Source organism: Ambystoma mexicanum, chromosome 1p (genome assembly GCF_040938575.1).
Source record: "Ambystoma mexicanum isolate Mex_15411 chromosome 1p, UKY_AmexF1_1, whole genome shotgun sequence".
Classification (NCBI taxonomy): Eukaryota; Metazoa; Chordata; class Amphibia; order Caudata; family Ambystomatidae; genus Ambystoma; species Ambystoma mexicanum.
In genome coordinates this window covers 1,266,639,454-1,266,927,811 of record NC_090921.1, presented here as the reverse complement: position 1 = coordinate 1,266,927,811, position 288,358 = coordinate 1,266,639,454, and the positions used below count along the sequence as shown (strand labels likewise).

At 47.8% G+C, this 288,358-nt stretch overlaps 1 protein-coding gene across 1 annotated transcript; it reads right to left on the bottom strand.

The window, feature by feature from the left end:
* Positions 1-48,478: 48,478 nt before the first annotated feature.
* On the bottom strand, positions 48,479-282,171 carry CLEC11A (C-type lectin domain containing 11A). The gene is made up of 4 exons (XM_069605124.1): positions 281,464-282,171; positions 152,735-153,080; positions 146,542-146,733; positions 48,479-52,786 (listed from the first exon to the last, which is right to left on the bottom strand). Exons 1-4 carry the CDS (start codon positions 281,617-281,619, stop codon positions 52,392-52,394), a joined length of 1,089 nt encoding a protein of 362 aa, XP_069461225.1. The 5' UTR covers positions 281,620-282,171; the 3' UTR covers positions 48,479-52,391.
* Between the last annotated feature and the right edge of the window lie 6,187 nt (positions 282,172-288,358).

Sequence of the window (288,358 nt, the reverse complement as noted above, 5' to 3'; positions counted from 1 at the left end):
CACCGCTCCGGAACTGCCGCATCTGTAAAACTCAAAGAAGACATCAGGTTAGCAGTGCGGTGGGGAAGGCCTCATTTAGACTTATAATCCTGCGCAAGGCAGTTCTCACCTGAAGGCAGCAATCCTCACGGACTCGCAATTCTTCATCACGCAACCTTTGTCCAGGAGATTCCGCCCCTGCAGAATATAAAAGCAGCATGTTAGTTGTGCAGAAAACTATACCGAGTGGAAAGACTTTTGCATAGCACTGGCGCAAATCTTAACTTGGGAAGCCAGCTATCAAGGACCTCACTCCATCGTAAGCATGAAGAAGAAACCTGTAAAGAAAGGTACAGAGTGAACTTTTACAACTTGAACTCTTTAGCTATCCATATCTTTGGAATAAGACTTACCATTGAGTCACAGTTGTCTGGAACTTAATAGGATCAGTGAAGTAACTAGATCCTTGAACTGCTACGCACCCCTGCAAACAGTGGCAGGACAGAGAGCCCGCTATACATAACTCAAAGGTGAGATATAGCAGTGGTGGTGCAAGAGGACGCCACGGGAGGCGGGAGTTGCCCTCATCCAAATGGTTGGGTAACCTGTGATTTAACTTTCAAGGCAAGCCTGCTTTCGTAACGAAGCCAGAGGTGAGCACAAGACACCACTCATCACTGGATCGTGCAGCTCCGTTCGGCGCCCCTGTGGAGATCAGCTGAGCGTAACACAGGTGTTCCGATAGGCAGGTGTCCCGATAGGAAGAATCTCGGTATTACTGGCATTAAGATAGAGATCATTGGAGGTGCACCAAGGCTGAATAGCAGACAGGCAGTTAGGGATGATGGAGGAGGAAGGGGAACAGGAAGAGGGGAGCTTGAAGAAGAGTTGTGTGTCATCTGCGTAACAATGGAATTGAGGATAGAAGGCAGAGATCATGTAAGAGGTGCAAGGTAGGGTACAACATCCTTTCATCAACACCCGTTTTTACGATGGGTGTTTTTATGAAGAGTTTTTGCCGAAAAAACCCTTTGAGGTTTTTTTTGGGGTGTGGGAAAGGGCACATAAAGGGCTGGGGAGAGTCAGGAATAACAAAGAATAGGTAGAGGATGGGAGTTTAGGGGGGAACCCTCCAAAAATAATAAAAAGAAAATTTCGATGAGTTTTTTCAGCAAAAACTTTGTAAAAACACCTGTCGTAAAACTGGTGTCGATGAAATGACATGGAACCCAAGTTCGATGTTGCAAAGCCAAGATGAGAGGATAGAGCCCTGGGGAACACCACATGTAGAAAGAGTGGTGGTGGAGGAGAAGGAGCCCAGAAGCGCCTGGCAAGGACGGTCAGTGAGGAAGGATGTCAACCTATCTAGTGCCCTATCTGAGATTCTAAGAGTATCTTGGAGCCGCTTTATAAGTATAGAATGGTTAACCATGTCAAAGCCGGAAGTGAGGTTAAGGAGAATGAGAACAGCAGGAGAGTTAGTCAAGATTTGCGAGCAATTTTTCACGGATGCCTCTGGATGCTCGGAATGCAGATTGATGGTCATGTAAACACCCAACGATCTCAGTGTGTTGGGTCAGTTGGGGGAAGACCAACATCTGCAGGAGTTTCCCAAGGAAGGGTGTTGTAGAGATAGGGCGGTAGCTGGCTAGCCATGAGGGTCGGCTGAAGGCTTTTTTATTAGGGGGTGCACAAAAGAGTGCTTGAAGGAGGAAGGGAAAGAGCCAGATGTTAAGGAGTGGTTGCAGAAGTCAGCAAGAGGCGGAGCGAGGGAGGAGATGTTGTCCTTAATGGTTCGGGAAGAACAGGTTGAAACCTGCTTGGATGAGACCTTTATACAGCACACTACTCTAGGGATTTCTTCTGTTCTGATGGGTGAGAAGGAGGAGAGAGTGGGTGGGGGTGGAAGAGAGGCCAAGGGAGGGAGGGGTTCAGGGAGGAGTGGAGGAAGGGGAAGAAGAGATAGAGGTCAGAATGTCCTGAGTTCAAGAGGTCAAGTGAGTGGCCAGTGCAGTACAGAGGGCCCGAGAAGGAAGAGGTGAGGCGGAGACTGCAGATGGATAGGCTAGTTCCTTACAGATTTTAAAGAGTTCAGCCGTGTTGTTAGAGGCTCCAGAGATACAGGCCTGAATGTGGGCCCTCTTTTTGGAATGGATATAGAGAGACGGTATTGCCTTTGGAGTAGGCGACAAGCCTGTTTGTCAGAGGATTAGCCTGAGGTCTGCCACTTCAGCAACTCTGCACTTGCGTTTCAGACGGGCTAGATTGCAGTCGTACCAGCTGTTACGCTTGGAAGCAGGTTTCAGGTGGATCTGCCTGACTGGGGCAAGAATGTCAAGAGTGTCAGTGATAGCACGATGAAGACTGGCAAGGACAGAGTCAGCGGGAGAGTCAAGAGGACGGATGATGGTGGAGGCAAACACAGCAGCTGACACTTGTTTCATCAGTTGGATGACCGCAGAGGTGACTGGCAGTGCTGGTGGAGGCTCATTCAGGGGGCTGAGGGGTCCCAGATGAGAAGAGAGGAGAGAGTGGTCAGACCAGGAGAGAGGGGTAGTGAGAGGGCTGGAGAGCGGGAATGAAGGCATCAAGAATGCGTCTGCCAGAGTGTGTAGTGCTGGACAATAGTGAGGGAGAGAGAGGTTCAGAGATCATGGAAGAGTGTAGTGGCAGGAACAGTGGATGTTGAAGCCACCAAGGAGGAGGAGTTTATGGGTGGAAGTCAGAAGAGAGGAGGTCAAGTCAGCCCATTCTGATAGGAAGACAGACACAGGGCCAGTGGCCTTGTAGATAGTGGCAAGGGTGAGAGTTGGAAAGACACACGCTAGCAGACAAAACTTTCAAAGGAGTAGTATTTAAAAACAAAAAATGATTAGCATATCTATAGTTTACATTTAAACTTTTTGATACTATTTACTAAAAAGAAAACAAATGTCCATTGAATTACTGCCAGGATAAAAAAAAGTATATAAAATCAAAAGGTTAGAAAGAGAGGAAAGAAAGACTGGTGGAGAGAAAAAAAAACAAGAAAAAAGGGAAAGAGGGCGGGTGTGTGGGGGAAAAAACCCCTTCACAACGGTCCAATAAAAACTCTAAATTTCCATCAATTTTTTCATCTCATTTCAGTGGGTCACTTCCTTTCGTCTTCTTCCACCGTCAGTCTCTCAAAGATTTTTTTGACGAAGGCCAACAAAGTTACAATCTCTGTATTTCTCCTCCCTTGACACAAGTTAGCCCAGTGTGAATTGGGGGGTATTGTTGTTGAATTCTGAAACAAAGGTCCCAGGTATATCGTTCTTAAGTCTTTCAGTGACTCACATTCTGTAGTTAGATGTTCAAGAGTTTTGGGCATGCCCTTACAGAGCCGACCCTTGTAATTTCACGTTGCGGCTGTTTTATGTCTCTAAAGAACTTCTTTTGTTGGGTACAGGTTAAAATGAAACCTCATGAAGTCTTGTCTCAGGGTGGGAGAGGGAAACTTTGTCAAGTATTTTGGAACTTGGCCTCGTTTCCTAGTGTCTTTCATTATCCCTCCACCACTTTTCATGCTCTGAATCCTTTCACCTGTGTCTATCCAGTCCTGATCATAAAGTTTCTTCTTGATGTGATCGGGATTTTCCAATTGGAGCTCTTCGCTCACTGCTAAACTTTTTAATATCTCCACACATGCAGATCTCCATTCAGTTAGGGACTTCTCACTGTTTGAGAAAATAGCCTTCTGTAAGACTTCGTACCCTTCTTCGCCTGGCGGTGTAAACATTTCCTCAACAATGACAGTGATCTCCAGACCATGAAGGAGTACAGTGACACCATTCCCACTTATCTCCTGATCACTTCGACCGGGAGAGAGCCTGGCATGTTCAGAACACATCACCAAAATGCTCCCTCAACCTTACTTCACAGAAATCCTGCAAGTTGTAGTTGAGTTTCAGAGCCATACGTCAGAATGGGAGTCACCTTCAGTTTATACAAGTTCATGATGGGTAACAGAGTAAATTTGCCGTACTTGCTATTAATTATTCTAGCCTGAGTTGCTAGATTCGTAACTTTTGACTTCACGGCCACAAGACCCCTCTCACGGTAGTCCTTCTGCCTGGTTCTGGCTTGGTTGGATGATTCCGATGGAACCGTTTTACCAAACGTGGTGCATGGACGTACTCACAAGGTTCCCACGTTCTGTCCTGCGGGCCATATCCTTTCCATTCCACTAGATAGTATAGCTTTGCCCTGGTGTATTTTGAATCCAGGATGTCTTTAACCTCAAATTCCGGTTCTCCGTTGATCACTACTGGTTTTGGTGGTGTTGTAACACGAGTCCCAGGTTGGACAAGTTTCAGAAGAGATACGTGGAACACAGGATGAATCTGCATATTGGATGGTAAGGATAGCTTAACAGCCACTGGATTTATTACAGATTTGATGGTAAAAGGACCTAGGTATCGTGGGCGAAAGGTCCAGGTTCCTTTTATGCGCACATGTTTTGATGCTAACCAGACTTCGTGTCCAACTTGGTAATTCGGTGCCTTTCCACGATGCTGGTCAGCGAATTTCTTTTGTCGGTTCTTGGCTTGGAGTAAATGTTCGGCTGTCTTTTTGAAGGTTTGAGAAATGATCGTGTGTAAGGTTTTAATTGCTGGCATTTCCAGGGTAGTTGGAACATCTAGTTCGGAAGTGCGTGAATGTCTGCCATATTTGGTATAGAACAGAGTCTGCCTAGTACTGGTGTGTAAATAATTATTATAGGCATATTCTGCTATCCATAACAAGTCCTTCCAACTTCCTTCCACTTGGTGTAGCATACAGCGTAGGTATTGTTCGAGTGTTTGATTCGTTCTTTCTGTTTGACCATCCGTTTGGGGATGGTGACTAATGGATAACCGTATATCGATTTGGGCCATAGAACAGTATTTCCTTCAAAAGTTGGACACAAACTGAGTACCTCGGTCTGAGATCAGCACAGAAGGAAACCCATGTAGCCACACGATATGTTCAAGAAATACCTTTGCCAGGCTAGATGCATTCGGGAGATCTTTAAAAGGAACAAAATGTGCAATTTTCGAAAATAAGTCCACGACCACTAGAAGGGTGTTGAATCCTTGACTCGGAAATAAGTCGGTGATGAAATCGAGAGACAATATATGCCAGGGTGCCGGTGGAATTTCCAATGTTCGAAGGTGAAGGAGTCCAGCTGGTTTTTGCTTTAGTGATTTATTTTATTCACACACTCCGCAGGATAGGATAAATTGAATAACGTCCTTGAGCCAATTGGGCCATCAGTAGATTTGTTTTACCTTGGCTAGAATTTTAGCAATTCCAGGATATTCCAGGATGACCCTCAATTAAGGAGTCATGATAGCCAGAGATGATTTGTTCTTGTGATTCTTTGCTTGGTAGGTATAAACGGTTCCTGAAATACGGTAGTTGGTCTTTAATTGTATGGTATTCTCCTTGTGTACTCCACTCTTGTAATAGCTTAGGACTCATCAAGTATTGAATCTTCTCCTGCAGTTCACTCTGAGTCATTGTTGCTGTAAGGCCCAGGAGTTTGTCACTTGGAATGATGGCCACTGGATCTGGGGTCATGTATACCTTCTCATCAGTACCCATACGGGAAAGGGCATCGGCCTTTCCGTTTCTGACTCCAAGTCAAAACATTATCACATAATCGTATTCTGTGACAAAGAGGGCCCAGCGTAGTTGATTTGAAGACTGAGCCTTTGCTGTTTTCAGGTATTGTAGTTTTCGATGGTTTTGTTGAGTTTGGGTGGTGAAAACGTAGGTGACCAGAAGGCTACAGAGTGCAATTGACCAGTTTAGGGATCCCTTTGCGGGAGAACAGCTCCCATTGCCATGCTTGAGGCACCTGTTTCCACCACGTAAGCAAAATCCAGACGAGGATGTCGTAAAATCGGGGCGGAAGTGAACCTCACCTTGAGTTTTTGGAAGGCCTTCTCTGCTTCTTCTGTCCATTGGAATTTCTTATTGTTTTTCGTTAATAATGATGTGACCGGATGCACTATCTGAGAAAACCCCAGGATGAATCAGCGGTAAAAGTTTGCAAAACCCAGCATGCTCTGATTCCTTTGAACGAATTTGGCGACGGCTAATTAAGAATGGCATCTACTTTGCGTACGTCCATTCGGATTCCTTTTGGGGTGAGGACGAAACCGAGGAACTCCACTTCGGTGACATGAAATTAGCATTTTTCGAGTTTGGCATTATTTTTATTTTTTTTAACAGTTTTTATTGATTTTAGTACAACAACCAACACAAACCAAACATACAGTGTTCATCTCAATATTAATACACATCATTCTATCTTATCCACTGTATTTCCCCTTTTCCCTCCCTCCCCTCAAGCCTATTCCTCTTCTTATGTCGCTTCTTCATCCTGTGTTAGGATTTCTGTATCGGTTGCTCCCGGTGGTTCCTGGTCACTAGCCCCGTCATTTGCGGGCCCAAATAATTCTGCAATTAGTTGTTTCCAAGCCACAAAAGTTCCTGCCTCCTCCTCCACCCCAACACTACTCGCCTCTTGCCATACTGTCGTTTCCGCCTCTGCCCATTTTTGTAAATCCTTCCACCACGTTTCTATTCTTGGTCTGTGACGTGCCTTCCACCATTGCAATCATCCTCTTTGCTAATACATACACCAGGTCTTTCAGTTTGCTCACATGCTTTAGCTTGTGTGGTCTAGGAAACCCTCCCAGTAAACAAGCCCACGCTGTATCTATCTCTACTTTGATCGCTTTATCCTCCATCCTGTGTGCTACTTCACCCCAAAAGCATTCTATTTCTGGGCATGACCAAAACATGTGTACTATTTCAGCATTCTCCTCATTACATTTGCGGCATGCTTGTCGTCCTGCATTTTTAAATTTAGCTCTCCTTTGTGGCGTGATATACGCCCTATGGGTGATATATAACTGTATTTGCTGTAGCCTAGCATTCCTGGACACTTTTTTGTGATACAGTTGAACACGCTCCCACATCTCATCACTCATTGGGGTCCCTGCTTCTTCTTCCCAATCTTGTCTAAGTTGTACCACTTCCTTCCCCACCTTGGTCATCATAAGCTCATATAGCCTTGATATTTCGTGGCCCCCTTCTGCTCTGTCGTATATTGTGTCTATGGCGGTATCAGGTTCACTCGACAATTTTTCTTCTGACCACCTCTCTTTGATCCACTGCACCACCCTATGGTATGTAATATACTGTCCTGCATGCAACCCTGTTTCTTCCACCAGCCCCTCAAACTTCCTTATATTCCCTTCCTGCCATATATCTCCCAATGTCGCTACCCCCACATGCTCCCAATGCCTCCTGATCATTAATCTTAATTGTTTTTCTTTTCCCGCTAAGGCTACCAGTGGTACCTTCGGGGAGCATGGGTAAGGATCCTCCATCATTTTACAAGCTCTTCGCCATATCTCCCACCCAAGTACCATCATCCTCGGGCACCCCTTCATGTCTACTTTAGGTAACCACATCATCTCATTAAGGAAGAATGCGGCACAATCTTGTTGGAACAACCTAGTCTCCGAGGTCGGCTCCTCAGAAAGCCATTTAGCTACGTACTGGAGTTGGCCAGCTATATAATAGATCTCATAATTTGGAAGTTTTATGCCTCCCTTCTAGTGTGAGTTTTGCAATTTCCAGAGGGCCATCCTGTTCCTTGTCCCCTGCCAAAGGAATTCCCTACATATGCTGTTCAACCTAGCAAAGAATCGCTTAGATATCAAGTATGGGATATTCACAAAATAATGTAACAGTCTTGGTAGGAGTACTATTTTAAGCATTGCCCCTCTACCCATCATCGTCAAGGGGAGTTTCACCCAAAATCTTATACTATTTTCTATGTTCCGTACAGCCTTCTCAGTATTGTGCTGGTATTCTGCTTCCACCGTATGATATATATCTATCCCCAGGTATCGAAACGTGTTGACCTCCCATGGTATCTGGAGGATTGGTAATTGCTCCAGTGGGATTCCTTTATTCCTCCCCAATGGAAACACACAGAACTTTTTGGGGTTCACTTCTATTCCTGAGAGCCCTGCAAATCGATCCAGCTCCTCCAGGACATACTGTAGGTTTTCTTCTGGGTAGTGCAGGTACAACATGTCATCCGCATATAAAGAAATTAAATGTGATTCCCCTTTAATAATAATACCTATTGTGTCATATTGCTGCCTCAAATATATTGCCTGGGGCTCCAAGGCCAGTATATATAGCATAGGGGACCACAGGCAATCCTGTCTGGTGCCTCTACCAAGCTGCCACCTCTCTGATATAACGGACCCTGTTTTCACTCTGGCTTGCGGTTCGCTATATAGCAATTTGGCCCATCTCAGATATCCCGGCCATATTCCATAGTTTGATAATGCAGCCAGCAACCATGGCCATTTGACCGAGTCAAAGGCCTTGATTGTATCTAGTGACACAATTACCATTTCGTTTGTCTCATCATTAGCATACTCAAGGACTCGATGGAGTCGCCTAAGATTATTGGATATGTTCCTATTAGGGACATAACCTGTTTGATCAGGGTGTATCAATTTAGTAATGACTCTTTTCATTCTATTCGCCAAGACCGCCGTCAATATTTTGCTATCCTGGTTCAGCATCGACAGGGGTCTATAGGATCTGCACTCACCACCAGGCTTATTGGGTTTGGGGAGCGGCATGATTATCGATTCACTCAGGGATTCTGATAGCTTCCCGACTTCATATGCCTAGTTGAGCATTTCCAGGAGTGGTGGGAGTACCTCATTCTTATACATCTTATAAAATTCGCTGGGGAGCCCATCCTCCCCCGGGGTCTTACAAGTGGGTAGCTGCCTCACCACCTCTTCCAATTACTCCAGGGTAATTGGTGCGTCTAACTCCTCTCATTCTTCTGCATCAATCTGCGGCAATCCCTTATCCTCTAAAGTTTCGCTTATTGCATTATTGTCACATTCCACCACGTCCCCATATAGGGCATAGTAATATTTTGCAAATTCTAGATTCACATCCTCCCGAGTGTCTGCTATACTTCAATTTTCTTTCACTATCGATCTTATTACTGGTCTGGGAGTCTCGCTTTTGTATAACCATGCCAGAACTCTCCCTCGTTTATCTTCCCCTGCATGGTGTCTCTCTATGTATTTTTTATAGTTTAGATTTCACAGCCTTTCCCAATATCCCACATATTTCTGTTGTAACCTAAGTTTTGCTTCATTGTCTTCTTTGGTGCCACCTCCCTTTTTCACTGCTTTTTACAGCTCCCTTTCCGCTTCTTGTAGGTCCGCTACGATCCCTCCTTGTAGCCCTTTGGATTTGGCTATTGCTATCCCCCTCATAACTACTTTAAAGGCTTCCCAGAGAACAACCGCCGACTCCACACTGCCTGTGTTGTTCTCAAAATAGCTTATTATTTCCTCTCTCATGTCTCCTCTGAAAGTGTCGTCTTTGAGCTCTTCCGCTCTGAGACGCCATGTCGGTATTTTCGCTCTTGGGGATCGGTACTGCCACGTCAGCATAAGCAGTGAATGGTCCAACAGGACCCTCGCCTTGTATTCTATCTGTGTTATTTCTGTCATTAGCGCCTGCGTGACAAACACATAGTCTTCTGGTGTGTAAATTCTGGGTGGCTGAATAATGCGAATATTGATGATCTAGTGGATAGTGTAATCTCCAGCCCGAAATCTGTTATCAAGGTTTGCAGTACCCTGGCTGCTGGGGTCGGTCTGTCCACTTTAGAGTCTGATCTGTCTATTTTCTGGTCCATTACGCAGTTAAAATCTCCCCCCAAATCACTGCCACCCCTAGGCCTGCGCTGAGTTTACAATATAGGGTTCTGAAGTATGCTGCCATATCCTGATTCGGGGCATAGGTGTTTATCACACATATCTCCTTGTTTTCCACCAATCCCTTTAATATTACCATCCTCCCATCTGCTTCCACTGTGGTTTGCAATATCTGAAACGGTACATGCGGCGCCACCCAGGTGATCACCCCCCTAGCATATGCTGAATATGTTACCCCCACTACAGTCCCTCTCCACTTCTTCCGTACCACCTCCAGTTTTTCTTGCATCGGGTGAGTCTCCTGCAACAGGGCTATGTCTATTTTCTGCCGTCGCAAATACATTATAAACTTATTTCTTTTTAAATAACTATTGAGCCCTCTCACGTTCCAGGTGACTACTTTGAGGTCTCCCATTGCACTTCTAGATCTCTCCCCTCCCTCCCCGAGTTCCCACCAGTGCTATCCAGTTTTGAATCCTTCCTTTTTCCCCCTGTAGGCTTAATCCCCAATACAAACATCTCCCAACTTCTTCCCTGTTCCATTTCTTCATCATGTGATCTTCCCTTGTTTTAAATAGGCTTGTTCCCCAATACAAACGTCTCACAACTGCTAAATCCACCCCAACTCCCCCTCCTCTCCCACCCTCCTCCCTTCCCTGCCCCATCACACTCCCCAACTCTTCCCCAACTTCTCTTTGCCCCCCCCATGCCCCAACACACCCCACTTCCCCAACTGTTGGCCAGCTCCATCCCTGGATCTCAGGCACCCCCGCATCTAGCCCTTTCTGGCAGTTGCCTTACTTGCGGCTCATCAGGGAGACGTCACCCTAATGGTGATCCTCCTAATCTAACTCTCAGGGGTAGGCCGTCTAAGTCTCCTGCTCCTTATTTAAACATCAGGTTACTCGCACTTTCCGTTATTCTTCGTATATTACAAACACTATATTCCAGTCCAGCATGTTCAAATGTCTCATATTACAGCAATCCCCCACCCCACATCATACATTCAGCAGACATGACTACTAGGTCACTTATCGTATTCATCTCAGCCCTGCTCCTCGTCCTGCTCCGGACAGCCATGTGCGTCGAACCACGTCGCTGCGTCCTCCGGGGTATCAAAAAAAGGCGCTTTGTCTTTGTGGAGAACTTTGAGTTTTGCTGAGTACAGCAACATGTATTTAAATCCGGCTGTGCGCAGTCTCCTCTTAATCGCTACATAGCTATAGCATTGTCTCTGAACTAGCATAGTGTAATCGGGATATGCAGTAATGGTGGCAGATGCTCTTTCTATCGTCCCTCCTTTCCTGAATAACTCCAAGATCTTTTCCCTGTCTTTATAATTTTGGATCTTCGCTATGATTGGTCTCGGAGGGGCTCCGGGTCGCGGTTTGTTTGCACCTATCTCTTGCATGATCATATTTTCCACATAGTTCATGGGGTCGTGGCCTTCCTCCCCTTCCGGCAGGCCGACCACCCGTATATTATTGCGTCTCGCCCTCCCTTCTGCTTCCTCTGCCCGATTCTCTAGATTGGCTACCTGCTGCTTCAGTATGTGGATAGTCTTGGTGTGCTCCGTGCTAGTATCTGTGTTGACTTTCACGGCACTCTCAGGCCACTCGTCCTCTCCGCCAGCGCTCTTACATCTTGCCTCAATAGGTTGACCTCCACTCAACTGCATCTATTTTCGATTACAATGCAGTCCTCAATTCCGTCATCGTTATCTCCCACGCAGCTTTCAGTTCAGATATGGCTGTTAAGATCGACTGGTTTTCGCCTGCCGTTGTCGCTCCTGCGGATGCCGTCGCCCCACTCTGGGTTGGGGTGGTAGGCGACTGCTGCTGTTTAGCGAAAATATCCATTGTAGGCTGTTTGCCTATGGCCTTGCCCCCTCTCAATGACATGTCTACCTTATTACTTGCACTCAGGGTTGGTGCACCACCAGTATTCCGGTCTGCGTTCTTCCACAGTCTTCCGCTTGGCTGCGGGTTTCGCACAACGTGTCACCAGACTTGGTGATTCCACTTTGGCACCGTCGCCTTTGGGCCTCACCTCCTTGTATCTCGTGCGCGTCTCCCTCGCCCAGTTGGCACGCTCCCTGGCACTCTAAGTGTGTCCGGACCCCACAAGGGGCTGATGCATTGGTTTGGGGGTGGTCGTGCTCAGCACCCTTTCAGCTGACCTGCAGGCGTTAGCGGGGCCTTTCGCTTCCCATTAGGGATATCCCCCCCCACTTCCATTCACCTCTTCCGTTTCCCCCCAGCTTCGTTCTGTGCCTATTATTGCCAGTCTTCTCGAGGCGCTATACCATTGTGGAGCACTGCGCCATGGCGTGCATGTGTGTTCATGCCTGCTGTATGGTGCCTCTGGATGTGTCGCCGGTTCTCTGGGCAAATGCAGTTTCTATGTGCCCTTGCCGGGTACCCCGCACCCTCTTCCTGTGTCCTGCAGTCCTTGGACTGGGTATGCTGCTATTTCCTCACAATGCCCGTTTATTGTGTTCTTATATAATGTTGTCCAGTGCACGTATGTTCGTGCCTGCCGTTTGATGCCTCTGGATGTGTTGCCGGTTCCCTGGGCATATGCAGTTTCAGTGTGCCCCTGCCAGGTACGCCGCACCCTTTTTTCCTGTGTCCTGCAGTCCTTGGACAGAGTATGTTGCTATTTCCTCACAATGCCCATTTACTGTGTGCTTATATATCGATGTCCCGTGCACCCTCCGCTTGTGACACGTGTAGCGGTTGGATTCAGCCCGTTTCCTGGGCACCTGGCAACCTTGCTTGGGACCTCGGGCTGCACAGCACGCAAGGTTCCGTCTCCCGTATTTCTCTGCCCACAGAGTCTCTCCCAGCTTCACCTATGTCCCAGGTGCTGCGGCAGAGGCAAAGCCACATTGCCGTTCTCTTCGCTTCACTGCTGGATATGCCGTCTGTCATCCGACTTGTGTGCACACGCCCGTGCCCCCGCTGCAGCTATCCCTGCAGCAGTCTCCGTTCACACATCCAGGTTCCTTTGTTCAGGCTCCGCCGCCATCTTGGTCCCCAGCCAGCGTCCTCTGTTTGCGGCTACAAAGTAGCGAGGTTTGTGTCTGTTTCACACGATCCTGCTGCGGCTGCGCTTTCTCTTACCATACGCTTTCGTGTCTTTTGGTGTACACGGCCATGCAGTTCTCTTGCTTGTAGCGTCGTGTCATAGCACTCCTGGATGCTGTATTCAGCCCTGTTTTGGGGGCTTACCATCCGTGCCTTGGGGGATCCCAAGCTTCACTGCGCGGTTATACTCGCATCAGATTGTGTTCCGCACTCCGCTTGCTGCCGTCTGCAGGATCTTTCTAACTGTTGCCGTGACCCAGATGCTACCTCACGGGCAGCGACACGGTCGCTCACTTCATTTTACTGGGTACCAGCTGTGGCTGGCCCTTGGAAATACGCTCCTGTACCCCCAGTAGCGGTCTCCACTTTAAGCTTGGTCGGCTGTCACAGAAGTTCCTTTGTTCGGATCCTCGGTGCAGATCTCGCCGCCATCTTTTCGTCCACCTCTCCTCAGCCGGCGGAGACAAAGTGTTATAACTCAGATAATATCCACTGGATCCACACACGGGAACGTGCGTTGGGTTCAGCTTGTTCTCCTGTTTCTTAGTGCTGCTTTTCATGTTCATGCTATAGTAGATGATTTGTAGGCGTGCGCCCATCTGGATCAGTTGTCAGATCCAGGATCTCCCGAAGAGAGCAGCCAATTCCCTGGCTGCCAAGCCACGCCCACTGTCATATAGTTGATGTTGGCAGAGTTTTGCAAGAACAGAGCGAACATGCTTGACATGGTCCAGTTTTGGAGCTGAATATACTAGGATATCATCAATGTAGACTAGGGCACAAACGTCGATTAATTCTCTTAAAACGTCATTCATGAAGTACTGGAATGCAGCGGGAGCATTGCAAAGCCCAAAGGTCATTGCCTGGTATTCGTATAGGCCATATTTGGTACAAAAGGCGGTTTTCCATTCATCCCCTTTTTTTACTCGAACGAGATGGTACGCTCCTCTAAGGTCCAGCTTAGTATACATTTGGGCATCTTTGACTTGATCTAACAATTCCGGAATAAGTGGGTGTGGGAAGCGATTCTTTAGAGTGATTTGGTTTAATGCGCGCTAGTCGATGCAAGTCCTCAAATCTCCTTCATTCTTCGGCACGAAGAATGGAGGAGAGGCTGCTGGTGACTTAGATAGGGGGATAAAACCATTTTCCAGGTCTTGATCTAAATAAGACTTCAAATGCTGGTTTTCTGTTTCGGCGAGTGCATAGATACGACCACAAGGGATTTGTGCACCGGGTACCAGGTCGATCTGACAGTCATATGGCCTGTGCGGCGGTAAGGTATTAGCTTGTTCTTTCTGAAATACATCTTGAAAGTCCTGGTATTCACTTGGTAGCGCACCGGTTACACCCAGAATTATTGCTGCTGTTCCATGAGCAGATGTACTTGTATCTGTTTGCTGCTTTTCTCTGTGGTAACAAGTGAGAGCACAACTTTTGGAAAAGGTCAACTTCTTTGCACGCCAATCTATTTGAGGATTGTGAGCTACCAACCACGGCATCACTAAAATTAGCCTAAAACGAGATGCCTTGATGAGGTCAAAAGCAATAGATTCCCGGTGTCCATCCTGGCACAGAAGGGTTAAGACTGCAGTACATTGGGATACTGGACCGGAAGCTATTTCCGTACCATCAACAGTGGTGACCGTTTCAGTGGTCGAATTTGGGCATAAGGGAAGCTCCATCTTTGCTGCGAGATCTTGATCCATATAGTTTCCAACTGCTCCGCTGTCTATGTATACTTCTACGGCATGCATCCGAGATGGTTGCTGGTGGTTGATCAAGATCACTGGCAACGCAAAATGGGAGGTCTGTAGTTCACTTTCTTCGCTCGACAAATGGACCCCTAAACTTGCCAGGCTTGGTAGTTTTCCGACTCCTTGTTAGTATCTTGTTTCTCTGTGGCCCCACGTTTCTCCTTGATGGTTTCACTGGACATTCTTTAAGGAAATTGCCTGATTTTTTACAGCATATACATAGCTGCTGTTGCCTTCTCTTGTCTCTTTCAGCCTTAGTTAAAGGGGCCCCTACCCCTCCAATCTTCATTGCTTCCACCGTACATTCTGTTGAACGTGGGACATTGTCCTTTGATCGAACATACATAACGCGGGTGTCCAGTCTAATCCGATCTGCTCTTTGGTCTTGCAACCTATGATCCAGCTGAACAACAAGATTAATAAACTCTGCACAGTCTTTTGGTGGATCAACCACTTGAGCAAGAACGTCTTTTAGCTCCCCCCGTAGGCCCCGATGGAATAACATGGTTCTTTTCTCTTCAGGCCACCCTGCATCAACCACAAGTCTGTTGAAGGTTGCTATATATGTTAATAAGTCTTGGTTTCCTTGACGAAGGGACAAAAGTTCATTGTCTAATGCCTGTCCATGGGTACGACGAGCAAAGAGCTTCTCCATCTCTTGCTGGAAACCCCTAAAGTCATGTAGCAGAGGATCATCCTGACTGACAAATGGTACAGACCAGTCCGCAGCACTGCCACTCAAATAAGATAGAACAAAGGCTACCCGTGACTGGTCGTAAGGGAAGGCCCCAGGCCTACAAAGGAAATGAAGGCGAAATTGGTTCATAAACGTTGCATACTTCTTGGGATCTCCCATGAATCTTTCAGGTGGGGCCAAAGGAACTGCCCCAGGAAGGGTTATCTGTACAGGATTGGCTGATGATGTTGGCACTGATGAAAAGCTACCAGGCAGCGGTGCCTGTCCCGCCTGTGATTGGAGAAGTTGCCTGCTCAATTTGTCGGTGCGTTCTTTAGCAACTATCAGTTCCCTCCTCAGGGCGTTGGTCTCCTGCCTGGCTGAATGTACTTCAGCACGTAACTGCCCCAGCATCTGAGCTAACTGGTCGGTTTCTGATGTTTCCATGATGTCAAGGTGGATTGTGGTATAAAGGCTTCGCGTTCTGCAACGCTCACCTGATATCCGCGGGAACGCCACTCAACCCTGGTTGGACCACTCGCACTCTCGAACCCCTCCCTTGGAATTGTTCGGCCGAGGATTGGGCCTGCAATAAAGGAATATCGGATTAAAACCCTATTGTCTCTTGTTGCTTGGCTCCCACCTCCCTTGAGGACCAAACCTTCCCCTTAAGCCTTCCCCTCACCTTGCGGTTTGTATGATGCGCTCTCCGTCCTGCTTCTCGGTGCAGGGGCAGGTAGCTGGTGTGGGCGCATCGCGACCTAGTTGCTTCACTGGTGCGGGCCCGGTGCGAGTCCAGACCTGCTGTGACTCCAGTTCGTTAAGGTAAGTGCGCTGTTTTTACAGTCTTGATAATCTGTCCTCTCTCTTTCTCTTGTCCCTTGATAATGTCTCTGTTTCTTCCCCTAGGTGCAGGAAGAGGTTATTGTCGTGCTGATTGGGGTTGAACACAAGGCGGTGAGTGAATGCGCGATGCGCAGCGCCTTCTTGACTTTTCATGTACTAACCTGTGTTTCCTCTCTTTTGTAGGTTGTTGTGAGGTTCCGGAACAGGTGCTGACCAAGAGCGATTTGAATTCAGGTAAGCGTCTGATGGTTCTTGCTGCTTTCTGAATTGAAATATGGAAACGCTTACTAATGTTGTTTTTCGTCCCTTCTTTCCAGGTTGCGGCGTTCTGCAGATGGATATGGCGCCGAGATGCTGTGTTCACTGGACCGGGTGAGCGATGGATTGCGAACAGGATACTACTCACACATAAGTGTTGTACTAAAGATGTTCTTGTTGTTCTTTCAGGGTCTCGTGGCTCCAGGAAGGCAGGTAAGGAACTCAGGAGACCGAGCTGAACATGGTGAGCATCACGCTGCTAACCGCAGAGTAACGCAAAACGTGTTCCTCTGTTTGGGAGTGGCTTATATAGCCTCAGGAATCCCAAGGCCTTACCACACCCAAAACACTAGACCGCATAGCTCAGTTCTTCGAACTGAGCTATGTGGGAGTCTCCATGTTGGGCCAAGGCCATTACAAAGTCCTGGCCCCCATGTTACCTTCACATTGAGTATGAGCCTGGCGCCAGAGGCACCAGGACTGACTCCAGGAGAGTCTTTGGCGAGATGGCAAGGCCTTTGGGGCCATAATAGGAGACCCTAACCTAGGTCCAATGGGTAGGCTGACTTGCCTATGAGGGTTGGGGGTAAGGATTGTGACACCAGTGTACCCGCTAACCAGCTCCAATCTTCTCTTAGGCTGCCCGGGCGTATCGCTCCGGGCTGTTTGAATGGCGGTAAATCATTTCCCGGGTCATCTGTTCCTACCCAGCGTGAGGCTTGTCTATCTCCTACTGCCTGCTTCTCGCTTAATAATTCCTCTGGACGGACCTCCCTACCTCTCAGGCTTGTAGACTTCACATATGCCGGTTTGGCAGAGCAAGGACGATCCTCTTCAAACACAATTGTTGATGTGGGAGACAGTATTTCTCTTTCTTTTAGCCAGAAGCCCATAATAAGGAGTCTGTGACCTTCTTTAATGAAAGTGTCTTTAGTTCTGTGGTCCGATATATAAATCAGAGCTCTATCTAGGCGCTTGTCCTCTGGAAATTCAATTAGCAGGATGTTTCTCGATTGTATTTTCTTAAATTCCTCAATTGACCCGATGAGTCTCATAATGTTGGTTCTGTTGAGGATCAAGTTGTCTTTGATGATTAAGACCCTTTCTAGCAGAAAACAAGAGGGAGACCTGTTGTCACAATTCTCAACCAACCTCAAACACGAGGGAGACCTGTTGTCACAATTCTCAACCACCCTCATTATTCTAATACTGTCTTTCATTTGTGTTACCTGCCTTCCGTTTGATCTTTGTACCTCCTTATTCATTTCCAGGTTGCCATGTCTATTCTGATTCCAGATTTTGTACTCTTCTATTACCAGTTGCTCTGAGTCAAGGTCGTGCTTTTTGATTTCGTTGTGGTTCTCATTTGTCTGACCACTAGTGCTTGAAATCTTGTCTCTAGTTGAGTTTGTTGATTCAACAGTTCTACAGTCTTTAGAGAATCTGACCTTTAAAGTCTTTTTCAGGGTAGACCCCTGTTTGTTACGTTGCTCAGTTCCTCTTCTGATTCCTCAGCCTGATCTCCATCCTCCTCATCGGAGAGTTTAGAGTCAGGTTCTCCACTCTGTGACTGATTTTCAGACCCAATTGAGCATATTGAATCTGAATATTCAGAATAGGTAGACAAATTTAGTAAGGCTACATCGATGTCATCATGCTGCCCTTGAGTTTCAGGTAATTGTGTCAAAGTTTTTTGAGCATCCACGTCTTGGATCTCTTTCACACTTTTATTGACAGTAGTCTTCTTTGATCCTCTGACAAACATCTCTGGAGTTTTTGGTCTCTGAATATTTCAAATAGTAATGCTTAAATTTGATCTTGTCCCCTTCTTGATAGGCACTACCGTTCCCCCAATGTTCCTCACTTCAACTTGTGGCTTAGCTGGCTGTGTCTTGGCCGGTGTCTTTTTCGCCAGTGCTTTTTTTGCTTGCTCAAATTTTTTACGGAAGGCTAGTCTCTTCGACTGTGGGGAATCCACCTTTTTTACTATGCCTTTATTTTTTATTTTATTTTTTTTTCTTAGTTTATTAATAAACTTTTTGAAATACATAATTCTCTAATCAATTCCCTAATTCAAAAAGAAGAATAACACGAGGATAGCCGTTCTAATGACCGGCCCGCAATCTTAAATATCAAGCATGTCAATAAAGTTTATCACTGAGCAAGTTAGAATGACGGAACTCCCACTCAGGATTCTGAACCACCAGTCCTCCATATTTCCATTTATCGGTGCATATTTGCTCAGATGTTTCGATCTTTTCGAGTTCAGTTTTGGACAGCCGATTACCAAGTGTTTTATGGTTTCGATTTCCTTTAAACAGAATCTGCACCAGTTATCACAAATCAATGGATCTTTTCGTCTTAGTAAGACTTTTTTGTTCGTAACGCATTCATTCTTAGACGAAGAAAACGGTTGCGGTGATGTCTTGAGGGAAACTGAACAAGATATCTTGGCATTGTGTTTAATTTGTTAGAAGTTGGCCCTAATTTAGGCGCCGACACCATGATTTCCAGACGCTCCATGTTTCATACCCAGGCCCATTCTTTTAATTTTTTCTTTGCAAGTTGGGGCCATTTTATCAATGTTTCTTTACTTATACTGGCTGCTCGCATGATGTCATGAATTTTTGAGGACCAGGAGGTTAGAATCTGCTCAGATGGTCGCACATCATCCATCGCCAAGATCTCATAGGCAGGTTCTTTCTTCATGATTATCATCTTTCTCAGTAATGCTAGTGATTTCCAAATTACTGTTGTATGTAGGTCATCCAGCGCAAGTTCATGCCTTATTACTGAGATTGGGAAGCAATTTGGTAGCTTCAGCACACGTCGCCAGAAATGGCCTTCCAATTTAGCCCACAGTTTGTGATCGAGATTCCAACCTGCTTCTGTTCCATAGGTAACACATGGGATTACTTTTTGCAAATAGGATTGCCGAATCGGGGTTAGGGAAAATTTGCCAAACAAGTTGTGGATTCGGGTTCCTTGGATAGCCAAAATATTCATGCGGCTGCCTACATCACTTGACCAACTCGTCTCGCAAATAGAAGCGGATATCATTATGCCTAGATATCTAAATTCCTGTACTTCCTCCAGTTTCGAGTTTCCAATTTGCCACTTAAAGCAGTTTTTCTTTATTCCTTTGTGCGTTCCAATTTTCATAATTTTTGTTTTCGTCACATTTATACTCAAATGATTTGCATTCATATATTGATGTAATTTATGTAATAGACGTTGTAAACCAATCTGCGTGGTATCTGCTAAGATTATATCGTCCGCATAAACCAAGCAGTTTAGGTGCGATCCGTTTATTTTCGGCGGAAAGCAACGCACATCCTTCAGTGCTGATGGAATATCCGTGATGAATAACTTAAACAGGCATGCTGCAATGGGACAGCCCTGTTTTACGCCTCTTTGGGTCCTCATTTTCTCAGACAGAGTTCCGGCTTCGTTCAATCTTATCTGAATGGACGTGTCTGTGTGCAATGCAATGATCGGATACAGAATCTCATCTGGGCACTTACAATTGTTTAATTTTGTCCATAGGGTTTCCCGATCGATGCAGTCGAATGCTTGATGGAGATCAATGAATGCTATAAACAGCTGTGTTTTTTTTTCTATAGCATTCAGCTTGAGTAAGTTTAACAGGGTCAAGTTGTTTTCTGTTCCAATGCCTTTTGTGAAACCAGTTTGTCTGGGATCTATGATTCCTCTTTTGTCGGCCCACTTAGTTAATTTTTTTTGCAAGAAGTTCGCAAACACTTTGCCGATGGTGTCTAGTAGGGCGATCGGCCGATAGTTTGCCGGATCAGCTCGATCGCCCTTGGTGAATATGGGGACTATAATTGCCGAAGTCCATGAGGCCGGAATTTCTCTATGCTTTTTAATGTTGGCAAATAAAATCTCAATCAATTTCGCCCATTCCAGTTTGTTTTTTTTAAGCATTACATTAGAAATGCCATCAGGGCCAGCGGCTCGAGAGTTATTCAGTTTTTCGATGGCAGATAAAATATCGTCCCTGGCTTCAGTGCAGTCCCAGTTTACAGACCTTAGATCTCGCTGTTTAATGTCTGTTTCCACATCCCCTGCAAAGACATTAGTGAAGTGTTTATTCCACTCTGCCTCAGTGACCGCGTTTGCCATTTTGATCGCATTGTTGGCCGTGCATTTGTTTAGAATTTGCCAAATATCTCTGCAATTGTGTTATTTCATCATAGTCAACATGACTTCGCCTCTTTCTTGGTCACGTTGGAACGTAAATGCTTTAGACCAGTTACGATATGTTTGAGTCCTCTTTTTTATCAAGGTGGCACTGTTACTACCGCCTTGTGCTTTCAGCATACATATGTCACGTTTTAAACGCTTTTTTTCTTCATATACTCTTGTGCTCCATTCATGGGTATGTTTTTTCGCAGAGTTTTTTTTCCACAAGTTCGATAAGCTTTTCAAAGGTAACAGTGACACATAGTCCACGTTGCGAAGGGACATTGGGTCTACTGCATCTAGTTTCGCCGTGATACAGGATATCTGAGCAGTAGATAATCGTAACCTGTTTTTTCCATTATTTAGTTCCAGGACTTGAGTCATTGCTGACTTTTTAATTCCTGATGTAATCCTCAGATGTAATACCAACGGATCATGGTCACTGTTTTTAGTGGGGATTACATTCAGTTCATGAATTAGGTTCCATGCGTGTTTTGAGACCCATATGTAGTCTAGTACCTTTGTAGTACCCATATTGTGCCACGTATTTTTTGGTGGCCTGTCTCCATCCATTTGACCATTCACCATGTCACAATCGTAGGCCTCCATGATATTATCCCAGATGGTCCTTCTCTCCTGATTTAAGAGACTGTTGGAACAACTTTTGGATAACGGCACGCCCTTTTCATTGAACCAGGTCAGGTTCATATCACCACATATTATAAGTATGATGTTGTTCTTCTTATACATGTACTTTTCTAGCAGGTTTATTACCGTGACTGTGAGTCTCTTAGTGGTGATCATCGCTGGATTCCAATATATATTCAGTACTAGAAGTTGTTGGGGCCGTTTCTCATCATGATCTTTTTGTTGCAGCAGCGTAGATTGCACAAACAAATTTGGGTTTTCGCTATTGAGCACCTTCCAGTCACATCCAATTTTCATCATGGTTATCAAGCCGGCGAAAGGGCGTCCGTGTGGATTTTTCCCTGCAGGATTCAGCATTGTAACATAGCCTTCTTTCACTGGCGGGCATCTTAGCCATGTTTCTTGTAAGCAGATTATGAGATTATCATTCAACTCAATCGGAAAGCTTTCATAGAGATGTCGGAAGCCTCTCGTGTTCCAAGAGACAAAGGAAATCAAGTTCTGTTCGTTATCAGGGACTAGCTACTTTGAACCTTCATCATATTTGTTGATTTTTCCAGAGCGATGCAAAGGCAATTCAATTCTCATATGTTTTCTTAATTCACTCCTTCGTTGTTCTTGAGGAGACACCTTATATCCAGACCTGTTTGACGGATTCTTGCTATCCAATGGTCTTTGACTAGCCGAGTCGGACAGAACTTCCCTTATCTCGAAGCCAAACTGCAGTATTTCGTCCTTTGCTGCCAGGATTACATTGCGTACTGCTTTGGAAGGTATATGAAGATAAACTTTGTCTGCGTATTTCTCGGACATGTATTCAATGATGGCTATATCATTGGACGTCACAATTCTCAATGCCGGCACTGAGTGTAAAAGGCGCATTACGTTCCTTCTGTTCAAATTCACATCGGGATAATCTTTATGGATGTTCGTAATTGCGATTCGTGGATTTCTATCAGTCGGTGACTCATGGTCCCTTGATTTGCTCTTCTCCACCTCGTTTAGTCTTTGTCGGGCTGTACATTTGGGATTCAGGTTTCTGATATTAGTAGTGCTACCATGTTTGCCACGAGTGGATGGGTCCTCATTTGGCAGTTTGGATTTTGTCCGTGCGTCATATATGTCTCCTCTGGACAATTTTTTGTTTCCACAGACCCACTAGGCCCGGTAAGCAGAGTCCATAGAGCAAGATTTGGTTTTTAGAATCCAAGGGTTTCTTGCCTTTTTTTCCTTCGACGTAGAGGATTCATTTCGGTCAAGATTAGGGGACTCAATTGATTCTATACTACTCCTCGAGCTATTCATGATATTTGGGTTAACTGTCACGCAATCATCCTCTATTGAATATGTTGATAGATTACAAAGATCAATGGATGAGGTTCTATTTAGGCTTTCTGCTACTTCCGATTCTAATCTCTGACGTTTTTTTGGGTTTCCCTTTTCATCTGCAACTTCTACGACATCTTTACTTGATCTTTCGCTCCCTTTAGAAAATATTGGTGCGTTATTTTTTTGGATTCTTGTGAAAAGAGTCGGTTTGGCAGGAGACGTCAGGTTACGTATAAATTTTCTTGTTTTGTTGGTTTGTTGACGAGGATCACAATGATTTTTCTTTTCTTTTCGTTTCTTCGGAGTGTTATTAGGGACCTGCATCTTTTTAGGTTTCTCGATATTTTCTTTCCCTGTAGTTGGGTTTTTTCCCAGGCCATTGAAGGTTTTTGCGGCTCCATTGAAAATCCAAAAAGAAGCACTTGGTCGTGATTGGTTAGCACATTTCTTGGTGTCTTGGGACTTAGATTCGGACTCCAACACTCCTGACTTGAGTTTGAACAACATAGAAGCTGGCTCAGCAGTCCCTGTTATTTCTGCCTCGTCATTGGACACGACTGACTCTTTCGACCTCAATTCTATTCTGTCAGAATCGGCTGTTCCAGTGGTGTCTTTTTCTTTTGGAAGCGGTATTAAGGGGACAATTACCTGCATTGTTTTAGTGCATTCATTGGTCAATAAATACGCACATAATTTTTTTTTTTTTTCTGATAGCACCGAAGTAATAATTTCAAGATCATCTGTCTCTGGTGGGCGCATCATTCTCATTAACGCAGTTGATTGCTTTCGGCAGGCAGCAATAGATGATAACAAGTCTTTCTTTTCCTGATTTTCCTTTGCCATACCTTTGTTTACTTGTTTTTGCATCTGTAACAACGCCGTTTTTTCAGTTTCAAGATTATTTTGCAGCTGTACGATGAGATGTTCTTGTTTAGCTAATTTATTCACAATGTGGGAAAGCATCCCTCCATTTGATTGAAGCGCCTTGTCTAAGTTTTCATATAATTTGGTGAAAGGTAGTAAGGCAACCGACGAGGCGGCTAGCACATTGTTATGTATTTGAAGGGCAGCTGCAGCCAATAGGTTTGATTTAAGGGCTGCTGCTACATCGCCATCTGGGTTTCCATCAACTGGAATTAGCAAATCCTTTTTCTTCTTTGTCACCGATTCTCCAGGTCCCACCTTTTTATTAATCATGGGATTGAGATTTGTCGGGGTTCTCGGGGTCGAACAGGTAGATATACACCTCGTCTGCGAATTTTGGAAGTTGCTGTAGACACCGTCCCCCCCTAGGGTCTCAAGCCGTAAGGGTCTGTTTTTGTGATAGCTTGAGACTTCATCCACATTTCTCTGCACCTCTCCTGGCGCCTGATGAGACAATTGTGGAGGGGAAACCGTTGTGGCGTTGTAAGGGCCGACAGAGCGGGCCTTCATGTTATGATTGTCAGAAGGCTCCATGCCAGTTCTTAAGGAGCCCATAGACAACCGTTCTTTCATTATTTCGAAATCGACTTTCAGTCGTTCTGCAAGTCTTGCTTCACGCCCTGCTAGGTCTAATACCTGAGTCGAATTTGTGTTGCATGCAGGGGAATTTGTGGAGGAGTTTTGCAACTCAGCAATAGCGCATTTCTCTTTCCGGATTGCTTTCGCTTTGTTAAAATTTTTCGCAATTTCTGCACTCGATCTTGACTTAATTTTTGGGTTGTCCGAGGTATCTTTGGTCGAAAATCGACCAGATCTCTCTCTCTCAAGGTCAGTATATTCGCTTCTCATTTCCGTCTCAAGTTGTTGGATATCGCTATTATTCACGGGTTTCTTAGTTTCAAGCATTGAAGTCTCAACGGAGACCAGTGCCATTTCTCTCTCGTGTTCGATGAGTTCTAGGTCTGTCACGTCGCACTCGTACATCGGCCTTTCCCTTGTTTCTTCAATCGCATGATAAGAGACATTTATGAGGAGTGGGAAGGCGTTTCTCTTCAATTCGATATGCTCACTGATTATAGTGGTTGCGCTGGCTTCAGCGGGCACGATTTCCTCCTGGCCAGCCACAGGGTCAGGCAGGACTGCTAGGGGCAAATCTGTCGTTGACTGAGTACGAGGTGCATTCGACGAAGAAGTATCACCTGCTTCCGAGTCTAATGATAGCACTATGTGATCGCTCGCTAGTTCAGGTGTTTGTTCGTGAGCTGAAGGCAGACCCCGTAATGGCGAGGTACAAGGATTACAAAAGGCACTGTTAATACTGCCGGACAGCGGTAGTTTAGAAGGCGAGTGTGGGCTTGATGGATTTGTAGCGAGGGTGAATCTCGAACTTAAGTTAGGAGGTGTTTTTCCCTCAGTATATGGTATATGGCCCACACAGCCTCTGCTGGTCCCTTTCATGACTTTCAGAGAATCCATCTGACAACCCCTCTTTCATCATGCAGTCTCTCTGAAAGGAAGTATCGGTCAATGAATTGGATTCTAAGGAGACAACCGCTTCCATTGGCTCAAGCTCGTCCAGACATAAGGACTGGGAGCCTTCCACTCTCAATAAGTTCAACTTTCCGTTGGCTTGCAATGTTTGTCTGGACATGGCACGGGTCAGGGGCCCTAGCTCTGACATAATGTCAGCTTTCTTACCTTCTCTCCGGCAAGTCATTGATCGCTCGTTGGTCAACCTCGATTTCAGCATCAGCAGCGTTCAGCCGCGGACTGCCGCAGACTGAACTCTGCCCGAGCTCTGTGCGCGCTCCGGGCGAGTTTTTAAAGGCAGTAGGGCTTCTTTTCCTTAAAGGAATAGTAAATCAAAGCACAGGGCCTCCAGATCGAACAGTGTAGCTGCAGCTCCTCACAGCAACTAACCGCACCAGCATCTGCCGCAGACTGAACTCTGCCCGAGCTCCGCGCGCGCTCCGTGCTTCGGGCGAGTTTTTAAAGGCAGTAGGGCTTCTTTTCCTTAAAGGAATAGTAAATCAAAGCACAGGGCCTCCAGATCGAACAGTGTAGCTGCAGCTCCTCACAGCAACTAACCGCACCAGCATCTGCCGCAGACTGAACTCTGCCCGAACTCCTATGCCTTTATCGCCCTCACCTAGTTTATCAAAGATGTTGAAGATCTTCGGGGGCGAGTGGGATTCACTTGTTGTTTTTTTCAACCGGGGGTACCAGCACTGTATTTGGAGTCCCTTCAGGCGTAAGTTGACTTAGAGTTTGTCTTGTTCCTTCAGCCTCTGTGTCTGCAATGTTTATAGTTACAGGGGGCATTGGCTCTATGAATGTCCATACAGTTGTGTATGTTTTTCCTGATTTGTTAGTGTTCTCACTTTCCCCCACCCGAGGCCCTTTCTCTTTGAAGACATCCATATTCAGGGGCTCTCCTCCCAACGGTTGTTGTGAGTGTGTGAGTGAAAAGAATCTTTCTGATCTTCTTCTCTCTTTATCCTGGATTACGGGCTCTAGTTTGCTCTTCAAGATGTTAGTAGTTTGTTCCTCATTTTTGTCCATTTTTGTTTGGATAGCCGTAATAAACCCTTCTACAAAGATCATTTTGCTGTGCAACATTGCAATCACTGTAGTTTGATCTTTTATCTGGTAATTTTGGGTTTCAATCAACTTCATAAAAGGTGCCATAGTTAGAGAAAAGGCTGTTATTAGTTTGGGATCGATTATGTTGTGACTACTCGATTCATCCTTACTTTGCTCCACCTGGGAGGCTATTAAATCCATCACTAGATCCTCATCAAGGGAGTAGGGTGTTGCTTTATCCAAGTTAATCCTTTGTTGTTTGTTTGCAGCAGTTGTCTTTGTTAGTTTTGAGCATGGTGTTGCCTGCTGTCTATTGCCCGTTTTTGCGCCTGCTAAAGCACATTGTTTTACACTAAGTCCCGTAGTCGCTGGTTCCAGCCGCTTCAAAGCAACTGCCGGAGACCCCACGGAACATCCAGTGGAAAGATGTACCCTTGAATCTGGTTCATTGTCCAGAACAGCCTCCCCCTCCATTATGGTGTCTGCACCTGGGAGTGTGTCTGACAGACTACCTTGACTTCCGGCAGCCAAACGGGATGACAGTTCTGTGCCCTTTTCACCTCTTTCTGTGGGCATTAGACCATTGTCCTTAGTGTTCGAGTTGCTTTTAGTGTCTCCCAAGTCCCATCTTTGTTTATCGTCTTTCCTGTAATAGTGAAAGAGCTGATTCCCTTTCAACAGAACGGGCGTGATACCCCGGGGTCTGCAGGTACTTCCCAGAGTACCTTGAGCCAGGTGGTTATGTGGTTGATGCGTGGTATTTGTACCAAATGTGTATGAGGAGGCTAGTGTGGCACCCCTATATTCCTCCTGGTTATCTTGACGTGGTTTTGCGGTCTCTACTACTCTATCAGGTAGAGGAGGTGTAGATTTATTCTTGCTGATGTTGAGGCTTGGGGGGTATATAGGACTTGTAGCCTCCCCCAAGTTCAGTCCAATGGTTTCTGCCGTGGAGACGTGCCCATTGTCGCTCTTTTCCTCACTTGGAGGTACTGTCATGATCTCTGCTTCCAAAAGATCAGGACTTGCCCGACTCCCTTGGAAGCAGACCCATAACCCTGGTTCCGAGTGCCAGCCAGTCCCAATTGGGACCTTTTGGACCCTGTCGTGGCGCCAGTGGCACCAGGCTCATAAAGATGTCCAGTCCCAGCGCTGGAAGCGCCGGGCTCATAATGCTTGGGTGGACTTACCTGCAGCAGACCATGCTGCTTACTTACCTGCCAGTTGAACCCCTGATCCTCTTCTGTTTGGGACTACTTTTCCTGTTGGGTGGGGCAGGAGCCACTCACTAGGTTCAGAACACTGGAACTCTTCTGGAAAGCAGGAACTCTTTTCTTACCTAGGCGTGGCTGTGGAAGGAGATACCTAAGCACTACAGGAGGCTATTTAAACCACACCCGATGGATGAATCTTGCTTTGCGTTATTCTGCATTCTCTGCAGCAGAACGCTCATCGTGTCTTCTGCTTCTGATCCTGGGCCTAAGGGAACAAAGGCTTACCATCCTGGAATCCAGTCTTCAGCAGCACCTGTAAAGACAAAGAAAGAACAGGTTAGCACTACGGTCTTCAGTGGCAGCGCATCTCTTACCTGGTCCATCGGCTGTCACCAACGCCTCGCGCTGCATTCCGGCATCTGAAAGACAAAGGCTTACCTACTCTTCGCATGCTCCGGAGGTCTTCGCACTGCATTCCGGCATCTGAAAGACAAAAGCTTACCAGCTCTTTGCACGCTCCGGAGGCCTTCGGCGCTGCATCCCGCATCTGAAAGACAAAAGAAGGTGCGTTTAAAGACATTGGGCAACTTTATCCTCTGAGGTCAAGAGGCCTGCACCCTTATCCAGTGAAGAAACTGGTTACGGCACCCTGCCCCGAGGCAGATGGAGAGCTTGGCGTTCACTTACCTAAGGTGAGGGCGTTAACCTTTGGGGTTCTACAGGAGAAGAGAAAGGGAAGAGGAGAGAGGCACCCAATAAACCCAGTTCATTAATCCCATATTTTCTATCTGCAGACATCTTACTCTTCGAGTCAGACATACAGTGCACAGAGGTTCAGCCCAAAGAGCCAACCGTGTGTTACACATCACCTTTGAAGATACGGCATTCACCCAGTCAAGACCGACGCCTCTGCGGGAATCAGGTGAGCATTATAGAACGCAAAGCCTACCGCAAAACTCCCACCCAGGCGCTATGGAAACCTCGGATACCGACCACCTAGCCCAGTTACTTGGGGAACTAAGAGCAGAAGTGCATGCAGCCCGTCAGGAAACGAATGCTCTAAGAAGGGAACTGATTATTTCCAAGGAGCGAACAGACGATCTCGCTAGACAATTACTACAGTCACAAGCCGGACAAACTCCGTTACCCGCATCAGGGGCAAATCTTCCTTCAACATCCTCTACGAACCCAGTGCAGATCAACCTACCTGGGAATGTACCTCTGGCTCCGCCCGAACGATTTTCTGGTGACCCAAAGAGGTTTGCAGTATTTATTAATCAGTGCCGGTTGCACTTCTTATGCCGGCCAGCAGCCTTTCCAACTGATCAAGCTAAGGTAGCTTTCGTGCTTTCGTACATTAGTGGCAATGCGGCAGACTGGTCGATCCCTCTAGTTAATCAAGATGATCCGGTTCTCCATGATTTTCAAGCTTTTCAGCTCAGTATGGAAAAACTGTTTGCAAGACATTCACAGGGGCAGGCCTTGGACAATGAGCTCCTTTCATTGCGACAGGGTAATCAAGACCTTTTGGCTTATATTGCGTCTTTCAACAGACTGATAGTGGAAACTCGATGGCCTGAGGACAAAAGGATTACGCTGTTTTATAGAGGTGGAGAGCTCAAAGATGTGTTAGCCCAAGTAGTGAATCCCCCGCAAGACTGTTCGGACTATATTGACTTAGCCGTTCAAATTGACCACAGACTGCAGAACAGGAAGGCCGATCGTTCCAAGTTTGATGCTCGAGTATTTTCCAAACCACCAACTCCTACCAAAGGAGTAGACTCCGGGGAACCCATGCAAATAGGAGGCCTGAAAGGACCACTAACACAAAAGGAGCGGGAAAGGAGAAAACAGCTGCAATTATGCCTCTATTGCGGAAACTCGGGGCACTTTCTTCGAGACTGTCCGGTGAAACCAGCCAAGAAGGCAGTAGGCGCTGCAGTTACCAGGGTCACAAACTCTGAGCAGGGAAACGACCTCACCCGACAAGAATAGAGGTCCTCTTGCCGAGCGTTAAAACCAGTTCCGTGACCTCGCATTTTGTGATACCTATGGTCCTCATTAGCCCTGAACATCCGGATCGATTACATGCGATTGAAGCTTACGTCGACAGCGGTGCCATCGGCAATTATGTGGATCATGAAATGGTTTTGAGGATGAATCTGACTCTTTGTCCAAAGGCTGTGAAGGACGTCATTACTACGGTGGTTGGTACGGAGATAGCCTCCGGACCAGTAACGCATACCACCCAAGATGTGACGCTAGTAAGTCAAGATGGACACCATGAGAAGATCGTGTTCGATGTGATCAAGGCCCCTCAGTTCCAGATTATTCTAGGAATTCCTTGGTTAGAGAAGCACAATCCTCGGATCGATTGGCGAGCAAGAACGGTTCAGTTTCCAGAATGTGTCTCTACTTGTCACCCTCGACCTGGTGTTGCACTGGCAGCAATTTCCTCGGAGGCTCCCCAGTTACCTCCTGAATACCTGGAATTCCAAGATGTTTTCCGGAAGGATCAGGCTAACTCTCTACCTCCTCATAGGTCTTATGACTGCCAGATAGACCTGATACCTGGATCTACTCCTCCTTGTAGTAGAATTTATGCCCTCACCGAGCCTGAGAATCTTCACCTCCGACAATACCTGGATCAATACCTAGCGAATGGGTTTATTCGTCCTTCCAAGTCCCCTGCTTCCTCAGCTTTGTTCTTTGTTCCAAAAAAAGAAGGGGACCTTAGGACTTGTATAATTATCGCGCCCTGAACCAGATCACCGTTAAGAATAGATATCCGTTACCTTTGATCCCTGAACTCCTGGACCAAGTCAGAAAAGCATGCATATATACAAAGCTGGATCTTAGAGGAGCCTACCACTTGGTACGAATAAAAGAGGGTGATGAATGGAAGACAGCCTTCCGCACCAAGTATGGGCTATTTGAATATCAGGTCATGCCCTTCGGACTTTGCAATGCCCCGGCCGCCTTTCAATATTTTATGAACGATGTCCTCAGAGAGCTCATAGATATGTGTGTTGTTGTTTACATTGACGACATCCTCGTTTATTCTTCATCGGAAACTGAACATCGGAAACACGTGAAAATGGTCCTCGAGAGATTGCGTCAACACAAACTTTTCGCTAAATTGGAAAAATGCGTTTTCAACGTGACTGAAGTTGAATTCTTGGGATTCATATTATCACCTAGCGGAGTGCGTATGGATTCAAAGAAGGTCGATGCAATTCTCAAATGGCCATCGCCATCCTCCGTAAAAGGTGTTCAAAGCATGTTAGGCTTCGCTAACTTTTACCGCAGGTTTATCCCCGAATTCTCTCGAATAGTCCAGCCCATCACCGCCTTGTTAAAGAAAAACAAACGTTTTGAATGGTCTACCGAGGCGGAACAAGCTTTCCAGAATTTGAAGACTAGATTTATCTCTGCACCGATCTTAAAACATCCTCGCCCAGAACTCCCCTACATCGTTGAAACTGATGCTTCGAGCCTTGCCATGGGGGCAGTTCTATCACAAAAGGACCCAGTAACCAATCAGTTGCATCCCGTGGCATTTTGGTCCCGCAAATTCTCGCCTCCTGAAATCAATTACACTATTACTGATAAGGAACTTCTAGCTATCAAGTCCGCCTTTAAGGCTTGGTGGCATTATCTTCTGGGGGCCCGACACACCGTTACTGTGATTACAGATCACCGAAACCTGCAATATTTGAAAACCGCAAAAGCTCAATCCTCTAGGCAACTCCATTGGGCACTATTCTTTGCCGAGTTTGACTTCATAATTACCAATCGACCTGGTACAAAAAACGGTGAAGCTGATGCCCTTTCTCGGATGGGAGTGGAAGAACATTTGATCAATCCTAAACCTGTACCTATCATTCCAGAACAAAGAATTCTAGGTGTAATCGCCACACAATCCATAGAGGAAGTTAAGGATAACGCCAGGCTACTGGTAACTCCAGCAGACATACAGAATTGGCATCTGCAGGGAAAGGACTTTACGGTGAAGGACAACCTATTATATTTCCAACAACTGTTATACCTGCCCAGCACAGATTTACAGAAAAAGGTAATCTCTTGTTATCACGATTCTTTAATGGAAGGACATCCCGGTATGACCAAGACCTCGGAAAAGATCAAGCGCTACTTCTGGTGGCCGTCTTGGAAAAAAGATATCAGAGACTTTATAATGTCCTGTGGAGTATGCGCCCAAAACAAGAGTCAAAAGGAAAAACCAGCCGGCCTCTTACGCCCTATTGACATCCCGCCTCGCCCTTGGCATACGCTTTCTATGGACTTCATCACCAATCTACCTCCATGCTCCGGATACAATACGATCCTAGTAATCGTGGACCTATTCTCCAAGATGGCGCATTTCAATCCACTCAAAGGCTTACCAACAGCAGCAACTCTGGCCCGAGAATTTCTCGAAAACATCGTCCGACTTCACGGTTTTCCTTCAGTTCTAATTTCGGATCGAGGTAGTCAATTTATTTCTCATTTTTGGCGAAGTTGCTGTCAGTCGGCTCAAATTGATGTGAGACTTTCGACCAGCCACCACCCTCAAACCGACGGACAAACCGAGAGGACCAATCAAACTCTGGAACAGTATTTGCGCTGCATGCTACAACAAACTGAAAAAACTTGGAAAGATATCCTTTGGATAGCCGAATATGCCTACAATAACTCTGTCCACTCGGGAACTGGGAAGACCCCGTTTTTTCTTTTATACGGTAGTCACCCTCGAACCTCGGAGTTGGATCCACTCCAAGATCTTGGAACACCAGCAGTAGACCACCTGCATTCTACAATCACCCAAGCCTTTAAGGAAGCCGTTTCTCACCTTCAAAGGGCTAAAGAACAATACAAGAAAGGAGCAGACCAACATCGGAAGGAAGCCCCCTAATATCAAGTAGGAGATCAAGTCTGGTTATCCATCAAATATCTACCTCTAAAAGGACCACGCACATTCAACCCAAGATACCTTGGTCCCTATTCCATCACTACCATAGTAAATCCAGTAGCGGTCAAGTTGGACTTGCCCCCTCACATGAAGATACATCCGGTCTTCCACGTCTCTCTATTAAAACCCGTGCAACCTCAAACCCGACTAACTACATCTCCAAAACCTATTCTAGTTGATGGAGAACTCGAGTTTGAAGTCAAAAGCATCCTGGATTCCAAGATCTCAAAATCTAAACTATTTTACCTGAGTGACTGGAAAGGCTACGGTCCCCAAGAAAGATCCTGGGAACCTGCAGAATATGTCCACGCGCCTCGTCTAATCAAAAGATTTCATCGAACATTTCCTAACAAGCCCAAACCCCCGGAGAAGCCCGGTTTGGGAGGGGCCTTGAGGGGGGGTGCTGTCATGATCTCTGCTTCCAAAAGATCAGGACTTGCCCGACTCCCTTGGAAGCAGACCCATAACCCCGGTTCCGAGTGCCAGCCAGTCCCAATTGGGACCTTTTGGACCCTGTCCTGGCGCCAGTGGCACCAGGCTCATAAAGATGCCCAGTCCCAGCGCTGGAAGCGCCGGGCTCATAATGCTTGGGTGGACTTACCTGCAGCAGACCATGCTGCTTACTTACCTGCCAGTTGAACCCCTGATCCTCTTCTGTTTGGGACTACTTTTCCTGTTGGGTGGGGCAGGAGCCACTCCCTAGGTTCAGAACACTGGAACTCTTCTGGAAAGCAGGAACTCTTTTCTTATCTAGGCGTGGCTGCGGAAGGAGACACCTAAGCACTACAGGAGGCTATTTAAACCACACCCGATGGATGAATCTTGCTTTGCGTTATTCTGCATTCTCTGCAGCAGAACGCTCATCGTGTCTTCTGCTTCTGATCCTGGGCCTAAGGGAACAAAGGCTTACCATCCTGGAATCCAGTCTTCAGCAGCACCTGTAAAGACAAAGAAAGAACAGGTTAGCACTACTGTCTTCAGTGGCAGCGCATCTCTTACCTGGTCCATCGGCTGTCACCAACGCCTCGCGCTGCATTCCGGCATCTGAAAGACAAAGGCTTACCTACTCTTCGCATGCTCCGGAGGTCTTCGCACTGCATTCCGGCATCTGAAAGACAAAAGCTTACCAGCTCTTCGCACGTTCTGGAGGCCTTCGGCGCTGCATCCCGCATCTGAAAGACAAAAGAAGGTGCGTTTAAAGACATTGGGCAACTTTATTACTCACGTGCCATTACTCCTTCCCACGCCGAATCCAGTGGGTATTCCAGCACCCTTCAGCTTCTCTAAAGCTCCGAACTTGTACCTGCAAGATAAAAGGGACAGTTAGTGCGCATCGTGAAGCAGGCTACAAGCGCTTACTTACGTGCTTCCAGGTGCTTCTATTCCTCACGCGGGTTCGATCCTCAACTCTCATCAGCCCGCCATCCGCCATCGCCGGAACCCTGCAAAACAAGAGATATCATTACAAAAGACTTTTAAGACATTTGAAGTGCCCAGAACTTACCGTTTGTGCAGTTAACGACGGACAGCAGTCCTCTGAGGTCAAGAGGCCTGCACCCTTATCCAGTGAAGAAACTGGTTACGGCACCCTGCCCCGAGGCAGATGGAGAGCTCGGTGTTCACTTACCTAAGGTGAGGGCGTTAACCTTTGGGGTTCTACAGGAGAAGAGAAAGGGAAGAGGAGAGAGGCACCCAATAAACCCAGTTCATTAATCCCATATTTTCTATCTGCAGACATCTTACTCTTCGAGTCAGACATACAGTGCACAGAGGTCCAGCCCAAAGAGCCAACCGTGTGTTACACATCACCTTTGAAGATACGGCATTCACCCAGTCAAGACCGGCGCCTCTGCGGGAATCAGGTGAGCGTTATAGGTACACCATTACTGTCTCTGGTATGGTGTCCAGCCAAAGGATTGAAAAAAAGGATTGAATGCCCTTTTTTTCGAAAACAAAAGGACCGAAAAAAAGGGTCAAATGCCTTTTTATTTATTTATTTATATATTTTTTAAATTTAGTATGCATACAAAGTTTTTTATAAAAAGAAAACAGAGGGTTGGGGGGGAACCCCCCACCCAAACCCCCCAGCCATTAAAAAAAAAGCCTTTTGTTTTAGATCCTTTCACCTATAACCCTCTGGTATTTGTTCCACCTGTACCCTCCCTTCCTTTTGGAGGGTGTTTTCATGTATCAATGTTTTCTTGATTATTACCACTGTGGGGATCAAGTGCGCTCCAGTCTGGGGGCCACTTGAAGGCTGCAGGTGGTGGTTTTGGGGCAAGCTACCTTCATCATCCATATTAGCTGTGATGAACCCCCCCCCCACCATTCCCCAATACAGTTTGGCTATCCTCAAGAGTGGATTCAACCATAGTTGTCACAAAGTCTGAGTCATCCTCCATACGAAATCGAGACTTGGAGTCACAACGGGAAGCAGCGAGGTTTAAGATTTCGGAACAGTTACGATAAAAATCTGAATTGGCCCCCAAGAAAACTTCCTCTCTACTCTCTCCACCAACCTTTTTTCAGGTTAGAGCTATGTCTGCAGCTAAATGTGCAAGTACTCAAGAGAGGGGGCCCTTCTCTCTTTAATGGGGTCGGGATCAAAGGCACTCTGCCCAGTCTCCCTTCCACGCTTATTAAGATGTTACTACTAAAGCTTAGGTATAAAGACCAAAAGGGTCACCAACGGTTGTGGCGAAGATATAACGCTGCAGTAAACAGACGGAGTGAGGGAGTACACCACCAGCCCGCCAAAGTGCTCCACAGGCTGGCTCGCTCTCAGGCAGGCTCAGGCAGACAAGTCAAACAAGTCGCCTGAGTCGCTACCCCGCCTCACACGTCCGTTAGGAGAGTAAAGATATGTACCTGTGGGGTAGAATCAGGATTGCACCACTGCTTGCACTGCTTGCCGTGTCCCCACTGTATCAAAATGCTGCCCGCTGTAGTAAAAACACTGCCCGCTGCACGCTTCTCGCCTCAGGCCAAAGCACGAAGCTAAGGAGGAGTAGCGCTGGGTGGGTATGAGAGAGGTATGGACCCACTCCAGTAAGATCAGGGCTACTCCAGCACCAGATTGGATGGGCCGAGGCTTGGAGAGGATCGTTTTAGCTGTCCGGGAGGAGGGAGTCAAAAGCAGTGACAGAGCTGGTATTGAACCACGTCTCTTTGAGAGCGAGGACATCTAGATCAAAGTCTTCATGTAGGAGGCAGATGTCAGAAGAATGTTTGACAGCAAATCAAGCATTTAGAGTGGCTAAATGTTGCCGGTCACCACTTTTGAAGTTTTTCTGAGGAGGGTCACAGGGGGGGGGGTGGTACACACATCGGAGGTGGTGAAGGAGGTGCAGAGATAGAGAAAGGAGGGGTAGCAGGAGAAGGTAGGAAGTTGATGAGGGCCGGCAGGCGCCAGTTAAAGAGAAAAAGATTTGTTTGAGGACACTGGGCCATGACAGTACCATTGTGATAGATTTAATGATGCACCTAGAGAATGAGAAGTAAGCCAAGAGTACTTCCCATCTAGTGCCGCCATTAATGGGTGAAGAGGAAAAAGGGGAGAGGGTAGAGATCATATGGGAGGCCCACAGGTCTGGAGCGGAGACAGAGAAGAGGATATCAGTAATAGTCTGTCTGGAAGTAGCACTAACAAAGGTGTCCGAGATAGGTAGGCCAGGATTAGTGGTCGAAAGATCTTTTTTAAACTTTTATTTACAGACATTGTGAGAGAGGAGGGTAGGTGATGGAGTAACAGAACAGATGGGAGATATAGAGAGTGTCTTTGAGGTGGAGGAGAAAGAGGTAGTTGGAGAGGCTGCACAATGCACAGGCATACTCACCAGGCGGTCTAGCAGCCGAGGGAGGCAGGAGGATGCACAGCTAAATTCGAATTTTCACAAAAGTACTAGAAAAAAAGCAGCACAGAATGATGGATGCACAGTTAAGGCACACCTAGTTTAGAATTTCACAAAAAACACTAAATAAAGTAGCACAAAATGGAGGATGCACAGTTGTAAAGCACACCTAAATCAATTTACTTTGTTACCTATGCTAAACCTAAATCACAGAGTGGAGTTTGATTGCCTCAGCACGGCATATGGTCATAATGAATCATTCTTTTCTTGTTAGAATGGATGTCTAAAATCTGGCCTGGCGAACAGATGTTTAGGAGGCCACCATTGTTAGATGAACATGGGACACTGTGGGGACGATAGCGGTAGCTTGAAGAGCAGTAATGAGGGTTGAGAGTGATCAGAGGTCACCTATGGGTGCACACAGTGAAACACCAAGAATTACAATTAGACTGTAGTATACTACATATATACTATTTATTATAGGCCCAATAACAACACAAATGAATCATGAAATGCAATAGTAAAATACCACGCAAACAACACAGTAGGTAACATATATATATATATATATATATATATATATATAAAATCACTGGAGTCAGTGCGAGATTGTTAAGAACTCCACCATTACCTGCAAAGCAAAAGGGCGAATAACTTTTAGAGCACAAACAAGCTTCAGAGATGACAACCCTAACTTTATAAGTCCAGCCCTAAGATGAATGGATCCTTGCGTTCAATGTTCGATGCGTGTGTAAAAGTGCCCAGTCGTGCGTAAAGTTCACAAAGTACCTCATAGGATGTAGGAAAAGGTTAGGGGAAGGATTCTGAAGGTGTGAGATGGATTCCAAAAGTTAGGATGGGATTTGCTAAGGCAAACAAAGCTGTTCCCAACTTTCAGAGGGCTTTAGGGACCGAATACTATCCAAGACAAAAGGAAGCCCAAAATAACCTTTAATGCGTAAATGTGTTTCGATGAACAAAGGGTCACCTGTAAGTGACTTCACTACTCACTGCCCATAGCTCGGTTTTGGTCCAGACCTGGCAGGTCTAGAGGTGGTCCCCAGGGGTTCAATTTCCCGCCCTCGGCCCGCCTTCCAGATGGACAGGCACTGCAGACAAGGTCCGGTAGGAGAGAGGAGCTGCTACACTTGATTCAGATGAAGAACGAAGAAAGATCTGATGCAGCAGGGCCCAGGGCACAGGAAGGAAAGCAGGAAAACCACCTTCAACAACCGTCACTATCGCAATGGCATCCAACTCTTGGGGTACAACGCAGCCTCCTAAATTCGGTAAAAGGGTGCTATGTAGGATGAGCTGGGATTCAATAAAGTCTCGGGTCAAAACCTTAAACAGCAATGCTCCTGTGCAGTACCCAAGGTTTCAGCTGGATGGCCCAGGGACACTTTCAAGAAGACTTACTTGCAGGGCAACTTGGAGGCATCGAGAGTGATTGGTCACACCACTCCAAGGGTTTGAAGCACCTTCACAGGTCTTCTGAGATCAAGCACAAAGCAGGGCTTGACCGGGACAACAATGGGAATCGGGTGCCAGCCATCTTCAGTGCGTCTCAGAATTGTCCTTTGTTCTGCTTGGCTCTTCAGGATACTTGGTTCCTTCTGCAGATCCGTTCAAATCTGTTGTTGATCAGCTGGAATGAATGCAGGACACCTCCTCATATCCAAAGTCAGGCGAGTGCTCGCATCCGGCCCACCAATTAAAAGGTCTGCCCCATGCATGCACACCAACAGTGGTCCAATCAGGGACCATTGGGGTCTTCATGCTCTCATGCATGCCAGACACCCTGGCACGAGTAATGTGGATTGGGACCCGACAGTCCAAACCCACTTCCTTGGTGTCTACTCACGTGACCTGCAGGGACCCGCAAAAGAAGCCGCTTTTACAAAAGACCTTGTGGCACTGCCATGTTGGACACTAGCCACAGTCATGAGTCAAAAATGCGGTTTGGCTTGTTAAAGAGTTACCAATATACAAGAAAAAGATACTGCTGCCACAAGCCTGTTCCAAGGCACATGTTAGAATCACCAAAACAATTGTTAGTGGGTGTCTAGGGTCATAAAATGCAATGGCCCCATTGTGCGGTACCGTAATCTACTTTGCGCAATGATAAAAGGTTACCAACAAGTGGCAACAAAGTCACAAGACTAAGAGAAACAAAGTTTATCTGTACTGATAGCCTGAAGGATGTGTCGGTTTCGCCAAAACCATGAGCTAAAGCCCAGTCGAGTGCAGCTGAAGGATGTGCTCCACTGTAAAAAGTCAGGCTACAGTAACAAATGCAAAATGTTTGGGGGTCCACATACTATCGAAGGAAAGTGGCTTCAAGAGAAATCTTTTCTAACAGTTTTCATTTGATCACCTGGTAGTAGCATGGCCTTATCCACCAAACCCACCTACCCTTAGCATCCAACTTTGTGGTTCATGAGCAAAATAGTCTTTTTAAACAAATAGCGAACTTTAAAGTGGTCTGTACCCACTAATGGGAAGCTTACAGTCTTATCTCCCAGGACTACAGCAATATTTTATTTTGAGGATGCAGTGGGAGTGAAGGCCCATTCTTGCCTTACTGGAAATGCACCCCAAACTGGGCTAGCTCTTGGTGGGGTGAGAGTACAATCATCGATTCTAGTTGAGTGACAGTTGAAACAGATGGAATGTGTGTCTTGACTCCGGATATCACAGAGGGATATGGGACAATCACTACTTTGAAGTTTGTCTTTTGGGAAGGATGACAGAATACGTCCTAGAGAATTATCCTTCACCTAGGGAACTGTAGGATCGCTCCTCTCTTCCCTTTCCTCCAATAGGGAGCCATTTCTGTGGGTTTCCTGGAGGTGGGCAGGAGGGTCACAGGGTCCTTCCTTAGCACCAGGCAATGGTGGACTGGCCAAGAGGGAACTCTCGAGATGCCCCCTGGGGCCTCTTTACCATGGGCTTCATGTGCGGATGTCCTGTTTTTCTGCTCTTATTTCCCTCCCTCTCAGTCACACTCTGTCCTTCCCTCCATCTCTCCTCGTCCCCCAACATCCATTTGAAGCAAAGAAATTGTTATCAAGCTTCCAGCATTATTCTTAATTTAGCCCAGTCTGGCTATCTAATTCATCTTCTGCAGCTCCTCCAAAATTCTGCAGCTTGTCTAGCTACCAGGGCCTCTCGCTTTGCCACTGCCTCAGCTATTCTTCAATCCTTGCATTGGCCCTCGGTGGCCAGTCGTGTCAAATTTAAGGTACTGTGCATAGTGCACCGGGCCTTCTATAAAACTAGCCCAGAATACCTACAGGAAAAATGTATCTGCTATGTTCCCTCATGTTCTCTTTGATCTGCTAATACGTCTTGCATTGCTGTGCCGTGTGTTAATCACTCCCGTGTGGGGGCTGCTCCTTTTCTGTCTCAGCGGCCCTCCTGTGGAATTCTCTTCCGTTTCCTTTGTGCAACATAGGGCCTCATTACAAGTATGGCAGTAAGGCAACAACAGCGCCAGTATCGCTACCGGCACTGTTGCTACCGTACCGCCATATTGGAGTTCTGCTTGCGGGTGCCCTTGCAGCCACCAGGTCTGACCTGGTGGCCGTACCAGCACCCGCGAACAGAACATGATGGTAGCACCGGTATGTCATCAACGGTACCAGTGCTACCATCCTCCCCATTCCCATTGAGCCCTATGGTGCTCAAATGGGAATGGGGATGTACCGAGCCCGGCATCCGCGAAAGCGCAATTACCGGGTCCGGCTGGGCCAGAATAGCCCGGTAATTGCCCATTCGCAGGTGCCGGACCCGGACGCGAGTTTGGAGGTAGCCTTGCCGGTAAAACGGCAAGGCTACCTCCAACCTCGTAATGAGGCCCATAGTCCTTTAGGTGCGCCATCAAAACAGTCTTGTTTGCATCTTAATCTTGGATGTAGCTGTTTATCTCTTATTTCTGCTTTGTCTTGCATTCACAGCCATGATGCCCTTTTGGGTGAAGGTCTGTGCTATACAAGAATCCATAACATAACATTGGGCCTCAATAGGAGTTTGGAGGTAGCCATGCCGTTTTTAGCAGCATGGCTACCCCCAAACCGGGTACCGGGTCCGGGTTCCAGAAATAGGGAATTACCGGGCCATGCCAACTTTGGTGGGCCCGGTAATTCCCATTCTCGGGACCCGGACCCGGTACATCCCCATAGGGCTCAATGGGAATGGGGAGGATGCTAACAACGGGCCCAGGCCCGTTGTTAGCATCCTGGTCTGCTAGCGGGTCCCGCTAAGGACGCCTGGTCTGACCAGACGTCCTGAGCGGGACCCGCTGCAGACCTCGTAATAGGGCGGCCCGGAATGAACAGTGCCAGTTCCTTACCAGCACCGTTCATTCCGTGGCCGCCTTCCTCGTTATGAGGCCCATTGATGGGGAAAGAACGACAAGCCAAATAAGCATGTGAAGAAGGACCTTATTGGGGAGACGTGGTTCCAGCATCTTACATCAATGAGCTTTGCAACAGAATTGTGCACATTTTGTGTAGTATAAATCTCAGTCTCACACACATCCATAGAAACCAAATTACAAAAGATGAGATAAGTTACAATTAAGGCTACTTTGGCTACCACTCGATGATTAGAAGTAGATGAGCTGTGTAATAGCCTGCTGCTGAGGACTATGCCATTCCTTATGTGGGTTCTCCCAAAGTTATGGCAGGAGCCTTTACTGCTGGTATAACCCTCAGTGCCAAAGTGATCTCCTGGTCCTCATCACAAGGACCTGATCACCAGTTCCTTGAGGTTGGGAAGGATCCTGATGAACCTACTGCAAGGATAACTTTCCCAGACCATTTTGAAAAACCAAACAAATAAGGACCACATCTCCCAGAATCTCCGGCTCTCACAGAAGGAAAAAAATGAGTGTATCTGGGAATCTCAACTACCGATCCAAGGGAAGGAAGACCTTGGGAAACCACTAATCAGTCCACAGAAATGGCTCCCTGGAGAGGATAGCTAGAAATCCACTTCTTCCACTTACTAAAGGGAAACTACGAGGAAAGGAAAAGGAACAAGTTACTTACCTGTAACTGCATGGGTCTGGCATGGATTCACAAGCTCATGAATATTCCCCGTCGTCAGGCTGGGAATCCTCTGTAAAGAAAAAATCTGTATCAGTTTCGTTTCTGATCTGTCTTTCTTAGTAGTAACCAATCACTGGTCTCTAGGTCATACTGCCCCCAGCCAATGACTGCCCTCTCCCTAAGCCCCGCCCCTGGCAGCCATCCTCAGATTTGGTAGCACGTAAAGTGGCAGTGTGACCAAGTGAATAGCCGTAGAGGGGTAGAAGGGAGGGTTCGCATGTGAATCCATGCCAGACCCATGCTGGAGAACAACAGTTACAGGTAAGTAACTTGTTCCTTCTCCAGCATGGGGTCTGGCATGGATTCACATGCTCATGAATATAAAAATACATAGCAGTACACACATGCACAACCACGGGAGGTGGCAAGGCTGAACATTACGCATTACATAAAACTCAACATTAAGCATCTCTTACCCCCTCACCAGGTTCACCTTAAGCGAACAGGTTGCGCAGCACTGCTTGGCCGACTCTGGACTCCTCCCTGGAATCCCGGTCGACGCAGTAGAATCTCATGAAGGTGTGCGACGACCTGCACGTAGCAGCCCTGCAGATGTCCAGCAGGGGCACACCAGACAAGAACGCTGTGGTAGCATCGATCACTCTGGGCGAATGGGCTCTCGGACGGCCGGGCAAAAGTCGGTTTGCCAACCGATGACAGTGCATGATGCAGCCGCAGAGCCATCTGGAAATGGAAGCCTTCGAGAGAGCCTTCCCTTGGTTCACAGGTCCAAAGTTCACAAACAGCTGTGATGTCTTCCGAAAACTATTGGTTCAGTCCATGTAGAACTTCAGCCCTCTAGCTACATCCAGCGAGTGCAAAGTCCTCTCGGCCGGTCGACAAAGGTGACGGGAAAAAGACTGGTAACACCAAGGGCTCGTTGAGATGGAAGTCCGACGGCACCTTGGGCATGAAGGAGGGGTCCGTCCTCAGCACCACCCTCGTCTCGTGGAAAGTCAAGTATGGAGGCATGCAGGAAAGGGCCTGAATCTCTCCCACGCATCGTACAGAGGGGATGGCCACAAGGAACGCTGTCTTCCATGACAGGAACTTCAACGGAGCCGAATGCAAGGGCTGGAATGGCGGGCCCATGAGCCTGGTCAGCACCACGTTGAGCTCCCACGTCGGGGCTGGAGCCTTCACTGGCGGGAACGATCAGAACAGTCCTTTCATAAACTCCTTCACAAGGCGATGAGACCACAGGGACGACCGTCCTGCAGTTCTGGTGTATCAGGAAATCGCTGCCAGATGTATCTTGATGGAAGCATGAGCTAGTCCAACTTTGGCCAGCGATAGTAAGTACGGTAGCACTTGAGGGGCTGTAATCCGTAGAGGGTTAATCTTCTGTGCACGGCACCAGACAGAGAACCTCTTCCACTTGTGTCCGTAGCACTTGAGAGTTGAGGACGCCCTGGCCTTTGCAAGAACCTCTCTGCAGTCAGCTGGGATATCGTACCCCCCAAACTCTAGTGCTGCAGGAGCCAGGCCTGCAAGTTCAGCGACTCCAGGTCGTGATAAAGAATGGCGCCTCCTTCTCTGGAGAGAAGATCTGCGTCCGTCGACAGTTTGACTGGTGGGGACGCTGACAAGTCCAGAAGGTCCGGGAACCATATCTGTCTCGGCCACCTTGTTGCGACGAGGATCATCCTGCACCAGGACCTCTTGAGTTGGTTGATGAGCCTGAGCAGCAACCGCAACGGAGGGAATGCATACAGGAACAGGCCGGCCCAGGGGAACGAGAAAGCATCGCCCATGCTCCTCAGCTGGGGGAACCTGCTGGCGAACCTCTGGCACTTGGAGTTCGTCGCCGTCGCGAACAGGTCGATTTGGGGTTTGCCCCATCGCTGGAAGAGTTGATCCACTTGATCCTGGTGTAGTTCCCACTCGTGGCACGAGCGCAGCTTCCTGCTGAGTGAGTCGTCGATGGTGTTTTTTATCCCTGCTAGATGAAAAGGTACCAGAAACATCTCCCGGGCAACAGCCCAGTGCCACAGATTCTGGCCTTCCTTGGGTAGGGCTGGGGATCTGGTTCCTCACTGCTTCCGGATGTAGAACATCGTGGTGGTGTTGTTGGTGAAGATCCTCACCACCTTGCCCTTGAGGGACGGGAGGAATGACTTGAGGGCCCAGAACACTGCTCGGAGCTCCAGTATGTTGATGTGGAGCGGCCTCTCCTCCAGGAGCCACAGGCCTCTCGCGTGAAGATCTCCGGTGTGGGCTCCCCACCCCTCCAGGTAAGCAACCATCGGCAACGTCACCTGGCATGCTGGGGTCTGAAAGTCCGTGCCCCCTGCGAGATGCGCGCGGGTGCCCCACCATTGAATTACTTGGCGGAATACTTCGTTGGGCGAGATCTTGTCCTCGAAGATGCCCGTCGCTTGCATCCAACGGGCGTCGAGGCACTCCTGCAGAGGACGCATCCGAAGCCTGCACAGGCACACCAGATAGATGCAAGAGGACATCAACCCGAGAAGGGACTTGATAGACATCACTCTGGCCACGTCGGTGGCCAGCAGACGCTGTACCCTGCCCAGGATGGCCTGCGTTCTTTCCTCCGACGGCGAGGCCAACTGCGCTACTGCATTGAGCTTGGCTCCCAGAAACAGCGCGACCTGCGACGCAACCAGGTGGGATTTGGGGAAGTTGATGGAGAATCCCAGGTCCGTGAGCAGTCGGACGGTCTTTGCTGTGTGCTCCACGGCGAGTTCTCTTGTCCCTGCTTGAGCCAGTCGTCCAAGTAGGGGTAGACGTGGATCCCCTGCAGGCGCAGCCGCGCCGCCACTGGCGCTAGGTACTTGGTGAACACCCTGGGCGCCGACTTCAATCTGAATGGGAGGGCCTTGAACTGGTAGTGCTGCCCTTGTACTACGAACCTGAGAAACTTTCGATGTCCTTTTAGGATGGGGATGTGAAAGTACTTATCCTCCAAATCCAACAACGATAGGAAGTCGCCTTCCTCCAGCTGGTCCAGCACGCGCTGGAGGGTGACCATCCAGAACTTCTGTGCCTTGATGTATTTGTTTAGCCGACGCAAGTCCAGGATGGGACGCCAACCTCCTGTCTTCTTTCTGACGAGGAAGTATCTTGAGTATACTCCGGAGCCCCGGAGCCTCTTTGGGACGAGCTCGATGGCTCCTTTCTTGAGCATCGCCCTTACCTCTAACAGCAGTTGAGGGACGTGGTTTTCCTTCCTGGCCACGGGAGGAATTCGGGGGCACTTCTTTAGAAATTCCAGAGTGTGCCCGTGGGCCAGGGCATCCAGCACCCAACGGTCGGTGGAGATGGACTCCCACTCACTGACGAACTTCCTTAGCCGGCCTCCCACCGGGGTGCTTCGGTGGGGGCCAGACGCAACGGCCGGTTCAGTCTTGCTTGGAAGCAGCCTTGCTGCCTTGGCCTCCCTGGCGATGAAGGCGAGATCCACCTGACTTGCCTCGTCCCCTGTAGGCTTCTTGCGACGAGGAGCGGGCCGCCTGATGGTAGGTCGAGGAGCCGCCGTCGAATCCTTTGGAGGCACCTTGATTGCCTTCGGAGTTCCGAAAGGGCGGCCGCCGTTGCTGCAGAACTCCCAAGGCCCGAGCCGTCTCCATGTCGGTCTTGATGGCCTGCAGTGACTCATCCACTGTCTTTCCGAACAGATTGTTCCCGTCGAAGGGCATGTCCAAAACCTTCGCTTGCACGTCTTGGCGGAAATCCGTCACCTTGAGCCACCCCCGCCGTCGAAGGCAAACGCTGTTGCCCAACTGGCGGAAACCAGTGTCTTCAATGTCTGTGGCCACAGTTATGGCGTGGTCCGACGCCACCTCACCCTCCTGTAGGATCGCCAGGGCCTCTGCCCTCTTGTCGTCCGGGAGGAAGTCCAACAGGGGGGCGATCTTGTACCACAACTCCCTGTCGTAGCGGGCCACAATCGCTAGGGCGTTGGCCACCTTAATCGTCGTCGCCGCCGACGAGATGACTCGTCGTCCCATGGCATCTAGTTTCTTTCCCTCGCCTTCTGGTGGGGAAGTTGAAGCCGAAGCCCCCCCGCTTTCTTCTTGGCCACTGCCGAGGCGTCCGAATCCGGGGTCACAAGGCACAAAGGGGTGCCGTCGGGGACCCGGAACTTCTTCTCGTACCAGTCCCTTTTTGGCAAGCGTCGTGGACGGGTTCTTCAGGAGAGCAAGTCCCTCGTCCCAGATGTCATCCAGCAATGGCACCGCGAGGACCGTCTTCCTCTTGGCCTTGCGCCGTTGGTAGAGGAAGCCTTCCTTCTTCTTTTCTTCGGGGCAGAGCTGAAAAAGCTTGGATGCCCTGGCAATCATGGCGTGGAAGGAGCTAATTTCATCGGGAGGAGACGTCCGAGGAATCGGAGACGGGAGGCCAGTCCCGTCGTCGCCGCTGTCGTCATCCGTCCCCGTCGTGGCCGTGTCTGTTCCCGTGTCATCCCTCGGGACCGGGGAGAGCGACAAAGGCTGAGAAGGCCGTGAGGGCTGAAGGGGAGCTGGATGAATTCTCCTCCTCTTGTTTGGAGCGCTTCCCAATGGACCCAGTTCTGGGTCGTCCATCGGGGGTAGGGGCATTCTCGTCCTTATCTCCGTGCATAAGGCTTGGATTGCTGTCAAAATGGCCACTGAGATGTCTTGTGGCTCGGGTTTTGACAGGCGTGCCGGGAACGACGGTTGTTCCTCCTCCACGGGAACCTCGTCATCGCCACCCTCGCTCTCGTCGTCCCCCTCGTCGGGATCCCTCCCGTGGGACCAGGCCTCTTCCAAATTAACGGTCAGTTCCTCCTCAGAGATTGTGTACGTGTCTGTCACGGCTAACAGCCCCCCGTCTTTTTCCACCGGGGTTTTCACGGGGGGCTTCTCGACGGGCTCAAAAGAGGATTCCCTCAGTGGAGGCAGGGAAACTCTGGGCCCCGAGGTCGCCTCCACTGGGATAGCCTCCGCAGGCTTCACCAGTGCCGCAGCGACTCCCTCAATCGAGGCCTTGGCCGGGATCAAGGCCTTCACCCCCTTGGGCACGCTGGAGGCCTTCACCTTAGGGGGAGGGTCACCGCCTCTCTCCCCTACGGCCTGATCCTTCGAGATCGACCGGGGCCTCTCTACAAGCTTAGCCGGGTTCTCGGATTTTGGCTCGCGGTTGATGGCGTCGGTGAAGGTGCGCCCTACCTGGCAGCCGAGGAGCCCGACCGTTCGGCGCTCCCGATGCCCGCGGACTCGCAGTGCTTTGCCTTCTGTTGTGCCCCCGTCGCCAGGGCGCCCTCACAGGACTTAGAAGACCACTCAGACTTCTTCTTCTTCTCACCTGCTGGGCTCTTGCCTTCCAGCCAGTTGGAGAGATGGGTCCGACGATCCCTCATAGTCCGATCCGACATGTTCATGCAAAACGCACAGTCCTTCTCCACGTGCGTTTTGTCCTCGTGGAGGCAGTAAAGGCATTTCGAATGCTCGTCCTCCTTGAACAAATTTTGTAGGTTGCATCCAGGGCAGATCCTGAACAGTTTGCCGGGAGTCGAGCTTCCCTTCTCCTGGGGCATGTTCTTCTCATCCGCGAGGTAGGCCTCAGAAACATCTGGAATCCTCCAAGAAGCGTAACTCGATGAAAACATCACCCTTGAGGGGCGTAGATAAATCCGAAACGGGTCCCCATTGATCGGAAGTAGAAACGGTGGAGCTTGAGACTCGATTAAACCGAAACATGAGAAAAATCTCTTTGAAAAAGCGCAAAACGCAGTAAAAGCTCAAGAGCTATAGCACGAGGACTCCCAACACTTGAACGTGCGGTACAAATCTGAGGATGGATGCCAGGGGCGGGCTTAGGGAGAGGGCAGTCATTGGCTGGGTGCAGTATGACCTAGAGACCAGTGATTGGTTACTACTAAGAAAGCCAGATCAGAAACCAAACTGGTACTGATTTTTTCTTTACCGAGGATTCCCAGCCTGACGAAGGGGAATATTCATGAGCATGTGAATACATGCCAGACCCCATGCTGGAGAACTCATATTTCCCCCACATCTAACCCCCGGTAGAAAGTGTTTCCTTCAGCCAACTCCTCCATTGAAATGAATGGTAACAATACTTGCACCACCCAGAATATAGGAGACACGCTTTTCCAAACTCCCAGTCCAATGGAAGGACTTTGAAACACACAAACCGGCAGGTACAGCAGGTACAGCCGCTAAAGGACCAGGGAGCTAATATTAACGGGCCTGTTATTAGCTCCCTCCCCATTCCCATTGAGCCCTATGGGGGCTTGAATTGGAATGGGGATGGCTTCCCTGAATGGGGAAATACCAGGTCCTCCAAGGTTGGGTAAGTCCCCATTCAGGGAACCCGGACCCGGTATGCGGTAAGGGGGTAGCCATGGTGCTAGAAGCACCATGGCTACCTCCAAACTCGGAATGAGGCCCATAGACTGCAATTCATGACAACAATTAAAATAAAGGCAGAGGATGTAGCCAAAGACAAAGTGGTTAGAACAAATAGGAAGAAGAGAGGGGAAGAACAAAATGTATAGGCCCTAACCAAGCAGAAGCAAAGGTGGAGGCCCTAACATGGAAAAGGCAAAACAAACTGCTAAAGGGGCCTGAGCACTAACCCAGGGAGAAGACAACCCAGAAGAGTGGTGTTAGCACTGCCCCAGGACTAAGACAAGAATCTTGTAGAGACCAGTACCACCCTGACAAAAAAGTAAACCATTTAAACTTCAGTTTGTTGTATGTTTCATTTGCAACACTGAGTTACACCATAATCGTTCTTTTATAACGCGCATAATACCGGTTACCAGTTTCTAAGCGTGGCCCCGGATTCAAACCTGTGTTCCTATGTTGTCTTGCTTCCAAGACAAACGCGTTGCCCCTGAGCTATCTCCCGGATACAGAAAGGATTTAAGGATTTAAGGATTTAATGCTATTAGAACATGACACCCATTGAGGGTGCAGTGAAATGGAGAGGGAGAGGTGGAACTGTGGAAAGTTAGGGTAGAGGCTATAAACCAGCAGCTTAGAGCCCTGTGATGTGTAGTTCCAGAGGTCTATGTTCTAAACAAAAATGTTGCATTGGGGAAAACGCTCAATCACCTATATACACTTTGAGGATGCCCACAAGAGGAATACTGAGGAGGGATTCAAAAAATGTTGACTTGTAGGTGTGTTTTTCCATTATAGTGAAAAACCAAACATCTGTGTTTCGTCAGTACTTCTTTTCAGTTGGGCAGACTATGTGAGCTATTCTGGCAGTACAGTATGCATTTTACATAGCAGGACTTAAAGGTAAAAGTAGTTTATTCGGATCAATATCTATTCATACAAATTATCAACACAATTAAAAAGTAACAATTATTCATAAACATTCGGATTACATTATTCTACTAAATGCCTAGTTTGTATATGTCTATATTAGGTTTTTACTCACATCATTAAGGATTTTCCTCTGAGTACAGCTCTTACAAAATAAAAGACATCATGTAAAAAGTCTCCCTTACTGCTTGACATGAACATTGACATAGCATCCGTACATGTCCTAATATTATTTTGATGCCTGAGCCATTTTTGCCTAAAATCAATAAAGAAAATCTACAGGTCGTTAAAAGATGCATTAAGTCTTCTCCTCTGCCCAGACCGCATGGACATATCCTCCCCAAATCTAACCAGCACATTCTTGCTCTCGATGGGAGGACAATATACTCCTACAGCACTGTGGGGACTTAATTTAATCTATGAAGAGTTGAGTCCTCAGTTGCTTACAAGAGAGGGAGAAGAATTTTACCGATACTTCATCAGCTGCCCTTTGCATAAGGAGGGCTTAAAGAGGTGGATGATCTGGGACCCCAGTACTGTCCATTAAGGATTTGGCTTTGGGGTCTGTGAAAGTCACTTGAACCTCAAATGAAAGATCATGGATGATTGAGTAAAGGATGTGAGAATCCTTCGATGGTGGCTTCAATTTTGGGGTTAGAGAATAAAACCCCTACTACTCAACCTGTGCTTTGTTAGCACACACTAGGAAAAAACTATTTCGAGATTTTATTTTTGAATGGAACTGAAGTCCAGTACTGTGGCTGCAGCAACCTGGTGCTATATCTCAATAGTTGCAGTTGTTGAATGTGCTATCCCATTATGTTGCCACCTTGTTTTAATTTCCCTGTCCCTGTATTATTTTCCCCTGTAAGTGACCACAAACCTTCTATTGAGGTTTTTCACTGCTAAATGTTTGGAGGGAATTTCAAGGAGGTTCATAATGTGGGTCCCTTCCCTGCAAGTGCATGAGTTTTACGTAGTACGTTTGCCTGGAAAGGTAATGCGGTGGCAGATGTGTCAAAGAAACAAAGAAAACCCTTATGTGTGAAGAAGGTAAGGCAGAGTAGAAAGAATGAAAGCTTATCGAGGGTGACGTGCATCATTGAGTGGCTCCCTAAATTTACAGATTAGGGAGCCAGTCATTGATGAGGTTATGGGGAAACAGACCATGGATGAGGGCGATAGTAAAAGATCTGTGGTGTCTTTGGTACAGAGTAGATGGGCTGATGCAGCCCTACTGATAAGGGGTGTATCAGCCACTTTTACTCCCAAAAAATAGGCAAATAATCCCAAAAAATAAAAAAAAGGGAGTTGAAATACTCCAAGCAACAATAGTAAACAGACATCTGTCATCCCTGCTTTCACCTGCACAGCTCCATGGATACATTTGCATTAGCAGTGTGCATAGAGTCACAGGAAAACAAACTCTACTATTATCATGTCTGATCTGAAGAGTCAAAATGTATCTTTTAATGTGCATGAATAACTCGGTACAATGAAATACCTATTACAAAATGTTTCTGTTCTACAGTTTAAACATTTTTTTACTTGCTTTTGGAATGCAAGTTATATTCTGACTCCCTAAGAAATTATTTTACTCTCAAAAATTAGGGATTAAAATACTGTCACTTCAAACTCTTATCTGGAGCACTTGGCTGATGATGGAAAGTAAGGGAGGAAGTGCAGGCAAATATCAGAGCGTACTATAAAGGTTGTGTAGCAGTCATGTTAGTCGTTGCAGTTAAACAGTTTTTATTAAGTACACAACTTTACCAGGAATTACCAGTATCAATGCGCTTAGACAAACATAACCAACACACATGTAGAAGAGTACAAAACCAGGGATATAAACCATTAAATACTAAGTATAAAGAGCAGTCATAAACGCATTGCATAAAAAGCAACACCAGTCAGCAATGTCTAAAAGAAGTCCAGATCACAAAGGTAATTTTTGTAGTTAAGAGATTAGTTGAACACTAACAGAGTTTTTGTGGAAGGGAGTAATCCTCCATGAGGAGGAGAATGTTGAGATCTGCCATGATGGTCATCTACAAGAGGTGAAGATAAAGGAAGGATTTGTGAGGAGTAGATGTTGACATTGATTCCCTTGTTAGGAGAGCGTCAAAGTATTCAGGACTCCTCTCCAAACTTTGCGACCAAAAGAATTGAACAAATTGCCAGGTGAATTTGTAGCACTCAATGTATTGGTGCCAATTTTAGCGAAGAGTGGACAGAATTAATTTCAGTTTTGATGAACATGTACTCCAAATAGGTGGATGTCAAGGTAGTGTGTGAGACAGACATAGGGGCAGTAATATACCCCTTTATTACTGTATTCCACAGGCAATGGTAACCCAGCAAGATCCGTGCAGACAATGGAGTCCAGTTAACTTCCACATAAATGGAACGATTATTGCGCCAGAGTGGAGTAGAATGTAATAAAGGCTTGCTTCACCATCCCGAGACCATCAGGATGGTAGAGCGGTTCAATAGGGCATTAATGGATGTGCCAACCGATTGGGAGTGTGACATTTTGAAGAGAGTCCTCGCTTTGCAGAATTTCCCCCAATGCAACAACGGGTCTGATTCGGTTTGAAGTGCTCCTCGGGAGAATGCAAAAACACTCAGGCATGTCCTTAAAGGTTGGGACTTTCAAGGAACATTGAGTGGGATGACGTAACACCTAGGGGCAGGGCTGACAAAGGGAGGTCCCGAATGAAGAATTAATATGGCATGCTAAAAAGCAGTAAATAGATGTATGTGAGCCTGGATGATGTGAGAGTGAGAAGGCCAGGATTTGTTACTAAGGACATTTTTGGGACACCAGAAAGCAAGAGAGTACTGCTAGATGCAGTCAACGCAGAGGATGGTCAAACATGGAGCAAAAACATGATTACAGTGAATAGATACATTTCCTTTTGTGTAAGAATGGGGAAGGTGTGTTACAACAGAATATTTACAGGTTTTCAATTTGCTATGTCATATGGTGCCACATTGTTTTCATTTCCGTGTCTCTGTATCCTTTTCCTCTGAATCATCCCTCACCATGTGGAATCCTGCGGGCTGGGTATTCTAGAGGGCCGAGGATGGTGGGATGCCAGTGGCTTCAGTTGGAAGAGTAGTTGAGATGGCTAGAGGGGCATCAGTCCTGGGGTGAACTCATTCTGTATTGATCTGCTGAAATAAACCCTCACCATGTATCATTGAGTGAGTGAGTGCATCTTTAGTGTACTGTGTATGTTGTAGAATGTGATACCTTGATTTTTATTTAATCTCTATTAAACACAAACAGAGTTAGTTCTGTTTATATTGCCAGCATTTCATTTTTTCAGCTCCACTTCCCCGAGTGCACACCCATGGACATGCTACATTTACACATAGCCAGTCAAAAACAAATATCTTGCAACAAGTTGGTTTTCTAATAAAATGATTTTATCTCTGAACCCCAAACATTGCATAGTAGTGTGATTCCTTATGGACCCTGCGCAAAACGTTCTTGTAATGCATCACTATTTCTTCTATTTGGCCTGTTGGAATGTTCCACTATGGGCCCCACATGGCTGGACGTGTTGAAGTCTACATTAATGCTCGGTTACTTGAGATATTTACTCTATGTGCATTGGGGACAAGTTTCATTCCATGGTTAATAGATAGGCATACTGTTCAACATTAGCTTTTGTATAGCGCTAAAATGGGGACCTGCCCTACCTTTAGGCGCTTTTATCTGTGAAATACAGAAAATCTAACTAAGCAGAAAACCAGCTCTAACACCTAGGGTAGAAGGAAACTCTAGCACTACACTGACATTGCTATGTTGTTTTGATATCCCTGGGCAGTACATCCCATGATCCCTTCTTCATTTCCCCCTCCACCACCGGAATTAGTACTCGCAAACATAATACATTCTCCGGGTACAGTCATTGTCCCACCACTTGCCATCATCCGAGGAGATAGAGACACAGTTCTCAAGAATACCCCCGTTAGGCTGGGTCACCAGGGGATCCTTATACCAGTTAAAGTAGGATACGCGGTGTCCATTTTCATAAAGGTACATTCCTTCAGAGCGACGGTCATTTATTCCAATCCACACAGGCCAATTGAAGGGATACAAGGACTCATGGATGTACTTGGCTAGTGCTGCATACTCCTGCTGGTCTATTGGCATTGCCAGATTGCCACCTCTGCTGTGGCACAGCTCCTGGGCATTACTATAGCTTTCAAAGTGTCTAAAGAAAAGGTAGCACCTCCTGGAAACCCTCCTTCCTTTCAAGCAACCTGAAACAAAGAAAAATGTCAGGCATTAGACATGTCTTTCTGATAATAATGTGTAGGCATAATGCTAGAATGGCAAACTAAGGAAAGCAAGGAGATGCAAAACGTTTTTTTCCAAAGTATACACACACCTTACAGTGTATCCAATTTTGGAATAAAAGGGCAATTAAAACATGTCCAAAGAGTGTGAAGAAAAGCAACAAAATTGCTTGTCCTTGGCTTAAACAAACCAGTGAAACTTATGGTTGAAAGGTCTCATCTCCCAAGCCAAACTCTGCCCCAACCTCCCAGTTTTCTGGTTTCATACAATTTTGTAAGTTGCCTTTGTTAGCTACTTCCATGGAATGAGATGTAGGACTGTGTAATGAGGCTTCAGGGACAGCTATGAGTGACTGTTTTTAGAGGCCCAATGTGATATGATTCAGAATTTACATCAGTCTCCCAAAGTGCGTTTCTGGCAAAGTCCTTTCCAAATGAACTCCTCTACTCCTAACCTGCGTTTCATGATAATCCCTTTTCTTTAAAATATGAGCTCACTCAATAAAGTAACATAGCCATCCACATCACAAAAGACACATCCCAATCACGTTTTGGAAAGTAAATTCTGTGGAAAACCCAAGTGTTATCTACGCAATGGAAACCTGAGAGCCTCTTAATATTTTGCATCTGCAGGATAACATTTTTGTACACCTGAAAATGCCTCCCAGTTGCATCATGTGGAGTATGAAGATGTAAGAGCCATGCTTAGGGAGAGTATGTGCATCTAAGGTTCTCATTAACGCTTCAGTGGTATTTCCTCCAACGCTATTTAGCACTACTGCCTGCCGATGTAGATCAGAGGAGTGTTAATGTCCTCTGCCTAACTTTGGCGACCCGCAGTGGGATGATGAAAAGGACCGGGTAACACCGGTATGCCGGACATGGAGGAGGCATTAGGATGGATCCCCAGACCACCCCCCACTATACCACATACTAAGGCAGGGGGTAGTCACAGGAGCACTTATACACCCACAAACCAGAGTGACATCTATTGTAAGAGGGACTACCTTCAGGATATCCCTAGTCCTGATAAAACTAGACAGCTAGTCCAACGCCCTAGCCAGATCCACTCCGTGCAGGAATTAAAGCCTTTACATTTAAGGAAAAAGAGTTGCAACCTACTGATATTTTTCCAGCAAGTGTTTGAATACATTTCTTTCCTCTGCATAGCTGCTGAAAGAAGCACTTGGGAGAATGAGTCAGAGAAGTTCATCCCACAGTAGTCGTGCGAATACAACACTGTACTTAACAAACAAAGAGAATTATATCTAACTTATGTAGATTTCCTGCATGAGAGACAACATAAACAAACATCATTGAAGAGAGGCTAATTAATGTGTCCATCATTGCTTCGGTCTTCCCCCGTTTCGACGGTATAGACATGAATGGTGTACCTCACTCATAGCGTCTACCCCCTCATCGCCATTGTATTGCCAATGCGAGAGACGTTACTCTGGACAACCTTACCAACCCTACCCGGATGACGTCACAGAAGCAATAGATATGCAGGCGAAGGAACCCTGGATGAGCTGTAATTATGAAAGAGACAAATTACGTCATGGCGGACGCCAACACAGACACGAAGCGCATATGTATCCAAACACGAACATACACAAACACTAGGTCAAACTGCACTTAGACACGAAGAATGTGCTTGCATCCACTGGGTTAGAAGACATATACTCTCTCTTCTAGGCTGAAACGCAAGTTGCACGAGAATACATGTAACCTCTTGATTAATGCAGAACGAAACTAAAATGAGTGGCCATGCAAACCAAGATGGAGGACGCACTAACATTAGGTGAATGGGAGACATTGAGAAGCCATAAGACAGCAGAGAGACCCTGTCTTGCTGAGCCAGTGAAATAGCAAAGCCTGAACGGCGCTGATAGCAATGTGCACAGTTTGCCAAGGCTAGCAGGGAAAGGCAGGTTTGAACCAGTGGACACAAGTATCTGGAGAAGCAAAGAAACAAATGTTGCAGGAAAGTCGGGTTCCCACCAGCTCACACCTGACACAGAAAGGAAAGGAGTTCAAAGTCTCCAGATGCCAAGGCGGTAATGACACCCAGAGTAAAAAGGGTCAACAAAATCATAAATTACTGAGCAGAATAATTCGAAACACGGTCCCCACACACGTGACTTGCAGCTGGCAGAGAATGCCTATTCATTAGACCCAGACATAGTTAGACTGGGACCATCGTTCCCATCCACGAAAGATACAATAAAGTGTAAAGTTGAAAGCTAAATGTCCTGGCTTGAGGCCTGGGGAATGAGGGAATGGTAACTTTAGCGGGACACGCAGCACCTTGGGGCCGTTCTCATTACCTTCAATTGTTGCTCATTGGCTGGTAACAGTCCAAGATGCCAAGCTGAGAAAGCCATCCCCAACCAATCACTGTCCACCTTTGACGCTCACCTTTACAGTGTTGCAGCCACCACTCAAAACACACCCTGATGATCTGTTTCCCATGTATCATTTTGTTGGAGGTACCAGGAGGAGTTGGAGGACCTGATATCGCCGGACCAATTAGATCACTAACCCCATATAGAATGTATACCCTACCATACTGCTCGCCCAATCCCATCCCACCTAGGTTTGCGCAATGTATCATTTGTGACCTCTGTGGCAAGCTGGTACCAAGATGAGAGAGAATTGGAGATCACCCGATGTACATTACTGTCCCTGTTTTATTTGAATATTGTTAATAAAACAGTACTTTTGCCACATTACTGGACTTTTCTGTTTTTTGAGCATTAAATGCTCCCTGCCTGTACAAAATATACCCGAGAGGGGGAGTCCCCCCCAATCTCGACATATGGCAGAAGAGGTCGGTTCGCCAACACCCTCAATGATTATAGCACCTTTTTTCCTGCCGTGAGGCTGAAGGACTGCATTGCACCCGGTGAGGACCCATTTGCCAATCACACATGAAAACTCAGACGGTCGTCATGAGCCCCCTTGGAGAAATTTCTGCCCGCTCCACATGGGATGCTTTGCAGACCAGAAGGTGGAGTGGCAAATTGTGGGAAGAGGCAGTTCCGAATGTGTTGCCTGACCTACGGAACAGAGTAAGAGAATAGAAGTCTGGCAAACCTAGGAGGTAGGTAGATATTGCACATATTGTGGGGAGAAATGAGATAAAGAGAAATGCGACAGTTTCCCTGTGATTAGAGCTTTTTCGGCAGTTATGGATGGTGGCACCGTATGACGTATTAAAGAAAAAAGAAAAAAATAATACAAAAAACAAAGAGAGGTTTCCCTGTGACTGAGTGAGGCATAGAAGAAGGGCCATGCTCCTGATGGCCTAACGAGGCCGGTATAGGAAGTGATGATTCCCTTGTCATGAGTAGGCAAGATGATGACTGTTGGGTTAAAACTGATTGATTACTGTGTTGTTTTACGAGTGCAGTCATATGTTGTATGTATATAGGGGTTATTGTTGGAGGTAATTGTAAATAGCATTTGGAAGGTTGATAAGAGGAGGTTGTTGGCCCAGGAAAAGGGGCACTCAGATTGCAGCAAACAGGTGGAAATGATCTTGGTTTTTGTGGCAAGAGGCAGTAGCCAAAGAGTGGGGAGCCAACTTGAGGTTATAAACTCGAGGTTGTTGAGGCTGTGAATTTGATGGTGTGAGGAAAGGGTGTTTTGACATCTGCACAGGCTCCAGGAGCACATACAGGTTTAGATGGCCGTAAAAGGGCAGAGTTTGAAGTATGGGTGGCGACTGTGGTGCATGCTCCAAATTGGTGTTGGGGAGCCAGACAGCATTGTACGAAGACCTGAGAAGTGTTGAAATGTGGAGAAAATATATTGATGGTTGATACAGGATGTGAAAATAATGTGAGGATATTTGAGCTACAAAACAAAAGTCCATTTTGAGGGCAGGTAAGTATCGGCAGTCAGAAGAGTGGCGTGCCATCATGGGGGACACTCCCCTAATGCATATGTTCAAGTCCCTTCCACAGTATAAGGTTAACAATTTTAAGTATAGTGTGGATTGGACTTGTGGAACAGTGGGCAAGATGATAAAACATTGGCCCGAGGAGGGTAGTTTTTCTAAACCTGTGCTGCAACGCATGACCACATATTAACGAGCCACACATAAGGGCAAGAAGCTACAGAGCAGTTCTAGATCTATGGAAGATGTTCGGGGGCGAGGTGGAGGACCCACCCAGGAGAGAGTGGATACTTAATCATCATAATGCGGGGGGCGAAGTGCACATGGCTCCTCCTCCCCAGAGCACCGACCCACCAAGATGCGACAGGGAATTTACCCACTGAAAGATTGAAGGCAGCCGCGGGGTACACTAACGCAGTGCATGCACCTCCCGGCTATAGCAGTGAAGATACAATAAACAGAGCCAAGTTAAATCATTTAAAGTTACCACCCATGTGCAATCAGTATATGGAGCACTGCAAATTACAGGCCAAGCTAGTAGAGAGTGACAAGGAAGGGGCGACAGCGGACAATGGCGAATGGGTGTGAGGACAGATATTGCTTAAACTAGACGGACAGCATAAGACCGACCCTTAAGACAAGGAGAGGGAAGCTAAAGATAAACGAGATAAAGAGGAAGAAGAAGCGTGACAGAAAAGGAGGCAAGAGGAAAGAGAATGGGAATAAGCGATAGAGGAAGTGGAGGAAAAGGAGAGGAAAAAAGAAGGTGACAGGAAAGGAGGGAGAAGCAAAGAGAAACAATGAGAAAGAAGAAAGGGAGCAGCAGAAGGAATCAGCAGAGGACAGCAAGAGAAGCAAAGGAGGAAAGGGAGAGACAGGCGCAAATGAATGAAGAAAGGAAGAGATGGGAGGTTGAAAGGCTTGTTCAAGAGAATCTGTGCAAGAGCAAGGAAGAAAATAAACGGCAGGAGCGGGAAAGAGAGAGAAGCTGGGAAAGACGACAAGGAAAGGAAAGAAATAATAAGAAATAATACGCTTCCTGATGAGAATGAGGGAGAAGGGATACGAAGGAGGATTGGGACATTATATTGAAGCAGAAAGGGATGGTGGGGCTACCTTTGAGACAGCGAGAAGCAGGAGCCTGGGTCGTTAGACAGGGCTGTGAAGGGGCAAAGGAGGAGAAGTATATTCAAATTACTGAATTTTGAAAGTTACGAGGGGGTTGATGACAGTTGTGAGACAATGAGGTCAGATGAGGAAAAAGAGGCAAGTAAAGATGTGGAAGAGGGAAGAAACATACTGGGCAGCCTTAGAATGGGAGGCAGAATGGTCTGACGGGGAAGAGGCAGAAGGAGAAAGAAGGCCAGTGCTTAAGACACACACTAAGTGCCCAAAGGGCCGCTCACGTAGCTTAGATGAAGTTACCCCATATGCTCAGACACTGAGAGTGTTACCAGGGTGGAAGAAGGTGAGCCTGACTGGAGCATTTACAGTGACAAAAGGTCCGGACGCATCCAAGAGTTACGCAGAAATAACCCAGTACCCGCTGCTAGAAAAAGGAAGGGGGGGCCACAATATACCATGACCCTAAATGGACAAGGAGAATCTGAGATGTAAATTGCCATCGTTAACTGCAGGGGCAGGGAAATGGATTCATATATAGAGAAACTGATGGAAGGGATGACTTTAGCAGTGGGTGACGTTAAAAGCTTGCCTTCTGCTATCCTTGGGGAGAGACCGGACAACATTTGGAAATGAGTGGGATAAACTTGGGTGACCGCACAGAACACATCACATGACGGAGCACCGTTTAATAACTGCAGGGCAGCCGTATGGCAAACACTCAGAGAACAGTACCATGACACGTCAGGCATAAGCGCAATTATGACATGCAAAATGTGTGAGGACGAAGACCCCATTGCATATATTTAAGAGATCCAAGAGCGTTGGTGTCTCGAGACTTGTGAACTGTGGGACAAGACAGTGGGTATATTTTATCACATATTATGTCAGGAATTACCCGATTATGTACAAAAACAGTTGAAGAAATTAGTGGGGATGGAAGCAGGACAGTGGCCAGAAATTCAGTTGACTATAGTACACTATTGTCAGTTAATGCAAGAGAATGCTGGAAAGGAAACAGGATGAAGAAAAATTAGTTCAGAAAAATGTGTCAAAATATTCGATAGAAGAGGCGGTGCTGACGAGCGGGGAGGCAGTGACTATGCAGGATTCACTGCACAGCATGGCTTCCTGGATACAAGGTAAAACATTGAGGATAACTGCAGATATTTTATTCACACCAGAAATCCCCATGTATGAGGAAGAGGGCCACTTGTTTGCATTAGAACTAGAAACGGTCATAATAAGGGATGAGAGAGTAGTTCTCCATGGGACAGGTGAGGAGGGAAAAGCATGGCGAACAGTAATGTGCTTGTACGAAGGACACTGACTGACTGACTGGACTGATGAAGAGTTGTTTAGAGACTAATTCAGATAGTGAAGTATTGCTATCTGTAATCATTACTTATTGGATGAGAATTGACCACAGAAGATGGCACTCGTGAAAAAGATTCCAGCAAGTGCAAGCTGCCTTGTGGACCACCAGTCCTTATAACATTGGGCTACTAAAGGCAGTAGGGGCAGTCAATATCAAATTAAAACCAGGAGCAATTTTACCCAGGGTAAAACAATATCCCATGCACAGAGAAGCAAACACATCCCTTTTTTTAACAATCTCAGCGCTAGTAAAATGGGGAATTCTAGTGCCATCAGAGTCACCATGTAACACGGCTATGCACCCAGTGAAGAAAGTGACGGGGGGCTATGGAGATTTATTAAGGATCTGCTCCCCCTAAACAACATTGCTGAGGCAGAATATTCATTAGTTCCCAACCCAGCAACCATATAATGCAACATCCCAACGAAACCCACACATTTCACTGTAATAGACCTAAATAATGCATTTTTTTCAATGCCCCTTCATGAAGAATCACAAGTTTTGACCTCGTTTTGATATAGAAACCAGAAGTAGAAACACACAAGATTACCTTAGGGGTACTGTGATCCCTCTTCGATATTTAATAGAGTACTTCAGATGGATTTGGGGAACATACACATAAAAGCGCAGTATTCAGTATGTGGACGACATTTTGGTATGCAGTGAGACAGAAGAACAGTGCAGACGAGGCTCAATTCTACTGATGACAATCTTGGCAGACAAGGGATACAAGGTGGACAAAGCAAAATTACACTACTGTCAGAAAGAAGTTCCATACATTGGGAAATTGATTTCACAGGAGGGCAGAAAAGTGACCCCAGAAAGAGCAGAAGCAATTACCAAAATACCACAGCTGAAAACAGTAAGGGAGATGCAACAGTTCTTGGGCTTGTGTAATTGTTGCAGGTAATGGGAATTTGGCTACAGCACATATGTTAGGCCCCTCTTAGCAGGACTTAAAGATGCTCAGAGAGACAACAGCGAGATAACCTGGACAAATGAAGGGACAGAAGCCTTTGACAAACTGAAAAGAGCAATATGCACAGCAATCTGCACAGCACCAGTCTTAGGGATCCCTAACTACAATGAAGAGTTTTACTTATTCTCACACTCCAATCGGGTGGTGCTGACAGCAGTACTCACAAAGAAGACTACCCTGGGACACAAACCTTTAGCCTACTAAATTGGGCTTTTAAAACCAGTAATGAAGGGTCACTACCCTTGTGTCAAGCATTGGCCTGCAGCAGCTTTCAAAGTGGAGAATTCAGCAAATACCACCATGGACTGCAGTACCACACTGTATGTGGAGCATGCCCTTTTTGCTATTCTTCAGAAACCCAGGAGCACATTGAAAACGCAAAGAGCGTCTGGGTACGAAGTAATAATATCAAACATGGCAGTGAAAATAGTGAGGTGCGGAGTAGTGAATCCACCAACATTCATAGCAGAACCAGTTGAGGAAGGAAACTATGTACACGACTGCGCCAAATAAACTGAATACTATGATGACATATCCAACATGAGAGAAAATGAAATGCCCTTGGAAGGGTGGGGGGATTTGGGGGAGTGCTCTTTTTTGACAGGTAATCGACAGTTGACCAGACTTCAGGGGAAAGACATACTGGGACAGCAGTAGTGAATGCGAGACGAAGTAAGATTTTTGAGGTAGTGGCAAGCGCGAGATTGCCCTAATATTTTTCACTGCAAACAGCAGAGTTAGAAGCGCTTATTGTAGCTTTCGAATCACGTGAGGATGAGGCAATCACAGTGTATTCCAACTCTGACTACGTGACGTCAACAGTACATGCAGGACTGTCACAATGGAAAAGGCGGGGCTTCCTACATGTTGACGGCACACTGGTGCAGCACGCACCTCTTTTGGACAGTCTCATGAACAGACTACAGCTCCCAGCGGCCATCGCTATTGTGAAGTGCACGGCCCATACGAGGGGGGTGGACCTAATCTCCTACGGCAATGAAGCCGCAGACACAGAGGCCAAAACAGCAGCATATTTCCCTGAAGTTACACAGTTACACCCCACCCAATAAACACATGCGAGCACGCAACATGATATTGAAGGAAGGGTTGAATTAACTGCCCATCACCCAAATAGAATTACAGGGAAGAGCCCTACCAGACGAGCAGGAGCTGCAGAGGAGTAGAGGGTGTTCAGTATCCCCCACAAATAGATTATGGCACCAAGAGAGCACCGGTAAACCTGTCATGGCCTCGCACTAGTGCAGACCGCATTAGAGCAACTCCATCACCCGACCCATACAAGTAGAGTCTTGCAACACAGATTGCGAAAGACTTGTTCACTCCCAACGTGGCGGAGCAGGTATGCAATTTACAGCAGGACATACATTGCGAGTAGTGAGAGGAGCAATATCCCGGCTCACTGGGCCCTTCCAACATTTGCACATCGATTATGACGACATGATTCGAAATTTCTATGCACTCCGACCACCCCCCTCCGTTCTCTGCTTCCCTCTCTTCTCCCCTGATGGTGTTTCTAGACAAGTCCGATCTATGAAAACCTCATCAAAACAGGTTCTTCCCTCTTCTTCCAAAACCATCATGGACCACATTGACACCCTCGCTCCAGCCCTGGCTGACTTCTGCAACCGCTCCTTCGCCTCCAGAACCTTCTCCTCCCCCTGAAGCACTCTCTTGTGCACCCTCTTCTCAAGAAACCCTCAGCCAACCTCTCCCTTACAGCTAACTATCGCCCGATCTCTATCACTCCTTTCCTGGGCAGACTCCTTGAAAAGCTGTCCATCGCCCAGCTTAACCTTCACACTGAATCTGTTGGCTGTCTCCTTGACCATCAGTCTGGCTTCAGAGCAGCCAGAAGCATGGAACCTGCTTTCCTAAACATCTGTGAAGATCTGCTCTCTAACCTCGATTCTAATCCCCCCTTTGTCCTCATCCTACTGGATCTCTCTTTTGCCTTTGACACAGTCAACCATGTCAACCTGCTCAACCGGCTCTGTGATAACCTGGGTTTCCTCTCTGACCAACCCTCCCAGGTCCAACTTGGGTCCTTCCTCTCCTCCATCTCTCTCTCCATCTGCAGTTTTCCCCAGGGGTCTAACCATTCTCCCTTGTTGTTCAACAAACACCTGGCACCTCTCGACCACTGGATTGCTGCTCTCTGCTCAAACTTCCAGTGCTATGCGCATGATACCCAGCTCGCTTTCAGGCTCCCGTCTGCTGCCTCTTCTCCTTCTCTCATCCTGAATTGTCTGACTGCAATCCAGGAGTGGTGCACCACCAATGATCCCTGCCTGAATGCAAGCAAGATGGAGATCCTCCTCATCGGCACACATACGCTCCTCTTTCCCGCCACTCTTTGGCCGGCCTCCCTTGGCCCTCCTCCTGCTCCCACCTTTGAGGCTAAGAACCTCAGGATTATCTTTGACTCCTCACTTTCCTTCTCTCCTCATATCTCTGACATCTCTAAGAAGTCAAACTACCAACTGCATCTCCTCAGAGATATTCTTCCTTTCCTCTACTTCCCGCAGAAGCTCACTGTCTCTAGGGCTCTGGTTCTCTCTACGCTTGGCTACTTGTAACAGCCTCTTTTTAAATCTGCCTGCCTCTACTCTCCGTCCTCTGCAGCTCATCCAGTACAGGACTGCGAGACTTGTCCTTGGCATCAAGCCCAGGAATCACATCTCTCCAGCACTGAAATCTCTCCATTGGCTCCGAGTGGCTGCAAGGATCAAGTTCAAGACGCTTTGCATTGTCCATAAGGCCATCTGGGGCATGGGACCAAAATATCTCCAGCTAACTCTTCTGAAGTGTCTTCCTACTCGAGCACTACACTCCTCCACCTCCAACTCCTTGAGGGTCTGTCGCTTTTCCAAGCAACGAGTTGGGGGAAGAGCTCTCTCTTTGACTGGCAACTCCCTCTGGAACAGTCTCCCTGCCTCTCTGAAATTTGAGCAGAACCATCTCCGGTTCCGAAAGCAGCTCAAGACTTTACTCTTTGCTTTTGCCTTCTCTCTTCCGCTACCTTGCTGATCTCCTGACCGATATTGCACTGGTTACCTGGCTACCCTCTGAACCATGGGCCCAGGTCCCTGCCCTCCGAGTTGCACACCTGCAATGCCTTCTGGCAAACGTGCACTTGGGGCTTTATCTTCAACCCTACAACCCTCTACCCGCACTTATCTATTACTTGTTTTTCTGCACTTAACCCTGCACTGCCACCTGCCGCACTTCCTGTTTTCAATGTTTGGTCCTATGTCTTGCACTTGCTCCACCTCCCTACCCCTGTCACTTCTCCCCTTCCCTCTCCCTTGCACTTGCGCAAAATAAATGTCACTGGGCTTAGTAAGATCGTTGTCTTGTTACCCTCCCTTGCCTCGTCGCGCCTTGAAACACTTGTGTATAGGCGCACTATAAATAAAATATCATATCATGTAATGTGCCTCTTATCATGCTAGATCCAAGCAGGCCCGTGCACTCAACCAACTCCACCTGTGCTGCCAAATTCCTCATCTGAGAGGTGTTGCCACGATGGGGTGTGTGCGAAGTCCTCCGGTCTGATATTGGACCACATTTTGCAAACGAGATCTTTGAGAATATCACAACTCTATTGGGGATTAAGCAGAAATGTGTGTGTGCTTATCACCCGTAAGCAAATGGAGTTTGTGAGCATCTCAATGGCCTGCTCAGGGATAAAATAACCGTGCTAAAAAGGACGCTAAATAAGGGATGGCTCCATTGCCTAATCCTTGCACTTTTTGCATTACAATATCAGCCCGGCTCTGATCACCATTTAACTCCTCATGAGTTGGTGACAGGATGCCACATGCCTATCCCACTTGCTTCTCCCACTAGAGCATTGATTGATGCCCAGAATGCTGCTATTTTAGGAACTGAAATGCATGACTACCTTGCAGTGATGATGGCAAGTGTTTTATTTCCCAACAGCTTCAAGCACGGCAGGAGACGTCGAAGAAGAACGAGGAAGATGACGAAGCATCAGAACCACATAAACTTAAGCCACCTACCTTCATATCCAGGGGAAACAGTTCTGCTGAAAAATATCAATAGGGCATGTAACACGCCTAATTTTAATGGTATTTGTTGCATTGAAAGTGTCACTCCCACAGCAGTTAAATGTGTAGGGGAGAGGTCCTGGTTTCATCTCAGAGATGTCAAATGCTGTACAGGTGAGACTTCCTGCCTCACATTCCAGATGAAGCAGCCCAAGAAGAAGACAAAGAATGAAGAGTGCAGACACGGTCCATGACAAGGTATAGATTAACCATACAAGAGAATTAGTGTAGGCACACTGTCCTTTTTTACATAAGGCTATCACCGTTCCAGTAAACTAGTGCTCTCAGCCACCTAGTTTTGCCCCAGTTTTTATGCTGTCTGTTTTGCACCCTGATGCATGTGGGCTATGGCGCGGTAGAAATAAATAAATAAAATAAAAAATAAAAACCATGCACGAGTGAACAGCACTTTCGAGAAAAATACTTTTACCTACACAGTGAAAAAAACAAGCAAAATTTCGTTTTGACACACTGGAGCATAGACAATAAATGTTGCCCATTCAGCTTTTTATCTATGCCTTTCATGCATATGTTGCCAGTAGATAGCAAGTGTTAGTGAAAAGCAAGGTGCCACTGCTGTCCTACTCAATGACCCTAGAACGCAGTTTATCTTTGAGCGTACCCTAGTAGCTATCCTAACACAGTTCTCTTGTAAGAGTTTGGCACCTAAACACAAGGTTGAGAAACGCAAACGACAACGAAAATGATTGTAATACATAATGCAGTAAATTTTGCTAAACATTGGCCCTCATTCCGAGTTGGGCGGTAAGGGATACCGGGCACCGGTAAGGAGACCAGTGCCGGTAATTTGAGGCTCTGTCTGCCAGCGTGCTATCTATGGACTTTGGCTTGCGCTGGGAATCGTCTCAGCCAGCCATGAGTGCGAGGGATACTGCTGTAGTGATTGGCGTTGTTGGGTCAGCATAGCCGTTGGGGCTACAGAGATCTGTGAGGCCAGAAGGTGATTGATGATGTCACAAGAGCATCGGGAGGTGATGGCAATCACTTCAAACGGTGACGCGCTTTGCATTTGTCTTCGAGATTGTTTACGCTTAGTGTTATTGGAACTTGTGATATGCGGGGCAATGAGCAAAAGAAAAAAACAATGGAAACAGGCGTGACGTTTTGAGTAAGGGACCCGAAGGAACGTGGCGATGTCATCAGGAAGCCTAAGCGAAGTGAAACCAAGTATGCGTCATGTTACAGAGGTTTCGGGTCTGGTGCTGTAGCACTTACACTGGGATGCGGTACAACTTAAAGATAACTAAACACACTTTTGGCAGCCTTTTGTGGTTAATGCTGTTTTCCAAGGAATGCGACAGGAACGTTAGACACCACCAGTTTTGGGAACGGGATTTTATGGTGCGACGAAAGGGAGAAGTCGTCATCTGGACCTGTCAGTGTTGTCTGGGTTATTTATGCAGCCATATGGACGCTATGCAGTTAAGACCAGAAGTGTGTTTGTTTTTCCATGTCGACATTTTTAAGCAAGGTTATTTTTGGAAGATGTAGTGGGGTTAGTGGATATTTGGTCCTTTGTGTCTGGCATGTGTGTAGGAGGTCGAAGCTATTGACTGTTCAGAGCACTGCAGTTTCATGTAGGATGAAGAGTTGAACGGTGTGTGAGGATTTGCAGGTAGAATTTGTGCAGAGGAAGCAACATGGACTTTTAGTGAGTGGCCAGGGATGTTTCAGTAAAAGTTGCATTTAAACTGTTTATTGTTGATGAAATGGTAATACTGGGTGTATGAGTGGTTATGTGACATGACAGTTTGTATGGGCACTCAAAAATGGTTGGATGATACCTGACGTTTTTAGTTTAATGATTTGGAGGCATTGCAGATTTTAGAGTTGTCTCCTAGAAGGGCAACATGGACTTGTAGGAACATGAACTGCATTTGATATGTGATAATCTGATGCATAAAATGTTAGTTTAACAACTGTTTGAGGCATTGCAGGTTTTAAAGTTGAGTCCTTGAAGGACAACATGGACTTATAGGAACCTGAACTGTATTTTGACATGTGGTAATCTGATGCATAGTATGTGAGAGTGACATCAAGTAATCTGTTGTGATGATTCTGTGTACCTCTAGGTTTATGCTTCAGCGACTGCAGCACTGTGGCAGACTGTAATTCTGTGATGGGGGCGTGTGCTTGTGGATTCAATGGGTGATCAGTGCGTCTGGTCAGGAACTCTGCGGAGTTTGAAAGTGGTTTTTTAAGTGCTATGAATCCAATGCATGATCAGTGAGTCTGGTCAGGAACTCTGCTGAGTTTGAAGTGGTTGTGTATGTGTGTCTGGATTTAATGGGTGTGTCTGTGTGGATTCAATGCATGATCAGTGCTCCTGGTCAGGAACTCTGCAGAGTTTGAAATTTGTTGTGTAAGTGCTCTGAATCTAATACATAATCGGTGAGTGCGGTCAGGAACTCTGTGGAGTTTGAAGTGGTTGCATGCTTGCTGTTGTCTGTGTGTATCAAGTAGCTAGTGGCAGACTATTTAGGTGGCTCTGTGGGGTCATGAGTGGTGTAGCTAGTGGCATGCTAGCTAGGTGGCTCTGAGGAGCCACGTAAGTTCAGTGGTTTCTACAGAGACCCTGGAGTTGTAGGTGCACCTGCATCTTATTATCTTTCTTTGAATATAATTGAGTGTGTTCTTTAATCTTCCAGGAGCATCTTCCTTGGTTGATTTTTGGAGCATGGCAACATACTATCCTAGTGGCTGTGTTCACCTGGTAGTGCTTGTGGTAATTATTGTGGGCTCTGGTGTCTGGCCAACACTTGAAGCTGGGCGTAGGTGCTTTGGTTGACTGGTGTGACAGCTGGTTGCATTAGGTGTGTTGTGTTTGTGGTGGTTGGAATTTCCCGTGTGAGTGGTTGCCAGAGTTGACGGTAGTGTGGTTGAGTTGTAGAGTTGCTATGTTGTAGAGTCTTTGTGTTCTTGCTAGATCCTATCAGGGGCCTTTGTTGTGGAAGTTTGATTGTTTTTCGGTTGCGGCAGCAGGACCTTGTGTCAGTCCCTGCGGGTTTGTCTGTGCTTGGGTGTGGCAGTCCCATGATCCACTTGTGGCAGGGGTGGATAGGAGGTGTATTATGTTGTTCTGAGGGTTGCGCTTGTTTGATTGCCCAAGGTTGGGCTGGTAGTGCTCGAATGTGGCAGGTTTGAGTTTCACTGGTGGCGGCGGCAGAAAACAGAAGGTGTCTGGTGTTATTTAGCCTGTTTTGGTTTGTAGTTGTGTTGGGCGGGTATATCCATCTGTATGTTAGTTACGCTTGTTGGTAAAATCACCTCTGATTGGGCCCTGGTTGTTTAGGCGTGTGTGTTGTTGAAGTTTGGTGTTTGAGGTTTGGTGTGGTATGCTTGTTAAGGGAAGGGAAGGAGGTGTTAGGTTAGGTCTCCTTTCCTGTTTGGTGTGTGTGGGTATGCTTTTTGCAGTAAGGGAAGGAGGTGTTAAAATTGTTATTCCTTCCTGCTTGGATGAGGTGTGCATGAACTGATGTCATCTGTGGAATGTATGCTGTGAGCTTGGAATGGTGAGCGTGGAATGTTTGTGGATGAATGTGTTCCAGCCCAGGCAGTTGAGATGTGAGCCTGGGTGGTGGGAGCCAGTGGGCTTTTGTCCTGATTTCCCCTTCATCTCCTTTGGACTGGCTTACAACTGATTGTAACTGAAGATCCCAATAAGACAACCATGAAGAGTACCTTACAGCTTGACAGCGTATCCTTTTGAAGTATTAACCTGAACCACCTGTCATAACAGTATGTTCTCAACCTCATCACAGCAATGGAGGGTGACATCTGGACAAAAATAGGGCCGTCCCGCTGTACATACACACCTGCTCTTGATGAACAAAATGGGACCCTCACAGAAGCAATAACGTTGCTGTCAAAACTGCATGCTAAGATGGAAGAAGAAACAAACTCAATAGGGGCTGAGGACAATTGGTTGGCATTTATATTTTCCTGGATCCGACCCTGGATGGCAAACGGCCTGAAGATCCTCATAGCAGCACTAGTGTTAGTGTTATTTGGTTTCTGTGTCATCAGATTAGCAATAGCACAATGTAAGAAGACAACACAGAAAACAATAGGAGTGAAAATATGAATTGACGTGGATACGAAGACAGATGGAAACATACACACATTTGAAGTGCTGCAGTCACATCTAAAAGATATTCCCCTCTTCCCTCCAGGCCCAACATTCTTGTATCCTTGGGATGTCCACAATTATGTGGGACGTTGGGTCTGGTGCAAGCCAGATGGGGAGTGCTGCTATATGACCTGGAGTGTGGACGAACATGCAAAGTATCACAACAATCAGAGTGGGGTAGCAAAGGTGTGGACCCCCAAGATACCTGTTAGTGGGAGAAGGGCCTCCAGTTGGTGTGGCCAATGACTCGACCAGAGGGGGGAATGAAGAGGCAAATAAACATGTCCATCATTGCTTCGGTCCACCCCCTGTTTCTATGATATAGACATGAACGGTGTCCTGGCTCATAGCATCTACCTCCTCACCACCATTGTATCGCCGATGCGAGAGACGTTCCTCCCTGAGAAAACCTTACCGACCCTACACGGAAGACGTCACTGAAGAAATAAATCTGCAGGCAATGGAACCCCTGGATGAGCTGTAATTATGAGACAAATTACATCATGGCAGAAGCCAACACATGTAGGTGCATTAGATACTAAGCACATATGCATCCAAACACAAAGATACGCGAACACTAGGTTAAATTGCACTTAAACGAAGAATATGCTTGCATCCACTAGGTTAGAAGACATATACTCCTTTTCTATGCTGAAATGCAACTAAAATGAGTGCCCATGTAAACCAAGATGGAGGACGCAATCACATTAGGTGAATGGGAGACATTGAAAAGCCATAAGAAAGCAAAGAGACCCTGCCTTGCTGAGCCAGTAAAAGATTGAAGCCTGAACGGCACAGATAGCAATGTGCACAGCTTGCCAATGTTAGCAAGGAAAAGCAGGCTTGAACCAGCATTGGAAAAGTATAGACAATAAGCGGATCCCGGAAGGTGGACATAACTCTATCTGGAGAAGCAAAGAAACAAATGTTGCAGGAAGGTCAGGTTCCTACAAGCTCACACCTGGCACAGAGAGGAAAGTGGCTCGAAAAAGTCTCTAGAGGCCAAGGAAGTAATGACACCCAGAGTAAAAAGGGCTAAAATCCTCATAAATTAATAATTTGAAACGCAGTCCCCACATGTGTGACTTGCAGCTGGCAGATAATGCCTATTCCTTTGACCCAGACAGGCAGATGGAGACCTTCGTTCCATCCGTCTCTTTGGGATGAAAGATACAATATAGTGTAATGTTGAAAGCTAAATGTACTGGGTCGATGCCTGGGGGTTCTCATCACCGTCAATCGTTGCTCATGTGCTGGTAACAGTGCAAGATGCCAAGGCTGAGAAAGCCATCCCCAACCAATCACTCTCCACCTTTCACACTCACCTTAGCAGTGTTGCAGCCACCACTCATAAGGCACCCTGATGACCTGTTTCCCATGTAACTTTTTGTAGGAGGTCCCAGGCGGAGTTACTTGATATCGCCGGACCAATTAGATTACTAACCCCATATATAGAATGTATACCCTACCATACAGCTCACCCAAACCCATTCCACCTAGGTTTGCGCAATGTATCATTTGTTTGTGACATCATATCGAAGTAAAAATCTGTGGCAAGCCCGTACTAGGACAAGAGAGAATTGGAGATCACCCAATATCCAATACGGTCCCTGTTTTATTTGAATATTTTGATAAAACAGTACTTTTGCCACCTTACTGGACTCTTCCGTTTTTTGGGTGTGGGATGCATCCTGTCTGCTCGCTGCATACCCGAGAAGTGGCGTCCTCCCCAATCTCGACATCTTTCTCATAAACCTGATACTGTTGCAAAAATTACAATGTTACGAATTCCCTGTGACTTAAGCATTCATTTAACACCAAACATCTTCTTCAGGGAGACGATAGAGGTTCTGGTGCTGACTTTGAAGGTGGGAGAGGTACTAGCCAGTGCAATCTCACTGAGGGGCAGGGAGACTATGTCGGAGGTACTGGGAGGAGAATACCCCAGGGACCAGAACCCTAGAACAAGGTGGTGAGCAGATGAGAGAGAGCACCACAACCATGTGCCTGAGAGCCTGGGAGAGTGGATCTGTATTTGGAAAGATCCACCTGTGCCTCAGACTACTCAAGGAGTACCTAAGACTTTGCTAAAATGCTGACATGTTAGCTTTAGAGAGCCTTTACTACAGATTCTGATAAAGAGAGTTTATGAACCCCACAAACTCACAACCTGAAGGCTAAACCCAGGTAATTCACTGGACATTGGAGTGGGATCAGGAAGAAACCAAACAAAGAACCTTGTAAGAAATATTTATTTTGCTCACAATTTGCTAGTTATGAATCCAAATAAATTTTTATGTAAGTAAATTGTGTTTTCTTGTGAACTGCATCCTTATGTCATTCTCTTTGTGATTTCCACTCACACTGCATGTAACAGTAATCAGATCCAACTACAGCATTAACAATGTGATTGTGGTAATGGTAAATTGGTTAAGCGGAGGGGGAAAATGGTAAAAATACTGTTACTGCTTGCGATAAAACAAAAAATGGCTCTTGACACAAATAGTTTGGAAAAAAGCTGTTAACGCCGGTGGAAATCAGAAAAACAACATTACCGCCAGTAAGTGGGCTGAGCAGGCCTCAGCTGTCAATTTTAATTTTAAAATCCAGGTGATATTAACCATTTCCTCTTGCCGACCACCAAATATGGCACAGTATAGGAGGAGATAGACTACTGCGCAGAGGAAGGTTCAGTGAGCAGGTGCTCCCCATGCTCACTGGTTAGGGCATAAAGAAGGGCCTCCACCTCTACGGAATCCTCCATGTAACGGGTGATTGTGTTACGCACCTTATTGGGAAACAGGTGTAAGTGGGCACACAATATACAGTTTATGCCTTAACTTATAACCTGACCCGCCTCTTACCTGTCTCCAAGCCCCGCTTCCCTGGTTCGAGAAATCACCACGGTAAGCCTCTCTGGGAATGTGGTGAAGGTAGGAGAAATCAAGAGGTTAGGCCAGGGTCCCCAAATAGCCCTAAGGAAAATGACACAGTGTTAAAGTAACTGGTACACAAAAAGAAAGGCAGACAAAGGAATGCTGGTGTATGGTTCTTTTTAGTTGTTATATGGACACTTTTCCTCTTCCGTTACGCCAAAAAGGTTGTCTCGATGTTCTTTTCTCTTGATGTTCTTTCTTCACACACTCTCCCTGGTCCTAGCAGGTAAACCGCAGCAGCAATGGTGAGTAGGGGGCCCCAAAGTCTCTTATATGAGCTGGGCTGCGTATGCAGCCCCGCCATCTGATGCAGTGTGGGGAGACCTCCACAACATTGAACAATGTGGGCCACGTCTGCCAGGTGTGGCCCAGGGAGTCCTAATGGGTGGCCCCTTCAATTATGAACAGCCCAGGAGGGCTTGAACTGTTGGGCACTCCCCTGCTGTCGGGAGCGCCGTTAACTTAAAGAGCTCAGCGCTGGGGATCCGATGCTTTCTTTTTTCACCCCGCAATGGGGGGTTACATGCTCCCACCCTTTGAACTATACCGGCACTGAGGATAGCCTTGGCCTGTTCTATGAATTTATCAGGCCACTGGTTGCCACCCAGTACCCAGAATTTCAGGCCCCTCCCACAGTACCCCTGAACTCCCAAGAACCTGCTCTAAAGAGGGAGGATTGGAAGACTGAGAGGAACGGCAATGAGAACCTCACACTGTAAACCTGGTGAATCGTAAGTGAACTTCATAACAGGTCTGCTCTCCCTGGTGGTACGACGGAGAGCAGCCGGGACCTCATCTGGGTTTTCCCCGGACTTGCAGGTGCACTCTACACCACGTTCACGACTCTAACTTCCAGCGGAGGAATGGGTAAGGGTTCCTCTACCACTTCCAGCATAGTAGGGGTGATTGGAACATATTGGGATTGGACTCAATAGGAACACTCTCAGGATGGGGTTCAGGCTCCCCCGGAGTGTGATCTGGATCAGTGGGTGTAGGAACCCACACTAGTGTCTGCTGTAACCACTGGTCTGGTTAGACACCAAACTGATCACCCTTGGAGTCGTCGCCTTCACTGGCTTCCGGCTGGCCTTCTGATGATCTCTCAGCCTCTGTAACTCGAGAAGCTTCCGGGTATTAAGTCTTCGAAGGATCTTCTTTGGGCTTTCAGTGCAGAGTTGCTTGCTGCTGTCTTGTCTGGCCCTTTGGTCAGTTCTTCCTCTGCCACCTCCGGTGTCAGCTAGACCTCATCCCTGACTCAGAGTAGGTGGTTCCGGTGCAAGGTCTTGATATTCCTTGGCTGTTGATCCTCTCAGAGTGAGTAGACTGGGAACTCTCCCAGGTGATGCTCTATGATGAAAGGCTGAGACTCCCGTTTGTCTCCTACCTTGTTGCGTCCTCTCTTTCCCAGGCTGCGGATCAACACATCTCTGCCTGAACGCCAGTAAGACCGAGATCCTTCTCACTGGGACTCCTGCTCCCGCTTTCACTCTTTCAACTGGGGCTGCCCTCCTTGGTTCCTCTACCTGCGCCTTCCTGCGAGGCAAAAAACCTTGGTGTCATCTTCGACTTCACCCTCTCCTTCTCACTTCATGGTATGCAGTGATAAAATCGTGGCACAAATGTCGCCTGTGCAAAAAATCGCTGCGAAAATGCTGTGGTTTGTCCCGGTAAAGATGTACCCCATTATACCACTTAAGGGAAGCGTAGATTGTGGGGGTGTCCTCCCTTCCCTTAAATGGTATAATGGGTCCTTTACATGGATTGCGGCGGCAAAACCACAGCCTTTTTGCCGTGATATTTTGCATCCACGGCCATTTTTGCTGCGATTTTAACATATGGAACCCTCCTCACATCACGGGCGTCTCTGAGAAGTCCCACTACCAGCTGCACCTCCTCAGAGGTATTCCTCCTTTTATCACTTTCCCCCAGAATCTCACTGCCTCCAGAGGCCTGGTTCTCTCTAGTCTGGACTACTGCAACAGCCTCTTTCTAAATCTGCCTGCCTCTACTCTTCACCCTCTGCAACTAATCCAGAACAGGACTGCAAGACTTGTTCTTGGTCTCAAGCCCAGGGACCGTATCTCTCCAGCCTTAAAATCTCTCCACTGGCTCCCAGTGGCTGCAAGGATCAAGTTCAAGACCCTCTGCATTGTCCACAAGGCTTTATGGGGCCGGGGACCACAATACATCCAACTCTCCCTTCCTAAGCATTTTCCTTCTTGAGCCCTCTGCTCATCCACCTCCAATTCTCTCAGGGTCAGACGATTCTATTCTCCATACTGAGAGTGGAGTGGAGAACTCTCGCCTCGGCTGGTGCCTCCCTCTGAAACAGCCTCCCTTCCTCTCTCAAACTTGAGCAGGATCACCTCAGTTTCTGGAAGCAACTCAAGACCTTGCTTTTCACTTCTGCATTCTCTCTCTCTCTGTCTTTCTCCCCTGCTGATGTTCTTGTCTGCTGCACTAACTGGCTACTTGGCCTCCCTCTGAACCTTATGGGGACCAGGGTCCTTCACGACCAGTAGTCCCATGCTCTGCATTTGGGCCTACCGCGCACTAGGGACTGTATCTGCAACCCTACAGTCCCCTGCCTCCCTGTACTTACTTAGATCCGGCCACCCCAGCAGCACTTAATCGAGCTTTCCTTATTCCACTCTCCCTTTCCCTCCCCCTGGCACTTCTCCTCTCCCTTCCCCCTGCACTTGCATGGCATAGTAAGATTGTTTGTTTTGTCTCCCCTTCTTGTCTTGTTGCGCCTAGAAACACTTGTGTACAGGCGCATAATAAATGACTTATCATATCACACGTTCACCAGGTTGAAGAGCGTGAAACCTGACCTTGGCATTGTAGCAGCATGTGTTTACTTCTGCTGTCTTTTTCGTGGCAGCCTGAGCAAGCTGATATGATTGCTCCAGTTAACACTTGAGCTGTTTTACATAGCTGGCTTGATTGCCGTTCTGACTACGGACACTCCAAAACACAGGTTTACAGGCACCCGGGTGCCCCTTCCAAACCTCAAGAAATATGCTGTTAATTCTGTGGCATCATTTTTTGTACAGTTGTAAGCATGGGTCAGGGTGACCACATGCTGACTCCTTCATGCTGTCTTCTCCTCTAGCCTCAGGGTACCCAGCATTGCCAAGAGAGTTTGATTAAACGTCTCCACTCTGGCATTCCCCTGAGGGTGATATGGTGTTGTACTGGTCTTCTTGATGGTAACCAGCTCCAGCATCTGCTTGTTGAGTGTCGATTCAAAGTCTGGTCCCTGGTCACAATGAATCCTGGCAGGCCAGCCATAGTGCACAAAGTATTTTTCCCACAGCATGTGGGCAACGGTGGTGGCACGCTGACCTTTGGTGGGAAACGCCTGCTCATACCCGGTGAAGTGATCTGTCACCACCAGGTTGTTCTGTACACTTAACCTGTCCATCTCCAGTTTGAGGAAGTTGATGCAGATGAGGTCCATGGGCGCAGAACTCTGCAGATAATGAAGATAGGCTGCAGGACAATATGTGGTCTTCCTGGTGGCACACCTGGCACAGTGCTGTCAATAATAATTAACCTCTGCCGCTAGCCTGTGCCAGAAAAACCTTGAGCAGACCAACTCAAAGGGATTCTGTTGCTGCTAAGATGTCCGTGCTGGTCGTGGAGTGCATACAATACATCTCGGCAGAATCTTTGTTGGAAAATCAGGTGATGTAGTATCTGGTCTGCAACTCTGCTTTCCTTGTACAGGATTCCACCCTTCTGCACAAGCGTCTTCCAGTCCTTCAGCATCGCAGCTTGCTCGGGATCATGAAGGATGTCTCTGGACACATCCGCTCCCGTGGTCGTGGCTTTCACGAACAGAGAGATTTCAGGATCCACTGGCTGTGACATACGGATCTCATCTCGGGTCAGACGCGGTAGCTCAGATACTTCCAGATTGGTGATGTTGCAGTAGACGACGGGTACCACCTCAGCTGAGGATCCCAAGCAGTCTATGATACTGGCTCTGTCTGACTCCTGCTGACTTGCAGACACCTGCTGAAGACAACTCATTCCACAAGGTGGATCCAGCTGTATCATCCGGCTGAGCATGAGGCCTCAGAGAGAGGGCAATGGCATTGATGTTAGTGCGCCCAGGTCTGTAGTGTAGACTGAATTTGTATGTGCACAGTGCAGCGAGCCATCAGTATCTGGTACCATCCAGCTTCACTGACTTCAACACTTACGTAAGCGGGTTGTTGTGCATCCTCCCATTGAAGCTGGTTCCATAGAGGTAATCCTGGAACTTCTCTGTAACGGCCCGTTCAATGCCAAAAATTCCCACTTCTGGACCGGGTAATTCTTCTTTGTGTAGTGCACACCTCGGCTTGGCAAAAGCGACCGACTCGTCTCACTGCTGGTCTCCTGGTAGAGAACAGCTCCCAATCCCTCCAGACTCACGCCCGTGTGCAGGATGTAAGGCAACTACAGATCTGCATAGGCCTAGACTGGTGCTGGGGTGAGGGTCCACTTGAGCTCCTTGAAGGCAAGTTGGCATCAGTCAGTCCATCGCGCGTCAAAGGACTCCCGTGGATTCCGTTGGTGATATAGATGATCCACAGAGTTGGCAGTATCCTGTTGGCTCTTCAATATAGGTGGATATCCTCTGGTGAGGTCCACATGTGGTTGGGCGATGTTAGCGTATCCCGTGACTAACCTTCTGTAGTAGTTACATAATCCCAGGAAACCGTGTAACTCCTTGAAGGCCTGAGATCTTGGCCAGGTGAGGAGGGTGTCCATGTTTGCTGGATCCATGGCGATGCCGCCCACGGAGACCATGGGCCTCATTACGAGTTTGGAGGTAGCCATGCTGTTTTTAAACTTGGGTCCGGGTCTTACTGGGCCATTCCGACCTTGGAGGGCCCGGTAATTCCCTTTTGCGGGACCTGTACCCGGTACGTCCCCATTCCCATTTGAGCCTCCATAGGGCTCAATGGGAATGGGGAGGATGCTAACAATGGGCCCATTAATGACGGGCCCGTTGTTAGCATCCTGTCTGCTAGCGGGTCCCGTTCTGCACGTCTGGTCTGGCCAGGCATTCAGAGCGATTCCGCTGCAGAACTCATAATGTGGTGGCCCGGAATGAACGGTGCCGGTCCCTTACCGGCACCGCTCATTCCGTGGCCGCCACACTGGGAATGAGGCCCCATCTATCTGATGTACTTGACACTTGTCTGGCAAAACTGCCACCTGTCCACAATGGCACTTGTCCACACTGCTCTTTAGCACCTTCATGAGCCTCCTGTTGTGTTCTTCCAGTGTCCCCCCGAACACAATGATGTCATCTAGGTACACCAGTACATCCAGGAGGTTAATGTCACAGACGGTCTTCTCCAGGAGATGCTGGAAAGTCAATGGGGGACCGGAGATCCCCCAAGGCATCCTGATGAACTCGTAAAATCCAAACTGACAGATGAAAACTGTCTTCACATGATCCGCCGTATGCATTGGAATCATGTAGTAGCCACCCTGCAAGTCGAGGACCGAAAACCACGTACTCCCAGCCAGGAAGTCCAATGCCTCGTCCAACCGGGGAGTGGTGTACTGGTCCGGAATAGTGAGGGTTTTTAAGTCGATGGTAGTCGATGCACATCCGGACATACCCATTGTTTTTCCGGGTGACGACGACAGGAGAAGCGTAGGGGCTCCTGTACTCCTGGATAATCTCTGCCTGCAGAAGATCATCCAGATGGCAGGGTATATCCTCCAAGTCTCCTGTGGGCAGGCGTTGTGACTGCTCCCCCTGAAGGGAGTGTCATCAGACACCCAGATCCAGTGTTCGACTCTGTGGGCCTTGGCAATGTCCTATGGGCTTGTGGAGAATGCCTCGGCTCGCAGGGCGAGCTGCTCCCTTAAATGGTCCTGTCCTTTTCCTAGATCAGGGAGTCTCCAAAGTCCAAGGTCTTCAGATTCAACGTCGCTTCGGATGAGCTGGTGGCAACACTCGTGGGGGCTACAGATGCGGTCAGGTAGAACTGTGCAATGATGGTGCAACCTGGTATGCAGATGGTCGGTTGGTCACATTAATGACCGGTACCTTGATGGTCTTCAGGTCCGATCCATCCGTTGTCACCAGAGTCCGCAGTACAAGTAATCCCCTGAGAGCTCCCCATGTTCTGGTGCTTCCATCACCAGACGTCTCATTCATTGCTGCCCGCTGAATTGCACTCTGCCAGGAACGATCACATTGGCGGAATCACTGTGATCTGCCCACACTGGGTGGTGTGAACATCTCCAATGGGTCCATCAGGTGGAGCTCAGGACCAGATCACTCTCTGCAAGTACACGGTGGTCCAGCCATCTCCTGACATAATGCCGCCAGTGCATCGAACATCGAGGAATTAGTTCCAATCACCACCGATGTTGTGAGATCTTCACTCAGACTGCTGCAGATCAGAGTCAGGGTGTCAATAGGAATACTGACTCCTGCTACATCACCTGGAAACTGCAGTCTGACCTGGAAGTACCACAGATATTTGCAAGGGTTGTTTCCCACCCAGAGGAGGTTCAGTCCAGCAAGGGCTCCAATGAGATATGCGCAATGTGTGTTTGGTAGAACGACTCAGATGATGGTTACCTGTGAGCCGATATTCAAAGTAGCTTGTGCCTGTTGTCCAGCAATGGCAATTGTCATGGTGGTTGGTGGCCCTACGAACTGTGAGAAGCCTGAGGGTGTTCTCCCAAGTAGACCTCGAGAATACCTTATTTAGGTGGCCTGGGGAGGGCTGGCACTCTCAGATCCAAACCCTGGGGTGGACGAGCGAGTTAAGATCACCTGGATAAGGGAGCCTGGGGTTGTGCTTGGGGAAATATCCCAAGTGAGACGCAGTACTATGCCATAGAAGAAGGAGAGGAGGACGAGATCTCAGACCTTTGTAGGTTGCACCACATCTGTCTCCCTTCCTCCCTATAAATCTCTCATGCCCAAATCCCATAACACCTCTGTATATAACAAATCCTCTAGGATCCCAAACCTTGTTGCACCCAGAAACTATTTCTCCCAGACTCCCTGTTTTCCTACCCAAATACTCCTAATCGTTCTTCTCCACGTCCCTCTGCTTATTCTTTCCCGAACACCCAGTCTACTTTAACAAAACACTACTGTTTCCACAATCCCCCTGGTTCATTTTACGATAATCCCAGTCATTCCTGTTTATTTCCCAAACCCTACCAATCTCATCCTTCTGAGTTTATTAACCCCCCCTGGAACGAGGGTTTTAATTCCATATAACACTGTTTTCCTGACATGTCCCAAACCAAGAGTTAGGCAAAGGCAGGCAATTGACCAGAACCTCACACACCTGACAGCCCTTTCCTCTCCCCACAGGGATAAAAGGTGGAGCACGAGAACACAAGGCAAAACGTACGAGGCGAGAGCTAACTCAGTACGGCAGTTCAAAAGGAGGAGAAAGACAGCACGAACCGAGACGGTGACAAGGAGAGAAGCCACCTTGCCCTTTCCGACCAAGGCCAGTGAAACCTCAGCAGAAGGAATCGTAAGAACGTGAACAATAGCCAGTGTGTGTTGCAGAAGATGTACACAGTACACATGGCCCTCCTCTGCTGATAACCAAGCCGGGGAGAGACGCTTGTCTCCGTAGTACCAACCTTGACTCCAGAGAGAAGAAAAGCCAAGAGGTTCATCACAGCCAGTTAGTCGAGGGGAAAGCCAATAAGAAACCGAACTTTGTTGAACGAAAGTAGCAAATGGCTAATTGAACTGTGAAAGTACAAAGAACTGTTGATACTAGAAGGGGGAAAACCGGCAACAGAGGACTCAGGCACCATGTGGGTGCTCACTCAGGAAACTCTGGGCGATTACCCGATTGTTGAAACTACCATTACCTTGGGAAAGGTGCGAAAGATGTCAACGTTTTCAAGGGTCTTGTAAAATCATCCTCTGTACAGTCCAAAGTCTTTGACCAACAGATGACTGTGAAGCTAAGGGAAGTGAATCCCACATCGGAAGAACTATTTAACAAACTGTGTAATTGGCAAAGTTAGCAAGAGTGAATCCAAAAGAAGGATGTTGATAAACAGGAGCGAAGTCTAAAGTCTAGATATACAGTGTGTTGACAATAGTGAACCCGGCAGAGGGATATCCACAGTGAACTGTTTGAAAGGACATTAAGATTTGTGAATCTCACAGAGGAGATTGTGTTGAAAGCCGTAGTGAACCCGATGGAGGGTAAGCAAACAGTCGAGAGGCGTCTGAGCCTGGAAGAGGTGGATCTAGAGGCAAGTGGTTCTCACCCCACCGACACGTGAAGTAACAGAGAAATATTTAAAATATAAGCCAGGAACAACCTGACGGAGGGAGGTTGATACTCGAGAGGGCTGTGAGCCTGGATGAGGGGGACCCAGGGCTGATGAAATATCACCTCCAATACAATCAGGAAAGAACTTTTGTTGATTATTATAAAACCATCAGACACTCAGAAGCAAGAAACTTAACTACCGAAGGTCCTGATATTGCAAAGGACTTTTTGGTGGCTCTGAGCCCGGAAGAGGGGGATCCTGGGGTGAAAATGTATCACCCAAAGTATAAGTAGAAATTAACTTTTGTTTATCATTTTGGAACACATCAGATTCTCGGAGGCAATGGACTGTTTGTAGAAAAGAGACTTAACCACCGAAGACTCTGATAGCTAAGAGCAGAACTGTAGGGCTGTGCTGGGAAAGCTCGAGCCTGTGCTGTGCTCATGAGTCCCGCCTTGTCCCGTGCTTAAAACGTGGGGAAGGGAGACCCCCCCGACTAAAACATCCTGGCTTATTATTTGTGAACACTTCTTTCTTATGAACCTCATCCCACACTCTTTGTTTGTATTCAGCGTAAGGATTGGCAATAGGTTTTTTCTTAGTATAGGCCCTTTTATTTTGACAAGACGTCACTAGGACTGCCTTATTATTATTTGATGGTTGTAGCTTGCTCCCATCTTAGATTTAGGTTAGATCAGGCATTTTACCAACCTGCATGTACAGTTTAATAAACACCCTTGAACTGTAATCACTTGCGTCTGTCTTTACTGTTGCCACCATTAATTCCTTAAAGAAGCCATATAGTATTGCCCGTGATGTTCGGGTGCTGCACTTGCTGGTAGTTTGAATACAGGTGATCTTCCTCTCAGGTGGACTAGTCGGTCTGGGTGCATGCTGGCTCCTAGATGACTTGCCCACTGGTAGTGTCACTGTAGCCTTTGGACGTCCGGTGGCACAGGCTTATTGTATGTCTCTACTCGGTTGGAGCGTATTAGCATTGAGGATTAAGGTGCTCTGCTTCCTGGTCCTTGCTGGTGTTTCGCAGCTTTGCACCGTGTGTTGGAGTGTTCAAGGCCTGGAACCTTGCCGCAACTTTGATATTATCCGGTGGGTTTGTGTACATACGGAAGGTTGGCCCTCCTGTCCACACCTGCGGCAGAACTGCCAAGTTTGGAGCGGTGTGGTACACCGTTGGTTTGCTTTGTTCTGCAGTAGCTCTTGTGCGCACCGGAAGAGCTGGTGTTCTCTCTCTCAGGATGGTGGTGTAGAGCCTCTTCCATGATCTGGTGGCCTGGATGTCATTATAGGCAGTGGCTTTTCCGACACCCTCTGCAGCTGCATCACCTGGATGGTTTGGCGCAACTCTCCCACTTGATGTCTCAGGTCATACTCCGGGGCAGTGTATGGATACATCAGTTGACTTGGTAAACTGTACACTGCGCCTTCCATCTCACATTCCATGGTATGCACCTCTCAGACCATTTCATCAAAGGGTGGTGGTTTATGGGTCCGTTCTCAGAGTCATAGCTGCAGAAGCAACAGCGATTTGGCTCCACGCATACCTGTTGCAGCCTGACCAGGCTTAGGCTGTTTGGCTCAATTCCATTCCATTGTAAATCCAGCTGAAGAATCTTCTCGGTCCTAGCCAGATATACTGAGCGACGCTCACTCTGTTATAGGCGGGTGGTGTAGTACTTCACCATCAGCTCTGCACCAGATCCTGTGGATCCAAACACTCCATCCAGCGTGTACATGATGTCCTTCTGGATGACACTGAAAAGGAAAAATCCGAGCAGACCCTCAGTTCCGGATGACCCCCTAACTGGAAGAAGCACCAGCAACAACATAGCCGCCGATCCTATGAACTTATACCGATCCCTATTGCTCCAGCCAAGGAAAACTACAGCGAAAGGTACCCTACCGGCCGACCATATGCTCCTACTACAATGCAACTCTGCCTAGAGTGGACGAAGAAACACAGGACCGAGATGGAGGCAACGGCATGGACAGACTTGACTAAAGGCATTGAATCAAAACCGCCATGCTGCAGGTCTTAGAGATAGGGACTCTCTAGAGACATACACACTATCAGCACGTTTATTATTTTGTCATTAGGCTCGCAATAGCACCGCAAGAAACGCAAGAAGCAAAGAAGAGCTTGTGTATATGCTTGCAGATGCTTACATGCAAATTAACCCTACGGAAGGACAGGAGCACTCAAGAGACCTGACCAACTGTAAAACTTCTACTAACCTATGGAAACTATGAGAACTCCATAACCAAAGCCAGAGCAGGCATTAGAGGAATGCGGTAGGCCGCAATGGTCCCAGAGAAATTCCAAACTGCAGGGTGCTGTGCTAGCAGAATAAACCCTAGCAGCAGGCTGCCAAGGCCACCATGTTGCGAAGCGGCATTCCACATCCCGAGCCAAGGTGACATCGGCGGCAGCCGCGAATATTCCCTGTAAAATACACATTCATTCGAGGTAATTCAGCCTGCAAGAGTGGTCTCCAATCACGTGACCCTGCAAACCTGAGAACGGGCCAAGACACAGTGGCTGGGAATGAGCAGCCGCCTCACGGCCAGACAGCGTCTAGCAACATATTGATTGCCTCCAGACACCTTGTACGATGGGAATGGAACGCTCTCATGGAATTAGTCGTCCACACAGTATATACGCAGCCACATAGTTGCAATTTGTTGGGACATAGTAGACATGTACTGAGGACAGGTGTCTCGTGGGCTGGGAACGGAGTTTGTCCCAGACTTGGGGACCTGCAGCCTGGCCAATCAGGACACTAGTTTCTGGGGGGTAGAAGGCGAGGGTTGCCAACCAATCACTGGGCTCCCTTACTGTAACTATTTAGTAGTAGCAACTTTCGGGGATTATCCAAGTTCACCACCTGACACAGCAACGTCCAATAACCATTGTTCTCTATAGGGTCCTATACGGGACCTACTACTCAGGGGCCAATCCTAGGCCTCAATAGCTTTTGGGAGGAGTTTGCTGAGTGACAAAGGTTATTACGTCACAGGTGTATAAAACTGGCTTGCGAGCCAGAGTGCAGCGAGATGTGCCTAAATGTCATTCATGCATATGACCCCTGTGCATTTTGTACAATAAACCACAGTAACTCTTTGCTCCTTGTGTGGACCTCGACTTCATGGGACCAGGAAAGGAGTTAGGGCCTTCCGTGAGATGGGAGTCCGCGGACTAGTGGCCCGGCCCCAGAAATTACCCTAACAACTCTCAACACAGGACTGCGCAGACTCTCAATTATGCAAATCCTCTTCTCCCGGGCCTGTAGCTCTGCAGTTGTGTATCATCTGGTTGGTCTGACCAAAGTTGGTATTCTTCTTCACCCCTAGGGGTTGGTTTCTCCCTGGAGTAGGGTCTGAGGCAGACAAAGGGGCCATGCTCAGATGGTGTCACAATGGCCTTGTGTAACACGTCCTTGAAGGCATCCGCCATTGAGGAAGCAATTAGTTTGGTGCCTCTGTCATCTGGTCTAGCACTGGCACACTCTCTAGACCCTCGTAAAATAGGGGTACTTATGGGCACAGCCATGAAGGCACCTATACATGGTGCTGCAAGATGGCTTGGTGAAGTGCTGGGCAAGGCAGGATTTGAGCTAAGCATAGGTGGTGTGATTGGTGCACTAGCCTGCAACCCTGTCCACGTGGTCAATACCCAGAGAAGATATTACACTATTGGGTCCCCCCATGGATGGTATGGGGCAATGCCTCATGGATGAATTCACTATGCCCATAGCAGACCAGGATTCTGGTTCCTGCTAGGCCTGGGGCTTTACCCAGGCATTTGACCTGGCCGGTGAGGAACTCTAGGGACTTCGTCAACTTGAACACCTGGTGTAGAGGTGTGCTCCAAGTGAAGTCACCTATAATAAAGCGGGAAAATATGTAAACTCTGTGGGTTCGATATAGGATCCGTGCGCTAATGACCACTTTAGATTTGAGAACTGTTAGTGTTCTGGGCCAGCAGCGAACACCCTATTCCCCAAACCCACCCACTGGGGTTCGAAAATTGTGAAGAGAAAATCAAAAAATTAAAAGAATGTACATGTTAGATGCAACCCAGCCATCAGATGTGGTGTGGGGAGCCCTCCACAGCACTACTCAGCCTGGGCCACAGCTGCTAGGTGTGGCCCAGAGAGTCCAAATGGGTGGCCCCGTCAATTATGAACAGCCCAGGAGGGCTGGAACGATTGGGTGCTCCCAGAGCGCTGTTAACTTAAAGAACCCGGGGTCCGGCAGTGATTATAGACCATCTGGGAGGTGGTGGTGGTAGCTGTCAGGCACTCCTCTGCCTTCCTAGATGCCCGGACTATGGCAGTGAATAGTGCAGAGCGGAATACCTGTGAACCCTCTCGAAGGGTTTCAACTGTAGCCCGGCGGTAGGCTAGTAGCGATAACCATGTTTTCTTTTTTTCAAGAGAAAAGAATCCTTATCGCTGCACCACAGATCCAATCCTTTCCTTTTTCACCTGCAAGAGGGGTTACATTAACATCAAGTCCGGCGCAGTGAAAGTAAAAAAATGGTAGTCCACAATTTTTTGAGCTGCAATTTGTCCGAATTACATTTTTACTGTTTTTGTTTACTGCCAAATGGATAGATGGTGGATTTCGGTTAGGTTTATAGAAAGGGGGCATGAGATGGTAGGTGAGGCAGGGTACAGGGTATCTCCCCCTGGTTTTGCTTTTTTAAAGATGTATTTTATTGATTTTTCTCAAGTAACCATCCAACCATTAACTTCGTCTAAGCAACAGAGTCGCATTCATTCAATCGTTAAAACAAACTGTAAGACCCCACAGGATCTCGGGATATCTTTTACAAATACATCGGGTATGCTTGAGAGTCTCGAGTTTTCACCACCCCCTATGAGTGGCGTTAGGGCATCCCGATTAAATTTAGTGCTCTCAGTCTAGACAAGCAGGTCAGTGCAATAAAGACCGTCGTCATGTACTGCAGAAATGGGGACCAGACAGTAAGCCAGCTTGTTGTGCAGCTTCTCATATCCACTGTTAGCTTCTCCAGTGAAAGAATTGTCCAGGCCTTACATATCCATTGCTCAGAGAGTCTGGGGTCTTGCACGGTTTCAAAATGACTAGCTTAGCTGCAAGCAATAGTAATGTCAAAAGTTTAAAGCCTCTGCCCTACTGTTCTCACGCATGTAGCTGCGTAGCCCCAGGATGCACAGCCTAGGCCGCATTGTCTGAAATCTGTAACCCTAAAATTTGCTTAAGCCTCGACCTAATCTCCAACCAAAATCTGTGAATCTTTGGACATCCCCACAAAATGTGCAGCTGGGTACCCTCTTGCCCGCAATTCCTTCAACAGGCCTTCGGTAGTTTGGGTTACACACATGCAGCCTGGCCAACCAAAATCCGTGAATCTTTGGTCATCCCCACAAAATGTGTAGGTGGGTACCCTGGCCGGCGTCTTATACCACCTAGTTGCTATCTTGGCATGCGTTTCCGCAAGGTGTGGACTCAGGGAATGTGTTGCTAGCGTATATACCTCAATGGGAATGTTTCCCCCAGCTCCCTTTCCCATCCTTCACAGTATGATCTGCTTTGGGGTGTGGTGAGATCGTTGATGACTCTAGAGTTTGGAAATTATACCGTTTGAGTCTGCTGTCAGCTGGAATACGGCCTCTAGAGTTGTCATCTGCATGGTTGCTGCTTTTGCATTCTGGGGGAAGTGAACCCAATGCTTGATTTGCATATAACGAAACCTATCGATTTCCTCCAGCCCCACTTTTTTGCTTGCACTCCTTGAATGCGCATATCCTCCCATTTGTAAATATGTCCCCCATCTTCCTCACTCCCTTCTTCATCCAATTCAGGAAACCCTTGTCCCTAATTGCCGGTGTAAAGTCTCTATTGTGTACTATAGGCGTGAATGGAGAGGGGAAAGTCGTGAATTTGGTGCTGTTAGTCAATCAGTCCCAAATTTCCAGCGAGGCATTGGTCTGAGGGTTCACATACAAACTCTGCGTCCTCATGCTCTGGGGGAGCCATATTTGTGGCCACAGGTGACGCTCTGCCACTGCCTCCTCCATATCCACTCATTTCTTCTCTGAATTCTCCTAGACCCAGTCAACCAAAGGGTGCAGCTGAGTGGCCCCATAGTAGTTCCACAACCGAGGGAAGGCCAAAGCTCTCCGCGCCTGTGATGCATAAAAGGTGCCACTGTTGACCCTTGGCGTGCCCCCCGACCACCAGAATTGCAGTAGTACCTTCTCCCATGTCTTCAATATCCTTCTGTCATTGGGGATAAAGAATGTCTGAAATTACGGAAATTCTACCAAACCACGAGATGCAGAGATGGCTCCATCTATTCAAGTCCTTCCTAATTCCCCGGATCAGGGGGCGGTAGTTGACCCCAAATAAATCTGATATCCTGGGCGGGATCTGTACTCCCAGGTATTTTATCGATTTAGTAACCCACCTATATGGATAGGCGTGTTCAACCTCTTCTCTTGGTCGGGCAGGAAGTTAAGAACCAGGACCTGAGATTTAGAATCGTTAATTTTAAAGCTGGATACCCGCCAAAGGAGGTCAGCTCCTTTTCTATAGCAAGGTTCATCCCTATGGAGAACGTAAAAAAGGTGTAGTGTTTAGTTTATTTAATACATACCCCAAACTGGTTGTATGCAATTTTCACACCCACTTATATCGTTTTCAGTGAGACTTTTAGTAGGTGACTTACGCAGATTTCATATCACCATGTTGTTATTATTGACTCCTATTCTTGCCAATAAAAAAAGAGAATGATTGCCAACTGCATGGCCAACAGTTTCGTTCGTCCAAGCTTTGTCAAGGCAAGTTAATCATATATCAAACTGTGCATTTTTTCAGAGTCATTCACGTAAGGTCATTCCTGTAGTGACCTAACATAAGTTACAAGTGGTCATGCAGATTTCTGAATTGCAGACGCATGTATGGGTTACACACGTTTCATGTGTGGTAGTTTAGGATTGTCCTGGTGCTCCATATAGTCTGAGTAGCAGGTCAGTGGTATTGTTTGTCGTAGGTGAGTGAATTCCCAAATGGTAAGAGTTGCGTGTACCGCATGATTGCTGGTCTGATATTAAAATATTGGTCTGCAGCTTGGATCTCCTTACTGGTAAATTACATACAACCAGTTTGGTTTTAACTGAACTTAACACTACACTTATATGTTCTCCATATATTTCATTTTTGGCGTGCATGCATAGGGATGAACCTTTCTAAACTCAAACTATTGTCACAGTAGCACATGGTTGAGTGTTACCCATCCCTGCATGTAGCAGCACCAAAAACACACAAAAACAAAATCACAAACTTAGATAAGTGCGGCTATAAGGTTTGTCAACCAACCTTCCCCCTTTTCTCAAAACCTTTACTATAGCAGCAAGAGACTTTCAGGGGTCTGATATTGATAGAATTATATCATCTGCGAACAAGTTTATTTTATGCTGCATGCCAGATATATCCCCATTGGTCCGAATGCAAGCATCCAGTGGCACCATAATCAAGGCAAATAGTAATGGGGACAGGGGGAAGCCCAGCCTTGTACCCTCCCCAGTTGGATTGCCTCCGTAAGAGCATTGTTTACCATTAGTTGCACTGTGGCTTCCTCGCAGTTCGCTAAAATCATTTGCCTCATTCTAGGTCCAATATTACATTTGCTGAGTGTCGCCTCCAGAAAGGCCATCTTTCCCTTTCGAAGGCCATTTCTGTGTCTAAGGCCAGCAACAGCGATTCGGCTGGGTTTCTCCCCGACTTGTCTACCAGATGTAGTACCGGCCTTGTGTTGTCTGAAGTTCCGCTTCCCTAGATAAAACCTGATTGATCCGCATAAACTACCAGAGGCATGAATCCCTCCAATCTATTTGTTAGTGTTTTAGTAAATATCTTAGCATCAAGGTTTAGCAGTGCAATTGGTCTATAGGACGAGCATTGCCTGCGGTCTTTCCCTGACTTTGGAATAAGAACCACTTGGGCCTCATTCTTGGACGGTGGTAAACTACACCCCTCTCTAATTGGGTTATATACAGTCGCTAGTGGTTTCGCCAAGTTCTGGGCTAGGGCTTTATGAAAGGAGGCCGTAGGCCATCCGGTCCCGGGGCTTTATGTACTTTTAGGGTTTGGATAGCATGAAGCACCTCCTGTGGGTCTATCCCAGACTCCAGGTATTCCCTATTCGCTGCGACTGCCTCAGCAGCTCTACCGAGTCAAGGTAGGATGTTATTTCCACCCGATCAGAGGCCTTGGCTGCGTATAGGGCAGTGTATAAGTCGCAAAACAAATCACGTTTCTTGTTTTCACCCCTCCATTCCCTCCCTTGTTGATCGAGTAGGGAGTGTATGAAAGCCTTGCCTTTCTGTTCTCTCAGAAGCTTGGCCAATAATTCTCCTGGGACATATCCCTGTTCATAATAATTCCTCCTCAACTTGAACAGTGTGCGTTCTGGCGCTTGGTTTATTAACACCTTGGGCTGCAGTCAGCTGTCTAAGTGTCTGTCTAGACGGCATACCTGGTGTGCCATTTCCTTTGTTTAACCTCCCCCAAGAGTCATGTCTCTTCTAGACCCTGTATTCTTCTTAGTGTTGCAGCCCCCGCTATCAGGCTCCCCCTAGCGACTGCCTTAAGGGCATCACAGAAATTCCTCATAGAGGTATCTGTCAGGAAGTTTGAATTTAGGTAGTCCCTAACACTCTGCTTAAGGTCATTCTAAGTGACTGTGTCCCTGAGGGCCTCTGGGGATGTGTGCCAGGGTCCTCTCCCCCATGCCTTGCCCAGTTACCCAGCATCAGGATGACCATACTGTGGTCAGACAGCGTCATCGGTTCTATGTCAGCTGCTATAGAGTAACACATGCAGCGAGTCAGGGAAAAGACATAGGGCCTCATTACACGTTGTGCGGTAAGGGAATACCGGTACCGGTAACGAATTACCGGTACCGGTAAATTCCCAAGCCAATCACGACCCGGACCCACCGCTATCAGCGCACCCATTAATTACGGTGCCACTAATAGCGGCAAGGCAGCGGGCGCGCGACCCCCAGGCCGGAATTAGCGCCATGGCGCTAATACCAGGCCATCACAAGCCATGCGGACATGGCATTAGCGGCATGTAAAACACCCCAAAACCCCTTACCGGCATGGCGCTAATTACTGCATCGAAAAGCACCCGTTAAGAGACCTGAGCAGTGTACCCATCTACCACAGGTGGACACAAACAGCACAGGTGCATGCAATGGAGACAGGCAGCACAAAAGAGCACACCACACCCCTACCCACAGCCCTTCCCACACCAAGATGGTCCCAATAGCAGCAGCATGACATGACGGGCTTGACTACATGATAGCAGTGCAGCACCAACAACAACAGCCCGCACCAGAGGTGACCCGTAACAGGTACCCATTCCTCACACCAAACAGGCGATGCCAGCTATCCACTGAGGAGGTGGCTCCTAACCCCTGTGCAGAACCCACAGAACCAGCAGGAAGAGGACAACAATGTTGCACATCCCCGTACCTGCGTCGTGATAGAGCTGGCAATCAGCCTTCCAATGACAGTGCTCCACTGCCTAAGCAGCCTGGGTGAGGCACTCCTGTACAGCCGTGTCAAAGTGGCAAAGATAACCATGGCATGTGTAGAGCATCAAAAAATGTGCATATGATGGAATGTGCCAATGCCACCTGAAATTGACATGCAACCACCAGAAGTGCATGATGTGGATGGGGATGAGTACGGGTGGAATGCCCCGGCAGGACATGCAAGAGGCAATGCCAAGGAGGCACACGATATGCGTCAGCATCTGATTCTGAAATCCCATCAGGCACAAAGGTGAAATAGCATGGACGGAGACCAGCGCAGTAATGTCTTCCTGCCTCCGGGTGATGGTTGCAAGCTGAGGCAGGGTGGTAGGTGCTGCTGGGCTGGACGGTGCGCCCTGGTCCGTGGTTCCGGCATCCGGTGAGGACACCTGAGGGCTCCATGCACCTTCTACAGTGTGGGTGTCATGTGCTCCCTGGCTAGCAGATCCCGACGTTGCCCTTGGACTCCCCTCAATGGACCATGTTGGGCTGGGGGTATGGATTAGTTGTAGGACGTCGATTGCGTCCTCCTCGTCAGTGGGCGGTGCGGTGGCTGCTGCCTCCCCAGTTGAGCTGGTGGCAGCGGAGTGCGTGCCCTCCGTGCTCATCTCAGCAATGATGGGGCCCACTGGCGTGGGTTCAGCTACAACAGGAGCCGTGCCCTCAGGCTGTGATGAAATGGTGCTCCTGCCGCCCTTGGCCCTCTGCAGATGGACTGTCCTCCAAGTTCCCCTGGAGGTGGTGGCGGTGTCACCTTTGTCATGCATCCTGGCTTTTTTGGCTGCTGGGGGAGTACCTGCTGCAGTGCTTGTGTCTCCAGTGTCTGTCGGTGATCCTGTGGAGGACATAAATAGGGTACATCATCGTTAATGGGTCTAGGTGCCTCATGCAGAATGTTCACGTCATGCTGCTCTATGCATTGGGGCCTATTTATCAGTGATTCTTGTAATGGGGATGTCGGGTTGGTCATGCATTGATGGGTCTGTATTGCACGTGTATATGGTGATGCATGCATGTATGTGTGTGGCTGGATCGACACATGTTTGGGGTACCCCCCCCCTTCACTGTGCATTGTTTGACGTATACACTCACCTTCATCAGATGAGATGGCCACACCATGCTCCATATCTCCGACCCCCTCTATGGTTTCGACTCCTATTGTGGAGGCACATGTCTCCTCCCACTCCTTCATCTTCAGAGGTGATTCTGCGCCACCTCCTGTGGCCATTGCAAGGTTGCGGTTGACAGATAGGATATTCCGCACACAGAGCCGGAGGTCGTCCCACCTCTTGCGGCAGTCCTTCACACTGCGGGTGGTAGTGCCCACCGCACTAACTTTGCGGGCAACTTCGTCCCAGATGGCCTTTTTCTTGATGATTGCCTCCCGGCGCATATCATTGGTGAAGACAACTTCCGCATTGGCTGCAAGTGTGCTAGTCAGCATTATGAGCTCCTCAGGTGTAAATTTCTCTTTCCGCTGACGATCTGAGTTTTTTTTTAAGGCCTTTGACATCTTTGGGCAGTCCTGGATGGTTTCTTGTCGGAGTTCTCCGGAAAGAGGTCCTAGATGCAGAGGATGGCAATGGATTGTGTTTTTAAAGATGGCCGCCGTTCTCTTTCCCGTTCCTGTGCGATGACGCTATTTCCGGTTCTGCTTTTTAACGGTGTCCGCTAATAGCGGTGGCCGCTATTTGCATGTTGCGTGAGGGAGGAGGTGCTATCAGCACTTTGGTCGAGGCCGGTAATGGGCATTTTGTTGACTTTTGCGGCATGGTGGTAAAGTCATTTACGGCATGGCGCTATGCTCGTGTCTGCGAACTCGTAATGGGACGCTATTAGCGGTCTTTTACGAGGGCGGAAACGCTAATAGCGCCATGCCATAAAATTTCTATTTTTTCCGCACAACGTGTAATAAGGCCCATAGTCAATTCTAGAAGAAGAATCGTGTACGTGCAAATTGAATGTGAATCCCCTGTCTGTCGGGTGTAGCTTGTGCCATGCATCGACCAGGTTAAGGTTAGCCAGCAAACTCTTTAGCGTTCTTGAAGCTGTTCCTGCCCCTGATTATGTGTTCCTTGCCGACCTGTCGCATTCCCCTAACATCACAAGGTTCATGTCCCCCATCATCATAACCTCTCCTTCCACCCATTTCTCCAGCACCCGAATCAGACTCAGCATGAATGACTCCTATGCTGTGTTGGGAGCATAGAAAGAGACTGAAGTGACCCTCTTCCCCTGCAGAATCCCCTTGACCAGAATATACCTTCCTTCCAGGTCCTTTTTGCTAGTGACCCCTGCCATCTGCACGTCTCCCATGATCAGGAGTGCCACTCCCGCTCTTTTGGACGGTGCAGACGAGAAATACTGTACAGGAATCCCTTATGCCCCAGCCGTTCCTGGACCCCCTCAGTAAGTGAGTTTCTTGCACCACCATTATGTGGATATTTAGTTGTTTGAGTTCCCTGAATAGTTGAGAGCTTATGTTCGAGGGTGTTCAATCCACCAGAATTCAAGGTCCTTATTGTCAGTGCCATGGTGGAGCGTGGCCCGGAGCTCCCTGGGGACCCATTCTATGCCTGGCCTTACCCTCCCTGTTAGCCATTCTTAGCCTCCCATAGCAAATCAATTGCCCTGTTTATCCCATTTATTCCAAACTTGTACCCTGTGCATACCCCACCCTGACCCCCTGGTTCCTGCATTTCCATTATTGTTTCTTCCACCTGGCATAGTGCATTGGTGTGGAAGTGCTCCCCGCTCCTTTCCTCCCCACCTACAACTCACAAGGGAATCATTCTCCCCCTACTAATTACCCAACCGGATTGCAGCCCAGCATGGTATGATCCCCTCAAATATGTTTCCGCATCCCATCGACAACCAAAAAACTGGTAAACCTTTAACCATAACCAAACATAGAGGAGCGGCGCTGGCTCTCAGTGACCGCCAGGGTCAGCAGCTTAGTTTCTACAAGCCATGTCATGGCAGCTCTTCCGCCTCTCTTCAGAGTTTGTTTCAGCAGTCCTCTCTCTTATTACCCAAGGGGACCGTATGCCATGAGCCTTTCCATGGATCGCTTCCTCTGGTAGTCGCTCTCCCGCCTGGATCCTCGTCCGCCACTGGGATATTCAGTAAGTTGCCTCTCGTGTGAAGAGTGTGCGCAGTTTGCCATTCAGTTCGAACTGTAGCCCAAAGGGATAAATCCACCTGTAGTTGATGATACGCTGCTTTAGCTCCTCGACTACCTGTCTCACCATTCGCCTCTTCACTAGGGTATTCAGGGATATGTCCTGGTAATCTGGATGGACGAGTTCTGGAATGCAATGCGGTACATCTTTCTCGCTTCCCCCAGTATGGGCTCCTTTGTCTTAAAATTGTGCCTCTTCACCACAATGTCCCTGGGGAAGCGTTCCTTGTCTCCTCTGGGCATTCCCGCCCTGTGGGCTCAGTCGATCTTTATAGTGGCCTGCGGCTGCTGAGTTAGCACTTGAACAAAGAGCTGTTGGATACAGGATTCGATGTTGCTCTCCTTGGCCCCCTCTCTCAGAAAGCAATCCCTTAGATTGTCTCTTCTCGCCCTGATGTCTAGGTCATCGCATTTGGACCTTAGGGACTTGTTAGCCTCCTTTAACGTGGCCACTAAGGTTCTTGTTTCCTCAAGTCTGGATTCCAGCTCTGTGAGGGCCCTTTCATTCTGGTCAGTTATACCTGGCAGGGAGGTGATATCTTTCATGTTTTTCCCAATGGACACAAGGAATTATCTCTGCAAGTCTGCCATCTCTGCATGGAGGGAGCCCTGTAGATCTTGTTTGAGTGCCTCCAGGGAGTGGACCAGAAAGTCTGCGGTTAGCGGTGGGGCCTCTGCCACCTCGCTGGGCGTGGCCTCCTCTCCTCTGCTCTCCTCCTCAGGCATAATGGACTTCCTGGCTTTAGTTGTCAGTAATGCTTGTATTCCAGACTCTTTCCCTTTATGCAAGGGTTTTGGCATAGCCCTCCGACTGCCAGGCCCCCGGGCCTTTCCCTGATGTGAACCCCAGCCCGGGGTTCAGAGTCACCTCCACCATCTTTGCGCCAATTGCTCCTGGTGCAGAAGTGTCGCAGTTTGTCATTTGCACTTTTCTAACCAGCAAAATAAGTGGAAATCTCAAGAGTTTTCACTTAGCTGTGTATATATCCAAGCTAGTCACCAAATAACACATTTTCTCTCCCTCACTTTAATAATATACTAAACATCTTCACTTAGTTTGCTGAGAAATTCTCAACCGGAAGCTTAAGCTTACTGTATATGCAATCGAGCCACTACATTACATATTTTCTCTCTACCACTTTGAAAAATATAACAAACGTACTTTTATGAGCAAGCCAAGTTATGCATAATATATGTTATGTTCTTATAGTAGCAAAGTGAATTAACATGTGTAAAGGGTGCTCAGAAAATAGGTATTGCACATATTGTACATATATTTTACATTTCCCCCAATTTTCTGATTTATTTTCTGAAACCCAATAGACAAAACCATTTATCCTGTGAATTTTCAGAAATTGTACATCTCTAGATGTGTTGTGGATTCTCTCTCCTTTCTAGTATCTGCAAGAGAATGGCATGCTGGGGGCAGGGGGGCTATTTTGGGGGAGGGACATAAGGAATTAATTGGCGTCCCCTGTGTCACCACACCAGATGATAGTATCACCCAAAGGTCTGGCTGGAGATCTACTTAGACTATAAATGGCCCTCCTCCAAATTGGGCTATGGTGAGGATATGAGATGACACTGTGAAAAAGGGAGTACGGCGACGTGGAGTTTTGCTACGGTGGCCCGCAAAGGCCATATCGTTTTCTTGTAGGCATTCGATTGTCTGTTGCTATGTTCTGCAACAGATCTGTGTGAAATATGAGATATGGCATGCATTGGACATTTGTGTTAAGGACCCTAAAGCAAACATCCCATTAAGTCTGGGTAGCACAGCCAATCGGCTGCACGGCTGCATTGTGTCCAGTATCACCCTCAGCCTCACTGGGAGGCGATAGCATCCTGTTTTGGCATTTCAACATGACATCCTATGTAAATGTCCTACAGCATGTCTAGCCTCCTGTTTAAATTGGGGCCAGAGGTGAATGTGTGTGTTGGTTTTCAGCAATGTATTTTACTTTGGGGCTGTAGGCTTGCATCCAGTGGCTTGACCTCTTTTTGTCCCCTGTTTGGCAGTGGCATCACTCTCTGTGGTCATTGCCATTGGTCGGGCTGGGGTAAGTGCCGCGTGGCATTCTTTTCTACAGAGGGAGGGCTGCACTCAGTGACATAAGTAAGCTGAGAGGGTATACCTTGGCTAACAATTCGGTGACCTAGGAGATGGAGTTATTTTGACAGCTGGCGTTGACAGGATTCTATTTGTGAGGAGAGTAGAGAAGGAGGCTGAAGTGTTCTGGGAATGGGACCCTGGACTAGGAGTTTTAAATTCCTAAATTCCAGGGTCTCCCTCTTCGTAGATATGAGGAAGGGGACCGCCAGCAGGTATTTTGAATCTGTATCTGCATGGCTTTCGGTACATCAGAATGGCTTGTCAACTGGTTGAAGTGCTCAGCACTAGGCTATGATAGCCCCTGTCCAGCGTTGGCCATTGAGGGCCCTGGAGTCTAACTGACTTTAGCTAGGCCACTGCCTCAATGTGAATTATTTCCTGTGATGGGGTTCCTGGCGTGTCTGGGAGTCCTTTGATTGAGACTGGGTGTTTGTTTTATGTAATTAGGGTCTAGTCTCTTTGGCAGTTTCCTGGTCTGCATCTCAGGAGTGCCCTGCCAGTGCTCGAGAAACAGGAGGGGAGTAGAGCGTTTCCATCTTGAAACAATTTAGTTCATGGAGTTTAGGCACACAGAGAGCTGAGAACCTTTGCAAATCCAATGCGTGGGCGCATCAGCTTTAGTAAACCACAGTTAAGTATCCTAAGGGTGGGTAGCAACGGGCAAGACCCAATGGTAAGTCCACCACACTGCAACATTATTATAGTTAGTGACTTGGGGATGGACCAGGCCAGCCATCTGACATACGAGCCCAGTAGAATAACATCTATACTGTTCACTATAGGTAGAAGTATACTCAATACCCAATCTTTTGGCCCGATAGGTTTTCTGGAGAAGGGCACAAGTTGTGACGTGGCGCTGATGCCACTAGACAGTATAACCGGCCTGCGAGCAGAGGAAGAGCATGATGTGCATGGATTCTTCCTATTCCTGTGCTGCTTCCTGTTGGTTTTGCCTGTAATAAACCGCAGTTTGAACTTGCCGTTGACTGATTCCTCCGTGCATTCTTGGGGAGGGTGTTGGGCTCTCCAAAGTCTGCGGACTTCCAGTGACCCTCTGGCATACCTGGGAGTTCGTCCCAAAAAGTTGGTAGCAGAGGTGATGGTTGGCTGCCCCAGCCCGGCACCAGTTCATGTCCTTTGCCGCCGAACCTGAGAGGCTGCGGGACCCTTGCATATTTCCAGAAGACGAGAAAACGTGTGCCCATGGAAAAGCCATCAGGAGCCCCTTGTAAAACATCCTGCCTGAAGTCAGAGAGTAGTTCAGGCAGACCATGACGGGGAGGTGAGTGCCTTGAGGAGGAGTTGGCAGCCAAGCAGCGCCAGCAGATCACGGAGTGTAAGTATTGACCCAGTCTAACGGCAACTGTGAGTGAGGGAGGGTATTGAGTATTGCGGAGTATCATTTAGTATTGTATAGCATTGTCAAAGTTAGCCGGGACAGTAGCAGAGATAGAAGTCCTTTTTCTATATTTAGGGCACATTTGGTTTTAGAGGTAAAAGGTTCCGGTGAATAACCGAGACTACTGACTCGAGGGCACGGATGACAGAAGATATGTAAATAAAGGTATTCCTGTGGGTTGGGCGCTTTAGCTCGGTTCATAGATGATGGTATCCCTGTGAGGGTTAGCAAGGGAGCTGGTCTAGGTTTCTGAAGGTGAGTTGACTGGTTAAGTCTCTTGGAGTGAGAGGTTTCGCTCGATAGGCGATGCAGCGGGTGCAGTTCGATCACAAGAGAATATTGGTATACTCTGCCTGGAGGCGGGAAGACAGCAATGCAGTTTTTCTGTGGTTTGGGAGTAACAGGCCATTACAGTGTGCGCACAGTATTTGACTTTTCTGTACTATCTAGATTGATAAGTTTGGTGACGTCACCCTTAGGTTTGCACATAGAACATGGAGAGCAAGAGACAGTGAGGGGCTAATATTGGAAATTTGGGATTGGCAGACGAGGTGAACAAGTGGCAGTGCGCAGAAGGCGCATGCGCAAGATTGTGGGTGTGCCTGAGGAGGCAGTGGTTGTAAAGGAGGGGCGGTACGCAGAGCACGCCTGATAAGTTGTGGAGCCTAAGAGGCTCATAGAAACTAAAAAGTAATGCCAATATGAGCCAGCAGGAGGTGAACGACACAGGGACTAATCCCTCCGCACCTCCCCATGTTCCCCCAAGTGTCGCGTCCAATGACACAGACGATGATCAGGGGATGTACCCAATGTGAGAGTTAAGGGCAGCAGAGGGGTACTCAAATCCGACATATAAGCCACCACCATATACTAAGGAGGAAAGACCAAAAGGCGCAGGACAGCCAGCTATTATCAAGAGACGAGCAGCAAGGCGCAGAAGGCCGCGAAGGAGATGCTCGAGGGCATAGCCACAAATGAGTGGATCGGAGGACAGATACTTCTGAAGCTGCAAGGGAAGACAGATGGAGAGGCAGAAGGGGCGACTAAGGCAATGGAGGGTTTGAAGAGGAGCAGTGAAGCAACAGACTGGTCAGAGATAATGGACCAGGAGGACAGGAGGGAGAAGGGCTGGGAGGAGAGATTAGAACGAGAGGAGAGAGAGGAGGAGAGAAGAGGAACTGGAGAGGGAGGATATGGAACAAAGGAGGGAGGAGGAGAAAACACATGGAAAGGGAACGGGAAGAGAGGATCGAGAAAGTCTCAAGGAAAAGAAGAGAGCGGAAAGGGAAATGAAGGAGAAAAGGGAAAGAAAGCTGGAGAAGATTGAAAGATGACAAGAAGTAGCAGAGCAGTTAAAACGCTAGTTAGCTGAGTGGCAAAAGAGGAAGTTGCAGTTGGATAGATTGGCATATGAACGCGCGCGCCGGGAAGAGGACGAGCGAGCAATAAGGCCAGTAAAGACACAAGTAGCCCCAGACAGGGTAGGCGACAGACCTGAGGAGGACAAACGAACAGAGCCAGACAGCACAAGCTCACTGGGTAGGAGCATGATAGACAAGGAAGGAACAGGCCAATGGGCGTGGTGGGAGGAAGCAGATATGACTTGAGGGACATCGACCTCAGCATGAAATCTAACACAGACTTGACATCAAGGAGACTGAGTTTCACAGACAATTTTTGTAGTAACATGGACACAGGGTGCGACAATGAGGATAGGTACGTGGGGATGAGAGGGGGAAACAGTCCCGTCCCAATCAACGGGGGCGGGGACAGACAAGCAGGTGTCATGGGAGTTCACAACACACACACAGGGGGAGAAGGAGTGGGCTGCTCTGAGGAGCTGGCACGGTGGACGAATGACTTGCGTGCCCAGCATGACACCACTATGTATATCGATAGGCTTAGAGACCTCCCATGACAAAGGAAATGGGAAACAGCAATGGCTTGTTCAAGGGGACGGTTGACAAGGGGGTATGATGACAGCAGGAGAGTACCCATACTAGAATCAATAGACGTATGCACAGGCATTGAGATAGAGGATCGACAAGTAAGACTGACTAGGAGAATGCATGAGGAGGAGGCAGCCTTCACACAGATGCCCTTATTAGAGAGAGGAGGGGTGCGACCTCTGTATGTACCATTGAAACACACCGATAAGGAGAATGTGAAGTGCAGGTTGCTGTCGTTGACTGCAGGGGCTGGGAAACGGATTTATGAGATGGAGAACATGACAGCTGGCCCTAGGCTAGCAGTGGGAGACGTAAAGGGGCTCTTAGTATCGATCTTAGGAGATGCAGCTGATGTTGTATGGAAAAGGGCGGAGTGTCCGGGGGATGACAGCACAAAACACAGCACACGACGGTTCACCATTTGGAAACTGCAGGGCAGCAGTATGGCAAGCACTGGGGACACAATACCCAGACACGTCAGACATCGGGGCAATTACGTCACGGAAGATAAGGGAAGACGAACATCTGGTGCAGTACATTCAGGAGATTCAAGAGCTTTGGCGCCTTGAAACACGAGAGGGCAAGGTAGTGAGCCACCACAGTGTTGGACCTGTGGGCAGAGAGGACACATTTCAAGAGTGTGTAGGTACAGGGAAATGCAGCAGAATTGGGGATGACAGGGCCAGCAGCCCTATCAAGGGGACCAGGAGGATTATTATGCACAGGACCAGCAACAGCAAGGACAGATGCAGGACACGTATCAACAAACGCCACAAGCACAAACCCAAGCCCCACAAGTGCAGGTACTGCAGATGCCAGCACCAGTACCACAGTATTTACAAGCACCACAGATTTGAGGGAACACACAGTAATAAGCACAGATACAGAACCATGACGCACCAGCACACGTGGACACAGTGGCAACAGTTTCTGTCAGAGAACTGGGAAGAGTGACCATTGTAGGGGAAAAACCCTTTACAGGGAATGGGATGTCCCTGTACCCTCAATAGGACAGCCCACAGACGAACTGGATGTGTCCCATCCTGTCGATCACACCCAACCATGCAGCGGAACCTCGCATATGGGTGGCGAGGGGTGAAAAAACATTTTCCTATTAAGCGATGTCATGAACATTCAAGGATTCTATCATGAACATTCAAGGATTCTCTGGGGCTTGGGAAGTGGCTCCTTTTACAGACAATGGCCCTCATTACGACCCTTGCGGAAATCGACTGACCGGAGCGCCACAGCGTAAATAGCGTTTCCGCCATTGCACGAAGGAGCAAAGTGCGGCCCATTCCGACCCATCGGGCACGAGCACCACGCCACGGCGGAAGTGCAAAGTCCGCGATGGCGGAAATGACCCCAAAACGGCCCACACCGCCGCCGTACGGCGCCCTAGGTGCAATACCGCCACCCCTCTCAGCGGTCACCGGAGTGTGCGCCTACCGGAAAGTACGGTGACCGGAAATATACGGAAACGGAAGTTAAAACATGGGCCCGGAACGGGAAACATCCCGGCGTACACCTATAAAACCACTAAAACCACACAACCACTAAAATCACCACCCTGAAACACACCCCAACCCGTCAACCACCCTAGCGAAACCAAGAAAAATGGGAAAAGTAGCGAAGAAAGCGTGCGACCGCAAGCGGCAGGTCCACTTCTCCCGTGAGGAACTCACCGTGCTAACAGAGACCCTCCAGGAGAATGCTGCCGTCGTCTTCAGCACGCAAATGACCAGGACGGCACTTGCAAACAAGAAGGCCATATGGGCTCTGGTGGCACAGCGGGTAAGTGCGGTGGGGACCGCACCCCGCACCCCACAGCAATGCCGCAAGCGATGGGACGACCTGCGGATACGCGTCCGCAGCATACTCTCTGCCAACCGCAACATTGCCACAGCCACCGGGGGAGGTCCTGAATCACCCATCAAGTTGACCCCCTGGGAAGAAATCTGTGCCTCCACCATCGGAATGGAGAGCATAGAGGGAGTCGGAGGGATGGAGAAAGGAGTGCAGACATCCGAAGATTCAGGTAGGTGGGCCAGATAAAACAATGCCAAATCCACACAGTCCATCCATGTGAAGTACCATGCGTCCACATAGTGCAACAGAAACACATGTCCAGGAGAACGTCCACACACATCGGCCTGATAGCGCACGTTAAAACCCACAATAAATACATAAATAATTAAAAACCCCTAAAACACGCACTACACGTGCAGCAGGCACACCCTAACTGCAGGCTCCCAAACAACTGCACCCTCACTCCACACAAAAATCAAAGCACCTCCAAGGCCCCGACCCAAATCACCCTCAGGTACCACCCCAATGCATGTGATACAATGCCATTCCAATTCCCACAGACCCATCAATAACCCTCGCCCTCCTTTACTCCACCACAGGGTCCGATCCAAACGACGAGCCACAGGACACCCCTACCAGCACACCTGCAAAGAGGGCCAAGACCAACGGCCAGAGACCCTCCACCTCAGCTGCACGCATCAAGACACGGCAGCAGCACAAATCAGGTGCCAGCACAGAGGAGGGAACATCAACAGGCACCCCAGCAGCCAGCATGCCCACAACACCACCACCACAGGTCCCCCCAATGGATGCCACAGAAGGCACTGCCTCAGGTGGCAGCAGCACCATATGCGACACCCCATTGATGGCAGCATGCTCCGACACAGAAAACGGGGATGCCGAAGTCAGATCCATCCATGACCTGTCCCAATCCCCCTGTCTGTCCCATCCCGTACAACATGAGGATACCACGCAGGGGCATCCACAAGACGACGACTGGCCATCCCCCCCAAGCCGTGTGGCAAGGCAACATGAGGTCAACAGCCCCTCTGCGACACCCCCGCAAATGGCCATGGCCCAGCAGAGGCAACAGTCCCTCGACCAGTTGATCGAACAACAGCAGCAACTGGCCACACTCCTCAAGGACCATGCCGATGAATGTGGGGGCACCAAGGCAGACATAGAAACATCAACTGAGACACTTAGGGCAGAAATGGAGAGAGGCACAGAGACGCTAAGGGCACAAATTGAGAGAAGCACCGAGAGCCTGAGGGGGGAACTGCATGCGACGTCCAAAGACGTATGTGCCGAACTTGCCGCAGTGCGCCGTGTGCTCACTGAGCTCTCGCAAACCCTTAGGGACATGCATGGACGTGAGCAGGCAGACACATCATCCGTTGCAAGTTCCGTCCAGGGCAGCCCCCAACGTAGATCTGGAAGGAACCTGCGCTCCACAGGCAGGGGTGCCCCTGATACCCGCAGAGGGGGCTTGCAATAGCGACAGCCCACTGACAATGAGCATCTTTGTACACTGGTGTTCGGGGGGGAGGTAGGAGGGTGGAGGGGATGTGTTGGGCTCACTTGGGTGGCGGGTCGATAGGGTGTTCAACATAATATCACATATGCCATAAACAGTGCACGATCAACCAATGAGATGTGTGGACATTGATCTTTGTGTACTAGGCCATCATAGGCGTACAGTCCATATTGTGCATGTTCCAGACACACACAGTGCCACGAGTCCCGTGTCCATGTATCAGCCACCAGGCATGAGTGCTAGAAGCATACATCAATGAGATGCTGACGAATGTCACGGGCCTCCGGTGCCTCGCAGACTCCATGAGGTGCTGCCACATCCCCACCCTCATCATGACCATCATCAGGTGCTTGCAGTTCTGCGTCAGGGGGCATGGGCACATTTCTACGTACGCACATGTTGTGGAGCATGACACATGCCATCACCATCTTTGCAACCTTCTCATGGCGGTACAGGAGTGCCCCGCCAGACCTGCTGAGGCAGCGGAAACGGCCCTTCAGTAGGCCGAATGCCTGCTCAATGACTACACGGGTACGTGAGTGGGCATGGTTGTAGTCCTCCTCATGCTGGTCCCGTGGGTTCCGGACTGGTGTGAGGAGCCATCTCTTCAGTGGATATCCAGCATCACCTGTATGTGGACGAGAAACGTAGGATGTGGAATGCCATTGATACGTACGCACACCCCCCCCCCTTCCTGCCAGTACATTGCCAAATCACATACCCCACATCATCATGCATGTAATGAGACTCACCGAGTAGCCAGGATCTGTTCCCTGCGTGTCGCTCCATGTAGCGTGGTATTGTAGAGTTCCTCAAGACCATGGAATCATGGGTTGATCCAGGGAATCGGGCACAACAATGCGTAAAGATCCTGTTGGAGTCACACACCATTTGTACATTCAGGGAATGAAATTGTTTTCGGTTGCGGTACTGGGCCTCCATGGCATGTGGGACGACCAATTCAACATGGGTGCAGTCGATGGCACCAATGCAACCCGGTATGCCGGCAAGTGCATGGAATCCCACTTTTGTGTTGGTTATTTCCTGCTCCGAGCGTGGTAGAGAGATGTAGTCGTCTGCGTGCTGCAGGAGGGCATCGAGCACTTGGAATAGTGTCCGTGAGAACAGTGGCTGAGAAATGCCATGCAACTGTCCGACTGTGTGCTGGTAGGTGCCTGTGGCCAGGAAGTGGAGTACAGACACCACCTTCAGTAGGGGTGGGATGGCGGTTGGGCTATCTATCATGCTGACTAGGTCAGCCTGTGTCATGTCCACAATGGCGGCTATGGTGTCCCGGTCCAGACGGTAGAGGGTGTGGATCTGCTCATCAGTGAGGTTGAACGGATGTGCTCGGAGGCGTGGGATTGCGGGCTGCCTGCGTGGTGGTAGTGGCTGTGCTGCTGGGCCTTGCTGGCCCTGCCTTGGCCTCCTCCTCCTCCTGCGTCTCCTCCGTGCGGCTGGTTGTAGTTGTTGTTCGTCTTCTTCTTGGAGTCGGAGCACTTGCAGTGCTATCAGGTCCCCCAGGGCCAACATCGCGAGTCCTGCCGGTAGCATTTCGCTGTGGTTGTGGGAGGAGACTGGGTGTGCAATTTATGTGTTTCCAGGCTGTATGGCCTCCACCTGTGGTGATTGATTCCACCTGTGCAAACTGCTCTCCCCTTTGGCCGAGCACGTCCCGCGCACAACGCTGCAAATCGGGTAATGGTATCTTGCTATTGCAATCATGTATTTGTACCCGATGGGCGTGTAAGATTGGTTGATATGTTCATTCTGCTGTGGTCCCATTGTTTCCCATACTATCTGTGCAGTCGCGAACGGACTTGTGAAGGGTCAGTGGAACGTAGTACTCGAGTAACGGTGGGCCCTCATGCATCACTGTACCGAGTTGCAACGACGGGCGTGGCTTCCCATTTGTGGGTGAAGGCAGTTGCCATTTTCACACACAGCCGCACTCGATGGAATAATTAGTGATCTCAAACGGCCACAGATGCCTTCTCGACGTGATGTTGCAAATGAGGAATTCGAAGGGCGGCGCTTTCGGTTTCCAGCTAGCGGCGAGGAGATGCCCACAGGTCTGACTGCAAATATAACGTTCTATTGTTCTATGTCCTTGAGACAGGGCCCATGGTGAGGGAGCAATGATTGATATGAATAGTTTGGGATGCGCAATGGCTACGTGGGCGATGAGGCCGGCCATTCCCAAATACATGTTACTTCACAACACTGGATTTACGGGCTGGGGCACTGTGGATTTAGCAGGCTGCATTACGCACAGACTCAATGGATGTTTCTAATGTCATGTGAGTAATTATTCAGGCGTTTTGATCCCGGGATGAGGGAATGATGAATGGATGCATGGGCAGGTGATTTGATACAGAGTTTGCCATGTACAGGGCTTCTTGGGATCTATCCGCCTCCCCTACGCTATGTGATGCAGGGCTGCCATAGTGGGACCATCGTCTATCTGGCCTTGTTGAGCCCTCCCTGTCTCGACGCGCCCTCAGACACTTGTGTCCATGCACGTTAACATTCCCATCTGATGGATTCTGTTTTGGCAGACGCATGCACAGGTACACTCGTTCGTGATGGTGTTTACACCAAGGTATAGATGGTTATGAGTCGCAAGTGGCTTTGGGGTGGTGATGATCCTTTGGAGTGGGCTAGCATGCATATGGCTGTGGATTACGTGTGATCATTGAAGTGAGTTGTTCGAATGCAGTTCTGATGGCCATTCTGTTCTTGTTCTTTTCTTTTGGTTGACAGGTATCTCCTCCCCTTTTGCCACTGCCATCTGTATGCCACTCCTGCAGATGGATTTTACTCCCGACACCTGCTGCTTCGTGTTAATCGGTGGAGCAGCATTACGATCTTATGGGACGATCGCCAGTGGCCCACATGCCCTTACGCAGTACTGGTGGCTCGGAGCAACATTTCGGCCTTTCAGCTGGACTAGTGCCTCCCCATTGGGTCGGCCATGCGGTTCTGTGCGCTTCCATGTTGCCTTTTCGTACGTGAATGTGGCTCTGTGTACCATGGGGGAACAGGGCGACACTCAGGTAGTGGCTGGTCATTTCTTGCGGATGCAGCCCACAATGGTGATTTGTGTTTTGTAGTTCATGGCCTGATGGCTGTATGGGCTTGGTGACTTTGATGTGCATTAAATTCAATTCTGATTTGGCCCGTGTAGCTTTTTTCTTTGCAAGTGATGTGGCATATGCCTTATTTGTGGGGCGATGTATTGTGAGGAGATCTGCATTGGGTTCCAGCTTCGGGGTTTAGTTGCGTGGTACTGTGCTGGGCGCGTTTGCCTACGTAGCACAGTGAGGTCAGGGATGGGGGCTGCCAATATGACTGTTTGAATGTTGTCATGCTCAGGGGCGGGGGATTGGGTTTTGGGTGACAGATGCCGGTCAGCCAGGTGTACTGGTGGAATGATGTGTTTTTCGGAATATTGCTGGTCACAGGTGTCTGTGTTTGCGTGCGTTTCTTGGTGGGGGACTGTGGTCATGTCCATTGGGATGGCTTCTGTATTCGTGCCATCTGTGCCCTGCAGCTCCCATTGGCCCCTCTTGTGTTTCTTTTGTTCGTTGCCATGCAGGGGTGACTTGTGCATTTCAATGGTTGCATTGTGACTTCATTGCACCTACGGGGAGTTGTACTTTGTGGGCAGGGAGCGGTGTACAGGCACTCAGTGGGGCCGTTTACGGTTGATTCGCGATGCCGTACTTCTCGCCATGGCGGAATGGTACATTACGCCATGCCTGATGGCGTTAGGTACATGTCCGCTAGGGTCGGAATTGGCGTACCCTTGCGCTATGGTGGTGTTTGCGGTTTGGCATGGCGCGCGCGCGCGTGCTTGGTGCAGTTAGCGTTGGCGTTCACTACGGTGTCGCTAATGGCTTCGTACTTTCCGGTGACGGGTCATAGTCGCACCGAGCGCTATTCGATGGCGGAATTGCATTTCCGCCATCGTTTTCACCTTTCCGCCAGGGTCGTAATGAGGGCCAATATCTCATTTTCTATAGATCACAATCTATCACTGCCTTTACTTTACTCTCGACAGACACCTGTAAACATAATGGGACGAGACATTACGAGCAGACTGAACATGACCATCTAATTCACAGACAAAGGTATAGTGGGCTCCACACCAGGCATACACATGTTCAACGTAAGACAGATTGTTCAAGCATATTGTGGACTGAAGCTACAGAGGGGGGTGCCAGTGGACCCAGAGATGTTCCAGTATGGCACTGACATTGCCATTGCATGGCTTCCAGGAATTGCAGTGAAGGTGTGGCGAGTTCCAAACGAGTACCTATTCAGGCCTGAGCTGCCAATGTACGAGGAAGAGGGAACCATAGTGCCAATAGAAATAGAGCAGTGGTTGCAAGAGAGGATTGGATTGCAGTGCATGGGATGGACAACACAGGACAGGCATGGGGAGCAGTGATCGCAGTGGCAGAGGGATGCAGGTTGACCACAGTGACAGATGAAGAGCTCTTTGGGAAAGAGAGGCTAGAGAAAGAGATGGTGTTCGAAATGAGTGTGACCTATTGGTTACAAATAAACTACAGTGAAGTACCGCAGAGAAGAACAAGTTACTTCTTACCTTGTAACGTTCTTTCGACGGGATGTTCCTCCGACGTATTCCTCATCTTAAATATATCCTTCCAGCTCTGCTGGCCTCGGAAAATTTTTTCTCTAGAGGGCGCTGCGCGTCGACGTCCCTCGAGTCGATGTCCCTCGACAGCCGCCGTATCGACGCTCGACGTCATCCTGCCTATAAAGGCCGCGCGCAGCGTCCGTTGCTCAGTTCCGTTTTGTAGCCCACAGTATTACTGTCTGGACTAGACTAATCACCCTGAAGGAGCATAAGCTGCAACAACAAGGGAAGTAGAACTGCGGGGATGGATGGGAGGGTCGATGAGGAATACGTCGGAGGAACATCCCGTCGAAAGAACGTTACAAGGTAAGAAGTAACTTGTTCTTCGAAGGGATTGTGTCCTCCGACGTATTCCTCATCTTAGATAGGCTCCCATAGCAGTATTCTATATTCGGAGGAGGGAGTACTGACTTCACGCTGTCTTCTATTGATGAATAGAATGCAGTACAGCCCTTCCAAACCTAGTCTCTTGACTGGAGGAGGAATCCAGATTGTAAAAACGTGTAAAGGTATGGACAGACGACCATGTAGCGGCCGCACATATGTCTTTAACCGGCACGCCTCTTTTGAGGGCCGATGAAGCTGCAATACCTCTGGTCGAATGAGCCCTAAGGTTTTGAGGGGGCTCTTTCCCTGCCAGTTTATAACATTCCAGAATGGCTAGAATGATCCATCTGGAAATGGTCTGCTTAGTTATTGGTAACCCCAGCTTGTGACCTGCGTAACCTACAAACAGCTGGTCTGCCTGTCTTATCCTGGCTAGTCTACTAATGTAAAAACTTAAAGCCCTCCTAGGGTCTAGTCTGTGTAACCTCTCTTCCTCTTTCCCCGGGTGAGGAGGAGGATAGAAAGATGGTAGGGTAATCTTCTGAGTGATATGGAATTCAGAAACCACCTTTGGGAGGAAATTAGGCTTCACTTGCAGGACAACTTTGTCTTTGTGAAAGATTGTATGAGGGGGTTTACAAGAAAGAGCTTCTAATTCACTCACCCTTCTAGCAGATGTAAGTGCTATTAATAAAACAGTTTTAAGGGTAAGGAATCTTAACGAACAAGAATGGAGAGGTTTGAAAGGTGTACCCATCAGGAAAGTTAGTACTAAGTTTAAATCCCATAGGGGAACTTGGAATGGTCTTGGGGGATAAACATTGGTTAACCCCTTTAGAAACTGTATTACCAAGGGTAATTTGAAATAGGATGCTTCTTCCGCAGTACGCTTAAAGATGGATAGCGCTGCGAGATAGCCCTTAATGGTGCCAACTTGAAGGCCTGAATTTGCCAAATATAGTAGGAAGGACAAAACCATTGGTGTACCACATGAAAATGGGTCGATATTCTGTTCTCTACACCAGCTGCAAAATCTGTTCCAACGGCAGCGGTATAAAGACTTTGTTGCTGGCCTCCTTGCCGAAAGCAACACCTCCATAACATCATCAGGGAGGTCCCAATCCTTGTACCTCAGCCGTTCAGAAGCCAAGCGTGAAGGTTGAGGGTTTTGATGTCTGGATGGAGAACCTGACCTCCCTTCTGTGAGAGTAGGTTCTCTCTGAGAGGAAGTCGAATTGGAGGGCAGATGGACAAGTCTAGAAGGTCCGGGTACCACGTTCTCCTGGCCCAATCCGGGGCAATTAGGATCATGGTTCGCCGGAATCTTCTCAACCTCCTGATCATTTGAGGAATGACAGGGACCGGTGGGAACGCGTACAGAAGCGGAAACTCCCAGTCCACTATGAACGCGTCTCGCAGAGCTCCTCTCGGAGGAAATTCCCTTGAGCAGAACAGGTCGCATTTCCTGTTTAGGCTGGTGGCGAACAGATCTACCTGAGGGGTTCCCCAAAGGGAGAAGATCTCTTGAAGGACTTCCTGAGCTAGCTCCCACTCGTGGGAGACTGTGTTCTGCCTGCTCAGAGCGTCCGCTGTCAAGTTCTTCTCTCCGGCTAGGTGAACTGCCGATAGAGAGATTCCTTCTTGGATTGCCCAAAACCAGAGCTGCATCGCCTCTCTGCACAGGGGTAGTGATTCTACGCCTCCTCTTTTGTTGAGGTAATGCATGGCCACCGTGTTGTCCGTCATTATCAGGACGTTCTTCCCTTGTACAGCTGGCAGGAAAGCCTTCAACGCAAGTCTGATGGCTCTCAGCACTAACAGGTTGATGTGTAGTCTGGACTCCGATGGAGACCAACGACCGCTGATGGTCAAGTCGTTGGCGTGGGCTCCCCACCCCGTGAGTGAGGCATCCGTGACTACTGTTATCTCCGGCCAGGGTTGCCAAAACTGTTCTCCTTTCAGAATGTTCTCCTGACAGGCCCACCACTGAAGGTCTCGAGCCACCCTGCCGGGAACCTGAAGAAGATCTGTCATTCTCCCTGAGAATTGTGACCACTGAGTCCTCAGTGCCCACTGGAGGGATCTCATTCTCAGGCGAGCCTCTGGCACAAGGAAAATACAGGATGCCATGAGGCCTAGCAACCTCAAAAAGTCGAAGGCTGGGAGATGTTGGGCATGTTGGAACTTGGTAACCATCTGTAGAATATCTTGAGCCCTCACCTCTGGTGGCGAGGCTTTTCCCAGGGAAGTATCCAGGATCGCTCCTATGAACTGGAGTCTCTGCGATGGTATCATTTGTGACTTCTTTAAATTGAGGGAGATGCCCAGTCTGTGAAGGAAATGGCACACGTGATTTAGCTGGATCTGAGCTTGCTCCGGAGAAACAGCCCTGATCAGCCAATCGTCCAGGTAGGGGTAGACGTGAATCCCTTCCCACCTTAGACTTGCAGCCACTACCGACATTAACTTGGTGAAGACCCTCGGGCGGAGGTCAGCCCAAATGGCAGTACTCGGAATTGATAGTGAGAGTTGCCAATTGCGAACCTCAGGTATTTCCTGTGTTTGAGATGGATAGGCACATGGAAATAAGCGTCCTGAAGGTCCAGAGATACCAACCAGTCCTGAAACTGAAGAGCCTGGAGGATCTGAGAAAGAGTGACCATCTTGAATTTGTCTTTTCTGAGGAATTTGTTCAATTCTCGCAAGTCCAAGATGGGTCTCAGTCCTCTGTCTTTCTTCGGAATGAGAAAGTAAGGGGAGTACCAGCCCTTGTCCCTCTCCGCTACAGGTACCGGTTCTATGGCACCTTTCTCTAGCAGGTCCAAAATTTCCTGCAAGAGGAGCGGATCTGGAGCTTTCTGAGAGCTGATCCCCGGTGGATGACTCTGAGGTATACGTAGGAAAGGCAGGCAGTAACCTTGGGCGACTGGTTCCAATGCTCAAGCATCTGACGTGATAGCCTGCCATACCGTCAGATGTTGGGTCAACCTGCCTCCTACAGGTGTCCTGTGAGGGGAGTCCTCAGAGTGGTTTTGGGGCGGCTGATGCAGATGCCGATGGTAAAGAGGCACCTGCTGTTGCTGCGGCTTTAGAATATCTACCCTGTCCACCTCGGGTAGTTCTTCTTTGACCCCTTTGAGCCGGTCGTCCTCTACCTCTTCCGAATGCGGAGTAGAAGCGAAAGGACTTGCCTCTCGCAGAGGTTCCTGTGGGACGAAAAGGAGTCTGACGGATTGCAGCTCCTAGGGATTTTGCTGCAGCTTTTGAAGTTTGCAGTTTCTCTAAACTGTCATCCGCCTTTTTCCCGAACAAAGAAGAGCCATCGAATGGCATGTTCAAGAGCCTGGCTTGCACATCTGGGGCAAAACCCGACTTTCTCAACCAAGCGAATCTCCTGGTTGATGTACTTGCCGCCATTGCTCTGCTGATACTGTCAGCCGAATCAATGCCCGTCTGGAGGGATTCGCACATAGCGTCTTTACCGTCCTGTATAATATTCAGGAACGCATCCCTTTCTTCTCCCTCCGGGATGCAGTCAGCCGCTGTAGAAGCACACTCCCAAAGTGTATGGCTGAACCTAGCAAGGGTGCAAGTAGCATTAACAGACTTTAACGCCATGCTACATTCTGAAAAGACTTTCTTTGCCATAGCATCATATTTTTTATCGTCCCTGTCCTGCGGGACTGTAGGATAAGCCGTCTTGACATCGGTAGAGGATGCTGCTTGTACCACCAGACTTTCTGGGGATGGATGTTTAGACAAAAACTCTGGGTCTGTGGAAGATACCCTGTACTTTGCAGACCGTTTTTTATTTACTGCTGGATTTACATCTGGGGTTTCCCAGTTTGTCATGATCTTTCTCTGAAGAGCTTTATGAAAGGGCACCACAGGATCCTCTTGTGGGCCTTTGTCAAGAATATCCGTGAGGTCATCTTGCTGGAAAGATTGTGAAGGTGCAGACCACCCCATGAACTCTGTAATCCTGGCCATTAAGCCTCTGTAGGGGGTTTCAGCATGCTCCCCCGGGTCTGGCTTAGCAAAATCCACCTCAGGGGAAGTGTCTAACCCACTTGCCTCATGTAAAGAATCATGAAGATCCTTTAATCTGCGCTCTTCAGAGGAAAATTCCTCTGTAACTGGGGTTACAGGTCCCTGTAACTCAAATGTGTCTTGTTCAGACAAATCACCCTCTTCTAAAATTGAGGATATAGTTCTCAATTGTTCTGAACTCATAAAGGGAGTAAATCCCATTTCCAAGGCAGAGGGTGCCGAACTTGTCATTATTGGCCTCGAAAACATCGATGTCATCGACGCCGACGTCGAAGGCTTTGAGCGTGGCGTCGAAAACAGAGGTGGAGGCCTCGAGGACCTCGACAGAATTGGAATTCTACTCGACAATATCGACGCCATCAACGTCGAGGGCCTGGGGATAGTCACTGGATGTGTGGTCACCGTGACTTTTCTTGGCGTCGACGCCGGTGTCGAGGCCGGCGTCGAGTCGACAGACCCGTGTGTCGAAGGTCCCCTCGACAACGGCGCCGAAGACATCGACCTCGACGTCGACGGAACCTTCGTCGACGGAACCTTCGAGGAAGGTTTGGAGGTCATAGTCCTGCTCGAGGGTTCGAAACGCGCTCGAGAGGTTTCTTTCGCCGGGTACTGCGACTCGCGGCGTTTTTGACCTTCGGGTCTTTCGACCAGAGCATCGCTTTCGGCAGTCTTCGAGGGGGTCGAGGCCGCTTTCTCGAAGACGCTCATCATATTCTTTCGGAATTCGTCCCATTCAGCCCGGGAACTATGTTTCGTGGGGCAAGGGATTCTTTTTGGCGAAACAGAGGAAGAGGAAGACGGAGAAGGGGATCTTCGATGCCTCCTCTTCGAGTGCTTCGATCTCGAGGAGTGATGAGACCCACTCCGAGACCTGGAGCGCGAATGGTGACGAGGAGACGAATGTCTCGACTTCGTCGACGAAGAAGAAGCTTTAAAAGTCTTAACTTTCTCCAGCTTCCCCCTACGCTCCTTCAGGGCCTTAGCTGTCATGGACATACAGTCCTCGCATTCTGAACAATGGTGTTCAGCTCCCAAGCACCACAGACAATTTCTGTGAGGATCGGTCAACGACATCTTTTTCCCACAATCTCGACATTTTTTGAAGCCGGATCGAGGAGTTGTCGGTTCCGACGAGGAAGCCATCGAGTATGGATCGAATAACTCGAGGTAAATAGGATTAATCTGACTAAGAACTGAGCAACGGTATTCCGAGGCACAGAGTAAGCGCGGAAAAACGGAACTGAGCAACGGACGCTGCGCGCGGCCTTTATAGGCAGGATGACGTCGAGCGTCGATACGGCGGCTGTCGAGGGACATCGACTCGAGGGACGTCGATGCGCAGCGCTCTCTAGAGAAAAATTTTTCCGAGGCCAGCAGAGCTGGAAGGATATATTTAAGATGAGGAATACGTCGGAGGACACAATCCCTTCGAATGGCAATGGCGCTACCCTCATTTTGGGAGGAGAATATGGCCAAGGTACCCAGCACCCAATGGACCACAAGTCCCAATGACGTGGGTCACATCAAGAGCATAGGGGGAGTGAATATCAAGTTGAAGCCAGGAGCAATTTTACCAAGAGTAAAGTAGTATCCCTTAACCGAAGAATCAGACGAGGGCATTTATGAGACAATACCAGCCCTTATTAAGGGAGGCATTCTTGTACCATCAGAGTCTCCATGCAATACGGCAGTGTACCCTTTGTGCAAGGCAAAGGGAGGGTCATGGCGTTTCATACAGGATTTAAGGCCTCTTAACCATATTGTAGAGGCAGAGTATCATTTAGTTGCAAATCCAGTGACAATTTTGTGCAGCATTCCGTCAGAAGCTGCCTGTTTCATAGTCATTGACTTGAAGAATGCATTCTTCCCAGTGTCATTGCACCCAGACTCACAAGACTTGACCAGCTTTATGTATATAAATCAGAAGTGGAAACATACTCGTCTACCACAAGGGTACTACAAGTCACCATCTATCTTTAACAGAGCGATACAGATGGACTTAAGCAACATAAGATGGAGAACACAGTTTTACAGTATATATATATGACATTTTCATTTGTAGCACGACAGAAGGTCAGTGTAGGAAGGACTCAGTATAATTATAATTGGTTATTTATAACGCATTTAATACCTAGAGGTTTCTAAACGCGGCCCCGGGATGGAACCTGTGTTGTTCCACATCGTCTTGGTTCCAAGGCGAGTACATTTTCCCTGAGCTATCCTCCTGAGTCAAACAGTACACAGGTTGACTGTGTTAGCTGACAAGGGATACAAAGTGGAAAAGGCCAAGTTACAGTACTGTCAGAAGGAAGTGCTATACATTGGACAGACAATATCCCAAAATGGCTGACAGATCACCCCAGAGAGGGCAGAAGCAACACGCAGGAGACCTAAGCCCATGACAGTGAGGGAAATGAAACAGTTCTTAGGGTTATGCAACTACTGCAGAGCATGGGTTTTTGACTACAGCACATACGCAAGGCCCCTGCTGTGCGCTCTAAAGGAGAACAGACACTGACATGGACCTCTGAAATTACTGGGGCATTTGAGGAACTGAAGAAAGCAATAAGCACAACACCAGTGTTGGGGATCCCAGACTACAAAAAGGAATTCTTCCTATTCTCTCACACTGATGGTGTAGTGGTGAAAGCAGTACTGACACAGAAGACAAGCATGGGCCACAAGCCAATAGTTTACTACAGTGGGCAATTTGACCTAGTAATGAGAGGGAACTACCAGTGCGAACATGCTTTGGCAGCTGCCGCATTTTCAGTAGAGAAATCAGCACCAGTAACGATGGGGTGCGCCACCACTCTTTAAGTGAAGCAAGCACTCTTTGCAATAATGCAGAAGCCAAAGAGCACCCTGAGTACACAAAGATCATCAGGATATGAGATGATACTATCAAATGTACGCCTGAAGGTGGTGAGGTGCAAGATTGTTAACCCAACAACATTTCTGGCATACACCCTTGAGGTAGGATACTATGCACACAACCGTACAGCAAACATAGAGATGTTCAGTGGCACTCGCAAAGTAGAGGAGGATGCACTTGAGGGTGGAGAAATGCTTTACATTGACGGCTCTTCAACAATTGACTAGACAGATGGGGTCTGGCATACTGGGACTGCAGTAGTAAGACTGGAGGAGGACGGGGCAAGCAAACTAGTAGCCAGTGCGTGACTACCATCCCATTATTCAGCACAAGCAGCAGAACTAGTGGCCCTAATACTAGCACTGGAAAACAGCATCGAGAAGGAGGTAAGAATTTACTCCGACTGCGCCTATGTGATGTCAACAGTACACTCAGGACTGTCCCAATGGCTCAGGAGAGGGTTCAGAAGGGCAGACAGGACTCCAGTACAACATGCACTTTTGCTGGGCAGCCTGATTGAAGTAGTTGCTTATCCAACGCAAGTAGCAATAGTAAAGTGCCAAGCACACACGAAAGGGGAGGATCCCATCTCAAGGGGAAGCAAAGCAGCAGACTTTGAGGCAAAATGCACAGCATATTTTGCAGAGCAATGGGAACTAAGAGGAACCACAAATGCGAGAGGGAGCACCAGGAATATGGTACTTAAGAGGCACAGATTATGGAGATGCAGGGAGCTGCACCCAAAGAAGAGAAGGAGTTGTGGGTAAGGAGTTGATGCTCTATGTCCCCGACAGATGCCTTATGGAGACAAGATAACATATGGAAGGTGGAATTGATGGTGACCATTAATTCTACCGTGAAGGCGTTCAACGCAATCAAGGAAGAGCTCAGAGCAATAAGGTTGGTGGCGCTCCAGAATAGATACATTCTGGATCTCCTCACAGCAATGGAAGAAGGAGTTTGCACAAAGATAAGGAGTTCATGTTGCACATTCACACCTGCCAACGATTAAGATAACGGAACTCTATCAGATGCAGTAAGGCAACTGGCATGGATGCATGCCAAGATGGAAGATGAAGCAAGGGGGACAGGAAAGGACCAGAGCTGGATAGCTTACATATGGTCCTGGATGCATCATGGCTGTCAGATAGACTAAATGTGATAATGGGAGCACTCATGCTGGCAGCAACATCAATCCCAGGTTTGGGATAAGATAGCCTGAGGTTCTTACAAGGTGAGTTTCCTTGCATTAGGGGCTCGACATCGGAATAAGTGGCGGAGAGATTGAATTTCGGATGTACTTGATCTTGTTGGCAATTGAAAGTTTGACTTTCCGTAAAAGTCCTCCACAGAGAAGCAAATCTTCACAGGTTCACAATGGATGACGCAGATGGTCCACAGCATGGGCGGCACATATGGCTGTCTTTGCATCCATATCTGTCTTTTCTTCAAATGAAATTTGTCTTTGTATACCCTTGTTGGTTTTCACAAAATGTCTGCCATCCTACATACTAGTTTTCTTTTTTTTAACAGCCCCCTCATTCATCCATGAAGTTGATCTGATTACCAAGGACATGTAGGGATTTCCTTACTGAAACTTACAAGGGAAAAGAGGGTCGTCCTGCTCCTAGAAATGACGCACCAGACAATGCATCACAATATTATACTGGGCGACTTTGACATGATGTGCGCAGGGGCTCTCGAGAAAGGCCCAAGCGGCTGCTTTCCTTCTGGATCCGACTGACTCCCATAGTGCACACCTGCTCCAAGCCGAGCCAACAATCACACTTGAAACACTGTGAACCTAGTGTATGAGGGAAAATGAAAACACACCCCTGAACTTCTACTGGAACCCCAGCAAACCCTTGGAAACTGCCACTTCCCCCACTCTGATGTCTAGTTAAGAAACTCTAAAGCAATTATCCACAGCAGATTCAGACAGGCAAGCATGGAGGCAAACTCATCAGGGTGCCGGGACGTCCCCAATGGAATTATTTGGACCCTCATCTGTGGATCTTCCCCACCCCACCTTCCAAGAGAGCTCCTGTTGAAAACTCTGATCTCCCCACCCACCATTCAGCCCTGTCAGTTGCTCAAAGAACCCCACTAGATGCTTTTTTCCAAAGAATTAACGCGCGTGACCATTGCCATCTGGCTGATGTTCAGATGTTTCAAAGTGGACATGTGGTGACATAATGCTACTTTCAAAACAAAAAAATTAAAGATGTAACATGTTGGCTGCGGAGTACAGCACAGAATTATGCTTTCTTGCCCCTATCATATATTATAGTGAGGCCGAGCTTCTTTGAATGCTATTGGTACATTCAGTCTGTTTTGCCAGCCCACCTCTTCTGGGGTCCGCCAGCAACAGGGATGCTGGCGCATCCATGGCTCATATTTGTACAAAATAACAGTACATAAGGTTTCACGAAAACGTCTCTAGGTGCCACTATTGGGCAACCGAGCCGGTAGGGGCTGAGCAACCTTTTGAATTGCAAATAATCCTGATGGACCCTATTTCTCCCATGGCTCATCCTCTTGAAAGTTGAGGACACCAAGCAGAACAGTGCACTTCGAATAACAACGCAAACATATTGCGCTCCGTGCTAGATTACTCCGCTTCTAAACGCTACCCTAGTGGATGTCCTGATGACCCCATTTAAAGGTACGCAATATATTGACCCCGGAGGATGAAGGTCTGAGACAGCCATGCTTATCTTCAGGCATGTGACTGCAGGTTGCACACAGATCTCTCAGGTGGCAACTTAACATCGAGCCTGGCTATTAAGGCAGAGATATATGGGAATTGTTTTTAGCGAGCACGCTCTCCTCATAAAAGTGATATTGGATGAAGAGGCAACAACACGTCCACTAGCGCTCCAGGACTTCTCCTGTTTTATCCTACTGTTTTTTTCGTAGAACTGTTCAATTGAATCTATGCTAAAGGTGTTTATGTCGAATAAAGCTTAATAATAAAAAAACAGAACTCACCGAGCTATAGTGCCAGCTACACATAGAACTAAATAACTTCAGCGAGAGGGATGATATCAGCTTAGAGAGTACTCCCCTCTTCCTAGGTACTGTAAGGGTGCAGAAGTACGAGTCTGACGCAATGATGGCATGGTGGTTGGCAAAGACTTTTATTAGATGAAAATTAAGAAGGAAAAACCCAAACTATCCCTAACACTAAGAGGAGTTTCCCTGCCTCAACTAAAAATACTATGGAATCTGTCAGGATGTCCACCGTCCTCTGTTAAAATCCTATTTCATTCCCCTACAATTCGACCTAAACTAAACATCTGAGGGGTTTTCCACGGCTCCACTTTGAGACTGTGGTCTGAGGGCATGTCTCTCTTCATCTGGTTGTAGTGCCATTTGTAAACAACATAAAGTCCCAGGTTCACCAGTTTTCTCCAAAACACAGTTCACAAGAAATGTTCTTTCTTTATCATAATTGCCTTCACTGTGATATCTTTGACATATAGGCTTCTTCAGCTCTTTGGCCAATGGGATGACTCCATCCCATCTGGCCCCCCTTTGTGTGGTTAGGGGGGTGGCTCCCTCCCCCTAACCTTTCTCAGGTTTCCGGTTGCTCAAGTCTCTGTAGGGGGAACGTCTCCCTTCCCTGGATTTTCTCAGGCGTCTGAGATTACACAATGCTTAATGGGGGAATGGCTTCCTTCCCCTGACCCTTCTAAGGCCTCTTTGCAGTTTGTGTTGTCAGGGGGAATGGCTTCTTCCCCTGGTTTCCTTTCATTATGTACAGCTCACCTGGCTTATCACTCTGCCAGGTACTATGACTATGTAGAGGTATTGAGGATATTTCTTCCTTTTTATGAGTGCAGGCCCCAGACTCGCTTCTTTTGTGTGGCCCTCCTTCCGGATAGACTTGGTTCACTCTCCTGTCAAGTACTATCGTGCAGCCCAAGGTATGCGAAAGGCTCTCTCCTTTGGTTAGGGTCCCAGACCCTATGTCTTTGGCTTTCTTGTGGGTGCGGGTCCCAGACTTGCCTTGCTTGTGTGGCTTTCCCTTCTGATAGACTTGGTTCACTCTCCTGCAAAGTACTATTGTGCAACTGAAGGGATGCCTCTTTGCCTTGGTTAGGGTCCCATACCCTGTAATCTTGACTTGCTCTTCCCTTTTGGACTCTCCACCACCGTCTCCGGGCCCCAGCGACTTCCCAACAATGTGCATACCTTTGCCCCTGATGTGCGACTGTCCTGTGTCTTCCCTGGCATCTGCCATCAGCTGTGGGTTTTCCCGACCCTCGTGGTTTTTCTCTGGGCTACGGCAGCTCTACTGGAACAGGGGAGTGGCGTCCTACCACACAAGTTTAAATTACTTTACAGACACATTTTCTGCAAAGATTTCAACATTTAACATGCTTAGTATCAAGGGAGCTGTATGATTGAGTTCCCTAGCAACAGTTGAGGAGGGAGCGAAAAACACATATGGAGAGAAATATAAGCGGATTTGTTTCCGTATAGTATTTTTTAGTTTTTTGACAAAGCCTGCATATTATTTGGCAGACGTATTTGGAAAAACAAGAAAAAGCAAAGGAAGAAAATACAAGTAAGTTCTAATCACTCGTAAAAGAACCGTCACATTACAATATACATACACAAATACAAAAGCAATTCTTTAGCAATAAATGCTTCTGGGGTTGACCTCTATGTACATCACATTCAAATACTTTCAATGTTTTATAGGGCAACCACCACGTAATATCATCAAAGTGTACATCCTTCTTGATGTTTTCGAGGTGCACTATGTGTTGGGAGGTAACCTATTCATACGGCAGCTCTACAGCAGTACACTTCTCTCGGATGGCACGGTTCTCCTTTTTACGTTGTTTTGCTGTAAGGAACGCCTGTAGCTTCTTTTGGTGGCACTGTCCAGTGGTTCTCCCACTCTGGACCGGCACTGTAGCTTCCCGCCCTCTTTTCATTCTTCTCTCCTGCACCGTGCTGACTATCGCTGCTCCTCCAAGGAGGATCGGGCGTATGTTTAAATTGTCCACATTGAATGGAGCATGTACCTTGTTTCCGCTGTATGTCCTTAGTCCGCTGCAGATCTTCTTCGTCCCAGTGTTGTCAAGATAACTCTTCACTGGGTTAGGCGAGTTCTTCTTCCTCTCATTTTTTGATATATTCTATCTAGGTAATCCCCACTCTTCCTTGTCTCAGTATGTTTTACGAGGATGGGATCCTCTACTTTACAGCAATACATAGAGGTATTGGGAAGTGCAGTGGTGGTATAGAGTAGGAGTATGAGGAAGGCAGGGGTGGAGGCTGGAAATACTGCATTCTCTCCAGATAGTCCTCCCTAGTCCCATGGGGGGGATCCCCCCGCATGAGATCCACCTGCTGAGTACCACCCTGGGGGTTGGAGGGGCCTATCGGGTAGTGGACTCACCTCCCTGGCCTAATGGGAAGGTACTCCCCCCAAGGAAGAAGGGATGACATCCAAGTATTGGTCACAGTACCCAGGGTATATACAGAAAACACATGAGAATGATGGGCAGCATTTGGTCTCCAGGCAGGCCTCTGCATTGAGGACAAGTTGGCACTGACGTAACACTATTATGTCACAAGCCAAATGTGTTTACTGTTGTTCAGGTGCTGGTATCGAGTAGGGGAATTCCGAATATTATGCAATTCTAAAATTGGTAAAGCTAATTTGCAGTGACATATTGGCCCTCTTGCCACCCGTCTTTCCTTTGTTCTATTCTGTTACTTTTTCTATTTTATTTTTCCTAGCATATACTTATCTTTTCTTCACTCATTTTTGTTTTCCTTTTTTCCCTCCTATCTTCCCATCTATTCACCGCTTTTGCATTCTTTTCATCCTTTTTCTTTACTGCCCTTCCCTCCTTGTTTGTCATTTCTTCCTTCCTCTTTTGTCTCCTTCTATCCTCCCTTCCCAATCGACTTCTTCCTTCCATCCTTGTCCTTTCTTCCCCTTCCTTCATTTTCGTTGTCCTTCCTGATCTTTCTTTCCCTACAGTTCCTTCTCTTTATTCCCTTCCTTTCTTGCTTTCCCCTTCCTTGTTTCTTTCTGATCTCACTTGCTCTTTCTTCGTCCCTCTTTCCGTCTTTCTTTCCTTCATCCCATATTGGCTCATATCATTCCATCTTTTTCTTGTTCCTATTTTCTTTTGTTCTCTCAAATGATAGGCAACACAAGCTCTATCGCGTTCAACTTTCTTCCAGTTGTTACTTTCTGGGCAATGTTCTAGTGGATGATCAAACTGAATCCTTTTCAGTCAAGGAAGAATAACCTTACTTCCTGTCACTAAACATTATGAAAAGAACAACAAGGTTTCAGCCTTTTCTGTGACAGAAAGCAAAATCGCTGCACTACTTCAATCTGAAAGTGTCACCTCTGAAGCCAGGTTACACACAGGGCAACGGTTCACACTGTAACCAAATAATGTCCTATTAATTATTAGCTCGCCTCCGTTATTTATCACTCTCTTTCTTTACAACGTGTACCCTTCAAAGAATATTTCGTTTGTAACCTATGTTATTTAATTGATCACTAAAATATCCTCTTGTGAACCTGATGGGGGTGTTTTCATTGGTCACTTTGAGAGCTGGTGGGGGTGGGGAGGTGATTTGAATGAAGTGCTTCGGTATTAAATTACTTTACAAGCTCCCTTATGTGCAATCGAAGCAACACACAGAGATGAAATTTGAGTTGTTTCCCCAAACGTCTCACATTGGGGATTTCTCAACTTGGTTTATATAGACAGAGTCTGCAAATAAATGCTGGGTTACTGGTTGAATTACAGTGCCCCAAACAAAAGAGCACATGCCCATCCACTGAGGCTGCATGAAAAGAGGTATATAAACAAGCATGGAAGGGTTTGTTTCAGTAGGAACCGCTGCCCTCTCTAGCTGGCTTCTTTCCAGCCGGCTACTTCTTCCAGGGTGGATCAGCATAGCAAGGCCGAATACGTGGTCAGAAAGCGAGGTTAGTCTTCCTTTTTGGAAACAAAATTGGGAAAGACGTGGATTCGGTTTATCATATGTTTTAATGCATGTTCCACAAGAGAAATGCACGGATGACAACAATTGGAGAGAAAAAGCTAACAGCGGCCAAGCTAGGGTTATTTATCAATTGAAATAAGACAAGAAAACAGGAACGAGAGGAATAAAGAAGGAACGAGAGGAAAATGCATGAAAGAAAGAAGAAAACGGAGGAGAAAGACTGAAAGAATGAAATAAAGAAAAAAAAATAAGAACCAAAACAAAGAAAGACAGAATGAAAGAAACAAAAAATTGATGGAAATAAAGAAAGTGAGACAAAAGGAACAGAAAGATGTATATAAATTATAATTATAATTGTTCATTTATAACGTGCTTAGTACCAGGAGTTGTTTCTAAGCGCTGTATCGGGATTCAAACCTGTGTTGCGATGCATTGTCTTGCTTCCAAGACAAACGTGTTGCCCCTGAGCTATCCTTCCTCCCCGAAATGATGACAAGAGGGAAGAAATAAATATACAAAATTGGTAGATGGAACGAAACAAAGAGCTAGAAAAAGAACAAATGAGAGAAAGAGAAAGAAAGACAGCTAAAGAGAAACAGTAAAAGAAAGGAAGGATGATGCGAGAAGGAAATAAAGGAAAGAAGGTAGGAAATTCAGAAATAAGGAAGAAAGAAAGAACAAAAGACAGGAGGCAGGCGAGAACATACATAAAGAAAGAATGAAGGAAGAAACTAAGGAAAAAAGACAAATGATGCAAAGCAAGAAAATATTAAAGAAAGATGGGATGAAGGTAAAAGGTAAAAAAGGAAAGGTGGAATGAAGATAGAAACTATGGAAACAAATATGAAAGGAAAGAGAATGTAGAAAAGAAACAGATAAAACATGAAGAAAGAAAGATGGAAAGAGGAAATGAAAGATAGAAAGATGGAATAATGTAAAGAAGGATTACAATGGGAAAACAGACAAAAAGAGAAAGAAAGTAAGAGAAAGGAAATTGGAAGATGGAAAGAGTGGTAATGAGAAGCAAGGAAAAATGAAGAAATTAAAGAAGGGTCGATAGAAAGGAAGCAAAGGAGTGAAAAGGAGATAACTAGAAAATAATTGAACAAAAAGGGAAACAACTAAATCATGAAAAAGCTGAGTGAAGAAATATAAAGAACAAAAGGAAGAAGTATAGAAAGTAGGAAGTACAAGTGGAAAGTGGTTCATAATATCATTGTGAAACAGCATGTACTGCTTTTGAATTGGCCAATTTTAGAACAGTAGCATTGCACCGCCATTGTTGGTACATTGTGGCAACAATCATTGCTTCTCATTGTTGTACACAGCATCCAGCATTTATGAGTTAAGTCTATGGCTGATACTTTGTAAGAAGTGCCATGGCAGCACACAAGGAGCTGTGAACGATGGCAGTTCCCAGGTGCCAACTGAAGGGCTCATTTTGAAGACTATTTTAAATTTTTCTTTACAAGACTGTTGGTGTCCAAGGTGCGACTGGTAATTATTTCAATATTTTCCGATACAATATTTCATAACAGAGCCACCAGGGGGTGCAGAGATGTGCTCGAGCACATGCGTCGTTCTGCTCCATGGCGGCATTAAAGGACCTGAGCCCCCGCTTGAGTCTCCGGAGGTGCGTAACAATCTGCCCCTAGCCACTGCGTACCCCCTGGAAGGGCTTTTAGTGCAACAACGGGGCTTCTAGACCCCATTGAACCGAAGATACAGACCTCGGCTGATAACATGAGATCCCTGGGCCGGTGTAACGTCACTTTTTGCTATCTGTCAGAAAATCCTATCGATAGGAAAATCTGACAGGAATTGTAATGTCATTTTTTGCTACCCGTCAGAAAATCCTACTGAGAGCAGGCATTGGGCAACCCACCCAGGTGTAGGAAAAAGTGACGAGGTAGGAAAATCTGACAGCCTGACCTGTCATTTTTTCCTACCTGTCAGAAAATCCTACCGAGAGCAGGCTTGGGCAACCGACCCAGGGGTAGGAAAAAGTGATGGGGTAGGAAAATCTGACAGCCTGACCTGTCATTTTTTCCTACCCCTCAGAAAATCCTACCGACAGCAGGCATTGGGCAACCCACCCAGGGGTAGGAAAAAGTGACGGGGTAGGAAAATCTGACAGCCTGACCTGTCATTTTTTCCTACCGTCACAACATCATACCGACAGCAGGAATTGGGCAACACACACAGGGGTAGGAAAAAGTGACGGTGTAGGAAAATCTGACAGCCTGACCTGTAATTTTTTCCTACTGTCAGAAAATCCTACCGACAGCAGGCATTGGGCAACCCACACGGGTAGGAAAAAGTGACGGGGTAGGAAAATCTGACAGCCTGACCTGTCATTTTTTCCTACCTGTCAGAAAATCCTACCGACAGCAGGCATTGGGCAACCCCCCAGGGGTAGGAAAAAGTGACGGGGTAGGAAAATCTGACAGCCTTACCTGTCATTCTTTCCTACCCGTCAGAAAATCTTACCGAGAGCAGGCATTGGGCAACCCACCCATGGGTAGGAAAAAGTGATGGGGTAGGAAAATCTGACAGCCTGACCTGTCATTTTTTCCTACCCCTCAGAAAATCCTACCGACAGCAGGCATTGGGCAACCCACCCATTTGTTGATGGGTAAACGAATGACCCTAACCGCCACGTGTGATGTTTGTCACTCAAGGTCCAGCCCCCAAACTCTGCACTGAGCAGAAAGAGACACTGAGCAGACACAGGCAGTTATGTAAGTACAAGGAGTCCATATCCAATTGATAATGCTGAAATTCAGCACCAAAGTGTGAAAAGTAGTTCAGTTTGTTTCAACATTACCAACAGCATTAACATTGGTGTGGTTTATTCTGTGTGTCCAGTGGCAAAATGTCTGAGTGGAGACCTTCCAGTGGCAGTGCAGTAATAATGGAAGCAGACTTGCTGGCCAATAGCTTAGCATTCTACAGCAATACGTGTCTTAACCTGTAACTACCACCGACTGAGATTTCTGAATTTGGGTGTTGGCTCCAGGAAAAGCAGGAACACAACACCCCCTCCCCCGCTGCCCCCTCATCCTTATGCCCCATACAGACCCTGACTGCCGCCAATTTATCCTCCAGGTCCCTCTGTGTCTTTCTCCCCCCAATCAACTTTGCTTGTCTTTGCCTGTGCCCTTATGCCTTAAGAGCCAACCCTGATCCAAAACCCTCATTCCCTAATCCCTGAATCCGTCCTCCTCTTACCCTCCCCAATACCCCTTCTTTAAGCCCGCTGCCTGCTCCTTTTTCATAATCCCTTCCACTGCTTCTCATCCCCTTTGAAGTAGGTAAGCCTTCACAAAGAAATTATTTCCGTTATGGTTTGGTCCTTAACGGAAATAATTTCTTTATGAAGTCAGAGTGACTTCAAGAAGAAACAATGGGCATCATTACGGGTTTGGCGGTAACCTGCCGGTGCTACCGGCAAGTTGCCGCCAGACCCGTAATGATTTACTGTTACCTGACCCTCTTCCCCCCATCGCCCCCAAACCTGCGGATTAGCTTAACTTGGCTTTGCTTAGTGTGTGATGTCTACTTGAGCACAGTTTTGCTGAACACTTAGATAATAACTATTTCTAGTACAGCCGAGAACTTTGCTTCATACGTCAGTAACCTAAATTACTTTGCAGCTTGTTACGCACCTCCTCCAAGCTAGGTACATGGGATAAGTATTCCACTAATTCAAAGGTATATTGTCCAGTCAGGTAATTATGTGATTTGCATTGACAGTCACTGTGCGACTGTTTTTTCTGGGCAGTTTGGGCCAGCCTGCCGAGCCACTTCGCCATGCAGCTGAAAGCTTCGGCCAGTCTTTTTACCGGGTTGTTAAAAAGATGTGTGCTGTTGAATAGATCTTCTTTAACTTGTGCAGTTTGGATCACTTTTGTCAACTTCATCCCGGGAACCCCCTGACAGTGCCACAAAAGGAATGAAACCCCACATCCCACTGTGTACTGACAAAATGAAAACAAACGGCCAACCCTTAACCAACCTATTCCAAATTGCCAACAGTCAAAGGCGCACAGCCTCAACAGAGAAAGTGTGGGCCCTTTCCTAGTAACTCCTTTAATAGTTCGTCATTCCTAGTTGACTGTGGTGTGTGTCAATGCCTCGTGCTCCCCGGAGCCCGCATGGCGCTTTAATAACACTATGCATGCCTAATGCCCCATCCTTTAATTCTGCATGACACCAAAATTGGCACGTACCTTTTCTGCTCTCGGTTAGCCTAGCACATGAAACCACAGAGACTGCATGTTGCTATAACCTCAGCATGTATGCCTATTGCCCCCTTGCTTAGTTATACCTGGCACCAGGATTGGCAGGTAGACTGGTGCATGATTATGCATCCTGGGACTGCCCGTTCAGAATGTTCCAATTAGGTCTACCCATCTCTCTACACATCCATCTCACTGGAGCTCTGTGCCCCTATGCACTTGCACGTTCTCAATGCCACTGGGCCTAGTAAGCTGTTTCGTTCCCCCCTGTTCCCCTCCCTCGCCTTGTCATGGCAAAACGTGTAAGCATCCCACAAGAGAGGACTCCTGCACCTGTGAACGGTCCTACAAGACCCCAATACACAAGTACTAACACCTCGAAACTGTGATGGAAACCACAAATGATACTTCCAAACAGTAAACACGCTTCCCCACAGATACGGGGAGGTAAGCAGACAATGATAGCATATCATAGCATCGTCCATTACCCTCCAGGCAGAAGCAGAAAACACATAGGCACAATACTGCCCCTTCTGGGCAGACACCCAAAACACAAAGGCCCAGTACATCAACTTCCAGGCAGACTCCGGAAACACATATGCACATTACTGTCACCCCTAGGTGGACTGGCCTATAGGGAACTCTGGAGATTACCCGGTGGGCCTCTGCACCCTGGCCCTCTTTATGTGGCATTCCCACATTTTTCGTAGGAAAAGCCTTGGGCTTGCTGAAAATGAGTAATATGGGGCCACTTTGAATATTACATCCAGGGCCTCTTTTAGTTCCCAGTCCACCCCTGCAGTGCCATCTACTAACAGACCAAAAGCATTCCATATGCAATAACTGACACTTCCAAATAGATTTGAAAACCTTGAGCGGTCGGAGGCAGCGCTTAGAAACAGATCACCAAACACTAGCTGTCTACGCCCCACAGTATGACGACGAGGTGCGGCCATTTATCTTTTTGCTGTTGCAAGCAGCGCAGGATACCGTACCGTGCAACGCCGTGAGCTTTGGTAGCGCCTTGCAGCTAAGCATCAGTTTTAAGTGCTATACAAAGAAGCCTAAGGACACATCTTCATGCACAGCTCGGGTGCCGGGTAACATGGTACTGCCCTTTGCAATGACCTACTGGTGGCACATGCTCTCTATGCACTGGTTAATAGGTGGTCATGTGTTTCTCGTCAGTGCAGATCCAATTTCTGTGCTCGTGCGTGGGCGCACAAGTCACTGCAAAACGTTTTACACTAGTGCAAAATTATTTTGCACTGATGCAAACGGGCAATCTAACTTTTGGTGTTTACGTTTAAAGTTAGGGTTACCATCCCAGGTACAACTCAATCTCTGTGGACCAGTTGGTTTCCAGCCACAAGCCTTCCTTTTGCAAACCTTGATAATCTGCTAAATGTAATTGAAGTAAATGAATACCACAACTCCCAGAATGCATTTGGTTCTTAAACAAAACCCGGACCTGTCTGCATTTAGTGATCCAATGTATATACCAAGTCCTAAACCGCATAAAGGCACACTGCCTTGGAGAACATTCTACAAAACATGATGATGAAAAGTTTCTCCCGTTTCTCATTCCCGAATTTCCCCCCCACTCCACTCGTGCTCCGCCTGCCCAAAACTCACTACGCCCTCTACATTCCAGATTTCTTAATCACCACATCTTGACGCCACTAAGTCCCCGCTCCCCACTACTACAACCTGAAGTCCCTGCCGCACGAGCCCTGGCCACATGTGTAACTACCGCAACCTGGCTAGGTGCGTTGACACGGCCATAAACTTCAGGCGCCAAGCAATACCGGTCTGTTATTTAACGTTTCCTTTGGTGCTTTTATAGCCCGCATGTTTCGGTTAGCACTCACAATAATCAGTATAAATTCTAGCACACAGCCGAGTGTGTTTTAACGGTCAAAAGCCCATGCACTCCAGAACGTGCAATGCGACAATATTGCTTCCAGTATAGCGCTCAGGATGAAGCTTCGCAAGTCCCTTGTAATACGCTACAATCCAATACAAACAATCCTGGCGGGTACCATAAATACTCTTCCCCAGTCGAGTTCCCAAAAAAAAAACATTTAGCATGGAGCTGTACGTATGCAGGTCTGCCACGTTATGTGTGCCTTATGTCACCACCAAGGCAGGAAGGTTACTTACCTGCAAGAACAGCGCTTGGCATTTGCGCCTAGTACAGGTGGCTATGAGGGCAACCAACTGCCCATTCTATAGTAACGGGGCCTGAGCCACACTGTCTCCGTACATTTGTTTACATTTTTCAGCCACTTTAAAGACATGTGTCCCACCCTTTCATTTCCCTGCCACGTTCCAGAGCCAGGCCATTAGGTGGCCAGGCGCTCTCAAAATTTATGGCCTGACTTTATGGACCAAAATTATGGCCCTGCGCGGTTTGCCCAAGGTGACACCGAGCACTCTCACCCTTATCTCCCACTTGGCCCGCCCTGCATTACCCAACGTAGGCCCCCCAACCCTTGCCCCTTGGTATGCAATCTCGCGTTCCCAGTCCCCCCCAAGACATAACGAACACCTCGGCCCAACCGTAACTAAACCACCAACCGCCCCTGCTGCACATTCCCTGCATTGCCCTACTTTTCCCGGCTTAACCCTTCTCCTACCAAGCTGCCTTACGCCCCTCGCACCATGCCCCCTTCTCCCCTGCCAGAACCCCCACGAACATCCCTGTTCCCTCCCTAACCTTCTACCTCGTCTCCCCTCCCTGCAAACTCCACACCCCGTGGGTCTTGCTGGTCCAATACCAATTCCCCTGTTAAAACCATTTGTTATATTTTTGCACGTTACCTTTGCACATCACTCCCTGCGATGCGGCATAAAACGCCCCCCTTATGCAACAGGTAAAAACCCAGTCTTTTAGTTCTTGCTGTTCACCGCACAACCATGTGACCCAACTTTTGCACCCCCGCTCCATGCCGCATCCCGCTTACCCACCCGTATTCATACCCCCGCCCTTACCGTGTCCACTACCTAACCACAACTTACTGTTCTCTTTTCGCCCAGCCCTGCACCACATCTCCTCCCTCCTGACAATTCCCCCTACCCCCTGCATGAAGCCTGCTCATCTGCCCCCTCTAACTCCCGCTGCCGGCATCTCCAGCAAAACGCACCTCCCCCATCTGCAGTGAGCGGCTTGGAGACCGCGCGCGCTTGATATTTGAACAAAGTTATATCACCACCCTAAATCATCCAATGCCCAATAATCTTCTCGCCCCCTTACAGCGCTCGCCTGGATCCCCTAGGGAAACCCTAACACTGAAACACACCTAACCATCTTTGAGGCACCCTTGTCAGCGCATGGAAGTGCCAAATTGACACGGGACCGCCTAATACTTGTACTGGTAAGGGGTATTACTTAAATCCCGTTGACCCACCACCCCGCCACGCTCAACTAACGTATGTATTTATGTATGTAATGCATATGCTATGCGTAAGGGTCCCGTGTGACGTTCATCCCCCATTAATTGACGCACCTGTTGCATCCGCCCTGCGTCCCGCAACGCGGTGACGCGGGGCACCTTAATAAAAGCCCAGCCCCCGCGAACGGGAGGCAGTTCCGGGCCAAGACACAGACAACCTGTGGTGTGCTTCATTTTGCTCCGGCCGGAGCTGCTCTATCGCAGCCTACTTGAAAGGCCTTCAGCGTTCTGTCTCCGCGAGGAGCCAGAACGTAACACTGGCGACGAGGGAAACGGGACCCAGCACACGCGTTTGACGCCCTGCCAGCTGTCTATAATTAGCAGCGACGCGCACAATTTTTGGACTCCCGGTGGGGGTGGGGGGTCACACAAAACCCCCCACCCAAAAATTGTTATTTCTTTTGCTGGATCCAACAACTTGCCTTCCCACAAAGGGCCCAGTTATTGGAGGGGACACAGCCTCACAGCATGGTCACAGGGAGCTGCAACATCCAAACAACTGGTGTCCAGGGGCCAGAGGCAACACAGCACAGCGTGGGTAATCATCGCACACGCAGCACGCACGTGTGATCACAGCAGCAAGCACCTGGAGTGAGGCAGCAGTCCCATCAGCTGCGGCTCGGAATTTCTGCCACAGAAGGGTCAACCAACACCTGAAGCTACGTAGCAAGGTGAGGCGTATAAACCCCATTGAGAGACAGTGAGGCCCCACTATGGCGGCCGGCAGGTCCACCCCCAGGCCTGATACGCCTTCCAGGCTTGCGGCTAATCTATCAGTGTCGTCACCACACCCACAAGGGGGCTCCTCTGCCATGATTCAGCCATTTGACCCATTCACGGACCCCTCTTCAGTTGGCCCCCGGTGGCAGCTACGGATCCAAAAATTTGAAATGGCAATGGATTGTAAGGACATAAGTAGTGCCAGAAAAATGAGATCACATTTGCTGCTAAACGTGGGGGACGAAGTGCTACGCATTTTTAACTCACTAACCATCGATGATGGCCAGGACGTTTACCAGCAAGCAAAAGATGCCTTGATGGCTCATTTTCTCCCACAACTCAACCCTGACTATGAAACCTTCATATTCTGTACCACAATTCAAGCGGAAGAGACCTTAGACGCCTACCAAACCCGACTCAGGAAGCTGGTAATATCGTGTGAGTTCACGAATGTCGAGAAAGAAATCCGGAGACAGCTCATCAACGGCATCCAATCGGAGAAACTGAGAAGGATGGTACTGAGTGAGAAGGGCATTTCTCTAACACGCATTCTGGAATTGGGTCGTCAAAGGGAACTGGCACATACCAGGGCCGCCAACATGGGGGCGACTCTTCAAAAACTACAGCCTGCCCTCACGACAGCCATGGTGGCCCATGTCACCAACAGACTGTCCACAAGGGATGAGGCTGGCGGCAACTACGCACAAGCTAGGTGGCAGCCACGAATCCCGGGACCCACGGAGTGTGGATGGTGTGGTGGACCGCGACATGGACGGCGAAACTGCCCCGCACAAGGATCAACATGTGGGACATGTGGCAGAAAGGACCACTATGCTAAGGTGTGCTGGTCATCGGGCACCCCACTGCCGCCCCCGAATAATCCCCAAGAGAAGAGCGGGACCAAGAAAAAGAAGTAAGCCAGTGCAAGGCGAGTCGAAACGACAAACTCTTCAACTGAGGAAGAAGGGGGTGACGTTACAGGGACCCAACATGAACCCGGCAGGGAACAGTGGAAGAAAGGAAGAAAAGTCTACCTGGTGTCAGCCCTGGATCATGGACATGCGACGCAGAAAAAAGGGCTCTTGAGACGCAAATGTCAGGTCACTCTCCAAAACCAGCAGGTATGGATGACCATAGACACGGGAGCGTCCGTAAATGTCATGCCCACAAGCACATTCCAGACACTGCAACCGCAACCAGATCTGAAGAACACAGACACTTTACTGTTTGTGTATGGCTGTAGGAAGCCCCTACCGGTGGATGGCAGATTCCGCACCACCCTCAGCCATGGTGAAAACAGGCTACCGTCGAAAATCTACACCGTGAATGCGGGGATCGAATGCCTTCTGAGTGGGGATGCGGCTGAAGACCTAGGGTTAGTCAAGTTTGTCTGTCAAGTGAAGGAAGCACAAGAGGTCGAGAAGATCCTGGCACAGTATCCCAACCTGCAAAACGGGATAGGGTGTTTGAAAGGAAAGACAATCAAGCTCCACATAGACGAGTCGGTCCAGCCAAAGGCCGTAAAACACAGACGAACCCCGTTCCATATGCGTCAACAAGTGGAGAAAGAACTTAAAGCATTGGAAGAAGCCGGCATAATAGAAGAGGCTACTGGGCCAACACCATGGGTTTCCCCGATGGTGGTCACAAAAAAAACCCAAACAGCCGGGAAAAGTCCAGATTTGTATAGACATGCGCCTTCCGAACACCGTAATCAAGGGGGAGCGCCACATTACACCTACGCTCGACGAAATTGTGGCCGATCTCACCGGGTCACGAGTCTTCTCCAAGGTTGATCTGAAAGCAGGATACCACCAGCTAAAGCTGCATAGGGACTCTCGATACATAACCACCTTCTCGACACACCTGGGCTTACGAAGATATAAGCGCCTAAGCTTTGGGATCTCATCGGCTGCTGAAGTCTTTCAACAGACAATTCAGGAGGTCAACCGGGACATACCAGGTGTCCTAAATGTGAGTGACGATATCCTGATCCATGCTCAGGACAGAGAAGAACACTTGAGGAGACTACAAACGCTCCTGGGCAGGCTAGAAGACGCTGGGTTAACTATTCACAAAGAAAAATGTGAATTCTTCAAAACGGAAATATCTTTCTTTGGCTACAAGTTCAGCAGCACTGGCATTTACCCGGACCCCCAGAAGGTTGCCGACATACAGGCTGCGAGTCCGCCAACGACACCCACTGAAGTGCGCAGCTTCCTGGGGATGGCCACATACTGTGGGAGGTTCAACCGGAACCTGGCCACCCTCTCTGAACCCCTGCGAGAGCTTACCAAGCTGAACGCAAAGTGGGAATGGGGGCAAGCGTGTCAGGAGGCCTTTGAGAACATCAAAGAGTTGCTGTCCGTCGACACGAAGATGGCGTACTACGACACTGACCTCCCAACGGAACTATTTGTGGATGCGAGCCCTGTCGGCCTAGGGGCCATCCTCATGCAGGTCACCAAAGAAGGGGAGAAGAGGCCCATTGCATACGCATCAAGAGCTCTCACAATAACAGAGCAGCGATACTCGCACATAGAGGAGGCAATTGCCGTACTTTGGGGGTGTCGTAATTTTCACCTCTATCTCTATGGCCGAAGATTCACGGCAGTTACGGATCACAAACCCCTGTTGTCTATCTTCATGGGCACATCCTCTCACCCGCCGGCAAGAATAGCCAAATGGCTATTGCACCTCCAGCAGTACAATTTTGAATTGGCCTATCAGCCGGGAAGTGGAAACCCGGCAGACTTCTTATCAAGACACCCTCAGGTGGCGACTCCACAAGAAGTCCAAGTAGCCGAAGAGACCGAGGAACATATCTGCCAGGTTGTGCGGGCCATGAGACCAAAGGCTGTCAGCATCGAGGACATTGAATTGGAAACACACAAGGACCCGTGCTGCGACCTGGTGAAGGATGCCATCATCTCAGGCGATTGGAAGTCCTTCATGAAGAACACCCACAACAGGACAGCGGAAGCAAAGGCGTTCCTCAGGGGGATGTTCACCATACGACAGGACCTGTCGATCACAGAGCAAGGACTGCTGCTCTGGGGAAATCGCATTGTCATCCCACCGAGCCTCCAGGACAGAATAGTGGCGCTAGCCCATGAAGGCCACCAAGGGATGGCTCGGACGAAGGCTCGAATCCGGCACCGAGTGTGGTTTCCACAGATAGATGAGACGGTCGAAAGGCTAATCAACACCTGCCTACCCTGCCAGATAACCGGAGCTCCACCGGATCGAGAACCAATCCAGTCAGCGGAACGTGGTTTTGGCAGATGGGATGCAATCACCATCGACTTTTGTACACTACAAGAAGGCCTCTACCCCCTGGTGGCCATTGACGATCACTCCCGATATCCCGAAGTCGAGGTAGTTGAATCCACGGCAGCGGAGGTGGTCATCCCTGCCATGGAGAAGATGTTTGCAACACATGGACTGCCCACTACTATCAAGAGTGATATTGGACCCCCATTCCAAGGGGAGGAATTCAAACAATACCTGCAGGAACTAAACATAAGGTACCATCACATCATGCCAAGATGGCCCCAGGCGAATGGTGATGTTGAACTGTTCATGAGGACACTCAACAAAGTGCTGAGGTTATCGAGAGCAAATGCCAGCCCGTGGAAAGTCGACCTTTACCGTTTCCTGCGAAACTACCGGGTCACCCCTCACAGCACGACGGGTGTTCCGCCAGCTGACCTCATGTTTGGCACCGTAATAAAGTCTTCTATCCCACATCACCACAGGCAGGACCCCAGACAGATTTGACAAGGAGCGCACCGAAAGAAGGAGAACGGGAGCCAACGCCCACATGAGTGCCAAGAGGAGGTCGAAACCATCCGACCACCAGGTGGGCGACCAGGTGGTCATGCTGCGGAACCCGACAAGGTCCAAACTGGACTCCCGCTACGAGTCGTTCCCATGGACTGTCAGTGAGAAACAAGGGACCATGATAACTATAAAGAGAGGACGCCGACAGGTGACACGAAATGCGTCATGGTTCAAGGCGGTGCCACGCAACCTATGGACTGATGGGGAATGCCCCCAAGAGGAGGAAGCCTCCCAATCGACTGAAGAAGAACCTACTCACTTGCCGGGTGAAGAAGAAGCGAGTGACAGGACGTGGGAGCAGTGGAGCGAACCTGACATGGGTGAGACGGAGATGGAAGGTGAGACACCCAATGAGACAGTGGGACCCGGCTCCAGGGGTGGGAGATATGGTTTGAGAACCACCACCCAGCCGCCAGCTCAGCTAAAAGACTATGTATGGTAGTCTGCCCCACGAGAACTATGAGAGGGGGGGAGTACCCGGTTTTGTGCATGGTCAGGCATTTGCATATCTGTATGACGTGTTTTGTTTAATGTTGAGTTAAGTTAAAATAAAGGAGGAATGTTGCATCCGCCCTGCGTCCCGCAATGCGGTTACGCAGGGTGCCTTAATAAAAGCCCCACCACCGCGCACGGGAGGCAGTTCCGGGCCAAGACACAGACAACGTGTGGTGTGCTTCATTTCGCTCCGGCCAGAGCTGCGCCATCGCGGCCTACTTGAAAGGCCTTCAGCGTTCTGTCTCCGCGAGGAGCCAGAACGTAACAGCGCCCAGGATGACGCTCGCGATATCCCTTATAATATGCCACAATCCACTACAAACAAAACTGCCGGGTACCATACTCACTGTTCGCCCATGTCGCTTCCCCAAAGATAATTCCAACACCGTACCATAATGCCCAAACAATAAGTGCCGCAGGTGCTGCTTTGTAAATAAATAGCCCATGGTGCCCGCCCCATACATCGTTTGTGCTCCACCGCGCTTTTCTACTGTATCGCCCCCGCCGTTCCCGACTTGCATGTCCCCACTTGAAATATCCTTGAATGCAGAGTGCATTTGTTCATATTCTCATGTAATTAATCCGCAAACCATTGATTTTGCATATGTCTGCAATTCATTCAGCGAGTTTCTAACTCCCACATAAGTCTGGTCACACAAGGCCAGATCGTCAACATATGGAACACAGTATTCCCGACTTGCGTGTCACACTTGAAACGCCCAATTGGCTTACAACCGCGCAGGCCCAAACTCCTTATTATGAATTTACAGTCCCTTCCCTCGAGTATTTACCTCCTATAAATATTCTAGCACGACACACGACCTCTTCCTTGCTGGAACCGACCTCTCTTCACTGGAAGTCACTAGTCAGCCACATATGTCCTGTTCTTGTACAGTTGCATAAAAGATAGCTCACTGAGTTGGGTACCTGCTGCTGAGATCTGTGATCACAGCATATATATTACACGTACAATCGTACTAAGGCACAAAACCGTTTTTTTCTTTCTGGTCAATAATGAGTATTAACACCAGTGAGGCTAAGAATCACTATATTGAAGTGTTTACAGCTATGTTTATTTTTGTTATAGCTTGTGCACACTGCTGCCAGTGCAGGTCCCCACTGTGTAGGGTATTCAATTCAGGCTTCCTCACACGCGCTGAGCATGCGCACGCATGCGCAATCAGACGGAACTTATGTGAACTAAGTGCATTATGATCACGTAAATAATGCACTTAGTTCACATACATATACATTTTTGATGGATTATTTAATATGTTTTGCACATTTAGTACTTACTAGAATCCTGTGAGCCTATAAAACAAAGTGTCTGCTGGGTTCAGGTTCCTTCATCCGCTGGGTTCTTGCTTTTTATGTCCGTTTTGGAGTTGCTAGTGACACGGCTTCACCGCATTATGTAATTTGAGAGAGCCTGGCTCTCATAAAGTTAAACGTATTGCACCGCTGGCACCCCAGAAAGACAGGCACACCACATTCCTTGTGTCAAAAAATCCTATCCATTAAGTAATGACTGAACATGCGCACGCATGCTCAGTCAGCAGGATAGGATTTTCTGACACATAGCAAAAAGTGACGTTACACCGGATTCCGCTCCGTGGCACTGGGAGTGGATTACAATTCAACCGAACCAAAGCCTCTGGCTCCCCGGAGGCCTGGAGGGGTGGAAAGAAGATCCTGAGCCATCACCCCCAGGCCCCCGCTGGTTCCAACAGAAAGGAAGAGCCAGACACGGATCGTCGAGGGTGGATGAGCGAGCCTACAAGACTCTGGGGTGCTATCCTGCCGATATCCCCCAGTTGTCGTGGGGACCAGAATAGCTGTGAGCCTGGGGGAACCGGGGCTGGACCCCGCGAACGAGTATAACGAACACCCACAGCTCGCCTGCGTCTGTCCCAGCGGATTGCTCACGCTGTGTGGTCTGCAACCGAAGGCAAGCTCAGGAGGAGGAGCAACAGGGAAGGAACCCGCGCCTCAGAGCCCAGCAAGGTGAGGAACCGGGTTCCGCCCCTCCCCTTATTGCCGGGCGGATAGGGTGTGTGCGTGGTCCCTCTTAAACTAAGGGACACTGCTGCAGAGCTCACGAGGGGAGGGAAGAGGACGCCCTGGGCTTCCAGCTGCTGACGGGACACACACCGCGCTACGGACTAATTAGTGAAGTGACCGAGGAAGGGAAGACCCGCCACAACGAGGTAGACAGTGTGGATGGGGGCCTCTGAACCCACCCTGGCTGGCACTCTGCTCAAAAAGGAGGCGAGTAGATGTGTCGCGGGCCTCCCTGTGTCCCCATCAGCGAGTGAATCTTGAACAGTTTCTGCTCGAGGGCAGGGAAACACCCCCCCCCCCTCTTAAACAACGTCTCGTGCTACTCCTTCACTGGAGAGGGGTGATCCCTAGGGGAAGCTTCCTGATTCAACTGGTTCCCGGCTCTGCTCTTCAAGCCTGTGCTGCTGAACTGTCCACACTCCCTTTGGCCCACGGGACTGTTTGTGAGAGCAGATGCCGACTTGCCCTTGTGACAGGCTTGGACCCCGGCCATCTGATGAGAGACTGACCTGACCCCCTACGGGTGCCCTGGCCACAACAAAGAGCTAGCCCTGGCACCGGGCTGCACTGGGTGAGTCCCCCCCGGCCTGAGTGGAGGAACAGTTTGCACTGGGCAGAGCCGGCTGCTGGGCGCTAGACCCCAGGGAAGGGGGAGCAGCACTGAGGTGATCTGGGAGCCCCCCTCCTTGCTGGTGTCCTGGGCGCTATACTTGCCCACAACCAAAGCCCCACCAGACCTTCCCGCCCTTGGCCCGCCTGTCAATCTGGGATCTGACCCCCCTCCCCTCTTGGGAGGTTGGCACGTGTTTACCCTAAGGATGAACTGGGCTGTGTCCTTACAAAGATTTCGGCGTGATCACAAGACTCCCCTAAATCTCGTCACCATGCCCTCGTCTACGCGGTCCCGGAGAAGCACACTCTGTCTGTGAGCAAGGGCATGGCCACCTTGTTGGAGGAAATCAAGGGATTCTGGGCTGACATCAGCAAGAGCCTAGATGGCCTAGATAAGAAAGTAGACACAGTGGATGATCGGATCCAAGCCCTAGAAGCGATCCAATCCTCCCATGACCTCCTCGAGACCCAGTTTGACATGTGATTAGCAGAGCTGGAGAGAAGGGGGGAGAAATGCTCCCTCAAGATGGATGATTTAGAAAACAAGGAACGCCGAAACAACCCAAGGGTCCTTGGCTTCCCAGAACAGGATGGCGGAACAACGAGCGACATCACAAGGTCTGTCCTGGCAGTGGTACGGAAGCTCTTTGACAAAGGGAACATTAATGAGCCCACAATTGATAGGGCCCACAGAGCAGGGGCGAGTTCCAGGGGACCGAGGTCTGTCCTCGTGAGGTTCCACTACTTCTTGGAGAAGAATAAAATATTGGAGCTGGCCAGAAAGAAGGGCCCGATAGATTGGGAAAACTCTCAAATTCAAATTTACCAAGACCTCTCCTCCTTCACGTTGGCAAGACGCAGACTGTGTGGCCCCCTAACCAAGTGGCTCCAGGCCAAGGGAATTTGCTACAGATGGGGCTCCACATTCTCCCTTACTTTCGAGTATGAGGGTAATAACTACTCCTTGATCACAGAAATGAAAATTCAGAGAGTGACTCAGAACTCTTGGGAGAGGGCGAATCCGACCGTACCAGGGGATCCCAGGTCGAGGATCTGCGAGCTCTCAGAAATCTAAAAGCTGCAGCTGCTTACGGATAGAAACCCGGCTCGAGGAGTATACAGTGTCTTTTTACACTGAAAACCGTCCGGGAATGGTGCACTTGGTTGTGCTTTGGGGGTGAGAGGCTGCATATGGTTGGCTGTTTGTCAGGGGATAGGAGGTGACAGTTTGTAGCTTGTAATCTCTTTACTTGCTCGAGCAAATAACGGGTGGGAGGGGGCTCAGAGAAGATATTGATTTTACTACAAGCCCAGAGGGGGTAACATCTGGTGGCCTGGTCGGCGGCTCTTCCTATGTCACAGGCAGTCCAGGCGCTCGGGGTAATGGGGGGTGAGTTGGGGAAATTGTTCTGGTTTACACTGTTTTTTACTTTCTATACACTAACAGGCTGGTGCCCACCCTACACAGGGCCACGATTCTCAGGGAAAGGTCTGGGCCCATGCCGCCTAGTTAGGGACAAAAGTAAATTATGCGCACCGGAAAAAAGGGGGGTTAGGAGCTTGCCACACCTCCCTAATGGATGACACCTCGCAGTCTCTGTCACTGGGTTAATTAAATGTACATATCTAAATTCCCCCCACAAAAGGTCTCTGCTAGTGAGGGAGTTCGACAGGTTGAAACTGCACTTTCTCTTCCTGCAAGAAACTCACTGGGTTAGGGGGGCTGAACCCTCCCTGAAAGCCAGTTCTATACAGGAAGTATTTCACGCATCGAGCTTGGTCAAGAAGAGGAGGATCACTCTCGTAATGTCTCCCAGAGCGCATTTCACGGCGAAAGCACTGCGCAAAGACCCAGAGGGCCGCTATTTGATGGTTATTGGGGAGATAAGCGGGAACATGGTGACAGCGATTGCCATTTACTGCCCAAATGAAGGCTAGGACCTCTATTGGGAGGGAATTACCAACAAAATCAAATCATTTGCGGAGGGGGATTTAATTGTAGCAGGGGATTTTAACATGGTTCTTCACCCGAGAGTGACCAGAAGGCGGAGGGTTTCTACGCAGACACATAGGGGTTAACGAAGAGTTAGGCCTCTCTGAATCGCACATGACTCGACAGGGTCATGACCCCCTATTCACATATTTTTCTAAATCCCATGCCACGTTCTCGAGAATGGACTATATCTTAGTCGACTGAGCCCTGCTGGATAGTCGAATAGTCGATTTCAATGTGGAATTTGTCCCGTGGTCAGACCATGATCTGGTCAGAGTCCAATTAGGAGTGCCCCGGAAGCCCCTAAGCACTTCAAGATGGTTCTGCATTGATTTGTTGCTCCGGGATAAAGAACTTTCCCAATCCCTCCTCTCGGCCATAAAAGAGTATTTCGCACTCAATCATAACAGGGAAGTGGGCGTGGAGGGGGTATAGGAGGCTTTCAAGGCTACTATAAGGGGAGTTTTCATTGGTATGGGATCAAGGAGAAAAAGAGAGAGGGAGAAAGAAGAAAAACTCCTTAGAGAAAAAAAATCGCAGCAATTCAACCAGGGGGAAAACTGAAGTCTCAAATGTTCCCGGGTAAGTGGGCAGAACTCCAACAACATAAAGCTAAATTAGAGGCGCTCCTTGTAGGCCAGACGGAAAGGAAGCTGGCTTTCCTAAAACAACAGTATATGGAGAAAGGGGAAAAAGGGACAGGATCCTGGCTTGGAGAATGCGGGAGCTTAGAAAAAGTCAAAGAGCAGACGCCTTGACCTCCTCAGATGGCTCCAAGATCTTTAACGACTCCCAGATAGCGGAGGAATTCCGCCAGTATTATGAAGGGTTATACAAGTCCGAGTATGAGGGGGATGGGGCTGATGCAGACCGCTTTCTTGATTCCCTCCCCATCCCGTGCCTCCCTCCCGAGAAAGCAGGCCCTCTTGAGCAACCAATATCCGCCAAGGAGATCATTGACGCCATTAGTGCAATGAAAGGGGGCACTACACCGGGTGACTATGGCTTCACTGTGTCCATCTATAAATCCTTTAGGTCCACCCTTGCCCGTTCATGGCCAAATTGTTTAATGCAGCTCTGGAGACGGGAAGCTTGCCTCCATCATGTTATCAGCCCTTATTGTGGTTATTCCCAAAGAAGGGAAAGACCCATCACAATGCCAGTGCTACAGGCCCATTTCCCTCTTAAATACAGACGTACAAATCTTGGTGAAGCTTTTGGCAAATAGGCTGGCACAGCATCTCCTCTCCCTGGTCCACAGACACCAGGTAGAGTTCATTCCAGGTAGACAGGGGGCGGACAACATTGGAAAGACCTTGGACCTTATGCATGAATCCTCCAGCAAGGTTCTGGAGGTTTACCGCCTATCCCTAGATTCATGGAAAGCCTTCGACCGGGTGGAGTGGCCCTACCTGAGCAAAGTTCTGGAAAGGATAGGCCTTGGTTATAGAATTCGGGGGTCGATTGCTTCTCTAGAATGCCCCTTCAGCAAGAGTGGCAGTGAATGCCACGGTCTCCTCGCCCTTATAACTCTCCAGAGGGACTAGACAGGGCTGCCCCATCTCCCCCCTCCTCTATGCCCTGGCGATGGAGCCCTTAGCGATTGCCATCAGGTTGGACGAGGGGATCACGAAAATTAATTGTGGGGAACATGAATTCAAACTTTCACTATTTGCTGATGATATCCTCTGCTACATGACCAACTTGCATGATTCGCTCCCATGTCTCCTGGGCCAGACACAAACTTTTGGCGCATTCTCTGGTTTGAAAATAAACCTCTCCAAATCTTGTGTAATGCCTCTAGTGGGTGAAGATAGGGAAATTGTGGGAATGAACACAGTGGAGGGTATGGGAATTGAGCGAAAATCCTCCCCATACCTTGGGATTCAGCTCCCTAGGAAATTGGGAACACTGTTCCGCCTAAATTACGCCCTGATCCTCGACAAAATAAAAGCGGACTTGCAGCACTCCGCTGACCCTCTTGTGGTTTGGCCACATGGTGTTGGTAAAAATGAATGTCCTCCTCCGTCCCCTCGATGTCTTCACGTCCCTCCCTACCTCTGTGCCGGACGCCTTCTTTTCAACATTGCATGGTTTAATTCAACTGTTTATTTGGCAAGGGAAAAAACCTAGGGTCAAGCACGTGACCTTGACCCTCCCTAGATCGTTGGGGGGTTTTGGCCTCCCAGACTTTAGGTTATACCACAAGGCGGCCCAGCTCCGGGTTATGGTGGAACACATGAGGGATGAGGTGGGAACTTATTGGACTTAAATAGAGGACATTCACACACACCTTAGGAAAGTACGCAACCTCTTGTGGTCACCAGGCAAAAGAAAATTCCCCTCTATGTCAGATCGCACCCTACACTGTCAATCCTCTGGGAGCTATGGCAACGCAACAAAGATAATGCACCCCTGACCTCCTGGCCCTCCCCTTTCACCTCCTTGTGGGGCGGTCCTATGGATTTAGGCAACAGAGGCCTATGTGACACGCAACAATGGTCTGATATGGGCCTGGAGAGGGCCGCCCACCTGTTTGGGCAGAATGGCTTTGTTGAATATGAAATCCTGGTTGCAGCCATGGGCCCTAACCCCTTCTCGATATTTGAATACTTACTTGTGAAAGGCTCCTAACTGATCCCAAATGGCTCAAGGACCTCACTCGCCACCTCACACTACCTTTGAAAAGGTAATAGCGGAGTCCACCACGAGGAAGGGAACACTGTCCAAACTCTACAGGGCATTGATTACAGCAGAGTTGGAGGGGAGGCAACCCTTTAGGGGCTTCTAGGAGGGAAAACTGGGGGTGACACTGGATTGCAGGTCCTGGGACTCGATTTACAAGGTAATGCTTTTAGGCTGCCTGTATACAGCTGCTATGGAGCACAATTTTAAGAATTTGCACGCCTGGCACTTACCTCCTGTTCGGCTAGCTAGAATGTTTGTGGGTGTCTTGCCCCCTCTGCCCGAGTAGTTGTGGCCACCAAGGAACGTGGTTTCATATGAAGTGGGAGTGTCCGATGATTCAAACTAACTGGGCCGAACTCTTGAGCTCGATCAAAGAAATAGTGGGGATCTCCCCAGAGCTTCACCCCATAGAAATAGTTCTAAGCACCCCCTAGCCAGTCTCCAAATCAACTAGCTTTCCGAGAGTGGTGGAGGCCATGTTAAGAGCCGGAAGGATAGCTGTGGCCCAAAAATGGAAACAAGCGTTTGCCCCAACCAAAAATTAATGGCTCTCCAAATTGTGGGGCATCTTTACCTATGAAAAACTTTCAGAAATTGGCTACAATCAAATGGAATTGTTTCTTTTGGACTGGAATGCGGTCCTGTTGAATGAAGGGTGTGAGGCCCTCAGACTGTAACAGGGATACCTCGACAGTGCCTGCGTCTGGGCCTAGGCCCGAGTTTCTAGCTTGGTTTCGCTCAAGCCATGAACCGCCTACAGAACCCAAGGTGCCAGTCAACGCCTAAAGTCTCAGACTTAGTAATATTGTTCTGCATGCTCCCCATGTGTATTGGGGCCTGGTAGTTATGTCGCAGGGGGGTGAAGGGGAGTAAAGGGCTTACGTTGTTACGATCTTCTGGTGTCTAATTAGCGCCCTGCAATGTGTTTGTTTATGAAAATGTTCAATAAAAAACAAAGTGGAAAAATAAAAAATTCATGGCAATTCCACTTTGACCTCTGAGGATACTAACTGCTGCCTGCCGCTCCAGAGCAGATCAAAGGGAAATAGTAGAGAAAACTGCATTAAAGTAATCATTGCCAGACAGCTATATTGAATGAAGGGCCCATTCACTGCAAAGTATACACTCCTTTTACTTGTCCGGGTTAGCTGAAGAAGGTACATCTACAAACAAGTGAAGCATGTGCACATCGCATTTCATATTGTGGGCATTGCAGGGAAAGTGTAGGGGAACAGCTTCACGCATCTCCAACTTCTGGAAGGGGTAAGCAAATGTTGTGGTGGTTCCCGCACCCCCGCGGGTGTCCGTGAGGCCCCTTCCACCACAGACTGCACTCGGACACATCCGCTTTCACCTTGCGTGGGTTTTGGGACACACCTCCCTCCCCGAAGACAAACCCAAAGAACTCAACTGTTGTCCTCAGGAACTCACACGAATCGCGGTGTTCCGTAAGGCCCAGTGACTGGAGGCGTACAAAAGTCTTTGCCAGCTTGACCAGGTGTTCCATTTCCGACTTGGCAAACAAAAGGATATCATTGATGATATTTAGTACGCTGTCCAGGTCAGCCAGCGCCCCACGAATGATGTTTTGAAAGACCTCAGCCGCCAATGACACCCCAAAGCTCAGTCTTTTATATTGGTAGAGGCCCAGATGAGTGGTGAAAGTTGTTATATACCTGGATTCGGGGTGCAGCACCACCTGATGATATCTGGCACGGAGGTCAGGAAGAAACGGGCACCCTGGAGTTCTGTGAGGATGTCATCAATTGTGGGCGTCAGGTGTCGCTCACTCTTAATGGCCTTAATGGGCAGGCGCATGTCAACACAGATTCAAACAGAGTCAGGTTGTTTCGGCTTTCGAGCAACCACAATTGGAGACACCAATGGTGTCGGGCCCTCCATCTTCTCGATTATGTCCAGCCTGACCAAATTGTCCAACTCCTTGTCCACCAATTCCCTGAGATGAAATGAGACCCGTCTGTGTTTGAGGGCTATGGGCTGAAGTGAATCATCTATGTGCAACTTCACCGGCTCACGAGCCATTTGCCCAATCCCCTCGAAGAGAGCTGCATACTTCTCCAGAAGTACCTGAATGTCTTTGCCGTAGACAGAATATGCGAAGGTAACTTTGCCCAATGCCTCTGCCGCTGCACAACTCAGCACAGTGTTGCTGCTAACTAGAGTAACGTAGAACCGGGCTCGTATTGCTGACCCCCATGTTTCACATCTGCAATGAATGCCCCGTCTAGTGGGATTGGGTCTGCGCCTCCAAAGGTGAATATGCACGCCTTGGGCGTGGGCAGGCTGCGTGGACACACCATGGCGTCGTAGTGCTCTCGGGCCATGACGTTCACCGATGCACCAGTGTCCACCAGGACGGGGATGGAGGAATCGTTCACAAGCACTTGACATCGAGGTTGTCTCCTTGTTTTTGCCTTCAACACTCCCAGGCTGGAAACAAAGAAGACATTTTCTTCCTCCTCCTCCTCTTCATCATCCGGAGCTGGGTTGTCTTCGGCTTGATCAACCTGAGCAACATTTGATGGGTGCTACTGCTGGAAGAACCCTGCCCTCACCAGGCCTCAAGGGACTACCACTGGAGTAGTGGCTCTGCACATTCATGCATAGTGGCCAGCACCCCCACACCTGCCCCAGGTCTTCCCCACCGCTGGGCATCTCCGCAGGGTGAGGCAGGTCATACCCACACTGGAGAATGAGTTGACCGGGGCTGACCCCGTCTCCCATTGATTCATCCCTGAGCGTTTGGCTCCTCTACCACGGCCCACCACACAGACATCTGCGGGACGCATGCAGTTCATAAACCCCCTGGCACCGCCCCAGCTCCAGGATACATGGAAGGGTGATGCCCGGCTCCCTCAGGACTTGTCTGCGCAATTTTCCAGACGTGCACCCCTGGATTAGTTGGTTCCTGATCATAGTCTCTGGGTCAACCCATGCGCAGGGTACAGCCAGCCTCCTCAATCTCCCATAGAAAGTGTCTAGTGTTTCATCATCTTTCTGGCAGGCTGCCCCCATGAGGAACCTCTCATAGTCCGTGTTTGCAAGGGGGAGAAAGTAGTCATGGAGAGCGTCTTTAGCCGCCGCATAGGAGACATCATGGGGTTGAAGAGACAAAAATACCTTGTGCACCGCTGGCCCAGCGCAGTACAGCACGGTGGCCAACTTGCTGTCATCATTTGTCTCCATCGTGGCCCTTAAATACATTTCAAGTCTGTCCATCCACACCTGCCAGCGTGGCCCCAGGCTCGAAGGTGTACCTCAGATATCAAACTCAGGCATTGGTGGGAGAGCACCTGGAGGTCTTTTCCCAGGTGGTTGTTGTGCAGCCATTGCAGGGGGCTGCGCTGGAGGTTCAACTAGTGGCACAGGAGGCTGCGCTTGAGGTAGAGCAGGCAATGCAGGGGGTTGCGCTGGAGGTTGAACAGCCACTACAGGCGGCTGCGCTGGAGGTTGGCCTGGTAATACGGGGGCTTGCGCCTGAGGCTGACCTTGTGCAGGAGGTTGTTGTTGGCCCACTTGCTGTTGAGGCGCCGCTTGTCCGTCACCATTCATGGCATTGAGCACACGAGCACCCTTGTAATGGCACACAACGGCCGCAACTCATGCCACCTCCCTTGCAGGCTAGATGTGCATCACCATCCCCTTGACCAGCTGATCCCGAGACAATGTCCAATCCATCACCAGGAGGAATCAGCACCAAATTCAGTGTTAGTTGCACACCCATGTGGGTGAGAGTCCCATAAATGGAGCCAGGTGGGTCCAGAGCTTACACCACTAGCCTAGCAGGCATCCCCTGGATCCACCTTACACTCGGTGAAAACACGATGAAAATATTAAAGAATCCTCATCAAAACCACATCATGTGGTAGAAACAGCCTTCAGCTGCTAAGCGTTCCAAAAATTGGCCCTGGAGGGCCCACAGTACTTCAGAAATGAAGCTGCGACTTTCCTAGGCCCGGTTCACAAAATGGCCACCGACCGCATGGTTTGCATCCTCCCCTTCGGCATTATCAGACGGTGAAGATGTTATAAAAGAAAAATAAATTCACCGCTGATGTTACCGACCGGCCCGGGATGCAATCCTGCTTTGTCGCCACTGTTGTGGTGGTTCCCGCACCCCCGCGGGTGTTCGTGAGCCCCCTCCCGCCACAGACTGCACTCGGACACGTCCGCTCGGTTCGGGATCCCCAGTCGCTCTGTGCGGCCGGTAACGCCCCCTTTATTTATACTGCACGCGGCGGATGCAATGTCACTCCACCGCACAGCCCTTAAAGGGGCAGTATCACAACAAAGGCCAGAGCCCTCCCCTATAGCTCAGCAAACAGGCTAACCCTGCATGCGTACACAACAAACTCTCTGGAAGAATGATTGGCTATCACAGGGGGCGACTTCTGGAAGACCTTCCCAGTGGACCAAGCACCTGAAATTCAGAAGAGTCCTTAAGTGCCTGCTCTTCTGCAAAGTGTTCCCCCAGACAGGGTGGCACTGACAATCAGAACATCTGGATATCCCATGCCTCTACCACTGGTCTACCCCCACCTGCAAGCATGGTTGCACTGTTGTGACCTCCTTGTCACCTTCCCTACCCCTCTTCCCTCATTCAACAACAGAGCTCCGAAGCATCCTGTATGCAAGCAGTGCGTTACAAATCGCCAAATAAATCCATTCTCAGCCTACTCGGATGTTTCTCATTTTACTCCAATGTTCATTCCCTTATACCATTTAACAGACCACGTGGAGCTTTTTCCGTGTAGTTAAACTGGCCTGCTGGGAGTAGGGGTGACATGTCTGCAGGCAGGCAGGCAGCACAGCTTGATCCTTTCACACCTCGTCGCCCCATAGACTGACCCAGCAGGGAACCACTAAGCATTCAGAATAACAAATACATAAATCCGCCGTCCAGCTTGTTGTCTCACTTTCCCAGTTAGGCAACATATAGCGAAAATGCTTGGCTGCTGGGCCTAAGTGAAAAGGGGAGGATTTCCAACAGGCCAGTTGGGCTGGGAAAGGGACAGCCAGATACCAATTAATTGCCACGTGGCTGACGCTGCCCCGGCCCTTCTGCCTTTTCAGAAGCAACAGGCTGTCAATGTTTGTATAGCCCTGAAACCCTTACATAAAATGCGTTTTACAGAGGACAAAAATAAGCTATATCAAAATGAACTGCAAAATACGTAAAGGTTTGTCTACAAGTTGGAGAAAGAAAGGCATGGCAATCGTGTATTCCTAAAGCATATTATTTACACTGGATTAGATGCTGAAAAACAGTGAGTGTAGGGTTACCCACAGACATAGCAGTGGTTATGATTTATTCAAAACCTTCCATCCATCATTGTCAGTTTTCATTTGGGTTATATGTCATATGTTGTGCCATAGCTAATTGGGTCAATGCACCTGCTGATGGGAATGCAAGAAACACAAACCTCAATTATTTAATATCAGATTTAGGGCTCACTTTATTTTCTTATAAACTATTTGGCTTCATATTCGGCTTCGGCTGAACAGTTGACACTATTTGATATTCGGCCAAATACTGCATTTATACTAGTTGATACACACCTTCTACCTAGGTAGGGTTGTATCTCTACATGTGCTCCAATGGTTTGCATAAATAGTATACCAGCTTTTTGGCAAGTTTCCTGAGCCACTGGTCAGGAGTTCTGCAGGACCCTAGGCCGATTACCATCACATACTGTGGTAGTTATGTCTTTCCAGGAGGTTCGGCCCAGTTGCGGGCCAGACTGCACAGTCCCAAGCAAAGGAGAGCTTCTGCTGCTCAAACAATAACATAGGAAGCCCATGTCAACCCCTTCCCTCAATGCCCTTGAGGGCGTGCCTATCAATTTACAGAATGCAACCTCAGACCTCTCAGCGACAGTGGCTGCAAAATCCACATGAAACTCTGGGCACAAATGTGGCATCTCATCCCTAAATTGGAATGGAAAGTTGGGTTTCCAGAAGAATAAGTGTTTCCATCGCAGCCGCATTGCCACAAACCATGTCAGGTCTAAGCTCCAGCCCGCCCCCTACGCCATTTGATCTGATCATGGACATGAGCCAACAGCACATGCATTGAAGCAATTTGCATGTTGAATGAGTATCTTGGTGTGGGGTCTAATGGTTTACTTGTAGCACATGATAGGCTGGCAGAATCTAGACCCTTGGTGTTTCTTTAGCCTGTGGATCGTCCACACAGTTAGGGTGGATAACTTGCTGGTGCCCCCATAGTTCTTATATCTCTTACCTTCGATCTGTCCAATGTGTCTCTGGTTTCGCAGGTTCATCTCGGAGACGCTGGTTAGTGTGTCCTGGGTGTCATCAAGCTTGCTTCGAAGCTTGGCAAAGTTCTGCGAGTACTGGGACATCTTGACATCCATACCATAGAACTGTACGTTGAGGCGATGGATGGCGGACTCTATGGCGCTAAGCCTGGAGACTAAAGACAGAGAATGAATTAGATGCATGGAGGGATTTAAAAGACGGTTATAACAACAGGTCAATCCCTAAATGTTTTTATTTATGAGGAGCTTGCGCCGCAATCGCGATTCTAATGCATAATCGCAACATTACGAGTGACAAGCTACTCCCCCCTCCTATATTTTCATTATGCAATCTCAGGAACTATTACAGATCATGTAAATTACTGCATCAACATCCATCCTGACATCACAATGTGTCACATCTCTCCTGTCAGCCTCACAATCCACATCTGTCCAGACAGTTCGATGCCCCTCATCCAATGAGAACACGCTACACCCCATATTTATCCATTCAGGGAGTAAAACAATAATCATCCAGGCAGCCAGATACCCGGCCTCCGTTCTGACAGCTTGATTCAGCTTATTCTTTCTCATTGCCCAGTACTACACCTGGGCCCTGCCCCCCAGATGCTCCATAGCAATCCAGGTAGCACAATACCATGCATCCATCCAGAAAGCCTGACTCCCCACATCTGCCCTTGCAGCCAGATTTTTTTTCAGGGATCTCCAACCTTTACATTGGCAAGAGCTACTTGTAGTTAATGGCCAATAGGCAGGAGCTACTGGGGTGGTGATGTCCAGGAGTATGAGAATATGTACAGAGAATTTTTCTTGGGACCTTTTCTTTGCTCTTTACATCAAAGCAAAAATACATATGCATTTACCGTGATATTAGTGACTTCAGAAACATCTTTATTTCATTGACCTTTATTAGAAACGGTCTCCTAAAAATTGTCAAGCCTATCAGAATGTAGGGAAACAATTCTCGGGACATTCAATGTGAACGCTGACACTGCATACTATCCACCAAGGCCCCAGTTTGTAGTTTGAAACAGCAACAGCACTCTGATGCTGTCAGGAGGGATCAAAGTTTTGATTTCAGGAGGTTTGTCTGAAAAGGCCAGATTTGTAGAGATAGGCTACCACATTGGCTGATAGTGCAGATACCCTCCTTGCCGTAGTGTTTGCACCTGCAACTTTGTTTTCCACATTCTGATTGAAAGACTACAATTCCCAGCATGCAAATTAATGCTTACTGAAATAAATCTAAAGAAACACAGTGAGACTGAAACAATCACAGCCCCAGCTTTGTTTCACACAGCATGCAGATGTATGCACCCCTTCCCTTTCTAAACAGCCATCATTTGCACCTCTTGGTGACAATGGCCACAACACACAATTCCCATTAACATTTGTTAATGATATCTAACCCTTGTTGGGACACTGACCCAAGCTCTTCAAGCCAAGACGAAGCCCCTTCTCTCACTGTGCATACAGCGTTTGACTGTTTGCTTTGCAGGAAGAGGAGAGGGAGGGGGCAGGGGATGAGGCCCAGGGATTTCACACACACATTGCTCATCTTGGTGTCTGATGCAAAGAGTTACTGGGAAGCCTCAGGCGAGCTACCAGTGGCTCGCGATCTACTGGTTGGAGACCCTGGCTTTACCTCATCCATAAAGAGCAGATGTTAGTGGTTTGTCAAACTATCGCCCTATTTCAAACTTATCATACCCTTGCAAGATTCCCAAAAAAAGGTGATGACTTTGCAATTACAGCTCTTCATTGAAATGTCTGAATCTGCTAGACCCTTTCCAAGCTGGTATTAGACCAGCCCAGGGGGACAGAATCAGTTCTGATTTCAGTGTGGGATGACTTTTTGTCTCATGTGGATGCTGGAAATATGATCACGCTGGTCCTCCTGGTTTTGTCCATGGCATACAGCACTGTAGACCATAACATCTTACTACATAGAAGGCCCAGTGCTACAAAGGGATTTGTCTTTTCTCCATGAGTGCACATCTTCCAACTCGCCCCCACCTTCAGAACTGAGTTGGTTTTGGTGTCCTGTGGGGTTCCTCAGAGCTCTGCCCTTTTCCTGTTTCTTTTTTAGGGTTTGCAATGAACCCGTAGGTAGTCTGTTTAGGAACTATGGCATTGAGCAATGCAATCAGCGTCGTGATGCACAGCTTATTGTGAAACCACATGATGCAACGAGAGCATTGCCTTCCAGTCCTGCATGCCTTCTTGCAGTTGACATATGAAGGAATGAGTGAATGAGAAACTGCTCAAATGTAACCCTGAGATCCTGGTGGTAGGTCTCCATAATAATTTATGGGAGCCAACGCTTTGGCCAGCCGAACTAGACAAATGCCCCCCGCTAGTAATACCACTAAGGAATCTTGGGGTTAGAAAGGACAATACAACATTCACATGGCCCCAAGTTACAGCAGTGGTGCAAGTAGGCTTTTGGCATCTCAGAGAATTGAAACCCATCTGCCAGGAGCCAACTATTTCAATGTTCTCTATTGGGGCATGCCTGTTTCTGTATTTCACTGCTCACAATGCCCACAAAATACAGCTACATAAAGCCTTTTTATAGACTGGGTTGAAAATTTATCTGTAATAAGTTTTTATAGCATACACCGCAATGGGACTCTACGTTGGGACTCCTTACTTCCGAACCAAAATACCACCGAATTCAAAGTGGCGGTAGATCATTTAGGTACTTGACACCTCAGTTGTGGAATTAATTTCCGCTTGAGTCAGTTTTGCCTTTCCCAGTCCATAAAAAGAAACTTGAGACTTATCTCTTTGTAAACCATTTGGGTCATAGAAATGACCTACTCTCTTAAATGGCAAGCGACGGTAGTCTTTTTAGTTGATCTCCGGGAGGCCACTTGTGGCAACGGCGCGCTAAAGAAAAACAGCTTCTTAACATCCGTCCTTACAGCTATCAACCATACCTGTAGCCATTCTCCAATATCACCCTCCCTGACAGAAGCCCCACGGTTTTTCCTGCGGCCCGTCCGATTCCCCTCTGCTAGCACGTGCATCTAGATTTAGCAAGTCTAAAATACAGGCAAAATCAATGAATCATCAGGGTGTGGCAGTAGAATAAATTGTAAGTGCAATGGAGAATTGGATGGACTTGGCGGGGGTCGACAGACGGGAGAAGTCCAAGTCTCCATGGTTTATGAGCGTTTCACTGATTGGTTAGACATTTTCCTGATGACTTTGTCCTTATGTCTGACTAAAATGTATATAGTGACATCAGTTGCCGTGAAAATATGAAGTCACTAACCTCTCCCTTAAATGATTTAAAGTACCCCAAAGTTGTACACTAAAAGATGAAAATGACATGAATATTGCATCTTGCAGGACAGTAATTAATGTCACTTGGGGGAAAAACTCTTTCGCGGCAGGGTGGCCCGGAATTTTGAAAACGTGGACTGTCTGGGGGAAACATGAAGAGGCCATGGGGAAGGGAGGCAAGCAGGCAAGGATGGGAATGGAGAGAGCCCTGGCGGGCAAGATGGAAGCAGAAAAAGACACAAGTTACAAGTCAGAGCTTTGAGAACACGTCTGCACAAAGGAGCCCAGGGTGGGGAGCCTTACAGACCAGAGAGCCTTGCAAAGAGCCTTGCAAGGGGGAAAAGGGAAACATAGGGGGTTCCAGAGAGAAGAGGGCTTCAAATAAAAGGGTTTGGCACAGAGGCGACGCTAGGGAGTGGGGGTTGAGGGGGATAGTGGGGGTTGAGGGGGCTATAACCCCATGTCTTTTGGTTGTAGCCCTGGATAGAAGCTTAGCCCCTGATCTTTTCCAGAGCTAACAACCCCCCTGGATTGGCAGGCTCGGTTCCAACTTATATTTGGAATTGCAAAAGATTGCCTACAAATTCAAGGATCCCCTCCTGGGCTGCAGGCTTGGCACTCGGGAAGTTTCTACTGCTCCTATTCCTGGGGATATTACGAGATGTTCCCCTTTGCAATATTTTCCAATAAACTGTTATCGGGCACGTATGTGGAATCCAGTAGCCTAGCACAAGGCTCCCTCGTCTCACCCAAAATTCCACCCGCTAGGCTGACATGCATTCTGTGGTATGCCACAGGGCCTGGCAGGGCTGCAGCCCCACCTCAGTACAGAAGACAGCTGAGGCTGGGCCCTGTAATTGCAGACTCTGGCGGGGCGCCGTGCCAGCTCAGCATGGAAGGCTAAAGTGGCCCTCTGCACTGTGTGCTTTCTCATTTAAATGGAAGCGACTCGTGCAGCGCGCGCCGATGTGACAAATGAATCTCCTCGCTTTTCTGCATTTCACACCAATAAAGCTGGGGACAGAGATACAATTACCTTGTGTCGCCAGTAATATGAGAGCATGGGCTGGAAAATCAGAGCTGATAACTTTCCATGCTGCAAATCCTGTGGCGAGGGGAGGCTGGGGGGGGAGGCCCACGAGGGGCGGACCGTCTCCAAGAGGATACCATGGCTGTGGTGGTCGGACTCGGGAGAGAAAGGGGAGTTGTTTCCAGCGGTTTGTGTGGCTTTCTGTGCCCGCACTTCTCTCAGGGGCGTCCAGTCAGGCGCATTCCAGAAGCCCCGGGCCTAGACATTCCCAAGGCGTCCCAGGGCGGGCTAATGCCAACGCCTTGACTTGGCACGAGGCAATGCCAGGTGTGGCCCCCGTGGCAAGGTAGCTTGTTCTTCGCGAAAGTTATGGGAAGTCGAGGCAGGAAAACTACTTTTCACAGTTAGAATCCAATTCTATTTTCATTTGACGATTGTTCCCTTTGCCATGGCCTTATTCTCAGTTTCCGGAAAACCTCAACCCCAACATGTTACCGGGATCATTTCGGAGTTAGGTATTTAATTCATTTGGGTGGGCATTGCTATATTCAAATAAAGAAATCAAATAGTTGGATGGAAAAAGTGTGTCTTTGCCAGTCTTGCAAACTGCGGCCCACCTGGTTTAAGGTGAATGGGATTATAGGCAGGCAGGTTTTCCCCCATACATGTTTGCATTCATGATGGCAAAGTCATCAGCAGGTTTTGAGGAGGGATCAATTGAGGGAGTGAGTGCTAGAGGGCCGCACAATGCTTTGTGGGGCGGTTGGAATTGGATGTAGAGGTGACCCAGGTGAGTTCTGCGCGGGCTGATTTTGAGATGCGAGAAGTGGGACGTTCTGCTAGTGGTCACAGAAAGACCAAGTGCAACACCTGCCGCTGTCAATGCGTTTCCATTAGCATTCAGAATATTCGGAAGGATTTGTTTGGGTAGCTGCCACAGGGGACAAGCAGACAATAAACAAAGGCTACTACGGGACACTGTACAATTTAAATGGAGACTTGAAGAAGTGCCAGTCAGGCCCGAAACGTACGGTGGCTTTTTTTTTGGCCCATTATTTTATCATGAAATTGATGTACATATTACACATTTGAGCCTGCAAATCACATTATTGTCAATTTCAAAGGAAAAGCGTGGAAGGAGGGGTGTACACAATCTTTGCGGATTAGGCTGAGTGACTTCAGTTCGCAAGATTTCTCCACCAGCAGTCACTGAAGTGGCTTCAGTGCCGGGGAGCTAGGGAATGGTTCCACAAGACCAGAGGTAAGAGCTGCATCGGGGTTAGCCCACCGTACTACCTCGTGCAGATGAGACATGCATGGGACTGCGGGATAAGAGGGATGGGAGGCCCGCCGGCACCTGGTGAGGAGCCTGTAAGTGGCGGAGGGTCCCTCACAGAGACAATAGATGGTTATAAGTAGACTCGGGCATAGCTAAGGAAGCACACAGATTCATCTGCCTTTTCTTCTATACAAATGACGCTGCTGCTGATCCCCAAGAAGCCCTCTAGAACAGCCAAAAAAAAACCTTTGTGACTTGTTGGAGCAGCCTTCAAAGCGCCTTTCACATAATAACCAAGCAGAGAATCTGATGTACAGGAAGCCTTTTTAGAACTTGTTTTGGCGTGCATGTCCAAACGCAAGCATGGAAAGAGGTACACGATGGTTATGGCTCTCTAGCTCGAGTAGACAGTGGGTCTGCTGCCTTATCTACACCTGGTCACGTACTGACCCACAGCTCCCTGAAGCACGTAGGCTGGTCAGCACCAGTGCCTTAACGTAATGGAGTAGATATGGCTGAAGACAGCAGGGCTCTGTTAGCTGGTTGTGATACTCACAGATGTAGGAGAAGTTATCCTCCACTGCTGAGGTTGTGCCCTCGGCTGTGGTTGGGGAAACCTCTTCTAGTGATTCTTCATTCTCCTGCTCGTTCTCCTCTTCCTCCACCTCACGCTCCTCCTCTTTTGAACCGTTTTCTTCGTCTTGTTCCTTTAGCACCTCCTCTTCCTTTTCTTCCTCCTGCGCCACCTCCTCTTCCTTGGCCTTCACCAGCACCTCCACTGTTGTCTCTTGATCTGCCCCTCCTTTTGTATCTGTGCTGTTGGCCGTCTTCTCCTCAGGATCTGGCATGGCTAGGGGACTTTCACCTGTGGGATCTGCTTTCTGTAAGTCTTCTTGCAGAATCTGTGGACAAGAGACATGAAAAAACCTGTAATGAGCATTACGTATATTCAGAAGATATGCCAATAGGTAGACCCAGCTTATATCACTTCCCCGGCGGTAAGCTGCCAGATCCACCCTCACCACCAACATTCTATGTGCCCAGTAATTTGCCATAGAAAACATTACACACTGCAGGGAAGGAATTCTCAGGTCTTTAAGCAGAGGAAGGTGTGCTCCACAATCACCCCATCCTGTTATAAGCAAAGCATGCACTTGAGGCCTCCTATTAAATTCAAGTGTAATAGCCATTGTTTGTGCCTTACCCAATCAGGCGGCGATGCAAGCATATTCAGCACGCTTCCTTCAAAACAAATGTGGTAGTTGGTTTATGACTTATTCAGTCATTTGGGCGGCTGTTCTAATGCAAACCTTTAATGCTTTGCTGTAAACAGGGGGACACATCTTGCCCAGGCAGTTATAGACCCATCTCATTCAGGCCTCGCCAATTCTTAAAAATCCCACTAGACCCGCAAGGCAAGTTCGTAAAAGAAGTGCACTCGCCCCACGGTGACAAAATATTTAGCAATGCTTTCTGTAAAATGGTGAATGTCACCATAAGCACAATTCATATTTGGTGCAATGCTGCCACCCAAAGGCCAACCATGCACAATGAAACATTTATTTGACATTTACTGCAAAGATTGCTTGGAATAAATGTCAAAAGTTTCAAGCATTCCCATATCCACCAGCAAGGCAGGGTACCATGCAATGGCACTTGCGCTTCATAAAATCTCCTCGCCAATGTGAGTGTACTAGTAGATTTTGCAAGCTAGACAATACTTTTAAAATCTTTTGGAAAATAGTCTTGTAATGCCTACCGCTCTGGGTCGAGGGAAATAATGTACTTTCTCCAACCCAACTGGACTTTAGAGATATCATTGGTATTGAGCAACAGGCTTTGAATCTCTATCTTATAGCATCACTATCATGTTTTGTGAAAGAATAAAATATGGAGGCTGCTTTCATGTGTTTAGCAGGAACTTTTGACTCATGACTGTTCTAAGCTCTGGCCTACACTGCCTGCTATGGCGATTCAGAGAGCTGTTAAAGGTAATAGAGGCAGTCCATTAAAGCAACATGGCAGCAGTATGGTTTTGCTGTGGTGGCAAGGGGACCGCATCGATACCGCTAAAGAGGGGGGTCGTCAGGGTTGTGTGGTAGCCCCCCGATTATTTAATTTATTACCAAATCCCTTTATCAATATCTTTGCCCCCTTGTGACAGATGTTTCCTGTGTGATGGAGTACCAGCGTTGTCCTTTGCTGATGACAGTGGCCCTTCTTGCGAAGACCCAGAACTCCTTGTGAACATTCATAAATGCATATGTCACATATGAATAATTTAGGTTTGACAGTAAATGCCTCCAAATCCAGCACACTTAATTTTGGGACATAGAATAAATTTCGATCACGAACATTTTATGTGGGAAATAAACAAATTGAGAATGCCCCTTTTTTTATTACCCGGGAATTGGTTTCACGCCTTGCTTGACTAGAAATAACTAACTAGAAAAACAAGTAATGTGCGTGGCCTAAGCAATAGGTGGGATCTTTGTATTTGCCACACATTTTAAAGCGCAACCTTTTTAGCTGCATGATAAGGGCTTATAAGGCAAAGGCCAAGCCGAAATAGCGTAGGAGTATATGGCATGGGTCTTTGAATGCTTCAATGGCGCAAACAAATTAGGAGTAACTAAAAATAAAATCTGGAAATAAATACAGGGCCTTCCCAATTCTGCACCAACATTTACAATCCACAGGGACTGGTAACAGGACATATTGAATTCGAGCCTGGCTTGGCACTCTCACTCTTTTTAAGCGCCATTATGAATAAATAAGCATAGTTATCGAATCTGTTACTGAATCGTGAATGCCAGACTACATACAGAGCAAACATTCCCTGGTTTCACTATGTGGAAAAAATCAAAATCACAGGACAGGAAATGTCATATTCTATAAATAAAGAACAGTATAGCTGAGGTATGCCAGGTAATTGAAAGCGCGTGAGCTAATCTGTCTCATCAAAACCCACTCTTGAATTAAACTCAACTAGCTGCTGCACCCACACAGAACAAGTAGGCACCTCTAACCTACTCCACATTGAAAAAAGACAGTAAATGTTCCACCATTGGATGCGCTGCCAGCTCACACAAATTGTGCATGTGCAATTTGAAATGTCGCCATTGCTGCCAGTCCATGTATAAATATGCTTTTCGACGGAGACTCAAATACATTTTTGCATTATTTAATTATGTTCATTTTCCGTATTCAGATAACAGAATTGTATGCCAACACGTGTTTCGACCTCCACAGGTCTTTCTCAAGGCAAAACTCTTCTCCAAACAAGTGATGTAAAACCATTTGAATTTACATATGTTTCACCACAATACATATAACAAATAACCCACCATTTGGACAGTGACATAGAATACAGGAGAAACATAAAACCATGCAGTAAGGTATACATTACCAGATCATATTAGCATGTAATATACACAGGAGCATGTCATCAACAGCACATGTAAAGAAAATGAAAACAGGAAAAAATCCTGAACAGACGTAAACACACTGAGTATCTAAAAAATCAATATTGCACGTTGTCTATGTGCACCCATGCAGTCGGGTCATGTGTGCCACCAACTGGAGCCCAGTGCCTCCAACTACAGTGCCTCTCACCACACCCACTGGGTCAAAAAACTAAGAGCAAACTGAGTATGCTTTAAATGGGTTTGCAGTTATCCCCAGTCCCCTAAGTAAGGATGAAGTACCATGTCCCAATGAATGTCATGCAGTATCAACTATATAACAGCTTGAAAATTACCCAGTACGTTGTCTCTCTGATAGATTTGAGCTTGTGAAAAATTGCAAATGTAGCAATAGCCGTGAATCTGGCGTCCTGTATTCCAAAGATTGAGACAATAATCAGTACAACCAATTCATTAGTCAAGGTGACTATTAACACAAAAACTCCTATTTGGACAGTGTTACAAAAGGTCAGCGTTACCTGCGTAGCTTTATAGTTGATCAGTTCTGGAGAACTCTTAAAGATCTGTAGCATCGATATGCAGCCAGCCCTTACTGGCAACACCTAATGGGCGAAACCATGCATATTAACAAAAACGGAATGCCAAAGCCATACCTCAGTATGCTGCGCGGGGAGTACAAAACAGAAATATGCTTACACTAATATACTGCCGTCTGCGCACATATGTCCAAACATAAACGAATCAAACCGCGGTCGTCGCGAACTCAACATAAAAGAAAAGCACCTTGCAAACACGTGACACGTAACTCATCACGTGACCCAATGCAGTCACGTGATAAGTGTTCCAATGTCAATAAAGCCGAACGTTCTTAATTCCATGCATTGTGCCAATTGGGTGTGCAATTAACAAGAAACATATATTTACTTGAAAAAAATATATATTTAGTGGCACGTCCCTGATCGCGTGCTCGATTAACATCATCCGAAAAATCTTGTGTTCAAAAACCCGAACGTTTTGAAGGAATATTAATAGTGGCCGCACTGTGGTGTGTCATATACCTTTTCCTGAAAAAGACTCATAGTGCCACTTGTTATGTGTGAACAAATAATAGAAAATACATTGTAGTAGCACTATTCATAAGTTAAAGTTGCAATGATGTAAGTTGTGAACACGTGACAGGTCACTCTTCACGTGACCCGATGCAGTCACGTGTACAGTGATGCAAGATCAATAGAACCGAACGTACTAAATTGCAGTTTATGGTGCCAGTTAAATGTATAATTAGCGGGAAACATATGTATACTTGAAAAGTATTTTGTAGCACATCCCTGATCACGTGCTAAGATATCATCACCCAAAAATTCTTGTGTTCAAAAACATAAACGTTTTGATGAAATCCTGATAGTGATCATACTATAGTGTGCCCAAAAAAGCAAATTTGCATTTGAAAAACCCAAATGCTTAATGCGAGGATACTCATTCCTGGTTGCAAAATGTGATCCGATAAATGCCAGGGTCAAATAAGCTAACAGTGGCACGTGTGTGAAATGTAAAAGAATGCAAAGGAGCATAAGGCTAATTCCAATATATTTTGGCCCGCAGGTGTAGCGCCGGCACCTCGTTGGTACACTAGGCTCCAGCCATGTAACACATATATAATCAGTACACATGTCATCCTCCATACGTATATAATCAATACACATATCATCCTACATCATGTACATCAGGTTAAGTGATGGGTCCCACATCCACTTGCCCACCTAAAGGAAGACATGTAGTTCCGTGTCACTATAAAGACCCAAAGTAGTACATCGTAATCTGCATATAGTACGGGCTTCCAATTGTCGTAGTAATGCAAGACGGTCACCCCCTCTAGGGTGCGATCTTGCTTGCATTAGACCAATAAACCTGATGTCTCTAACATTGTCCATTTGATGGTGTTCTTGCCAGTGCATTGAAAGTGGCAATTTAGAATCATTTTTGGTCAAACTAGCAAAATGTTCTCGAACCCGTATTCGCAATTCCCTAATTGTAGAACCTACATATACTTTCCCACATATGCAGAGAATCGCATACACTACATATTTAGTCTTGCAGTTCATGAAGTCACGAATTTGAATCGATAAACCATTATGACAAGAAAAGGTATCAGAATTTATGACAAACTTACAGAAATTGCATGTGCCACATTTAAAGAAACCCTTCGGTTTTGGAGGTAACCATGATGTTGAATCTGCAGCATTAATTGAAGGAGCTAAGAAGGAAGGACACAAATGTCCCTTGAGTGTCTGATTTCGCATGAAGATAAACTTCGGTTTGTCCGCTATATAAGGCCGTATATCCAGATCAAGTTGAAGTAAATGCCAGTGTTTAGCAAGAAGTCCATATAACATATCCGAATTTTGCACATATTTGGTGATCATACGTACATCAGAATGACTAATGGGCTTATGGGTCTCTTGGTCAGAAAGCATGTCCTTTTGTGCTATATTGCTTGCTCGTTGCATGCCTTGCTCAATACTTTGAATACAATAGCCTCTCCTTTTGAACCTATCACGAATCTCCAGAACTGATCAACTATAAAGCTACGCAAGTAACGCTGACCTTTTCTAACACTGTCCAAATAGGAGTTTTCGTGTTAATAGTCACCTTGACTAATGAATTGGTTGTACTGATTATTGTCGCAATCTTTGGAATACAGGAAGCCAGATTCACGGCTATTGCTTCATTTTCAATTTTTCACAAGCTCATATCTATCAGAGAGACAACGTACTGGTTAATTTTCAAGCTGTTATATAGTTGATACTGCATGGCATTCATTGGGACATGTTACTTCATCCTTACTTAAGGGACTGGGGATAACTGCACACCCATTTAAAATGTACTCAGTTTGCTCTTAGATTTTTGACCCAGCGGGTGTGGTGAGAGGCACTGTAGTTGGAGGCACTGGGCTCCAGTTGGTGGCACACGTGAACCGACTGCATGGGTGCAGACAGCGTGCAATATTGATTTTTTAGATACTCAGTGTGTTTAAGTCTGTTCAAGTTTTTTCCTGTTTTCATTGTCTTCACATGTGCTGTTGATTAATGTAAATTCAAATGGTTTTACATCACTTGTTTGGAGCAGAGTTTTGCCTTGAGAAAGACCTGTGGAGGTCGAAACACGTGTTGGCATAACCAAAGAGAGGAATTAAAGGGAGGACATAATATGCAAAAGCCTCCTAATGGAGCTATCACGGCAATCGCCAATGCAGCGGGTCTGCAGTCATATTTCACCTTTAGCCCCCATTTATCAGACAGATGTTTAATAACCAAGGCCAGATGTAACTGCCTGATATCTAATGGTGCATAAAATAATATTAATAACGATAGAAGAGGTCGTTGTAAGGACCACAATCTCGCTGTTGACAGCACACCAGCCAAGACTCCATTTTGTCCGTTCTCTCCTAATATCCCACAATCAGTTTTTCACATTCTTTTTTTTCTGTGTAAAATATGCTGGCCCAAGGGTTAATTGGGATAAGGCATTTATCTACTTAGTAGGGGCTAATTCCGGTGGTGCTCTATGGTTGCTAGTTCAAGTTCTGCGCAGCGCAAGGAGGATAAGAAAAATAGGCCTCAGAAGAAAAAAGTACTAACAGAGTCACCCCCTTGCTAATTATATCTGATCATTTGTAATTAACTATTGCATGGCCTAGCCAAGTACTTATGTCGGTGTTAGCATTGCCACCTGTGGACTTTAGAGCCTTTTTAATAGGAATGCAGAGTGAAATATGCGGATCTTCCATATGCACAGGCTATTTACCCTTTACATATATTCATCTATTTATTCATTTCAAGAAACTGTTGTTGTATTGATACTTTTATATGTTATGTATGCTTTTGAAGCTTCCGAAACAACACTCTGTTAACTCAACCCACTCACAATAGCCAATTGGATTGCCCCTTGACAAACCTGTTCATTCTTTCCACCAAACTGTTTGCCGAAGGATTGTATAAAGCTGTCCTGTCATGTCTAATACCGAATTCGTGTGTAAACTCGGTCATGCTGTACGGCACAAATTGTACCCCATGAACCGTCATTATGCTACAAGACAAACCTTTTATGTTAAATACCTTTCTTAAAATCTTAATGACTTTATCTGTTGTCACAGACTCCATAGTGACTGCCTCTACCCATCTCGAAGTGTAATCCACAAAGACCACAATGAACCTCAAATCATTTCCTAACACATCCAGGGTGCCCATGATGTCTAAGGCCAACTTCGACCACACCTCACCCAGGACCTCGACCGGAAACACGGGTTGGCTGTTAATAATCTTACTCTTGCCACTTGGCACAAGCAGCACAATCCTTAACCAAAAAATTCCAAATCCTCGTACATACCGGGCCACCAATATGACTCTCATAACCTCTTCTTCATCAAAGATGTACCTAAATGGCCCTCATGCACCAATTCCACCAGTCTTGTCCTCAAACTCAAAGGCGGTATCAACCTGTCTCCTCTAGTCACCCGCCATGGGCCTTCCGCCAACTCATCCAGAACTTGCAACTAACATTTGCCCAGACCAGTAGTTTCTCTGTCCCCCCCAACCAGAAAGCAAACCTCTGTATCCTTTTCACTTTCCTTTTCCCATTCACTCTTTTCTAGTGCAGGAATCACGCATGCTTCCTGTGTCCCACTGATGCTCTCACATTCATCACCTTTGTCACAAGACAGGGACGGCAATCTCGACAGACTGTCTGCCACTACCTTCTTCACTCCTGGAAAATACACCACCACAAAATTGTACTCCTGCAGATGGACCATCCACTTGGCAATCCTGGGAGACACTGACCCCAACCCCTTTGTCGTCAAAACATAAATCAAAGACTTGTGATTGGTCTTGATCACCTACGGAATGCCCCACAAAAAAAATTTCTAAAATGTTTAGGCACCCAACGCACAGCCAATGCCTCTTTCACAATGACAGTGGGCCTCATTCCGACCCTGGCGGTAAGTGAAAAACGATGCCGGTAAAGGATTACTGGCATCGCTTACTACTAGGGCCGATTATGACCCGAGATAGCGCTAATAACGACACCGTTATCAACAGTGCCGTTAAAAGCGCCAAGTGCACGGGCACGCGTCTCCTATGCCGGAAATACCGCCATGGGGCTAAGGTGTGAACATCGCGAGTCACGCGGACATGGAAATAACGCCCTTGTGAAGGCCGTAAAGTACCTTACCGCCATGGTGCAAATACTGCCATCGCGGACCAACCGTAAACGGCCATGTGCAGTGTTCCCAACTGCCACAGGTGCACACAATCAGCACAGGTGGAGTCAATACAGACTGGGCAAGCACAAAAGGAGCACACCCCACCCCTTCTCACACACAGTTACCCTCCACAATGATTCCAACACCACTAGCAATGCTGGGGCTGCAGGACCTGATTGCAGTGGAAGTGCCACAACAACAACTACAAGAAGTACAACAACAGGCAGCACAGAGGAGACGCAGGAGGAGAAGGAGGGCAAGGTAGGGCCAGCATGCCCCACCAGCACAGCCAGTGCCACCACGCAGGCACCCCCCAATTCCACGCATCTGTGCCAGTCCATTCAACCTTACCGCTGACCAGATCCACACCCTGTCCCTTCTGGACCGGGACACCATCACCACCATTGTGGAAATGATACATGACGACATAGTTAGCCTCATTGAAACACGCACCGCCATCCCACCCTTACTGAAGGTAGTGTCTGTGCTCCACTTCCTGGCCACAGGCACCTACCAACACACAGTTGAGCAACTGCATGGCATTTCACAACCATTACCCTCACTTACGCTGAACCAAGTGCCTGATTCCCTCCTCAAGCACACAGACAAACACATTTCCTTACCACGCTCTGCCCAGGAGATCTCAAACACCAAAGTTGGTTTCCATTCACTGGCCGGCATACCTGGTTGCATTGGCGCCATTGACTGCACCCATGTTGAATTTGTGGTTCCACATGCCATGGAGGTAGCTTACCGCAACCGTAAGCTATACCACTCAATCAACGAGCAAATGGTATGTGACTCGAACTACATCATCACACAATGTTGTGCCCAATACCCCAGATCAACCCATGATTCAATGGTCCTGTGGAACTTCACGATTCAACGCTACATGGAGCGACATGCAGGGCAGAGATCCTGGCTACTCGGTGAGTCGCATATTAGGCTCATGGAAATGTGATGTGGGTAGGTGATTGAGGCATACATGCATACTTCACCTAGCTGCGAGTGCTAGAGTAAATGGAGCAAGCTCATACCCCAAAAGCAGCCCAGTCTGGACTTGACACCTGACCACATAATGCAAGATGTAAGCAGCCCTACCATGCGAATGAAGCGGTGTACCAACCATCCCACAGACATCTGCATGTGCACTGTACGAAATCAGACCGCATCTCCCTCAACAAAATGCAGCTACAAGCAATGACTATAGCCAATACACACCACAAAACACCATGAACTGAAAGGCCAGTCCCCCATCACTGCGCATACAGGAGACACATGAGGGTCAAATACATCAATACACCAGTACACTGACACAGATGTCCAACTACATTGCATGACACCATTTTTTGTGCGTAGTGATAGCATCATGAGGCTGACATCACCATTGCCAGGATGAAAGCATACAAATCAGTGGACATCTGCAACATCACAGAAATAACCATCGTGGACTAACACAGTGCATGTGCACTCACAAGTAACTGGACCCCCCAGCGCACACTAGTCGATGGCAAGCAAAACAGTCCATATGAGGAATACACACATAGCACTCACATCGTGTGACTCCATCCATGCATGGAAATGGGATTGAGATGAAGAAACAAATGCATGCCATGGTATCACTCAATAAGGTTAAACATGATGAGTTAACTTACACATCATTGTTGCCCACATGCAGGTGATGCAGGCTATCCTTTGAAGCAGTGTCTCTGTACCCCAGTCCGGAACCCACAGAACAGACTAGAGGAGGACTATAATCGTGGCCATACACGAACCCGTGTGGTGTTTGAGCAGACATTTGCCCTCTGGAATGCACGGTTTCGCAGCCTCAGCAGGTCTGGTGGGTCACTCCTGTACCGCCATGAGAAGGTGGCAAAGATTGTCATGGCATGTGTGATGCTAAACAATATGTGCATCAGACGGAATGTGCCCCTGCCCCCTGACGCAGAACAGCAACCACCTGACGAAAAAGATGAGGAGGGTGGGGATGGTACAGCACCCCAGGAAGTACGCGATTCACAGGAGGGACGTGACATGCGTCAGACTCTGATCAAAATAATCTACTAGCACACAAGTATGGGGGTGTCACATGGAGATGGCACTTGGGGCACTGGTTGTGTCTGGGACATGCACACTAGACACTGTTCACCAATCAAACACGCGTATGCAATGAGGAATGTCCACACAAGTGATTCGTGCATAACCAAAATGTGTATTGAAATAGTAAATATAAGTGAACACACCCACTCCCCCCTCCCTCCTCAACACCCCAACACACCCACTCCCCCTTCCCCCTCAACTCCCCAACACACCCACTCCTTCCTCCCCCCTCAACTCCTCAACACACCCACTCCCTCCTCCCCCCTCAACTCCCCATAACATGGTGTGGATGTCTGTGCTGAAGTGCATCATGTGGATCGGTCCATGTGGCCGCCTCTATTGGCACCCCCCTCTCCCGGCACCCGGTGCACCCCTGTCTGTACGCCGCAGGTTCCTGCCAGATCTGCGGACGGGGCTTGTTCGGGTAGAACTGGCAGCCGAGGAGGAACTGGGCTGCTCACAGGGACGCATGTCCCTCATTGTCTGGACAAGCTCAGAAAGTACCTGCCGCACCACGGCCAGTTCAGCACAAATGTCCTTAGAGGTGGACTCTATGGCAGCCTTTACAGTTTCTGCACATTCACGCATTTCCCCCCTTGCGCTGGCGCATTCTTCGACATGCTGTGTCAAGAGGGAGCTTAGCTGTTGTTGCCGCGTGATGATTTCATGCATCGACTCCTGGGTTTTGTGGCCTGTTGATGATGGCTCTGGCGTGTCCATTGTGCTGCTCCCCTACTGCACATCTGCCACTGGGCATGGAGTGGCCGGCCAGGAATTTTCAGGAGATTGCTCCTGTATGCCATTGTCATGCTGCATGCACGGGGACAGGTCGGGGGAATGCAGGCGGCCAGTGGGGGGAGCCATGACCACATCGACATCCCCTTCATCATTGTCTGAGCTACCTGCGCTGGCGGCAGTCTCACCAATGGTGCTGCTTCCTGCGGACCCAGTGCCTTCAGTAGACACCACTCGGCGGATGCTTGTAGTCGGTGGTGCCATAGTGCTTGACCTGTTGCACATCAGTGCCGCGGCCTGTGATGTGCTGTGGGATTTTGGCTGCTGTGGGGTTTTGCTTTTGGCACCAGAGGTGGAGGGACGGTGTTTTGGGTCTTCGGGCCTGGGCTTCTTGGCAGGTGTAGTGCCTGTGTCCTCATCGGCACTGTCCGAATGAGAGCCTGTGGTGGACCAAAGGAGGGAAAGGGTTAGTGATGGGTCTGCAAACATTGAGCAGGAATTGTGATGGCTGCATTCATTTTGATTACTAGATGGTGCACATTGGAGGCAGTGACATACAGGTTGTCTCCCTCTTAGGTGGTAGAAGCATGGAGGCATGTGGGTAGCTACAGAAAGGGTGTGCATAATGCATGTGTACAAGGTAGAGGTCAGCACTGCCTGTAGGCAGTCTTGTGCTAATGTGTTGTGTGGACTCTGTTAGGCATCATTGCACTTCACAAACATCTGGACTTCATTGTGTTGAGTTTTGCATAGCTGGATTTAAGGCATCTACCTGCGTCGCCTGATGTCGGGGCTCCTCTCTCCATATCTCCGACCCCCTATATGCTCTCTGTGCCTATGGTTGCGGCACATATCTCCTCCCACGACTGAAGTTTGATGGGCGACTCAGCTCCTCTGCCTGTCGCCATGCCCAGATTCCTATTGGCCGCCAGTTTACTCCTGACGCGGGGACGTAGATCGTCCCACCTTTTTCTGCAATGTCTGGCATTGCGGGGAGTTGTGCCGACTGCACTGACCCTCTGGGCTACCATGGCCCATATGGCCTTCTTTCTCATCAGCGCTGGTCTGGTCATCTCCGTTGAAAAGACTACATCGGCATGCTCTTGTAGGGTTTGAGCCAGCATATTTAACTCCTCCCTAGAAAAGCGCTCCTGCCGCAGCCGATCTCCGGTCTTTTTCAAAACTTTAGGCATTATGATGTGGAATGGGTTTTGGAGAAGGTTTGTGGAGGTTGTGGGGGTCAGGTGTCCACTGGTTGAAGAGGATGGTCATGGATTGTGTTTTTAAAGATGGCTGCCGTGCTCTTTCCCGTTCCTGTGCGGTGACCGGTAATATCGATGGCTAGGGTGGCAGAGGTGCTATTTGCACGGCATACAATGCCGGTAAGTGGGGTTTTACGGCCTTTAGTGGCATGACAGTGATTACATTACCGGCATGGCGCAATGCTCGTGCCCGAGAAGTCGTAATTTTTTTTTCAGCGGTCTCTGGCCAGCACGGACATGTTAATTACGCCATGCCGGTAATGGCTGTTCCTTACCGCCAAGGTCGTAATAAGGCCCAGTATATCGCTTTACAGCATTTCTGAGCACCATAGATGCAAAAGCAATAGGCCGATACTGACCTCCTTGCCATCGTATCAACACTGCTCTCAGCCCCATATCACTTGCATTAACAGTCAAAATAGTTTTACACTTAGCATTAAAAGAAATCAACAGCAGAGCTTTGTCAACATCCTCTTTGATCCTTTCAAATGCCTCCTGACATTGCAGGGAGCATACAAACACAGCATTCTTCTTCAACAAAGCAAGCATGTTGATTGTTTTTTCAGCATATGAGGCAATAGACTTTACATAATACTCAGTCAAACCTAAAGACGACCTAAGTTGCTCTTTATTAGCCAGAGCCAGTCCTTCCCTCATTACCCTAACCAACCCCTGCTTGGGTCTTATGACATCGGTATCTATGGCGTGCCCCAAATACGTTTCACGCTGCACGACCCACCTGACACTTTGCCAACTTAATAGTCAAACCCTTCTCCTGCAACATCTTTAAGAACATGTGAACTCTCATTGTGCCTGTACACATTTCTACTCAACACCAAGATATCATCTTGAAAATAGTTGACACCAGTCATGTGTCCAAACAACGCCTGCAACAACTATTGAAACACATCAGATGCTGACGCCAAACCAAAAGGCACCCGGCTAAACCTATTTGCCTCGAAGAGCGTCAAAAATGAAGTGAGGGCGAGATTCTTCATGCAAATTTATTTGATGATAAACTGATGATAAGTCAAAAGTTGAAACCCATGCTGCCTGTCTCATGGTTGCTAACAACTTGTTTATGTTCGGCAAAGCATGCCTATCTACCCAAATGCTGCCATTCAACTCCCTCACAACCACGCACATCCTCAAACCCCTATCTTGTTTGTGTGCTAACACCACAGGGGACAGCCACTCAGAAGACTCAATCCCCTCATTTAAACTGCTTCCTTCAGTTTCCGTAGTTCCTCCGTGAGTGCCTCCGTTGTGAATACTGGTACATTCCTTACTTACTTTTTGGCAAAGTGCCCGTCTTTAATACGATTTTGTGTGACAATCCACACAGCATGCCCAATCCCTCCGCAAATACTGAAGGATGCGTACCTTTCAAATACTCTGCAGACACACCCGTCATAGACTGGTTGCCACCCCCTGCACTCACGCACAATACTGGCACATTCTTACCAGGGTACATTTTTATGTCCAAAGCTGCTTGCTCATCCCACCCTAGAACACTTGCCCCTTTGTGTGCAATATATAGTTTACCCGTAGTGTACCTTCCCTTGAACTCTATTTCTGCCCATCTATAGCCAAGCACTTTTATCGGTACCAGGCCATACGCAATGGGATTGATATCAGGTGCCTCAAAATCAACCACCACCTTGCCATAACTCGACATAAACACTTCAGGTGAAATCATAGTGCAAGGCAACCCTGAATCAACCAGCATTTCTAGTTGGACACCGTTCCCTGTTAACATGTCCCATGATCCCTTATTTTTCTGCCCCGTATTTGCAATATTGCAATACTACTTCCATCTACCACTCTAGGAATTACATTCTCTTCTGGTTCGATCATCCTAACATTTTGTTTGTAAATACTTCCCGCTCTTTCTCCCTCTCCCCCATTCAATCTACACATCCTAGTAAAATGTCCCTTCCCGTTGCAACTTCTACACTTCCGACACCCCAGCTGGACAATCCTTTGCTCCCGCCACATGACCAGACCACCCACATTTCTTGCACAGTTGCCTCCCGAAAATTCCTTTTGCACCCTTGGAATATCTGCACAATTGGCCTTCTGGTTTCACGGTCCTTCAACCTTGCCTCTTTGTTCACTGCCCACCTTTTTATAGGTGAGCACTGCTTGTGTAGTTATTAAAAAAAAGATGTTTTTCTAAAAAACGGGGGGTTTGGGGCATTCGAGAATGTTTTTTTCTGCAATTTTGGTTTGACATATTGGTATGTCAAAATAGTGACTGTCGAAAAAGTCACTATAAACCCTTCTCACGATATGCATCCGCGTCAAACCCATGTGTACTTCCTGGGGAGTCCCTTTTGTCCTGTTGTGATCGCCACAGCAACCCACCTCGATAGTCTGCACCGTGCAGAGGTTTCTCCCTCTAGACATGCCGCTTTCATAAGTTGGCTACACGCCAGCCCTGACACGTTGCTGTTATGCAGCATGGTGCACCTTTGCTCTGCAGGCAATGCTCCCACATGCTGACAGCCCACTGGGGATGCTGCAGGCACCCTTATTTAGGCCACCCAACATTATGCAAACCCTCAGCAGCAACTTTTGCACAGGCACACATAAATGGGCTCGCTCACCGGCCTGCCAACACAGCACCCTCAGCTTCCTTTACCCAAACTAGCGGGCAGAATCCTTGACAAGCCGCTGCGACCCCTTTGTGTGGGTTTAGCCATGGGGTCTGTTCGCACTCATCGCTAATGAAGCAATCATGCCGGACACGGTTAAGGGAAAGACCACACCTTTATCATATGGACCCCATGTAGGCATCAGCCATGACTCTTCAGGTTAGAACCCTCCCTCATGTCATAATTAAGCAATATAACCCGAGCGGCGGGGGCATTACCGACTCAGGTAATGCCCCGGGGCCCATAGTTATAGGCCCGAGCGAAGCATTATGTGCGTGACCTCGGCACTAAAAGCATTTTTTTCTGTCCTGAAACGCTGCAGCGTTTCGGGACAGAAAAAAAAAAAAAAACACCAAGAAAAATGGCCACCGGGAAAGGGAAAACGGGAGTCCGTTTTCTCTTTCCATGGCGGCCTTTGGGAGCGGACGCGCTGGGAACACAAGTGTTCCCAGCGCGTCCGTTCCCGAAAAAAAAAGAAGCAGACCCGAAAAAAAAGAAGCAGAAGATAAGTGGGGTTGGGAGGGCGGGAGGGGAAGGGGGGAGAAGAAGAAGAAAAAAAAAAAAAGTACCTTCCTCCCTGCCAGGGAACGAATGAAGCCTCCAGCTGTGTGGAGGCGCGGAGTCTCCACACTGCTGGAGGCTGCCATCGTCTCCCACCAGGGACGCAGGAGCAAGAAGGTAAGTGGGGTGGGGTAGGGAGGAGAGAGGGAAGGGGAAAAAAAAAAGCTTACCCGAGTCCCGAGCGGGGGGCAGAGGCAGCCTCTCAGCCGTCGGGAGGCTCGGAGCGGGGATGGCCCTGCTTCGAACCTCGTCATTGGCTGAGGGGCTGCCACGCCCCCTCGCCGAGGACAAGGCAGCTGGAGTCCCGGCCGAGAATCGAAGGATTCTCAGCCGGGTAAGGACCCGGCGAGAGCCAATCAGAATGCGTGTTGCATTCTGCTTGACTCTCGCCGGGTACCAATATACAAAAAAATCACAGAGTTCCATGTTCTGGTTCTATCAGAACCCACTACAACATGTTGCTTGGCAGTGACGAGATGCTGTATTCCAGGGCTCATGCAACTGTAGAAAAGTAGTAGAGGTGTGGGAGTTATTAGCAGAGTTACAGCTGCTCTTGCACTATGCAAAATAGTTGAATGTGCTCCCAAAACAATCTCAAGAAGTGCTTCCATGAATGCTAGCACCCCTTCATCCCACTGAGTTGATCTGATGTGTCATGGTATTTTCTATTGAAGCAACACTTTGGATTGCACACATTTCTTACCACTAAACAATGATTGGCCTGCATGGCAATGCTTATGCACCCCTTATGGTAGACAGGGATTGCAGCATACCACCCAAAACAAATGCAAGTGGAAGATAACACCTTGATTACCACCTGCCGACTCAAAGAGGCAGAAGAAAACCTATAGCTAAACCAAGCTCAAGGACTAACCAGCAGAAGAGAAATTCCAATCCAATTACAAGTGAAATGCAGTGATCCAATGTCCAAATGTAGAAGGTAACAGTCCGATCCAGGTAAAAAAAGATGGAAACACTCCATTTGAGGTGACAACAGAACACACTAACGGTACAGTTTGAAGAAAGTATTAAAACCCCAGTAGAAGTTAAAGGCAAAATAATAGAAGAATAAATAGTATAGTAAAGACTCATAGTGATGAAAAGATACAATTAAGCTTAAGAGAAAAGCGAGTACTGATGTCATCAGACAAATCAACTGGTTTCAACATTAAAACACCCCCCTCAACACCAATGTTTCATCCAAAAGTGCAGTGAAATAGAGGGTGATCTCTGTTTCTTACTGTGATTTTTAAACTCATATTCAGTACCTTGACATTTCAAAGCAGAGACAAGGGGCCTGTGCATAACAAACTACTAAAAGGCAGCATTCAACTCAGTGAACAGAGGTCTTCTGTGGGATGCCCCAAGAAATGTTGAAGTGGGGCCATCCTGATTGATCTAATCCAGGCTATACCTGATTGGATACAAGGTAGGGTTATATGTGGATGTAAAGGGGAGTTGAGAGAAGTTCCAGAAAGAAATTGGAACAAGGCTAAGGTGCGTCCTCAATTAACTTTGTTTCAGGTTTTACTCCAGAGGTTCTGGGCTTCCCAAAAGCACCTTTCTTCTAAACCAGCAGGCAGCGAGCATTCAACGGTTCATGAGTAAGATTGCAACACGATCATTGAATGCATCCCTCTTGACCTAACAACCCAACGGTAGGATATGCGCTCTTTATGCGTTTGTTTCAGTCCTTTTTGCCCTCTCTTTTCATCTACATAGCAATTGGCTGAGGCAGTCAGGTGGTGTTGCTGCTTTGCCCAGCCTTCCTGTTGATAATCCATAGCCATCCTGTACAGCAAGCACCTTTTAAGGAGTTTACAGCCTGTTTGGGGTTCTTTTGGAGGGACTTACCTGTTTTTCTTAGTGTGATTACCAATCCGTGTTTTGCTCTGAATTCCTTCTAGAGGGCACTGCCTCTGTGGTGTAGTCCTTGGTTTGTTTCTGTCCTTTTCCCCCTGCCGTTCCATCTTCATAGCAATTAGCTGAGGCAGTGAGGTGACTCTGTTCTCTGTTTTTGGAGTCCTTTGTTACTGCTTTGCCCGGCCTTCCTGTTGGTAATCCTTAGCCATCCTGTACAGCAAGTACCTAGTAACGAGTTTACAGCCTGTTTGGGGTTCATTTGGAGGGATTTACCTGTATTTTTTGTGTGATTTCCAATCTGTTTGTGTGCTGGATTGCTTCTAGAGGGCACTGCCTTTGTGTGGTAGTCCTTAGTTTCTGTCCTTTTTCCCCTCTCCTCCCAGCTTTATAGCGATTGGCTGAGGCAGGCAGGTGCCCCTGTCCTATGTTGTTGGAGTTCTTTGTTACTGCTTTGCCCTGCCTTCCTGTTAGTGATCCATAGCTATCCAGTACTGCAAGCACCGGGTAAGGAGTTCACAGCCTGTTTGGGGTTCTTGTGGAGGGATTTACCTGTGTTAGTGTGATTTCCAATCCGTGTTTTGTGCTGAATTGCTTCTAGAGGACACTGCTTTTGCAGTGTAGTTCTTTGTTACTGTCCTTTTCCCCCTCTCCTCCCATCTTCATAGCAATTGGCTGAGGCAGTCAGGTGTTCGTGTCTTCTGGTTTTGGAGTCCTTCGTTACTGCTTTACCCTGCCTTTCTGTTAGTGATCCATAGCCATTCTGTACAGCAAGAACCTGATAAGGAGTTTACAGCCTGTTTGCGGTTCTTGTGGAGGGATTTACCTGTGTTTTAGTATGATTTGCAATCCGTTTATTTTGTGCTGGATTGCTTCTAGAGAGCACTGCCTTTTTGGTGTAGTGCTTTGTTTGTTTCTGCCCCACCCCCCTCTCCTCCCATCTTCGTAGCAATTGGCTGAGGCTCCTTCGGCCTCCTCCAACCTCGAATTACTTCCGCCTGCCTATCTCCCAGCCCCATTCCCGCCCACCCCATCCCTGATAGGGCCATCCATCTCTAAGAAGCACTCTTTGGAGTGAGTCCCAGGGCAGCCGGGGAAGGGCCAAAGGCAAAGGGAACCTCCATCACCTGTTCGCTGTACAAAGCCATTTACTGCTACAAACAGGTAAGGAGGCAGGAATCGGGAGCATAGCAAGTGCTGCGCTTTCTAAATCCTGCCACCGCCGTAACGCTACCACGTGATTCGTACCACTGTTCTAAATTCTCGCTGCGCTACAAAGCTAGCCATGAATTCTGAGGGTAGCCAATGTATTGCATTTCAATGAATCTTTGAGGGTAGCCTATGTATTGCATTTAGATGCATTTTTGAGGGTGGCCAATGTCTTTGCATCTAGATGAATCTTTGAGTGGCCCCGGCCCACCTCAGAGAAGCATTGTGGCTCCCGATGAACTGCCTCGGCTCTACGCCGCTACTAATCAGCCTGGGCAGGAAGGTATGGCATAGGGCATTGAAAGTGCTGAAACTGGACTGCTCGTACTGCCCAGACCTCCTGATTATGGCAGTTGCATGTAGGAATAGAGAGGATCTTGCGGTGGCAAGGCGTTGGGAGGGCTGGGGGATCTCTACCTGATCTCTACCTGGGGTGATAGGTTCAATGACAGCAAGTTCAGAGAGTTAGACTCCATCACTGAGCAGACTGGACTCCCTAGCCGACAGTTCCTGCACTATATAGAAGAATGCTGAGGGCGGCTAAGCGTAATTGGGTGGGCTGGGTGTAAAAACCGGATATAACAGCACTGCTGGCTTTGATGTTCTCCCTAGAGGACGGATGGTGCCCGGTGTCCCGATTATACGGCACTCTGGCGGATAGACCTAATCCCTGTAGTCTCGCGCTAGAAGCAAGCTGGGAATTATACTTGGGAGTAGAACTTGGGGAGTCAGAGTGGGAACGTATTCTCAGATTTCCCAAAGAAGTGTCGAGGAATACCTACTTTCAACTGATACAGTTGAATGTACTATGCCGTAACTACATGACTCCCAACAAAGTGGCCAAATTTGATAAACGTATACAGCTAATGTGCCCCTGGTGACGGTGCGAGCCGGCCTGGTGCACATGGCTCTGGCACTGTGTTAAGGTGCGAGATCTCTGGTCCCAGGTGGAGCAAGCATGCAGGAGGGATGGGGTCATAAGGTACTCCTGGACACCAGTGGAGTGTATGCTGGGTGCATACCCAAGGAACAGTAAATATAAATATATCTTTAAGTTCATGGACCTGGTGTGTGTTCTGGTCAAACAATGCATTGCCATGGCTTCGAAGTCGGCCAGGGAACCACAATATGCACGTTGGCGAAGGGAGTTTGAGTCATGGGCTGAGATGGAGACGAGAGTGTGGGCCAGGTCATTGCAGTGCCTAGAGGCGACCTCGGGCGGTACCTACGACTTATGGAAACAACTGGTTTGGGATATGTTCCACCCCTCTGATGACATGCCACCTTGAATGCCCCGTTACTATCCAGGGCATCCTGAGTTTAGAAGCCCGAGAAGCACCCTTTGCCCTGACACTGTCCCTGGTGTTATTAGAATGTTGCAATTTTCTTTTCTTGTACTGGACCCACCAAAAGAGACGGGTGTTACTGACTCTGTACCTGTGACCTGATCAAGATGACGCAGTGGATAAGGCCCGGTTTGCGTGCATGGACAAGTTTTTCTGTTATTAAAATGTTTGTTTGGTTGTTCAATTTGGCAGTCGTAATATACATTGTTGCTCATTGTAAAATGATTTTTGGCGCATTGCTTGCTTATAAATGCCAATAAACAAATTTAAAAATAAATGAATCTTTGAGGGCAGCCTATTTAATGCATTTAGATGATTGTTAGAGAGTAGCCAATGTACTGCATTAAGATGAATTTTTGAGACAATTATTAAATCCTCATTCCCCGGGTGTGAAATCAAGCAGGTACACAATGACAGGTAAAGTTTCCTGTATTTATTAAGTGTACATCAGACAGCCACCGTCCTCCTCCTCCTTTAACCAGCCCCTTCATCCAACTGTTTCCCTCTCAGGTTCTCGTACACAAAAGATGCATTTCTGAAATTCCACATTCCAAATTCCAAGTTCAATGTAAGAACATAACATATCTCCCTCGCATAAATCACAATAACATGAAATAGGTAGGGGAATGGGGGGGGCGAAAGGGAAAGGAGGAGTGAAAGGGAAGGCAGGAAGGTGGGAAAAAGAACATTTCACATCTCCCTCCCGTCAACCTCAATAACAACAAAGGTGAACAGAAATAATACTAATCGTTAACTTTGGCAAGTATACCGAAAACCCACCAACGACCATCACTAGTCGAACCACTGGAGTTGGAGTCCTTTGACAGGTTTGCCAAATTTTGACTCCCCTTTATGGGCATTCAACGGCAACTTGATTTTCACTACATCTGCCACATTCAATCCTTGATATACCACATACTTTTTTACATTGTACCTTCTTTTTACTGCATCCTTCCTTCTCCTGACCAAATCAGAATTGTTCTCTTATATTTACAGAACAACTTTGGCTCGACGCTATACTCTTCTCAGTCCACTCAGGACATCCACAATCTCTGTGAGTTCTCCCCCTCATCCTCCTCATCAACTCAAAGCACGTTTTTCATGTGCTTGGATGCTTTCTCACCCTGTACGCATACAACATTGCAACCATTTCTTTCCTCACGATGTGAAGCTCTGCATAGCTGAACAAAACTACCAACCACCTTGTTGAACCTTTCGACAAGCCCACTGACCGGGGGAAGTTACAAGGGCATTGTGGTATGCTTAATGTCATTGTCTTTGAGAAATGATACGAATTTTGTGCACACAAACTGTATCCCATTATCTGTAACCAATACCTTAGGAACACTCTCCTTTTGAAATACTTGTTGTAGTTACTTCTCTGACAAATGTGAGTTCTGCCCAATGACTGCAATAATCAATTAATACTAAGGCATTCTTCTTCCCTGATTGTATGCCATGAAAAGGCCCCACAATGTCATTGACTGATCTCCATTCTTGAGGGTACTAAGGGTGGGTCCTAGTGATAAATACTTGATCAGTGTTATTACAATGAATGCATTCCCTGACATAACGATCTACCTCTCCATCCATATCCGGCCACCAAAAATGTTTTCTAACCAAACCCTTGGTGCCTGTTATGCTGGAATGCCCCACATGGGCATTTTCTATGATCTCACCTCTAATATCCATGGGAGGAACTACTCTTTCAGCTCTTCTCAACACTCCTCCCTCCTCCCTCCAATGACAATTCTTCTGCCACCATACCGAACAACTTAACATCGCCTTTCTGATACCTCATCAAAGACTATCCCTCTGATACGTACTTGCATACTTCCTGTAAAACATTGTAATTTTTCTGTACATTCATCCATGCCTCCTGCATTATGGCCGCAACCGCTAGTAACCACTAGCAAGCATACCTCTGCCAAATGAATCTCATTGCTCAATTCACTTATCCCTTTCTCAGATCTTACAGTTGGTAATCTAGATAAACAATCAGCTACCTTGTTGTGATGTCCCTCCTTAAACTGTATGCAGTAATCATATTTATTTATTTTTATTTATTTATTTATTTGCATTTATAAAGCGCACATCTGCCCAGGGGCATCGTGGCGCTGTTACAGCTTGTTCACTTGTCAGTCAGGCAGGAATATCTATATTCAACCAATCTCGATGCAATTCTGAATAACATCAGAGAGGCCTTATCTCCTCCTCTACCAGACAACATTTTCAACAATGGTTTTTGATCAGTACTGTGATGAATCATGTGGAGTCACCAGTAAGCACCGGCCTAAAGTCTCCTCTCATGTGGCCAGGGGGAGGCAGCTGATACCTGGTCCCGACCCTGGGGGTGGTATTCTGAGGGGGGAGATGGCTGTCAGGGGGAGGTGATGGCTCCAAAAGGAGAGACACAGTATTCTTTCCTTGATTGTGAAGAAGAAATCCTAATCCCAGAGTTTCTAATGACCTGCTGTCAGTATTCAGAACCCTTTAATTGTAAGGACTTGAAACCTTCTTCTGTGAAACATCTTAAACAAAAATCTTTTCATTCTTCATATGTGCATAAACTCACTAAAACTCATTTGACATCTGATGTTCATGATGATTGTTATGCATACAAAAGTGTTCAACAAAATAACGTGAATCACTATGAAAGTACTTTGGACTTCAATTCTCAGAAAGCTTTTAGTACTGGGACATAAAAGAGGAGTAAAGAGTGTGAGAAACCTGAAGGTGTCTTACCCACTAGTCCCCGGGGATCTGTCATTGAGGTGGCCAGGACACAGCCATTGCTTTTGGATCCATTTCCTGGCGGTGGTTCAGTGCGGGAGGATCACCAGGATGAGGGGTCTTCGGGGAGTGGGACACCAGATGGCAAGACATGGTATCCCCTTCCCTGTAACACCTTTACTCCATCCTACCATGTAGGATACATAGGAACTCAGCCCCCCCTCCTACAACACAAACACTTTCTCACTGACAGCTCACTATGAGAGAAAACAGAATAACACCTGAGCCGTGTACCTGACATGTCCCAATACAACAGTCAGGCAGGGTCAAGCAATTACTGACCATCACACACCCCTGACTTCCATTACACTTCCCCACACGGACAAAAGACGGAGCACAAGAGCACACTCTGAGCAAGGCAAAACACACAAGGAATCAGCAGTTCCAAGACGGCAGCTTGACACAAGAAGAAAGATGGTAAAACAGAGGAAAGTGCCGTTGACCTTTTCGATGAGAAACCGTTACTTTCACAAACTCTCGGGAATAGAACACGTAAGACCAGGAAAACAAGCTGAAGAATCCTGTATTGTGTGTTGGAGGTACCCGGGGACCTCCTGCATCGATAATCAAGGCGGGGAGAATCGCCTGCTGCTGTTGTACTGTCCTTGCCTCCTACAGCAAAGCATTGCCAGTAAAATCAACACAGCCAGTTAGTTGGGGAGACTGATACCAGACCGGTCTATGCTGAAGCCAAGGTTGCAAGCAGCAACATCGTATAGTGAGCGCTGAAGTGAACAGTGTGTTAAAATGCATGTGATAACCAACGTAAGTGAAGCTGAACAAAAGATGAGTGATTGAACTTTGAAACCAAGATACAATACCTTTTACAGAGTGGCCAAGCACTGTCTGTTAGGTATCCAACTAAGAGTGGAGAAAGGTGAAAGAGTGGCAAAGAACTGTCCATTGAAATGGTCTTGCGACGGGTCAAGCAAACTCGTGTGCACAATCGAAAGTCTTCGATGTTGACACTACCAAACAAGTTGATGATAGAATAGAGAAAGTTGGTCCGAGCCCGAACGAGGGAGATCAGTTGAAAACTTTTGGGATAAAATAAGTTTTGTGTTAAAGAGAATTAAATTTGTCTGACCCAGGAGGAGGGAGACTGATTGAACATTGTGTTAAATGAGATCTAAGCCCTGTTGAGGGGTATCCGAGATGAATAGTGAATCACCCGAGGAATTGGACACATGAAAATTCTACAAAGCTTGTATTAAAGGGGATCTGAGGCCAGCTGAGGGGGATCCAAGGTGAATAGTGAATCACCTGAGACGTTGAGTATGTGTGAAGTTCCGACAGGAAAATAACTTGTTTGTTTGTTGCATCAGGCCCTCTGAAAGAAGAGACTTTGAAAGACAAAGAGACTTGGGCACAGAAGGCCCTGATGCTAAAGATTTAACTGCGCCCTTGTGCCAGAGAAGCCAGAGACTGTGCTAAGCTCAAGTGTACCGCCTTGTCCCATGCTGAAAATGTAGAGGAAGGAAGGCCAACGGTCGGAACATCCTGACATATGATTTCTTGAACACTTTTCTTTTGCATAACTTTGTTTCCCACACTATTTGTGCATCACTGGGACTGCGTTATTATTATTTGATGTTCGTAGTTTGCTCCCACCTTTAGATTTAGGATGAGATAGGCGTTTTTCAAACATGTTCATCACCTTTAATGGAACTTTGGTGAAACAGAGTATTTCAAATGTTTTTTCCTGAAACAGTTAATGGGAAGGGAAGCTGAACCCTGGTGACTAGGATTGTGCTGCTGAAATTGTATATATATATGGTTTTGCAAAACTTGGTTGAAGTGACAACAGAAATTGTACCTTTTGATTGTGTATGTTAGTGTGAGGGTCAGGTGTATTTTGGACACATGGTCAACTTACTTTAGTTTTAGTTTCATAGGTAGGGACATTTTCTTTTGATTAGGGCAAGATATGCCCTTTTTCCAAATCCATTTTCTTTTAATAAAAAAGGCTAATGTTGAGAACATTGCAACTTTGTGTCCACTTCTCATTGCTGACCTCTCACAGTACACAATGTGATGTATGCCCCCCACACAAATTGCCTATAATGCTGCACACCCCATGAACAGGCAGGAGCCTGCTTTTCTAAGACACAGTAACCCTTCTCTGTCTCAAAAAGTTCCTTTGAAGCAAAACTGATAGTGACTTCACCTATTTTATCATCCTCTTGAGTCAAGACAGCACCTTAGCCCTTGGCATTAGCATCCACTGTGATCGTTGTTTTCTTCCTTATATCAAATGTTTTCAGGGTGGGGGCTCTTATACTACAATCATTTGCCTTTTCAAAAGCTTCTTGTTGCTCCTCTGCCCAGACATACCTTTCTCCCTTTCTCATTAATTCATGCAATGGTTTCATAATAGATGCAAAATCCTTTATAAATTTGGTATAGTATTCACATAATCCTAAAGAGAACAACAATTTATGCTTATCCTTTGGTTCCGGTGCTTCAACAATGCTCCTTATTAAAGATTCCTTAGGGCTAATTCCTTGTTTAGATAACTGGTGCCCCAGGTATTCTACTTCTGATTGAAACAATTTGCATTCCTCCCATTTCACCGCCATGCAGTACCTTTGCAGTGTGTGCAACACTTCTTTCAATCTTGACTCATGTTCATCTTGACCTTAGTATAAATGAATATAGAGTCCTGTAAGTACATAATTCCTGGAATGCCCTTAGTCTTCCAATCAATTTTTAAAATACTGAGGCCGCAAAAGCCAATTCAAATAGCATTCTATTGAATTTGTTCAAACCACACGGAGTGTTAAAAGTTGTCAAGTGTTTGCAGTCTTCAGTGAGTTCTTTTTGATGATATGCAAGTGTTTGCAGTCTTCAGTGAGTTCTTTTTGATGATATGCATTCCTAAAATCAATGGTCGAAAACATTGTGGAGTCCCGGATTTTGTGTAGGATCTACGTTATATATTTGAAAGAGGATAGGTGTATACTATAATACTGTTATTCAAGTTGTTCAAATCTATACATAATCTGAATGTGTTGTCAGGTTTCATCCCTATTACCATGGGTGACACCCATTCAGAATGTTCAACTTCCTCTATAATTCCTTGCTAAACCATATCCTGAAATAATACGTGCAAAGGTCCCATGAGTGTGATTGGGATCCTCCTGACTTTACTCTTAAATGCCACTGCTGCAGACTTTAGTTGGATATGATGTGGATACCCTTTCAGTGTGCCAATTGTTTCTCTAAATACTTGGAGAAAGGTTGCAATCAATTATTATTCCTTCAGATTTTGTTCTATAAGTAAGACTTTATGTTCTATGCCAAACTCAGCTTGGTGGCGACAACTCAGAATTAGAGGTTCCTTGTCTACCAAATTCCCCTTCCCCATACTTTCCTTATTCTTAAACTTCATCTTCTGCACAAACCAGCCCAAGATGCCAATCTGGTGTCCAGAATACGCAGACAGCATTTTTGTTACTGGGTTCAATTTCTTTACAATGTCTTCCAAAGCTCCTTTGTACATACTCTCAGGAATCAACATGTGCAGCGAACCCGAGTCTGCCACTAGGGACATCTTCAAACCTGCTAGTTCTACTTCACATGAAGGTCTCACAATGTGTGCATATTCACAGTTGTCCTCATCAGGGTCCCATATCATGAGAATATCCTTACAGTGTGCAGAGTCAGGAAACTCCCTCTTTGAACACTCAGATTGTGTGTCATCTACCAGTGCCACTTCCCTCTTTTCCTCATTGCCATTGGGCCTGTCAACTCTAAATTTGCAAGCTTTTGGTATATGGCCTCAATTGTTGCATGTTTTGTTAATGGCATAACAACTTTTAGAAGTAGCAGCCTGGTCTCTTAACCCACATCTGAAACCTATTAAGCCATTCTGTTTCTTAAAAATGTGGTTGTTGAATTCGCTTGACGTTGCTTTGTCATCCTTGCCAGTGGTAATACATACCTCTGCCATCTCAGAAGCGGAATTAGCTATTTTCTTGCCAGCCTCAGTAAGTGTTCAATGCCTTTTGCAATAAGTATTACTTGGTCAAGAGTGGGTTCAGCTCCCTCCCAGATTCTTTCCCTTAAATGATCTTTATTAGAACGTGCTATTTCATTTAGAAATCGACCAAAGTTGCATCTTGTTGCTATTGCTCGCAGGGCATCCAAATAATCATCAATGGACTCTCCTGCTAATTTATAACTTGTATTAAAACTGTGCCTTTCAGGGGCGTGGCCAGCAGGGCCACCGAGGTGGCAGCTCTGTTAATGGCCAACACATGAAGCCCAGATGAATCGGAAAATGTGATGGCTCTACAACAGCATACAAGCACCTGCATGCTGGCAGAGGGAAAAGAAGTGTCAGGGCACAGTCTGTGCTGAATTTCATTATGTTACGCTCCGGGACTCGCCCGTTATTGGCGAGGAAGAGGTGCCGAATGGATCGTGGCATCCCAGCAAGATGGCAGAAGGTGAATACGGGGATCCCACTTCATAGACCCTGACCTCACAGGGCCCTGCTTTCACCCAGGCGGCTCCCTCCCTCCCGAATTCTAGCACCGGAGCCCCGGATGTGGACCCGCTTGAGCCGTCTGCCCTGCCCTGCAGAGACGCTTGGAGGGGCAGCCCGTCCACAACATCGGGCCCCCTTGTGATAAAAGGGGAGCGCAGAGATCTCCAACCCCCCCCTCCGGCTTGCGGCAACAATTGTGGAGAACAAAGGGGGCCCAGCCCGCGGGGAGCGTTCCCCGCTGCGGATGGCTACACCTCAGCGTCCGGATCCATGGCACTGCATGGAATAAGGCACCCTGACATCCAGCCTTGCCTCAACAGCTGCTCGCCGGTGTTGGGCTCTGGCTGCCGGGTGAGTCACTGATTGCTAGCCCGGCGGTCCTAATCACAGTGCCTGGGGGCTGGGACGGTGGTGCCCCGCTGCTCCGGGGGCCTTGGTGGAGCAGGAGCTGGCTCTGAAGCCACATGGCTGTATCGTTGCTGCAGTCCTCCAGCCTTGGACTTCTGCAGCATTCTACCACGGCCAAACGAGGACGCGCGGAGTGCCTCCCATACATCTACAGTGTTAGGGTCCTGTGGGAAGCATGCCTATGGTCCTCCCTACCCGTGTAGGGAGTAAAACAAAGCATTATAGACCTTGGTCTCAATCAGAGTGCTGAAAACAGGGGGCACGATGTGACAAGCACTACAGTATCCAGGTGTGGAGGGGAGGAGGAGTGAGCAGATAGCCCCATACTCAAGGACTATCCCATTGGTGGATCTACATTGAATAATAACTAGAGGATCCTTGCCCTTGATACCCAAACTACGAAGTAGAACTGGAGCGGCCCTCAACGACACACATATGCTGATCCATTTCAGGGGCCAGGAGGTGACAACTCCGGATCTGGTGTATGGTTAAATAGCACCACTGGAGTGGACCAAGGTGGCGACAAAACGGCAAAAGAAGGGGTGAGTCCCGAGGAAGTGTAACCTCCCCTCTCCCATCGTGATCTCTGTGACAATATACCTTGCAGTACGGGGTGGGGGAGTTGTCCTCTGGACGCTCTGAAACACTCCTACCCCGGGGCACCCACCAACATGTCTAAACACCTAAAAGGACAGAAAAGTGGGGACATCACCACCATGCTGCTCCCAGCAGAGAAGGGAAAGAGACAAGATATTGGAAAATCCCCCCTCTGGCATCTCCAAGCCCACCAGGACAACTGGCAACCAAAGATGACATTCAGGCATTCATGATGGATATCAAGGCGGAATTCTGCAGTTGCATGACCGCATTCATGACTAAAATTGAACACACAGACCAGAGGGTCACGGAGCCGGAGCAGCGGTTTGGTGAACTGGAGGACCAATCCCGGGAGCAGGCGAACTCGTTATTGGAAGTCCACCAAAAAATCCACACCCTAACGAACCAGAACATAATCTTGGAATTCAAGCAGGAGGACCGAGAAAATAGGGCTCGGAGAAATAACCTCCAAATTAGAGGGGTTCTATCCTCAGTTCCTGACGTGACCTGCTGGAATATGCCGGGGACTTGCTGCGTTCCCTCCTTCCACACCTGGAGAAATCACAGTTGCAGCTTGACCGTATCAACAGATTGCGACCTCGGAAGTGGCTGGATCCTGATAACCCACCGGATGTCATCACCAGGGTCAATTTCTACACTACAAAGCAGGAGGTCCTTGCGGTGGGCTGCTCTCAAGATGAACTAACATTCCAGGGATCCCCCCTGCAGATCTACCAAGATCTGACAGCAGCCATGATGCAAAAGCAGAGGTCCATCAGGCCCCTAACACTTTTCCTCCGGGACCAGCAGATCAGGTACCGTTGGCTCTTCCCCACAGCGGTGCAGTTCATGTATAAAGGTGTTGTCCGATCGATTGCGCATCTGGAGGATGCGGAGGAAATACTCAGACCAGCTCCATCGGCAGAGGCGGATGGAGGGTCCCCCGGGGGACTCCTACAAACCTGGAGGATCCCCCACCAAAAACAAGACGGCCGGAGTAGTCCAAGGTCCAGAGGGGTCGGAATCATAACAAACCTCCCGCCCGCCCCGTACAAGCAGATCTCGAGGGTGGCCGAAACTCATCATTGAGGTGCCATGCGTAGTAAACATGTTAGAGCACCATAAGCAACGAAGCATATGAGGGCAAGTTGGGCTTTATGTGGTCCAAGCCTATCCCCCAAGGCGGAAAACGTCTATAATCCCTTGGGGCGTCACTTGAACAGTTTATAACAGTTGGATGGTTTCGAGTCCATGGTTGGGACTCGGTCTTCACAGTTAGAAGTTGATGTTAAACGATAAAATTGAAATCTCGGTAGGAGCTGACCCGCATCTACATGCAGCCTGGAGATGGCAACAGCAGCACACCTGACCCAGCCCGCCACCTGCAGAAATTCCACACCAGTCACTAAATTTTGTGACGTTTAACGTAAAAGGCCTAAACTCTCACATGAAAAGGAAGTCAATGTTGAAGCATTTGAAGGACTTGGAGGGATCAGTAGTGTTCATTCAAGAGACCCATTTCGTCCCGGAAGAATTTTCCCGCCTTCGCGATAGAGACTTCCCCAAACAGTGCTTTGCTTCAGGAGGAACTAAGAAAGAGGGCTCTGCAATTCTATTGGCAAAGGGAGTCCCCTTTGAAGAGTTGGACACAATCAAAGACCCGGAGGGCCGATTCATCGGAATCAAAGGTCTACTGTATGGCCAACTCTGCTCCCTGATATCTGTTTACATGCCAAATGTAGGCCAGAATACTTTCTTTGAGGACCTGGAGGCCACTCTTCTCCCGTTCTTGGAATGCCTGACAGTCATTGGAGGAGATTTCAATGGGGTCCCTGACAAGGACAGAACCTCTGCCCCGTCCCCTATAGATTACAGGCTAGCACTGAGGATACTGCACCTCTTTCGAATGCTGGGACTGGTTGACACTTGGAGGGTGTTACACCCAGACGCAAGGGATTTCACATTTTTTTCTCAGGTTCACCGCTCCTCATCCCAGATTGATCTGATCTTTGCTTCCCCACAACTACTGTCCTTTACAAATGCTGTGGTTATCGCACCAAAGGTCCTCTCTGACCATGCTCCAGTGTGCCTACGGACCAGGGCCTGGAACCCAAACCCAGAGCCTAGACCGCAATGGCGTCTATACGACCCATGACCTGGCCTTGCGAGAAGAGGTAGCTAAAGCTATCAAGCAGTACTTTCAAGAGAACCCTACAGACCTCACCTCTCCAGCAATTGCCATGGGATGGGATGCCATGAAGGCGGTTATTAGGGGGGTACTGATCTCACACACGGCGGCCTACCATAAACGCAAGTAACTGGTGAGAGACCGATTGGAACAGGGGATTTGGAGATCGAAAACAAACACAAACAAGGCTAGACCCCTAAAGTCCAGGCGGCCCTCCGTGTTGCCCGGAATAAATTGGAAGCCCTTTACGCCGAAGAGACTTTTAACACAGCTACTCTAACGGCAGTGAAGCAGGGCTACTATGCAAAAGGCAATAAGGCCAACCGCCTCCTGGCCAGTAAGTTGACTCAAGCGAAAAAGCTGAACTTTATCGTAGGCCTCAAAGACCAACATGGAGCCACTCAGTACGGGGAACAGGACAAACTGCGCTTGGCAAAAGAACATTTCCTGGAAAACATGAAGACTTCAGCTAGACCGGCCACAACACAGAGGACATAAATTGCAGCGGCAGCCCTAACACACTTAACCAAGGAAGACATAGGGGTGTTGGAGGCCCTGATCCAAAAAGAGGAAGTAGAGAATGTTATTAAGGCCTTGACGCCCAGGGCCCGGGGCCCAGACGGATTCTCCCCGAGATTCTAAAAGGTTTTCAGTGCCCAGTTAGCCCCCCCTTTGACAGCCCTCTTTAACACTTTTGGTACAACAGGTGCGGTGACTCCATCAATGCAGACCTCAGTCACGAATTGGATCCTCAAGCCAGGTAAAAGCCCTAGGAAGTGTACCTCCTACAGGCCGCTATCGCTCCCAAACATTGACACCAACATCTACTCGAAGGTACTGGCAAACCGCATAGCCCCTCTACTCCCCTCAATAATCAAAGTCAACCAGACAGGGTTTGTCATGGGGAGAAAGACCGGGGACAATAACAATATTAGAAGGGCTCTGAACCTAATTGACTTCACCACACGGGAAAAGGGGAAAATGGCCCTATTGGCGCTGGACACTACTAAAGCTTTTGATAAGATAGATTGGTCCTTTTTACAGTTAACACTGGAAGCATTTCGCTTTGGTCCCTATTTCAGAAATATGATTGCGGCTAACTACTCCTCCCCAAACACCCTCTTGCAAATTAACCGGATGCGCTTAGCCCCAATCCCCCTGACATGTGGCACGCGACAGGGCTGCCCCTTGTCCCCTCTCTTGTTTGCCCTGGTTATGGAACCACTAGCACAACATATTCGCAGTAACAATAAGATTAGAGAGAAGTGGGCATGGCTACATGGCTGCGTGAGTGGACGTGTTCTTGGACGGCTCCCGCAGATCCAACATTGATCCTTGGATATGCACGTGCTTCACCTTTGCCACATGTGCCTGCCGCACACCTATGGATGCATGAACATCGGGGGCACGAATGGAGCACAATGAGGGCCCGATCCGTGGCGTGACGGGCATGGAACGGATGCTGGAAGATTTAGGGAGCCCGAGTCTTGGGGCTGAAGAAAATGGCGGACGGCGAACAAACGGCCATACAAATTGACCGCTGCGTCGCAGGGAAAGGTGGCAGGCGAGGCGTATGGGAGACCGAGGCCGCCGTGTCCTGGCGGGACAGGCAGAGCCCGGCATGTGTGCCAGCAAAGGAGGACCTTTGTGGATGGGATGAGACCCTGCCAAGTCGAGATGTTGGCGACGGTGCCCACGGAGCGTGGAGGGACGGTGTGAGGTCGCTGTCGGCACTGTATACAGCCCACTCCAGGAGCAAAACAGGCATTTTAAGGACACCCCTGACGCGGCCCGGCTGGGCCCTAACACTAATAAGCATCCTAAACTTTACTAAGGCCGGGGGCCAAATGGTGGGACTTGCCCGCACTTCTCTGCCACAACACGAGGACCAATAAACCTTTGAGAACAAAGGGCAAGCAACCCACGTTCAACGAATATGCCAGAACATTCCCGGGTGCAGAAGGAGCCAGGAGCAAAGACAAAACCCCCGGGGGGGCACAGCCATTATGGGCACGAACCAGGAGATCCTTGCTGCGATTGTGAAAGTGGCCTGGGAGACCAAATTGGGACTGGCCATGACCGAATTGAAAGCGGCACTAGAGCTTAAAGTCGGGGCGGTGCAGGAGGAGGTGAACCTTCTCCGGCAAGATGTCAGGTCACTGGCGGAATGCACAGGGAACCTAGAAAAAGAGATGGGCCCGAACACAGCGGACTGCGCAACCCACAAATCGGAATTTCACGCCCTAGTGCAACGTGTGGCGAACCTGGAAAGTAGGGCGTAGGAGGCAGAAGGACGCGCCCGAAGAAATAATATCCGTACCGTTGGATTGCCGGAAGGAGCTGAGGGATCCAACCCTACGGAGTACATTGAATCTATGCTGCTGCAGGAGATAACCGGGGGAGTGTTTTCCCAGGGGTTTGCTGTGGAAAGAGCGCACAGGGCCCTGATGAGGAGACCACCGCCAGGGAACCCCCGTAGGCCGGTGATCGCTAAGATCCTGAATTACCGAGATCGCGAAAGAATTCTTGAACACTTTCGGAAAGGCAGAACAATACAAAAGGGGTCGGCAAACATAATCGCATACCCGGATTACACCTTGCAGGTGCAGCACAGACACATGAACTTTGGGACTGTGAAAAGAAGATTGCGTGAAGCAGGCCACAAGTATATGCTGATCTACCCAGCAAAACTGAAGGTGTTCCATAAGAACAGAACCTTGTTTTTCGAAACCCCGGAGGACGCTATGGGGTGGCTGGACATGCAGAATACCAAGAATCAGGTATCCAGACAGGAGAAGGAGTAGATAAATAACGGATGTCGGTGGCACTCAGGGTGTCACAGCCTAAGACAATGGGACTTGAATATAGTATAAGACATAGCCTTTGGGCAGGTGTTGCTAGGGCCATACAAGTATGCATGATCCGTTGGCACCAAGAAACCTTGATAATAGCGCGGGAGCCTTACAGAGCCTGCCCTCATACCCCCACAACGAGAAGTTTATTTAGGTCACCGGTAGTCCGGTGACACCCTGCCGGGTCCCTGGCCTCGGCATTCCGAAGCAGGACCAAACACGGGGGAGCTTGAGATCCAGGGATGGAGCTGGGCACTTGTTGGGGTTGGGTGGGGAGGGGGGAGGTAAGGGGTTGTGTGCAGTGGTTTAAAGTTGGGAAAGGGGGGAAGGGGGAGTTTGTTGGAAGTTGGAAGGGAGCAAGCCAAATTTTGTGTCATATCAGGCGGGAGGGGAAACTGGGAGGGGAAGCGGGATTCTTTATAAATGGCGTCGGGTAGCCTTAGAGTGGTCACCTGGAATGTGAGGGGCCTTAATAGCTATCTGAAGCGTAACAAAGTAATGATGTACCTAAGAAGGATATGGATTGACATAGCACCACTACTACAGGAAACCCACCTTACTAGGAAGAAACTGGAGGTGGTCAAGAGAAAGTGGAAAGGGAGCACCACGTGAGCTACATACTCAGTTTACGCAAGGGGAGTCATCATATGGGTGGCACCCCATGTACCATTTCAACTGATTCAGTCTACGGGGGACCCGGAAGGCAGAATGATAGTAGTGCGGGGGATGCTGGAAAACCGGGAAGTGAGCATTATAAACTTATACGCCACTAACCAAGATACAGCGGCCTATTTTAGGACTTTATACGGCAAAATTGGCCCCCTACTTGGTGGCATAATCCTATGGGGAGGGGACTTTAACTGTATATTGAATCCTAAAGTGGATAGGTCAGTTGGTAAACTAGACAAACCCACCCCGGCTGCAAAGGTGTTACAGGGCCTGCTAAGAGATTTTGGACTTGTAGACGTCTTGAGGCAGCTGCACCCGGCAGACAGGCAGTACTCACACTACGCGGCACCACATGACCTGCACACAAGGCTAGATTATGTGTTTGCTGCTGCTGAGTTAGTAAGGGAAACGGTGGCCGTGGAATATAAGGCCAGAGTGCTTTCGGACCACTCCCCCTTAGTCCTGGAGTGGCGACACCAACCCACTAGAGCGCAAATCCTGATGTGGAAGCTCAGAGTTGAGGCCCTGCAGGACTCGGGATTCTGGGAGCACCTGAGGGAGGTGATCACTGAGTACTTTGATATTAATACCGGAAGCGTCCAATCTGTGGGAACCGTATGGGAGGCATTCAAAGTTGTGGTGCGGGGCGTAGCCATATCAAAATCCAGAGGGCTCCGGGGGGGTATAGAACGGGAGTTGCAAGAAACGGAGAGGGAGTTGGAAGACATAATGAATAAGGGGGGCACCTCTCGGGAGGATGGGGCAAGGATGAGACTGCTATAACAAGCCAGCAGTGAGCACTGGGATAGATTAAGCAAGTTGAGCTATAAGAAATATGTCGAAAGGCAGCATGTGGGGGGAGACACGAGGGGCAGATTGCTGGCCTGGTTATATAAAAACGAAACATCACAACCAGTGATCAGGGAAATTAGGGGGGATGGAGGCTATATCTGGGATACCAAAGAGGGAGTAAACGAAGAGTTCCTTAGATACTGTAAACGTCTTTATAAGGACGCAGGGGAATCAAGGGACCAAGTGATCCAGGCCACACTAGAAGACATAAGCTTGCCCACTCTAGACGATCTGGAATGGGCAGACCTGGATGCCCCAATCACCTCAGAAGAACTGGATACAGTGATCCAGCACCTGCCCACATGCAAAGCTCCGGGGTCGGATGGGCTCCCCAGTGAATTCTACAAAACATACAAACAAGAGCTGCTCCCCCGCTGCTGGCCATACTTAATGAGGCATTTGAGCGCAGTAGGCTGCCGGAGTCCCTACGGGAGGCGTTGATCATCCCGCTCTTAAAACCAGGTAAGCCAAGCACAGACTGTGGGTCATATAGACCCCTATCGATGCTTAATCAGGACAGCAAGATCCTCACGGCAGTGCTGGCAAACAGGCTTAAGTGAGTCATCGGCAGACTGATACACCCTGACCAAACAGGCTACGTCCCTGGTAGGAATATAACTGATAATCATAGGAGACTTCACCACATTATTGACCACACAGAGAAGGACCCTGGCGAACTGGCAATCGTCTCGCTGGATGCGGTCAAGGCCTTCGACTCAGTGAGATGGCCTTGGTTGCTAGTGACTCTGAGAGAATATGGAATGGGGCCGGGGTACCTAAGGTGGGTTAAAATGCTATATAGTTCCCCAATCGCAAGGGTCAAAACGGGCGCTTCTATCTCAGATAAATGGCAACTCAGCAGGGGTACTAGACAGGACTGCCCTTGGTCGCCTATGCTATATATCCTAGCATAAGAGCCATTGGCAGTATGCCTCAGACAACAATATGGGGAGATAGGGATCCACACTGCGGGAGGCTCGCATCTTATATCATTGTATGCCGATGATATACTTTTATATCTGCGCTTCCCAGAGGAGAACATACAATATGTCCTGGAGGTGATGGAACCATACGCTACCCTCTCGGGCATAGCAGTGAACCCCAAGAAATCCAGCATGTTCCCCCTGGGGAGATACAGACGTGCCCTACCGAGGAGCCTACTAGTACTGCCAATACCATGGCGAACTGAGACGTTCCGATACCTGGGCATTGACATATACCACACGATAGGAGAAGAACACAAACACAACACGGAAAAGGCAGTTGAAGGCATTAAAAACAGCACGGGATTTTGGTCCAGACTACCCCTGGCCATGATGGAGAGAGCGGCTCTGATCAAGATGGCAGTCCTGCCCAGACTGTTACTCTTTTTTGTAAACATCCCGTATGTGATCCCCAAGCGCTTCTTTGCCAGGCTCCACAGCCTATGCAGAGGGTTTATATGGCATAACTCCAGGAACAGGGTGGCCCTCTGGAAATTAGAAAACTTGTGTGACCTGCCGAACTTTGAGTTGTATTACTTGGCGGGACAGCTGCAATATGTGGCCAGGTGGTTGTATGAAGAAGAAACGGCTGAAACCAGGCTGTTATGTAAGGATCCTGCTCCCTACTACCTCAGAGAGACAGTGTGGTTACCTAAAACAAAGGTACTAGGAATGGCGAGGCTGCTGGTGCTTGGCTGGGAGGTGTGGCATAGATCATGGCAGACTGTGGGATACCCAGCCCCATTCTCCATGCAGATGCCGCTAGTGGCGCTATGCAGAGATGACTCCCAAATGATAAAAGGGGTCCGTACAACCTGATGCTACCATCGAGACGATGTATGACATCTCGGAGGGTGGGCATGAAATATCCCGCATATATGAGCTACTGGGGACCAGAGTCGGGAAGGAGTTGCTCCAACTGAGGCGTGATTGGGAAGAAGAGGTGGGAGAACCCATGTGGGATGGGCAATGGGATAGAGCCCAAGGGTATCATAAGAAGGTGTCCTGAAACGCGAGGCTCCAGCAGATTCAATTATATGTCACTCATAGAGCATATTTGACCCCCAGTAAAATTGCCAGATTTGGTGGCCCGTTGACACAGAAATGCCCTAGGTGCAGGGAGGAGGAAGCTGGAATGCAACACATGTTTTGGGCTTGCCCGGAGGTGGGAAAGATTTGGACAGAACTGAAAATACGCTTGGCAGGAAAAGGGATTATGCTGGAGGTGGAGTTAGCTTGAGCATGTATGCTTGGGGGCTTTCCCAGACCACGTAACCTGAGGCACATTAGTAAGATGAAGGACCTGGCCTACATCCTGGCCAAACGGAGAATTGCAATGTGCTGGAAAGCAGCCCATAGACCTAGAATAGAGATGTGGTGGGCTGACCTCATGAAGTGGGCAGAGGCAGAAACGGCTGCCTGGTACGAAGCGGTCAGCAGGGGGGGCGGGGGCTGTGGGTCAGCAGAGGGTGCGGGGGGTGGTGGGACCCCTAATAGCATGGAGGAAACAATTGGGGGTCTCAATGGCGGGCCCCTCCCAGGCCGACCATAGTGATGATGACACGGAAGAGATATTGCAGTAGACATGCCTGAAGATGAACAGGCTGATGACATGGATACAGGGGCTCGAGTTAAAAGGGTGGGAGGGGGCAGGACAGAAGAGTGTATTCTGTAATGTAACATTGTGAAACTTAAACACGGAAGTCCTAAAAAATAAATAAACAAATTTAAAAAACAATTAGATTAGAGGGGTACAGACGCAGGATTCTTTACAAAATATTTCCCTGTATGCTGATGACATGCTTTTTACCGTTGCTGACGTCCAGCTATCCCTAAGGGCCTTTGGTAAAGTGGCAGGCTTTGAAATAAACTAAGGGAAATCAGCAGCCCTGCGGGTGGGTCTAACCCTGCAAGATATCTGGGCTCTCCAATTTATATGCCCGATTCATTGGGCCTCTAGCTCCATCGAATACTTAGGGATCCGACTCCCGGCCTCGCCTGAGGATCTCTATGTGGCCAACTTCCCCCTCTTTTCCAGCAGCTTGAGAAGGACTTAGACAGATGGGCAAAACAGGAGATACCCTAATGGGCCGAATCATGGTGGTAAAAATGAATTTGCTCCCCCGCTTGCTCTACTGCTGTGCCTCCCTCTCAGTGATGATCCCCAATACGGCGATAGACCACCTTCAACAGAAGGTTTTGGGCTTTATTTGGCGGGGAAAAAGCTAGAATTTCAAAGAAAGTCATGATGGGGGGTGCCCGTTTGGGGGTCCCAAATCTACGGAAATATAGCGAGGCCGCTCCACTCAAACACTTATTGGCATGGACATCCGAAGCGTCACCCCCGAGATGGATGGAGATCGAGCAGTCACAATGCTTGCTCCGTCTCCGTTTTCTTCCATTTCTCCTGCACCTACATCGGAAGCAATGGCCACTGGTACTGACCGCAACTAAGAGTCACTCTGAGGATCTGGGACACAGTGCTGAAAGAGTAAAATATACCCAAAGGCACGGGTCTGCTCTCCCCAATCTTCGTCAACACTTCCTTTACACCGGCAGACCCCCGGGAGCATTCGTAAACTGGAAACAGGGGGGACTCCAAACTCTCACCCAATAATATGTTTGGGGTGTACTCTGCACCTTTGAGGAATGCAAAAGTGAATTCCACCTAGTGGAGTCAGAAAGGTTCCCATACCTCCGGCTGTGGCACTGGATTACTCACCCCGAGACCAAACACAAAATCATGCGCGCTGTAAGCCCGCTGGAACTAACAATCTGGGAGGGCTCGAGCAAGGGGGCATCTCGAGACTATACAAACTGTTGAGAGTGGACCTTTTAACCCCCCACAGACCAGAGTTTATGCCCCGATGGGAACCAGACCTCGGCCTTCAGCTGGACGATACCGAGTGGTTGGACATTTGGTCTAGAGCCCGCTCATCCTCCACTTGCATCACAAACAATGAATGTGCCATGAAAAGTTGATATTCCGGTGGTATTATCCCCCGACCCAGATTCACCACTTTCAGGCATCCATTCCCTCCACCTGTTGGCGGAATTGTGGGGCACAAGGGACATATTTCCATATGTGGTGGAGCTGCCCCCGGGTCCAGCTATTTTGGGAGTCTCTTGCAGTGATGATTGAGGACATAACGAGGAGCAAACTCCCGATCTGCCCCAAAACCATGCATGTCGGGGTGCCCAGTGGACGGGCTCTATCCCAAAACAGGGGTGTGTGCTAAAATTTTTACACAGCTACTCTTAGCGGCTCAGTTCACCATTGCTCGACGCTGGAAAGCCCCGGAGGGTCCGGACATGATTTTCTCGTGGGGAAAGATTTGGGACATACTGGTATTTGAGAGTGTAATTGCCGCTCGGGAGGGGAGGCTACATCAATGACTATCTGGTCACCGCTTCTGGAATATGATGATCCGGCCCTAACTTTTAAGCCCCGCCTGGCCCGGCTATATTTGGGGCAGGAGGGAAAGCAGTGAGAAGGGTAGGAGGGGTGAGGGTTGGTGGGAATGACTGATGGAGGGAAAGGAGTGGGGGGGCGACTGAGGTTTGTTTGGCTTGTTATGTTGCCTGTACATGATGATACTGCATTGTTTTGCTATGCTCTTACCGTTTAATAAAAGAAAATATGTATAAAAAAAAACTGTGCCTTTCTAGAACTACACTTTCCTTTCTTCAGAATTGATTTTACATTCTTGCCACCACCTCTTCAAATGGGTTTAAACTTTCACCTTCCTGCTCTTCCAGCATAGGTGGCAAATACCTACACATTTCCTGTCCCTCAGAACCCAGGTTATGCATGAAGAAGGCTTTTTTCCTCATAGCTGACAATCTGGTGCTATCCCTTGCTTCTAAATATGTGTTGATTTCAGCTTTCCATGACCTCCATGGCATAGGAGGGCGACCAGGGCTCTGAAGAAATTTAGGTGGAGGATTAATTAATGTGCTGCATTATCTTATTTGCCTTGATTTGCTCTTAATCCCTTTTTTTGTACAATTGAAATGCTTTGCGTTGAGCTTTCAAATGTACTTTTTTGAAATGTAGCATACTTAATTTTCACTCGTATAGTCTTTTATTAGAAATCGGCGCCTGGTGTGCCAACTTCATTAATCAAGTCTGTTTGAAGCGGTCGTCTTGTTTTCCTCCTTTTTTATGTTTATTGTCCAACGTGAGCAGACAAGCGCATATTCAAGCTCTGTATTCTGTATTCAATGTTGCCATGTTACAACAGGGGGTACGCTGCTACGAACGTTGCACTCAGGTGCTTTTCTCTTACTTCTGCATCGAGATGGCGTTAGTGGAATATAAATTGAAAGATGCGTTGCACGCACATGGCCTTCAGATACCGTGCTATGGGCCTCATTACATGGAAGGCGGTAAGGGTTAACGGTCACCGGTAATGTTACCGGTGACCGTTAAACCTTACCGCCTTACTATGAGGTCCCTTTGCGGGTTGGTACTTTAACGCCTACTTTTTAGCAGGCGTTAAAAACCAACCCGCAAAGGGACCAGGGAACTAATTACGATACCGCAATTTGCGGTACCGTAATTAGCACCTTCCCCATTCCCATTATGCCCTATGGGGCAAAAATGGGAATGGGGAAGGGCAATGGGGGAAGGGGGAATTACCGCCCCGCCAACCTTGGAATAGGGCGGTAATTCCCCTTTCCTCCAAGGCGGTGCCGGTATTTTACCGGCATGGACCAAGGTGCTAACAGCACCTTGGTCCACCGCCTACCGTGTAATGAGGCCCTATGATATTTAGCATTAATCATTAAATTCAAGCTAATGCACGAAACAGGCACATACAAGCAACGGATAGGAACACACAGAGTCCATATCGGGGGGGCTCACACGGAGCAGATCTGTAATGCCCAGCGCATGCGTTGTAGAGGGCTGGCTGAATCATCGACCAATTATTATATCCTTATTCCTCAGGTGTGAAATCAAGCAAGTACACAACGGCAGGTAAAGTTTCCTGTATTTATTAAGTTTACATCACATGGCCTCCGCCCTCCTCCTTCTCTAACCAGCCCCTTCTTCCAACTGTAGCCCTCTCAGGTTCTCATACACACAAGATGAAATTCTAGAATTCAACGTTCCAAATTCCAAGTTCAATAAAAGAACATAACACCAATGTATTGCAATTAGATTAATTTTGAGGTTATCCAATGTATTGCATTTATATGTATTTTGATGGTAGCCATTTTATTTGCATCTAGATGAATCTTTGAGGATAGGCAATGCTGTACTATAATAGGTGGATTTATATAACCAATGGCCAGAATTTAGCCACACTTTCAATTTGCTGCCTTCTAAATCTAGCTGCATCTACGCAGCCAAGAACCAGCCAGGGCACACAAGTATGTATCACACTCCATGCCTATGGATACTAGCTGAAGGCACGGCCATCCACCTGCACGCATCTGCTATCATGCACTACTCCAAAATACAATGCACAACACCTCTGCAAATATAATGCAGCTATCCCCCGCGATAAATATTCGGTCTAGCTGCACACGATTCTCCTGCCCTCGCATACTCTTCAGACTACCTCTCAGCATCCATCCACAATATGCACTACTCCAAGACACATTGCACAACACCTCTGCCATTAGAATGCAGTTATTCCCAACGATAAAAATTCAGTCTAGCTGCACACATATTGACTCTCCTGCTCTCGCATACTCTCCAGATTCCCTCTCAGCGCCCATCCACTACATGCACTACTCCAAGACACATTGCACAACACCTCTGCCATTACAATGCAACTATCCCCCACAATAAAGATTTGGCCTAGCATGCACACATAATGATTCTCCTGCTCTCACATTTGCTCCATACTACCTCTTTGCACCCATCCACATGCCTGCTCGACATGGGTGACTAGCAGGGACTTTGCCACCTCTACCTACCTTTGTATTGGCTAAAATGCACACATGCATTCTATAATTCTGTGATGAATTTCCCATACCTGGACTTCTGTCCCCCGAGAGCGTTCATCCTACAGCGTGTGGGGACCATACCAATGGTGAAAGGTGCTATACAAATGACAGTTACATTACATTACATTATGGGGGTTAACTTTGGGGCTGGGCCAATCTCGAGAAATTGCTGAGAATAAGTTCCTGTAGTTATTTTTGTCCCTCCTCATGAGGGCCCCTGCCATCCGTATCATGGAGGATCTAGGTATAAGAAGTACTGGGTGCAGGCATGTTTGAAATCACTGCTCCTTTGGTTTAGGATTTTTGCTCAAGTTAAACCTACTGTGCATAAGGCACTTTTGACTTAAGTAACGCGGCTAGCACAGGCACAAAACCTCCAGTGGATTAAACATGTCAGGTGACTATTAGCTAGTTTGGGCCAGAAAAAGCTCTGAGATCACACAGACAGTCTCCATCAGGTGAATATAAAGGAACTACTTATGGGTTACTGGGTCCCGATGGATGAGGACATCTTTGATAGGGCATGTACCATGTACATGTATCATGTACCATTAACCATAGGATGTCCCTGCACCTTTCTCTCAAATCAGTAAGGGAATCTGAGCAGTACAGCATATAGAGTTAATGGTGAAGTCCATCATGTGACGGCTGCATATGAAAGTTAGGTTCAGTATTCTTCCTGGGAAATCATTTTCAGGGCTATGGGTAGGGGTGAGGAAGAGGAGGGTCAGTTTAATTGTGACATACAAGGCATAAATTAGTTTTCAACAATTGAGTAGCAGAGTTTGCCAATTACATTTTTCTTGATTAGCAAACCAACCCATTTCATTAGCAATGTTGTACGAATACTTTGTTTAAAAATGCCACCAGCAATGATTCGTACCCAAAACATAAAATGAGAAACAATGCAGTATTTATGTGTATCGCTGAAGTAAGACATTAGTGAGATGAGTCAGGCCTTGCAAATCATTGAAAAATTACACTAGACCTGCAGGTTGCGCAACTTTAGTTTACCTACTCGATCTAAGAGAATACACTCGACCCATGGCAACCAATGACAACAAATGTAAATGTGGTTTCTGTAAAATGGTGCATGGCACCACAGACCCACTTTTTTGCCACACTGCTGCTAGCCATGCACAGTGAAACATTTACTTAATCTGTGCTGCAAACAAAGTAAATGTCAAACATCCCCTGCGATTGGCACTCCCCTATCATAAAATCTACTCAACTATTCAAGTGGGTGAGTAGACTTTGCAAGCCCTGTATGAATGTCTGTAAAATTTAAAATGTTAGCTGCATGAACCGACACAAGAAAATAGATAAGAAAAAACGGTACTGAAAATAGTTTGACCAGCTCTCTCCCGCATGTACCAATATATAATGCAATCATAATCATAGAGCAAAGTGTGCTATGTAGGCCAACTACAGTGTATGGTATTGCGGTAGATCTGTAGATGTACAGACTGGATGGAACTATTGATCACTACTTTGCATAAACATCTAGTTAGCTTTGTGTATTCACTATGAAAGGGGAAGAAAATACGACTACGCAGAGTGGATGGTGTAACAGGCAGAGAACTGGGTAAACTAGGTGTAATAGTGTAATTTGTGGCCATCTCACTTTGTATAAAATAACAGGGTGATAAAATAGAATGTTAAGGATTATGGGAGTTGCTTTTGAGTTGAGCACCAGTTGCACAGATGAATGCAACCAACAGGTCACAGAACTAGGTCTGCCATCAAAAGCATTTGTCTGTGTGATCATGTACATTTTCAAAAGTGTTCACTCGTCAATATGATGCATCTTCCCAAACAAAATAAAATATAAATAACACTGGGATGTTGATACACTAACCTAAACTTTACTGTAAAGCATAGAGACAATGCAGTGTTTTACAGCGGCATTTTTAGGAATTGCATGATTGTTTTTCCAAAAAAATAAAGTTAACACATTCTCCTCTTTGCCAGGCAGTGTATAGTTAGCTTAAAAGTATCATGCCAAATACATCTGGTTCACCATTATTTAAAGAACAGTCTTGCCTAACACTCTGACACAGGCCTATGGCACTTAAGCGGGGAGGAGATGATTACGGCTGCACTCTCTTTGCATTAGCTCCTTTGAACTTGCAGTGAACAGAGAAAAGAGGGTGGAAATAGCCATGAGGGGAAAAGAGGCATGTAGGGTGAGCTATGCTTTCATTGAACAGGCTAACTTAAATAGCTAGCTTTGCTACGCAAGTGTCAATTTAATTAGCAGAATTGCATATCAAATTGCTATGCAACAGTGCTTATTTTATGCCTTGGATATCTCAAGTGAAAGAGCAATCAACTTTCTGTCCACTTTGTCCTAAAAGCTTAGGATCAGATGGCTTAGGCCATTACTATGGTCCCAGGAGATCAGAGGCGTGGACCTTTAGTAATGATTCCCCAATGATAACTTTCACAATTACTAACTTTATTTGGAGGGCTTAGAAAATAAGGGCCCAGATTGCGGACACCAGCTGGCATAGAAGGTATACAGGGGATCAGCAAGAAAAGGTTTCATCCTCTTACACAAAGCATCATAAATAATGGGGTATGTGCACACACATGTATTGGTCTGGGTCTGTGGGTGGACCTAGGATATGGGAACAGGTGGAGCATGTCAGCTCACCCTACAGATTGTATTTTTATGTACCAGGCCTTGCAAATTCTCAGATATCCCACTAACCTGCAGGGGGAGTTCCTTAGTATACATACTTGACCTAAGGCAAATGCACTTGCCCCAAGGTGGCTGGTGACAAAATATTTACCAGTACTTTTTGTAAAATGTGTTCATGTGGCCATAAGCGCACTTTGTATTTGGTGCAATGCTGTCAAGCATGCACAGTGAAACTTGTATTTGACATTTACTGCAAAGAAAGTGTGTTTGCAGTAAATAAAAAATAAGTTTCTATTATCACCATACTAACTAGCAAGGTCGAGTATCATGCAAATAGGAAAATGGAGGACAAATGTGGGTGGAGCTCCCTAATGACTTGCCACCTTTGGGTTTCCTGAGGAAATTATTCATTGAAGACAATTTGCTTCCTCTCTCATAACAAAAGGGTGTGGGAGGGACTCCCTTACTCAGAGTCAGAGACCCAACAGTGCAGCTGGGAAGGTCAGAATTGGTGAAACTTGGTTGACTATCCTTCAACAGGAGCTGTATCCACCAGCAAGTAACTCAAGACTTAACTGGCCTTTCCATCCCAAACCTTCAGTAAAATCCTGCCATTGACAGCTCCACTGTTAAAAATGTACGGAAGAAAGAAACGCCAAGCTTAGGGGAAACCACGTGAATCTGATCTTATAGAACAAAAGCAGGAGTGGGCCAGGGCACAGACCCAATACAGGTTAGCCTTAGTAGCCTCTAAGAAAGAGATTTATAACAACAAAATCTCCCAGGCTGCAAACTCAACTAAAGAGCTATTTAGCCTATTGCGTACCCTCGAGAAAGGGCATGCTATAACTACTGGTGCCCCTTCACCACCTGATTGGTCTAACAAGCTCATGGATCATTTTGAGCAAAAGAAGTAAGATCAGGGATACCATCAAGGCCGAAATATCTAATCAACAGCCCTCTAAGGTTTCCCCAAATCTTGCAGAACCCTCGAGAGCTGAACAGAACTCCACCCACAGTTCTCCTTTGTGTCTGTGTCCTCGGTTGAAGTGGCAAAAATCCTTCGAGAGCTCAAAGCCACATATTGCACCAGTAATATATGTCACAGTAAAATCATTAAAACAATGCTCTCCATGCCTAGTGCAAGCAATTACTGGAATTGTAAATGAGACCCTTTCTACCCGTCTTATATCGAGTTCTTTGAAAGAGACGTGTTTTACACCCCCATTATAAAAAGAAATTCCCTAGACCCATCTAAACCAGACAACTATTGTCCAATTATCAACGTCAGCTTTCTTCTAAAACTCCTTAATAAAGTCACTTGTCTGCAGATTCCGCGCTTTATTGTAACTCACAACTTATTAGGTACTTACCAGTCTGGCTTTCGTCCTGTCCAGCAAAGATCTCGATGCTCTATATTCATCAAATATACTCGACATCTTTGATTAAGTCAAAGCCAGGTTGTTGATGTTTGTAGATCTCTCAGCTGCTTTTGATGTACTAGATCACAATATTCTTATGTTGCATCTTGCTAAAGACCTTAACCTTGATCGGCTGGCTATTAGCTGCATTAACTCTATTCTGCGACTTAGGTCTGTCTCAGAAGTGATGGGACAGCATTCGTCAAATGCTCGTTCAATTATGAAAGGAGTCCCCCAGGGAAAATGCATGTCCCCATTGCTCTTTAATCTTTAAATTAGACCACTTCACGACCAGCTGTGCAATAAAAAGATTCAATGTCAATACTATGCTGACAATACCCAACTGCTGTTCACGCTGTCTGGTGACATGTCCAAAGATAATAACCAGATCAATAACATCTTTAACACGGTCAGCACTTGGATGAGGGCAACCCTACAGATAAGGGGTGCATTGGCCACTTTCACTCCCTAAAAATAGGCAAATACTCTGAAAACTAAAAATAGGGAGTAAAAATACCCCCAACAATAAAAGGAAATACACACATAGCAGCCCATCCCGGCTCCGAGATACGTTTGGACCAGTAGTACGCACAGTGCCAGAGGAAGAAACTAATATTATCATTGTTCCAAAGTGGTAAAAATATATCTTTTAATGTGCATAAATAATTAGGTGCATAGTAGTGTTTATTACAAAAACATTACAGCCTTACAGTTGAAATAGTTTTACTTTCTTATTAAGTACTCCCATTGGGAATGCCAATTACTTTTCTACACCCTAAAAAATCATTTTACTCCCAATTTAAATACTCTCACTGTTAAATCCTATCTTGAGCACTGCATGAGGGACAACTAGCTTTGCCTGAATTACCAGAAAACTGAATTACTATCACTGGCCAGTCAAAATACTATCAAGAAATTTAGAAGTACATATGATTTCATGCTACTAAGCACCTACTAATCATTAGGCATCTACTTAAAGTCTGATATGAACATGAACGCTCATGTTTCTGCCACGGTTGGTGCTTGCCATCATTACCTTCATCTACTTCGTCAGATTAAGCCCTTCATATTGGAATTCAATGCTGCTATTATTGCCCGGGTCAGCATTGGGAGTAAGCTGGACTATGGCATTGCTCTGTTTGTTGGTGCACCAGCCTATGGAGTTGCTAGACTCCAGGTTGTGCAGAATGTGGCCGCTCAGATTGAGGCCAATGCTGCTAGATGATCTCACATCTCGCCCACATTGAAAAGTCTCCACTGGCTGGCAGTCGCACAGCGGATTAAGTTCAAGGCTCTGACCATCACGCACAAATGCTTGTACAGCAAAGCTCCTGCCAACTTCAAAACCTGGCTACAGTGGTACAAGCCATCCCACTCTTTGCATTCTAGTTGACACCAACCGGTAACTAATAAACGCACCAAGCAGACCTGCGTGGGTGGTACATTCTATCAGTACCTTTCACCCACTTTATGGAACATGCTGCCACTGTCTGTAAGGCTTGATTCCACTCGCATATCTGTTAGTAATTCACTTAGTTACCTTGCCTTTTGATATGCTGGATATTTTGGACTGGTGTCTTTTATGTGTTGTTGCTGTCTTTTATGTTACAGCGCTTTTATGCCTACGGGCTTTAGCGCTATATATAAAAATAAAAATAAATGAGTAAACCTGTATTCTTTACCTGCACCCCTCAGAATCCCCTAACTTTCTAGCTGTACCCTTAACAGTCTATTCTTCTGAATGTACCAATATTATTATACCATATTACAGTATCCCCTTGTTGTACAGCACTCTTTTGCTTCACAGCTAGGTTCACAATATAAATAAATACAACACATACATGCAGAGATACTAAAAGGGGTTAGAGTTGGCTTCCTCAAAAGGAGAAGAAAAAAGAAAGATCATGAAGTTCTATGGGGTGGATGCTGCCTCCATTTTTACAACAGAGTTAGGAGTGGTAGTAGAAGCCATTCCCTCTTTCGGGGGAAGGGTGGTGGGGACGTGCTATATTGCTCCTTAACGGAGGGGCATAAGGCCATTTGCAAGATGTTCTTGAGAGAATGGAGTCCTCTTGTAGGCAGCTGCAGTAGAAACACCTTGGACCATTGATAGTACCATGTGATTCTCCAAGAGGGAAGAATTAGAGGCCCACAACACAGTGGGAAATCCTTCAGACTTCTTTGTATTTAATAAGGAAGGAAGAAGAAGTTTTGGCTTCTTCTTTAAAGTTATTTATCACTTAAGCAACAAGAGTGGAAGCTGCAACAACCGCTGCAGCATTGGAATGAAAAGAAGTCCAAACCTTAAAAGACTTGGCAACCATGGCCGACTAAAAAGACAGGTTTGATAACCTTGGCTTTGTGCGTAAGCCTCTTCTTTGAGATCTGTGGGCTCTTGCTAAAATGATCATCTCATGGAGAGACCTTTGTGGGAAGTCACCACTGAAAAACCACGTCATACCTGAAATTATTAAATGTATTTCTCTTTCCATTGCCTGGGATCTTGCCACGCATCATTGCAGTAAAGTCAAGTAGGAGAAGGTACAGAGAGAAAGAGTACAACAGCACCAGGCATTGGAGTATGAAACAAGCTTCAATCTGCTGAGCTCTGTGCGGGGTAAGGTGGAGCAGAAGTTATGAGTACTGAAGCTGAGAACAGATGAGAAGAGGTAGTGACACATCTCTGGAGGAGTGTAAAGCCATTAGTGGGAGACTAGGAGGGAGATGTGCGCCCTGATAAAAAATACCCTATCCCTGAGCATACGAGGAGGGAGGCAAGATTTACCAAGTCAAGGTCCCAGAGTGAAGGATCAGACAATGAGAGGCTACTGGTAGCCATGAGGAATGCCGAAGATCTGTTCCGAGTTGAGAAGCAGAACTAATGTGAGACAAGGTAATAAGGTACCAGCTCCAAAGACCCATTGCCCAATAGTGTATAATCAGCGAGTTCGGCTGAGAGGAGAGCCAGGATGCAAATGCAAAACCAGACTTGAAGTAGTGACAATGTTAAGTGTGAGGCCAAGGAGGAGAACCAAAGGCCCAACAATTTAAGAGGATACTTGCTACATTGTGGGAATTGAAGTACACATTCCCAATATCACTGAAGGAGAGGTGTACAGAGTGAAAGAAATTGAGAAGTGTTTCATTGCATTATCTAAAGTTCATAGTCACAATACCAATCAACAAGAGATAGACTAAGTCAAAGAAAACAGTGAAGTACTGCATTCCACATTCCCCATTGACCCTAAAGAGGAGGTTGTTTACCAAGTCAAAAACTGGAGAACAACTACTTCCTAGTATGTAAAGTCTATTTTCCCAATATTTCTGAGGTATAGACTTCACAAGACTCGTTCAAATACAGAACCAATGCACTGTGGAAATTAGAGTTCATATTTTGCGTAGTTCTGAGAAAGAGGGTGTTTGCAGACGCACACAAGTGAATAAACAATGAACTGTGGGAATTAACACCTGAGAAAGAGAAAACAGTGAAACAAAGCACCCAATGGGAAACTGAAGTCCAAGGTACCACACAAACCTGAGATAAAGGTAAAGTGAGAGTTGGGGAAACAAACCATTATACGTTGAGATCTGAGGTCCTAGTTCCCAGTTTAGATGTTGAAAGAAACTGTGAAGCAAATTATCATCCAGTGGGAATTGAAGCCCAGATTCCCAGACCAACAATAGAAAGAGACTGTTTACTGCCAGCTAATGGGAACTACCATTCAGGCTCTCAAATAAAACTAGAAACAAACAAAACTACTGGCAACTCACAAGACCCAGACCCTCGGACAAACTTTCTATTAATATAATCTTTTTACGTGTAGATAAGTGACTAACCTAATAACTTTAAGAAATCACCACACAAGTTGCCAGCAGTGGGATTTAACAAGAAACTCAAAAAAGTCCAACCCACCAAATTCAAGGAAAAACCTCAGAACATCAAGGAACTAGTAAAGTCAATAAGTAGCACCTATCCAGGAATTCTAAAAACTGTGACTTTCCTCTGTGGCAAGTCAAGGGATTCCGTCACTTCTCCCTATGGGGGAGCCTTTCCTTGTGAGGTTAGGGAGGTGAGCCTTGTACGCAACATTCCCCGTAGGGGTGGCAGCAAGTGGGACCTCAAAGGGTGAAACCCCCCAGGCCCAAGACCTCCCATTCCGATGAGGAACTCCCTTTTCATCTCACACAGAAGTCTGATAAATCTACGTCAATTGACAGAAAACCAGAATCCTCCTACATCTGTTATTGTAAAGTCATTACAGCAGATAGGTGCTTGTCAAATACTGTGATGAGTAAAACCCCACGATGAAGAATAAGTACCTGTAGGTACTGGGAAGTAGAAACTTAAAAGAGATATAATGATTATATCACTGACACAGAAAAGGGACTATGATGACAAACTGGGGAAGCCCCAGAGCATCAACATAAAAAGGGGACGAGTAAAGCGACCCAGGAGATTTAAATCAGTTTGTCAGGTGACGCTTGGAACCCAGAGGAAAAGTTGCATACCACGCAGGCAAACAGCAGGAGGAAAAAAGTGCCTGAGTGACACTGTGTACGCCGCAGGCCAGAGGAAGACTGTAGGTTTGAGAACGGATACAGGAGTTACACTCAGGAGAGGCTCCATTGAAGCCATGGCTGGGAAATGCCCAAGCTGCAGCACGCCACGAGAGAGCCTACCTGCCTGAAAGTTGTCCTTGAAGTGAGTCGCAACAGAAAAGTAGTGGCAGGAAAGGAGAAGAAGTCAAACTCCCTTCCGACGCCAAAACCACACAGAGAGGAAGACACATAAGTGTGTCAAAGGAAAGAGACGAAACAAGCACGAGAGCCACCCTGACAAGACACAGTGGGCCTCATTATGACCCTGGCAGGAGCCGTGCCGATAAATACTGACACGGCTCCCGCCGGAGTATTGAATTTACCGGCACCCGGCAATGGGCAATTACCGGGGCATTCCAGCCCCGCTGGACCCGGTAATTGCCCATTGCCGGGTGCCAGTATTTATTACTCCCCATTCCCATTTGAGTCAATGGGAATGGGGACTGGGGAGGTCGGATGCACCGGCACCATTCATGAATGGTGCCGGTGCATCCATCGAGTTCTGCGAGCGGGTGCCGGTCCGCCCACCAGGTCAGACCTGGCGGGCTGAAAGGCACCCACTCGCCGAACTTGTAGTTTGCAGGTCTGGTAACAATGGTACCAGCAAGCTTACTGGTACCGTTGTTACCGGACCGGCAACCTCGTAATGAGGCCCAGAAAAACTAAGGAGGCGAGTGCTAACCCGGTGAAACAGCCCTATTACACCAGAGGTAATGGGGAAAGTGGGAGTCCCGGGGAAGGAGACACTGATAAAGAGGGGCAGCATCATATTCATCCTAGAACGAGATACGAATATAACAATTGGAGACAGCCTACTCATCCCAGTGAATGGGTAAAACGTAGGGAAGTGTACAGTATTCAAGCCCAGTGCATACTTGTCCCAGTGAATGGGTAAAGCCTGAAAAGAGTCAAGAGTATTCAGGACCGATTTTTCCCAATGAATGGTTAAAACCTAAGAAGAGTGAAGAGTATTCAGGGACACGGCATTCTTGCCCCAGTGAATGGTTAAAGCCTGAAAAGAGTGGTGAACACATAGGAAGTCAGCCTGCTTGTCCCCGTTAAGGAAAGGATAGTAAAAGTAAGGAACCTGATTACTGGGTACATCACACATCTCCCAGTGAAAAGACAAGCATACAAGAGCGTGTAAAAAGCTACAAGAGTGGAAGAACACCACTGGGGAAACTGGTGTTGGCCAAAGACAAACTGTTAGACATCCTTGAAAGGAATGCAAAAAAGGAAATACAGGTATTATTACAACCAGAGAGAGGAACTTGAGAAGCCAAGGAGAATGGGACCTGGAAAGTCTCCTAAGAGAACTGAATAAACTGTTGGAAGAAATAGCAACACACTATTTGAAGATCTGATATTGAATTTAAATTGCTGAAACACAATCTGAGGAGAAGGCAATCCTTCTCCTGGTCTTTAGTTAGTTAGTATAAGTGTTAGTGACAGAGTAGATGAGTATGGGCTTGAGACCAGACGATGAGCACCCTAGTTTTGTTTTGTTAGGTAGGGAAACCCTTACAATAGGGAAAGTTAGGCATGTTTAAGATAATTTCTCAATAAACCTCTTTTGAAATGGTAAACCCGGGTCTGTCTCCACTTTGTGACCTACCACACCTCACTTTCCAGTGCATCCAAAGATCTTTGGATGCAACTCAGTCAGATATCAAAAAGAGCCAATTACAGCTATGAAACAACCAGAGGATATAACTCATTGTGTTTGAAAGGGAACTCCATGCATTTGTGGAGAACGTTAGTGCCCATTGACTTAAAATTGACAAATTGATGCTGTGTATCAATGAGGATCTTTGATTAGGCTCTGAGGAATCCTGTTCATCTCTGCATACTAGTCAGAGCAATACCAGTTTAGGATTGTTCTTCATTGCAACAATTCCCCTGGTAGCTTCTGGTGTATTAAAGAACAATACTCTATAATTGTATACTTTATGTTAATGCTGTATTATGCTGCACCAATCACTTTTCCAGCAAAGTGGCATATTGTGCCCTCTCCAAAGGTATTGTGACTGTGGTCTACTAGAGCACAAAAAAGGTGGTCAGAGGTGGTGAAAAAGGGCAGCGGCTCGGAAATGTTAAATGCACACTAAATACGTGTACAGGTAAGAATGAGAATGAGAGGCAGGAATGGATTTTGTGATACTTTGCGTGCCAGTAACAATCAGTGTAGCATGATCAAAGCATGTCGCTAATCAGAAAAGGACAAATGCTTACTGCTCCTGTGAATGATCATGCACAATTTGGAAGGGTAGAACATAGCATAGTGAATATTAAATTCTTCAGTATCGTTTTCATGACTGTGTAGACAAGCCAATGACAGACAAATGCCTATTCACCAGCAACAACGAATGTCTTTGGCAATGCTTATGTTTTGAATTTACCTCAGGTGGCTGGTCTTAAACAATTGGGGTTTCAGGAGTCACCAGGACCTCTTTCCATGTCCTATCTAGTATAGCTGGATGGCCAACCAAGATGTCTGCTGCAGTGACACAGAGTTGGAGAGTGGCTGGTTCCCAGCTGTTAATCACCTCCACCAACATTACCCAAAATATCAGCACAGTCTCTATCCAATGGTAGCGGCATCATCTTGATGTATTTTCAGTTTCATATGATATTGCAGTTTAGGCGTTTACACAGACAAATTCATTTATTGACCTTCCATGTTTTTAGCAGTCCTTTGCTAAGGACTGCGCACATAACAGTGAATGTTTGGCTCATAAGTAGTGGAGTTGGGCCTTTGTTCATTAGCAGTGGGATTAGGCTTCTGGAAATCGTAAACAGGAAAATCCATACTTGCTGGCCATAGTTAGCTACTATACAATAAATGACTGCTTCTAAGTTAACAAACACAAAACGACTGAATTACCAAGTAAAGTCATTTTCTTGAACCTTGCAAACCTATCAAGTCCATTTTCCTGTTGTCTGTTAGGAACTGCAAATATTCATATGATATGATATGATATGATATGGCATTTATAACGCGCCTATACACAAGTGTTTCAAGGCGCGACGTGGCAAGGGAGGGGGAACAGGGGAAGACAAACAATGATCCTACTCGGCCAGGTGTCATTAAGATTGCGCAAGTGCATGGGAAAGGGGAAAGGGAAAAGTGTGAGGGTGCAGGGGGAGGGGAAAGTGCAGTACATGGGATAGAAGGATAAGAATAAATAACGGCCAGCTAGTGGCAAATGCAAGGTAAGTGCAGGCATAAGTGCAGTGAGGGGGACTGTAGGGATACAGAAACAGTCTCCAAGTGCGGGGTAGCCAGGGCGGCAGTGCAGTTGAGCAACTGGCAGGGCCGGGCCTGCGAGCAGAGAGGGAGGCCGTGAAGCCAGTGCAGTTTCAGCAAGAAATCAGCAGGGGAGAGGAAGAGAGAAAGCAGAAGCAAAGAGGAAGGTTTTGAGTTGCTTCCGGAACCGGAGATGGTTCTCCTCATGTTTCAGGGAGGCAGGAAGGCTGTTCCAGAGGGAAGCCCCTACCGATGAGAGAGATCTACCACCAACTCGTTGCTTGGAGAAGCGACTGACCCTGAGGGAGTTGGAGGCGGATGAGCCAAGAGCTCGGGAAGGAAGATATTTAGGAAGAGAGAGTTGAAGGTATTTCAGCCCCAGCCCCCAAAAGGCCTTGTGGACAATGCAGAGGGTTTTGAATTTAATCCTCGCAGCCACTGGGAGCCAGTGCAGAGATTTCAGTCCTGGAGAGATACGATCCCTGGGCTTGAGGCCAAGGACAAGTCTCGCAGTCCTGTTCTGGATAAGTTGCAGAGGGCGGAGAGTAGAGGCAGGAAGATTTAGATAGAGGCTGTTACAATAGTCCAGCCTAGAGAGAACCAGGGCTCTGGAGACAGTGAGCTTCTGGGGGAAGGTGAGGAAAGGAAGAATACCTCAGGGGGGCCCATACACATATCATGCATAAGCAAGTTGTGTGATTGTAGTGTATGGGAACCCTTTCATTCACATCAAAATTTGGACAGGTGGACATGCCCCGTTTCCAGGGTGTTGCATTTATTTGGATATTTAAATATTTCAAAGAGGCGTTTGACGCAGTGTGTAAAGGTTGGCTTTGTTCAAGTTCCCACGACTGTACTAGGTCATGTTTTAGATTGTGCTGGATTCTTTTTGTACTTCCAAGTAAGTGCTACATTTTATTTTATTCTGTGTGCATAGTGGCACAAAGTAAAACAAATTGGGCCTCATTACGACCTCGGCGGTAGCCATGCCGCTATTGGCGGCATGGCTGCCGCCGAAATCGCATCCGGGTCCGGGTCCTCAGAATGAGGAATTACCGGGCCATTCCGAGTTCGGAAGGCCCGGTAATTCCTCCCCCCAAGGACCCGGACCCGTTCCTTCCCCATTCCCATTTCAGCCCCCATAGGGCTGAATGGGCATGGGAGAGGGAGCAAACAACGGGCCATTACGAGTTGGCCCGTTGTTTGCTCCCTCTTCCCCTCGCGGGACCCGGTAAGCACGCCTGGTTTGACCAGACGTTACTTCCTAGGTCCCGCGAGGGGACGTTGTAATGAGGCGGTACGGGCTAAACGGCGCCGGCACCTTTTACGGCGCCGTTAACCCCGTACCGCCAAGGTCGTAATGAGGCCCATTGTGTCTATTCTTTGTGTGTAGGGGAAGCGCAGAGTGTTGGACCGCATCTTTTAAAGCAGTGCTGTTTCTGTTAATAGTGAGGGAACACGTGATAGCCTTTTTAAAATACACTTATAACTCCGGCTGTCTCTCACACAACACTGACAAGCCCCAAGATGCGGTGGATTTGAGATTTTATCAAAGAACAGACATGTTGCGCAAACAGTGTTGCTGAGATTTATGTGCACAAAATACTGGAATAGTGGGTTTTGTAGGGTGGCAGGTGCTGAGGTGTTACACCGGACTCGTTATGTTATGTTAAATGTGTTATGTAGTATTTGAATATTATACTGCAGTGATTGGGGATTTGTAAAAGATGGCACATCCTGATTTGACATTTATTTTTTTATTTAGACACAACGTGCATTTCAACAGCGGGATGGCGCGCAACAGGCAGACCCTCTGGATGGGGAATGTGTCAGCCAACAGCAGTCATCCGGTGAATTTATAGAGTTTTCTGCATTTGGCTCACAAAGCCGCAGCTGGTTTGAGGGTCAGCAAGCGCCAATGCCTTTGGGGGGCCAAAAACACTGACGGTTTTGGGGTGCCAATCAGACCCAAGGATGAAGGGGGGTCCACCGCAATTTTAGAATGGCTTCTGGGGCGCTTCAACACAGGTGAACGGATGGGACAGACTGGCGATAGAGATTTTCTGATTTATCAATGGGACATCTATTGTTTGCAACACCGAGCAAGGGCTGATGGAATATTTGGGGCCCCTACGCATTGGAACTGTTCTTGAAATTCAATAATGGGACATTGGGTTGGATTGTAGTCCCCAGCAAGGGCCAATTGAATGTTTGGGGGTCTCTTCATGGGGTAGAGGCTCTTTTCAGGTGCTTTAATGGGCTTTGGGAAATAGGTGCCTTGGGAATGTTTCGGTTTATGGATGCAGGTTCAAGGAACCGCAACGGACTCCGCTGCTTTGTTGTCACTAGGGGGTATACATCTGGGGCAGCTTCCCGTAGGAATGCTCCAATTATGGAACGTTATAGATACTGGTATTGAACCCTCAGTCAGCACTGCAGGCTGGGGTGGTGGGCGCTACAGTTTTTAAGTGTGAAGCATGGTTCTGTGACACTGGGGTGGGGCCGTCAAATGGCGGGTGATTCATAATAATGCTTAAAGGCATGATGTGTGTCATACACACAGTGTGTGGGTTTCTATACAGCCTTTACAACATATGTGAATTGAGCTCCAGACTGTGCAAACTATGAGCTGTGATGCTTGGGACAGGGCTGCGAGCTGGTTTCAAAAGTAGAGTGATTAATTTGAGGTGCGCTAACCCAGAAAGATGAGAATTGTTTGCAGCAAGGGCCGCTGTTCAGCTGAAACGGTCTTCATTCATTTCAGTGCGTCTCTGACACCCGAACGCACTGGTTCAAAACACATAAATATGACAGTGTCCTGAAATATATCTACCAGCTTTTGGCATCTCACAATGAACAGTATTCTTCAGAACACTTAAACAGCATGCAGATATGGTCAACATTCATGCCTGTAGTACTTATATTGGGGTGACATGGATTGCTAAGAGTTTTCAGGCCCCCAAGACCGGCGGTCTTCCAAATTTATTTTCCCCATGTGTTAGAAATAATGTTTTTGGCATGTTGTTCTGGGGCATACACCAACAGACAGCGGGGAGTGGTCTTGGCAATTTCTATCTTATTTTTAGCTTTTTTTCTGATTAATGGAGAACAAAAGAATGTTGAGCGGTAAAACTGCAGCATACTGAACCTGAATATTTTGCATTCTGGAAGTGAAATATGTGTAACTTTGTGATTTTGCAATACTGCTGTCAGAAAAATTCAAAATAATGTGTACAAAAACTGTACATTTTGTCGTTGTGGTTGTAATCCTGAGTATGTGCTGTATCCACAACATCTGGTCTTCATAAAAAGTTTCCAAAAAAAGAAGGTGTTTATAGAATTTGCTAGGGACTGGTTATTGCTTCCTACAATAGCTGGGTGATGACCGCATTTCAGTGTTGGGCAAAGATCAAATGGCTGGTTGTGTAGGTTTGTTGAAAAGTCACAGATCGCTCAGACTTCTCACAGTTTCTTAATCAGTTCAGCTAATTGACATCTCGCAACAATGTACTGTAAATGTGCAGTCCATGGTGCAACACTTAAATGTTCATGCCTTCAACAGGGTGTTCGCCGGAACAGTCTTGCAGTAACAGAGTCACGCCCAATCAAGTTAAGTTTCAACGCTCTTACAGCACAAACCATACCACATCCATGTGTGGTTGACAGGTGTACCCCGTTGGTAAGAAATGATCTTCCATCGCCTTTACAGTGTCACGTGACCTCCTGCGTTTTTTCACTAAATTCCCCACAGTCATTTGGCACACTTTATAACTATTCTTAATAAACAAATAATGGAACAGCAGGGCGGCAGATCAAGCATAAAAACACAAATGTTTTTTTAAAAGCCTGTATTTGTTAGCTGTTAGTATCTAAATGACACGTCTAAAAATGTGTATGTGCAAAAACATGTTTTGATGATAGCAACGTTCCCTACTAAGTCATACATTTCTTGGAACACTATTGAACTCTACATAGTAAGACCCCATTGTATCAACGCTGACATTTGCCAAGACCTCCCCACTATCAGTAGGTGTATGCCCCAGAACAACATGCCAAACACATTATTTATAACACATGGGGAAAATAATTTTGGAAGACCGCCGGTCGTGGAGGCCTGAAAATACTTAACAATCTGTGTTATATAAGTACTGCAGGCATGAACGTTGGCCATATCTGTGTTCATTTTAAGTGTCCTGAAAAATACTGTTCATTGTGAGATGCCAGATGCTGATAGCTATCTTTCAGGACACTGTCATATTCATGTGTTTTTAACCGGTGCAAACAGCGTCCCTTGCCGCAAACAATTCTCATCTTTATGGGTTAGCGTACCTCAAATCAACCGCTCTCCTTTTGAAACCAGCTTGCAGTTCTGTCCCAAGCATCACAGCTCACAGTTTGCACGGTCTGGAGCTCAATTCGTATATGTTTTAAAGGCTGAATAGAAACCCACACACTGTGTGTATGGCACACATCATGCCTTTAAGGGTTAAAATGAATCATTCAACATATGACAGACCCACCCCAGCGCCACAGAACCATGCTTCACACTTAAAAACTGTAGCAAATATCACCACAGCCTGTAGTGCCAGCTGAGGGGTCAATACCACTATCTATAGCGTTCCATAATTGAAGTATTGGTAGGGGCACTGCCCAAGATGTAAACCCCCTTGTGACAACAAAGCAGCAGAATCCCTTGCAGTTCTTTGAACCTGCATCCATAAACCGAAAGATTCCCAAGGCACATGTTGCTGAAGCCCATTAAATAACCTGAAAAGCCACTCTCCCCCCAAATAGGGGTCCCCAAACATTTAGGGGGTAATTCTTAGAATTCAGTGCACAAGTGGCGCACGCGGCAAGCGCACAGAGTGCGCGTGCGGCAGTCTGCGCCAGCCGCGTGCGCCAAAACTCATTTCGGCGCACAGCGTATTCATGGATTTATACATCCATAAGCAGCCGTGGCGCAGAGTGGCGCAGCGACCTTGCAGCAGGGCCAGTTACGCCCCCAACCCCGCCCCGTGCTCCAAAAACATTGCACAAATCCAGTACATGGCGCAAAGGCCAGTGGACCAGCATACAGCCACCCAACCATGAAAACGCGTGTAAAAATCCCAGCGCACCCCTCGGAATACACGTACCCCGCTCGCGCTAGACCAATCGCATATAAAACTCCCTGCGCACCCCTCGGAATACACATACCTCGCTCGCGCCAGGCCAATCGCGTGTAAAACTCACCATGCACCCCTCGGAATACACGTACCCCGCTCGCGCCAGGCCAATCGCGTGTAAAACTCCCCGTGAACCCCTCGGAATACACGTACCCCGCTCGTGCCAGGCCAATCGCGTGTGTAAAACTCCCCGCCGCACCCCTCGGAATACATGTACACAGCTCGCGCCAGGCGAATTGCGTGTAAAACTCCCCATGCACCCCTCGGAATACATGTACACCACTCGCGCCAGGCCAATCCAATCACATGTAAAACTCCCAGCGCACCCCTCGGAATACACGTACCCCGCGCGCACCAGGCCAATCGCATGTAAAACTCCCCGCGCACCCCTCAGAATACACGTACCCTGCTCGCGCCAGGCCAATCGTGTGTAAAACTCCCCGCGCACCCCTCAGAATACACGTACCCGCTCGCACCAGGTAAATTGAGTGGAAAAAGTCCCCCCTATGGTGTGGGCTGCCTGTGGGGAATGCCCAGGGTGGATGGGCTGCCTGCGGGTCATGGGGAGGGTGAATGGGCTGCCTGCGTGGCATGGGGAGGGTGGATGGGCTGCCTGCGCGTATTCCGGGGGTGCGTGGGGAGTTTTACATGCGATTAGCCTGGCGCGAGCGGGGTACGTGTATTTCGGGGGTGCGCGGGGAGTTTTACACACGATTTGGCATTGTGGGCCCTCCTGGGTGTGCCCCTTTCCCCCCTCCCCATGCCCTGCAGGCATCCCACACCACAGGGGACAACCCACACCCCTGCCATGCCCTGTAGGCAGCCCACATGGTACCATGCACCTGCGAGCCCTGACCCATGTCCCCCACCCACCATTGACGGACACCTGCCAGCAGGCCCTGACTCATGTCCCCCACCCAACATTGACGGGCACCTGCCAGCAGGCCCCGACTCATGTCCCCCACACACCATTGACGGGCACCTGCCAGCAGGCCCCGACTCATGTCCCCCCGCCCGACACGTCATCGCACTCCAGACCCATGGCCTTTATGGCCACCCAAATCCCACCCCACGCCACCCCAGTCCAAACACTCAACCAAGCATTCCATCCACTCCACATTGAATTCCCAATGTCATGATAGAAAATACTAGCATGCCCGTGAATACGTCCCTCAGACCCACACAATGGCGACAGATGATGGTGAAAAACCACATTGTGACATGCACAAAACAAATGAGAGATGGCCACACAAGTAAAGTATAGAAAAAAAGTGTATTGAAGAATAAACCAAATGAATAAACCAAAATCACACAATAATAAAAACAAATATTCCAAGTCCGGAAGTCCAAAAATGAAGAAAAAAAAAATGAATGCTGTAACCAATAAAATCCAAAGTAAAATGGCTCCAATGGGTCCGTCCATCAAAAAAAAAGCAGAGTTTAAAAAAAGAAAAGTATTCCACTATGGGTCCAAGAAAATGAAATCCAGGTCGAAAACTATTTACAAATGAACATCCAAGGGTCCATGAGTCCAACAATCCAAAGGAAACTTAACCTAAATCCTACCTAATAAATAACTATATACAAAAAGAAGGGGCATAGTCCATGCGCCCCAAAGGAAAAAAGAATTGAAAGGAAACTTACACCTAGAGAACTATTTACAAAGGCGGCGGGCAAGTCCAACGGCTCACTTGTTGATGTTCCGGGACAGGGCATCATCGAACTCCTCTTCAACGTCCCGGAGGCGGGCCTCTTCCCTGGCCCGAGGTCTCGCAGGGATGCAGCCATGGCCTCCTCCAACTCCCTGCGAGTTGCCTCGAGGCACTCAGCCTGCCTCAACGCCCTGCGCATGGAGTTCTCCGCCTTGACAATAGTGAGCCGTGCCTCTTCCACCCGCCGCCGCTCTGCATCTATTTGCCGGCCCAACCGCTGCCACACAAAAGACACTCCCAATCCAGGGTCCTCCTGCCCTCCGGCCGATGCCTGCCCCTCTGATGTTGATGGCCCCGAGCCATCATCCCTCCCACCTTCGGGGACAGGATTACACACAGGCACCTGTGCACCACTAGCACCAGTGGAATCCCCCCCTCCAGACCCTGTGTGTGGGCCTTCCACGGCCTTCTCCTCAACCAAACCCCCCACCAACCTGGATGACTCCGTGGCATCTTCCTCGATAGGTCCCTGTGGGGTCTCAGCTGCCCCTTCTGCTGCTGAGGAGTCCACCTCTGACCTCCGCCTCTTGGACCTACCCTCGGCAACTGCGGCTGCCGACGCGGCCCCAGACTCCTCACTCCCCGACGAGATGACAACATGGGAGGGGAGCTGGGCCTTGCGTCTCCGGCTGGTGGTGGGATCCCTGCTGCTGTGCTCCACAGCACCGTCTCCGCCCTCTTCATCAGTTGAAACTGCAGACAGGGAGAGACAGAACACAGGCGTCAGGGCACTGTACAATGGTCTGATACACACATGACAGTTGCACATGAGTGGCAGTCTCAAACTTCACACATGGCATCACACTCCCCAACACACATATCATTTGAACCCACACACATGCGCAAATTAACAGGAATGTTGCAGCAGGCAGCACCATCCATACACATACAACAGCATGAGGATCCGAAGGTTAGCCTGATGTCACATGCAACACGGGGAGTGCCGAACTCATGCACACACGCCACCAGACATACATGTACATCTCCACCACCTATCACAGTGAAATCATCGGCATACATGTCACATCTGCCAATCAGCCTCCTACATGTCAGTGTCACATGCATCCATGTTGTATCACAGTGGCACACATGTCAAATACACACACACGCACATGTACATTGTGCACATACATGAAGGTGGAACCAGCATCTATGTGTCACACCACAACCATGCCACAGTACATACACAGAAATGTAAACATGTGTGCACCCACACATGCATTCGAGCATCATGCATTTGAACACATACACCATTGATGTGCCTCACACATGACTGGACTCACATGCGGCAGGCTCATGTCCCTGTACATACACATCCATACATGGGCCTTTCAAGACATATGTCCAACCTGCACACTCCTGGCACACCTCAACATGCACTGCGTCCAATCAGTACGCATGGACACTTAGCGCTCGACTCCGGACGGGTCTGCCTCTGAAGGACCTGGAGGTGGAGCAATGGGTGTATGCGTTCCAGGACCCTCATCTCGATGTTGGTAAGGCGGCCCCGGCACCCCTCTGCATGCGCTGCCTTCAAGAGGCACCGGGCCTTGCTGAGGGTCCTGGACCTGAAGTCCTCCCAGCGCTTCCGGACATGTTGCATGTTGTAGGCTGCCACCCCCTCCTTGTTGATGGCAGCCACAATGTCATTCCAGATCCTCTTCCGTCCTTCATTGTCGGCGCGTGAACTTCCGAAGAGGGCATCATAATGCACCAGGACTTGCTCTACCAGGATACCAACTTCTGCGGCACTGAAGCTGGTAGCCCTCTGCCTCTCCGATGGTGTTCCCCCCGACATGGCAACCCCCGAGGCAGGTGTGGGTGGGCAACTGGGTCCTTGTGCTGGGCTGTGGAGCAATGGAACTTCAGTTGGGAGTCTTCTGTTCCAGCAGGGGTGGTCACAGCAACTGAAGCCCTGCAGTTGGCTGACGTGCAGGCATCAAATAACAGGGCACATGGCCAGCAGGCAGGCAGGCAGCAGCAGATGGCAGGGCTCTGGGGGGGCAGGAAAATGGCCTTCTGGGCAGGAGTGTGGTATTCCGTGTGTTGTCACGTGGCCAGCTTGATACAGAGTGAATTGGCACGTGAAAAAATAGCATGTCAGCGTGTAATTCGAGGAAAGGCCTTTAGCGCGTAAGTGCGTCTGTGACATAACGCGCACGGACGTTTCCCTCATGACGGGTGCATAGTGAATCAGCACGTGAAAAAACAACACGTCCGCGTGTCAATGCGTGTAATATTAGGAAAGGGCCTAAGCGCGTAAGTGAAGTGACGCGCGAGGGCGTATCCCTCAGCACAGGTTATTTGGGAGCGGGGCCAGCAGTTCGATGTACGTGCCATTCGTGGAGACCGACGTGTGTGTTGCTACATCGTGTTGTTTTGTGCGCCATCATAACTTCACAGCGGATCAAGGACGTATCTCTTCTTTTGGCGGGGGTATTGGCTATGCATGTTTTTCATTATCACGCTAGTGTGACGGTGTGTCGCGCATGCTATTTTTCCCACTGCGGGTGCCCCTGTGTATCGCGTACCTGTTTTCGAGGTCATAGTATCCTGCGTGTCCCACGCGTATGTGTTTTTCGTGTCCCTGGATGCCACCACGTACTGCGGGAGGTCAATTCCACACATGTGGGGTACCGGGGGTTGCGTGCACGGTTTTACTGCAGTTTTGGGGTGCCTGAGCATTGCGTGACCCGTCACTTTATCACCGGGTCATATGCAGGGGTGCTGTTAACATCTTGTATCCCACCCCCTTCGCCCCAATTGCCCAGCACAATTGTGTACACCTCCCATTGGCACTACTCCATCTGTGCCGGCACTACTCCATCTGTGCCATGGATGGGAGGCCATGAAAGATGAGGGACACCTCAGCTGGCCGTACTGCCCGTGGCTGGCATGGTCAGGGACGTGGCCGGGATGACCAGGGAGTAGGGGGAGTCCAGCGTGTCCAGGGTGGCTGCAGAGGGGGAAGAGGCAGCGGTGCGCCAGTTTGGCACGATGTTATGTCACATGTTGGTGCAGTCATGACACCACCCCCTGTGGTTACGGGAGATGCAACTCTTGCATCTGGCACTGGCGCCCATGTGATCCGGCAGTCCGTTTCATTCACTGCCATGGGCCCAAGGGTAGTGGTAGCTGCATGTGCAGCTGTGGACACCACCACCCAGGCTCAGGGTGGACCAACGCATGCTGCGTTGGCACCGGAAGAGTCCCTGGATGATTTCCAGGAGTTCAGGAGGCACAGGTTTGTGCACGCAGGGCTGCCCTGACCGAGGCACATGTCCCTGGGGCAGTATTGTCATCCGCTGCCCCGAGCAGCAGGGTGTCGGCAAGTGCATGGGCAGATGCAGCTGACACCAGCCCGGCTGTGAGTCTACCATCCAGGACAGTCCCGGTCAGTGACCTTAGCACAGCAGATGTTTCTGCGCAGGGTGAAGTCAGGGGCACCCAGCAGCCACCGACGAAAGTCAGGGCTTCAATCATTGTTCCACCTGTCACTCCCTTGGTTCAATCTACCAGCGCCACTGCCCATACGGATCAGGGCGGCATTTGCCAGTCAGGGTCCAGACCACTGTCCAAGAGGAGGAAGGTTGCACCTGCAGTAGAGGCTGGGACCCCAGACACAGCTCCGGCCTCTAGCACGTCGAGGAAGAAGCCTTTCGGCGTGCAGGAACTGGACTTCCTTGTGGACTACGTGCAGGACCACAACCGTGATATGCTAGTGGGGCCGAATTGTCACACTACGGCTGCCCATCGCATGTCCCACTGGAAGCAAGTTGTGGATTGTGTGAGTGCATTCAGACATGAGGTACGCACAGCTCAAGAGTGCAAAAAGCGTTGGGATGACCTCCGACGCAGTACTAAGGCGAAGCGTGCCTCCAATTATGCCGTGACTGGGTTGACTGGCGGTGGGTCACCAGCTCAAGAGGAAGACCTCACTTCGCATGAGTCAGTCGTTGCGGAGTTCATACCGGCAGGATTGGTCGAAGGAGTGGGAGAGATGCAGGACTTAGATGCCCCGTCCAGTGAGTGTTGTTGCGTGTTTGTCCAGACCATGTGTGTTTTGCTTGTGTGATGTGTTGTGCTTGACTGTCACTACATGTCATGTGTACATGGTTCTCATGTGCGAGTCATGCAATGCTTCACTGATGCGTGGCTGCTGTGCAGCATGCTGGACATGTAGAGCAGACAGGGACTGTCCTCATCACCACACTTGCACCCTACTCACATGCTAGTCACCCGGCTGCCCCTCCGGTCCATGTTCCAGCTCACTGGCCCTTGTGCATGTAGCCTGGGTTGTCTTTCCTCTCAGCACTGGGAAATGCTTGCTTGCCCCTCCACCCCCCTGCGCCCCAATTTCACCATGGCACTGGTGTGTATCATGTTGGAGTACTGCAATGGCCTGTTCAAGGCTCCTGTGTACATGCACACTTCCCTAGCCAACCTGCCAGACACATACAGTGGGGTACATCCTTTGTCCTTGATGCAGGGTGTCTCACTTGGACTGTGCAGATTGCAGATGCTCCGCAGGGACATGAGTGCCCATTAATGCTCCATGTGCATTCCATGCATGCCCCTATGTGTCCTTGACTGGATGAGCTTTGTAGTACGTGTCCAGGATGACCTACATTTCATGGCATTTGATCATCCATTCCATGGCTCAGTCCTGCATCATGCACATGTTTAGGGTGTCACAGTCTGTGTGGGGCACAGGCCTCCCCCTGTTTCAGACCCCCTGACTCTGTTTAACTGGTGTAGTGGCTTCTGCACACATGGGTGTACTACTGAGTGTTCATTATGTGTCCTGCTTACTGTCCCATTATCATCTGCTGTGTTGTCAGTTGACTCAGATGATGCAATTGACGCTAGTCAGCACTGTCTGCCAATACACAGGTCTCTGGCCACCCTTTCGCTGCCATGCAATGGCTCCCTGCATTTTCACTTAGGGGGGCCCGGGGAGGGGGGGGTTTCTTGTAGCCATGCAACCCATTGCATGCACATTGCAGTGTTGACTAGCCTGAACTTGCCCTTACACTGCCTTCACGTTTATTGATAGACATCATAATGTAATAGTTCATGTAGATAGTGGGTAACGTACACATGTTCTGCACTGCATCAACCCACTTCTGAGCCGTGTTACACTGTTCTAAAATGCCTACTCACTGCTGCAATGTCAATGTGACCTGGCATGTATGGTCATCCCTTCTCTGTCATGAATGCCACGGGCACAGGTGCATCCTGTGACACATGTACTCGGTATTGGAACTCCCTAGAGGTTGTTTAGCAAAGTTAATTGGTCAATCTGCGGCCTATTCCAACTGGCATAGGGCGCAGATTGAATTTAACCTGTCAATTGGGTTGTAATGACTGTGTAGCTGCCTTCACGTGTGTATGTGTACACTTTCACATACATCAAAGCAAGCAGCATTGTAGCTTTGCTGTATTGGATGCTGTTCATGTTCACAATACAGGTGTATGGGGAAAGGGGTGTTTTTGAACGCATTAACATGTACATATGCAAGCAGCTTCAACGTTGTGTAGTGCAACATTGCAACTACTCCCTTATGTGTTTGTGAAAGTGTTCATTTACACATGTGTCTTCCGCAGCTTTTTTCTTGACTGACTGATATGTAGTTGATTGACGTTAATGCTGGTGAGATTTCTGCATTGCGCACGTTATGTTGAACTGGCATGATCCTGAAGGTGCACTGTTGTGCAGTATGTGTACGCCCAGGCCCACTTAGCTAATATGGCGGGGCCTGGGCGTGGAGATTTTACCCAAGGAATGATGGAATAGGGCAATTTCATAGCCCAATGTGCTCCATCAGGCCCTGAGGGGTGTTGTGGAGGCCTCATGTCCTGCAGCTCGGACCATACTGGTTGCAGGCCCTTGCTTTGCTTGGGACATTCACTATATCTACATGGCTCATGCCACCCGGTACGAGCCGAGCTGCAGATGGATGAAGCTATATTGCTTATGATGCTTTAGTGATGCATGTCTACATGCATATTACGTGTGTCATTGTGTGTTTGGATTCACTTGCAGCAGTGGTCAATTTGCCGTTCAGACATGCTTATGGTGTGTTCCATCTCTTTGTTGCCATCTGTCTTTTCTGCCTGTGACATGTGCCTGACAGAGGTGGTGTCTGATGGAGTTCATATACTACATTTTGTACTTGTGTAGGCTGTGCTATTTAGACACATCCATTTCTGTTTTTGGGATGTGTTTGCATATCAAGGCCACTGGATGCATGCCAGGTTCTCATTTGTGTGTGACATGTCTGCTTCATGTGTTGGCTGTCAATGTGATGTCTATGTGTGTGTGGGGTATGTGCTTCTGACATGTGTACTCATGTTTTTTTTTCTTCCACTTTTCAGATGATGACGCAATGGAGCCAGAGGATGGTTTTGTCATGCCAGGCACAGGGTTGCTATCACACTAGCAACCCAGCACAAGTGGGGGTCGTGGGGTGGTAGACCACGAGGAGCCACTTGTGTTCCAGACCATCGTGTCTACGGCTGGCAATGAGTCTAGCCTGGATGATCACTCTGACGACAATGTCGAGTTGGATGTGCGTCGGGTCCATTCGTCAACGGTGAGTGATTCTGATGTGGACACTCCTCTGTCCGCGACACCTGCACTGAGGGGCCAAACGGTGGTGGGACCTCTGCCTGTGGTGGATCGGGACGCAGGGTCATGCTTCACACCAGTTGCTGATGTGCCTGGGGCATCACGTCAACAGAGGAATGTAGTCCTGCAGCCGCGGGCAGTGCCAACCCAACAAGGACGGTGGCTCCTTGGGCCCCGCAGGTGTCAAGCCCAGCAACACGGTGGCCGCGCGCCACTGGGGTATACTGAGTGGGAGCAAGCCATGGTTGCCAATTTAGAACATTAGGGGGCAGCAATTGATAACATCGCTGAGAGCATGGAACGTGTGGCCCAATCCGCAGCGGGTGGCACAGTCCACGGCCCGCTCGCTCAGGCTGGGCATGGCGGCCTCAGACAGGACACGCCAGGCTGAAAAAGTGTCTTTGCATCAAGCAATTGCTGCTCATGCAGAGGCACACATGGAGGCCATGAGGGTTGACTATGAATCACTCAGATGTACTCTGGGTGTGCTCTTGATGTCCCAGATGCAACGGTCAGAGGAGAGGTTGGAGCAGCTTGAGAATACCATCTCGGCTGAGCTACGTGCTTGCCTGGAGGTGTACCAGTTGTCCAGCCAGGCCATGCAGGAAGAACTCCGTGTTACATGTGTTACCTTGCAAAAGGAAGCACGCGTATCACGAGAGGTTCTGCATGCTGTCCTACATGTCATCGCCGCACAGAACTAGGCTCACCCATCCCGCAGACTTGCTGCCGACGAGGGGCAAGCTGCGCATAGGCATGGTCAGGGTACTGTGCCACGTCAACCTTTTCAGCCAGAGGGTGATGAGGACGATGACGTATCTCCCACACAGGTCGGGCTGTGCAGGCGTTGAGCCCATGGAGGATTTTTCTTTTGTCTCAACATCATCGCATGTGGGTGTTGAGGTGCACCCTGTACCTCCCCCCTCCTGGGTGCCTCCACCCTGGGTCGTATGTGGCCATTTTTGATTTTTATAGTTAGTTTAATTAGTTAATATAGCTTTTTTATTATAGTTAGTTTAATTAGTGAATATAGTTTAGAATGGCTTGTCTATTGTGCATTCATGTGACGGTGTGGTGCTTTGTGGCTTTTGAAAGCATCCACTGTCTGTTCCAGCTGGGCCCTTCAAGCTTGTCTCGTGTATGTGTTTGCAGCTTGGGGTCCTGACTCACATATGCCACTCCTGCTTCCCCTATCCATGGGCTCGCAAGGATGGTTCGGTGTTACAACCATTTACACAAGGGCATTGGACTTTCGTCATATCTGTGGCCTGTCTGCTGCTGTACTACTTGTGTTAACACCCGTAGTGGGGATTAAGTGGGTTTTCTCCACGGCATGTCTGCAATCAATTTTGGTGAGTACATGATTGATATGTCCATTTATTGATGTTGATTGTGATGTATGTTCTTTTCTTGCCTGTATATGTGCTTGATGCACTTCATGCTGTACACAGTAGCCTGCACCCTTTGGCTGTCAAAGTCACACTGATGGTGGGAGGAGTTCGGATGTAGGTCTCAAACATAGCCCAGTGACAACCAGCATGAAGACACACACACAGGGAACTTTCCAGGCTTATTAATATCTTTTATGCCCTTTCTGCAGAAAAATGAGCCTCCAGACTACCTTTCCCAGCAGACACGGGGCCAAGAACTACTCAACCCTAGCCACGTTGGGTGGTGCACATGTGCGCATGTGTGCGCAAGCAGAAGCACAGGGCTTGTGCTCAGACATCCGACAGAAGCAGACGTGTTTCCAGGAGGTCCAAGCAAGGTGAGCAGCACAAGGGGCTACACCCCAGCCAACCTTCCACTAGGCCCCTTGCACATGCATGCTAAGTAGCGCCAGTGCTGGGGAGTTTGGCCAGGCATTGGGGAAGAAGCGCACAGTTCAGCTAAAACGCGTTGAGGAACAAATGCCAAGTAGCTTTAGAAGTTGTCAGGGGCACACGCAGGGGCCGTCGCCCATATCCTCAAGTCCCCCTGCTCCATAGAAGCTGAGTTATTAGCGCAGTAGCGTTCCTAGCCAGAAACTAATACAGCACACAGGGGCACCCAGCGCGGCACAGACTCGAGTGCAGTGCATATCATTTGATATGCAAATTGCCACGTGCACTACCTTTTGAAATCCGCGGCTGCCAGAACACGACTTGTACTGAAGTCGCACCTCGCCATACGGGTCTTGCAGCTCACCCAGGGACCATACTATCATGTGTGATTCTTGACACATTGGTCTTCCATTTACCGCGCGGCCACGTGCGCCTGCCTTACTGCATTGACAGTGTATGAACCATCATGGGGGCAAGCTAACGTATACGAACAAAGCAGCAGACAAGAGTGTTTGTTTGTGGAGAAGTCGCTTAGTTTGAGGCATGAATGGTGTTGTGTGTGTGTGTGTGTTGAAAACACACACAGATTAGTAACTCACGCTCTCTTTGCAGCATTGAACTGCTCCTGTTACCGGACCTGAGAGTGCGCAGGCAGGAGGCCAGCACTCACCCCAGAGATAAGTCTTTCTTTGGCTTGCATTTGACTCATTTTGTAGAATGTGCATGAGGAACATGGTTTCTCTGATTGAGTATGTGTTATTGTCAATAGTTGTATTTTGTATTTTGCCTACTTTCCCTTGCCAATCCAACTCCCCTCTCCTGCCCCACTTTCCGGTTATCCTGAATACCAATGCCTGACCAAACAACGGATCCCTGACCCTCTTTCCCCGCTGGGGTCTCGGAACCCTGTGTAAGTTTTACCTTGCAGGTGCCCAGACCACAGAGGGGGTAGTTGGTTCGTGCCACTCCTGCGCCTGGAGACAGGAGCTGTGACACTACCCATCAGTTGTTGCATCCTCATTGTATATTGTGTACTGAAAATGGTACCCATCCTGTTGAACCATTGTTGAACTGTGCTACCTAGGTTGTTCTATCATTCTGCTTGGACATGTGCTTGGACATTTTCTGCAACTTCAAGTCATCTACTGGAGACTCTTCCAGGGTTTTTTGGTCGCTACAGGCTTTTTCCCTGGTTTGGAGGTTTGGCTCCTTGGAGTTCTCTACGATTTGGTATTTTTACCAGTCAAGGTGGCCTCTGAGGGGGCTGGACCCTATTTACACGCATGGTGGAACATGGAGACCAAAGGGTAGGGGGATCCTGTAGCCCGGTAGACTAGAAGGAAGAAGGCTACATACCCCAGACACAATTGATCAGAAGGTCATGGTGATGTGTAAATGAGGGAGGGCCTTTTTTGTTGGACAGTAAGCTTGGGCTACAGTGTTTGGGCACTCTCTGACATTGTCATTGTGGGGTACTATGTACATGATGTGTTCTGCTGGTCAATGGCTGTTCCTGTGTTGTGTTTACTTTTCAGGTGTCAGGGGATTGTTGTGGTTTGACATGCTGGGGTGTACACATGGGCAATGTTCGCATGTGATGTGTACAGGACACTGACGGTCACTTGATTTCACATGCATATACTGAGTGCATGTCCCTACTGACACACACAGTTACACAATTCTCCACCACACGTACAACCACCCTTTCAAGCCCACAGGTGCACACAGATTGCCTTCTCTGGCACGCTGTGTCCCTGCAGCGCATGATCAATTACCATTTGGGGATCGTGTACATGCATCAAGAGGTTATTGTTTTGTTTGTCCTTTTTATGTGATGCTCAAGGTGTATCCCCAACACAATGGCTGCTCACTGTGCTGTGTGCTGAGCAGTGTAATGCAGGAGACACACACAGCACACGGGTTAGGGAGTAGCACATTTGGCTTGCCCAATGTGCATGTGAACAGGCATTCAGTCTTTTGGTGATGCTACCACTGGTGGCAAGCATTTGTCTATGACTTTGTATGTGTGGGAGGTTGTTGGTCAGTCATTTCATCTGATTCCATGTCAGGCGTAATTGTCTCAGGCCACTTTCCATTTATCACATGTCACTTTGTATGTAATTGGTCATGTGTTGGGCTTTTGCTGTTGCATGCCATGTCATGGTGTGGCAGACAAGGGTGATGTGGGTTGGGAGGGTTTGTGTGACATAGCATTGATTGTCATGACCTGTTTTGCAGGGGGTGGTGTGAAACACATCTTGCATGTGTTCCTTTTGGCCACACAAGATTGGTTATGTTTAAGTAGCTAAGGATTCACACAATGTAGCACTTCCGTGGCAACATTCTCAGGGTGGTAAGGTTGTGACAGTTGACTGTCTCTTTGTCATCATCGATTATCACCTGGTATGTGCCAGGCCTGTGTGCACTCAACAGGGGTGGGAGTTTAGGTGAAATATGTGGCCACAAGCTGGGTCTGGGTTGCCTCGCCACGTGCCCTTTTCCCTCCCATGGGCAGCACCTGTGCATGTGGTTGGGGATGTAGGGGCACCACCATGTCCACCGGTACATCCCGCTGTGTTGCAACATTGTGCAGGACACATGCTGCCACAAATTCCTGCACACTACAGGGGGTGCATATAGTAGCTGGCCGCCAAAGTGGTCAAGGGAGCGGGAGCGTGACTTGAGCACTCCGAATGTGCGCTCCACTATGCCCCTGGTTGCAATATGGGCAGTGTTGTATTTTACCTGGGGTGGTGTGGTGGGGTTCCGGATTGGCGTCATCATGTGGTTGCTCAGAGGGTAGGCACTGTCCCCTGGGGAGGTGATAATGGTTGTGATTAGTTAGGTTTGTGTATTTGTGTGTGACATGCATGCATGTGCACAGGCATTTGTACTCACCTAGGAGCCATGTGTCGCCATGCTTCACAGCTTCCAGGGCCCGGCTCAGGGCGGACATTCTGTATATGAAACTGTCATGGGTAGAGCCAGGGTAGTTTGCATACACAGAGGTGATGATTCCCTTGGCATCGCATACAACCTGCACATTGATGGAATGCCAGTGCTTGCGGTTTCGATAGATGTGCTCAGTAGTCCTAGGTGGACGTAGGGCCACATGGGTGCAATCTATGGCACCGAGGCATTTGGGGAAGTGTGCCACCCTGTAAAAGTCCTGGACCACGGCCTGCCTTTCTGCGGGTGTTCTGGGCATGTATATGTGCCTGCTGACTGAGGGGCGCGCAGTCATGATTGCCAACACCTGGTGTAGGCAGCGTGACTGCATTGCCTGTGAGACCCCCCCCCACTATGGCAGTTGTCCGCTGAAATGACGCTGTGGCCAAAAAATGCAGGACATTGAGCACCTTCTCCAAGGGGCTCAATGCTTGGGAGCACAGGGTGGGTGATGTAAGGTCATCTTTCCACTCTCTGACAAGGTCTAGGATGATACGAGGTGGAAACCTATACCTGCCATTGACCTGGTCGTCAGGCATCCCAAAAAGGCTGGTCCGGGGCAAAACAATGCGGGGCCTGGCTATTCTCCTCCTCCTGCGGTGTCCCACGATCAGTGCTGCGACAAATGGGGCACTCATCATAGCTGTATATACGTGTTTGTTGTTTGCACACACTTTTATACTGCGCGCGGGGACGCTTCCGCCTGCCTTTGTGTGGCGGACGTGTTGACGCCTGTGCGTGTCTTTTAGTGTGTGCGGGTTTCCCGTATTCAATTTCATCAATACGTGTTGTTCGCGTGCGTGTGGGCGTTGCATGTATTTCCCTGCAGTACTTCCCCAGTTACGCCTCCTTTTTCACACGTTGTTCCCCATTCCGCGTGTTCCGCCCCGTGTTCCGCCCCCTTTTTGGTGTGTGCGCCGACGTTGTGCGCGTCACGCACTGCGTTCGGGGTGTTGCTGTGACGTGTGCGCCCGTGTGCGCCACGCTCGGATTTGGCGCACATCCTGCAGTAAACACGAACAGGCCCTTCCATGAATTGCACGCGTGCGTGTGCACTTGCTTTTTCACGCTTGCGCCAAGATTTTCGGCGCACATTTGCACATTTGTTCCATGAATCGGCCACTTAATCGGCCCTTGCTTGGGACTGCAATCCAACCATGTTCCATTGTTGCATCTGAAGAAAAGTTTCAATGCGTAGAGGCCCCCAAACATTACATTCCATCAGCCCTTCCTGGGGGTTGCAATGAAGAGATGTTCCATTGATGAATCAGAAAAGCCAATCTCTGTCGCCAGCCTGACCCATCTGTTCACCTGTGTTGAAGCGCACCAGAAGGCATTCTGAAACTGCGGCAGACCCGTCTCATCATCCTTCTGTCTCATTGGCACCCCAAAACCGTTGGTGCTTGTTGGCCCCCCGAAGCCATTGATGCTTGTTGACCCTCAAAGCAGCCGGGGCTTGTTGAGTCAAATGCAGAAAACTCCATAAATACCCTGGATGCTGGTTGTCAGCTGACATTCCACACCCAGAGGGTCTGCCTGTTGTGCCATCCCACTTCTGAAATTAACAGTAGCCATCTTTTATACGTCCCCAATCACCACATTATAATATTCAAATACTACATAACAAATCTTACATAACATATCGAATCCGGTGTAACACCTCAGCACCTGCCACCCTTAAAAATACACCATTCCAGTGTTTTGTTCGAATAAATCAAGGCAACACTGTTTGTGCAACATGTCTGATCTTTGAAAACACCTCAAATTCATCTTGGAGTGTGTCAGTATTGTGCGAGAGTCAGACGGATTTATAAGTGTATTTTTAAAAGGCTATCCCGTGTTCTCACGCTGTTCACTGATACAGCGCTGCTTTAAAAGATGCAGCCCAACACTCTGCGGTTCCGCTACATACAAAGGGCCTCATTACACGGTAGGCAGTAAGGGTTTACTGGTACCCGTATTTTACCGGTACCAGTAAATCCTTACCGCCTTACTACGAGGTCCCTTTGCGGCTTGGGAAATTTAACGCCTGCTTTTTGCAGGCGTTAAAAACCAAGCCGCAAAGGGACCAGGGAGCTAATTACGGTACCGCAATTTGCGGTCCCGTAATTAGCACCTTCCCCATTCCCATTATGCCCTATGGGACAAAAATGGGAATGGGGAAGGGCAATGGGGGAAGGGAGAATTACCGCCCCACCAACCTTGGAATAGGGCGGTAATTCCCCTTTCCACCAGGGCGGTGCCGGTATTTTACCGGCATGGACCAAGGTGCTAATAGCTAATAGCACCTTGGTCCACCGCCATCCGTGTAATGAGGCCCAAAGAATAGACACCATTTGTTTTATTTTGTGCACTATGCGTTCGGAATAAGATAAAATGTAATGCCTACTTGGAAGCACAAAATGAATCCAGCACAATCTAAAATATGAACTGGTACAGTTGTGGGAACTTGAACGAAGCCAACTTTTACACACTGCGCCAAGCGCCTCTTTGAAATATATCAATATCCAAATATATGGAACGCACACCCTGGTACTTGCCACCCTTAGAAAAAATCCACCATTCAAGCGTTTTGTGCTAGTAAATACTGACTATACTGTTTGTGCAACATGTGTGATCTTTGACAAATGCTCAAATACTGACTTCACATTGTACACATCGCTAAATCGGATCATGATCTGTCTGTGTTGAATAAATCCACAGCGCCTTCTAAACACTAAAAACATATTTAACCAGCATGCCTCACAAAGGATGTGCATTATCAGTAAAATACAATATCACACAAGTCTGTGCTGTTTACATTTGAATGCAATCTAAATATTGCACAATTACAAACACCTCTACACATTATCCTAGCCAATATGTAATTCCACAGAGCCCTCTAAACACTAGAAACATATTTAACGAGCCTGCCTCAAAAAATAGGATGTACAGTATCCATAAAATACAGTATCACACAAGTCTGTGCTCTTTACATGTGAATGCAATGTAAATATTTCACACTTATAAACACCTTTTAAAAACAAAAGCTTTGTCAATCCTTGAATACTGAAAGACAACAAAAACTGTACATTAAATGCACACAGCTATTTAGTTTGAAAATAAAATACCCCCAGCTCACCTTTTTTTAAAATGTTGTTGAAATCAACTCTGAATAAAAATAAACACCAAGCCTGGTTTCCCATTAAAGGTTCTGCAGGGGGTCTCCCAGTGTCCCAGAGCCACGATCAAATCCAATTAACTCCAGAAAGCAAGGTTTCCTCGCAGAGTTGCAATCATATGTTCCAAATCAATCATTGGCGGAGCAGGGGGGACAGCAGCCCAGAGCTCCGGCAGGATTCCCAAGCCCACGCAAAGGGAAACCCCTGATTGAGTCAGAAGCCGCCAATTTAAGGCTTTTAATGGGGTAAAGCCACATACCCCCTCCCCAATGCTGTTTCCTTGTCAACACCCCATTTACTTTGCAGAAATGGGGTTTGCCCAAAATCTCATTTTAGCTGTTTCCTGGGTCCAGATACACTATGCATTATCAACAAAGCATAGAATTATCTTTCTTGCATACTGAGCAAGAACTAGAGAGTGGCACCATAGATTATGAATAGCTAGCTTCCTGTGTCATTATAAAAAAATCTAAAATTAACGACACCTTACAGATGATTCCTGCGGCATAATTCTGGCATAAGTTAAAAATAGCCTTGCTGACTACAACTGGTTTAGTTGATAAACAATATCCATGCATATTTTCCTGGGGGGGAGTTGTATTTACACATCTGTGGCAGAACATCCTGTATTCTGTCAAGCTAAATATAAAGACCCATGTGTATTCTGCTGATGTGGACAGAATGCTGCTCTGTGACCCAGCAAACAGCCACAATCTAATTGTAGCCGTTTCCTGGGTCCAGAGACACTATGCATTATCAACAAAGCACACAATTCTATTTCTTGCATACTCAGCAGAAATTAGAGAGTGGCGCCATAGATTATGAATAGCTAGCTTTCTGCATCGTTAAAGCAAATTCTAAAATTAACCTCACCCTGCAGCCCATGCTTCCATATCTGTGTGCCGTCAGCGACTTGTTCATTTCTCTGCTGTAGTGTTATGTGTCCCTCTGCTGATCTATGACCCAGCAAACAGCGGGGGCATCTGCAAGCTGGGAGAAGGGTGCTGCAGACTCAATAAAGTATCAGCAAGCAGGTTGGTGTCTCAGCAGCAGCCCTTCCTTCAATACCACCCATTGTCAAAGACAATAGTTTGAACTTTTGTATAGGCTCTGGAAAACACACTTTGCTTATAAGAAAATTATTTTCATTATTTAAAAGAAACACACAATGTCCAAAGCCAATACTTTTATGTAAATGTTTCATAATGTGATACAAAAAGAAACACACATTGTCCAAAGTCAATAGTTTTATCTATTAGCACTATAAACCACAGTTTGCCAATAAAGCGAATTCACATTTAGACAGCCGTGCCAGCCTCTAATTGCTATTAGCTATTTGCTATTAGCTTGATCATTTTATATCAAATCTAAAGGTTTAATGTTACTAGCTTCCTATAACATTAAGGCGGAGCCCCTCTCCTGTGTCATCACCACGTCACTCTGCAAAACCCAAGGTTCACAGTCCCTATTTTCACAGCTCACTTTGCCCTCAATAGTCGTCCAAGCAGCACCACCACCCCCTGCTGCAATGTTTACACACATTTCTATATAAAATGTATATTCACTTTTTATCAAATCACTGCAAATAGTATGAAAACATTTTAACATCCGTTTTATACCCACTTTATATAAAATATATATCGGATATCAAATCAATAACATTTTTTATATCATTTTGATATCAAATGTATATTAACTTTATTTCAAAACCATATCAAAAGGGGGAAGGACTAAGACCGGAAACAGGGGGCATGCTCACCTATCAAAATGTGGATGTGAATGAAAGGGGGCCCCGTACACTACTTGTGCCTATGTCAAACAATAACTAAAAGTAAAAGCTGTTTACCCAGAGGATCTCATGGAGAGTGCTTTTAAGACCTAAAAGGATATTCAAAGGAGAAATTACAGAAATCTCAAATGTCAAGTGTGAGATGGTCAGCTAGGTTTGGCTTTTAGGCACCCATTACTTTTCATTTGCAAGTTGGAATATCAAACTACAAGTATTACACAAGAATGCGTATATTGATGTGCTAAAAAGCCAGTCCTTTCAGTAACATTAACAAATGAAAAATGTATTAAAAAAATTATGAAAATAAAAAGCTTGTTCTCAAAGAATTTCTCAAACCAGACAAGCGACAACTTGAGAGCTTTGCTTCTGACTTCTTTTTTTAAATAGTGCAAATAAGCAGTATTTTAGGTGGACTGTTTCTTTGTACTCTTTCCTCCTGGATACCGGGATGTTTGGCAGGTCAAAGGACCAGAGAGCTTCGTCCAGGCGAAGAAAGGACAACTTTGAAGCACAGGGATGGGTTATAGTAAACAATTTCAAATCCACTATATGACTTGCGCTGGTAACGTGCCTTTTTTTCCTGTGCGTTCACTTTCTGTAATATCACTTCAGGCTTACTCAAAGTTTGCAACATAAGACTGTCCAACACCTAGAACATCTAGAAGTTAAATGCTGGATCAATGTAACCACAATATGCCTCTCTGAAACCAATCCTGCACTCAGAACCAATTAAGCTATTTGCTGCTTACCATACAAACACCTAATTGTTATGTAATCCAAGCATGTACAGATAGATATATTTTGTCATAAAAGTTAAAGTGGGTGAAATGCAGGATTCTGCTGATGGGTTGCTTGGATTCGAGAAAATGCTGTGTGTTTCTTCTTTTCTACAAGCTTAGTTGTGCTCCCAATTCTCTTCCTCTTCTGATCACAACAAAAAATTGGGCCATTTCTGGCCATGAGACTAAACGTAGAAACGTTTTATGTTTCATCTATGTTGTGTTGACTACGTAACAAGAAAAGAGACCAACACTAATGAGATACTCAGGGATACTATTGTGATTGATGAACAGAAGCCCTTCAGTGTGACGAATCATCTTCCAGGGCACCAGTGCTCCAGGGATGAATATCGGTTTCTAAACTATCAATCAGCCCACACCTCAAGTAAACCGGAAGGGATACGAACAGATTGGAAACACAAGTCAATTATAAACCTCCTTGTCCAATTTTGGTAACGTGGACCGAACAGCAGGCTTATCTCTGCAAGGTCATGGATCGTTGGTTACTTACAACACAGCGGAAATACAATTATTACCCAATGATAAAAGAGGCTGTCCAGTCAAGGTTGTATAAAAATATCTACTTTATTATTATAACAACAGACAGTTCTAGTACACTACAAAATTCAAACCACCCTGTAAAGGAATGCAGAGGACAGGCAGGTTCTAAGAAGGAAAAGCAATGCAGTTTAGATACTGTGAGAAACCAGAGCGTGTCTCATCCGCTAGTCCTCAGGGATCTCCCTCTCAGGTGACCAAGGCATGGCCATCGCCTTTGGATCCAGACCCTGTCGGTGGACCAGTGTGGGAGGATCAGCTGGGTGAGGGGTCTTCAGGCAGTTGGGGTGAGGCAGCCGATGGTGAGATGCAGTATTCCCCCCTATTTTGTTTATCCAACCCTTACTATTTTTTAGGATTCTCTGAGGTCCCAACACCCCACCCCCTTTTTACACTAACACTGTGCTGAGGAAGAGTGTGACTGAGAGTAACAATATTAACTTTCACACGTCGTCCTGGACATGGCCCGCTAATCGGGTAAGGCAAAGTCAGGCACTTTTAAGTGCATACACCTGATACCAATTAGCTCTCCTCACAAGAATAAAAGGCAGAACCCAAAGACACAATAGGAAGGTGGTACACAAGTAAGAGCAGGGCTTCCGTGAAGGCAAACCTATTGGAGCATAGCGACGGACTAAGGGACGAGAGTAGCAGTTTGAAAACTCTAAGAATTCCCTGCTGGAGGTTGCTGCCTCCGACAGGCCACGAAAGACACGTGGAGAAGGCCAGATCCCACAAGTGAAGACTGCATTGTGTTTCAAGGACGCCAGCGACCCTCCCAGGTGAACGGCAGAGTTGGGGAGACGAGGCCAAGCCTGTGATGCTAACCTTGACTTGTGAATTGGATATTGCAAAACGAAGAAAGAGACACACACAGCCGGTGAGTTGGCAACGACCTGAGAGACTGATGTATGTTAAAGTTTGAAGTATAAACATTATATCGCAAGTTAAGGTGTACACATGTGGGTGAGACGCGAGGAAAGGCAGACCTGTGAATAAACTTTAAGTACAGACAGCTGCTAAATCAGCGATACTAAGTAACGGTCCGGCAAAAGGAAGTAGCCCACTCGAAAGTCTCTGTGAAAGGTACATTGATTGAAGCGATAAAGCGAATGAACAGCAAAAGTGAAATAAAGAAGATTTATTCCTAGAGAAGGGGAGAGTGAAAGTTAAACTGTGAACTTTGAGTCGAAGTGGTCCTGCGGTGGTCTGTAAAGAAAGCCATGCACATTCAAAAGTCTTTGACATCCGAAAGTGGTCCGAGCCCGACTGAGGGCGACCTGAAGTATAATAAGCATGGGGAAGGGAGCCCCCTTGCAGGTTTGTGTTGAAATTTAACATGAGAGGTCTGAGCCCAACAGAGGGGGACCTACGTGAACTGTGTGGTGAAAGGTCTGAACCTGACAGAGGTTGACCTTTTTCAAACTTTTTGGTTGAAACTTTATTTTGGAAGTCAGGAAAAGAGACCAGGTGGGCCTCGATCCACGTTTTGGAACTGTTTATTGTGCTGGAAACCGAGCCAGAGTGTGTCATCCTTGTTAGGGCGAGTTTCATTTTTAGTGCTTAATTCCTCCCACTTTAGAGGCCCCCAGCTCTTTTGCTGTACTTTAGGACTTTTCAATTTTAACCCTGGAGTGAGTGAGCCCTTTTTTACACTCTCTCATGTGTTTTGATTCACTTGTGCTGGAATAAACTTTTTAGACAATCTACTGAAGGCCCAAATAGACCACCAGCACTTAACTACAGAAGAAGGGATTTCCATGACTTGTGTAACCAACAGAAGTGGAAACGAGGGCTCAAATTGGAGCTAAATTGGAAAGAAGATTCAACTTTTAGGATGGATTGAGACTGGATAGATAACGGACAATCAATATCTAGTCAATCTGAAATGTGAAAAAAGTATGTTTTGTCATTAAAATAAATCGCAATAAAATAAAAATAAATGAAAAGTTTTGACCTGATTTGGAATCTGTATTTCCTTTGTCTTTGGAGTCTGACAAACTCCATAGGCATCTACTTTTTGTATGGTGATAGACAGCACCTTCAGTGTAGTGTCACAGAGAAATCCTTTAGCTTTCTCATAAGGTTTAAATACCCATTCGTGGGTGGATTACTGTTCCCAAGAATAGTAGAGTGAAATTGGCTTTACCCACCTTTTTTCTTTGCTTTGTAGTTCCAGCACGCACCATCTTATGTGGAGTGCTGGGTGGTTACTTATTAGCCCATTATCCTACCTACTCATGTACTTATGTTACCCTTATTACTTTAAATGGCTGGTGGCAGTGGTTTAAATTTTCCTACCACTGTGCTTTTCTACCGCAGGCTGAAACCTCAGCTTCAGTATAGTACCCATGGGTGACCATTGTGTCAAAATGGCCCTGTTCTTCTTTTTTCGCCATTTTCTGCTTATGAAGTGTTTACTCTGCGCGCCAAACCACGTTTGAGCCCTTTGTTCATTTTGCCTTTGGCAGGCTTCAGTACTGAAACCCGCCTCTGGCTCCAGTGTGTCTGGAAGGGCAGGAAGTGAGGGAGGTGCCAAAGACTCCCCTGTCCTTTGACTTCAAGAATGCCTGAATGCTCCCAGTTCTGATTGGAGGGTGGCTGTCCTGAAAGGACAGCCACCCTGCTGTTTGAGTGACAGCTAAACTGTGCATGAATGGGAGAAACCTGCTTAAAAGGCGATTGTTTTGGGACTGAAGACTGAGTCGACCACTGGGAAGAACAACCCGACAAAGAAACCGTGAACAAAGCTTACTGCATCCTTCTGGACCATTGAACTGCCCAGTGAGGCCCCTTTTTCTAATCGACAAGAGAAGCTCCAGTAGGGATGACTTCTTCCCTTGGGTTAGTGGGCCCAACTAACCCCGAGACGAACTCCAATGGTCCATCTTCCATGACTGGCTGTACTTCTCCGCTGCTGCAGGAACCGAGTGCCAGCAGTCGAGAAAACCGTAGCCGAGTGCAACGTCTGTGATCAGGCAAAATGCTCCAGGAGTCTCCCCAGGACCCTCCAAAAGCAGGACGACCAGAGCTTGAGTCCCCTCACCAGAGTGCAGGACTCAAGGAGTGAAGGAAGCCCAACCGGTGTGCAAGATCCGGGGTGGTGCTGTTTACCGTACGCTGAAACCCTGAAGTACAGCTGATCCGAAAAGAGCCTGTAGCTGCCGCTGACTTCCAAATTGCTGCCGCAGGTGTCCTCCCTCTTGTCCCCACGACTGAGACCCAGGAACCCAGGATCTGCATCGCTGCAACCAGACAGAAGCCAGCTGAACCACTCTTCTAACCAAAGGTACTGTTCCGATTTAGGTTCTTACCTCAGTGTCTTTAGCTTTGCTCTTCTCAGTTGAGACTTGCAGTAGCTACTTTGCTAGAGTTGATTTCAGCTCTACTCTTCACAAGTGTAACAGCTTGTGACCCTACAGTGATTTTTCTTCAACAAACTCTCTAACTTAGCACAAAAAAAAGACTTTGCTATCTAAAAAGTGCCTCAGCTCCATAGACTGTGCTCCAATTGACTTTGGCTGTCCTGGCTCCCTGCAGACTCTTCTAGTCCATTTGACTTTGATACTTACTGTCCCTCATAGGTGAAACTTGGTTTCTAACTATTGTTGCTGAAAAAGGTTTTTATCTAGACTTCATTGGGAGATATAAAGTGCTCACATGCTCTGAGAACCTGTTTACCCTTTTTCCTTCCGTTAACCTTTCCTTTCTACAAGCCTCAGAATCTACAAAGTGTACTAGCGATATATAAATTCCATTACTCTCCTAGTTAGTGAAGTCAACTCAGGGTGTAGGAAGTGTGTAAGAAGCATTTCTAAAGAGTTTCTACTAGCTTTGTGTTGATTCTGGAAAAGTGCTTTAAAGTGTATTTGATTGCTGCATATATTGCCCTTTTTAAAGAATGTTTATTTAAAAACTATTGTTAAATAAATAATTATTTATAACAAAAACCTTGAGTATAGGTGTTACTTGGCTACTTGTATTTATTTCATTTCTACAGCTCTACAGCTCACATTTACCCCTCTTGAGATAAGCCTGGCTGCACACTACCAACTTGTGTAGTACAGGCCTATACCAAAAGGTGGGTTACCTAATACCAAGAGGACAAGGGTTGTTTAGTCTCCCACAGGGTTACTACATCAATTCTTGCCTAACAATCCTGCATACAGGGACAGCCTTACTCTGTGAGGTTTAACGTGGTTTAGGTTTAACGTGGGGAGGAGAGCTGGTTCAACCACATTTATTCATTTGAACACTAATTTTTCCTTTTGCATACATTTCTCCTTTTACACTTTTCGTACAAGAGATGGGGCAGGGATTAGGTTTTGTTAGCATAGGCCATTTTGATTTGACAGACTAGGACTGCATTATTTATTATGTGATGGTCAAGACTACTCCCATCTTAGTTATAGGGCAAAGTAGGAGTTTCCCCAGCCTCAACAATGTCAGTAAAGGTTTTACAAATTGTACCCATTGGGTCAGTATCATACTTGTGATACCATGTCTGCCTTGCAATACTGACAGGAGGGTAGTCAGTATAATAATTAATCGCAGTAGTTCAAGGATACTTGGTTTCAACACAAAGGGAGCAATGGGTTGTAAAATGTCACTAGGGGTCTTCAGAAAAGGACCAGCGGGACAGGACCAGAAAGTACCTTGTGCTTGTAGAAGTTCTTGGTGCTCGACAGTGTAAAGTCGGTTCCAGGGCGCTTTGCAGCTTCTGCAACATAGTTCAAGATGGGCGACAGCTGCGGGTATCAGGCAGCAGGTAGTTTGGTGAGCGAGACTGGACGGACGACTGCAGGCTGGCCTACATGGTGGCTTGGGGTTAGGAATCATTGTCTCGGTGCTGGTTGGTGGTTCTGAAGCACTGGTCGAGGTGTCTCAAACGGCGTTAGCGACTGCCCCGTAACAAAAGTCAGCGATGCAGTCGATTGCAGCTCAAGAGGTTTGACTGGCTCAAAAATGTCTTTTAAGGCAGATGTTGGTAGATGCTTGTTGATGCACTCTTCCTAGCTTCTTTACTGGGCCTGTGTCGTCCTTTAAGGTGGACGGCCCAAAGATGAGGAGAGTGCTGCAGGCCTCTGCCATGTCCTTGGTTTGATTCAGAGACTCTCTGGCACTTCCCACCTAGAAAGCTTGCTGAAGAGCCTAGCAGGGCATGCTGTGTGCTGGCTAGGTCCCGGTTCTGGAGCTGCTGGAGGGTCTTCTGGATTCAATATCTCACTCTGTTCCCTGGGAGATGTTGAGGGGAGGGATCTTGCTTCCCTCTTGGAGGCCCCGGCCTTCCTTCACTGGCACAAGATGTAAGGCAGACTGTACCTTCAGCCAGGGTCCAATGCTGAGTTCTTCTTGCTACTTCTTGCAAAGTCTTCAGATGATCTGCCCAAAAGAGGGGTTCAACCCTATTTTAAAGCCAAATGGGCCACAGTGATTGGTGTAGGCTAAGCCTACCATAATGAACCAATCCTGGGCCCCCGCCAACAAATTCCTGTATGCATGAGGCCATAACCAGAGTGCTTTGCAACAGAAAAGGTAAAGGGGTCACACACATCTTCCTGTCTGTTGTGGATAAAAGGGTCTCTCTAGTTAATGGTGCTCTCTGTGGTTCCTGATTAAAGAGGTAGGTCTCCCTTGAAGCTGCGGTGGGAACAGACTTCCTAGCTCCATCAATCCACATACTCGTACATTCTGAATGTGGTCCCCCTCAGGGGATGACTACTGTAATACGTGCAGTCCCAGACATGACATCACTGTCCATTGATACTAAGGGCAGGAGCTGGCTTCAGGTTGAAACAGTGCATATCAAAGGTTGTTGGGATTTCCTGTCTCCTTTGTTAACCTCTGCAGCCAGGCCCCATGTGGGCCTGTTTGAGGTATACTCTATTAGTATGGGAATTATGTTAATCGCTGCCACCACTGTGCAAGGCTCAACAAAAGGACAGGGTAGACCCATGGAGCCTTGGATAGTTAATTGGGCTGCCATGGCAGGAGGAAGGTTTTGCCCTACCCCTTCTAAGAGGACATGGTGTACTCTTGGCTGTCATATCGCAACTAAATATGACAGGGGGGACGGCGCCTTTAGGCTCTGTCCACTAAGAGTACACAGGTCTTTGTGTATGTTGTGCAGTGAGCATAGGAAAATGTGTGCAGATTAGCCCCACACATTTTCCGGAGGCTGATCTACCATCATTCAGTTTCATGTACAATTTAAAAAAAGCCAGGCGAACGCACACCCACGCTGCGGATGGTCAAATTTCTCACATACCCCTTACCCTCAACATGTGTACCACCACCCTACTGAGGGTCTGGTTCATCATCAAGGCGAAAGTACCGGCTGATGCCATCTGCATGTCCATACTCGGAGTCTGGCTTGTGCTGGATGTCCACCTCTAATGCCTATAGGGATATGGCCCAACACAGAAGCTTAGGGTTGTCCTCTTGCATGGCCATTAACCATCAAAGGAGCTAGTGGTCTGTCTGGATCGTTAAGTGTGACCCAAAGTTGTAGAGTCTCAGCTTCTTTATGGCACACACAACCACGTAAGCCTCTTTTTCAGTGACGACCCAGTTCCTTTCCCTTTTTGTCAATCGCCTGCTAATGTAGGCAACAGGTTGCTCTACCCCTTGAGGGTTCAGCTGCGCTAACACTGCTCCAATCTCAAAATCACAGGCGTCTGTCTAAATAATTAACTCCTGACCAAAGTATGGCACTTTCAGAACAGGGGCCCTGCACAATCCATCCTTTAAATCCTGAAAGGAGGTTTGACAAGTGGGGGTCTATTTACCTTCTTTGGCATTTTCTTGGAAGTTACATCATTCAGGGGCATGGCAATGGTTCCATATCTCTTGATGAACAACCGGTAGTACCCGTTGAGACCCACAAAGGCTCTCAACTGTGTTTGTGTGGCGGGAACGCCCCAATCCTTCACAGCCTGTACCTTTGCTTCAAGAAGTTGTTTCTTACATCCACTGACCAGGTGGCCTAGGTAAGTCACTGCCCTGCGCTATCTGGCACTTCGTGGCATTCTGCAACACCTGAAGCACTTGTTTCAGGTGGGATAGGTGATCCTCCCAGGTGTGGCTGAACACATCAATGCCATCTAAATAGGGGACACTGAAGTTTTCCAGACCAGACAAAACCTGGTTAACCATCCACTGAAAAAAGGCAGGGCCATTATTCAATCCAAAGAGCATCACAGTGAACTGATAAGATCTTTCTGGGGTTGAGAATGCTGACCTCACTCTCGCTCCATCTGTCAAGCCGATCTGCCAATATCCTGCTTTGAGGTGGAAGGTACTCATGTACTTAGAAGCACCAAGCTTGTCAATGACCTCATTTTACTGAGGAATGGGGAGAGCATCTGTCTTCGTGACAGAATTGAGCCTCCTGTAGTCCACACAAAAGCGTACGTTAGTCTTCCCACCACTGGTCGTTTTAGAGGCCAGTACCACTATGCTAGCCCTGGGGCTGTGGGATGGCTCTATCACTCCTAGGGACAGCATCTCGGAAACTTCCTCCTTGATGCTGTTCCTGACCTTATCGCACATCCGGTGAATCCTATTCTTCACCGGCTTACTGTCTACAGTGTCCACATCATGGGTGCACCAATCTGCACGACCTGGAGTGAGCGAAAATAAACCGGCAAACTGTCCCAGTAAACGGCAACAGTTTGTCAGTTGCTGTTCTGACAGGTCCGCTGCAAGTTTGACACCTTCAAGTGACCCATCTGTGGCTTCAGTGTGCCGGAGGTCCAGGAGGCGATCAGTCTCCTTCTCGGTCTCTCCATCAGTCACTAATGTCATGACCAAGTCATCCCGGCTATAATGAGGTTTTGTCCGGTTGACGTGAACAATCCTGCACCTCTGTTTAGATCCTCCTTTCACGACAATGAGAAAATTCACCTCACTGACTTTTTCCAGCACACAGTAAGGCCCAGTCCACTTGTGCTGAGGGGCACTGGGTTTGACAGGCTCCATAATCCACTCCCACTAGCCTGGAGAATAGACTGTCACTGTGGCCTTCTGTTCATGCCAGTGCTTCATCAGCTCCTGAAGGGCCTTCAGTTTTTTTGTTGACTGTTCCATGTACTTAGTCATTCTAGACTGAAGGCCAAGTACATAGTCCACCACATCTTGTGTAGGGTATGCAGGGCTGCCCTCCCATCCCTCTTTCACTAGACTGAGGGGATCTCGTACAGGGTGTCCAAACAGAAGCTCAAAGGGGCTAAACCCTACTCCGTTTTGTGGCACTTCCCTGTAGGCATACAGAAGGCATGGCAGGCGAATATCCCATTTTCTCAGGTGCTCTATCAAGCCACCTATCATGCCTTTCAGGGTCTTGTTAAATTGCTCAACACGCCCTTTGTTTGTAGATGGAAGGATGTAGAGAACCACTAGGTGACTCAACTCTCTTCCCACATAGCCTTTGCATAAGCGGATATGAAGTTTGATCCCCTGTCAGAAACTACATCCTTGGGGAATCCAACACGGGAATATCCTAATCAGAGCCTTCGCAACCACAGGGGCTTGGATGCTCCTCAGAGGGACAGCCTCGGGGTACCTTGTGTCATGGTCTACCACCAAGATGCATCTGTTCCCTGAGCTCGTTTGAGGGTCCAAAGGACCCACAATGTCCATGCCTAATCTCTCGAAAAAGCCATCCAACCATGGCATGGGTAGTGGAAGTAAGGGGGCCTTTGTGGCACCACCAGACTTGCCAGAAGCTTGAGAATTGGGGCAAGACCAGACAAATTCCTTAACCTTTATGCAGAACATGCGGCCAGTAAAGCTGTGCAGACAGCCGGTCCAATGTTTTAGTCACTCCCAAGTGACTCGCTAAAGGAAGTTGGTGAGCCAAATCCAAAAGGAACTTTCTGTGGCACTGGGGAATCACCAACCTTCTGGTGCCCTCGCCCTCAGAGTCTTTAGGCTCACTGTGCCAGAGTCCATCCTCCCAGAACACTTTGAACAGGCCAGGGAACTAGCCCTTAGACTGCTCCTCTGTCTGCTTCTGCAGGGTCGTCAGAGTGTGACACTCTTTCTGGGCTTTGACAAAGTCATTCTGATCTGGGCCCCCAGCTGATGAAAACTCATCCGGCTTGGGCAGCCCCGTCAGGTCTTAGCTCATCTGGTCCTCCACCTCAGGTTCCTGCACTGCACCAGGCAACTCTAAAGTCACTGAGTCCCCTGCTACCAAAGTAGGGTCCTCAGTGACTACTGGCCCCTCTCCAGCAGGAGCAGGCGACTCAGCAGTCTGTGGAACTGGACCAGGGGCTACTGGCTACACTGGTCCCTCCCCTCCAGCAAGCCCTCTTGAAGCACTAAAGGTCCTAAGGCTCTGAAAGTGTTCAATCTGGTGATCTCTTTGGCGCTCGATCGGATATCCGCTGCGACTATCTCGGGATCAGGAATATCATTACCCGAAAGATATGGGACAGGGATGGAGTCTTTCACTGTTACACGGCGCTGGGTCGTTTCACCTCGTCAGCTGAACTTTACTATCGCCAAGGGGCACTTACTCTTTTCGTCAAACCCACTGACACTACAATCAGACCCATCAATATACTGGCCTGGCTGTACCCACTGTCAGGTGACAGCAGTGAGGCTAGCCTCAGAGCCGGTTTATGGTCCTTCCATTGATGGAAATGCATTGAAATGCAAATCCATCAATGAAAATGCATCGAATGCCATTCCATAGAAATGCTATATTTTACATGTAAAAGTGCATTTCCATCGAAACCAGTCCATAGAATATATAAATGGACATGGACTTTTAAATGTAAAAAATAGGATTTTGATGTATTTTTTTGTAATGTTAAAACGTTACATGGGGCTGTCCACTGCTGAAATCTTCAAAGTATTTTGGCACTGGCCAGCTTCCTGAACGTTGCATTCCCCCCCCTCAAATCCCAAAACACCCCCCAACCCTAACCCAATTCAAACTCTAAGCCTAACCCTTGCCCTCCCCTTAACCCTAATTCTAACTCTTGCCCTACCCCTTACACTAACCGTAACCCTAAATCTAACCCTTTACCTACCCCTTTCCCTAAATCTAACCCTTGCCCTACCCCCTACCCTAACCCTTGCCCTAACCCTAACCCTTGCCCCACCCATTACCCTGATTCTAACCCTTGCCCAACCCCTTACACTAACCCTAACCCTAAATCTAACCCTTGCCCTACCTCTTACCCTAAATCTAACCCTTGCCCTAAGCCTACCTCATACCCTAACCCTAATTTCAAATTTAAAAAATCGAAATTCCATCAAATTTTATTCAATGAAAATGCACTTCGATGGAAAGTATTTTCGTTGAATAAAATTCGATGGAAAGGCCTTAGATGCCTTGGATTTCGATGAAAAGTCCAGATACCCACGGAGCCTCGGACCGCAGGAGTTTTGTGTCCATTGATATAAACATGTTCTAAATAGAGTTGAGTATTATTGGGAACTGGGATCTCTTCTGGAGGCCCAGTACCGTTCCCACTCAGTGTAACCAATCCACTCCTTGGCCTAGCGGGAAGTCCTCCTCTAAGAGGCCCACACTAATGATGGCCTCTTCCACTAGTCCAACAATCACTATGGCTTGCTTGGTTAAGCCCTTGCCAGCAGGATCCCCTTTCCTATGGCCCAGCTCCTTATACACGAAACAACCTTTGGTTGGTGAGAAGGTAGGTGTCCCAGTGTTAGGGTGCCTGTGCTCTTATTTTCAGCCTGTACGGATGAACTAAAGTTTTGGGATTTCCCTTCATTGTTTTGGGGACCTGACTTCAAAGACGATTGGGTTGGACCTTTGTCCTTCCCATCCTTGTTAACTTTTTTATCAGAAGATTTCTCTTCGGGTTTAAGTGTCCTTGCTTGAGCCTTTTTGCTGGACTCAAGTACTTACAAAACTTTCGGCAGCCTTTGCAAGCTCACTAGGGTCTGTAATAGTCTTGCCCACAAGATGCTGGTGTGGGTCAACATCACAATTCTTCAATACATGCTCACACAATCAAATTGTACATCCCTTAAAATGTGTCAACTTTGTTACCAGACACCCACCCGCTCAGTCATTTCAACAACAAGTGTGTGGACGCTTCAAATGTCTGCCCACTTTTCTTTCTGAGCTCTCTGAAGCTCGTGAGATACTGTTCTGGGGTTTTACAGAACTTCCTGAGGAGGGCCACCTTCATGCTCTCATCAACAGGTCTTTCCTCAGGAGTTAACTGAAGAATAGCATCAGTTCCTGGTGTCGCTAAGCGGCTCATCATGACTGCACCCCACAGTACCTCATCCACCTCCTGTAGCTGAAAAGCAAGCTTGAGTGCTTCAAACCAGTCAAAAATATCCTTTCCCACTTCATAGGCCTGCACTAAGTCTTTGGGGATGTGCCGCCGAGGCTTATACCAGGCACTCTGATTTGAGCCAATAACGCTACTTTCGCTAGAGGTGGATCTGTTGGCCTCCTTCTTCTCTTCAAGCACTAGCTTGCGCAGCTCTATGGTGACCTTGTCCCACTATTTCTATTCCTCTAGTGATAGACTACTCTCCAGGAGTTTTCTAGCCGCTAACTCATTATTTATTTATTGTTCGCTTGTTAGGCGCTTATACAGCAAGTCAATTCTGTTTCAAAGCACCCACAGGGCAACAGGGAGGGGACATGGGGATGAGAAACATTAAAATGCATATAAATTAAATACAGAGGGGGGAAGGCGAACCTACTATGTCTTGTGAGTGTTCATAACATGCAAGTGCAGAAGGGAGGCGGCCTGGGGTTAGGTGCTGGGCTGCTCGCGGGTGAGCAACAGGTGAAGTGCAATGTCTAGTAAGTGTGAGCCTACACCATGGAGGGTGTGCCGAGGCAAGTGCTGAGGGTAGACAGAAGCTGGGGGTGATTCGGTGCAGTGCCCCGAGGATGCATACGGGCTGTGCATATCAAACAAGCAACTGTGAGATTAGCAGAGGAGAGAAGGGGGAAAGAGGAGGTAAAGAGGAAAGTCTTGAGTAGCTTCCGGAATTTAAGAAAGTCCTGCTCAAGACGAAGAGGGAGCGGGAGGCTGTTCCAAAGAAGGGCGCCAGCTGGGTAAAGCGATCGAACTCCTGCCCTCTGTTTAGCAAAACGCTTTACACACAAAGAGTTGGTGCCAGAGGAGCGCAGAGGTCTAGAGGGGGAACCTTTAGTGAGAGAGAGTTGCAGATAGTGTGGTGCCCAGCCCCAGACAGCCTTATGGATGATACAGAGGGATTTCAATGTAATCCATGAAGCAACCGGGAGCCAGTGGAGACTTTTTAGGGCAGGAGAGATGTGGTCCCTGGGCTTGAGGCCAAAGATAAGTCTTGCTGGCCTATTCTGTTTTAGATGGATGGGTCACAGAGTGGAAGAAGGTAGATTCAGGAGGAGGCTATTGCAATAGTCAAGCCTAGAGAGAACCAACGCATGGTAACATTGAGCTTCTGGGGGAAAGTGAGAAAAGGTAGAATTCGTTTGAGAAGGAAGAGCTGAAAGTGGGAATTCTTGGCAATGTCCTGAATGTGAGGGAGGAAGGAGAGAGAGGAGTAAAAGATGACTTCAGGTTTTCTGGCTTCAGAAGAAGGAGCAGGGGGAGAGCCCATGGAGGAAGGCCAAAGTGAAGGGAAGAAGTCGGGAGCAGGGGTCCTAATGGGAAGGATCTCTGTTTTACTGGCATTGATGCAGAGATCACTGGAAGTGCACCAGGCCTGGATGGCAGATATGCAGTCAGGGATGATGGAAGGTACAAGGCGGTCAGCAGGAAGTTTGAAGAAGAGTTGTGTGTCATCTGCATTACACTTGAAGTTGGGGAGAAGGAGGAGATGAGGAGCGCAGCTGAGTAAGGTAGATGTTAAAGAGCCAATGCGAGAGGATAGAGCCCTGGGTGACACCACATGTGGAGAAGGAAGTAGGAGAGGAGGTGGTGCCCAGGATGACTTGGGAGGAACGGCCAGTTAGGAAGGAGGTCAGCCAGTCCAGTGCCCACTCCACGATACCAAGGGTGCTGTGGAGCCTTTGTATGAGGATGGAGTGGTTGACCATGTCAAAGGCATTGGAGAGATCAAGAAAGATGAGGACAACTGGGGAGTTGGAATCCAGGGATGCAAGCAGTTCTTCATGGGTGTTCACAAGAGCAGTTTCCGTGCTTCTGGATGCTCAAAATCCAGATTGATGGTCGTGGAGACCACCATTAAGTTCAGTGTGAGAGGTGAGTTGGGGCACAGCCAACTTCTCCAGCTGTTTCCCTAGGAAGGGGGTGATGGAGATGGGTCCGTAGTTGGCTGGACAGGTAGGGTCTGCTATATTTTAACCAAGGGAAGGAAACACAAACAAATCTCAATGTTAAGCAAATGATGTACCCTCAGATAGCGGCATCTAAAAACAGCCACTTAGCAAATATGGGCTGCATTCTGTGTTCTGTATACTCAATAACAAGCAGTGTTCCCTAAAATATTATTTTTAATTCATTATTCTCTTTCTAGCACAAGGAATACAACCATTAAAAAACATATACACATCACATAGTAATATACATCATAAAATTATTCCACCTCACAAAATCAAAGTCACCATATACTTGATCACAAAACAACAATGGCAACTTAATTACTCTTGTTCCCCACTGTGTTGAAAAAGCCCTACTTATATAAGTTACTGTCCTGTATGTTACAGGTAACTGGACATTCTTCAGGGGCAGAAGTAGTCTTGTGCTTCAGGTAGATCTCTCTCATTCACACACCAGATTCCTATATCTAAGGGTACAGAAAAGAACATACATATTACTGCATGGGCATTATAGGTCTAATTCATCGACCTAGCCAACCCCTAATCACCAATAGGGTGGACAGGTATGCAATAAATAATATACCTGAACCAGTAGTCTGAAGAGATAAATATCTTCAACCTTAATAGCAAAACCGATTCTTGCTCTTCACTTCTCTAGCAGATAGAAGGATTCACTCAGAGTACTAGGTACCTAAAACCAATTACAAGGAAAAACTACCCTTAGTCAGTGCAAGTCTGTAGCCTCTCCACTTCCTTTAGAAGGGTTTCCCATAACCACAAAGACACAGGGCCCCAAGAAAAAAAGCTCACCCTGTGGTGTAAGAACAATTCTTCTCCTCGGCGCGACTCATTAACGGGGGAGTCTTCAAAAATAAGCCGCTAAACCTCCGGATTAGCCATCTGTTTCCTAAAAGAGGGATGAAACCCCACAGGGTATCAGTCAATTCCAAACCTCTATAAATTCTTAGGTCTTCCCATAAAGGATCCTCAAAATCAGCCTCTTACCTTTCTCATGCTGATGTTTACAATTCGAACCAGAGGCGGCAACACCACGTGAGCCCGGTCTGGAAAAACGAGGGAGGGGCCTCCTCCTCCTCCAATTAGGTTATCCAAGGCCAGGATGTCTCTAGCCCTGTAAGTGGAAGCAACCACAGGGGTAGTATAAACCTGTCTTAATCTATCTCCCTCTAAGGAACAAACTTCCAAACTCATACTAACACACGCCCTGTCTCTTACCTAGTATAGAGCTGGTACTGCGCATGAAAGAAGGGGGGAGTTTGTTCAGCAGTCACGTCCAGGAGGTAACGGGATACACACACTAACCGCGACTCCAACACACTGAAAACCCCAACGTCACGTTATTACGCTACGTGATGACGTTATCACGCCAAATGTTGCGTGATGACGTCACGCGTCAAAACCAGGCCGTAACTAGACGACTGCAACCGCCGGGAGGTGACGGAGAGATTACTTAGTTGTTGCATAGCAACCAACAAAACCAAGGTAGAAAAAATGGCAAGGGGAGGAATGCAAAGCAACCCACACCCCGCAGAGTATACACAAATGCAACAACTTAACATGGCCATATGTCGCCTCTACAGTGCTCTATGTCAACATGAGACCTCTACCTGAAGTACAAAAGGGGGCTGCTTATCCCTGGGCATGCCAGGAAACTGCAAATAGAGGGGTCTACCTCATTTAATATCAAAAGGTACTGTACAACAGACTACCATACCCAGTGAACCTGAGTAAACACATGCAACTCATGTAACGGATCTAATCCAATGACATACAATGTCGCTTATATTGTCCAATGGTTAACTACAACGACAAATTCATGCTGATTTCTCTATCAGTTTGTTGTAATAGAAAGTGCAAGACTCCATTACCCAACGGGCACATAGCCCACAATAGTGGGTCAGTTATTTAATATTATGCCACTCGATGTTCTCATTTAGCCCTGTCACATGGCTGTTAATTAGGAAGATAAGCTTCTGCTCCAAATTAATCAATTTCCTATTGATTTCCTCTTGAGATCTCCCTTTGACCTTTTTCAAGATACACCATTCAAAATCCCTAAATGTGTGTCCCTTCTCGTCAAAATGTTTCACTAGGGGTGCCTTCTCAATATGGTTTTTCAAACAGCTCTTGTGCTAGGGTCTGCTGACATTTCTTTTTATGAAGGGGTGCACAAAGGAGTGGTTGATGGAGATGGGGAAAGAACCAGTGGCAAAGGAGTGGTTGCCGAGATCAGCAAGAAAGCCAATGTTGTCCTTGATGGTTCTAAAAGAGCAAGGGAAAACCTGGAAGAGACCTTCATGGAGTGTACAACTCTGTTGACTTCATCAGGTGTGACAAGGGAGAAGGAGGAATGTGGAGGGGGAAGTGGCCAAGGGAGGCAAGCTTGTGAGGCATGGGTTGGGAGGGTGAGTTACAAGGCTGTTCAGGATGTCCTGAGTTTTGGTGGTGAAGTGAGTGGCCAGTGCATTGCAGAGGGCCTGAGAAGAAATAGGGGAGAACTAGACTGCAGAAGGGTTGGCTAGTTCCCTGCAGATTTTGAAAAGTTCAGCCGTGTTGTTGGATGCGCCAGATACCCGTGCCTGAATGTGGGCCCTTTTAATGGCACGGATAGAGATTCTATATTGCCTTTGGAGTAGACGGCAGGCCAGTTTGTCAGAGGGTAAGCCTAAAGTTTGCCATTTCCGTTCCGCCACCCTGCACTTTCGTTTCAGGGCAGCAGCAGCAGGTTCAGAGTCGTACCAAGTGTTACGCTTAGATGCAGGTTTCAAGCGGATCCTCATGACTGGGGCAAGAATGTCAAGGGTGTTGATGATGGACAGGTGGAAGTTGCTGAGAGCAGTCTCAGTGGTAGAGGCTGAGTTGAGGGCAAAGCAGCAGCTGACACTCATTTCATCGGGCGGATGTTCGTGAACGAGGTTGGCAGGGCTTTTGGAGGTGCAGTCAGAGGGCCATAGGGACCCAGGTGGGAGGAGAGAAAAGAGTGGTCTGACGAAGAGAGAGGGGTGACCAGATGATCTAAGAGAGGGTAGTCGGAGTGAATGAGGGCATCCAGAGTGTGTCCAGTAGGGTGGGTTGGAGAAGAGGGGGGAATGGAGAGGGACAGAGAAGTGCAGAGGTCAATGAAAAGAGTGGAAGCTGTGCCATCGGGAGTCAAATTGGATGTTAAAGTCACCCAGGAGGAGCAGGTTAGAGGAGGTAGAAAGTAAGGTGTAACAGAAATCAAACCATTCAGAGAGGAACAGAGAGGTAGCGCCTGGAGATGGTAGCAATGGTCAAGGTCGAGGATGGAGAGATGACCAACTTGCATACCAGGCTCTCAAAGGAAGAGTAGAGCTGGGTGGGTAAGATGGAAGAAGGAACCCACTAAGGGAAGATTAAGGCAACCCCACCACCAGAACGGTAAGGACTCGGCTTGGAAATGATCTTAAAGCCGTCGGAGGAAGTCAAAAGCAGTGACTGAGCTGGCATTGAACCATGTCTCAGTAAGATCGAAAATGTCGAGATCAGAGTCTTCAAGAAGGAGGCAGATGTCAGCAGAGTGTTTGTTGGCTGAGCAGGCGTTAAGAGTCACCAGGTGGAGACGGTCTCTGCCTTTGAAGGTTTTCTGAGGTGGAGTACAGGGGCTTGGTTCTCCATTCAGAGGGGGGGGGACAGAGAGAGTGGTAGGGGGAGAGGCAGGAGAAGGAAGAAAGTTCATGAGGGATGTCAGGATCCGGTCAAAGAGAAGCAGGTTGGCTTGAGGACCCTGAACCAGGATAGTGCCAGTGTGGTAGACATTAATGATGCAGCATGATGAGAAGAAGCCCGCCAAGACTTCCCACTTGGTGCCACCATTAATGGGAGAGGATGTGAAAGGGGAGAGAGTAGAGATGAGATAAGTATTCCATAGGTCTGGAGAGGGGACAGAAGAAGAGGATATCAGTGAAGATCTCTCTGGAAGATGTACTGACATAGGTGTCTGCGATGGGAAGGCCAGGATTTGCAGCCAGGATGTTTTTTCTGTGCTTTTTTCGTCCAGATGTCATGAAGAGAGAGGATAGATGATAGTTTAGCAGTTAGATAAGATTGCAGAGATGGTTAGTGTCATCTCAGTGGCAGGGGATAGATGAGAGAAGGAAAAGAATGGGGGGGGGGGCTGCACTGCACAGTCCTGGCCCGTACTCCAAGGCGGCCTAGTAGTTAAAGGAGGACACACATACAAATGTAGAGCAATAGGTAGTGTGCAGGATGCAATTTTTAAAAGGATCACAATGCACAAAATGGATGCAGGGTGTTAAGCACAATCACAATGCAGTGCACAAAATGGATGCAAGATGTAAAGCGCACCCCTCTGGATTCGATTTAAAAAATGATCACAATGCAGTGCACACAATGGATGCAAGATGTAAAGCAAAGCCACCTAGATTCAATTTGAAAAAATATCACAATGCAATGCACAAAATGGAAGCAAGATGTAAAGCACACCCACCTAGATTCGATTTAAAAAAAGGATCACAATGCAGTGCACAACATGGATGCAAGTTGTTAAGCACACCCATCTAGATTACATTTTAAAAAGGATCACAATGCAGTGCACAAAATAGATTCAAGATGTAAAGCAAACCCACCTAGATTCAATTTTAAAAAGGATCACAATGCAGTGCACAAAATGGATGCGAGAAGGAAAAGGAAGAAGCTCAACTTGAATGAATTTACCAATTGTAGAACACCAAGTGCATTGAGGAAAATAGGTGGTCAAGGGAGAAGGGGCAGAATTGGATTGGCACAGTTACAGTTCAAAGAGATAGGTGGAGGAGGCAATAGGACAGTTCAGCCATCCCTCACCTTTGCACAGAAGGGTGTGCCTGGGATGCTGTAAACCAGGTTCATGCAGGAGCAAGATGTCCATAGGAGGTTGCAGCATTGTTTGTGGAGGGGCACTAAGGTGGGGGGGGGGTCCTCATGAGCCCTAACAGGCCCAGAGAGGCTCAGACAGGGCCTTAGCTAGTGGGCCTTTGGTGAGGGGGCACGCTAAAGCCTGTCGGTTGTCATGATTGGCCCTTATGGAAGGACAGAGGCCAATCAGTGAGGCGGCTGGCGGCCACGGCAGGCACTCACGTCCAGGCGAATATGGCGGCCATCATGGGGTAGGCACAAAGGACCACAGCATGTACACCCCAACTGGACTTTTGAAAAAATATATGTGCAGAAGTAGCGAATCAATCCAAGAATACTGCCATATCTGAAACACACAGGGATAACACAAATGCAACAATTTGGAGCACTCATTGCTCCGATTCGAATTTAGGCACCAATTAGTACAAAAAAGCCAATCTGGGCTTACATCTTTGTGTGGATGGCGAGCGCGGCTCCTGCAGCCTCGTGGGAGGGTAGGGTGTCAAGGTTGTTGCTCCGTTTTCTGCCGAGGATGTGTGGAGGCAGAAAGGGCTCATTCAGGGCCTTAGCTAGTGGGCCTTTGGTGAGGGGGCTGGCTAAAGCCTGTCAACTCCCGTGATTAAAAGCTGATGACTCCCATCCATTAAAAGCCAGAACAATTACATGGCCACTTAGAGACCTTGCCGAGGCCTGGGATCTGCGGAAGGTAGCACTAGCCCCTGGCCTCAATGACATTCTAGAATGTTGAGAAACCATCCTTACCCCCCCACACCAGGGGGATGGTTGGCGAGAAACACTGCTCATGCTGTCTACCTCGCCATCTTCCACTACCCCTTATGGATGGTCTACTTCAGTCATATACACAGGGTTTAACCGGTCCCCAGGGGACTTCTCCCTAACCGCCCTTGCTTCTACCCAAGCTTGAAGGCTGACCAGTAACTCAGGTTTATTAACCTTAGTGATATAGGGAAGTCTCCTCTCTTGACATAGGACGTGTAGGACATCCTTTTCACAGTCTCTATGTCAAGGTGCATGTTTATTACAAATACCTAGCAGTACTTTTACCGTTGCCTGAGTAAGCTGTGAAAGGCTCCAACTAAATCTGACCACCTGCCTCCAATGTGACAAATCAACTTCCGCGGGCACCAGTGGTCCAGGGATGAATATCGGTTTCTAAACCATCTATCAGCCCCACACCTCTAGTACACCAGAAGGGATCCGAACAGATTGGAAAAACAAGTCAATTATAAACCTCCTTGTACAATTTGGGCAACATGGATGGAATGGCAGGCTTAGCTCTGCAAGGTTGTGTATCTGTTGGGAAACCCACTTCCTGCTCATTATGAAAAAGATGGAAGACGAAACATCTGCGTTATACCACCTTCACTTCAAGATGGGGTCTCCTGAATGCCATTTGCACGTGTGACAAGTCTTCTAGTCTTTTTCATAATGATGCTTGGAGTACTCCTATTTCCGGAACTAAAGAGGTAGCCTCTATTTAACAACCAGAGTAAAGGTGAACTTGCGTCCCTACTATTATTCTATTCTTTGATCTACTTGTTCTAGTCACGGCTTTCTGTGCATTTGAAAACTTCCCAACAAATTCTCTCTCTCCTTCGACCAGTTCTGGAGCATTCTCCTTCTGCCTTCCTCGCATGATTGTCACTTCATTATACTACTCTCTGCAGTGGTGATTCTGCCCCTTCCGTGAGCTGTGTTGCTCTCTTACCATACTCTCTTTGCTTCTTTCCTCCTTTACTTAAACACCATTACTCCCGTTCGGTGTTGCACTGTCTTCCTTGACAGCCTTTTCCTGTACGCTGCACGGCCTCTTCATTTTTTCCATCTCTGTGCCTTCCTTAAACTTTCCCTTTGTAACCTGTGGTCCTGAACCATGTGCAGGTCTCCTCCTTTTCTGTCCTCACTCACGTCGGCTGTTTCCTGCAGCCTTCTTTGTATTCCGCCAGCCATCCCAACCCCCCCCCATTTTCTTAGCAGCTGCGGTCTGTGCATTTCTGTTCCATTTGATCTATTATCCTTTCTATCTTTATCCATATCCTTTCTCTACACCCTTCTCTCTGCTCATCTTTCCTCCTTTGTATCCTCCTCTTCCTTCTTTGTTCCTTCCCCACTTTTGGTTTCCTTCCTTCTATGCTCCCTTTGCTCTCTGTTCCCTTTGCTGTGACTTCACAGTACTTGTGCCATTTCTATTAAGTTCTGTATCCTCAGTGGACTTTAAACAGAGATCTTCTGTTACCATCTTCACTACTCCAAGACTCCAACTACCATATCCAAATTACGGAGAACTACATCTACCATCACTACTACCTGGAGAACTACAACTACCATCAATACCGAGACTGTTTTTCCTGGTCGGGTTTTATTCCCCAGAGGGTTTCCCGAAGGCGTTGGCCCGCTGTGTGCACAGAACCTGTTGCAAACCAGGTATCTGAACACTTGCCAGGCTGCCACCACTTGCTGCGTTCGAGTAACAACATACAAGTTAGTGAAAATAATCTGTAGATCATAAAAGTAAGCGACGCCTGTAAAAAAAAATAATCTCAAGGTGGATCAACAAGTCCAACAACTTATCTCAGCTGTACAGACTTTGAATGCCAAAGTCTAGAATTTAAAAACTGAAAACACCACTTTGAGACAGGAATCCTAAAAAACTAAAAGAATGTATAGACTCTTGTTTGGTGCAATTTACTTTGAAACCTTCATACTTCCCTACTGATCGCTGAAAGGTGAGCTTCATGATCTCCAATTTAGTAGGTAATGCCCTTACCTGGGCAACCCCATTGGTCACTACAAACAATCAATATCTGAACTCTTATCCAGGCTTTGGTAATAGCCTCCAAGCTATGTTTGGTCACAGAGAAATAGTTATCTTGGCACAAGAAAATCTGTTAGATTTTAAACAAGGCAATCTTGACATTCTGAATTACATCACACAGTTTAAAACCATGGCGACCGATACTGCTTGGCCTGATGACGCCTTTCTCACTTTATTCAGGAGAGGATTAAACGAGGAACTAAAATACAAAGAGGCTGATACATGGAATTTGTGAGCCAAAAAACAGGGATTTGTGTGCCATTCTGCCCGCAAATCCCTGTTTAACAAATGGGGATTTGCGGGCAGAATGGCGCACAAATCGCAGTTTTTTGGCACACAAATTCCATGAATAAGCCCCAAAGTCTCTAGGATTCCAGGTCCTCCTAATCTAGCAGAAATGATCTCCCTCGTCCTCCAACTCAATTATAGATTGCAAGAGCGGATGCATGAAAAGAAGAAAGGCAAACCTTTCCAAACCTACTCTGACCACCCCTGAGTTTCAAGAACAGTGGATGAAGGAGAACCAATGCAATTAGGCATGGCAAGAGGACCACTCACTCCTGAAGAGCGCAATCCCTGAAGGACCCTAGGCCTTTACATGTATTGCAGATCCCAGACACACATACTAAAAGACTATCCCCTTATGCCACCTCGACATTCGGGAAACGCCCTGTCACATTCGTGAAGGGAACCAGGAGCGGAGACAAGACAACAAGTTCCCTGGGAGAAATAACAACACTCACACCATGGTAGTCTTGAAAGTTTCCCTTAAAGTTAATGATGCAACCTTGACAGGAATACCAGCACTAATAGATTGTGGGGCCGGTGGTCTCTTTATGGACGATGAATGGGTGCAGAGGAATCACATGCCTCGAATCACAAAAGATATGCAAATTCCTGTGGAAGGGATTGATGGCACTCCTTTGACATCTGGACCCATCAAAGAGCAGACTAGATAATTAACAATGTTGATATCATCACATTCTGAAGACCTCTGTTTTGATTTAATTAAGGCAGCAGATTACCCCTTGATATTGGGGTTACCCTGGTTAAAGCTCCGCAATCCTTATATTAATTGGATGGCGGGAACATTATTCCTAGGTTAGGAACATTGTTTGCCATCCTGCCTATGACGAGGAGCAGTAGGTTTCATCTCATCCCAGGATAATTAGAGGCTGACTAAGCCTGAAAAAACATATCTTCCTTACAGCTTCTACCAGAATGCTACCACTCATTCCAAGACATATTTTCCAATGAAGAGTTCAAGGAACTACCCCCACATAGGGAAGATGACTGTGCTAAAAACGTACTCCCCAACACTCAAGTGCCATTTTGTCGAATGTATACTCTTTCGGAGCCAGAAAAGGAAGATCTACGGTCCTACCTCCAAACAAATTTGCACCACAGACTCATAACAGAGTTCAAATCTCCTGCAGGGGCATCTCTCATTTTCATTCCCAAAAAGGATTGCAAGGACCTCCATGCTTGCATAGACTACAAGGGACTGAACAAGATAAACACCAAGGACCTTTATCGTCTACCTCTCATACAGGACATCTTAGAACCAGTAAGAGGAGCTACCATATTTTCTAAGCTGGAATTAAGGGAAGCTTACCATCTCGTACAGGTTTTTAGTGATGATGAATGGAAAATTGAGTTTTGTACTCCATTCGGTCATTACAAATACCAGGTGATGGCCTTTGGTTTAGCCAATGCCCCGTCCATCTTTCAGCGCTTCGTAGATCATGTTTTTTCAGACCTTCAACTGCATTCTACAGTAGTTTACCTGGATAATATGTTGATATTTTCCAAAAACCTGGAAGAACATCAACATCATGTTACAGAGTGCTATGCAGATCTCCGGAAGCATCACCTATTTGCTAAACTAGAAACATGGTAATTTCACCAATCCTCCATACCCTATGTGGGATTTATTATATCAGCAGAAGGCATTGTCATGGATCCTAACAAAGTTAAAGCCCTCTTACAATGGAAGACTTCAAAATCAGTAAAGGATATCCAACTTTTATGGGGGTCTTACATTTCTATAGGAAATTCATACATAAGATTTCGCAAAAGATCAAACCCCTAACCACGATGTTACAAAAAAGAAGACGTTTCATATGGACTGATGTAGCTCAGAAGAATTTTGATATACTGAAGCAAGCCTTTTCTTCAGCTCCCATTCTACACCTTCCGAACCAGAGGTGTCCATTCATCCTGGAGACAGATGCATCCAATAATGCACTATGGGCAGTTCTAAAAGAGGTATCCAAGGCTGGCATAGAACATCCTATTGCCTACATGTCCAAAACACTCGCAGCATCGGAGTGTAATTAGCACTCAAAAAAGAACTCTTGTCATCAAGAAAGCCTGTCAAGAATGTCGACATCTCTTAGTAGTATCACATCATACAATTACCATTCATACAGACCATAGAAATCTTAAAGTACTTCTAGAATTGGAATGCTAAAACAGCCGCCAAGCCCGATGGGCTTATTTCTTTTCCTTATACGACATAAGCTTCACATACATTCCAGGAAAGACAAATCAAATGGCATTTGCTTTATCCCGATACAATTCTGAGGAAGGAGAAAAACCCGAACAGGAAAAGATGATTCCCCACTCATCCTTCCTCTTTTTTGTATCAGACTTCCTACAGACTGTAAGAAATCAAACACATTGTCAAGAGTCCTCTAAAGAACAAGACATCAAAACCTACCAATTAAAACAGGAAGACAGTCTTTTTTAACAAAGAGCAGATCTATTTACCAACAAGTCAACTTCGGCACAAGGTGTTACATCTGTGTCATGACCAAAAGACAACCGGACATAGAGGCATTCGCACCATGCAAGATCTGATAACATGTTATTTCTGGTGGCCAAAAGTCTCAAGGGATGTCAGAGACTATGTGACCACTTGTATAATCAGTCTTCAGAGGAAAACTCCTTGTAAGGCTCCCTTGGGGAAGATGCAACAACATCCATTGCCTTCACAGCCCTGGGAACATATTTCAACAGATTTAATTATAGACTTACCATCGTCTTCCTGAAATACAGTTATAATGGTTACCATTGATTGTATGACAAAGATGGCTCATTTCATTCCCATGATCAAGTTTCCCTCCACTTCACCAATGGCTGCCCGTTTTCTTCACACCCTATTCCATCTACACGTACTACCAAAAACCATTCTTTCTCGTCAGGGACCTCAATACACCTCATCCTTTTGGGAATGTCTATGTAGATCTCTAGGAATCCAAAGGGCATTAACGTCAGAATACCATCCTGTCCAACAGACAGACTGAAAGAACTAATCAGTCTTTAGAGCAATATCTCTGTTACTTTATTTCTGGAGCCCAATATAATTGGAACAAACTGATACCATATGCAGATTATGGTTACAACAGCTCCTTTCACACTACGCATGGCAAAAGTCCTTTTTTTTTCTCCTACGGATTCCATCCTTCATTAATTTCCACAACAGTTCCTGTTTCATCATCAGTAGATGCTCTTATTGCAGATATGCAATCATGAGATGCTATGGCTCTCTTAGCTTTAACAGAATCTAGATCACAAACAAAGATCTATGGAGAAAAGAAAAGAACTTAAGAGCCTATATTAAAAACAAGAGTCTTGGTATGGTTGTCTTCCCGCTTTCTCCTGAAGAGATTGATCCCTTTAAAATTGTCTCCAAAATACTTTGGGTCCTTTAAGATTCTAAAGGCCATCAGTTCTGTAGCTTATCTTCAGCTACCTTCATCATGGTCTGGAATCCATCCAGTTTTTCACGTTTCTCAACGTAAACCTCATATTCTTGACAGATTCAATAGAAGAAAGAACAAACCATCTCCTCTTGTTGATACCAGCAATGGGCCAGAATATGAAGTGGAAGCAATATGTGACTCTTGTTACTTCAGAGGATCCCAACAATACCTCACCTCATCAACTGAAAAGGTTATGGACCTTCAGATCGTACTTGGGAACCTATAACATCAGCTCATGCTCCCCTCCTGGTCAAAATATTCCATCACACACATCCATGGAAACCCAGACCTGTTCCCCCACGGGAGGGGCATACTGTTAGGAAACCCACGTCCTGCCCATTATAATAATAATAATAATAATAATAATAATAATAATAATAATAATACATATTAATATTATTATTATTATTATTGAAAGAAGAAACATCCGCATTATACCACCTTCACTTCTAGATGTCGTCTCACGAATGCCATTTCCATGTGTGACAAGTCTAGTCTTTTTCATAATGATGCTTGGAGTACTTCCATTTCCGAAACTAAAAAGTTAGCCTCTATTTAACAACAGGAGTAATGGTGAGCTACGCGTCGCTACTGTCATTCTACGCTTTGCTCTACTTGTTCTATTCACTCCTTTCCTTGCATTCGAAAACGTCCCTACTAATTCACTCTCTTCCTAGCCCCCTTCTGGAGCGTACTCGTTCTGCCTTCCTCGCGTGGTTGTCACTTCATCACACTGCTCTGTACAGTGGTGAATCTGCCCCTTCCTTGGGCGGTGTTGCTCTCTTACTGTAATCTCTCTGCTTGTTTCCTCCTTTACTTAAACAGCATTACTCCTGTTCAACGTTACACTGTCTTCCTTGACAGCCTTTTCCCGTACACCGCACAGCCTCTTAATTGTTTCCGTCTCTGCATCTGCCTTCCTTAAACCTTCCCTTTGTAACCTGTGGTCCTGAACCCTATGCCGGGCTCCTGCTTTGCTGTCCTCACTAACTTCTGCTGTTTCCTGCAGCCTTCTTCGTATCCCACCAGCATCCCCCCCCCTTTTTCTTAGCAGCTGGGGTCTGTGCATTTCTGTTCCATTTGATCTATTATCCTTTTTATCTTTATCCGTATCCTTTCTCGACACCCTTCTCTCTCCTCATCTTTCCCCCTTTCTATACTTCGCTTCTTTCTTTGGTTCTTCTCCACTTTATTCTTCCTTCTTTCTAAGCTTCCTTTTCTCTCTGTTCCCTTTGCTGTAACTTCACAGTACTTGTGGCATTTCTATTAGGTTTCAGTATTCTCTGTGGACTTTAACCGGAGATCTTCTGCTACCATCTCCACTATTCTAAGACTTCAACTACCATATCCAAATTCCGGAGAACTATATCTACCATTGCTACTACCTGGAGAACTACAACTACCATCAATACTGAGACTGTTCTTCCTTATGGGTTTCATTCCCCAGAGGGCTTCCCGAAGGCGTTGGCACGCTGTGTGCACAGAACCTATTGCAATTCAGGTATCTGAACACTTGGCGGGCTACCACCACTTGCTTCATTCGAGTAACAACATATAGGTTGGTAAAAATAATCTGCAGATTCTAATAGGATCTTTGGTTCGTTGCAGCACAGCGAAAATACAATTTGTACCCAATGATAAAAGGGACTGTACAGTCAAGGTTGGATACAAATATCTACTTTATTATTATCACAATATACAGTTCTAGTACATTACAAAATTCAATCCACCCTGTAAAGGAAAGCAGAGGACAGACAGGGAGGACCAGGGGGACAGAAACACAATGTACCTTGTGCTTGTAGAAGTTCTTGGTGATCGACAGTGTAGAGTCGGTTTCAGGGCGCTTTTCAGCATGCAAGTTCAAGACCGGTGACAGATGTGGGTATCAGACAGCAGGCAGTTTGGCGAGCGAGCCTAGATGGATGGATGCAGGCTGGTCTGCACGGCATCTCAGGGTCAGGAATCGTTGACTCAGTGCTGATCGGCAGTTCTGAAGCACTGGTCGAGTTGTCTCAGATGGCGTTAGCGGCTGCGGCTTAACAACAGTCAGCGGTGCAGTAGGTTGCAGCTTGAGGGGCTTGACTGGCTCAAAAAGGCCTTTAAGGCGGACGTTGGTAGATGCTTGTCGTTGCACTTCTCTTAGCTTCTTCCCTGGGCTTGCGTCATCCTTTAAGGTGGACGGCCCAAAGCTGTGGAAAGTGTTGCAGGCCGCTGCCTTGTGCTTGGTAGCAGGGCACGCTGTGTGCTGGCTGTGTACCGGTCCTGGAAATGCCAGAGGGTCTTCTGGATTCAGTATCTCCCTCTGTTCCTTGGGAGATGTTTAGGGGAGGGATCTTGCTTCCCTCTTGGATGTCCAGGCCTTCCTTCACTGCCGCAAGATTTAAGGCAGACTGCCACCTTCAGCTAGGGTCCAATGCGGAGTTCTTCTTGCTACTCCTTGCGAAGTTTTCAGATGATCTGCCCAAAAGAGGGGCTAAGCCCTCTTTCAAAGCCAAATGGGCCACAGTGATTGGTGTAGGCTATGCCTACCTTAATGAACAAATCCTGGGCCTCCACCAACAATTTCCTGTATGCATGAGGTCATAACCATAGTGCTTTGCAACATCTTCCTGTCTGTTGTGGATCAAAGGGTCTCTCGAGTTAATGGATCGCTCTGTGGTTTCTGATTAAAGCAGCGGTTCTCCCTTGAAGCTGCAATGGGATCAGACTTCGTGGTGCCATCAATCCACATACGCGTACCTTCTGATTGGGGTCCCCCCTGCAGGGATGACTACTGTAATACACGCAGTCCCAGACATGACATGCCACTGCCCATTGATACTAAGGATCGATGCTGTTTTAATGTTGACACAATGCATATCAAAGTTTGTTGGGGCTTCCTGTATCCTTTTTGTTTACCTCTGCAGCCAGGCCTCATGTGCGCCTGTTTAAAGAATACTCTGTTACTATGCTAATTATGTTAAGCACTGCAACCATTCGGCAGGGCTCAACCAAAAGGACAGGGTGGATCTATGGAGCCTTTGATAGTTAATTAGGCTGGCCATGGCAGGAGGAAGGTGTTAACCCCCCACCCTCTTCTGAGATGGTGTACTCTTGGCTGTCATATCCAAACTAAATATGACCGGGGGGACGGCGCCTGTAGGCTGTCTTCACCCAGAGTACACAGTTCTATGTGTATGTTGTGCAGTGAGCATAGGCAAATGTGTGCAGATTAGCCCCACACATTTTCCGGAGGCTGATCTACCATCATTCCATTTCATACAGAATTTGAAAAAGGGCAGAGCAACTGCATGGGAGGAGGCGAGCTCTGTGGGCTCTGGTGATGGCCCCTAACATCTGCCTAAATAATCCAGATGCATTCAAGTAGCCTGAATCCCGTCAATGGGTTTCAGGACAGGGAGCGCGATACTCCAACCCTTGTGGATTGGTCTCCGGACATCGCTTAGGGAACAGAGGGATCTTCAGGACAACAGGTCACCGGAAACTATGGAACAGTTGGCAGTGCCTCGCCAAGGAACAGGGGAGGTAGACAGCCTTGCAGTAGTTAGCATTCCGGTGGTAGCTACTACCTGAGGGGGGCCCCCATTGCGGTAGAGCCCTCGGAGGACGCACAGGCTGCCCATGCTTACGGCTGCCTCTAATACCAGCCTAGCAAAGAGGACTCTCATAATTCTGACAGGCGGAAGATATGTTGAAGTGACAAGGGCCTGCATCGTGCTTGTAAGCAATAATGACCCCCCACACCTGAAACTCACAAAAGGGACCACACCACAACTCCAAATTACAATGAACAGCCCCAACCAAAATACTACAACAACATGTACACTGGCCTTCACATTTAACCAAGCGTCCTGATAAAGAAATACTACCTACTTGTTCCATACACTGCAACATGCACCATGTCCTACAAGACTTGATCATGCAGTCCTGTTTTTCCCATGAATGCTGCTACATGTAGTCCCAAGCAAAAATATAAAGTACCAGAATGCAAAGAAGAAAACAGGACTGGGTTAACATCTCCTATGACAAGGGGCACGTATGTAATTATCTATCCAGAGCAAGCCACACACATACACACACCCCTAAAACAATTGTTACAGCGCACACGAGAATTACAGCCTTCCCTCCTGAAGGTCCAAAAGGACCAGCACAAAGCATTCAAATTAAAGTCCTCACGCACAATTTGACAGAACTAAAGCATACCCTATGTGTATACCTGATGCTCCACCTGCACGTGCATATTGCCTATAATTAATTCCCCGACAGGCTGCACTATGCCTAATAATTAGAGGGCCGTACCCCCAGCGCAAGCGTTACCAGGATGTTCACCGTGCTGTAGAATTACAGGTCTGGTGGTGTAGTCAGCATGCATCCCACCCCGTGCTCTCAGCTTGCCCGCAGTGCTGATCACAAAATCCCTGCGTCCTCTGGCAAACACAACCGAATATATAAGGCCCTCCTGTCGGACATATACTTCTGGGGTCCTCTTAGGGGGGGCCCTCTGTTCAACAGCAACCTCTGATAATCACATGCACGCGAATTCAGGGTGTGTGCCCCTACGCGTGATACTGCCCATCTTGCACGCTTTATTGGAAAGACGCGCCTGACTGCCAAAAACTCAACAAAAAAAACGAAAATAAACAACACTTTTTTAAATAGAGATGCACGTTGCAGATTTCTCATATCACAAGAATGTAACTTGAGGGCATCAATATAGCTACTGCGCATGCCTTTTTTTCTATTCTAATCTATTGGCTCACATGGCATGTGGACGCAATGCCGACCTTCCCCCGAGAATCGAGATAGCACAGGGGCCAGGCGCTGGTCTTGCAAGCTAGACCACACAGAGTTAGAGGTTCGAATCCGCGCTTAGAAATCAAACTCAGGTATTACGTGCGAAATATAAAAAACAATTATAGTTAGTTCATTATATCAACATTTACATCCAGTGGGTTACCTTTCCTACATAAGGTACTGCTATTTAACAGAGCTGCTCCATCTAGATCGTTGGATAACCTTTCCTCTTAGAATTGAAACCTACTGTTGCTGCTTACCCAATCTACTTCTATAATGCTTTCTCGCATAACGCCAATTTGGTTTCTACTGCCGTTTCTCTGCTCTACAAGTCACTATTTATCGGAAAGACAACAGTGGAAAATCCCTATAAGGGGGTATGCGATGACTGCAACACCAGCTGCCCCGTTGGGCCTTATTTTCCTTATATGGCAGTACTCAGTGTGCCTACGAGGTTTCATGGGATCATTTCTTGCACTGAAATAGCAAACTGAATTATTATTCTTCATTCTCAGCGATTTCGGTTTTGCGTTTAGCACTGCTTATCCAATAATTTCTTTCGAAATAATGGCTTTAAGATTTATTTCAGTTTTGAAGTAGTTTAATTTCTGTCCCTTACATGAAGTCGTTTTTTGGGGGTTGGGAGGGGGTTTGGTGTTTTTTTTACCTTCTCTTTGTTTTTTTCTCCAGGCTGTTGGGGGTGGAGACGGAGCCCCTGACCTTGGTCTCTAGTTTTTGAAAATCACCCATGATGTATTGAAGAGAGATGTCTTTGAGGAACGAGTTTGTCAAAAAAGATACTTTTAAAGAGCCCTTTTCCCTGAAAGGCATCATTTTCCGCCTTACATTTATTTCGTTTTATATAGCACACTATCACCACTGGCCTTCGGGTGCTTCTCGAGCAGTAAGGAGTTTATTACTATATCACTGGCCAGAGAGAAAAGAACTGCGAAATGAACACAGAGCAAGCCAACTTGAATAACCAAGTGTTTAATTTCTTCCTGGAAGCAGGAATAACAAGGAAAGAGGTGAGGGGCAATTCCACAGATGGCTAGATGGAACAGAGGCACATCTGCTGCCAATAAGAGAAAACAAATGGCAAGATGGAACCACAAGTAGAGTAGCAACAGAAGATCAGAGAAGGCTTGGACACGAAGTAAAAACAAGAGGAGGATTTGCACAGTCTGAAAGGCTTTAAAAACAAGGCATGGAGCCTTGAATTGTATTTGTTTAGGCACAGGAAGGCTCTGTAGGGCATGAAGGGACAAAGACATATGGTTGGATCAATACAGAACCATAAAAAGTCTTGCAGTAGAGTTAGGCATGACTTTAGTGACCCGCGATATAGAATCGTCTGAAAGGCCAAGACAGATGGCATTACATTAGTGAAGACTGCTGGACACACAAACTATCGAATGTCGAACACTTTGGGTGTTGTTGGTATGAATATAAAAGTTGCAGCATCTCAAGTGGGTGGATCCGGGAGGGTTTGAGGGGGTTTTCCTGACACCCACGGTGGGACTTGGAGATGACGGGATAGGGAGGTTAGAGGAAAGGTTGTGAGTTTGCAGCGGTCTCCCTTGCCTTGCAAGGCAAGCAAAGAGTAGAGAGGGCTGGGGGGAAGCACATGGCATGGCCCTGAAGGGGCTTCAGGTGCCAAGGCAGAACAGGGCAGAGGTGCTGAGCCCACCCAAGCCTCCTGCTGCCTCAGTAAGGAGGCACAGGAAAGGGAAGTGGGGCCATAGCCCAGCCAACCCACTCTAACATGCAATTTATTCGCAGATTTTCTGATTGTTTTATTGTCACAGGTGGTAACTCAGGCGATCGAGCAGTGCCAAAACTAACCTCCTGATGGAGGGTAAAGCGGACCTAGAGTAAATGGCCCCCTGTTAGCCTAGCACCACCGGGGGTGGCAAGGTAAAAAGAGGGGCACCCCCTGTGGTCGTCAGCTTCCAGCTTGAGCTGGTGGAAAAAGGAATGCATAACAGCACTTCCTGCAGCCATCAGCAGCGGCGCGGCTGCCAATGTGTTTCGCCCAGAGCGGGAAAAAGCTGACTGTAATAAAAGAAAATAAAGAAAAAGAGGAAGGAAAAGGGGTGTGCCAAGAGAAAAGAATATGAAACAGAATGGCGCTGCCAATCGTCCGGGGTTGCAAAAAACTATTACATATATTATTGTTTGGTTTGAAGTGACAGTGTGAAATGTTTAAGAATAAAACTGCGGCCTTGTTATGCCACAAATAAGAAGAGCTGGTCTGGCCTCAGTAATTTAGTCAAGGTGGGCTACAACAGGATGGTTTCTAACTTGCTGTATAGGGGTTGGGTGGGGGGCGAACAGTACCCGACTGCCTTTTTTATAGGACTTGGCTCCTCCAGGAGTGCAAATGCCAGTCACAACGCAAAGACCATAGCAGCAACACAAAAAGCTCATACAGCACAAATGGCATGCAGAACAACATAGAACCACCAGTAACCAGGATTCGCTTTGTGTCCGTAGCGGGGCGAAAGCCAGCTGTAATGTAAAAGTGACGCAGATTCAACATGATTTATAAGGCAATCCGCGTCAAGCGCCCCTAGTGCAGAGACCCGCGAATGACTCCGTGGCTGTGAAGGCTCCCTGTGGGTGGCCTCATTAGGGGTGTGGGTGAGAGGGCATGCACCTTGCGGCACGCTTGTTCCTGTTACCAGCGGCTAGCTGCCATGCCAGGGATCTGTTCCGCCGCTTCCCGCTGTACCTGGTCTCATAGCGGCCACCACACAGTCCCACCAGGTTCTGTTCTTTCTAGTTCTCCTTGCCTGCAGTTGCGGTGGCTGTTCCTGGCATTTAAAGCCACTGAGTCCAAACTCAGATCCTCTTCTGCCTTGCTAACCCCACATTGCATGAGCTGCTTCTGACATATGTGTCTGCTATTCTCGGGGTAACTCTGCGCCTCTCCCTCATTTCTGCCCTCACAGGCGGAAGCTTCTAGCACAAGCACCTGCCCCTCTCCTAGCCTTCAACCCTACTTTGCTCTGCTCTCCGTGACCTTATGCTTGCTGCCCAGTAGTGTGCTCCTTCATTCCTTTATAGAGCATTACATTTGTGAGTCTCTGCGTGCAAGCTTGAGACTGAGTGTGTGACTGTCAATTACTTCTGCTTGACTTATAGCCCTTACCATGCATCAGAGCTTGCCTACCAGTGCTGTTTGCACGTGGTTCAGTACCTCAGATCATCCCTTCCCATGGCATTGCTGTGCCTCCTTCCTTTTCCCTCTGTTCCCTGACTCCTGGAAAGTACCTCACCCTGAACCAGAAGGACTGTCAGCTGACAACTGAGCTCTGCTTTCAGTTAGTGGGGCTGCTCACTGGAACCACTCATCTAGGTGGGTGCTGAGGTTTATGGTTATTCTGGGCCCTGGGAGGAAGGAGGGGTTGCTCGCGCTGTAGGACCCAACCCTAATAGTATTCCCTTGTTTCCACAGCCCCACTAAGTTGCTATCGCTCCATCTATCCTCCCGATACCTTCATACGCTGCCTGCCTGGCGTTCCAAGGACTTTCCTGCTGGCAGCTCTGACCCTGCAATAGTCTCCATCTTCTTGGTTTCCAAGGTGCAGATCTGCCTGAGGGTCTGGATTGCCTTAGCATTAATCCCTGTTCGACTTCTGGCGAGTTCTTTCGTAACAATCAGCCTCCGCTCTCACCAAAATTTGCGAGAGATAGGGAAGATGAGAATTGGGATAGTAATTATCCATTGCGGAAAGGTGTAAATTAGGCTTCCTGAGCAAAGGCGCAACCATCGACATTTCAAAATCCTGAGGTCTTTTATCAGAGCTCAAAGAGCAATTGACCAACAAGGTCAACTTATGAGCAGCGACATTAGGAATTGCTTTTAGGGTGTTTGCAGGAAAGATGTAAATGGGGGAATTAGAGGGTTTACAGTATGAAGTCAAATATCCTCCTGGGTCACAGTAGGAAAAGCATGAAAAGAAAATAGCAGATTGGGCATTTATAGGATCAATAAACTGAGAGCTTACGGTGAGTTCATTCTCTTCCACGTCACTACATACAAAAAGACGGACATCTGGCACTTCTTGCCCTAGCTACCCTGTTTGTCCCTCATCCACCTGCGCCTTTCACACGGTCTAATGAATGCAGCCTGCGGGGGTAGCTCAGGCTGTATTCCCGCTCCAATGTTTTGCTACGAATTCTAAAGATGGCTTTGTTCCCTGCATTGACCTGTGAAACACTATATTTGGATCCAATATAAAACCTTCTTCTTATGTATTTCCGATTTGCACCCTACAGAAAATGTCTCTACTGCATTAACTCGATGCTATCGACAAGTGGACATGTGTTGAATATATCTTTGACATACCGCGTTCAGAATAGCTGGGAGCTATTTAGCTCCTGCTTCCAGCCTAGCAGAGCCTGGTTAGCTTGAAACTAACAGCAACCAGGAGCTACCTTTGGCTCCTCAGACCAAATGGCGCCTTATAAAATACATATGTGATATTAACGTTGGCTATTTGAGAATGCGAATAAAGATTAGGACATATCTAGGACACATTTAAACAGAATTAGTCATACATAATGGTCAACAAGTTCATGTAGCATCTCCTGGTAGCTCCGGGTTTACCTGCGGTAGCTCCTACCTACAGGGTGATGCCTGATCCCCAGAAACTGGTTTTAGCTCGTGCTCATCGCATTTCTGACAAATGTGCACGTAGTTTGCATGTGACTGCATGCTATTCTGGGTGCATATGTTCTGCATTTACAACATAGCAGAGCCCTCAAATCTAGACAGTTGCCCTTGGAGTTGAAAGGCTAATTTGAAATGAGCTATTATCCCATTAGCTCTGTGAACCACAGAATACAGCGGAGTCCCACCACTAATATAGCAATCCTCTCTGCACCTGCACACCCACCACTGCATGCCTGGTATGATGCCTTTTAAACCAGTCACCTCTGCTAGCGAATGAAATGTCATCTAAAAAGTCGTCTAAATTCTAATGACTGTTCACATGCAATGTAATGCTCTTTTATGTCCATGTGTGTTCAGAAAATGGTCTGACGAAGGGCCATGCACTGTATAGTGCTTCGAGGTCATAACAATTGTTATCAAGTGACATAACAGAACTCTTCACAGATCAACAATGTTATTGTTAAAATAAACTGCCAGAGAAGCACATAGCGACTGCAATGGAATAATAGAGTTAGTTATTGAAGTGGGAGTGGATCTATCTTATCCAATGAATACGTTTCTTAGCTTTGCAAACACCCGAGTTATAACCATGCAACGTAGTGAGGTAAATGCTTTCCTGGTCTAGGTGATAATATAATGAATACACTCATTACGCTCCAGTTCTACTACAAAGGTGCAGAGTTTTAGCAGCGCTATTGTGAACCATGTATTGCGTTTCTTAGGATTAGAGGAGAACCTACTCCATCTGCCGGAAGCAAGTTTGCTTCTTGCTCTGGAAAGTTTCGCATGAGGTAAGTGCATCTTCTGGATCCGAATGAATGGGCATGGGCAGAGGGTCAGCTAACATGTTGGAAGATAGTGAGGAGTGAAATGCTTCCAAAACCCTAGCAGGATTTTAGAAGCCGAAGGGGCAGGATGAATAATGTGCGTTTTCGAAGAAGGCTGAAAAGCAATGCTGAAATGGACGTGCAATGCCAAAGGCGATATCCTGGAGCTAGTGAGAACATGTGATCCAAGGTAAACCCGCAAGTGTGGGTGGGAGAGCACATTTAAGCAGAGGGTCCAAGAGTGCATACATAGGTTGCATGCCTTGTTGGAAGGAATGTCAAACCACATCTGGACATCTCTGAAAAGCAACTGTTTTGGAGACTTAATGAGAAGTTAAGATACTGAGTCAATGAGTTCAGAAAATAACTAAGTTGTATATTTTTGTGGTTGATAGAGAAGAAGACTATTAAAAGAAAGTCTAGTTCGGTGACAAAGGTAAGATTTCGAGGGCTTCCAGGTAACTAAAGGAAGGGTTCTCCACTCGGTGCTTTGTAATACTATTGTGTGCAATTGTGGCAGCACCGCAACGTGTAGATGTGCTGTCAGTCATGGAGATTTTCTAGTTAGGTGGAACTAAGTCAGAGAGAACGGGAAGATTCTGTAAACCAGGGTTCGGTGATACATGCGAAGTCCAATGAAGTGCCTCAAATGAGGTCCCAATAGAGCATTTTGTCAACGCTCTGGTGCCTAGTATGCACGGGGGGCTAGGGGTGGGTCATGAAAGATGACTTTGAATATTATTATGCATTCAAGGGTGAATCAGATGTACCTCTCTAAGAGCAGATATCGTACAGTGCTCCAAAGAGCAGTCACGAGAAATAAGCTATAAGACATCAGCCGAAGTGGACTGACGAAAAGAGGGACGTAATTGCGATGCCTGCTCTCAGGTGTCTACTTTGGCTAAATAATCCCAGATCTGAGGTGGCTGGCCCCGTGATCACATGGACTGGCCAGATCGTTGCCGTGACCACACAGCGTTGCCATAAACAGTGCCTTGATCACATGTCGTTACATCAATGAATTAGTCGGACACGGATGCTTCATACATGGAGTTCGCCGCAGTACTAAAGCACCTGCCGGCGTGAGACTCCTTTTATTAGGAGCACGTCATGACTCCATGCTTAAAGGGGACATCACCACACTCTTCCTTTTTCATAACAACAAATTAACAACAGCCGTATGCATTAAACACATTAACCAACATCCCAGCAGTAGGTGTATTCAAGTCCTTGCACCCATCTCACTATCTGGAACAATGGCCCCACTACTAAACTAGTGGCCATCACCACTCTCTCTATGTGTCCATATCTTGTGCACATTCCCTGACCTCTTCCTGGGTCGGGACTAGATCCTCTATTCCCTGGTCAAACTCGTCGCTCAGATCATCCTGTGAATTCTTGATCCAGATCGGCACTCGACCCACAGACTGTTCGATCTGCCCATCACCCAGGCCATGGTGGCTTTTGACCCAGCAGGGGTTCTCAAACAAGGCAGCATGCCCGCTTGGGACTGTCACCATATACTCTCCCGCATTGATGACCTGTGGCGGACCCCATTTGAGGGTTAGGGTCACCTACTCAGTTGAACTTCTCCATTTCCCTCTCTCATCCACTATCTCCTTGTCATGGACATAGACAGCTGGCCATGGCGTGCCTTTTCGCAGTGTGTCGTTGATGGTACGCTCTTTCCATGGTGGGGCAACAGCCTGACACCGCATGTGACCGTGGACAGCATTTTCCCCACTCTCCTCTAGCCCATGGACCCATTTTCCCCCTTTATTTACTTCAAACCTTTTTGCGATGGTCACAGAGGCACTTGTGTCCATCGGGACTAGAGTGCTTTTGTTATTGATGAATGTGTCGACCTTAGGTTGGTGTCTAAAATCCTGCTCGTCCTCTTGTGCACTGAAAAGGAAGACATCTTCCTCATCTTCCTCTCCCCAATGAGGCTCTTTGCCTTGTGCTGGCACCATTTGAGCAACAGACTGTTTGGGTGGTAGTCCCCCAGCTCTTGCTCTGGCATATTCGCTTGAGGGCGCGGCTGGTGGCGGGGCTCGACAAACTCTTGCAAAGTGGTCACCCATTCTGCATCTCCCACATGTGTCCTTTGGCAGGACATTCATGTACACGCAGTAGGTTCCAACCATACTGTGGGCAGGATAGGGCGCTTAGTGCGCCAGAAACCTTCCTGGGCCTTTCAGTATGTAGTATTCAGCATGGGTTAAAAGGACTCTGGAACCAGACAAGAGACAGTAAGTACAAAACAGGAAATGCACTTTATTCTTCAGTTACATATTATCTTAGATCAGAGGAAAGGGAGACTGCATCTTTCCAGCTTGCAGTCCAGTGCTGAAGCCCTGACCAACAGTCACTCCAGGAACCTCCAGCAACACACATTCTACACTCCATCTAACATTCTCACAGCAGCATCAAGCTCACATCCATGCATGATACCACACACCTCCTTCCCTAACAACACAAGAACCATCCAACACTTAACCTTAACAACCACTCAGAACCAGACTTGCTGACACAATGCACAACAGGAAAACCTACACTTCAAAATAAACAAATAATCCCTTATGCCCTGGCCTACCACACCAGGGCCCTGGGTCTGCCACACCCAAGCACAAACTACCCACAAGATGGGAGCACTGCTACACAAGAGCAACAACCTGACTACACTCACAACCATCCATGCAAAACATAACTTCCTTCTGACCTGGCCTGATACCAGGTCCTCGGGTGTGCCACGCGCGCACATCCCTGCTCAACTACACGGAGCAACCAAGCAACAAACTGAAATCCTGTCATGTTACCAATCACCTAACAATGTCCTCAGGAACACCCACAACACCACAAACCAGCTACGACACTGCACGCACCACAATCAAAAGTTCAACCACATCTCCCGGAGAAACAATAAAAAGAAAGAACAAAGAAAAGTAACCCACTAGACAAGGATCACACTAAAACACAAATGCCACTGCAAGGGAGCAGCAATGTCACAACATACACAAACACAGGAGACCAATCCTATGTTCACGTGCAACCTCACCTTCCACCCAAACACAGGTTGGTTAGTCCAATGCTGAAGTCCTGACCAACAGTCACTCTCGGATTCTCCAGCAACACACATTCTACACTCCATCCAACATTCCAACAGCAGCATCAAGCTCACATCCATAGATGATACAACACACTCTTTCTGAAGATCTTACCTCCTTGCATTTTCCCTACCATGGAGACATCTTCCAGCTTTAAAGTCTTCATTGTCGCATCCATGGCAGGTGGCCTCACCACTGCGAGCTCATGGGATTTCCCACCTCCAGGATCCTAGTCAGCGTTAGGCCTGGCTCCCTAAGGATCTGTCTCCTCATTCTGGCAGAGCTGCGGGCAAAGATTATCTGTTGCCTGATTTCTTTGTCCTAATTTCCTAAGGCACAGGAGAGTTCAATACGTCTCAATCTTCCATGAAATGCATCTAGGCTCTCGCTCTCATTCTGTATTGCCAACCTCAGCTGGAAGCGCTCGTAGTTGAGATTGACCATGGGAGTAAAATATTCACTGAGCACTGGGAGGAATTTGACCAATCGCACAGTGGGTGTGCACTCACCGCAGGTTTTTGAAATTTGAAATGAAATTGAATGATGGTAGAACAACGTCTGGAAAATGTGTGGGACTAATCTGCACACATTTTCCTATGCTCACCGCATGTCATACACTGAGACCTGTTTACTCTGTGTGGACACAACCTATAGGCGCTGTCCCCCCTATCATATGTAGTTGGGCTATGACAGGCAGGAGTACACCATATCATCTCATAAGGGGAGGGACAAACCTTTCCCCTGCCATGGCCAGCCTAATTAGCTAACAAGGTCTCCATGGATCCACCTGGTCCTTTTGTTGAGCCCTGTAGATGGTGGTAGCATTCACATACTAATCAGAGTTTAATTCATACAGGCCCACATGGGGTCTGGCTGCACAGGCTAACAAAGGAGAGAGGAAACCCCCAACACCCTTTCATATACACTGTGTCAACCTGATGCCAGGTCCCACCTTCAGTATCGATTGACAGGGAAATGTCATATCTGGGACTGCATGTTTCCAGTAGTCATCCCCGCAGGGAGACCTCATTCAGAAGGTAGGAGTATAAGGTTTGGCGGAGACAGAAAGTCTGTTCTCACCGCAGCTTCAAGGGAGACCTGCCGCTTTAATCATGAACCACAGAGAGCTCCATTAACCAGAGAGACCCTTTGAGCCACAACAGACAGGAAAATGGGTGGGATTTATTAGTATTACATGTTTTCACCTCTTTACCTTTTCTGTTGCAAAGCACTCTAGTTAGGACCTCACACATACAGGAGATTGTTGGTGGGGAGCCAGGGTTGGTTCTTTAAGGTAGGCTTAGCCTACACCAATCCATGTGGTCCATTTGGCTTTAAAAGAGGGCAGAGCCCCTCTTTTAGCAGATCATCTGAAGACTTTGCAAGGAGTAGCAAGAAGAACTCATCATTGGACCCTGGCTGTATGTACAGTCTGCCTTACATCTTCTGCTAGAGAATAAAGGCCAGGACCTCCAAGAAGGAAGCAAGATCCACCCCTTAAACATCTTCCAGGGAACAGAGGGAGATACTAAATCCGGAGCACCCTCTAGCAGCTCCAGAACCAGTACCCAGCCAGCACACAGCATTCCTAGGTGGGAAGTGACAAATTCTTTGAACCAAACCAAGGACAAGGCAGCTGCCTGTAACACTCCTTAGCTTTGGGCTGTGCGCCTTAAAGGATGACACGAGCCCAAGCGAAGAAGCTAGGAGTGTGTCAACAAGCATCTACCGACATCTGCCTTAAAGGACATTTTCAAGCAAGTCAAGTCCCTCAAGCTGTAACTGGCTGCACAGCTGACTGTTGTTACGCCGCAGTCGCCAAAGCCGTCCAAGAGGCTTTGACCAGTGCTTCATAAATACCGACCAGCACTGAGACGATTCCTGCCACTTATCCGATGTGTAATTCAGCCTGCAGCCATCTGTCCAGCTTCGCTCGCCGAACTGCCTGCTGCCTGATACCCGCAGCTGTCTCCCATCTTGATCTCTGTCACAGAAGCTGCAAAGCGCCTTGAAACCGACTTCACCCTGTCGAGCACCAAGAACTCCTACAGCACAAGGTACATAGTGGTTATGTCCCCTTGGTCCTTCTCAGAAGGCCCGTAGTGACATTTTACGACCCACTGCTCCCTTTGTGTTGAAACCAAGTATCCTTGAATTACTGTGATGAATTGCTATACTGACTACCCTCCTGTCAGTATATAGAGTGCATCCCTTTTCCTTCTTTGAAACAGACTGTCCTCTGCATTCCTTTACAGGGTGGGTTGTATTTTATAGTGTGCTAGAACTGTCTGTTGTGATAATAATAAAGTAGATGTTTGTATACAATCTTGACTGTACAGTCCCTTTCATCATTGGGTAATAATTGCATTTTTCGCTGTGTTGCAACTAACCAACAATCCATGACCTTTCGGAGATAAGCCTGCCATTCCATCCATGTTAACAAAATTGGAAAAGGAGGTTTAAAATGTGCTTGTGTTTCCAATCTGTTTGGATCCCTTCTGGTGTACTAGAGGTATGGGGCTGATTGATGGTTTAGAAACCGATCATCTCTGGACCACTGGTGCTCTGGAAGTTGCTTCTTCACAAGCACCTTGACAGCAGCAGCAGTGTAGTTTCCCTTGCGGAGTCTACTGAAAATGTCTGCTTGTTGAAACAGATCTCGCGGGGAGGATCCTGCTCTGTCTTGTGCTCTATCCAAAGTGTCTTGAATAGCTTTTGGACTGCAGGGCCCACAGAGTACAGCATGGTAGGGCATTTCGCAAGTTCATTGATCTCGACAGCCTCAAAATACATTCCGAGTCTTTAGACCCATGAAGTCCACCGAGGCCCAAGGCTAGACGGGGCCCCAGATACGTTGAACTGTGCTAATGAGCTAGTGATCCCTGTTGGCATGGTAGTCTTCTTACCACAGGAACACTGTCATCTGCGTCTCCTGTAGTGACAGGCAGGTGGGGTCTTCTCTCTTTTGTTGTGTGGGTGAACTGAAAGGTCAAAACGCCTGGGCATGCAGTTGTCATCGCCTTCCAGCTGGACCAACTGCTTGTCACAGGTTTCCCCCCTTCTCACCTGTCTGTGTTGTTTGTTCGAGATCTTCGAAGAAGTCTTCTTTCGCACAGTTCGGGTTTTGTATAACCCTGTGCGTGGGTCCTCGGGTTCCAGCGTGCGGTTCGTCACCCCTCTCCAGGGAGCGTTCAGATGTCCGGGAAGAAGTCCAGGAAATGGCGAGGAGCGCACTCGGAAAGACGAGTGCGAAGGAAATCCAGGAATGCTAGGTGAGGACGAAAAGGGGAGGGTGGAGGAGGAAATTTAGGGGACCAGGAATCAGAGGAAATCGCTGTACGAACTACAGCAGCACACGTCTGACTACTGCAAGCGGTAGCGTTGAGACGCACAGGGCCGTGGGGGCGTGTCTGCTTTATAGAATGCAGAGCGTACAACGTAGAGACTGGCAAACAGCGTTTCGTGTTCAGCGGCCATGTTGGGAGTACTGCTGAGTTCAGTCCCCTATGGGTCAAGGACCACCAAGTCCAGAAGGGACGCGTCCGGTGGTTCATGACAGCATGCCTCCTCCGAAACCCAGTTCCTCCGGGTTTGCCCGGGTGTATAAGGTGGTACCTTTCGGAGCAGTCTGGGGGCATTTATGTTTGAGACTGGTTCCCAGGTGCGTTCACTGGGAGGGAACCCTTTCCACTCAACCAGATACTGTAGCGGACCACGTCTGTACCTGGAGTCACATATTCTGGACACTTTGTATTCTAACTGATCATTGACCACCACAGGGGTAGATCTTGGAGCAGTCCGGGAGGACTTGACGTATGGTTTCAATAGAGAAGTGTGAAAAACTGGTGGGATCCTCTTCCAGGATTCTGGTAGTTTGAGTCGGAAGGCCACTGGGTTAATGATTTCCTTTATGGAAAAAGGGCCATTGTACCGGGGAGCCAACGTATTTGTTCGTAAGTGTCGAGGCAGTAGTTTCCACTAGGAAGGGTCGATCAATGTCAGGTTGAGCCAAGATGGGGGCTGGTGTAAACTCCGACTTTAACTGTTGAAACGCCTCATCTTGGACTGCTGTCCAGTGAATGGGAGTATCCTTCTTCAACAATGTAATGATCGGATGTACTATCTCCAAAAAAGAAGGTATGAATTTCCGGTAGAAGTTGGCAAGCCCCAGGAAGGATTGAATTTGTTTCACAGTAGTTGGAACAGGCCAGGAAAGAATGGAATCTACTTTCGAGTGGTCCATTCCAATTCCCTATGGGCTAAGGACAAATCGGAGATAGTGAACAGTAGACACATGGAAAAGGCATTTCTCGGGTTTTGCCAGTAGTTTATGTTCACGTAGACGCTGTAAGACTGCTTTAACATGTTCTTCATGCTTCAGAATGTCCTTGGAGTATATCAGTATGTCGTCCAGGTAAACTATGACGAAGAGGAAATGCATATCGGAGAACACCCGGTCCATAAAACGTTGGAAGACCGCTGGGGCATTGGCAAGTGCGAAGGGCATAACCAAGTATTCAAAATGACCAAAGGGTGTTCTAAAGGCTGTTTTTCATTCGTCACCTTCCTTTATACGGATCAGATGGTAGGCACCTCTGAGATCTAATTTCGTGAACACTACAGCTCCTCTTACCGCTTCCAGGATATCCAAGATCAAGGGCAATGGGTAGCGGTCCTTGAGGGTGCATTGATTAAGACCACGATAATCAAGGCAAGGCCTAAGCTCCTTGGTATCTTTCTTTGGGACAAAAAACAATGAAGCTCCCGCCAGGGATTTGGATGGTCGTATAGTACCATTTTCCAGGTTGGTATCCAGGTATTCTCAGAGGGCTCTTTTCTCTGGTTCTGATAGAATGAACATCCTTCCAAAAGGAATCACTGCAGAGGGTTCAGTATCAATTGCGCAGTCTTCAGGTCTGTGAGGGGGTAGGGCCTGAACTATGGCAGTCGAGAACACATCAGTGTAATCCTGATAGGCCCTGGCAACCTGGATGATATTCGAGACAGTGAATGGACATTGCTGGTTTGTTTGAGTATGTTCAGAGGATCTTGATGAGGATTCTAGGGCTAGACAGTGGGACATACAATGTTCTGAACCAAGAAACAAGGATCCTGCTCCCCAGTTGATGTAGGGGTTGTGCTTCTGTAACCAGGGCATACCCAGTACCATTGGGTATTGGGCAGATCTTATGATGTCGAATTTGATCCTCTCTTGATGGTGGTTTATAGAAAGCAGGGTCTCTTTGGTTTGAAGGGTTATGGGTCCTGAAGAGAGAGGTCTTCCATCGATAGCCTCTACAGGTTGCATGATGTCTCGTGTTTCTCATGGAATGTTATGGGTAGTGACCCAGTCATGATCTATGAATATCCCCATGGCCCCACAATCCACTAATGCCAGAATGGGATAAGAGTCTTTCTTGGAAGGCGATAGAAAGGCCTGCAGAATCACAAGATTGTTTTGTCCAGGAGAGTTCAAGGATGGAATAGATGTGGAGCAAACATCTCTCTCCCGAAGCTGTGCTCCATCTAGGATCGGGAGCTGCCATTTCCCGAACGCCATGGAGTGGCTATAGGACATTCTCTCACAAGATGTTTATCAGAGGCACAGTACATGCACAGACCAGTGTGAATCTGTCGCATCCTTATGTTGCAGAGTTACGTGTCCGCGGAAGGCTCCTAGTTGCATGGGTTCTGGGTCTGTGGTCGGGGAAGGAGCGGGCTCAGGTCTAGAGGAAGGTTCTGTAGAGGTCTTTTGGTAGGGCATTTTAGTCTTCTTCTTTTCCGCCTTTCTTTCCTGGATACGAAAGTCTATTTGTAAGGAGAGATCCATGAGAGCCTGGAAGGAACCTGGACGAGCTACCCTGGCTAGTTTGTCTTTTATCTCTTCATTCAATCGTCTTCGAAAGAGGGTAAAACAGGCCTCAGAGGACCAGTCTGCTTCCTTGGCAAGTTGCTTAAAGCGTGTTACATAGGTAAGCATATCCTGGGATCCTTGGTGGAAGTCCAATAAGCATTCTTGGGCACTGAAAACCTGTTCTGGGCGGTCAAACATGGTCTTTAGCGCCCGTACGAAACCATCATAGTCATCCAGGAGGGCATCACCCGAATTACTAAGGGAGTTACCCAAGTTAATGCATTCCCGGAAAGATGTGAAATCATAAAGCCCACCTTTGCCCTGGGGGTGGAGAAGTAGTAGGGCTTAAAAGTAAAGTGCACTAAACACGAATCGAGGAAGCCACGAAGGTTCTTTGATGAGCCATCATATTTATCCAGCACTCCGCCCAGCAACACCTTTTCTTTGGACGCGGAATCAAGTGACAGGACTAGTTGTTTCAATGCAGCATTTTCGTCCCTAAGATTTTGAACTTCTGTTGTTAAGTCCTGCATGCCGCGCATGAGGTCTTGAACTGCAGGCTCCAGTTCCGTAACTGTATCAGTTTGTTGGCGTCTCAATCTGTCACAGGTTTCTCCCCTTCTCACCTGTCTGTGTTTTTTGTTCGAGATCTTCGAAGAAGTCTTCTTTCGCACAGTTTGGGTTTTGTATAACCCTGTGCTTGGGTCCTCGGGTTCCAGCGTGTGGTTCGTCAACCGTCTCCAGGGAGCATTCAGATGTCCAGGAATAAGTCCAGGAAATGGCGAGGAGCGCACTCGAAAAGACGAGTGCGAAGGAAATCCAGGAATGCAGGTGAGGACAAAAAGGGGAGGATTAAGGAGGAGGAAATTTAGGGGACCGGGAACCAGGAATCAGAAGAAATCGCTGTACGAACTACGGCAGCACACGTCTGACTACTGCAAGCGGTAGCGTTGAGACACGCAGGGCCGTGGGGGCGTGTCTGCTTTGTTGAACGCAGAGCGTACAACACAGAGACTGGCAAACAGTGTTTCACGTTCAGCGGCCATGTTGGGAGTACTGCTGAGTTCAGTCCTCTATGGGTCAGGGACCACGAAGTCCGGAAGGGACGCGTCCGGTGGTTCATGACACTGCTGGGCATGCAGGACAACTCTACTTCTCCTCCGGAGTTGGAAATTGGGCCTCCAGTCAGCAGCTACCACCCTGTCAATGCTTTGGAAGAGGGTGCACGAGTGCTCACCAGGAGCCGCAACCCTCCACTTTTGCACCAGCCATGCGCTGATGCTGGTGGATTTCCCTGCCAGCACTCACTGGGGACACCGTCCAGACTCTTCCCCCTTTTCTTTGTAGGCTAGTGTACCTGCAATTATGTTTTTAGACTTTCCTTTTTTTTCAACTTTGTTCACGGAGCGCACAGGAATCAACTTCTTTTTTCTTTTTCAGCTCCAACCACGGAGCGCACAGGATTCACCTTTTACCTTTTTTTTCAGCTGCAATCACAGAGCGCACAAAAATCACCTTTCTTTTGTTTTTACTTCTTCCAGCACTGATCACAGAGCGCATTGGCGGCGAACGCGCCGACCACGGAGGCAAATGGGGGCTCCCACCCAGCCAAACCCCAAAGAAACAACAAGGGCCAACTTGGGCCCAGAGTTGGGGGAGCGGTGGGGGGAGGAGAACATCACAAGGTGGCGTCAAAGGGGGAGAGGGTGCGGGACCAAGAGAGTGGCAGGCTACATAAAGCCCTGTCGCTCGAGGTCTCACTCTCTCGGTCCCTTGCCCCTCCTCATTCGAGCGGAAATCGGAGAGTGTGCCCGGTTCGTGTTTGCTGCCTGTTCCTGGTTCGTGTTTGATGCCTGGCCTGCTGTCGTTCCGGACTGGAAAAGTTCCTGTTTGGTCGAGTTCGAGCGAAAGAGGGGCCGGTTTACAGCAAGAAGGGAGCAGCTTGGTCGGAATTGGAGGTGACTATTAAAGGAAGAGCTTTGGGCTGGGTTGCAAAGAGGTTTCGTGTAATAGGCCTTGAAAGGTCACAATTTAAGGCTCCTTCATGGGAAGCTTCTTAGTTTAATCAATGGTCATAAAGTCTCAGAACTTACCGACGGGTAGTTTTCAAATTGGCATTGGAAGGCAGAAACTGTGACGTGGTATTTGACGTAGAGAACTAGGGAGACAATGGGCTTGCAACTTCAGGGCGCACGGTCGTATGAGTGATTTCGGTCATGGGGTGTTAGCGGGACAGGGATGGGCAGTCGCAAACTCCCTGGGGGATAGTGTGCGGGCTCTTTGCAGGGTTGTGTCTGAGGGCTTAAAACATTATGCCACGATATAGGTCCTGCCCGGGACTCATGAGACTCAGGCATTAAGCAGCTAATACATGACTGCCAAATTGAATCAAGAGGAGGAGCAAGGTCAATAGAGGATGTTAGTCTGTAGGTAATTGCCTATGTCAGTATTGTACAGAAGCCGTGTGCGTGTTTGGGGGGCGCAAAGGAAAGTAGCCACGGGGCGAACGTGCTAGTGGGGAAGGGCGAGAGCAATGTCGCCGTATGGAAGCACGGTGGAAATAGTACGGTTTAAGTACGAGGCGCAGGAAATTGAAAGGTTTAGCAGCGCCAATGCAATGCGGTTCTTGCCATGGGACGGAAATTCAGGGTGGTTGGGGTAATAGGTGGGAGGAGGTGGTCAGGTTTAATGTTGGATGTTTCTGAATGCACCACCAATAACCTGGGAGGTGCGTCAATGTTAAGTTCATTTATGAAAGCATCTTGTATACTTAATGCACTATAATGGAAGCATAAGCTATTGTACAGCGTTGGGCTACAGCCCCTAGGATAGGGGCTAACTTGCTATTAAGAGGTTGAGGATTGTGGGAATATGTAGTGCGGTTGGCCATTTACAGGTTGGGGCGGGAAGAGAAGGGGTGCATCAGCGTGTCGGGTTGTTCACTTGATGCTGTTTTGTAGGATCCGTAGCGGCGCAATGTCGATGGACGCAGGCATGGTTGGGGGAAGTAGTTTAGCATGCAGAATATGCACAGGCATGGTCGCAGGAAGGTAGTCTAGTAGGGAGCATTGGTGCGAAGGGGCGGGGGTGTTGCGCAACTGGAAGGGCAATGATAAATAGTCTTTGGTAGTAGGTATGGGGCGCCTGACCATGCAGTAAAAGCATGACCGTGAACTCCGCCACCCCTTAAGTTAGAGACTCACAGACACTCTGTAAAGAAAAGCACTGACAGATCCCGAGGGGACTGCGCAGCCAATAGCTTAGAATCAACGGCGCCCAGGAGTACTAGACTCAGTGGAGGCCCCTGGTAAAGGGGGAGGGGTTAGGGGGTTTGGAAGTGATTCCAAACCCAAATGCAGGGGAGAGGGGGAAGGGGAATGGAAAATTGGGAATAAGGGAAGTCGGGAGGAATGAGAAGAAGGTGTCTCAGTAAGGTTTGGGAAAGAAAGAAGTAGGGGAATGGATAACGAAAGAAAATAGGGAAGGGAAAGTACCTAGGGGAAAGGAAAGAGTGGGGATGGGTAGGGCTCTGGGTGGGATGATGGCCAAACCCGGAATGGGTGGGTGGGGAAGGGGCAGGCTACTTGGGGAATAGAAAAAACAGGATATGGAGGCACGGGGTGGGGAAAAATGGAAGGAAACTAAAGGGGGAGGAAGAGATTCAGGAACCAAGGGTGGGGAGGGAGAAGGGTAGGTTTGGTATTAGATCGGGTGTAAGATCAATGAAGACAGGTAGGATGGGAAATCAAGAACAGGGAATTGAATTAGAAGAGTAATATACCACACAGAACAAGGGAATAGTATATAGGGTAGTAGTGAACACTAAGCGCTAGAATTAGAATGGTGGACGAGTAGAACAAGGGAATAGAAATTAGAATGAAAGAAGGTATGGGAAATTGGGAACGGAAGTGAAGAGTAGAAGTGAAGAGTAGTAGAAGACAATGTTTAATGTGAATAAAGGCACTGAAACAAGTGTCTGGGAAATGTGTACTGTGAATAAAGGCACAGACAAAAGTGTCTGGGAAATGTGTACTGTGTATCAGGGCTCAGAAAAAAGAGCCTGGGGAAAGTGTACTGTGAAACAAACCAAGGTAATGCCGTGGGTAGAGAGGGAAATGTGTATGGAGGGCCAGGCTTAACCGGCAGGGTCCTCAGGACGCTGAAGGTGGGGGAGGTGGGGAGGTCCTTAAGAAGCCACACCCGGCGTAGAATATCCTGTGGTGCGGTGGAGAAACGGATCACCTGTAAGATATCTGCTTGACTATGCAAATAAAGCTTGCTGTGACATTGTGATTTCCACCTTGAAAACTAGTCTTGCCTCTTTATTCAGGGAATCTCCTGGAGGTCTTGTTGTGAGGTAAGGGGGGTATGAATGAGGTAAGCGCGCCGGTGTGTTTAGGGAGGCGCAGCTGTGGGATGTCCCCGCTAAGAGTTTACCCTCTTCTTTTGTTTCTAGCTTTGGTCACGGAGCGCCCAAATTCACCTCTCTCGTGACCCAGGAACACCCAGGGAATATTTTTCAGCTCTGGTTACAGAGCGTACCGAGTGCACTGCCCTCCGTGGAACAAAGGAAAGCGGCGTGAAGGAACGCCGAGCGAGACGCGATGCCAGCAGCTGCAGGGCACTGCACGCTACCAGGCGATCGCCTCAGCAGTGCAGGACACGTAACCCCTCATCACCATCGTTGTGGCTGGACCTGTGATCACACAAGCCTGCCAGATGATTGCCATACGCACACTGTGTTGCCACAAACAGTGCCATGATCACACAGCATTACATCAATAAATTAGTCTGACACGGATGATTCATACATGGTGCGTGCCGCTGTACTACCGCACGTTCTGGTGTGAGGTTACTTTTATTAGGAGCACGTCATGACGTGATCATGACTCCCCGCTTAAAGGGGACATCACCACAAGATCCAAATGGGAAGAAGCACAGGGACACACAGAGTTTCTGGCCTTCGGCATGCTCCATTAGTGGATGTTATGTGTATGCCCGTGCCTCGGGTTGTACCGCACTCACACTTGCACGCAGTCATGCACGCAAGAAGACACGGGACAGGATGTGCTCCGTTCCGCGTCCCGCCGGCAACTGCCCGCACGGGCGTGATTTATTCAACTGCGCATGCGCGTAGCCAGAACGAGGCTCGCGCATGCGCCAATCGTGACTGGCACGTCACAGTGGACAAGCACAGACCGATGTGCTTTTGGCACAGTCGCTGCGTGGCCGCCCCATGCAGCATTAGGCACGCTGCCAAGGAGCAGCGCAGTGGCAGTAATGAAAGAAAGCCTGCGTTTAGTCTGTGCTTGAACTAAGGCTACCCCTCCCACCGACAAAAAGGCGCTGCAGCCTGGACCTCAAGTAAAAAAATGCACATAAAACGAGAGAATATAGTGAACTGCACTAAACACTTAACATAAAATTAAAATTGCTCTCTTTATCCGTTAAGTTAGTCACATGTTAGGCTTTTAGAGTCAATGCAACACATGCCTAATTCACAACGTACAATATTGTTGCATCATAATAGGAATAATGAGTAAGTGTGGACATGTATTCATCTCTTTTGCCTACGTTATTGCTTCTCTGGGTGTTTTTATCTCCTAAATAGGGGTGGACTGGGAACTAAAAGGGGCCCTGGAAATAATTACTGGGGACCAAAAGAGGCCCTGGAAATAATGTTCAAAGTGGCCCCATATGACACATTTTCAACAAGCCCAATGCTCTTCCTATGAGAGAATTTGGAAATACCACACAAAAGAGGCCCATGGTGCAGAGGCCCACCGGGAAATCTCCAGAGTTCCCCATAGGCCAGTCCACCCCTGCTCCTAAATAATATGTAGAATCATGTCAGATGCAGGGAACGTATGGGCTGGGCTCCCCCAAATCTTATGACCCAAAATGACCAACCTTCATAAACCTTCCCTTAGTGACAGCTCAGATGGTATGCATTCTTTACACTGCAGACCGATTTGTCTATTTTGTTATAACACCACACATGAGCCATAACCCCCTTCTTGTTAAAAAAAAAAAAAAGTGAAAGCATTCCATATTGTATGCATTCTGCTCAGAAAATTAAGGTGATATGCCCGGGAGCTCAAACCGGCTCCTAGATATCTGGCATCATCCAGTGAGCAGGAGCTATGACTAGGTAACAAGGAACTAGTATGTGGTGTGCCAAAAATCTAACTTCCATACGAGATACAAACTAAAGCTTTGTGTCCATATTATGTCACCGATTGTTCTTTAAATGGCTTTTAGATGTGTCATAACACTCCTTTATACAAATTCCCCAACATACACAGTTAATACCACATACGCATATTTTTCTACACCAGTTGATATCGGCGCTAAATATCACTCAACTATTGTCGCTAGACCACGTGGATTCGACAACTGTGAGCATAGTTTCAAGTGGCCCATTACTGCCTACCTTTCAACGTTTTTATATTTTGGCCGGTTTTCCAGTGCTCGGACCCCGCCCCACTCACACTCGCAACTTTTCTGTTTCTGCTTCCCCTCCCCCTACCACGTTGTTTTCTGGAGACACCCTGGCACTCACCTGCCCTATGATGCGTTCTATCTCCTGAGCAGTCAGCGAGTCTCCTCTCCTGAGCTGTGGCTCTGCTGTGGGTTCCGCTGGTTCTGCTCCCCGGCCCCCGGGGGCCCAGGCCTGGCAAAAGAAGAAGAGGAGAAGACCTTTGCAGCACCAGCCCATTGCAAGGTGTCAGAGGGGGGCTGATAAAAAAGGAAGCACGGTGCCTCACTGGTTCCCCTGAAAGGCTCCCCTTCCCTCAGACTCCGTCAGCCAGTTCCTCGCACAGCGCGCTATTGCAACCGCCAGAGGCAGGCAGTAGTATCACTCGCCAGTCTCTCCCTTTATCTCCACTTACACGCGGGACATCTCAGACATAACTTTTTGTTGGTTCTCTCACTCAGTTGCGCGCACTGTGTCAACTCTCTCTCTCTTGTCCCGTGCGCTCCTCTCTGGCTACCCTCCCCCTAGTCTGCGGTTTCTTTGTTCCTGCTCTGGTAACGGGCAGGGTGGGGGATGTTCTCTCTGAAGCACAGGAAATATGATTTTTTTTCTTGGACTCTGCTGTCCCAGAGCCAGGGAAAACGCAGAGTATGGGCCAAAGAACACGGGATCCAGCGGAGGAGGGGCGCCCTGCCAAAGTAGAGAATCCCTTTAAAGTTGTTTTAAAAATACACGGGTCCTTCACAGATCTATAGCAGGCAAACTGTTAAATTTACAGCAATCCCTGGGCCAATTGTGCACCGCCATCCAGCACACATGACATGCACCCTATAAACTCAACCCAGTCATGTGGCCTCTCCTGTCCTTGCTCAATTTACAGTCAAACATATTCGGATTATTGCACAATGGTGAATTCGAGCTGACCCTGGTCCCCGAGTCTATTAAAGTGTTGGGATCGTGTGGCGAAAAGAGCATCATTTAAAGCATGGGCTTGTTCTCAATTCCACTCGGATGTGCGTGGTGTGGTGTAATGGGCGAAGCACTTGGTTCTGAGCGGGTAGCCAAAATCTTTGGCAAGACCAGAGGCTCGTATTAAGCTTCTATAAACTTGTATTCTTTAGTTCTCACAGAACAACATCAAACTGAAAATATATGTTACTTGTCGATGAACTTACCCATCCAATACCTCTCATAAAAAGCAGAGCAGTTTCAAAGAAAATACCACGTGGCTGTTCTGTTCTTCCCTGCCGGTGCGCCGGTTGGAGGAAAAACAGAAGGGGGGCCTGCATGGAGCCCTGGCTGAGGAGCTGCAATAATATACACGACACGTGTTGTATCTATGGTGCCCGGAACTGCCCGCACGTGCGGTGGGGCAGGTCCTTTATTACCTGCGCCTTACGTCACCGCGCTCGCGGGACATAAGGCGTACACAACAGTCCTCCCTTTTCCCAACAAAATACAATAACACATAACCTTGGTAGCTATATCAACAAATTAGCTTAACTCCTCAGTGCACTCTAGTCCAGCACAGTTTTCTTGGCCACCCCCAATGTCACTTTACCACTCATAGGAGGTAATTACGAGTTTGGAGGCAGCCATGGTGGCTGCCTCCAAAGTCATGTCCGGGTCTAGGTTCTCTGAATGGGGACTTACTGGGTCATTCCAACCTTGGAGGACCCGGTAAATCCCCATTCAAAATACCCTTCCCCATTCCCATTCGAGCCCCCATAGGGCTCAATGAGAATGGGGAGGGAGCTAAAAACGGGCCCGCAAAAAGCGGGCCCGTTATTAGCTCCCCGGTCCCTTAGCGGCTCCCGCTAAGGGTGACTGGTATTACCAGCCGGCCTTAGTGGGACCCGCTAAGGGACCTCGGAATGCGGCGGGAAGGGGTTAACGGCACCGGCATCCTTACCGGTGCCGTTAACCCCTTACCGCCGCACTCGTAATGAGGCCCATAGTCTCTTAGCTTCTCCGGGGCCCTCAGTGCGTTCCTTAACGCATAATGCCCTGGCCTTGGGCTTGAGCCTGTCCCCGGGCTGGTTCCCCGCTTGGGCTCACCTTCATCATTTGGAGATGCCTCCTCCAGTCCATCAGGTGGTCCGTCTGACTCGTACCTCAGGGTCGCCTCTCCCTCAGGTTGATGGCTTGCCCCTTCCGGTGGCGACTCCGCTTCCTCCGAGGTGTGCTGGTCCCCATCAGTCCACATTTGTCAGGGCACCCTCTTGAACCAAAAGGCGTTCCGGGTGATCAGGTGGTGCCCTCGTGCTGCTGTCACCATTGTCCCTTCCTTTTGGGTCACGGTCCAGGGTAGATGGTCATACTGTGTTTCGAGCTTGGTCTTTGTGTGTTATTGCACCACTAGCAACTGGTCTCCGACTTGGTGTTCCAACTTCCGTGCATGCCCCCTGATGCTCATGTGTTTATTTGCCGCCACTCTCCTTCGTTGAGTGCATTCACCATCATAGGCGTCTATGCCCCTGCTTGGGTGATGGGGAATTGACGAGTTTATCAATGTCCCGTACATGATGTCTGCTGGTGGTAGCCCTGTGGAGCTTTGGGGCGTCACCCGATAGTTTCGTAGGAATCAGTACAGATCCACTCTCCAGGGGCTGGAATGTGCCTTGGATAAGCGTATCACCTTGATGATGGTTCGCATGAACATTTCCACATCGCCGTTCGCTTGTGGCCACCTCGGCATGATGTGGTGGCATTGAATGTGCAGATCATCCAGGTACTTCTTGAGCTCTGTACCGTGGAATGGCAGTCCATTGTCATTTTTGATGCGTCGTGGCAGTCCATGGCCCTCATTCTGAGTTTGGAGGTAAGTACCGTCCCTTACCGGCCTGGCGCAAATATCGTGTCCGAGCTGGCAGAAGCCCGCTAAAAGCGGGCTATTACGACTTCGCGGGCATGAACTTTGCGCCATGCCGGTAACGTACCTGGCGCCATGCCGCAAAAGGGCCCCCAAAAGCCCTTACTGGCATGAAGCGCACCGTAGATAACACTACCGCCATAGTCCAAAGCGGCATTAGCAGTGACCGTAATTAGCGGTCGCCGCTATTTACAGTCACCGTTAAATAGCGGAACCGGAAATAGCGTCATCGCACATGTACGGGAAGGAGCACGGCGGCCATCTTTAAAAACACAATCCATAGCCATCCTCACCACACAGGACCCCTGGGACACTGGTGATCGTCTGGAAAGTTAATCGAGCCATCCAGGAATGCCAAAAGCACCCAAGAAGGGATCTGCCTGCCTCCGAAAGGAGCGCTTCAGCCCAGATGAACTCCAGATGCTCGTAGACACCCTACACGAGCATGCTGGGACTGTGTTCAGCAGCGACATGAGGAGGGAGGCCTGTTGCGAAAAAAGGAAATCTGGGCACTAGTATTCCAGAGGTCAGCGCAGTGGGCAACACCCCCCGCACGGTCAAGGATTGCCGCAAAAGGTGGGATGACCTGCGGTTGAGGGTGCTGAACATTCTTTCTGCAAACCGTGCCCAGGCCTCGGAGATCGGAGGAGGACCAAGTTCTCCAACTAAGCTCATACCGTGGGAGGAAACATGTGTGGTCATGATTGGGCCAGAATCCATAGAAGGGGTCGGAGAGATGGAGTGTGGCAGCACGTCATCAGCTGATGGAGGTGAGTGTCCAAAGCAAAAGTTGCTAATCCAAAAGTGATGAAAGTCAATGGCAAATGTCTGTCCAAAGAGTGACGCCATGGTCGGCCACACGCACACTCCCTGTAAAGTATGCCGAAGCAAGTGAGACACAAGCCGGTGCTTGGTGCAAGGCCGTAACGTACATGACACATACCACACAAAGTAGCAAATTCCATGAGGCACACAGCGTCCATGATCTAAATAGTGTGCATGTCAGACAGCACAGTACCTGGCCAACATGAGTGACACCGACATATGCCTGCATGTACCACCCATGTATGGAATGACGTGCCATTCTCTACACAAAAGCCTATTACCCACAATTGTGTGGATGTGCAATCGTACCAATGTATGTATGCTGGCTATCCAAACATCACTCATGCCGTCCCTCTCTTTCAGCCCCACAGGCAGTGAGCATGACAGTGAGGAGTAGGACAGCAACCATCCCTCCAAATCTAGGGGTCGAGCCGGGGGCGCCCTGTCCCAGCAAGGAGGCCACCACTGGGACATATACCACCAGCAACAGCAAGGCCTGTGGAGGGCACACCACCCCCATCCCCACCCCTCACTGCACTGCCTGCAGACACCTGTGCAACGCCTCGTTCGGAGGGGTCCAGTGTGGCTGGGGAGGTGGCAGCCACGGCCCCCCTCGCAGTTGAGGACAGCCCCAATAGCATCTGGGGAACCATTGAGGATGACTATGTGGAAGTAGTCCACACCCCAGCACATTTGTCCACCCCCCAGGTATCCATGAGTGACACTGGTGATGCCAACACACCGGAGCAGTCTGGGCAAGAACAGACACAGGGACATATCAGTCCCGTATACAGTCCCGGGGAGGATGAGCCGGCAGGACATGGCAGCCCAATCCCCAGCAGGGCCACTGGTGCAGCCGCAGGAGCACAGCGGGCTGACCAGCTCTCTGCCCTAATATCGGAATTTGTGCAGGACAATCGGCAGGCCAGGGAGGAGTGGCGTGCAGATTTGAGGGCACTGGGCCAGTCCATCACTGAAAACACAAACCGCCTCTGCGAGGTGCTCGGCCACATAGCCGATGCTTTGGAGGCTGCTCTTCCCGGCCAACAGCCTCAGCATGAGGACACACCGTCCACAAGCAACTTTACTGAGACCAGCCTGCTCTGGCGGTCGATCCGTGCGCAGCGCCGACGGGACATGCCTCCCCCTGGCTCCGGGAGCGCTGAATGACTGTACTGGCAGCCTCATGTGGGCTCCGTGAACCCTATGGGACTAGTGTGGGGTTGTTGTGGTGGGAGGGGGAGGGGGGTGAGGGTGTGTGGGGGAGTTGTGGAGGGAGGGGGGAGGGTGTGTGGGGGAGTTGTGGGGAGAGTGGGAGGGTGTGTGGGGGAGTTGTGGGGGAGGGGGTGTGGTTGGTGGAGGGTTTGTTATTCACGTTCATATTTTTAGTTTCAATACACCGGTTGTGTTACAAAAAAATAACCAGAGTGGACATTCATCATTGCGCATGTGTCATTTAATCTGGCACAGTGCATAGTGTACATGTATCCCCACACCCAGTGCCCTATGTCCTAACATTATGTCACCCTCTGCTGACTTGTATGTCAGAAATATTGTGCGCACATGCCATGGTGATCTTGGCCACCTTCTCATGGCTGTAGAGGAGTGCCCCACCCGACCGGCTGAGGCAGCGAAATCGTGCCTTCAACAGGCCAAAGGTCTGCTCAATTACCACACGTGTACGGGTATGGGAACGATTGTAGTCCTCCTCGTGCCTGTTCTGTGGGTTTTGGACAGGGGTCAGGAGCCACGGCCTCAAATGATAACCACCATCACCTGCATGAGAGGGGAATGAAGGTAAATGTTCGCACATTCATTATTGGGCAATTGTACTAGTCTCACATGGCTGCAGGTAATTTGTGCCCACATGCACATGTCCCTGGATGCATTGACCCCATTTCAGGTCCCGCTATGTGTCCTGTGCAATGGACTAATGGTGTGGGTTGCACCTTCAAGAAGATTCATGGTGTGCACTGACATCTTGTTGCACGTGCATCGTATATGCATACAACAGTGTTGGAGTAAAATCAGTGATGTGTTGTGTTCTGTGAGATTTGGTAGTAGGGAGCGTTGGCTGTAGTCAGTACAATATTGGGCATTCTGCACTGATCATTTCCATGGTGACATGCAGTACTCCTATGGGTGTGCCGAACCAGTGACACACTGTGGTATCCCTGGTTGGCCCAGTTCAATACACTCCCAGGGATGATTGTCCTGTGTGGTGATATGCTGGAGACAGCAACATAGTGCATATGCACTGCATAGTGCAGGATGGCCTTAGTGTGTGAGGGCTGCTGATGAGTGGTGCATGTGTTGTGGGATGTGGGCTGGTTACCTGTTAGTCATGTAGTGATAGGTGTCGGCCTTACTTCATCACTGTGGGATTTGGGTGTTATGTACCGTTTCAGATGCTTTAGGGCACAGGGTTCGGTGATGTGCACATCGTGCACTGACATCAACATTCCCACCCAGGTGGAGTATGCATTCCCCCCCATTCCCACCCAGGTGGAGTATGCATCCCCCCCATTCCCACCCAGATGGAGTATGCATTCCCCTCCATTCCCACCCAGGTGGAGTATGCATCCCCCTCCATTCCCACCCAGGTGGAGTATGCAACCCCCCCCATTCCCACCCTTGTGGAGTATGCAGCCACCCACCTCACAACCCCGATGCACTGCCATGGCCCAGTCAGGAAACTCACCAAGCAGCCAGGCACGTCATCCAGCATGTCGCTCCATGAAGCGCGGTAGCGTGGAGTTCCGCAGGACCAAAGAGTCATGAGTTGATCCGGGATATCGGGCACAGAAATGTGTGATGATCTTGCTGGCGTCGCTACCATCTGCACATTGATGGAGTGGTATTGCTTGCGGTTGCGATACACCACCTCCATGGCATGCGGTACCACCAACTCCACGTGGGTGCAGTCGAGGGCACCTACACAATTTGGCATGCCTGCCAGTCCATGGAAGGCAACTTTTGTATCGAATATCTCCTGGGGAGTCCGTGGTAGGGATATGTAGTCCCTTGTGTGCTTGCGGAGGGCATCCAGCACTTGGGTCAGTATCCGGGAAAATAAGGGTTGTGATATGCCATGCATGTGCCCCACTGTGTGCTGGTAGGTGCCTGTGGCAAGGGAGTGGAGCACAGACACTACCTTCAGTAGAGGGGGGATGGCAGTGTGTATTTCTATGAGGCTCACTATGTCGTCGTGTATCAGGTCCACTATGGTGGTGATGGTGTCCCGGTCCAGACGGTACAGGTCGTGGATCTGCTCATGGGTCA

What these genes read in the sequence shown, in the direction of transcription:
- CLEC11A (XM_069605124.1), bottom strand. Translation starts at nt 281,619, where the DNA reads ATGGGCTGGTGCTGCAAAGGTCTTCTCCTCTTCTTCTTTTGCCAGGCC. An exon ending in TAGAACGCATCATAGGGCAG is followed by an intron (nt 153,081 to 281,463) that starts GTGAGTGCCAGG and finishes TCTTGTCCACAG; the next exon opens with ATTCTGCAAGAAGACTTACA. An exon ending in GGATAACTTCTCCTACATCT is followed by an intron (nt 146,734 to 152,734) that starts GTGAGTATCACA and finishes CTCTGTCTTTAG; the next exon opens with TCTCCAGGCTTAGCGCCATA.